Source organism: Neoarius graeffei, chromosome 26 (genome assembly GCF_027579695.1).
Source record: "Neoarius graeffei isolate fNeoGra1 chromosome 26, fNeoGra1.pri, whole genome shotgun sequence".
Lineage (NCBI taxonomy): Eukaryota > Metazoa > Chordata > Actinopteri > Siluriformes > Ariidae > Neoarius > Neoarius graeffei.
Genome location: NC_083594.1, coordinates 22,982,227 through 23,226,698, shown reverse-complemented (window position 1 = coordinate 23,226,698; position 244,472 = coordinate 22,982,227). Strand labels below are relative to the sequence as shown.

The following is a 244,472-nucleotide window of genomic DNA, read 5'->3' as shown; positions in this document are numbered from 1 at the left end:
GACGTCACCGGTTTAAGCTACAACTATGGGGAGGTCACTGCCCAAGCGATAATATGTCCCGTCACATTCCGTCTCGCGTTTTACCAACAACCCTCGGCTCACACTCCAGGAGAACGGATGCAAAGGAACTTACTTTCCTTTTAAAAAATAAATAAATAAATACTTTCCTTTTCTTGTAGTGTTATTTAATTATTGGTACTTCACCCTTTCTCAATACGGGTTTATAGCCAACGCTCCTCAACAGACCAGAGGTCTTGTACGAGTCCTCAGTAAAATGGGCAGAGCAGAGAAGAGACCACTTCGTAGGCTCCCAATGTGCCCGTGAACTTCTTGCAAAACGTGTCCAAATCTTTGCAGTTTGTACATGCTTGGGCCATGAATGCAACGTAAATCCACCTTCTGTCATGTGTTGCTGGCGGGTGCAGCAACATCTACGTGGCATGGCGATAAATTAGCTCAAAATGGAGGATCGGAGTTGCAGTTAGCGCTGTGTTTTAATATAGCGGAAATGGCGATGAGACCAATAGCCTTCCTGCTGTGACATCAAGGTCATTCACTCAGACCGCTACCTATATGAATCATTTTAATCGTAAAAATGACTATATTAGATTTAATTGTTAACGCTTAAAATCTATTCCTGTGCCATTCTTGAGGTCTCAAGGCATTTATAAACAAAAGTGAGGCCATGGTTCTGCATATCCCCTTTAAAATACCATTGTGATAAATTAAGTTACATTACATTTTAAAATATCACAGTTATTGCTGTATATTTTACAACAACACTTACAAACTGATCTTTATAAACTGAGTCTTTTAAATATTTTATGTTAAATTTGTCATCACCATTAAATCAACCACTAACTGATGGTTCCAGTTCATAAAGAAGGAACGTTTCCCATCATGTAACAGTAGCTGTGAAGGCTTTCTGAAGGAAGCGGGGTGACTAGTGTTGGGCCTTATTAGTAAAATAACACTTGAAATTAACAGTCATTTACATTTTTGATAAAGATTTTTGAAAAACCTACAGTTTTACGTGAAAAGAATAAATTTGAGACACTGTGGCTTGTTACAAGTTTGTTTGCCTGTAGTACCGGGATACGCAAATCAAGCAACCAAGTTAAAATATACTTTCTGATGTTGGCAAACCATCAGACATTATGAAATTTAATGGAGAACTGAAGGCAAATTTTTTTTATCATCAAAATTCTATTTCTCGTGTTATTAAATATAGGAATGCATTTTTGATAGCTATTTTGTCACTGCTATAGCAAGTTATGAGTGTTTGAAATATGCTCTGTAATATATCAGTCCATATGTCAAAGCAATGGCCGTAAATGAGATGCGTTGAGACCTGTGCGAGACATCGTAGGACAGAAGTAAAACGTACAGCGGAAATCAAAGCGACCAATATCTGCCAACATTGTCAAAAGATGATCTTTCGAATGCTGATGTAATCGAGCTGGAAGTTTTGTTTGTTTTGATAGAGATCAGGAAAGTTTGAAAAAAAAGTAGTCAGTAATCGTCATTTAAACTCGTTTTTGTGCGATATTTCGTTGGAAAACAGTTTTCAAAATGGCGGCACTGACACCTGGCTGACACTTCACGTTTCGAAGTCTCGCACAAGCCTCGTGAAGATCGCACGGATAAGCGACGCCTGCCGTGGACCAAACGAACTAAATTCAACATGGCTAAAAACCGAACAGGCTGATAAGTATAATATTTAATTGCAATTAGTTGCCAATACGAGTCACGATATAAGGTTACTAAAACCGAAACCGTAATTGAATAACACGTTAATTAAGAAATAAAGCAAGTTTAAAAATGACTTCAGTTCTCCTTTAAAAACAAACAAACAAAAAACCCTCAAGGAATCGCACATTTTCTGTGACACTATAGTACCGGTCAAAAGTTTGGACACCCCTACTCATTCATAGGATTTTCTGTATTTTGACTGTTTTCTAAATTGTAGGACAACACTGAAGACTTCAAAAGTTTCTGTTTAATTCATAGATCTACCCAGATTTGCTTTGAAAGCTATTCTACTGAATATTTTCTATATTGTAGAACAATACTGAAGACTTCAATACTATGAAATAACACATGGAACTATGTGGTTTAAAAAAAAAAATAATAATAATCATATTTTAGTCTTCAACAGTATCCAGCGTTTACCTTGATGCTTTGTACACTATTGGCATTATCGTAACCAGCTTCATGAGGTAGTCACCTGGAATGCTTTTCAATTAACCTTGTCAAAAGTTAATTAGTGCAATTTCTTGCCTTTTTAATGAGTTTAAGATCAAATAGTAAATAATAAAAATACAGTAAATAGCCCTATAACACGACTGTAGTAATCCATATTATGTCAAGAACCGTTCAGCTAAGTAAAGAGAAACGACATTAAGACATTAATAAAAGTAAAGAAAAACCACTGAATTATAAAGCGTGTCTAAACTTTTGACCGGTACGGTTCATCCATTCTACAATACCATTGTTTTACCTCACCTGATAGTGAACATATATAATGAAGAGGAGGCTATTTGGGATACGACCTCATTTAAAGATAAAGTACCAATGGCAATAAAAACAAAACAATGAGGGCAAATAAAAACAAATCTGGAACATTAAATGTCATTATCATGCACCGTCATATGGGCACTAAAAGGGGCAACTGGAAAGAAAATTAAACTTTGGCAAACAAACAGTCACTATGCTACAATTGACGACTGTTGTGCTGTTCTGCTCATTATTCTAGCTAGTGGTTTTTTCCCCCCCTTTCGAAATGAAGGTTGTCTGACGCAAGTGGTCTCTCATAAAAAGTCTGTGACGATGTCATCTGATGGTTTGCCCCACACAAATAGCAATGTCTGGTACATTTGGTACTCTGGTAACAAGGGTAATAAAATTCAGCAAGGGTGCCGAGTTACAGTACGGGTCAGCTGCCAATGGAAACACCAACAAAATGTTGGAACACATCAGTTTGGTCACCATACTGTACTGCAACGTCCAGTGGAAAGGCACTATTGTAGTCATGACAAATGAAGATTACTCTTTTAGCTCACCTGACTCCAGATTTGAACTCCTCAATGAGACGATTCTTTTCCTCCTGATCTTCTACCCAGTACATGCTGGGAATAACAAACTCAGACACAACCCGGCATTCTGGACAAGACCTGCGCATCACACAAAGCAGGAGCTTTACACTCAACAACAACAACATTCTTTTAATAGTTAAACACGATAATTTGCTTCTTTTTCATCATCAGCGTTAACAAGAAGAACAACAACTCAGGCTTTGAAGAACCAATTATTTATACAAATTATTATTTGGTGATATAAAACCTTAAAGGAGATACGCAAAACCTTTATTTTTAAATACATTTCTCAGTGGGTAGTATCTCCATCCTTGACTCTTGTATACTGCATAAATGGGAATTTAAAAAAAAAAAAAAAAATTATATATATATTTTTTTTCAGAGTTAAAATCGACCGCAAAGTTGGCATTCGAGCTGCCCCGCTGAGCCAGCCAGCCCTGAGTGCGTGACGTCACAGCAGGAACCGGTGCTATAGACCAAAGCCGGACTCGGCAGGCGAGAGTGGTTGCAATGGCCTCTTCGTTCGGATTTACTGGAGATTCTTCGGATTCCTCAGATAGCAATACACCCGACTGTGATAGTCCTGAAATTGGTGTGTGTGTGTGTACATGCTACTGCTATACATGTAGAACAGTATCAGTTCGAACCATCGGAAAGTGAGCCCGGTAGTAACACATCGGCCACGGAGGCCCCCCACCTTACGAAATAAAGCCTGAGAATAAAGCCGTCTGTCAGAGAACTGGATGGAATTGAACTGACAGTCTCATGTGACTCTCATTAAAACAGGATAGGTGTTCTAACTTATGCAGCATACATGTACATGCATGCATTTTCACTGATAAAACATAAAAGGCTAATTAAATAATCAGACAAACTGAGACAATCACATTCTGAAGCAAATTAAATAAATCATACTGGTAACTGAAACACACAATACAAGTTACATGTATTAATCTAAATGCAGGTAAACAACAAGTGTTGTTTTTGTTATGATGTAACCAAATGAGAGTTGCATCTTTCCCGTCTGTGTTCTCGCTTCTTGAAGGCCAAGTTTGTGGCCGATTGTTTTGAAACAATTTGACTTTCAGTTGTTCGTTCATTCGCTTATTCCACGCAAGGGCGAGATATTGCTGCTGAGGCAAGCATATCCAGCGGGGGAAAAGAAAGCATATCCAGTGGAGAATAGGGTTGGGCGGTATCCAAATTTTGATACCTTTAAACTGTCTGTGTTTTCCCGGGGTATACGGTATTACCGAGAAAAAAATATTTTTGTTTCGGCCTACTGTGTAACGTGCGCCTATACCGGCGGACCTTGTCCAGACCTGCGCCTATGCCTCAAATGTACTATTTAAAAGCAGCATAGCGAATTATGTGCATTGTGGTATGGATTAAGCAGCAAAGCGAATTTTGTGCATTGATGAATGGATTAAGAGATATTTCAAAGCATCACGCAACTCTTCCTTCATCTTGAAAATAGCATTCAACTGTCGTTTACACGTCTGCGTTGAAACGCCATTTGCAGCACTATTTCACCTACTCCATCAAAAAAAGTACACGATGAGCAGGATCATACCCTTTCAAGCATGGGAAATAAAAAAAGAAAAGAAAAAGAATCAACCAACACCCAAGTCCGTTTAGACTGCGCGATAAACCATATTCTTCAGCACAAATGAGGCGAACCTAATTCAAATGCGTGATAGCTGCACAAGGCAAAATCATATGGGCCCACGTCATGCCGTGGCGGGGAAATTAATAATCAAATGGCCTTACCTTGCTTAAAACGTTGTCTTGATCACATAACTCCTTACAATTATTCCACTTAAATCCATACGGTTTAACACACCCAACAAAGATAGCAAGCGCATTGCTAATTCCCACCAGAAACCTAACAGTTTACGCTACGATGTTTTCTTCCGTTTCTTCAGTAGATGACATTTCAAACGTTTATTACCCACATCCCAAATGTCATACGTTATATTATTTTACCTTGTTGTTACTCATGTAACCTACTCAAAACACAACTCATTGGAGAGATCTCGTGGAAGTGGAGTACCCCAGGCTATGGTGTGCCTTAGGGGACATATTAGATTTTTTTCGATTTTGCGCGGTCATTTACATTATTGCTGGCTCTTCCTTTTCGTTTGGTTTGAAACCAAAATACTGCCACACTGCCGATGTTGTATTTTTTTTTTTTGCCACTAACTCGTTATCTTGACTTGCCATCTTTCAACCGCGGTCTCAGTCTCTTGCGAAGCTTTCTGTCAGACTCCAAATGTCACGCAGGGTTGCCATGGTAACGACATAAACAACCCTGCACGCGATGAGAACTTCTTTAGGAAATTGATAGAATTAGTGAAAATACGATCACACAGTTATTCGGGATGATCTTCAATTTATTATTTTATATTATGACCTCATGTACTCCATATTTATTTAGATATTATATATTTTTTTAAAATGACGGTAATGAGACCGATACCGTTGGTACTTTTGGATACCTCGGGATACCTTCTTACCGTAATACCGCCCAACCCTAGTGGAGAAATCTGACAACTGGTTCACTCATTCTCCATACCAAGTACTCCGCCATTACTGCTCGGCTCACACTCCGGGAGAACTGGTGCAACTGAACTTACTTTCCTTGTAGTTTTCTTTTCCTTTAATTGTTGGTACTGCACCCTCTTTCAATACGGGCTTATAGCCAACACTCCTCGACAGATCAGAGATCTCGTACAAGTCCTCAGTAAAATGTGCAGAGCAGAGGAAAGACCACTTCGTAGGCGCCCAATCTGTGAATTTCTCACAAAACGCATCCAAATCTTTGCAGTTTGATCATTCTTGGGCCATGAATGCAACATAAATCCACCCTCTGTCATGTTGCTGCAATGGCCAGCAACACATCTACGTGGCATGGCGATAAATTAGCTCAAAATGGAGGATCGGAGTTGCAGTTAGCTCTGTGTTTTAATATAGCAGAAATGGCGATGAGACCGATAGACTTCCTGCTGTGACATCACAGATGTCAAGGTCATTCACTCAGACCACTACCTATATGAAATCACTTTAATCATAAAAATTAATATATTAGATTTGTTGTTAACGCTTAAAACTATTCCTGTGCCATTCTTGAGGTCTCAAGGCATTGTATAAACAAAGTGAGGCCATGGTTCTGTGTATATGCTTTAAGGTTTGCATTCAAACTAAATCCTACAAATACAACCCCGAAATGCAAGGTCTTCCCTGAAAGAGACGTCGTCTGGATGGGAGCATATGTTGCTCTAGAACCTGGATATACCTTTCAGCATTGATGGTGTCTTTCCAGATGTGTAAGCTGCCCATGCCACACGCACTAATGCAACCCCATACCATCAGAGATGCAGGCTTCTGAACTGAGCGCTGATAACAACTTGGGTCGTCCTTCTCCTCTTTAGTCCGAATGGCACGGCGTCCCTGATTTCCATAAAGAACTTCAAATTTTGATTCGTCTGATCACAGAACAGTTTTCCACTTTGCCACAGTCCATTTTAAATGAGCCTTGGCCCAGAGAAGACGTCTGCGCTTCTGGATCATGTTTAGATACGGCTTCTTCTTTGAACTATAGAGTTTTAGCATGAAATTTCAAAATGTCTCACTTTCAACATTTGATATGTTGTCCATGTTCTATTGTGAATACAATATCAGTTTTTGAGACTTGTAAATTATTGCATTCCGTTTTTATTTACAATTTGTACTTTGTCCCAACTTTTTTGGAATCGGGGTTGTAAATAAATGGAAATTATTGCAAAATATGAAATGGTAGGTAATTAGTGCTAACTAATGCCAAGTACGATTATTATTATTTTTATTATACCAGTTATATTATTTCCAACCTCAGTTTACTTAAAATAATTTTTCTGGTTTGTGGTAACTATTTGAATCTACTCAGTTGAATAATTGAAGTTCAGTTCAAGTTTAAGCACTTTGTCATTGTAAAACACGATATTACTTTTGGGACAACCCCCGAAGGTGCAGTTTAAGAAATGAAAGCAAAAGTGACAATTTAAAAGCAAAGTTCGAATAGTTAACTTTCAATAAATAGTACAAATAAGAGCTAAAAACAGAATAAATCATATAAAACATGTTTGAAATATTAGCAAAGATGCCATATACAGTGGTGCTTGAAAGTTTGTGAACCCTTGAGAATTTTCTATATTTCTGCATAAATATGACCCAAAACAAGATCGGATTTTCACACAAGTCCTAAAAGTAGATAAAGAGAACCCAGTTAAACAAATGAGACAAAAATATTATACTTGGTCATTTATTTATTGAGGAAAATGATCCAATATTACATATCTGTGAGTGACAAAAGTATGTGAACCTCTAGGATGAGCAGTTAATTTGAAGGTGAAATTCAAGTCAGGTGTTTTCAATCAATGGGATGACAATCAGGTGTGAGTGGGCACCCTGTTTTATTTAAATAACAGGGATCTATCAGTCAGATCTTCACAACACATGTTTGTGGAAGTGTATCATGGCACGAACAAAGGAGATTTCTGAGGACCTCAGAAAAAGCATTGTTGATGCTCATCAGGCTGGAAAAGGTTACAAAACCATCTCTAAAGAGTTTGGACTCCACCAATCCACAGTCAGACAGATTGTGTACAAATGGAGGAAATTCAAGACCATTGTTACCCTCCCCAGGAGTGGTCGACCAACAAAGATCACTCCAAGAGCAAGACGTGTAATAGTTGGCGAGGTCACAAAGGACCCCAGGGTAACTTCTAAGCAACTGAAGGCCTCTCTCACACTGGCTAATGTTAATGTTCATGAGTCCACCATCAGGAGAACACTGAACAACAATGGTGTGCATGGCAGGGTTGCAAGGAGAAAGCCACTGCTCTCCAAATAGAACACTGCTGCTCGTCTGCAGTTTGCTAAAGATCATGTGCACAAGCCAGAAGGATATTGGAAAAATGTTCTGTGGACGCATGAGACCAAAATAGAACTTTTTGGTTTAAATTATAAGAAGTGTTATGTTTGGAGAAAGGAAAACACTGCATTCCAGCATAAGAACCTTATCCCATCTGTGAAACATGGTGGTGGTAGTATCATGGTTTGGGCCCATTTTGCAGCATGTAGGCCAGGACGGCTTGCCATCATTGATGGAACAACGAATTCTGAATTATACCAGCGAATTCTAAAGGAAAATGTCAGGAATGAATCTCCATGAATGTCCATGAACTGAATCTCAAGAGAAGGTGGGTCATGCAGCAAGTCAATGACCCTAAGCACACAAGTCGTTCTACCAAAGAATGTTTAAAGAAGAATAAAGTTAATGTTTTGGAATGGCCACGTCAAAGTCCTGACCTTAATCCAATCGAAATGTTGTGGAAGGACCTGAAGCGAGCAGTTCATGTGAAGAAACCCACCAACATCCCAGAGTTGAAGCTGTTCTGTACGGAGGAATGGGCTAAAATTCCTCCAAGCCGGAGTGCAGGACTGATCAACAGTTAACAGAAACGTTTAGTTGCAGTTATTGCTGCACAAGGGGGTCACACCAGATACTGAAAGCAAAGGTTCACATACTGTACTTTTGCCACTCACAGATATGTAATATTGGATCATTTTCCTCAATAAATAAATGACCAAGTATAATATTTTTGTCTCATTTGTTGAACTGGGTTCTCTTTATCTACTTTTAGGACTTGTGTGAAAATCTGATGATGTTTTAGGTCATATTTATGCAGAAATATAGAAAATTCTAAAGGGTTCACAAACTTTCAAGCACCACTGTAGGTCAGTAAGCAGTGATGGCTGCCAAACGTGTTCTAATAGTTTTAGCCGCTGGAAATTAAGGGCGTTTATCAAGGGCCCAACAGTGGTAGCTTGGTAGTGCTGGGATTTGAACTCATCACCTTCTGATCACTGTGAATGCTCTCAGTCTTCCAGGTCATCGTAAACCATAGATGCTAAAGGCAGCAACTGGACTTGCTTGAAATTCTTGAAGACGTTTCACCTCTCATCCAAAAGGTGAAACTTCAGCCTTTCGGATGAGAGGTGAAACATCTTCAAGAATTTCAAGCAAGCCCAGTTGCCCTCTTTAGCACCTACGGTCCACCTTCTGATCAGAAGTCCAACATCTTATCCACTGAGCAACCACTGCCCCTCATTTTTAATGACCACATTTGCTGATATTACGGTCTATTAAATAGTAAATGTGACAAAACTGGTACTGGCCATGTGTCAACATGGGGGTAATTGCGTTCTAACAAACGGTCATAAATTCAATGCATTCCCAAATTTTACAATGATTTTTTAAGTCTTTTGAAGCATCTTTTTTTTTTACGCCGGTAACAACATGGATCATAAAACCACCACATGATGCTTTGTGTAGAAGCAACTGTTCTACAATATTATTCAATCATTCTGTATTATGTAGTTTACATAATTATTGACTCAGTTTACAGAAACTTTATCGGATCTCAAAATACCTTCATACTGATAAGCAGATCACCAGGTTTTTAAAAATCACCCTTTCATCTAATGACTCTCCTCAGATGAAGTTACTTACTTGATGATCTTGTTGTCAAACTGCTTGGCGCAGCGCCACTGGCGGATGCAGCTGAGGCAGTAGGTGTGGCAGCAGCTGGACAGGATGCCGAAGCGCCGCTCGGATGGGGACGCCTTCTCATACACCACCTCCATGCAGATACTGCACACTTTCTCCTGGCTCTGCTGCACCGCAAATGCCTGCTCCATGTCCTTCTCAAACGCCGTCATACACACCTGCAGAGGACGAGCACAAAATGAACTTCATGATAATTCTCCAACTACAGTTGAGGCAAAAGTTACAAAACACCTAGATATTCAGATAATCTTCCTCAACGTCAGGATTTCACGTTACCATACATTTGACAGGTTATTTACAGCATTTACTTTGTTCACGTCCAAAATCATTTGTAAAAAAAGATCAATTAGAGACAGATTTATTTTAGTATTAATTCACTATATCAAAATTCTCGTGGGTCAAACAAACCAAGTTGACTGCCTCTTTAAACAGTCTGGAAGATTCCAGAAATTGACAGAATGCCTTTTAGAAGCTTCTGACTGGTGACTGCACCTGTGGTTGTATTTAGGGGCCTAACTTTAGAGCCAGTCAGAGGTGGACAGTAACAAAGTACATTTACTTGAGTACTGTACTTAAGTACACTTTTTGAGTATCTGTACTTTACTTGAGTTTTTTTTTTTTTTTGGAAACTTATGACTTTAACTTCACTACATTTAAAAGGCAAATATCGTTCTTTTCACTCCACTACATTGCTATCAAGGTCCTCGTTACTTGTTACTATGAAGCGGCTTTAAACGTGGACTTTCTTTTCTTTTCTAAAACGTGATTGGGTTTTTTTCGCAGGTGACATTGAGACAGCCTATAAGTAATCACTAGGGTCACGTCCATAGACTGTATAAAATCAAGTTCAGTGAGTTCTCAGCAGCGTTATTTAAATATGATCAGTTGATGGCAGAATGGAAAGAGGTGGTTTTTCTGGGGAATAAACACACCCATGGCCCATGAATCCATGTTTCAGTTTTCTGAAAGGAATAAAGATTTGTTTTGTTTTAATTGTTTGCCTAAAATGAACCACATCACAGCCTACAAAAGCTCGCCATTCAACCTGCAGAAGCGTATTGAGGTATATAAATGTTTTATTCCAAGAGAAAGCTTGCAACGAACTTGTCTGTGCTTTTAGAGCTAGCGATAACATTGCAATAGCTATGCAGTCTGGTTAGTCAAATGACTTTCTATGGACTTGCCCACCAAGTTACCATCGCCTTGTCCACGGCTAACGATAACACATAGCTAGTTAACGTAGACACTGTTAATTAGCATGTAAAAACAGAGTTACGCTAACATGAATAGCGTTAACTTACCTGAAGTCCTTTCAGAAATATGTTTTAGTATAATCTTGCCAAATAAAATGTAGAAATCTTTCTTTTCTAGTAGCATTAGCTACCCAATATGATCAAGTTTGAAAAAAAGAGTTTGCTAGAAGTCAGGTGGAGTTTCACTGACTAGCTAGCTTAACGTTAAACCAACATGACGGCACAGCATGTGTTCATTTTGTGAATTCACATTTCTGTCTTTGGTAACAGCATTAGGTATTGTAAGCGCTGTGGCAATAATACAATGGTGCACTGACAGAAAATGTACTTTTAATACTTAAGTGTTTTTAAAAGCAAGTACTTCAGTAGGCGGCACGGTGGTTTAGTGGTTAGCGCTGTCGCCTCACAGCAAGAAGGTCCGGGTTCGAGCCCCGTGGCCGGCGAGGGCCTTTCTGTGCGGAGTTTGCATGTTCTCCCTGTGGGTTTCCTCCGGGTGCTCCGGTTTCCCCCACAGTCCAAAGACATGCAGGTTAGGTTAACTGGTGACTCTAAATTGACCGTAGGTGTGAATGTGAGTGTGAATGGTTGTCTGTGTCTATGTGTCAGCCCTGTGATGACCTGGCGACTTGTCCAGGGTGTACCCCGCCTTTCGCCCGTAGTCAGCTGGGATAGGCTCCAGCTTGCCTGCGACCCTGTAGAACTGGATAAAGCGGCTACAGATAATGAGATGAGATGAGTACTTCAGTACTTTAACTTAAGTAAAAAATTGACTGGACAACTTTCACTTGTATAGGAGTAACATTTGACCAGTGGGATCTGTACTTTGACTTAAGTAATGAAGTTGGGTACTTTGTCCACCTCTGGAGCCAGTGCCTTTTTCTGCACTTTAAATAAATAAATAAAAGGTTGAACTCCAGGAGTCTTGCGTGGCCTGAAATGTCGGCACATAAGTAAGAATCCCCTCATCCAAGAGCAGCATAAAAAAAAGGCCAGACTGAAGTTTTAAGCCTTTTAGAGAGAAGTTCTCTGGTCTGACGAGACAAAAAACAAAACAAAAAAACAATCCATACTGGCCATAATTGTCTGCGCTAACTATAGAGGAGAAAAGGCTGAAGCTTTAAATCTGAGGAACACCATCACAACTGTGAAGCATGGGGGTGGCGGCATCATGTTCTGGGGCGTTTTGCTGGAAAGTGACTGGGGGCCTTAGATAGCATCACAAGGAAGAGGATTCTCTAGAAATACTGAAGCATCATCAAGGCATCAGTTAGAAAGTTAAAACTTGATCAGAACTGGGTCTTCCATCAGGACAATGATCCTAAGCATACCTCCCATGTTTTAACAAAATGGCTTAAAGATGACTGGCCATCACAAAGCCCTGACCTGAACCTCATAGAAAATTTGTGGACTGAACTGAAAAAAAGCAAGTATAAACAAGGAGGCCCACAAACCTGACTGAGTTACATCAGTTCTGTCAGGAGGAATGGACAAGATTTCCAGCATAGTATTGTGAGAAACTTGCAGAAGGCCACCCCAAGTGTTTGATTCAAGTTCAAGCAATTAAAAGGCAATGCTACCAAGTACCAAAAAAAAAAGGGTACCCTATGGGTCCATGTGGCTACTGCTTATAAATAAAATTGTTTTCTGATCCCATGTCCATACAGTAAATATAGCATATATATTTACTCTATGAGGCAGTAGCCACAAAAATGAAGCATAATCCAAAAATGAACAATTAAAAAAAAAATTCACAGAAGTAAAATATACCGAGTGTCTGTACTTTACATTATTCTACTCTTACAGTTTTCAAAACTGAAACCTCCAAACCGAGGCGGACATACACACACTGTCGCCATGACCCAAACTCTTATTTCCCGGAAAAGGACTTGCGCTAGAGCTCAGTGGTCTCGATACTCTTTTCAACGACTTCCCGTAACAACTCGGAAGTGCGTTACATCTCCAACACACATGGGACCACTGGCCGAAAAAGGCGAAGAAAGGGGGACGACCTGGAGTATATTTTAAAATACGAACACACTTTCCCTCTGTAATAAGCATAAACATGTCTGAAAGTGATTTCTTTAGTCCATTTATTTCAAATGGTGAACTGAATTGTATACACTCACTGGCCATTTTAATTGGAACATGCGTATGCGCATGCACAGTGCGCGATTGTTACACTCTTACAGCACGATGACGTAGTGGCTACCTCCTCTATATGAGGCAGTAGCCACAAAAAGGCCCAATCCCAATTCTAATTTCTACCCCTACCCCTCCCCCTTGGCCCTTCCCCTTGAAACTGAGCTACAAGGGATAGGGCTTGAAATTCAACCCCTACGTATTGGGATAGCCCTTCAACGATCGCATACGTCATCGCGTACCTCCGTCAGCGTTTACGTTAGCAAAACGCGACCAAATGCGTCACTGGCTGCGACCAGCCGCTCCAGTCAGAGCCAGAGGCAGAACCAGAAATCTCTGCTGGCAGGGTGTGATTTGTTAACTAACACCACTGAATGGGATATCTTTGGCGCTTCGTGCACCACATCCGACAGAATGAGGTGTCAGAACACTCATGTAAACAATAAAAGCGAGAATAACAGAACAAAACGTACGCAGTCAAGCAACCGAAAACAATACTCACTCCCAAAGCTTTTTAGCAGCAGCTTGGATTTCAGAAATCGCTGCTCATTCTCATCTCGAAAGCGAATCAAGCGGCGTGTTTCCTCTGGATAACAACTTAAAACACGTAAATAATGGAGAAAATACATTTATGACAATCTTTCGCCGCGGGAACCGCCATCTTTCTGAAATCCGCATGAAATCTCGCTGAAATCCGCATGGCATTGTGGGAAATCACTCAAACCCCTTCGTTCGGAGTCAGCTCCAGGAAAATCTCCGTTTGGAGGGGTACAGAAGCCCTACCCCTTCCCCTACCCCTCCGCATTAACTGGGATTGGGATACCCCTACCCCTTCACGTGAACGCGCAAAATGGAGGGGAAGGGCCAAGGGGTATGTCCAAGGGGTGAAATGGGATTCGGCCAAAAGTGTACGTAAACCATCAACTCACTGAAAATCTGATACAGTCAATAAATTAATCTGATTATTAAAATACTATTTTAATACCTTCACTATTATTTTGAAATGATGTCTTACCCAGGAAATAAAATAAATACAGTAATTGACAACACAGGAAATGTATGGTAACATGAAATATGTGGCGTTGTCTTCAGCCTAGGTCTATACCGTACAACCTTATGTTAGGCACATGAGGTAAAAATTCTAATTCAATCCAAATTGCTTACAACTTCTCATTGAATTCAGAATTAAATGCAGAACATCATTTTTTTTTTGCTTTGTTTGCCAAAAACGAACCACATCACGGCCTACAAAAACTCGCCATCCAAGCTGCGGAAGCATATTGAGGTATGTAAACATTTTATTCCAAGCTTGCAATGAAGTTGTCTGTGCTTTTAGAGCTAGCGATAACATTGCAATAGCTATGCAGTCTGATTAGTTAAATGACTTTCCATGGATTTGCCTGCCAAGTTGTTACAGCCTTGTCCATGGCTAACGTTAGCACACAGCTAGTTAACTCGGACACTATTAGTTAGCATGTAAAAATGGAGTTACGCGAACATGAATAACGTTAACTTTAGCATAATCTTGCCAAATAAACAGAATGTAGAAATCTTTTTCTAGTAACATTAGCTACCCAATATGATTTCGAGTTTGAAAAGAGTTTGCTAGCATGTCAGGTGGAGCTTCAGCTCTACAGGTTCTACAAACTAGTCAGTAAATCCAGTCGGTTGCTTCAGAGGCATTAGGTTTTGTCAGCGTTGTGACAATAATACAACAATGCGTTGACAGAAAATGTACTTTTAATACTTAAGTATTTTTAAAAGCAAGTACTTCAGTACTTTAACTTAAGTAAAAAATTGACTGGACAACTTTCACTTGTATCAGAGTAACGTTTAACCAGTGGGATCTGTACTTTGACTTAAGTAATAAACTTGAGTACTTTGTCCACCTCTGTAATTTTCACAGCACGGCCAGCGAGTGTCTGATCCGCCTACTTATGGAATTAGCTGTATGGATTAAGTGGTTTATTTTAAATTTTAACTGAAAGTTCTGCAATATGATATTATTTCACAAAATGTTAATAAACTGGACAGTCATAGATTCTGGCTTTGGTAAAATTTTATTTTAGTGCCTGTAACATTCTCTGGCCCCAAATCGTATTTTTTCCATAAATCTAATTTACACTGATAAATTAGAGCATGATATATTTGGAATATTTAACTAACTTTTTTTTTAATCCACACACACACACACACACACACACACCTAATGTAATGTAGTGTAAAGGGCTTAGACAAAGACAAATTAAAAATATACACCATCCCTCACCTTCTCATGTGCTGCTCTCTGCACTGGGTCATGCGGGTGTAAAACTTGCAACCTGCAAATTTCACACATGTCACCATGGAGATACGGACATGTGTCGCCATAGTGACACTGGCCAGCAGCCGCGTAAGGGCAAAGCAGGGCCGGATGTGATATGTCAGGGTACAGGCTGGCTGTGGCTGAACTCTCCAGCCCGGTGCGGATTGCATCCAGGTAGCTATGGGGTTTGACCTGAGAGACGTCTCTGAAATCCCAGCAATCCAGAAGCTCAGCACTTTCTCCACTGTACAGCTGCCCTCGACTGTCACTGGTTAAAGCTATGAGAAGAGAAGGTAAGGATTTTAGGATTATTAAAGCTAGACGGCCTTTCGATTTCATAAAATTGGTGAAATTTAGTTCCCTCTGAAATTTGGTCATTGTAATACATGTTTATTTCTGTAATATCAAAAACAAACAAACAAAAAACAGGCCACTCTGTGGCTGGGAAGTTATTTAATTTGAGGGGATTCCCTAGCAAATAATGTGCATGAAATCAGACAGAGGAAGTCTGTGTGCGCATGCGCAGGTTTACCTGCTTCTTCTTTTGGGTTTTACAGCAGCTGGCATACAGTGCTGGATTACTGCCATCTACAGGTTTACCTTGACCGTGCACTGACAGTTCCATCATTCTGTTGCTAAACGAACAGCTGATCACACCGAGGTGCTCACTGACTGCCGATATTTATTAGTTTGGTCCTGCGTTTCCTTTCCTTCACAACATAACGTCTTTTCTTCTCGCTTTCTGTTACTGTAGTCGGTTTTTCACGTTTCATTTGCACGCTCATGTCCTCCATTTTTCTCTCCTGTTTCAAATTTGTATCCCACAATGCCTTATGCAAACAGGGAAAGCCCACCACGTATGATGTACAGTAGTATCTTGAATTGGGTCATGGTGAAGCAGGAAAAAAAATAGCAGAGAGTTTAGGGGCCATGTGGCCCTAAATCCATTAATTATTCTCATAGAAAAAAATGAATAAAATTTGAAGTCTGTGATTCGAATTCCGTAGCTTTCGGTCCACTAAACAAAAATAAATGGGTGTCAGGGAAAATTCTTTTTATGACCTAAACTTGAAAAATCTGAAATCCAGTCTACCTTTAAAAATAAAATAGTCCAAAAAAGGCGAAACATTTTAATGATGTAGAGCTATGGTTTAAAAAGTGAATGAGGCAAACCCTGAACAAAAATAAATAAATTTTATATATATATATATATATATATATATATATATATATATATATATATATATGAAGAAAATAACAGCACATTAATTTAAATAAGCAAGAGATTTTATCCAGGCTGTCTAACCCTCTGGTGAGTGGAGAGAGAGAGAGAGAGAAACCCATACCCTCATTATTCCTCAGTGTTACTGTGCGTCTCTGAAAGGAACCCATTCATTACATATACAGTATTTATGTATACTTAATCTAAGCAGTATTCCTTAGATATTAATCAGCATTACAATTTGATATTAACTGCTTCCTTTTGAGTAAATGCTTTAATAACTAGGTTAAGTTTAAAAAAAAGGCATCATCTCCCACATACACCAGTTCCTACACACACACACACACACACACACACAATTTATATAACTGTACAAAAGTCTTAGGCACATGACCAAAAATGGCTTAAAAATAATGAAATGAAATGTTTCGACATTAAAATAAAATACTCTAAACAGCAGTAAGCCATAATAAATGAAACAAAGTCAGTATTTGAGATGACCCTTTGCTTTAAAAAAAAATAGTAGTCTGAGGTCCAATGAGTGCAGTTTTATAAGGAAATGAGCTGTAGGTTTTACTGAGCATCTTACAGAACCAGCCACAGTTCTTCTGGACACTTTGACTATCACACTTCCTTCTTCATTTTGCACCAAAACCCAACAGCCTTCATTACGTTTTCTTTTTTCATCTGAAAAGTGCTCTCTTATGTAACATGCTGCTCAGATGCAAACTTTTTTTTTTCTGTAACATGTAATGTTGTGCTGGAAAACGAACGCTTGGACTCTAAAATGTTTTTGTACTGACTCGATAATGTAGAAGTCATAAAATAGAAATCTATAAATAAATAAAAGTTTGTATGGAGGAAAAAAAAAAGGTACCTAAGACTTTTGCACAGTACTGTATACATGTTCTCTCCAAATACAGATAAAAAAATATTTCCAATATAACACGAACAAATAAAAAGAGAAATTCAGAAACAAATTTCACAAGTTATTAGAGATAGCACAAAGATGAATGGTGAGGAAAAAACAAACCACCACCACCACACACACACACACCAAATAGAACGACTGTCTACCTCTGTCTCTCAGCACGATTGGCTTCTTCGTGATTCTTGTGGCGCTTGGTGGAGGTCCAGGTCCCGTGGAGGGCAGGACAGACGCGCCCGCACTACTGGCTCTGTTTGTGTGATCCATAGGAGGTCCGCTTCCACGGCCACCCGGCTTGATGTGGTCATATCTGAAACAAAAACAAGCCTTACACAAAGGAAATAATAATAAATCTGGCACACCTAAGTGTATTATATGAATTCTGACGCTACAGCAACTTCAAAATTGCCATTGTAACTTACCTGCACCGATCACCATAAGCACATACACCTTTCTGATAAAATTTACATATTGTTGAAGGTTTGCTGGTTGCCAGATCATGTGAAAACATGCACCTGTTCCCCTCTCGACAAACGCCATGTAGGAAATATCTGGAGAGAGAGAGAGAGAGAGAGAGAGAATGATGATCCACCTATAATGCAGATAAATACGTATCTACATCTGTGAAGCTTTCTGAAGTACTTAACCAGGTGTCATCATACAGTACAACTCATTAAATGGCTCCCTACTGGACACTACGAAGACTGTACTGTATAAGCCACGCTCTCGTACCCTACGTAGTGCACTCCTATAGGGAGGACGGAGCAATTTGACATTCAGACGAACAGCTATAACGAACCAATATCTCACAAGCATTGTCTAATTTATTCTTAATTCTGCTAAAGCGCCGCAAATGACAGATATTCAGCGTGCTCGTTGCTAACAAGTCAGAAAGCAAACAAAACCATAATCTGAGAAAACGTCGCTAATCAGCGAGCTAACACTGCACCATTTTTGTTTCACGTCAAAGTCAAACGTGGCACTATCCCCGTCGTGTAAGACTCGTATTTCATTCACGTTTTTGCGGTTAGAACTCTAGAGGGTTTTCACAGTTTTACCTGCAGGTGACTTGCTTTGTTGACATGTTTCATTTCATATATGCGCAGTTTATATTTTCCTTCCTGTTCTCATACGGCTATTTGCGCGACCTCTAATTACTGCCGACTACAACAGCGGAACTCACTATTGGTTCCGGACGGTTAAACGCATTACATAGTGCTTGTTGTTTCAAGGTAATTATGCAATTACAATGTATATCTATAGTTATCTATTCTTTTTCGATTTTAACAAAACAAAATGGATTGATTGACCTTTTCGAAACACTGATTAATCTCGCTACACGTACTGTCCCAAATTCACTCTTGAGACCCTTGTGCCCTCGAGTTCTCACGTACGATGACGTCATCAAAGTGCACACTTGGAGCAGGACAGCAGGGTTTGGGGCGCAATTTGAGACAGAGCCATACATACGAGCGCATGTGCTGTCTTGTCCTGAAGTTTTATAAAGACAGATATAATCTGTGTTCCAAATAATTCAAGACATATAGAAGCACCTGATGTGGAAAATACGCAAAAACAGGAAGTATGTACTGTATTTAAAAACAAATAAACTGGTATGGCTCGTCCATTCTATATAGTGCACCTGGCCAGTAGGGGGTCATTTGGGATGCAGCCATGTTTTGACGACCTGTGCGGTTTGAAATGGAGAAAACCGTGGTTAAGTTCAGACATTGCGGGAAAGATATTTATAGTTTTTCGAAACCAGATGTCACGGTAAATCCACAGGTTGCGTGTGAGAGAAGCGTGTGTCCTGTTTGTGGTGATCCTCTGCTTCTTGGACTTTTAGATGCCCCGGTAGCACTTCCTTCTCCTTTCACACACGGCCGTGAAACTCAGTGCTCGTTTCTTATCGGAGCAAACCAAGGACCATGGTGTTTAGGGTAATTTTAACGTATCACGTATACCTTAATTCAGTAAACGTGGGATAAATTGTACAATTTATTATTATTATTTTTAAATTAAATTTTTTTTTTTTTTTTTACATGCACTGTGTTTTTCTTCCGGTTAAGAGAATGGCACGAGACGGAGTTACATGTTGGACTCTCCGACTCCAGAGGTAGACAGCGCGCGCTTCTTCCCCCAGTGTTGCCAGCTGTTTTCAGGGGAAAGTAGTAAACACCTACTCAAAAACGCTCCCCAAGTCGCTGGATGATGTCATATATTAATTTGCATATGTGGGCGTTTCTTCAACCTGGAGCACTTTCGACATAATTTCCACCACACTCTTGTCTTTTCTTTGTATTTTCGTTGTTTTCAATACAATATCCTTGACTTGCAGCCACGTGATCAAAATGTGCCACGTCATGAGCGTCTGCCATGATGGTGGATATGGGTCTGTCTCAGAAACTGGGTACTGTGGGGGTATCCCAATTAGACCCCGAAGCCGCCACCAGGCGCCGCTAAAACCGCCATTTAGAATTTGAGCCGCCGCCAGCCAATAATTTTGTAAGCCAATTTGAGCCGCTATCTAATAAAATTTGGCTGAGCCACTAAGAATTGTGTACATCAAATAATGGGTTTATCCACATCATGAGCTACAAGAAAAGTGACACAAACATGATCAACTGTACACACTAGTAGTTGCACAATAGAGACGTATAGGCATACACTGTAGAGATTTAGAACTGATATCACAGCACAGAGAGCCACCACAAGCTTGCCGTTGTGACTACCTGTCTGGCTTCCCGCCCCTCACACCGTTACCACGATACACTGGGGAACCCGGGAACCCACCCAGAGCATCAATCGACTCCGATATCGACGAGATGGCTGCATTCTTTGCCGCTGCTGAGGGAAAGTGTAAAGGTATTTTTGTTTGTTTGTTTGTTTCACATACTTCGAGATTGATAAAAAAAAAAGTACTCCACCACTCTACTTTCATCATAGTAAGATAGCTGCCAGTCCTTCACTGGTCATTGCTAGTGAGAGTAGATAGCTAGATGCCTTCCTCGAACAATCCAGATTAGCTTATTATTAGCATTGAACTACAATCTTGCTAGATTTATATTTACAATGAAGTAAGAGACCAGGGGACCTGTGGTAATTTGCTATTTATTCCCCCCATTTGTTTGATCCGTTCGCCCGGATATATGCCACACAGTGACATCCAGTATCAGCCATTTGTAGCCATAAACATTTTGGTGGCTGCAGCAGCCATTAAGGTTTTGGCTGAGTCAGCTAGCCAGCCAATAATTTCATCAGCCAGCCATTATCCTGAAAACAAACGGCTTCGGGGTCTAATCCCAATAAATATACTCACAGTCAGTAAACTATACAGTTTTGAATGGTGATGGTTTTAATTTGAAATAAAATGATGATAGAAATAATACAGATAGGTGGCACGGTGGTGTAGTGGTTAACACTGTCGCCTCGCCTCACAGCAAGAAGGTCCGGGTTTGAGCCTTGTGGCCGGCGAGGGCCTTTCTGTGTGGAGTTTGCATGTTCTCCCCGTGTCCGCGTGGGTTTCCTCCGGGTGCTCCGGTTTCCCCCACAGTCCAAAGACATGCAGGTTAGGTTAACCGGTGACTCTAAATTGACCGTAGGTGTGAATGTGAGTGTGAATGGTTGTCTGTGTCTATGTGTCAGCCCTGTGATGACCTGGCGACTTGTCCAGGGTGTACCCCGCCTCTCGCCTGTAGTCAGCTGGGATAGGCTCCAGCTTGCCTGCGACCCTGTAGAACAGGATAAAGCGGCTAGAGATAATGAGATGAGATAATACAGATAAAACTAAATCTTTGATGTGAATATTCAGAATTTGGCAAAAATTCTGCAAATTTGTGGAAAAATGGCGGCTTGATCTGGGACATGATAAATGGTTGACTACGTCGCATTCCCTTAAAAAGGTTGTAGTCCACTGAAAAGTCTAGAACAGGGCTTTTCAAAGTGTGGGGCGCACCTCCCCTAGGGGGCGCCAGAGTTCTTCGGGGGGGGGGCGCAACATGAGGAAAAATAAACCAGAATAAATTACTATTGCGGACATTTAGTGAACTTCAGCTAGCCTTTGCCAGAGACAAAATGGATCGATTTTTAGTACCTAAAGCTACAGTGAGTGAGGAGACAGAGTCTGGGCCAAGCAAAAAAAGAAGGAAGTATGACCACGATTATTTAAAGTTTGGATTTTCATGGACTGGATCTGAAGATGCTCCACTGCCACAGTGTGCTGTCTGCCAAGAGGTGCTAGCTAACGATGCTATGAGATGTTTAAAATGTGTAAAACAAGATGTTTTTAAAAAAAGCACAGATGTTTAAAATGTGTAAAAAAAAAAAAAGGTTTTAAAAAAGCACAGATGTTTAACATGTGTAAAAAAAAAATGTTTTAAAAAGCACAGATGTTTAAAATGTGTAAAAGAAAAAAAATAATGTGTACAACAACCATTTTTTTAAATACGAATGGAACATTAAGTATAGCAACAACAAAAATTGTGGGGGGTGGCGCTGTTGTTTATTTGCTCTCTGGGGGGGGGGGCTGACTGTCCCACACTTTGAAAACCCCTGGTGTAGAAGAAGGAACCTTTATTTGTCACATGCACACTTCAATTCATCCTCTGCATTTAACCCATCTGAAGCAGTGAACACACTCGCACCCAGAGCAGTGGGCAGCCACACCAGAGCGCCCGGGGAGCAGTCAGGGGTTAGGTACCTTGCTCAAGGGCACCTCAGCCCAAGGCCGCCCCACGTCAACCTAACTGCATGTCTCTGGATTGTGGGGGAAACCGGAACACCTGAAGGAAACCCATGCAGACACGGGGAAAACATGCAAACTCCACACAGAAAGGCCCTCGCCGGCCGCTGGGTTCGAACCCGGAACCTTCTTGCTGTGAGGCGACCGTGCCAACCACTACACCACCGTGCCGCCGCTAATTGTATTTTAAGTTGTAACTTTATACACCTAAGGATTGGTGCACTCACAGAATAATCATAACCGTAATAAAACAACATGCAAAATATTTGATCACCGTTGTAACTCCATTTTCCGCAAACCCAAAACCAATACGATCGTGTGTTTTGATCTAAACGGAAAGCCTCAGGGTCAAGGTCACTAACTCACCAAAAGTAGTAACTTAAAATCACTACGCCATATAAAAATTTAGTTATAAATCTGCGATTTTGTTTTTTAAAATGAAAGCTGAAAGTTAGGGATAGAATATGTTTCTTACAGAATATGTTACGATGGTAGCTGGTCTTGTATGAATTTCTGAGCTATAAAATGAGTTGTGGTCTATTTTTTACCGTAGCGTGTTATTTGTGTGCGGGGAAGGACACACATTAACAATTTGCATGTGTAGAATGGAATTTTTCACTCCAACAGTTAGAAGTTGATCGTGCTTCCATTTGCGGTCTTTCTGTTACGCGGGTGATCTGTTCGGACGTCATCACTGAAAAGGTGAGTTTTGACAGTTTTATTTTGTTTTAGTCTTGCAGTATAAGGCAATAGAATGTTTCTTTTTCATCTTACTTTAATATTTCGTAGTGTTTGCGTATTTTTGGCCAATATTTTGCAACCATGGTCAATTTAGATTTGGACTTTTGATAAAATGTACGGCCAGTCATTTTGCCCCGCCCCTGCCTCGCGCTCCGTCCGGTGCGGTAGTGATGTCCCGTTGCTCACACGCCGCAGCAGAGACCCGCACGACCTTCAGCCGGTACAGTCGCTGTTCTTTTACCAGCGCTGTTATTCTCATCTTTCCTGTGTGTTCTTGATTTTTCCATTGTGTCCTATTGTCCTATTTCGCCATATCAAATGCCCAAAATGTATCATGTTATTCATATTTAAGTGAATAATCAATTCAGTCATCATAACTTGGCATTTTTAACCCAAGCAATCAAAAAGAGGAAATTTATTCAATATTTTCACTCATCTGTGAAGGAGGGGCTTTAATTCTTCATAATGTAGTTATTTTATATGCAAATAAATTTTGCAAAAGCATTTGAATTGTAATTAAAAAAAAAATTTCCAAAGTGGAGGCCAGATAAAGCAACATGCTATCTTTATTCTTATTAAACATGACAAAAGAAACATTGAGTGTTAGGTAAATGCAAAAAAAAAGTAAAATAAAGAAAATTTATTTTTTGACCATAATGTCCCAAATGAGAGACCAGTTTCTGAGACGGACCCATATACAAAGCAACTAGGATGGCAGCTGCTGAAAGCGTGTCTGTAAACAATGCTGAATTTTATCAGTATTACTAGGATTTGAATGCTCGAGCGAAGATTCGATACAAAGAGATGATGTGTGTGGTTTTGGCCCATATTTATTTTAAAAAGTCAGACTTTTCTGAAGATAAGACTCTTCTACTGACCATCGAGTCCGCAGATATTACATTCTATCTGGTTTGGCTGCTGAAGAATCAAGTGTGACCTTGGACGAAACATAGCCCATTTTCTGAGTAGGTGCCCAGTCTGGATTGTTTCTATCATATAATTTTCCTGGCGCTCCTAGAAGCAAAATGGTAATACACATGTTAAAATTATAACAACGACCGAGTGAACCATGATAAGAGAACGCTCATTTTATAGCAAAAATCTAGCAACACAAAATTAAAATTCTTCCATGATATTCTTGACAAAGCTTTTGAATCTCACCTGAGATAAAATTACTGCAAAGACGAGCTGTTTTGGTTTTAGCCTCTGTTAGATCAGCCCTGCCGATGTTGTTCAGCCGTGCTCGTCTCCTCTCCATACCAAGTCTCAGAGTTTCCTCGCCCTCCTTCCAAATCATGGACAGAATTCTAAAAAATTGGAACGTGCCACGGTCACGAGTACTGTTGTGACCGCAACCATATACAGCACAAAGATATGGCGCAGCTAAAAGAACGCTTAAAGCAGTGAAAAAAAAAGAACTTTGCACACGCGTGACTGTTTTGTATGGAATGTCACTTGACTCCGCATTTCTATATCCACCAACATGGCTGACATCCGGGTTTCTATTTTGCTTTGACATGACTTGCAAGTCAAGGATAATTTTTACACTGTGCTTTTTAAATTGATTATTGCTTCTGAGTGGACTCCAGGAAGATTAGTGACCACTCAGAAAGAATGAATGAATGAATAAATACATTTTCCACTACAGGGAAGTGTGGCATGGTGGTGTAGCGGTTAACACTGTTGCCTCACAGCAAGAAGGTTCTGGGTTCACACCTCCTGGCCGATGGCGGGGCCTTTCTCCGTGGAGTTTGTATGTTCTCCTTGTGTTTGCGTGGGTTTCTCTCACAGTCCAAAAACATGCAATTAGGGTAACTGGCTGCTCTAAATTGTCCAATTCTCCATCAAGCTTGGAGGGGGATGGGCTCCACCAAGTTTAAATGCCCTAGACACATCAATGGTGAACTGTTAAAATGCTGTCAGTCAGTACGTTTACATGCACATCCAAATCGAGCTGCTGTCGGTAATCGAGCAAAGGGTCCCAGCAGGGGTGCCAGAGAAATCCAATCCTACATGCACACAAGGAAATCGAGCTATTGTGTGAGGTACATTGTGCACCCGAGCCACAGGTGGCGCTACACGCCCCATCGTGTTGGTACACTTCTGGTTGTCGTCATGAAGAAGAGCTATTCAAGAGTGTAAACAAAGTTATCAGTTCCGTGTTCTCCATTGCGCGTTTTTCTCCCGTCCATGAATTTTAATATATTCAACTCCTTAAGCTGAATGAGCATGAACTCTGTCTCCTCATTGCTCCAGAAGTGCACGTTTCTGCTCGCCATTTTCTCTTCTTCGTTTGTTCCTCCTGACCTCTTCTGCTGCTCGCTACTACTGTTGTCATGCCGACCGAGGCTGTCGTGTTTCCCGCTTGTGGTCTCGTCACTCGTCACTTCCGGAAGGGGCAGTGCTGAAGTAAGTAGCTCGACTACGTAGCTCGATAGGGTATACATGCACTAAGTAGCTCGGCAAAAATCGCATAATCTAGGTCGTGTAGCTCGATTACGAGAAATCAAGTTCGGTTCAATTTCAGCCTAGCTAAGGTGTTTACATGCCATTTAGAACTTCGATTTCAGTCGAGCAACGGCAGAAATTCGATTTTCTCTATGTGCATGTAAACGCACTCAGTGGTGCCCCTATGGCCCTTGCCGGCTATGGGATAAAGAAGTGTGATGGAGATGACATTTTGACAGTATTTTGTAAAAAACTGCAAGGTAGCTTAACACATATGTATTTAACTATTCTCTTATAAACTTCCATGAAGGTTTGGAGATGACACGAAAAATATCTGTTCAAGCAATATTTACATTTATTTTTCTTCAATAGTTGGACATAAAAATGTACATCTCCAGCATACCCAGACGTGCTCTGTTGTCACCATCCATTTTCATAGCAGCCACCTAAACAATCTGCATCCAGAATTTTTAGCAGGGAATGACATTGCTGTGGTGGAAATGATTAGAATCGGCAAAACTTTATCGCCTATCATGACAGAAAATTATCTTAGGTGTGGCTCAACAACATGCAAAAACAACCAGACAATTGACATGCAAAGGATATTTTCCTAAAAACAGAATGAAAGTAGCTGGTACAATAAATAAGGGAAACAGGAGAATAAAATTATAATACTGATGGTACAATTTGTGTGCTGATTAGCCTCGTGGTTATTGTAGTGGTGGTGGCTATAGAATGGTATATGATGGTGATATTGTATGTGTAAAAGAATAATGTTGACAACTGGCTCATAAATAGTAAAATGTTGTTGTTGTTGTTGTTGTTGTTTTTTAAACCATTTGAGCGTATCCAATAAAAGTTTTTAGATAAAACATATTTTTAAGCTTTATTTTCATGGTTGAATTTTAGAAATCTGGTTGTGGGACAAGGGCAAAATGGTGACATTGAAGCTTATAAAGATGCTGAGAAGTAAGAAAAAAAATCTTTCTTCAGAACAGATGGTAAAAAGTTTCAAAAATTGTTTTATTGTTAATTTATCAGAGAGAGAGAGAGAATTGTGCAAAATTTTATGTATTTTCAAAAATATGACCAAAGGACATGAAAGTGCTTGTAGTTGAAGAACCTCCCATTTATTGCATCGTCACAATATTTTGCATAATGTTGCAAAATGTTACGAGTATGATGAATTGCAGATCTAAAGACACTTAAAGAGGTACTGCAGACTTAAATGTGTTTTTTGAGCTGTAAACTAAATGATATGACTGTAGTGAGGATGATGAAATGCATCAATGATCGTCTTAATCCTGACAAAATTACCATTTTTATTAAAATGGGTATCTTATGGGTTAAATAGCTCAAAACGCCATCAACTAGTTTAAATCATCCTGACCCTGGCAAGGCCGATATTTGTTGTTGGGAAGAATGGTGATCAGTGATTGGTTGATTAGGGAAACAATGGTGATCAGGGATTGGTTGCTCAGGGAAACAATGGTGATCAGGCATTGGTTGATTGGGGAAACGATAGTGATCAGCGATTGGTTGCTCAGGGAAACAATGGTGATCAGGCATTGGTTGATTGGGGAAATGATAGTAATCAGGGATTGGTTGCTCAGGGAAACAGTGGTGATCAGGCATTGGTTGACTGAGGAAAATATGGTGATCAGGCATTGGTTGATTGGGGAAACGATAGTGATCAGGGATTGGTTGCTCAGGGAAAAAATGGTGATCAGGCATTGGTTGAGCGGGGAAACAATAGTGATCAAGGATTGGTTGCTCAGGGGAACAATGGTGAGCAGGGATTGGTTGCTCAGGCATTGGTTGATTGGGGAAACAATAGTGATCAGGCATTGGTTGATTGGGGGAAATGATAGTGATCAGGGATTGGTTGCTCAGGAAAACAATGGTGATCAGGCATTGGTTGACCGGGGAAACAATAGTGATCAAGGATTGGTTGCTCAGGGAAACAGTGGTGAGCAGAGATTGGTTGCTCAGGCATTGGTTGATTGGGGGAAACGATAGTGATCAGGGATTGGTTGCTCAGGGAAACAATGGTGATCAGGCATTGGTTGACCGGGGAAACAATAGTGATCAGGCATTGGTTGATTGAGGGAAACGATAGTGATCAGGGATTGGTTGCTCAGGGAAACAATGGTGATCAGGCATTGGTTGACTGGGGAAACAGTAGTGATCAGGCATTGGTCGTTGGGGACATGGTGGGGGGAAGTTAAATGAGTTGTTAAAGGAGTCTAAAAAAAAGAGCTCAATCCAGCTACATCATCTCCAAGTTGGCAACACTGAATTTGATTCTTATATCTGTATATTGCACTTGTATAAATATCTCATAACCCATACAGGCTTTGACATTTAGGTTTGGTCTATAACTACACACTGTCTGGAGTCCAGAGGGATGAACAAGGATGGGAGCAGTGTGTGTCCATCCAGCTGGTTCCACCATACAGAGAAGACCTAATACAGCTATGGGATAAAGAACTGAACCTCTTTTCATCACTCCCAGCATGGACTCCAGAACGGTGGGTGAAGCCTTTATTCATCTTTCATCTCCTTAAAGCATACAGTGGGGCAAAAAAGTATTTAGTCAGTCACCAATTGTGCAAGTTCTCCCACTTAAAAAGATGAGAGAGGCCTGTAATTTTCATCATAGGTACACTTCAACTATGAGAGACAGAATGGGGGGAAAGAATCCAGGAAATCACATTGTAGGATTTTTAAAGAATTTATTTGCAAATTATGGTGGAAAATAAGTATTTGGTCAATAACAAAAGTTCATCTCAATACTTTGTTATATGGAGCACTTGCATGTGACGTCACAGCCGATCCAGATTGTGACAGACGCCATCTTGTCGGTCAAACGCCATATTTCCGCCTTCTACTTCTGCTTCTACTTCTACCTTTTCTTCTGGAAAACCCTACTATATACAATTCTACTACAACGGCTGCGGCTACAAGCTCTCCCTACCTGTGCACGTTTTTTATGTTTTTTGTGTGTATTTTTGCGTGTTGTTCGTCTGTACCGGACTTCAATATCCACTACAACCGTATGGACTTACTGGACATTGGTTTCCAGCAGAAAATGACGGTTTGTAGCGATTTCCATCGCATGCACAACATTACGCACTTCCTGTTTCCTGAGTTGTTCGCGCCGAGTCCTTTTTCCCGCGAGTGCCGGCGTTAATTACTAATCCTTTTTTAACTTTTTTTCTATAAATAAATTTCCAGTATCCTCTTCATTTTTATTATACTGTCGCTTTCATTTTTGTACTTTTCACTTTCGCTTTCCTTTTTCCGGTTTTTTCTCTTTCTTTTTTCGGAAGAACGCCGAGACCGGAAGCTTTCTTTTTCTCTCCTCCTGTGTAAAGTCCACAAGCGGAGGCCATCTGATCTGCTTTAATATCAACAGATCTTCATTTAAGGTATGTGAATCTTTTCATCATGGCACACCTTCAGCCTGTTCAGTGTGCTGAGTGCAGGATGTTTAGTCATTCTTCCTCCGTCACTAGCGATAGCTCTATTAGCTTTACTTGTGATAAGTGCAGATTAGTTAGCTCTCTGACGGAGAAGATTGCAGTGCTAGAAGCGCGTGTCCAGGCTTTAGAGCAGGTTAGTGAGCGTGAGAACAGTGTAGTTTCTGTTAGGGAAAGTCTGGACGCCCTAGGTGGAGTTAGCAATCCCCCAACTCCGGCATTAGAGCCCTTACAGCGGGGCGAATGGGTGACGGCTCGGCGGCATAAGCGTAGAGCCAAAGCTACCGCTGAGGCTCGCCCACGGGAGCACCACTCCTCTCCGCGTCACGTGTCGAACAGGTTTGCTCTCCTTAGTGATGCACCCACTGAGAAACCTGAAAGAGCTCTGGTTATAGGGGACTCTATCATACGGCACGTGAAATTAGCTCAGCCTTTAGGGGCACCAGCAGCTTTAGTCAGGTGTATACCGGGAGCCAGGGCGCCGGACATAGCAGGTAATCTTAGGGTCCTAGGCAAGCACAGGTTCTCAAAGATAGTTATCCATGCAGGAGCTAATGATATACGCCTTCGTCAGTCTGAGGTTACTAAGAGTAACTTTGTAGAGGTGTTTAAATTAGCGAAGGCGATGTCCGATGCTGTAGTATGCTCTGGCCCCATCCCAATGCGGCGTGGCGATGTAGCTTACAGCAGGTTATGGTCGCTGAACTGCTGGCTGTCCAGGTGGTGCTCTGAAAACAGTGTGGGCTTTATAGATAATTGGGCTAATTTTGAGGGCACTGCTGGCCTGTTAGGGCGGGACGGTATCCATCCCACTCGGGAAGGTGCTGCTCTCATTTCCTGCAGCATAGGTCATAGTCTCAGAACAGGCCTAGTTAATTTCTGACAATCCAGAGCCAAGGCCAGGGAGCAGACGAACAGGCTAAACCGACTGTCTGCTAGCTGCACAGAGTCGTCACTCAGGGCCCACTACATCGAGACTGTGTCTGTTCCCCGAGCTCCACAAAAAGGTAGAAATTTTCAGAGGGTTTGTTCCAGTAACCTAATCAATATAAAATTAGATCAGACTGACTGTACAGCTGCTGCCAGCACCTTTGATCTAAAGGTGGGGCTATTAAATATTAGATCTCTTGCATCTAAAGCGCTAATGGTTAATGAACTCATTACTGATCAGGAGTTTAATGTACTGTGTTTAACAGAAACATGGATTAAGCCAAATGAATATATAGCATTAAATGAAGCGAGTCCTCCTGGATACAGTTATATACACCAGCCTCGTCTAACTGGTAGAGGAGGAGGCGTCGCGGTTATTTATAACGATTATCTAGGTGTAACACACAAACCTGGTTATAAATTTAATACATTTGAAGTTCTTCATACTCATAATGTATGTAGCCTCGAAAAATAAGTCTACCCAGTTAATTCCATTGCTTATTATTTACAGGCCCCCGGGGCCATATTCTGAGTTTCTTTCTGAATTTGCAGATTTTATCTCAGATTTGGTTATTTCCTTAGACAAAGCTTTAGTTGTCGGAGATTTTAATATTCACTTCGATAACCCAGAAGACCCTTTAAAAACAGCGTTTGTGTCCATCTTGGATTCAGTCGGGATTAAGCAGAATGTCATAGGACCGACCCATAATGGTGGTCACACCCTTGATCTAATACTAACATTCAGATTAAACGTAGACAATATAGTCATACTTCCACAGTCTGAAGTTATTTCAGATCATTGTCTCATCTCATTCAAAATATGTCTGAGTAATAATATATGCACCTCACCACGCTACTGTATTAAACATACATTCACGTCAACTACTGCACAGAGCTTTATAAATGATCTTCCAGAGTTATCAACTTTGATTGGGTCACTGTCAGCCCCTGCAGAACTTGATCAGGCAACTGAATGCTTAGAGTCAACATTCCGCCATACTTTAGATAATGTAGCTCCTCTAAAAAGGAAAATGGTCAGAGACAAAAAAATTAGCACCCTGGATGACACTCGCACATTAAAACAGACCACTCGAAAATTGGAACGTAAATGGCGTCAAACAAAATTGGTAGTGTTCAAATTAGCTTGGAAGGAGAGCTTCCTGAAGTATAGAAAAGCTCTTAGTGCTGCGAGATCAACATATTTCTCCTCCCTAATAGAAGATAACAAAAATAATCCTAGATTCCTATTTAATACTGTAGCAAAATTAACCAGGAATAAGTCCACTATCAACACATGCACACCTGCAGTATGTAGTAGCAACGACTTCATGAATTTTTTTAATGACAAAATTGAGAATATCCGACAAAAAATTCAAACTACTAATTTAAGGTTAGACAATGAAAGTGACCTTGTAGTTAACAATATAACTGTATCAGATCATCAGTTAGAATGTTTTACTCCCCTAAAAGAAACTGAATTACTTTCATTAATCTCTACATCAAAAGCCTCAACTTGCGTACTAGATCCCTTACCGACACATCTATTCAAACAGATAATGCCTGGAGTAATTGAACCGCTTCTAAAAATAATAAATTCTTCTCTTATGATTGGCTATGTACCCAAATCCTTTAAACTAGCAGTTATCAAACCCCTGATTAAAAAACCTGACCTTGATCCCTGTCAGCTGTCCAATTATCGGCCAATATCAAACCTCCCCTTTATCTCCAAGATCCTTGAAAAAGCTGTGGCACAGCAGTTATGCTCATATTTACATAGGAATAACATCCATGAAATGTATCAGTCAGGATTTAGACCTCATCATAGCACAGAGACAGCACTGGTTAAAGTAGTAAACGACCTACTGTTGGCGTCTGATCAGGGCTGTGTCTCGCTACTTGTGTTGCTTGACCTTAGTGCAGCATTTGATACCATTGATCATTCCATTCTTCTGGATAGACTAGAAAATGTTGTGGGAGTTAAGGGAATGGCCCTCTCCTGGCTCAGGTCTTATCTAACTGATCGTTATCAGTATGTTGAGATAAATGGTGATATTTCTAGACGTACCGAGGTAAAGTTTGGTGTTCCACAAGGTTCTGTCTTGGGTCCACTGCTTTTTTCTCTATATATGTTACCTCTGGGCGATATTATTCGTAAACATTGTATTAGTTTCCACTGTTATGCTGATGACACACAGTTGTATGTCTCTGCAAAACCTGATGAGAGACACCAGCTTAATAAAATTGAGGAATGTGTTAAGGACATTAGACACTGGATGCTTATAAATTTCCTTCTGCTTAACTCTGACAAGACTGAAGTACTTGTGCTAGGACCACATACAGCTAGAAGTAAGTTTTCTGATTACACAGTAACTCTGGATGGCCTTTCTGTTTCTTCACGTGCAGCAGTAAAAGACCTCGGAGTGATTATTGACCCCAGTCTTTCATTCGAAACTCACATTGATAACATCACCCGGATAGCTTTCTTTCATCTCAGAAATATTGCAAAGATAAGAAATTTAATGTCATTGCATGATGCAGAAAAACTAGTCCATGCTTTCGTTACCTCCAGGTTGGATTATTGTAATGCCTTACTGTCTGGATGTTCCAATAAGTGCATAAACAAGCTCCAGTTAGTTCAAAATGCCGCAGCAAGAGTCCTTACTAGAACTAGAAAATATGACCACATCACGCCTGTCTTATCCACACTGCATTGGCTCCCAATCAAATTTCGTATTGATTATAAAATACTACTATTGACCTTTAAAGCACTAAATGGTCTCGCACCACAGTACCTGAGTGAACTTCTGCTCCTCTATGACCCGCCACGCCTACTTAGATCAAAAGGTGCAGGCTATCTGCTGGTACCTCGTATAGTGAAGGCTACATCAGGGGGCAGAGCCTTTTCTTACAAAGCCCCACTGTTATGGAACAGCCTTCCAAGTAATGTTCGGGAATCAGACACAGTCTCAGCATTTAAGTCTAGGCTGAAAACATATCTGTTTAGTCAAGCCTTTTGTTAATGGTGTTTATGAGGTAAAGGAGTAGATCTGGAGGGTCCTCAGACATAGAGTGTTTTGGTAAACTGGGATGTATGGATGCTGTCAGTCCCCACTCGCTTGCTCACTCGAGTTTGTTGACGGTGTAGTGGCTGGCTGCTTTATGTCCCGGGGCTCCCTCATGCCTGTGTTACCTTCTGGCTCTCTCCTTTTAGTTATGCTGTCATAGTTAGTTGCCGGAGTCCCTGCTTGTACTCGGTGCAATATGTATACTGTTCCTACTTATTCAGGTGACATTGGGCATACCTAACCACCTGTGTTTTCTTTCTCTCCCCCCCACCCCAAATCTGTCCCTCTGAGTTACATGGAGTCAACAGGAAATCTTTTGGTGGAGACGGTGGGGACCTCGACTGGCTATTGTAGCCTGCAGGGAATCGGCCGTCAGACATTCTGTCGCATGTCCCAGACCCGGTGAAATGTAACTGAATTGTCTTGGCCAGCCCTAAGGGTCCCATCTGCATCTCATCATTGCTGAGGAGTGTGCTCCCATCACCCAATCAAGCATCCAGTCAGAGCAGGTCATGATATATTTTTTACCATATTAACATGCCATTGTGTGTCATGCCTGATGTAAAGACTCTCGTCTCTGCGAGCCTACCACACAGATTTAATACTTGTCATTTTTAGGGCATACCTAACAACGTGTTCTCTTTCTCCCCCCCCCCCCCCCCCCCCCCCCAATCTGTCCCTCTGAGTTACATGTTGATCCTGGGATTGAGATGCTGGCCTCTTCTGCCCCTCGGACCTGCTTGATCCATCCTGGTGCCCTGTGTCTGGTCGGAGTTTTATCGCCCCACTCCTGTGAAGGACGGCCCCATGAGGACAGTTGATGGTTATACCTGTTAAAACTGTTAATATTATAGTCAGGCTGTCTGTTGTTGCCCAAATGAGGATGGGTTCCCTTTTGAGTCTGGTTCCTCTCGAGGTTTCTTCCTCATGTCGTCTGAGGGAGTTTTTCCTTGCCACCGTCGCCACAGGCTTGCTCAATGGGGATAGATTAGGGATAAAATTAGCTCATGTTTTAAGTCGTTCAAATTCTGTAAAGCTGCTTTGCGACAATATTTATTGTTAAAAGCGCTGTACAAATAAACTTGAAACTTGATTCCGGACGAGATAGCGAGACCAGTGGGGTGACCAGATAGCGAGACCACCAATCTCCGTGGATTGTTATCGGAAGCAAAGCGAAGGAGGCGGCGCCGGGAGCGGAAGCAAAAGCGAGGCTGCAGAGCCGGCCTGTTGACTAAGCTCAGAAAACAGCCACTCAAATATCCACTGCTAAGCCTCTACCTCTCCAATGCCAGATCCATGGTAAACAAGATGGACGATTTGGAATTACAGCTGGAATTACCTTATTCTATTCTATAATCGGCTGGTCAGTGCTATACTCAATACTTAAGTGACTTACCCATCCAGTGAGGATTATTTTCTTGTTTACAAGATGCCGCGGCTGACAAATCCTGAATTTCTGTAAAGATAACTGTCCAGAGATTTATAAGCAGGCAGTGCTTCACCACTGAACAGCGAGGGAAAGTTGATGAGGTAATTATACACGTCTGGGTATTCCGCTGGCAGTTCAAAATCCACTGACACGGTCGTGAAAACTCCGTCCGGTAAGCCATAAGGGTCACTAATCTGTAGATCGTTTATTTTAGACATATATCTAGTTATCTCTTCATTAGAAAAATGAGCCGTGTAGTCCGTCGGTTGAAATTGATCCATTCTGTACACGAGTGCAGTAGTATTCAGCTGTGTTTTTTACCGACAAGATGGCGGCTGTGTACTTTCCGGTCACATGACTGCAAGATCTCTATACCCTTTGTTGGCAATGACAGAGGTCAAACGTTTTCTGTAAGTCTTCACAAGGTTTTCACACACTGTTGCTGGTATTTTGGCCCATTCCTCCATCTCTAGAGCAGTGATGTTTTGGGGCTGTTGCTGGGCAACAGGGCCGCTGACAGCTTTGGCTGGGCCCGGGACAAAATGCTCTGAATGGGCCCCCCCCAGGCCAACCCCCACCCACCCACACACACACACACACACACACACACCTCTCTTATCCCAGTCTCTACTCACTCCAACCCTTAAATGACAGGTATTCAAAAACCATTCAACCGGTCAACAACCATTTCATTTTAGCATTTCAACATTTTTACAGTTTTAACATTTTAACATTTCCTTAGTCTGCAACTATTCAGGTGCGAAATGCAATGCACCGGACTTTTGTTGTGCGTGCGTGCGTACTGTCCAGTGTGAAAAGCAGAGAAGAACACACCGCTCGAGAAACGGCGGGATATGATTGCGGGCTAATGTGAATATTCTTAGCTTCAATCAGATATATGAAACAATGTTATTAAGCCGTTGTGGTTATGAAATGATTCAATGCCCTGTGCGTTTGATATGGTGTTCAGTGTGACTTGCTCTCCCCTCGTTTGTAACGTGAATTGCGTGCCGCGCGTGCCTTGGTTGGGGTTACTTTACGGGGCTGGAAAAAGTTGGCTGTGTCTTACCCAGTGATGGGAATAACAGCGTTAGAAATAAACGGCGTTACTTTTTTTAGTAACGAGTAATCTAACTAATTACTTTTTACATCGTTATAACGCCGTTCCCGTTACGTACAATAAAATACTATGCGTTACTTTATTAAAGCTGTTCTCATCTGGCACGCTGCTCGTTCAGCCTTTCTTTACTCTGCTTTCGTGTGGGGCGGGGAGACACGAGACAACGGCACAGTAAGCCAATCAGAGTAGATTTGGACAACATATGTAGATAGGCCACGCCTACTGCACTACTGCACGCTCTTTCAAACGGAAGACACAGCGATGGCGAGCGGTCAGCCCAGCACTGCGCTTTCACATTGGAAATACAGCCATTACTTTTCATTACTTGAAATAAAAGGCAAGAGTGTTTACGTGCAATGCACATTATGTCGAGGAACAAAGCGTTTGTCCTCGTCAGTGGCCAGAAATTAGTAACACAATTTTAATAACTACAAAAATATATTACATTTGATAGATGTCTTCTCACATTGTCCCACAAAAATATTAATATAGTGTAGATAACATTACTAATTGGTTCTGTTAAGTGTCCATTTCAGTCATTAAACACATTTAACATTCACTTTTATTATGATTACACTAATTGAATTTGATTTTTTTTGAGGGGGAACAAAATGTAATGGAATAATTACTTTCCCTGGTAAATTAGTTACTTTTATGACAAAGTAACTCCATTACTAACTCAGTTACTTTTTGGGAAAAGTAACTAGTAACTATAACTAATTACTTTTTGAAAGTAACGTGCCCAACACTGGTCTTACCTGGCTCAGCTGCCCCACTGCCTTTGCTAGTACCTGCTGCATCATCCGAATCTTTTTTAAAAATATTTATGCAGTGAGCCCCTGAGTCTCTTGGTTTCTTCCTCTCTTTTTCTCTTTTCTTTTCTTTTCTGTGCTCCTGACTTGTGCATGTTGGCAAATGGCACGCATGCTGATTGTTGAAGCGCTATGATCGAACGATGTCGTTTTTTTCCCCTTAATCAAAGAGTCAGACCAAACCGTTTTTGCATTAGGGGTGGTAGGGGGTTCTTGATGCCTTTTTCAAAGACAATAAAGGCAAAAGATCTAGAAATCATTTATTGAATGCAAATATAGCACATTTCTCCCCCAAATCAACACATTTTGAAATGAAATAAAATAATCGCAACTTCATGAGAGCCCAGTTCTGGGCCCCCCCCATTCCTGGGCCCGGGACAGCATACCTGTTTGTCCCCCTGTCGGCGGGCCTGCTGGGCAACACGGACTTTCAACTCCCTCCAAAGATTTTCTATGGGGTTGAGATCTGGAGACTGGCTAGGCCACTCCAGGACCTTAAAATGCTTCTTACAAAGCCACTCCTTCGTTGCCCGGGCGGTGTGTTTGGGATCATTGTCATGCTGAAAGACCCAGCCACGTTTCATCTTCAATGCCCTTGCTGATGGAAGGAGGTTTTCACTCAAAATCTCACGATACATGGCCCCATTCATTCTTTCCTTTACACGGATCAGTCGTCCTGGTCCCTTTGCAGAAAAACAGCCCCAAAGCATGATGTTTCCACCCCCATGCTTCACAGTAGGTATGGATGCAACTCAGCATTCTTTCTCCTCCAAACACGACAAGTTGAGTTTTTACTAAAAAGTTCTATTTTGGTTTCATCTGACCATATGACATTCTCCCAGTCCTCTTCTGGATCATCCAAATGCTCTCTAGCAAACTTCAGACGGGCCTTGACATGTACTGGCTTAAGCAGGGGGACATGTCTGGCACTGCAGGATTTGAGTCCCTGGCGGCGTAGTGTGTTACTGATGGTAGCCTTTGTTACTTTGGTCCCAGCTCTCTGCAGGTCATTCACTAGGTCCCCCCCATGTGGTTCTGGGATTTTTGCTCACCGTTCTTGTGATCATTTTGACCCCACGGGGTGAGATCTTGCGTGGAGCCCCAGATCGAGAGAGATTATCAGTGGTCTTGTATGTCTTCCATTTTCTAATAATTGCTCCCACAGTTGATTTCTTCACACTGCTTACCTATTGCAGATTCAGTCTTCCCAGCCTAGTGCAGGTCTACAATTTTGTTTCTGGTGTCCTTTGACAGCTCTTTGGTCTTGGCCATAGTGGAGTTTGGAGTGTGACTGTTTGAGGTTGTGGACAGGTGTCTTTTATACTGATAACGAGTTCAAACAGGTGCCATTAATACAGGTAACGAGTGGAGGACAGAGGAGCCTCTTAAAGAAGTTGTTACAGGTCTGTGAGGGCCAGAAATCTTGCTTGTTTGTAGGTGACCAAATACTTATTTTACCGAGGAATTTACCAATTAATTCATTAAAAATCCTACAATGTGATTTCCTGGATTCTTTCCCCCCATTCTGTCTCTCATAGTTGAAGTGTACCTATGATGAAAATTACAGGCCTCTCTCATCTTTTTAAGTGGGAGAACTTGCACAATTGGTGGCTGACTAAATACTTTTTTGCCCCACTGTATATGCAGAGCCATGGCCTCACTTTCGTTTATAAATGCCTTGAGACCTCAAAAATGGCACAAGAATAGTTTTAAGCGTTAACAATAAATCTAATATAGTAATTTTTATGATTAAAGTGATTTATATACGTAGCGGGCTGAGTGAATGCCCTTGACGTCCGTAACATCACAATAGGAAGTCTGTCGGTCTCATCGCCATTTCCGCAATACTAAAACACAGAGCTGACCGCAACTCCGATCCTCCATTTTGAGCTAATTTATCACCATGCCACGTAGATGTGTTTTTGGCCTGTGCAGCAACACGACAGAAGGTGGATTTACGTTGTATTCATGGCCCAAGAATGTTCAAACTGCAAAGATTTGGATGCGTTTTGCGAGAAGTTCACGGGCACATTGGGAGCCTACGAAGTGGTCTCTCCTCTGCTCTGCACATTTTACTGAAGACTCGTATGAGACCTCTGATCTGTTGAGGAGCATTGGCTCTAAGCCCGTATTGAAAGAGGGTACAGTACCAACAATTAAAGAAAAAGAAAACTACAAGAAAAGAAAGTATTATTATTATTTTTTTTTTTAAAAAGGAAAGTAAGTTCAGTTGCACCAGTCCTCCCGGAGTGAGCCGAGGGTTGTTGCTAAAACCCGGGACAGGACATACCGCTTGGGCAGTGACCTCCCCGTGGTTGTTGCTAAAACTGGTGACATCCCGTTCCGTCCCAGGTTTTAGTAATTGCCTGAGCCGAGCAGTAATGGCGGAATACACAGTATGGAGAAAAGTGAATGAGTGGAGCAGCCGTCTTATTTCTAAACTGGATATTGCTGCCATCTCGCCCTTACGTGGAAGAAGTGAATGAACAGAGAACTGAACGAACAACTGAAAGTAAGATTGTTTCAAAAACAATCGGCCTTCAAGAAGCCAGAACACAGATGGGTAAGCTTCGACTCTCATTTGGATACAAAACAACAAGAACATGTTTACCTGCATTTAGATGAATACGTGTAACTTGTATTGTGTGTGTTACCGGTATAAGATTATTTAATTTGCTTCAGAATGTGATCGTCTCAGTTCATCTGATTATTTAATTCGCCTTTTACGTTTTATCAGTGAAAATGCATGCATGTACATGTATGCTGCATAAGTTAGAACACCTATCCTGTTTTAATGAGAGTCAACCCACAATCAGTGAAGTCAAATCAGTCTTGGATGAGCAAGTCAGTAACGGTATTTCTTACTTTCACCCTAAATTTTTATTTATATGACTTTGGTCTATAGCTGTCAAAGGCCTCGGCCTTAAAACCGGTTACCGCTGTGACGTCACGCGCTCAGGGCTGGCTGGCTCAGCGGGGCAGCTCGAATGCCAACTTTGCGGTCGATTTTAACTCTCAAAAATATACATTTTTTAAATTCCCATTTATGCAGCATACAAGAGTCAAGGATGGAGATACTATCCACTCAGAAATGTATTTAAAAATAAAGGCTCTGCGTATCTCTTTTAACCTAATTATTTCTGTAATTTTAGATATTATTGTGTCATCCCATATTTTTAAAACTGTTTGCCAAATGTATATAGATATTTAATGTTTTCTATTGCTTCTGTGTCATGCAGATTTCCTAAGGGGAGTGATAGACTGATCAGTCAACCAAAAATAATTCAGGTTTTTTTGTATAGTGCTTTTAACAATAGATATTGTCACAAAGCAGTTTTACAGGAATCCAGATGTAGATTTAGATCCCTAATGAGTAAGCCAGAGGTGCGAGTAGCAAAGGAGAACTCCCTGAGATAACATGAAGAAGAACCCTTGAAAGGAACCAGACTTAAAAGGGAACCCATCCTCTTCTGGTTATATATACTGTAGTCATTAAAACACTGGGATTATAAACCATGATAACATACAGTCATAGAAAAGTAAAGGCAAACAGTAGTATGTGCATATTGTGAAATAGGAGTCCTGAAATGAACAACACACAAACTCTGCTCCTTTCATTATGTGCATATATATATATATATATATATATATATATATATATATATATATATATATATATATATATATATATATAAAATATTTAAGCTCCACCCTAATAAAATTTGTATCCCATCCATCATCTGTAGCTGCTTATCCTGTTCGACAGGGTCGTAGGCAAGCTGAAGCCTATCCCAGCTGACTATGGGTGAGAGGCAGGGTACACCCTAGACAAGTCATGTAATAAATTATATATATATATATATATATATATATATATATATATATATATATATATATATATATATATATATATATAATTTTTTATTTATTTATTTTTTTTTTTATTAGGGTGGAGCTTAAATGACAGAAAATTGTTTTTCATTCATTTTATTTGGCCTTACCCCCTGAACATGTTTGTACTAAATTTGTACTAAAAACCATATCAACAAAGTTTGTGCATTATATCTTAAATTTTAATGGTAGCTCAGTGAATTCGAAGATTACAAAAGTAATTTATTGATTTTCTTTTTACAGTTGTCCATTTTATGTGTATTCTAGTCAGTACTATATCATCAGCTGTTCATTCATTCATTTATTTATTTATTTAACATTTGTTGCTGTGTGTACAAATTGTAAACTATATTATTATATAGTTCGTATACAATTCTAGTCCTTTGCATTTCTGTGATAAAGCTCACTGTGATGGCTTCTTGTTTAATGTATGATTTTTATAATTTTATTTTTTGTGTACGTGTATAGTAAGTTTTAGACAAATTAGACACGTGTTCTTGGGCAGCTCTGTATTTATATATAGTATAGAACTACAGATTCAGAACATATTCAGATAATTGCACACAGACATGTATTCAAAAGAAGTACCCATTCTACAGGCTTTTTTAGCCTATTGGTACTTTCTTTTTAATATATTTTATTAATAAAGTAAATAAATATTCAACAAAGTAGTTTATTTATACATTGATAATTATAGCAATGTGGCATATTTACCATGCACTAGTTCTGTATTCAGACTTCAGAGGTACTCAAAAAAGTGTCTTCAATATGCATATAGGTAGACCTAGGGCCAGTCGAGGCTTTTTTCCGATGCATGTTTTCAGCTTATGTTGTCTGTGGAATGGGATCAGCTAGATCGGTTAGCTCCATAATGTTAGTGATCAGTTTTTAAAATGATTAACATTATAACAGTTGTGCAGTGTACATTTCACTGCATACTTTGCAATAAACCCGAAATAAACTGATAATATTTAATGCTGCCCCAATCCATTCCAGTGTAGTATAATTGTACAGTAGGCCCTATATGGAATAATGCCTCTAATGACAGCAGTACTTAATTGTGGCAAACTTTGTGGCTTGGCTGCCAAACTTCATGCTGATTGAGCTACCAGTTAGATTTCTTCAAGATGGTCATATTTAATAACTTTAAAAATTAGCTCCACCCTAATATATACATATATATCCTGGTGACTTGTCCAGGGTGTACCCGCCTTTCGCCCGTAGTCAGCTGGGATAGGCTCCAGCTTACCTGCGACCTGTAGAACAGGATAAACCGGCTAGAGATAATGAGATTTTATATATATATAAAATGTGCCCGGTTAAAATTATTTTTTTTGGTAGTACATCCTGTTTTGGGAGGTTTTTTTTGAAAGCTTCCAGTCATATAATCTTTCATGAAATAACTATGGAATAAAACATGTGTGTTATCATATGAAAATAATTAACGATGGGATGGCCTGACATGAAACTGATTTATTTACTAGTAAGAGTGTGTCTTGAAGTGGGTCCCCCCCCCCCCCCACCTTTTTACACCACAGCAATTTGCTGGCACTAATCATTTTTTATGACACATGGTATGTTTTACCATTCTTACAACCCCAATTCCAAAAAAGTTGGGATGCTGTGTAAAATATAAATTAATTTAAAAAAAAAATGACTGGGTATAAAAAGAGCATCCCAGAGAGGCTGAGTCTCTTAGAAGTAAAGATGGGGAGGGGTTCACCGCTATGTGAAAGATTGCCTGGGCAAATGATGCAAAAATTTAAGAATAACTTTCCTCAAGGGCGGCACGGTGGTGTAGTGGTTAGCGCTGTCGCCTCACAGCAAGAAGGTCCGGGTTCGAGCCCCGTGGCCGACGAGGGCCTTTCTGTGCGGAGTTTGCATGTTCTCCCCGTGTCCGCGTGGGTTTCCTCCGGGTGCTCCAGTTTCCCCCACAGTCCAAAAACATGCAGGTTAGATTAACTGGTGACTCTAAATTAACCGTAGGTGTGAATGTGAGTGTGAATGGTTGTCTGTGTCTATGTGTCAGCCCTGTGATGACCTGGCGACTTGTTCAGAGTGTACCCCGCCTCTCGCCCGTAGTTAGCTGGGATAGGCTCCAGCTTGCCTGCGACCCTGTAGAACAGGATAAAGCAGCTAGAGATAATGAGATGAGAACTTTCCTCAATGTAAAATTGCAAAGAATTTTGGGGATCACATCATACAGTCATCATCAGGTGACACTGCATTAAAAGCAGACGCGTGTCTGGAGTGGAAATCACTGTATGGGCTCAGGAACACTTCTGAAAACCATCGTCTGTGAAAACAGTTCATTGCTGCATCCACAAATGCAAGTTAAAACCATATATGAACAATATCCAGAAACACCGCCATCTTCTCTGGGCCCGAGCTCTTTTACAATGGACTGAGGCAAAGTGGAAAATTGTCCCGAGGTCTGACAAATCAAAGTTTGAAATTCCTTTTAGAAATCATGGACACCACCATCCTCCAGGCTGAAGAGGAGAGAGACCATCCGGCTTATCAGTGCACAGTTTAAAAGCCAGCATCTATGATGGTGTGAGGGTGCATTAGTGCACATGACATGGGTAGCTTGTACATCTGGGAAGGCTTCATTAATGCTGAATGATGTACACATTTCAGAGCAATATGCTGCCATCCAGACAAAATCTTTTTCATGGAAGGCCTTCCTTCTTTCAGCAAGACAGTGCCAAACCATTTTCTGCACATATTAAAAACTGCATGGCTCCATAGTAAAAGAGTCCAGGTGCTAAACTGGCCTGGCTGCACTCCAAACCTGTCTCCCATTGAAAACATTTGGTGCATTATGAAATGAAAACTACAACAAAGGAGACCTCAGTCTGCTGAGCAGCTGAAATTGTACATCAGGCAAGAATGGGACAACATTTCTCTTAAAACTACAGCAACTGGCCTCCTCTCTTCTAAACATTTACAGTGTGTTGTTAAAAGTAGAGGTGATGCAACACAGTGGTAAACATGCCCCTGTCCCAACTTTTTTGAAACATGATGCTGGCACTAAATTCAAAATGCGCAAATATTATTTTTAAAAAAATCTCAGCATTTGAAATTTTATCTTTGTACTATTTTCAATTGAATGTAGGGTTTCCATGATTTTCATATAGTCACATTATCTGTTTTTATTTCTGTTTTCCATGGCATCCCAATATTTTTGGAATTGGGGTTGTACATTTAATGTTACAGATCATCCATGAAACAAGTTAGCTCTGGTTTTCACTTTTATTATAACAGCCATAAATAGTCATTCACTCACCAAAGTCTCCTTTTTCCTCTCTTCCTTAAAATAAAAAAAATGTACAGGAAAATCTAAAGGAACAGCCTTAGAAAGTGATGACACTGGAGACTCCTTCCAAAAAAGCTAAATAAATGTGTATGCATGGAAAACGTCACCGTATCAACACTTACCTTTTTTATTTATTTATTTATTTTTTTAAAACCCAGTTATGTTAAGAATCCACCAGACAAGAGTTGGTTATTAAGTTGTTATATAAACGATAACATTAGAATGAAGTGCATTTAATATAAACCTGTGCTGCACTATTTTCAGAGCTGCTGTTTATAGAAAATTAAACAACAACTTCTGAGCAATCAGAATTGAGCACTCAGCACTGCTGTGATATAAACTGAATTAATATTCACATTTATTGATTTGAATTTCAGCAAGAATTAGGCTTGGGCACATAACACATGAAGATCAAACAGTAAATATTTGTGTCTGTCTGTATTTTTTGCTTTTCAAGATTCCATGAAGAGAGGGAGTTTGGCTCCTGTTGCTACGGTTTCGCCCTGACGTTCATAAACCACGTGAGATCGCTGGACAATAAAGCCCCTCTGAGCAGAAATGAGTTCACCGCTGCCCACGTTTTATCCCCAATGAAACGTGCCTCCATGTACATCAGGGTTTATGAAGAAATATCACAACATGGCTTTTACATTGTTGATAAATAAGGTCTTTATAGTTCAGTTAATTAGTGCTTTCATGTGAAAATAAACTTGGTTCAGTTTTAAAATGAACTCTTACCTTTACTGCCCTGCCAAAAAAGGTTACACGCTCTAATATTTGGTTGGACCGCCTTTAGCTTTGATTACAGCATGCATTCGCCATGGCATTGTTTTGATAAACATGTGCAACGTCATGTTATTTATTTCAGTCCAGAGTTGTATAAATTTTTCACCAAGATCTTGTGTTGAGGATGGGAACCACTGCGTAAAGTCTTCTCCAGCACATCCCAAAGATTCTCAATGGGGTTCAGGTCAGGACTCTGTTATGGCCAATTCATATGTGAAAATGATTCCTCATGCTTCCTGAACAACTCTTTCACAATCTGAGCTCTAATTTTATGCCCATGACATGAAGGAAGAAAGACAATTATTGATAACCTGGTCATTCAGTACATTCAGGTCATCAGCTGACTTCATTTTATTGCCCCATAACGTCACTGAGCCTCGACCTGACCAACTGAAGCAACCACAGATCATCACACTGCCTCCAGAGGCTTGTACAATGGCTGCTATGCATGATGGATGCATCGCTTTATGCTCTTCCCTTCTTACTATAACGCGCCGATCACTCAGGAATAGAGTAAATCTGGACTCCTCAGACCACATGACCTTTTTCCATTATTCCTGAGTCCAATCTTTTTGCTCCCTAGCACATTGAAGCCTTTTCTCTGATTAGTCTCACTAACAAATGGTTTTCTTATGGCTGCACAGCTGTTTAGTTCCAATCCTGTGAGTTCTCATCACATTGTGTCTGTGGAAATGCTCTTCATTTTTTTTTTTTTTTACTGGGGGGCTAAAGCGACACCCATCATCCTCAGGAATCTCCTTTGTTTGTGCAATGATACACTTCCATATACATGTGTTTGTGAAGGTCAGACTTTGATAGATCCCTGTTCTTTAAATAAAACAGGGCAAACACTCACACCTGATTGCCACACTGTTGATTGAAAATACCTGACTCTAATTTCACCATCAAATAAACTGCTAATCATGGAGGTGCACATACTTTTGCCACTCATTGATATGTGTGAAAATGTGATGTTTTAATCATGTTTTCTAGATTTTTGCATAAATTCAACAATTATTCCATCAAATCAAGTCGTACATGAGATGATACACATGTACAACGAGATTGAGTGGAATAATTGTTTTATTCTATCCACATTCACTGGATTTTGAGAAACGGAGCATTTTTATTTTTAGCAAATTCGATAAATAAAACCTTTATACAAACAGCCGACAAAATTATTTCTGCTTTGGTGGACTTCTTAAAAACCTGTCGATGGTTGCACGAATTGACTTTAGTGTTGTTTTTTTTTGTAGAAAGTGCTGTCTTGCTGTCATGCCGAGGTATAGAATAGCTTTAGACGTTTATTTAATTCTTCCTTGGACATTTCAGTTACGTAATTGTCAAATTTTGGAACCAGTCTAAAAAAATTCAACACATTTTAATGCTTAAAGGTGAAGAATGTAAACAAACCGGTGAAATGACCAGAGGTGGACAAAGTACCCAAGTTTATTACTTAAATCAAAGTACAGATCCCACTGGAATAAACGTTACTCCGATACAAGTGAAAGTTGTCCAGTCAAATTTTTACTTAAGTTAAAGTACTGAAGTACTTGCTTTTAAAAATACATTTTCTAATTACATTACATTTTACATTATTAAAAGTACATTTTCTGTCAACACATTTTTGTTGGGCGGCACGGTGGTGTAGTGGTTAGCGCTGTCGCCTCACAGCAAGAAGGTCCGGGTTCGAGCCCCGTGGCCGACGAGGGCCTTTCTGTGCAGAGTTTGCATGTTCTCCCCGCGTCCACATGGGTTTCGTCCGGGTGCTCTGGTTTCCCCCACAGTCCAAAGACATGCAGGTTAGGTTAACTGGTGACTCTAAATTAACCGTAGGTGTGAATGTGAGTGTGAATGGTTGTCTGTGTCTATGTGTCAGCCCTGTGATGACCTGGCGACTTGTCCAGGGTGTACTCCGCCTTTCGCCCGTAGTCAGCTGGGATAGGCTCCAGCTTGCCTGCAACCCTGTAGAACAGGATAAAGCGGCTAGAGATAATGAGATGAGATGAGACACGTTGTATTATTGCCACAACACTTACAAAACCTAATACCTCTGAAGCAACCGACTGGATTTACTGACTAGTTTGTAGAACCTGTAGAGCTGAAGCTCCACCTGACATGCTAGCAAACTCGAAATCATATTGGGTAGCTCATGTTACTAGAAAAGAAAGATTTCTACATTCTGTTTATTTGGCAAGATTATGCTAAAGTTAACGTTATTCATGTTAGCATAACTCCTGTCAATAGAAACGGTGCTGGGTGAACTAATATTTCATGTTAAATGTGGGGGGGTCTAAACGAAGAATTATGAAATGTGAAGGGGACACGCTCCCGCCACATTCAACGGTGGTGACGCCCATGATATATATATATATATATATATATATATATATAGGGCGGCACGGTGGTGTAGTGGTTAGCGCTGTCGCCTCACAGCAAGGTCCTGGGTTCGAGCCCCGTGGCCGGCGAGGGCCTTTCTGTGCGGAGTTTACATGTTCTCCCCGTGTCCGCGTGGGTTTCCTCTGGGTGCTCCGGTTTCCCCCACAGTCCAAAGACATGCAGGTTAGGTTAACTGGTGACTCTAAATTGACCGTAGGTGTGAATGTGAGTGTGAATGGTTGTCTGTGTCTATGTGTCAGCCCTGTGATGACCTGGCGACTTGTCCAGGGTGTACCCCGCCTTTCGCCCGTAGTCAGCTGGGATAGGCTCCAGCTTGCCTGCGACCCTGTAGAAGGATAAAGCGGCTAGAGATAATGAGATGATATATATAAAACACTGAAAATTATAGGGGGGCTTGGGAACATTTTAGGGGGGCTTAAGCCCCCCTAAAATGGACCTAACGACGTCTATGGCAATAGCTATGCAGTCTGGTTAGTCAAATGACTTTCTATAGATTTGCCTGCCAAGTTGTTACAGGCTTGTCCACAGCTAACGTTTACACATAGCTAGTTAACTTGGACACTGTTAATTAGCATGTAAAAACGGTGCTTCGTGAAAGAATCCATTCCACTTGATTGATAAGAGAATACACATACCACTGAAAATTCACTCTGGGTTTTCCGGGTGTTCCCTACAACAACTCACCGCGCGCGAGTGAATCTCAGCGCAAGCAGAGACATTTTGGTGCAGCTGCTCGAAAGTGGAGGTGGTGACGTCATCCCCATTGCCACCTCACAATGTCTAGCTTTTGCTAAAACCTTATTCTTTTGTTATATGCCCTCAAAATTAACCCTAGGCCACGTTAAATTAATGTTCAGCTAAACAATGAAATAAGCTTAGCCTAATGGGGTATTCTTGGTTGATGATGAATTGTTTGCAGTATTTGTTCCTCCCCAGACACAATGGACATAAGGACATTCTTTACAAAGAAGCGGAAAGTCAGTCAAAATTTCCCCACAGGACAGGGTTTTTTTGTCCCAATGGAAATGTTAGTGCAGTTAGCTGGCTAGTCAATGTTAGGAGCTGTATCGGCTAGCTTAACGTTAGCTATTATTTAATTCAAACCCAGTAGGCCGACCTTATTGTAATGCCAAGAATGAGGTCAAGTCTGCTCTGATGATATTTATTGATTCCTTGTTTTGTCTGGTCTTTGCCAGTTTTCTGGAAAGTAACATGGGAAATCAGTGTATGGGGAAGGAATAGTAGAAAGGAAAGCAATGGAGAGAGATGGATGTTATTCCAGGTGGATTGTGAAGGAAAGGGGGATAAAAGTTATGAAGTGGTAGAAATTGTGGTGGTACCAATGTAAGAAGGAGTTCTATCTATAAATCTATTTGTTATACTCTGGGTGCGATTTGCTGTAGGGGATCATCCCCCCCCTCTGGTTTTTATCTCTGCTGAAAAAAAATCCTCGGGGACAAAACCCCGTCAATAAAACAAACAAACCAAAAAAAAAGTTGACATGACAGGCATGTTGTGACACAGTTTTCTATGGTCTACATTGCACTCACTTTCAAAATGACCCGAAGTGGCAGCTTTGATGTTCACGAACGTCCCCAGCAAATAGATACATTGTAGATAATAACAATATCCAGAGTGTGAACGTGGATTTAGCGCCATGAATCACATCCTTACTGATGAGCGCAACAGAATGAATGTGTATCCGCACTGACAGCCTTCTTTTCCTCGCTGTCAATGGGTCAGACGTGCGTTCCTTCCCTGCTGAGAAATTCGCAGAAATGTGGATTAAAGAAGGGCGGCGGATAGCGCACCGACAGGAAAGCAGAAAAGGCCACGTGAACTGCGCCATCAGAGCAAACTGTTCATTTAGTATTCATGTATTTCAGTGATTTTCGAGTCCATTTAATCCGGAGGGAGAGAAATATCACAGCAACGCAACAAGCAATACGAACTTTGTTGTGTGTTAGTGTTCGTGTATTTAGTCAGAGAGATAGGAAGATGAATTTACTATCTCTGATTTAGTGTTCATTTTCATTTAGTGTTATTCATTTGATATCATCAGATGTTATTGAGCTGTTAGCCTACTGTTACCTTAATTTTGTGACGTTTCATGATTAAAAAAAAAAAATCCTCCCTTCTGGTTTTTTGACAAATCGCACCCTGGTTATACTAATCTGTAAATGTTACTGTAGTACCACCATTGCATGTAAGTTGACAAAACTGCAGTTGTTCATTGTGTGAAGTGATCTTTTCTGTGTCGTTGCTTGACACCGTGTGATTTTGTGTTATGAAGACTGCATGATGCCATGTCATTTTTGTTATGACTATCACTAAATCGGGGCGGCATGATGGTGTAGTGGTTAGCGCTGTCGCCTCACAGCAAGAAGGTCCAGGTTCGAGCCCTGTGGCCGACGAGGGCCTTTCTGTGTGGAGTTTGCATGTTCTCCCCGTGGCCGCGTGGGTTTCCTCCGGGTGCTCCGGTTTCCCCCACAGTCCAAAGACATGCAGGTTAGGTTAACTGGTGACTCTAAATTGACCGTAGGTGTGAATGTGAGTGTGAATGGTTGTCTGTGTCTGTGTGTCAGCCCTGTGATGACCTGGCGACTTGTCCAGGGTGTACCCCGCCTTTCGCCCGTAGTCAGCTGGGATAGGCTCCAGCTTGCCTGCGACCCTGTAGAACAGGATAAAGCGGCTAGAGATAATGAGATGAGATGAGCTATCACTAAATCGGAAAAAAAGTAAAATGCACCCACTAAAGTCACTGTTGGTGGTTAACAAAATTGCACCTGTTCATTGTGTGAAGTTATTTTTTATGTGTCAACGTTGCTTGACACAGTGTGATTTTGTGTTATGAACTTTGCATGATGCCATGTCATGCCTGTTCATTGTGTGAAATTATGAATATTCTTATTTTTAAACATACAGTTGAGTGTCACTATTGCTTGGCACAGTGGCATGTTGTGTTACATCTAAAACTAAATAAAAAAGGAAACACAAAATAAAAAGTAAAATGCACCCATAAAGTCATTGTTGGTGATAAATTGTGTCACATTCATCTCATTATCTTAGGCAGAGCAGTGGGTTTAAAAACAGGCTGATGAATATATGGACTAGTTGTTGAATGAGGACTTATTGTTGAGTCTCTAAAATAGTCATTGAATTAAGTGACTTTTGTAGGTAAAATTAGGTGTTTAACAACCTGTTAAAAATACAAAAGAATGCAAATGGCATCTAATTAATTAAAAATTTTCTGGGGGAGGATCCCCAGACCCCTCGCCAATGTGTCCCCCCCCCACATTAAACATGCTTCTGACACCCCTGGTCAGAAGTCACCATATCAGCACTGATGTGCAGGCTATCAAAAAAACACCGAATTAAAAAGAAAAAAAGACAACATGCACAGTAGGCTATCCACCTCCAGTTGAATGATCTCATCTCATTATCTCTAGCCGCTTTATCCTTCTACAGGGTCGCAGGCAAGCTGGAGCTTATCCCAGCTGACTATGGGCGAAAGGCGGGGTACACCCTGGACAAGTCGCCAGGTCATCACAGGGCTGACACATAGACACAGACAACCATTCACACTCACATTCACACCTACGCTCAATTTAGAGCCATCAGTTAACCTAACCTGCATGCCTTTGGACTGTGGGGGAAACCGGAGCACCCAGAGGAAACCCACGCGGACACGGGGAGAACATGCAAACTCCGCACAGAAAGGCCCTCGCCGGCCACGGGGCTCAAACCCAGATCTTCTTGCTGTGAGGCGACAGCGCTAACCGCTACACCACCGTGCCGCCCCAGTTGAATGATATAAGAGTGAAAATAAAGTAATCCCCATATTTATAAGCCTTAATCAAGCTTGGATAAAAGCAAATGGCAAGCAATGGCCCACTCAGCTGCTCCTGTCTGATCAACGCCTTTAGTGCACCTCTGTTTCTGTTGAATTAACCGTCTTGCATGGCATAAACTAGCCCCTTATTTCATATTCAGTTCTGGCCAACTTGACTTGTATTCCCTGTCTAGGCTTAGCCTATAATCTAAACTAGTCTGATTGGATGTTAAAGATAGGCCAGCTTACATACAGTAGATCTACACAACAAAATATTTAATGAATTGATGACTATTTTATAATAATTTAATTTAATGAGAACAGTCATAGGCTACTGTAGGCCTCCTGTACATTGCCATGTCAGATAATAGGCCAATGCATTTATTTTGGTGGTAGGCTAACCCCATTCCCAACGTCATCTAGCAATCTTGGAAGATATGATATTATGGGTTGTTTTACAATCAGGGTACAAAGTTTGTGTCACAGGGGTCCAAAATTCAAATTGATTCAAACTGGTTCTTGTACCAGTTTTTAAGTGAAGGACAAGTTAAAGAACAGATTTCAGGTAATTTTTTGATATGTGTGTATGGTAGTTTTGTGTAATCTGCTATAAGATGGGAGAAACAAATGAAGTGATTCTCGGAGAGGACGTTTTTTTGACAATTCAGAATCCACTACTTCCATAGTGCTTTTAAATACAAGGCTGTAAGCTTTGTGTTAGTTGTCTCTAATATTTATGTCCCAATATCTTGACCACATTTTAGGATGAAAATAATCATTTTAGATATGTTATTTTATACTGAAAAATTAGCTTTCTCGGAGAGGACATTTTTTTGACACAATTGCATACTAATTTGATCAAAATAGTCTGAAAACTTACTGGCATTCAACATTAAAACTTAACTATGTTTCCAATGATATGGAACCAAATATGTGTTTTATGGTATAAAGAATGATTTAAGTGCATCCCTTTTGGAGCTACCTGTGGTCAAAAAAAGCACTTTTTCTAAATGACATGAGTAATTTTGCTAAATATGAAATATATTGCCATACATTCACCAAAATTAACGTTATCACCAATTTTTTTTTTGCATGGTAAATAGAGCTATCACAGGGCTATAATAAACAACCAAGTTTATTTAGTCAAGCCTTTTGATATTGAAGATAATAAGTGTTAAATGTGATTTTTAGCTTGCGTACCCTGATTGTAAAACAACCCTTAATTTAACTTCAGGGTTTCAAGTCTCTGCAGCGCATCGTCAGAGCATCTGAGAAGATCATTGGTGTCTCTCTCCCTTCTCTTATGGATATTTATAACTCCCGTCTCACCCGCAAAGCCATCAGGATTGCAGGTGACCCCACCCACCCATCTCACAGCCTCTTCAGCCTGCTGCCGTCGGGGAGGAGACTGCGGAGTCTCCGGGCCAAAACCAGCAGGCTCAAGAACAGTTTCTTTCACCAGGCTGTCAGGAGGCTCAACTCCCTCCCTGTTCTGCCCCTCCTCCCCCCTCTGCCCCCTGCCACAGATTCTGCTCGCACACCCCCTTCAGCATCTGACATGTCATCCTCACAGTTCCCCCCCCCAACACACACACACACACACACATACATCTCATCGTTCATTAACACACTGAACTCAGGGACCGCACATCTCACTTTACCTCGCCCATTTGCACTATTCCGCACTACCTCATCTTAACAGCTGCTAGTTTGTTTATTCTGCTTATTTCATGTTTCATGTTTACCTGCTATACCTCAAGTGCCCTTGACTGTTTGGTTATTTGTACCAATTTATGTGTGTGTGTGTGTGTGTGTGTGTGTGTGTGTGTGTGTTTAGTCTAGTTAATATCTAGAGTGTTTATACTGTTTATATTGTCTGAGTGTTTAGTCTGTCTTTTTGTTATCTAGTGTTTATACTGTTTTTATACTGTTTATATTGTCTGAGTGTTTAGTCTGTCTTGTTCTTATCTAGTGTTTATATTGTTTATTTATTCTGTTTATATTGTTTGAGTGTTTAGTCTGTCTAGTTCCTATCTACAGTGTTTATACTGTTTATATTGTTTGTTTTTTCAATTATTCTATTTTTATTTATTGCATTGCCAGTTTGCACCGTGGGTCAGAGAGGACTGATATTTCATCTGTGCTGTATGTCGAGCATGTACAGCATATTTGACAATAAAGTTGACTTGACTTGATGTTAATTTTGTTTTTGAACTCCTTGAAGGGTGAGGCAGGAGAGGCTGAGGAGGAAAATGAGCAACAGGCAAGTTCAAGTCAGAGAGAGGAAGTGAATCCAGATTCAGAGGACGTCGAGCAAATAGATCTAGAGAGAGAAGAAACTGAAACAGAGACAGAAGGTGAGCAAGGAGGCCAAGAGGAAGAAAAGGATCAAGAAGCTGCAGCATCTTCTCTTCGTGATTTACAGTGGTGCTTGAAAGTTTGTGAACCCTTTAGAATTTTCTATATTTCTGCATAAATATGACCTAAAACATCATCAGATTTTCACACAAGTCCTAAAAGTAGATAAAGAGAACCCAGTTAAACAAATGAGACAAAATATTATACTTGGTGATTTATTTATTGAGGAAAATGATCCAATATTACATATCTGTGAATGGCAAAAGTATGTGAACCTTTGCATTCAGTATCTGGTGTGACCCCCTTGTGCAGCAGAAACTGCAACTAAACATTTCCGGTAACTGTTGATCAGTCCTGCACACCGGCTTGGAGGAATTTTAGCCCATTCCTCCATACAGAACAGCTTCAACTCTGGGATGTTGGTGGGTTTCCTCACATGAACAGCTTCCTTCAGGTCCTTCCACGACATTTCAATTGGAGTAAGGTCAGGACTTTGACTTGGCAATTCCATAACATTAACTTTATTCTTCTTTAACCATTCTTTGGTAGAACAACTTGTGTGCTTAGGGTCATTGTCTTGCTGCATGACCCATCTTCTCTTGAGATTCAGTTCATGGACAGATGTCCTGCCATTTTCGTTTAGAATTTGCTGGTATAATTCAGAATTCATTGTTCCATCAATGATGGCAAGCTATCCTGGCTCAGATGCAGCAAAATAGGCCCAAACCATGATACTACCACCACCATGTTTCACAGATGGGATAGGGTTCTTATGCTGGAATGCAGTGTTTTCCTTTCTTCAAACATAATGCTTCTCATTTAAACCAAAAAGTTCTATTTTTGTCTCATCCATCCACAAAACATTTTTTCCAATAGTCTTCTGGCTTGTCCACATGATCTTTAGCAAACTGCAGTTGAGCAGCAATGTTCTTTTTGGAGATCAGTGGCTTTCTCCTTGCAACCCTGCCATGCACACCATTGTTGTTCAGTGTTCTCCTGATGGTGGACTCATGAACATTAACATTAGCCAATGTGAGAGAGGCCTTCAGTTGCTTAGAAGTTACCCTGGGGTCCTTTGTGACCTCACATGCCTTGCTCTTGGAGTGATTTTTGTTGGTCAACCACTCCCGGGGAGGGTAACAATGGTCTTCAGTTTCCTCCATTTGAACACAATCTGTCTGACTGTGGATTGGTGCAGTCCAAACTCTTTAGAGATGGTTTTGTAACCTTTTCCAGCCTGATGAGCATCAACGATGCTTTTTCTGAGGTCCTCAGAAATCTCCTTTGTTCATGCCATGATACACTTCCACAAACGTGTTGTGACGATCATACTTTGATAGATCCCTGTTCTTTAAATAAATCAGAGTGCCCACTCACACCTGATTGTCATCCCATTGATTGAAAACACCTGACTCTAATTTCACCTTCAAATGAACTGCTAATCCTAGAGGTTCACATACTTTTGCCACTCACAGATATGTAATATTGGATAATTTTCCTCAATAAATAAATCATCAAGTATAATATTTTTGTCTCATTTGTTTAAGTGGGTTCTCTTTATCTACTTTTAGGACTTGTGTGAAAATGTGATGATGTTTTAGGTGATATTTATGCAGAAATATAGAAAATTCTCAAGGGTTCACAAACTTTCAAGCACCACTGTAGGTAATAAAGACACAGGGCCCAGACAGGTAAAGCTGAATAGCTATCCACAAGACATCTTTGGCACACAGAAGAGGGCATTTCACCACAGCTGGTTTGCTAAGTACACATGGTTAGAGTATTCAGTCAACCTGAATGCTGCTTTCTGCTTCCCATGCAGAGTGTTTGGCCAAAACATCAAGCATGATGCTTTGGTCAGTTGTGGTTGCAGAAATTGGAAAAAAGATTTGTCTGTCTTTAATAAGCATGACATGACACAGTCCCATAAGGACAGTGTTGTTGCATGGAAAGGATATCAGGCAACTAGCCAACAGGGAGATGTTGTACAGATGATGGTGTCTGCAAATGCGCATGAGACAGCAGAGAGAAGGGACTATCTGAAGCGAATTGTTGCAGTTACCTCAATGTTAGGGGCTCAGGGACTACTCTTCCAAGTAAGACCTTAGTTTTTTTCTTTGTGTTTTAGCCCATCTCGTAAAGTAGCTCTAGCTAGCACTTAAATAATGAAAGCAGTTTTTGAGATAGGACAGAAATGGTGAGCAAATTTTCTTTCTAAACTTCACTATCAGTTTAAGCTTATTTATTTGTTTGATATCTGCTCTGAAAACTAAGTGTCCCCCAAGGAGTTAAGGTATACTGTATTCTCATTTGGCGGAATAAATGTTTGAGAAACATTCATATTTGTCTGTATTGTCAGATTTCACTAGGATTTTGAACTAAGCTAGTTGCAACTAAACTAATTAAATAAAGCACCACACCATTATGTTGTCTCCTGTTCAGTGCATCAGACTGAAATAAATAGCTTTATTTGGAATATAACATAATTAATTTTTACCAAATGCATTGATGGAGATATTTGCAAACATCTTTCTTCATAAACATAGCCTCAGCCTCTAATGAACTGATTTAGACTTCATCTCATCTCATTATCTCTAGCCGCTTTATCCTGTTCTACAGGGTCGCAGGCAAGCTGGAGCCTATCCCAGCTGACTACGGGCGAAAGGCGGGGTACACCCTGGACAAGTCGCCAGGTCATCACAGGGCTGACACATAGACACAGAGAACCATTCACACTCATATTCACACCTACGGTCAATTTAGAGTCACCAGTTAACCTAACCTGCATGTCTTTGGACTGTGGGGGAAACCGGAGCACCCGGAGAAAACCCACGCAGACACGGGGAGAACATGCAAACTCCGCACAGAAAGGCCCTCGCCAGCCACGGGGCTCGAACCCGGACCTTCTTGCTGTGAGGCAACAGCGCTAACCACTACACCACCGTGCCGCCCTGATTTAGACTTATTTTGTTAATATAAAGAAGATATCCTGAAGACTTAGGAGAGAAATAGCAGGGTAGAAAAAGAAAGTGATCCAGATAACAGATTCTGATAAATGTTCTTCAAATAATGAATAATTGACGAAGCCTCTGTAGGAGCAATAAAAAAAATTTTGGCACGCACATTACTGAACACACTCCTGAGGCTAAACCCCCACATCTCTCAATCCTAGTGATGTCCATGTTTCCACAGGTTGGACGGCGAGTTTTTGAAAGCTGTGATGTGGTTTGTTTTTGGCAAACAAAACAAACATTTAAAATGAAACGAATCTTTAATCCTTTCAGAAAATTTAAACATGAGTTCTAGGTATGGCCATGGGTACGTTCATTCTCCAGAAAAACCTCCTCTTTCCATTCTGCCATCAACTAATCGTGTTAAATAATGCTGCTGAGAAATTGAACTTGATTTTACCCAGTCTATGGATGTGACATGACCCTAGTGATTACTGATCGGTTGTCTCAGTGTCACCTGCGAAAAAAACAATCACGTTTTAGAAAAGAAAACAAAAAACATCCACTTTCAAAGCCGCTTCGTAGTAATGAGTAACGAGGACCTTGATAGCAATGTAGTGGAGTGAAAAGTATGATATTTGTCTTTCAAATGTAGTGAAGTTAAAGTCACAAGTTTCCAAAAAAATATTCCTCAAGTAAAGTACAGATACTCAAAAAGTGTACTTAAGTACAGTACTCAAGTAAATGTACTTTGTTACTGTCCACCTCTGGAAATGACAGTAGCAATTTGTGAAAAATGCTATAATAATAATTGTTGAAAAATTAAAAAAAAAGATATGTTCTTGCCATCAAATACTTTCATTCCATATTTTGTTGCTTGTTTGTATTTTATGGGGTTTTGTTTTCAAGTAGAGTTTTTATTTTGTCCTTGGTTGGTTCAGCAAAATGCTCTGCCATTTTGTTTTTCTCTACTCACGGTATATGAGCTGATATCCTAGTTGTAGAGTAGCCAATCAGAGTGCGCGATTGCTCATATCCAGTGAATGTGGATATAATATAATGCATTTTAATATTCCTAGTATTATTATATGTGTAAAAAGAGCCAACAGTTATTAATAATAGCTAACTAATAACTAATTAACTTTAGTTAACTAATATGATATTACCATAATACCACTGGCGGTTCTAGACCAAAATTACTAGGGGGGCTGAGGTGGGGCCAGTGTTTTTTCACGGGGGCACATATGGACAAAACATGGCAATATTTAAGTGTTCAAAATGTTTTGTTTAGTTTATTTAAAACCAAAACAACATACATTGAGCATAAATACAATGAGATAAACATTCTGTCTCAATAGCCTAAACATAAAATAAATTGTGCTCAATAAATCTTAAAACCATGTTTCTCTTTTTTGTAAAATAAGATTTCTATTTTTGCATACAATGAACCTTTTCTTCAGATGTGGCTGCACTGGAGTGTCGTCCAAGCACTTGCTGATATCTGGAGAAAGATGAATACAGTAAATATGAGAGTGCGACTGAGAACAACATTTATTTATCATTATTCATTTATTTATCATTATTCATTTATTCATTTATTATTATATCTCATCTCATCTCATTATCTCTAGCCGCTTTATCCTTCTACAGGGTCGCAGGCAAGCTGGAGCCTATCCGAGCTGACTACGGGCGAGAGGCGGGGTACACCCTGGACAAGTCGCCAGGTCATCACAGGGCTGACACATAGACACAGACAACCACTCACACTCACATTCACACCTACGGTCAATTTAGAGTGACCAGTTAGCCTAACCTGCATGTCTTTGGACTGTGGGGGAAACCGGAGCACCCGGAGGAAACCCACGCGGACACGGGGAGAACATGCAAACTCCGCACAGAAAGGCCCTCGCCAGCCACGGGGCTCGAACCCAGACCTTCTTGCTGTGAGGCGACAGCGCTAACCACTACACCACTGTGCCGCCCTATTATTATATCTATTATTTTTATTTTATATTTATTAATTATTATTCAGACTTCACACTTTCAGGGTAGGCTATATGAATTGTATGCCGACACCGCTCACACACACACACACATTTGTTCAACATCACAAACCTGATGGTGCTGTACTTGATATGCATGGTGAATCTGGTTGTCCCAGTGACTCGTTGGGTTGTCCCTCATTCTGTCCCTCAATCTGATCCTGAATGTCTTCATCCTCACTCTCAGATTGCCTTTCAGATGCCTCACTTTCCACCTCTCCAACCACCACCTCTGGCTCTCTCTCCACCTCTGGCTCTCTCTCCTCTTTCATAATCTTCATCTTCCTTACTCTCTCTATGTTGCTTTTTGCCAACAGGGGCAAAAAAGGACATAATGTCCTTCTTGCTCCTTTTCATGATGATAGCCTACAGTAGGCCTATACTAAAAAGTAAACGGAGAGGAATGTAGCCTCTACATATCACAAGGCCATTCAAGTTTTAGAAGAAGGTTAAACACTGTCGGTTATTTTACCCATTTCCCAAAAATATTAAGTTAGGCTACTTATTGCTTTGCAACGCACTTTTAAGAAAGCGCAATAAAACGGATTTATTATTGTAGTGAACAACAACAGTAAAACACGGATATGTGCAAACACTGACGTTACAAAATTGAATAATTTTCCTTACCTTCGCCCCTTTGCAATAGCCTAGTTCTTGCAGGGCTGCAGCTGTTATCTCTCATGTCCAAAGTTTACAATTCGTGCTGCTGCTGGTCTTTCTGCTGCAGGTAATAGTGTGCGTGTAGCGCTTTAAGGAGTCCGTGTAGAACACTCCGTCATGTCAGTTCCGATCTTTGAGCCAGCGCACGTCGAAATTAATAAAGCTTATTATCTGTTCAGCACAGGGGCCACAACAGGGGCCAGGAGCAATTATACAGGGGCACTGGCCCCCCCTGGCCCCCGTTTAAAACCGCCTATGCGTAATACATTCCAAAGGGCATTATGGTCATGTGTTCATGGTTAATGAATAGATTCCTGGAAACACAGTGTGTATAAGGTATAAGACGTGTTTTGATATTGTGCAGACTTCTTTACAATATGACATGCGTACTGTGGATTAGGAAATGACTTCTATTGTATGTGCTTTGTAAGGTGAAACTGGATTGTAAAAGGATGCCAGCTCCTCCATGTTCACAACAATACTGACGAACAATTACAGTCAATGTAGAACAGTTAATATGACGGTGCTTCTCAGAATACACATGACGAATTTCGAACACTTGTAGGCCAAACCAGTTTAATATCATTATTACCTCCGCCAAGGAGGTTATGTTTTCGGTAGTGTTGGTTTGTTTGTTGGTTGGTTGGTTGGTTGGTTGGTTGGTTGGTTGGTTTGCCTGTTAGCAACATTACGGAAAAAGTAATAAACGGATTGCTCTGAAATTTTTTTCCAGAGATGTGACTGGGCACAAGTAACAATCCATTAAATTTTGGCCGTGATCCGGATCACCTTCTGGATCCCGGATTTTTTTAAAGGATTAATTTTTTCCCCATTGAAATGAATGGGCGCACAACACAAAAAACAGATTTTTCGTTCTGTAGGCCAAACCGTAAGGTGTAAAGTCATGAAACTTGGTACACTGATAGAGGAGTGGACCCTGATTGATTTCATCAAGTTTCATGTTGGCACGTCTCACGCTCTAGCGCCACCAACTGATCACAGTCTTACATGCGTTCATGCACGTAACTTTTGATCCGTATGTCCGATTTTCATAAGTCTGGTGCCGTTGGAATCCATGGAGCTAGATGATTCCAACGCACCCTATGACGTCATTCTCCGCCTCATTAGATTTTCCGCCATTTTGAATTTTGTCCAAAGTGAAGGTAGAGTGACCCTGGCCGCATGTTTTGTCCGATCATCACGAAACTTGGCACACATGATCTCCAGTCCATACCTAATGAATGATATTCGTTTCGCTCTCATACATCGAAGCGTTCGCCCATGGCAGCCAATCAAAATCAATGGTGAATCCACCAAACAAGAAGTGAGCTCATATCACGGAAATGCTTTGACGTATCAAGATATATTTAGTGGTATGACTTTGGACACCATCCAAACTACCCTCATCAAATATGGTGTCATTTGGCCACTAGAGGGCGTCACAATTAACAAAAACGTATTTTGGCTCATATCTCAGAAACGCTTTGACCTATCAAGACCATATTTGTTGAGATGACTTTCGGCACCAGTTCATGTAACCTCATCAAATTTGGTGTCATTTGGCCACTAGGGGGCGCCACAATGAGCCAAAACGTGTTTTGGGTCATATCTCTTTACGGATTTAGAATTACATCTACATTTTCATGTTAGTGATGCTCTGGGATGTCCCTGTAAAGAACCTTGCCAGCCTGTCATCTCTGTATGAGAATCCGCCTTGTGTCTTGGCCAAACTTTCGCGTGTTGACACAAAACTTGTCGTGTGGGCGTGCGGTCGCCTCTCTTGCCAGGTCGCCATGGCGGCGCACCTGAGTAAGCACACTTTCGTATTTTCTCCGGAAATGCATTCTAGTTATTATTATTACCTCCGCCAAGGAGGTTATGTTTTTGGTAGCGTTGGTTTGTTTGTTTGTCTGTTAGCAACATTACGGAAAAAGTAATGAACGGCTTGCTCTGAAAGTTTTTCCAGAGGTGTGACTGGGCACAAGTAACAATCCATTAAATTTTGGCGGTGATCCGGATCACCTTCTGGATCCTGGATTTTTTTAAAGGATTCTTGGCGGAGGTCTGCGCTCTCCGAGTGCTTTTCTAGTTACAAATGATACTCGTATAATACAACCTGCTTTTTGTGTTTTTCTTTTTTATTCAATGTAAACGATAGGGACAGTTTCTAAACACTGACTCTGAATCAGTGTCCCTTAATATTGAATACATTTTTAATTGGGTATTGAGAAATGGAACCTTCCAGAAGGTTTGACTTAGGCTGTGCCACAGATAGTTTCTTACTCCCTACATCTAGACTATATCTGTTTGTATTTTAGCTGTTGTATATTTAAAATATCTAGACTTTTTGTAAAAGGAACTTTGACAGGAAATGTTATCTTGTTCTATAGTATTAGTTTATAGACACAGATTGTTATAGAGATGTTACAGATGGTGTTTTGGAGTCTTTGAATCAGTGACCTTTTCAGCAGGTGGTAAGAGAGCTTCTTTTTGAAATCTGTTTTTAACACCTACACCTCAAACTCTGGCTGAATGATATAGACCATCAGCCCTGTGATGACCTGGCGACTTGTCCAGGGTGTACCCCGCCTTTCGCCCATAGTCAACTGGGATAGGCTCCAGCTTGCCTGCGACCCTGTAGAACAGGATAAAGTGGCGAGAGATAATGACATGAATGAGATATTGAAATTCTGTGAAGTGCATGGTTAGACATTTTTCATGTAAGATTTGACACACATGGTGGTGTAGTGATTAGCACTGTCGCCTCACAGCAAGAAGGTTCCGGGTTCGAACTTTGCGTCTGACGAGAGGCCTTTCAGTGTGGAGTTTGCATCTTCTCCTTGTGTCTGTGTGGGTTTCATCCGGGTGCTCCGGTTTCCCTCACAGTTCAATGATATGCAGTTAGGCTAATTGGCTACTCGAAATGATCCATGACCAAAAAGCAGTGCAGCAGATGTGTGGCTAGCCGGCTGTACAACCCCGATTCCAAAAAAGTTGGGACAAAGTACAAATTGTAAATAAAAACGGAATGCAATAATTTACAAATCTCAAAAACTGAGATTTTAGAACAATAGAACATAGACAACATATCAAATGTAGAAAGTGAGACATTTTGAAATTTCATGACAGCAACACATCTCAAAAAAGTTGGGACGGGGCAATAAGAGGCTGGAAAAGTTAAAGGTACAAAAAAGGAACAGCTGGAGGACCAAATTGCAACTCATTAGGTCAATTGGCAATAGGTCATTAACATGACTGGGTATAAAAAGAGCATCTTGGAGTGGCAGCGGCTCTCAGAAGTAAAGATGGGAAGAGGATCACCAATCCCCCTAATTCTGCACCGACAAATAGTGGAGCAATGTCAGAAAGGAGTTCGACAGTGTAAAATTGCAAAGAGTTTGAACATATCATCATCTGCAGTGCATAATATCATCAAAAGATTCAGAGAATCTGGAAGAATCTCTGTGCATAAGGGTCAAGGCCGGAAAACCATACTGGGTGCCCGTGATCTTCGGGCCCTTAGACGGCACTGCATCACATACGGTACAGGCATGCTTCTGTGTTGGAAATCACAAAATGGGCTCAGGAATATTTCCAGAGAACATTATCTGTGAACACAATTCACCGTGCCATCCGCCGTTGCCAGCTAAAACTCTGTAGTTCAAAGAAGAAGCTGTATCTAAACATGATCCAGAAGTGCAGACGTCTTCTCTGGGCCAAAGCTCATTTAAAATGGAGTGTGGCAAAGTGGAAAACTGTTCTGTGGTCAGACGAATCAAAATTTGAAGTTCTTTATGGAAATCAGGGACGCCGTGCCATTCGGACTAAAGAGGAGAAGGACGACCCAAGTTGTTATCAGCGCTCAGTTCAGAAGCCTGCATCTCTGATGGTATGGGGTTGCATTAGTGCGTGTGGCATGGGCAGCTTACACATCTGGAAAGACACCATCAATGCTGAAAGGTATATCCAGGTTCTAGAGTAGAGGTGGGCAAACTACGGCCCGCAGGCCACATCCAGCCCGTTGGCATTTTTAATCCGGCCCGCGGAAGACAATCATATAAACGCGATTGAGCAGATCTATATTTAATATATATAAGCTTCAGTGTTATCACATAGACAGGTGTTCTAGAGATCCGTCTTTCCAGTCGGTCGTATTCACGTGAGATTACATTTGCAGAGTGGTGCAGCGCGTGCCATGGAAGTCATTCTGGCGCCCGTGCCACTGATGATCTTGAGAACACAGGATAAAACTTTGCAATGAGTGGTCCTAAAAAAAGAAAAGTGGACAGTAAGTGCAGGGTGTTCAATAAAGAATGGACAACTAAATATTTTTTTGCTGAAGTCTGATCAAAGGCTGTATGCCTTATTTGCAAAGAAACCGTTGCAGTTTTGAAGGAATATAACATCAAACGGCACTTTTCCTCCAAGCATGCTAATTATGCTAACAACCAGTCAGTGCAAGAACGGACGAATACAGCTCAGCGGTTGCTAGCTGGTTTGCAGGCTCAGCAAAACATCTTCATCCGGCAAACTGCCATTCAAGAATCAAGCACAAAGGCAAGTTACAGTGGTGCTTGAAAGTTTGTGAACTCTTTAGAATTTTCTATATTTCTGGATAAATATGACCTAAAACATCATCAGATTTTCACACAAGTCCTAAAAGTAGATAAAGAGAACCCAGTTAAACAAATGAGACAAAAATATTATACATGGTCATTTATTTATCCAGGAAAATGATCCAATATTACATACTTGTGAGTGGCAAAAGTATGTGAACCTTTGCTTTCAGTATCTGGTGTGACCCCCTTGTGCAGCAATAACTGCAACTAAACGTTTGCGGTAACTGTTGATCAGTCCTGCACACCGGCTTGGAGGAATTTTAGCCCATTCCTCTGTACAGAACAGCTTCAACTCTGGGATATTGGTGGGTTTCCTCACATGAACTGCTCGCTTCAGGTCCTTCCACAACATTTCGATTGGATTAAAGTCAGGACTTTAACTTGGTCATTCCAAAACATGAACTTTATTCTTCTTTAACCATTCTTTGGTAGAACGACTTGTGTGCTTAGGGTCGTTGTCTTGCTGCATGACCCACCTTCTCTTGAAATTCAGTTCATGGACAGATGTCCTGACATTTTCCTTTAGAATTTGCTGGTAAAATTCAGAATTCATTGTTCCATCAATGATGGCAAACCGTCCTGGCCCAGATGCAGCAAAACAGGCCCAAACCATGATACTACCACCACCATGTTTCACAGATGAGATAAGGTTCTTATGCTGGAATGCAGTGTTTTCCTTTCTCCAAACATAACGCTTCTCATTTAAACCAAAAAATTCTATTTTGGTCTCATCTGTCCACAAAACATTTTTCCAATAGTCTTTCTGGCTTGTCGTGATCTTTAGCAAACTGCAGATGAGCACCAATGTTCTTTTTAGAGAGCAGTAGCTTTCTCCTTGCAACCCTGCCATGCACACCATTGTTGTTCAGTGTTCTCCTGATGGTGGACTCATGAACATTAACATTAGCCAATGTGAGAGAGGTCTTCATTTACTTAGAAGTTACCCTGGGGTCCTTTGTGACCTCGCTGACTATTACACGCCTTGCTCTTGGAGTGATCTTTGTTGGTCGACCACTCCTGGGGAGGGTAACAATGGTCTTGAATTTCCTCCATTTGTACACAATCTGTCTGACTGTGGATTGGTGGAGTCCAAACTTTTTAGAGATGGTTTTGTAACCTTTTCCAGCCTGATGAGCATCAACAATGCTTTTTCTGAGGTCCTCAGAAATCTCCTTTGTTTGTGCCATGATACACTTCCACAAACATGTGTTGTGAAGATCAGACTTTGATAGATCCCTGTTCTTTAAATAAAACAGGGTGCCCACTCACACCTTATTGTCATCCCATTGATTGAAAACACCTGACTCTAATTTCACCTTCAAACGAACTGCTAATCCTAGAGGTTCACATACTTTTGCCACTCACAGATATGTAATATTGGATCATTTTCCTCAATAAGTAAATGACCAAGTATAATATTTTTGTCTCATTTGTTTAACTGGGTTCTCTTTATCTACTTTTAGGACTTGTGTGAAAATCTGATGATGTTTTAGGTCATATTTATGCAGAAATATAGAAAATTCTAAAGGGTTCACAAACTTTCAAGCACCACTGTATTTACTCGCATTTAAATTGGCCAAATCCAGCAAGCCTTTCTCCGAAGGGGAGTTTATTAAAGAATGTATGATCGAGACAGCAGGCATCTTGCGTCCTGAGAGCAAGGACAAATTTGAAAAAATTAGTTTATCACGCAGGACAGTGACTCGCCGCATTGAACAGATTGACGATGACTTGGCTAGCATGCTGAATAAGAAAGCGGAGTCATTCACATTATATTCCCTGGCCTTAGACGAGAGCAATGATGTGAGAGACACCGCTCAGTTGTTAGTTTTCATCAGAGGGATTGACAACCAGTTTGAGATTCCAGAAGAGTTTTTGGCCATGGAATCGCTAAAAGGGACAATGCGAGGAGAGGACCTGTATAGCAGTGTGTCGGAGGTCATCGAAAGGCTCAAGCTACCGTGGAGTAAGCTCGCCAACGTTACCACAGACGGATCACCAAACCTAACGGGAAAAAACACAGGACTGCTAAAAAGAATTCAGGACAAAGTAAAAGCGGATAATCCTGAGCAAGAAGTTATTTTCCTTCATTGCATTATCCACCAGGAAGCATTGTGTAAATCTGTACTGCAGCTTGACCACATAGTGAAGCCAGTTGTCAAACTTGTCAACTTCATTCGAGCGAGGGGACTTCAGCATCGTCAGTTCATTGCGTTTCTGGAAGAAACTGACGCCAACCACCGGGATTTGCTGTACCACTCCAACGTCCGCTGGTTAAGTTTGGGGAAGGTATGCCAACGTGTATGGGAGCTCAAACAGGAGATCATCTCGTTTTTGGAGCTGCATGGGAATTCTGACAACTTTCCTGAGCTGAGTGACACAGCTTGGCTTTGTGATTTTGCTTTTGCTGTAGACATACTGACACATGAATGACCTGAACGTGAAGCTACAAGGGAAAGAGCAGTTTGTTCATGAAATGCACCAAAACGTCATAGCCTTCAAAACCAAGCTTGATTTATTCTCAAAGCAAATGTCAAAGAAGTCATTCACTCATTTCCCCACACTGGCTACGTTGACAGAGGCCCCTCGACGTGTGAAGAAATACACAGGATTACTGGACGACCTGCATAAAGAATTCTGTCATCGGTTCTCTGACTTCAACAAAATTGACAAGTCGCTTCAGATGGTGTCATGTCCTTTCACACAGAACCCCGAAACGGCATCACAGGAGTTACAGCTAGAACTCATTGATCTTCAGAGTGACCCCGTCTTGAAAGAAAAGTTCAACTCAGTTACACCGCGTGAGTTTTATGCTTCACTGAGTGCAGACACATTTCCAAACATCCTAAGGATGGCGCAGAGGATGCTGGTGTTGTTTGGCTCCACGTATGTGTGTGAGCAAACTTTCAGTGTGATGAACATAAACAAAGCACCCCACAGATCCCAGCTGAGTGATGAACACCTCAGATCTGTTCTGAGACTTGCCACAACAAAACTAACACCAGACTTTGATGCGCTGGCAAAGAAGGGCGATCAACAACACTGCTCCCACTAAAAGTGAATGTGAGTATTAATACTTTCTCTTTTTAAAACTATGTTGGAGCTGTAATAAGATGGTAGTCACATGTTTACAGACATAATAATATAAAAAGTATAGCTCTTAGTAATTTTGGTTGTCGTGGGTGGCTGCTGTAGCCTGGGAAATCCCATGCTGCTTTGCACAATCGTTCCGATCTGAAAAGACAGCATGGAAACTATGGTCTAAAGGCTCGCCTGAGTTAGGGAGCCAATCAGAGAGTGGAGAGGGGTGGAAAGACGGTGACGCGTACTACTCGACAAACGGAAGCTTATAGTTTATTTGGGACTGTTTACGGATCACATTTAACATGGCGGCGAGCGATACGAACCAAACTTTCGATCAAGCTTTAGACACTGTTCTGAGTAGTTTAGAGCGAAAGTTTGTTTTAAAAAAAGAACAGTTTTGTTTTGCCTTCTCTTTCTCTTTCCTTCTCTTCTTCGCCTCTTCGTCTTCTTCGTCGCTCTAACTACGTCACCGGGTACAACTGCCATGATTGGCCATGGGCTACGTATACACCAAATGATAGACATTCGCAACGTCCAATAAACGGCCATTGACAATCGTAAACCACACCTCCCCTACAAGAAATTCAATAGGCGGATTCCAGACCATATTTCACTTGTGATATGGTCTGGTGTTAACCAGACTATGGCTGCTGTAGTGCTGGTGTTTGTTTTTAAGTACCATGTGCTTTTGGGTGTCTGCTCCGGCCCTCATTTATGTCCCTGTCTGCTATTATAGGTGTATTATGAGCAGCTGACCTTGCTTCTGCTTATCTGTTCCTGGACTTTTGCCTGTGGAGGTTATTCTGATCTATGAGTGGCCTTTTGGAATATGAAAACCTGTTTGGAACCTGTGTTTTGATTTTTTTGAGGACTGGAAATATTTCAGTGAGTGACTTTGAACCTGAAAACCAGTTTGGAGTTTTTTGCTTTCTTGAGCTGTTTTGTTTGATTTTGTGGGCTGGATGGATCCAGTGCCAAACCATTGAACTGCAAACATGTTGGCATGGTGTGGTACCCAAACTGTTGAACTGCAAACATTTTGGAATGGTGTGGTACCTCTCCTACTAATGGTGGTTGGTTGTACTGGCAGGCTGGAAATGGATGGTTAAAAAAAACCACTCAGGTGTAAATCTACGAGTTCAGTGAAATGTACAAAAATGATATGTACTGATATCTAATTTAGTTCAATTTAATGATATGCAATTTAGTTGTATGTATAAAATGATACAAATTTACAAATACACTGGCATCCTACTCATCCTGGCAGCTCAAAGATGTAATTTAAGAATTAAGTGTGCTACTTTTCTTACTGTCACATGTGTGTGTGTGTGTGTGTGTGTGTGTGTGTATTACTTTTCTGGATGGATCCAGTGCCAATCTATTGAACTGCAAACATTTTTCTGCTCTGCCTTTGTTGACTGAGAACTAAAATAAATGTCAATCTGATCTGCATTTGGGTCTCTGTTAGTGAAGGCCTTACAATAACACTTTTCCGGTTTATGTTCGATATGTATGAATTTGGTGCAGGCCCGGCCCGCCTGGCAAATTTCAAAAGTCAATGTGGCCCCTGAGCCAAAAAGTTTGCCCACCCCTGTTCTAGAGCAACATATGCTCCCATCCAGACGACGTCTCTTTCAGGGAAGACCTTGCATTTTCCAACATCTCATCTCATCTCATTATCTCTAGCCGCTTTATCCTTCTACAGGGTCGCAGGCAAGCTGGAGCCTATCCCAGCTGACTATGGGCGAAAGGCGGGGTACACCCTGGACAAGTCGCCAGGTCATCACAGGGCTGACACATAGACACAGACAACCATTCACACTCACATTCACACCTACGGTCAATTTAGAGTCACCGGTTAACCTAACCTGCATGTCTTTGGACTGTGGGGGAAACCGGAGCACCCGGAGGAAACCCACGCGGACACGGGGAGAACATGCAAACTCCGCACAGAAAGGCCCTCGCCGGCCCCGGGGCTCGAACCCAGGACCTTCTTGCTGTGAGGCAACAGCGCTAACCACTACACCACCGTGCCGCCCATTTTCCAACATGACAATGCCAAACCATATACTGCATCAATTACAGCATCATGGCTGCGTAGAAGAAGGGTCCGGGTACTGAACTGGCCAGCCTGCAGTCCAGATCTTTCACCCATAGAAAACATTTGGCGCATCATAAAACGGAAGATACGACAAAAAAGACCTAAGACAGTTGAGCAACTAGAATCCTACATTAGACAAGAATGGGTTAACATTCCTATCCCTAAACTTGAGCAACTTGTCTCCTCAGTCCCCAGACGTTTACAGACTGTTGTAAAGAGAAAAGGGGATGTCTCACAGTGGTAAACATGGCCTTGTCCCAACTTTTTTGAGATGTGTTGTTGTCATGAAATTTAAAATCACCTAATTTTTCTCTTTAAATGATACATTTTCTCAGTTTAAACATTTGATATGTCATCTGTATTCTATTCTGAATAAAATATGGAATTTTGAAACTTCCACATCATTGCATTCCGTTTTTATTTACAATTTGTACTTTGTCCCAACTTTTTTGGAATCAGGGTTGTACTTACCTAGCCAAGAAATACGAGGAAAAGGGGACCCAACCCAGAACACAGTGGATGGGTGAAGAAGATTTTGACACATATTGATTGTATCAGTTATCCTTCCAAATGTGGAGTGCCTGAGATTTGTCTAGATGATTGTATCACATAATAAACCACTTAAGTTATTAAGAAATTGGTTAGGGTTTACGGTTTAATATGTACTGGTTTGGTTTTCTTTTTAACAGGGGAAGGTTAGGTATTATTATTATTATTATTATTATTATCCATCCATTATTTGTAGCCGCTTATCTTGTTCTACAGGATCGCAGGCAAGCTGGAGCCTATCCCAGCTGACTATGGGCGAGAGGCAGGGTACACCCTGGACAAGTTGCCAGGTTATCGTAGGGCTGACACACAGAGACCATTCACAACGATTCACACTCGCGGCCAATTCAGAGCTACCAATTAAGCTAACCTGCATGTCTTTGGACTGTGGGGTTAAACCGGAACACCCGGAGGAAACCCATGCAGACACAGGGAGAACATGCAAACTCCACACAGAAAGGCCCTCGCCGGCTGCTGGGCTTGAACCCAGGACCTTCTTGCTGTGAGGTGACAGTGCTAACCACTACACCACCATGCCACCCTATTATTGTTGTTATTATTATTATTATTATTTGCTAAAAGCGAAGTGAATATCAGTGTATAATAATTGAGATGAAGTGGAGATTATTATTCACCATTATTCACTGAGCCTGAGGCAGATAATTGTTTTAGCATAAATATACAGGTGATTATTTCACACTTCAAAAGCAGCATGTAAATGTAATAAAGGCACAGCACAGACTTGTGTGACTTATCTATGTCGACTCACATAAGATACTTTGTTTTGAAATCGATAAAATAAATCACAATTCCACCTTACCTTTGAATAGTTTTAGACCAAACTTCATAGCATTTTTAGTGCTTTTAGGAACAGCATTTTCTTTCATAATTTGTAATTCTTCCTCATTTACAGTGTCAAAGTGATTGGCCGCCATTCTGCCAAGTCGCATGAGGTGATTATCTAGAAATAGTCTGAATTTCTCGACCAGTCAGCACGTGTGATTTCCTATAATCACCTGTGTATTTATACTACTAATAATTAAATGCTTAAAATGATGTATATTACACTGATCAGCAATTATATTAAAACCACCGTAAGTCCCCCTTGTGCTACCAAAACAGCTCTGACCCTTTGAGGCATGGACTCCAAAACATCTCTGAAGTTGTGCTGTGGTATCTGGCACCAAGATGTTAACAGCAGATCCTTTAAGTCTTATAAGTTGTGAAGTGAGGCGTCCAAGGATTTGACTTGTTTGTCCAGCACATCCCACAGATGCTCGATTGAATTAAGATCTGGGGAGTTTGGAGGCCAAGTCAACACCCTGAACTCTGTTATATTCCTCAAACCATTCCTGAACATTTTTGCAGTGTAGCAGGGCGCATTATCCTGCTGAAAGAGGCCACTTCCATTAGGGAATGCCATTGCTATGAAGGGGTGAACTTGGTCTGCAACAATGTTTAGGTTGGTGGTACGTGTCAAAGTAACATACACATGAAAGCCAGGATGAAAAGTTTCCCAGCAGAACATTGTCCAAAGCATCACACTACCTCACCTTTTTCCCATAGTGCATCCTGGTGCCATCTCTTCCCCAGGTATGTGATGTACATTGGCCCGGCTGTCCACATGACATAAAAGGAAACACGATTCATCAGACCTTCTTCCATTGCTCCATGGTCCACTTCTGATGCTCACTTGCCCATTGTAGACACTATTGGCAGTGGAAAGGGGTCAGCATGGGCACTCTGACCGGTCTCAGGCTATGCAGCCTCATATGCAGGAAGCTTCAATGCACTGTGCGTTCTGACACCTTTCTATCATAGCTAGCATGAAAGCTGCTTTTTTTTTAAAAAGCAATTTGCTCTATAGTAGCTCTTCTGTGGGATCAGACCAGAAAGGCATCAGTGAGCCTTGGGTGCCCCTGACCCTGTCACCAGTTGTCCTTCCTTGCACCACTTTTGGTAGGTACTAACCACTGCATACCAGGAACACCCCACAAGATGCATCATTTTGGAGATGCTCAGACCCAGTCATCTAGCCATCACAATTTGGCCCTTGTCAAAGTCACTGAGATCCTTATGTTTGCCCATTTTTCCTGCTTCCAACACACCAATTTCAAGAACTGACTGTTTACTTGTTACCTAATATATCCCACCCCTTGACAGACACCATTGTAACAAGATAATCAGTGTTTTTCTTCACCTGCAGTGAATAATGTTATGGCCGATCGGTGTATATTAGGTTAGTAGCCTTCAGGAGAGAGACATCACTTTCATGGGAACTTCCATCCATCCATCCATTATCTGTAGCCGCTTATCCTCTTCTACAGGGTTGCAGGCAAGCTGGAGCCTATCCTAGCTGACTATGGGCAAGAGGCAGGATACACCCTGGACAAGTCGCCAGGTTATTGCAGGGCTGACACATAGAGACAAACAACCATTCACACCCACATTCACACCTACGGTCAATTTAGAGCCACCAATTAACCTAACCTGCATGTCTTTGGACTGTGGGGGAAACCGGCGCACCCAGAGGAAACCCATTCAGACATGGGGAGAACATGCAAACTCCACACAGAAAGGCCCTTGCCAGCCGCTGGGCTCGAACCCAGGACCTTCTTGCTGTGAGGCGACAGCGCTAACCACTACACCACCGTGTTCATGGGAACTCGATGAGAAAAATATTTTTGAAACGAAAAATGCAGTTTGCCCAGATATTTCAAAGAAATAAATGAACAGCAGCCACAAATAAACAAACAAAAACAAACAAATAAACAAACAACTCTGAAGAAACTTTAGCTTCCCCACTTTTACACAGTCATGTCATATATCCTTGAAACACTTGTTTCCTCCTATATGTGCCAAAATATTGACAAATTTATCTTGCATAACAATTTCCTTTATAAGTCAATATAAACCACACTCACTAGAGTAGAAACACATGATTCTGTGACATCAAAAAAAATCAGATCAGACCTTCATTCATGAAAATGGTCATGTTCAAAACCAGAATCTGTCCTGAACATCACTTCCCACAATGCATGGACACTGTGGACTACAACACCCACAACGCATGTTCATTGTCACGTTTGTAGTCACCCGATTACTGATTGCACACACCTGGACTCAATCATCTGCATAAACATATAACCAGTACCTTCACCTCATGAAGTATTCATTCAGCTCTGTGTTTTCACCTGATGTACCAAGCTTTTCATAATTATTCAGGTTTGTTGTTTCTGGTTTCTGGTGGCACAGTGGTGTAGTGGTTAGCACTGTCACTTCACAGTAAGAAGGCTCTGGGTTCAAGCCCAGCGGCTGATGGGGGCCTTTCTGTGTGGAGTTTGCATGTTCTTCCAGTGTCTGCGTGGGTTTCCTCTGGGTGCTCCGGTTTCTCCTATAGTCCAAAGACATGCAATTAGGTTAAATATCTAGCCACTGGCATTGCACAAGACAGTGCATACTTGGTGCCGGTCCCAAGCCCGGATAGACTGGGGAGGGTTGGATCAGGAAGGGCATCCAGTGTAAAACCTATAGGATCTATGTAGTCCATGTTCTCCCTGCGTCTGCGTGGGTTTCCTCTGGGTGCTCCAGTTTCCCCCACAGTCCAAAGATATGCAGGTTAGGCTAACTGGTTGCTCTAAATTGACCGTAGGTGTGAATGTGAATTGTTGTGAATTGTCTGTATGTGCCAGCCCTGCAATGATTTGGTGACTTGTCCAGGGTGTACCCTACTTCTCGCCCATAGTCAGCCGGGATAGGCTCCAGCTTGCCCATGACCCTGCACAGGATAAGCAGTTATGGACGTTTCTGATTTTAACCCTTGAGTGTTTGCTTGTTTCTGGATTTTTGCCTTGACCTTTGATACCCTGTTTGTACATTGCCTGACCCACTGCTTGGTCTCTGTTTGTGATCTTTGCCTAGTGATTTGGATTTGTTTGCTATTGCCAGTCATTGTTTTTAAAAGGTCTCTCTGTAATTGTCACCATTTCTGCCACCTGATAAAATGCACTGTAGCGGTTCGCTAAGCGTGGGTGGAGCACAGAGGACAGCAGGACAGAGATCAGGTTCGTATAGGGTTTTTTATTGTCAAACTTTTCAGTTCACATAATGTTAATTCGGAGGCTAGAGACACAGGCTAGCGTCTCGTCCGGCAAAGAGTCTCTCTGCTCTCCACTCTCCTTCCCTAAATAGGGCGCGGTCACTGGGAAGACACACACAAACACAGGTTAATTGCCATCAGGTGTAGTGATTCTGCCACTTACCTTCCCTGACTCCGCCCTCCTGTCACAGACCAGCGCTTGACCACGCCCCCGCTGCCACATACCCCCACCGCCCGACTCAGGCCAGGCGGCCGTCCGGCCTGCAGCCGACTCCCCCCCCCCCCCCTTGACGGGAGAGGAAGTCCGCCACGACCATCTGCGCCCGCGGCCTGTGGACCACCTTGAAATTGAAGGGTTGGAGTGCCAGATACCAACGGGTGATCCGCGCGTTGGCATCTTTCATGCAGTGGAGCCACTGGAGGGGCGCGTGATCCGAACAGAGGGTGAAAGGGTGCCCCAGCAGGTAGTAACGGAGGGCAAGGACCGCCCACTTGATCGCCAGACACTCTTTCTCGATCATGCTGTAGCGCCCCTCACGCACTGACAGCTTCCTGCGAATGTACAGGATGGGGTGGTCCTTCCCCTCCACCTCCTGGGACAAAACCGCCCCCAGCCCTCTGTCCGACGCATCGGTCTGCAACACAAAGGGGAGAGAAAAGTCAGGGGAGTGTAAAAGTGGCCCCCCACACAGTGCAGCCTTCACTTCAGAAAAAGCCCGCTGGCATTGCTCCGTCCACTGGACTGGATCTGGTGCCCCCTTTTTAGTGAGATCAGTCAGCGGGCTGGTGACATCCGAATAATTAGGTATAAACCTACGGTAATAGCTAGCCAGCCCCAGGAACTGTCTCACCCCCTTTTTGATCTTGGGCCTCGTGCAGGCCGCAGTCGCTGCCGTCTTATTAATTTGGGGACGCACCTGCCCGTTGCCCAAGTGGAAGCCCAGATACCGTACTTCCACCTGCCCAATCCCACAATTCTTTGGGTTGGCTGTGAGTCCCGCTCGTCTCAGCGACCTAAGGACAGCCCTCAGATGTTCGAGGTGCCTCTGCCAGTCATTACTATAGATGATGATATCATCCAGATAGGCGGCCGCATAAGTGGCGTGAGGGCGGAGGACTCTGTCCATCAGCCGCTGAAACGTAGCGGGCGCCCTAAACAGCCCAAACGGAAGGGTGACGAATTGGTGTAAACCAAACGGTGTGGAAAAGGCCATTTTTTCTCGGGATAGTGGAGTCAAGGGGATCTGCCAGTATCCCTTTGTCAAATCCAGCGTCGAATAAAAGCGAGCAGTGCCGAGTCGATCGAGCAACTCATCAATATGAGGCATCGGGTACGCATCGAATTTAGACACCGCGTTGACTTTTCTATAGTCCACACAGAACCGGACTGACCCGTTGGCTTTGGGTACCAAGACCACCGGGCTGCTCCAGTCACTGTGGGACTCCTCGACGATGCCCATTTCGAGCATGGTCTCAAGTTCTTCCCGAACCACCTTTTTTTGTGTTCGGGTAGCCTGTAAGGGCGGCTACGCACTACTACCCCCCGGGGGCATCTCTATGTGGTGCTCTATGAGGTTAGTGCGACCAGGCAGGGGCGAGAACACATCCGAAAACTCAGTCTGCAACTGGGCGACCTCCATGAGTTGGGTTGGGGAGAGGTGGTCTCCACAGGGGTGCGCGATGCCAATGCCCTCTTTTGAACCTTCGGTCCCAGCTCCGCCTTCTCCGGAACCACCAACGCCACGGGGACCTCCTCATTCCAGAGTTTAAGCAGGTTGAGGTGGTAAATTTGTAGTGCCCCACCCCTGTCCATTCGCCTCACCTCATAGTCGACGTCCCCGACTCGCCGTGTGACCTCAAAGGGCCCTTGCCACTTGGCGATCAATTTGGAGCTCGATGTGGGCAACAGTACGAGTACTTTATCTCCCGGTGTGAACTCCCTAAGGCGCGTACCCTTGTTGTACAGGCGGGCTTGCCGTTCTTGGGCCTGCCGCAAATTCTCCTGGGTTAGGTGGGTGAGCGTGTGGAGTTTTGCGCACAGGTCCATAACGTACTGAATTTCATTCTTACTTCGTGAAGGTCCCTCCTCCCAATTTTCCCGCAGCACATCCAGGATGCCGCGCGGCTTACGCCTATATAATAATTCGAACGGGGAGAACCCCGTGGAGGCTTGGGGGACCTCTCGCACTGAGAACAACAAGGGCTCGAGCCACTGATCCCAATTACATGCGTCCTCACTTACGAATTTTTTAATGATATTTTTGAGGGTGCGATTGAACCGTTCCACTAAACCGTCCATTTGTGGGTGATACACGCTGGTGCGGATCAGCTTAATCCCCAATAACCCATACAGTTCGCGCAGTGTCCATGACATAAATGTGGTGCCTTGATCAGTCAGAATCTCTTTCGGGATTCCAACTCGGGAGATAACGTGGAAGAGTGCCTCCGCAATACTGTGTGCTGAGATATTGCGCAGAGGCACTGCTTCCGGGTATCGCGTTGCATAGTCCACCAGAACTAATATAAAGCGGTACCCTCGTGCTGACCGATCTAATGGCCCGACGAGATCCATCCCAATTCTCTCAAATGGGGTCTCGATTAATGGGAGGGGGCGCAAAGGCGCTTTTGGAATGGCCACCGGATTTACTAACTGGCATTCGCGGCATGCCATACACCACCTACGAACATCGCCGCGAATCCCCGGCCAATCGAATCGGGCCATTATTCGGGCTAGTGTCTTATCCTACCCTAAGTGTCCAGCCATGGGATTAAAATGAGCCGCCTGGAATACCAATTCCTGGCGGCTCTTTGGAATTAAAAGTTGCGTGACTCGTTCTTTAGTCTGAGTGTCCTGCATCACTCGGTATAACCTATCCTTCATAATCACAAAGTAGGGGAAGGACGGGGTGGCGTTCGGCTGGAGCGTTTGACCATCGATTACTCTCATTTGGTCAAACGCATGTCGCAGAGTCTCGTCTCGCGACTGCTTCAATGGGAAATCGGCGAGGGATTCCCCAATAGAGAGAGGAGGGGCCGGCGGCTCCTCACTCTGACGTGGAGATGACGTAGACGGCTCTGTGACAGCTGCTCCCGCCAAAGCGACACCGGGACCTCCCCCCGTTAAATGGCAGGACCCACTCTTGACTAAGTGTGTCATCAAATCCCGAAATCCCGGCCAATCAGTCCCCAAAATTAAAGAGTGGGTGAGGCGAGGATTAACCGCTGCCTTCACTATAACTTTTTCCCCTCTGAAAAAAATGTGGACCGACACCAAAGGGTAGCGGTGAACATCCCCGTGCACACACAACACCTTCACCCCCTGTGCTCCCCCCAATGCCTCGTTTTACACCAGGCTTTGGTGAATTGAGGTCTGATTACAACCAGAATCCACCAACGCCTGATATGTAGCCCCTTGGATATTCACTGGTATGCGATACGCTCCGGCCCGATCGAGGGCGGCCTCTGGTGCATCAGGGATCCGAACCACCGCGCCCACTTCCATTGCCGTGCACTGTTGTTGAAGGTGGCCCGGCTCCCCGCAGCGCCAGCAAACCGTCCCGGGCTTTCCCTCTGCACCAGTGTTCTGGGGCTCACTCACCTGAGGGGGGGGAGAGACAGACACAGAAGGGAGAAACGGGAGGGCACCGCGGGTGCGGCGGGCTGGCTGGGGTGGTGCCGGCCCCCGCCTCCGCGATGGGGGAATGGGGCGAGGACGGGACACAGAAGGAGGGGGAGAGAGAGAGAGAAGAGGAGAGAAGAGTAGACGCCGTCTGCTGTCCTGCCGCTGGAACAGCCACCAAATGATCCTCCGCCAGCTCGACTGCCTGATCCAGCGACGCCAGGCGGTGGCACTGGACCCACTCCGCGGTTCCTGCTGGTAAGCGAGCGATGAATTGTTCCAGCACCACCTGGTCGATGATCCCCTCGGCATCGCAGTCGTCGGCCCTCAACCACCGCCAGCAGGCGTCTCGGAGCTGCTGGCCAAACGGGAACGGCCAGCCGACTTCCTCCAAGCCCGGAAGCGCTGGCGCTGTTGCTCTGGAGTGCGCCCCACGCGCTGGAGGACGGCACGGCGGAGGTCCGCGTAGGCCAGCCGGCGGTCGGCAGGGAGCTGTAGCACGGCCAGCTGTGCCTCTCCCATTAGGAGGGGGAGGAGGCGCGCCGCGCGCTGCTCCATCGGCCACCCCGAGGCTTCTGTGACCTGTTTGAATAGTGTGATGAACGCCTCAGGGTCGTCCTGCGGACCCATCTTGGTGACGGTGAGGGGAGACAGGCCCGCGGCCGGAGCGCTGGTGGACCCCGCCGACGCGAGGAGGTGTCGGAACGCCTCGTGGTCTTCCTGCTGGGCCAGCACCAGGGCTTCAAAGTGCCGCTCTTGTTCCTTCCGGAGGGTGACGAGCACCTGGTGCTGGCTTTGCTGGGCCGTGGCGAGGGCGTGGACCAGGTTGGCGAACGGGGAGGACTCCATGGGGCTGATCGGCTGGTGCTCCTCTTTGAATTCCCGGGTTTCTGCACCACTGTAGCAGTTCGCTAAGCGTGGGTGGAGCACAGAGGACGGCAGGACAGAGATCAGGTTCATATAGGGTTTTTTATTGTCAAACTTTTCAGTTCACACAACGTTAATTCGGAGGCTAGAGACACAGGCTAGCGTCTCGTCCGGCGAAGAGTCTCTCTGCTCTCCGCTCTCCTTCCATAAATAGGGCGCGGCCACTGGGAAGACACACACAAACACAGGTTAATTGCCGTCAGGTGTAGTGATTCTGCCACTTACCTTCCCTGACTCCGCCCTCCTGTCGCAGACCGGCGCTTGACCACGCCCCCGCTGCCACATGCACTATTACAGAGGAATTTCTGAAAAATGTTAATAATTGTTGTGGTCATGTTAGATTTTATAATGAAACTAACAATGATTTATTTTCTTGATTAAACTGGATTAGGGATCAAGAGTCTGTAATATGGCTCAGGGTCCTGCAGTGTCAGACACCTTCAGCTGCAGGATTAAGATTGTCCGTGCGTGGTGAAGAGCCACACCCTGCCCGAGGTGACCCTGCTACGCTGACTTAACTAAAACTGTCCTGTCAGTAACTAAACCCGGCGGATCCAGGAGAGCACACACCCCAGAAATAAAGCCAGGCTTGCCCATGATGGGGAAGGATTACTCCTGCTGACCACAATCACCTTCTCCTGCTGGGAAGGTTAGTGAGAGTGGTCCACTAACAAAGATGTCTATGGTGATCTTCCCAGAGCAACAGAAAAGATCAGACAACGGCATGAGACTGGCAGGATAAATAGCGCGGCACGAAGATCTAGCACACAAGCTAGTCCTTTGAGAAGCTCTCTATGGACACCACTCTAGAGGGGGTCCACACTTAACCTTTGTACATACACTCTGCAGGGACATTGGACTTGATGACAATGGCGAGAGAAGGGTGCTTATGGCTGATAGACTGCTGTGGCAGAACACCACCAACGGTCGGGCCTGGAAGCCGCCATAAATTAAAGTAAGTCAAGTTTCTTGATTTAAACAATGAATAAAATTATTCCTGGTGTAGTGGTTAGCACTGGCGCCTCACAGCAAGAAGGTCCTGGGTTCAAGCCCAGCGGCCGGCGAGGGTCTTTCTGTGTGGAGCTTGCATGTTCTCCCCGTGTCTGCGTGGGTTTCCTCCGGGTGCTCTGGTTTCCCCCACAGTTCAAAGACATGCAGGTTAGGCTAATTGTTTTTTTTTCCACAATATATGTTTGTCATTTTCTCTTATAACATCCCCTCAGGAACACATACAGAATAACACATACAGAAATACGTACATTATACAGACACATACACCCGCATACACAGACATTCAATTTACACCAGCATCTTATAAGGAAATGCTAAAAAAAGTGTGTGTGTGTGTGTGTGTGTATATATATATATATATATATATATATTTCTTTGTTATTAACTTTTTCAGGCAGAGCCTACAGTTCCGTTTTTTATGATATTCATATATGGTTCCCAGGGTTGAACAAAGTCTTTCTGCTTGCCCTTGGCAATGTAAGTTAGCCTTTCCAGTCCAATACAATCAGAAAGCTTTTTTATCCACATTCTCGATGATGGAGCGTCCATACTCTTCCAGCACAATGCAATAGTTCTCCTGGCTTGAAGGAGCCCAAAGTCCAGAAGTTTAGTCCGTTTCGAGGTTTGCACAAAGTCCTTCGGATGTATTCCAAGCACACAGAGTTTGAGATCTAAAGGGACTTTGGTATTAAATATCTCTGATAAGCATTTTACAACATCCTTCAAAAAGTTTTGGATCTTTGGACATTCCCAGAGACAGTGACGTAAAGTACCTTTCTCAGCCAAACATTTAGTACAGACATCCGGTATATTGTCAGACATATGATGAAGCTTGACAGGAGTTATGTACATTCTCATTAACCATTTACGGTATACTGAAGTAATTTAAACCTTGTATTTATTGTCCATTTTTGCGCTTTTAAACATGCATCATACCAATCCACCACGTCGATGTCTTCTTGTATATCCATTTTCCAAGCATTTAATTTATCTAATGTAGATTCTGTACTGTATGTAATCAATATGTTGTAATATTTAGATACATGTCCCTTCCCTTCTAAATTCAGAAGTGTTATTTCCTCAAGTTTGGATAAGGGTGGTATACCGTTAGGCTAATTGGTGGCTCTAAATTGACTGTAGGTGTGAATGTGAGTGTGAATGGTTGTTTGTCTCTGTGTGTCAGCCCTACGATAACCTGGCGACTTGTCCAGGGTGTACCCCGCCTCTCACCCATAGTCAGCTGGGATAGGCTCCAACTTGCCTGCGACCCTGTAGAACAGGATAAGCGGCTACAGATAATGGATGGGTGGATGAATATAATTATTCCAACAAACTGTTCTGTAAGTCTTTCCTTTGAAAATGGCTTTATGCTGAAATAGACATTTTAATTCTAATATCATCTAATGACTAGATTTTGGATTCTTTAAATGTGTAATTGTATGCATATTTCATTAGATGATTGTGATCTCTATAGAAACAACCTTTAGACACAAAATATTCAACACTTTCTTTTATTTCCTTTTCTTTCTATTTAAAATTTACTTGTTTATATATAGACATGGTTTCCCCTTCTAATTCACACATCATATTGTTTAGAGAGGGCAGAAAAGTATTGTGATAAAAACAATCGGTGCATGAAGTTCTGCTTGTGTTCACCTGCAGGAAATTGAGCATTAAATGCTCATTACAGGTTGCTGTGCAGACAGCACTGCTCCACAGGTGTAGGGTTGGGTGCAACTTGATAGGTGCATTACAAATGATCAGTCGACGTCAGACTGATGAAACACACCTGTTGGCCTCCATGTCTGCAGTGGTCCGGCTGCCAGAATGAAGCGAAAGGTGCGAGAGAACAGAGCGAGCAGTTAGAGGCTCCCAATGCGCATCTTCGATGGATAAGAGCGTGGTCAAATTCAGTCACTGTGACAAAGATATTTTTTGTTTCTTTGTGCCAGAGGAATGCCCCGAGTGTGGCACAAGCTTCAGTGGGAGAAGGCTGGAGGAGGCGCCCATCAGCATCCCTAACCCCTTCACCAACGGCCACAAAACACCATGTGCTTTCCTCATCGCTCCAGCAGAGGAAAACACGCTCAGGTATAGCACTGACCTTAATTTACAAAGTGTTTTTTTGCTCATTTATGGAAACTGTCTAATGTGAAATTGTTTTGCAGAGAATATAATGGTGGATCAGATCTGCATACTGGAATTACTGACACAAATGGTGAGTCATGATTTGCTATAACATCTAAACCAAACATGAACTACAGCTCTTTAATTAAAAAAAAAAGTTACTTTGCTAACTAAAAGTTTATAGAATTATAAGTACAAGATGAAAAACCTTTGATTATTCTGTGGCTCTTTGCATGTTACCCCAATCTGAAAGAAACGTTAAGGAAAAAGGGCACAAAACTGTATCTTTCCTTGTCGCTAGAGTGGTAGCCTCACCATTTGTGCTTTTAATGTCTAACATTCTTTCACCTGCAAATGTCAAGTCAAGTTTATTTATATAGCGCTTTTAACAATAAACATTGTCGCAAAGCAGCTTTACAGAATTTGAACGACTTAAAATATGAGCTAATTTTATCCCTAATCTATCCCCAATGAGCAAGCCTGTGGCGACGGTGGCAAGGAAAAACTCTCTCAGACGACATGAGGAAGAAACCTCGAGAGGAACCAGACTCAAAAGGGAACCCATCCTCATTTGGGCAACAACATGACTATAACATTAACAGTTTTAACATGAAGTCAGTTTCGTTGATGTTATAACTCTTCATTGATGGAAACTTGAGTGCAAAATTGTTCATGACAACTGCAGTCCTAAAGTTAGCAAGTCAACTGTAGTCCTCAGCCATAAAAGCAATACTGTAAGAGTCCAGAGCGTCTTCCAAGTGTGACTTTCAACTGTCCACATGGGGCCGTCCTCCACAGGAGCGACGCGGTGACTCCAACCAGACACAGGGCAGCAGGATGGATCAGGCAGGTCCGAGGAGCAGAAGAGGTCAGCATCTCGATCCCAGAACCGACATGTAACTTAGAGGGACAGAAAACACAGGTGGTTAGGTATGCCCAATGTCACCTGAATAAGTAGGAACAGTATACATATTGCACTGAGTACAAGCAGGGACTCCGGCAACTAACTATGACAGCATAACTAAAAGGGGAGAGCCAGAAGGTAACACAGGCATGAGGGAGCCCTGGGACATAAAGCAGCCAGCCACTACACCGTCAACAAACTCGAGTGAGCAAGCGAGTGGGGGACTGACAGCATCCATACATCCCAGTTTACCAAAACACTCCATGTCTGAGGACCCTCCAGATCTACACCTTTACCTCATAAACACCATTAACAAAAGGCTTGTCTAAACAGATATGTTTTCAGCCTAGACTTAAACACTGAGACCATGTCTGATTCCTGAACACTACTTGGAAGGCTGTTCCATAACTGTGGGGCTTTGTAAGAAAAGGCTCTGCCCCCTGATGTAGCCTTCACTATACGAGGTACCAGCAGATAGCATGCACCTTTTGATCTAAGTAGGCGTGGCGGGTCATAAAGGACCAGAAGTTCACTCAGGTACTGTGGTGCGAGACCATTCAGTGATTTAAAGGTCAATAGTAGTATTTTATAATCAGTACGAAATTTGATTGGGAGCCAATGCAGTGTGGATAAGACAGGGGTGATGTGGTCATATTTTCTAGTTCCAGTAAGGACTCTTGCTGCTGCATTTTGAACTAACTGGAGCTTGTTTATGCACTTATTGGAACATCCAGACAGTAAGGCATTACAATAATCCAACCTGGAGGTAACGAAAGCATGAACTAGTTTTTCCGTGTCATGTAGTGACATTAAATTTCTTATCTTAGCAATATTTCTAAGATGAAAGAAAGCTATCTGGGTAATGTTATCAATGTGAGTTTCGAATGAAAGACTGGGGTCAATAATCACCCCGAGGTCTTTCACTGCTGCACGTGAAGAAACAGAAAGGCCATCCAGAGTTACTGTGTAATCAGAAAACTTACTTCTAGCTGCATGTGGTCCTAGTACAAGTACTTCAGTCTTGTCAGAGTTAAGCAGAAGGAAGTTAATACACATCTAGTGTCTAATGTCCCTTACACATTCCTCAATTCTATTAAGCGGTGTCTCTCATCAGGTTTTGCAGAAACATACAACTGTGTGTCATCAGCATAACAGTGGAAACTAATACAATGTTTACAAATAATATCACCCAGAGGTAACATATATAAAGAAAAAAAGCAGCGGACTCAAGACAGAACCTTGTGGAACACCAAACTTTGCCTCAGTATGTCTCGAAAAATCACCATTTACATCAACATACTGATAGCGATCAGTTAAATAAGACCTGAGCCAGGAGAGGGCCGTTCCCTTAACTCCCACAACATTTTCTAGTCTATCCAGGAGAATGGAATGATCAGTGGTATCAAATGCTGCACTAAGGTCAAGCAACGAGACACAGCCCTGATCAGACGCCAACAGTAGGTCGTTTACTACTTTAAAGGGATAGTTCGGGATTTTTGACATGAATCTGTATGGCATCCCCATCAATAGTGTCATGCAAACACACTGGCTTACCCCTGACAGCATCCTGTGAGCCCAGTTCTTGTCCAGTTTTGGTCCAGACGAAAGTAGTCCGGCAAGTTTGTTGGGGTCACGAAAGTAAAACGTTTTTCGTCTCAAAACAGTATGTGTTCAAAAGAGTGATATATTTGCATCACAAAACCGTTGTCAAATAAAAAGTCAGACCTCGAAATCGCTTGGCACTATTTTCTCTCCCTTCTTATCACTGCGCGCTGCCGCCAGGTGACAGCGAAACGCAGACCCACTAAGCTGGTGGGAGACCAAGGCTGCACTCTATCCACGGCTTACACACGTGACGGCACGGAGGATGTGTATAGTGGCAGCATCTGTCCCTCCAGAGAGGATCTTTTCAAAAGCAGGACAGATTATAACTGAGAGGAGAAATAGAATCAGAATTAACTAGTTAATTGCAGCAATTAAAGGAATAGGTAGGAAAAGGAAGGCGCAAAGACACCGCGCAGCGCCTGAAAACGGGTTTTCAGGCGCTGCGCGGTGTCTTTGCGCCTGCAGCGGTGCTTTGCCTGTGCTATGGCTGAAAATAGTTCCAGATATAAATTGGTCTAGTAAATCCCTTCATGTTAATTTGCATTGATATGTGTACTCGATGTGAATGTACAAGTCATGAGAAATAATTATAAAAAATCTTCCGAAAGAGCCGGCTCCTTATAGTAAGAAGAGCCAAAAGAGCCGAAATTCCCATCACTAGTAAACAATGAATGAAACAGCCGTGGCTGTCACCTGGCGGCAGCGCGCAGTGATAAGAAGGGAGAGAAAATAGTGCCAAGCGATTTCGAGGTCTGACTTTTTATTTGACAACGGTTTTGTGATGCAAATATATCACTCTTTTGAACACATACTGTTTTGAGACGAAAAACGTTTTACTTTCGTGACCCCAACAAACTTGCCGGACTACTTTCGTCTGGACCAAAACTGGACAAGAACTGGACTCACAGGATGCTGTTGGGGGTAAGGTCAGTGTGTTTGCACGACACTATTGATGAGGATGCCATACAGATTCATGTCAAAAATCCCGAACTATCCCTTTAACCAAAGCTGTCTCTGTGCTGTGATGAGGTCTAAATCCTGAGTGATACATTTCATGGATGTTATTCCTATGTAAATATGAGCATAACTGCTGTGCCACAGCTTTTTCAAGGATCTCGGAGATAAAGGGGAGGTTTGATATTGGCCGATAATTGGACAGCTGACAGGGATCAAGGTCAGGTTTTTTTAATCAGGGGTTTGATAACTGCTAGTTTAAAGGATTTGGGTACATAGCCAGTCCTAAGAGAAGAATTTATTACTTTTAGAAGCGGTTCAATTACTTCATGTATTATCTGTTTGAATAGACGTGGAAATGTAGAAATTTTGTACTGTTAAAATGATTTGCAGTAAATAATTGCACTATAACATCCTTTTAAAGTAAAGCTTTAAAATGTATGCTGCACGCATATTTCTAGATAAAGGTACAACACTTGTATGCTTGAGGTTACCACCAAGAGGGTACGGTAGCTTCATGTAATATAGAACAGATTAAGAAAGTTGCTGCCTTGATATACGGTACAAGTAAGGATTTGTGTTTCTATAACTGATAGAATACTATTTATTTTATCTACGTTCACTGGATATGAGCAATCGCATGCTCTGATTGGCTACTCTACTACTAGGATATCAGCTCATATACCGTGAGTAGAGAAAAACAAAATGTGTTGCTGAACCAACCGAGGACAAAATAAAAACTCTACTTGAAAACAAAACCCCCCAAAATACAAAAAAAGCAACAAAATATAGAATAAAATATTTCATGGTAAGAACATACTTTTTTTTATTTTTCAAGAATTATTATTATTATTATTATTATTATTATAGCATTTTTCACAAATTGCTACTGTCATTTTGCCAATTTGTTTACATTCTATGCGGAAATGATTTTGTCAGACGTTTTGTGTAAAGTTTTTATTTATTGAATTTGCAAAAATAAAAATGCTCTGTTTCTGAAAATCCAGTGAATGTGGATAGAATAAAACAGTTATTCCACTCAATCATGTCGTACGTGGCTTATAGCCGACTCGGTGCTACGTGCCTCGTTGGCTATCAGCTCAGATACGACTCGATTTTGTGGAATAACTAAGTATTTCTAAGGAGAAGAAGCACAAAAACAAACAAACAAACAAACAAATAAATAAAACCAAATGTGCAAGTAGAGCTCAAAACTCTTTCTAGCTTTCCAACCTGTCCAGGAACCTTTCTGTTTCTGTTCCCTTAATGTATTTTAAATGTAAATTATGTTCACTTTTTCAGGAAACTAAAGGTTTACTTAGTGGAAAGTTTTTGATTCCCACTCCGATGAGTTTGCACCGTAAAAGGCACAGCTTAGGATCTTATTTAAGATTTTGTTCCTGGTTGTGTAATAAGCAGGACATTTTACAACATCTTAATATATGTATTCATTTATTATTAACCCTGATACAAACAAGATATGAGGAGGAAAAAACCTTTGAAGTAGGCAAGTCAATTCATATATTCATTAATTTACTGTTAATAAGTGATAATCTGGAGGCTGTACACTTCTATTTATCATCTTACAATCCACATGTCTCAGTTGTCACACACTCACCTACCATGGAGTCAAGTTTTAAACAGACTTGTTCACGTGTTTTCTGATGTATCTATAAAAATAGACAGTTGAACATTGCAGCTCAAAACACTTTTGAAGCCAGAATCACTTTCTTTCTCAGAAGAGTTTGGTGCCACTCTGCCCTGGTCCACGCTGTAAAGTGGAATTCTATAAGCCTACATGGTTTGTGTAACAAGTTTAGTTCTAATTTAATTTGTATCTAAGGAATAAAACACACTAGAGCATGCTGTTGCAGGAAAATAATCAATCCTCTAGTGTTGCAATGCAGCCTGTCATACAGTGGAGTTACTGTTACCACCCCAAGTTGATTACTCTTCAATAACAGCACATCCCAAAATGTTGTATTCCTATTACACCATAGCAATTTTTCGATTGCCATTTCTAATTTATTAATGATCCAGTTAGTTTCTGTTGTCATTTACATTATAGTAGCTATAACGTCTTTTTTCCTCTCTCACAGTTAAGACAAAAAAAATGTAAAGTCCTCTGTCCTAAAGACTAGGCATGTAATGATATATCATGTGACGATAAGCCACGATACAAATTTATGAGTCAAATCGATGAAATAAAAAATGAATAGTGATTATTATTATTAGACTGTGTAATCTCTTCGTTTTTCCTCGCTGTGATTGTGGTGTTTAGACAGCAGAGTGTCCAGTAACATACGATATCAGGAATGCACGTGACTTCACCCGAGGCTGAAGTAACAGAGCACTAATGCCATGAAAACACAAAAAACAAACAAACAACCCCCCCAACCAACATTTAAATTGGATAAAAGCTGTTGTGTGATTGACTGTACAAATAGATTCAACAAGAAATTGGAGTTATCTTTTTGCAGGCTGCCGTAAGCTAAAGGAAAGAGAAGAAAAGGAGGGTAGTTTTCTATTTAATCCTGACAAATGTTCTTAAAGTTTGTTACAAATGTTCATAAAGATTTTTTAAGAAAAAGCCTATTTTTTTCATTTTTAATAAAAGGAATAATTTAGTTAATAGGCTGCTATATTTTACTTCAACCTTTACAAATGTGGGTAAATGATTATTGTTGATTATTAAGAAACTAAAAAAAAAAACATTTTAACAAAAGGAATATTTAAAGCAAGACTGCCTTTCAGATTTTTCAAGTGAAGGTCATAAAAAGAATTTTCCCTGACACCCAATTATTTTTGTTTAGTGGACCGAAAGCTACTGAATTCGAATCACAGACTTCCAATTTTATTTATTTATTTTTAAAAATAGAACAATTAATGAATTTAGAGCCAAGTGGCCCTAAATTCTCTGCTATTTTTTCCTGCTTCACCATGACCCAATTCAAGATACTACGTCATGCATGACATGGTGGGCTTTCCCCGTTTGCGCAAGGCATTGTGGGATATAAATTTGAAATGAGAGAAAAATGGAGGACGTGAGTGTGCAAATGAAATGTGAAAGACCGACTACAGTAACGGAAAGTGAGAAGAAAAGATGTTATGTTGCGAAGGAAAGGAAACGCAGGACCAAACTAATAAATATCAGCGGTCAGTGAGCACCTCGGTGTGATCAACTGTTCGTTTAGCGACAGAATGATGGAACTGCCAGTGCACAGTCAAGGTAAACCTGTAGATGGCAGTAATGGCCTGATATTTTGTGAGATATTACAGAAATAAACATATACAAGTAGTCGTCGACTTACGACCTGTGTGACTTATGACCGATCGACTTTACGACCGTCTGGTTATAACTGGCAAGTGTTTCCCAGCTAAGCTAGCTGAGCGTACGTCAGTTTCTGCCCCAGCTCCCGGCAGCGCCTCTCGCCGCGTACAACAGTTTCCGCCCCAGCTCCAGGCACATGTGCAGTCTCTATCATGCTCCCTCGTGCACTCCGTCATACAGTTTCCGCCCCAGCTCCTGGTTTATGAAACGAGCAAATGCTCCCGCCAGCCCGAGCGCTGCAACAGCTGATGATGACGTAGACAACCCACAGCCAAGCACCAGTGATGCCAACGGTCACTAAATTTTGTATTTTGCTGTGTTTTACATTTGTATTTTGGTATGTTTCAAACTAAAATGTTTTCTATTTTACACACCTGTATTTCATATTTTTTGTTTTGCACATATTAAACGAATTGTACTGTACGCAGTGTAGTATGCAGTGTTTGACTTAAACTAAATAATGAGCCAAGGTAATGAAATAAGAAAATGTTGATAAAATAAGACTTTAAGATGATTACAATATCATTACACATCACAATATACTTATGTTCATTTAACATAGGCCGACTTACGACCAGATCGGTTTACGACCGGTCAGTTGTAACCAAACGCAGTCGTAAATCGACGACTACCTGTATCAGAATGACCAAATTTCAGAGGGAACTAAATTTCACTGATTTTATGAAATCGAAAGGCCATCTAGCTTTAAGTTGATAAAGAATAGGAAAATAAATGTTTTGGGGTTTTTTTGTAATAAAATTTTCATTTAACTTTTTTTTTTTAAATATTGTGGGAAAATCAAATCAGGAACCCAATATTGTGAATCGAATGTAATCATGAATCGAGTGAATTGTTACGTACCGACTAAAGACATTCCTGACTGTTACAGAAGGCTGACACTCGAGACTCCTTCTGTCACTATTCCACAAATGTCTCCTTACAGAAATATTCATCATATCAAATATTATAGATTCTCTGCTGAATAACAAGACACTTCCATTGATTGAGACTTGCATTGTCCGCTGTACAAGTGAGCTGTTACTGTAGAAATGATAACTATCAGAGCTGATTGCACATTGTACTGTTACAGAACATCATTCAACACTTTCAGACCAATCAGAATCAAGAATTCACCAGCGCTGTGGTATGAATTGTTTTAATACAGACTTATTTGGCCATTTCATGTTGTGTGAAGAGAATGTGTAATGATTTACCCTTGTAATTTGCTCAGAGTTAGTCTATATGCATTCTTACTTGCTAGCTACTTCATATCTGTAGTCCAAAACAAATGAAGCACCAAAAATGTTTTTATCCCCCGCCCAAACAAAGTTTGGCGGGGGATATAGAAACGGGTGGGTGGGTCGGTCCGCCCATCCGTGTGTCATCTTTAAAACTACTGAAGATATCTTCATGAAACTTTGTATACATATCAAGCAACATGTGAACTGATGCCTTTTGCTATTTTGGATTTTTGAAAAAAAAAAAGTATTTTTCAAATTTTTACATAAATAGATTTTGACTTACCTGTAGTTTCTAAGAGCAATGTTCGTTTCCAAAGCATATATCGAAAACTATTCATGATACGGATTTGAAACTTGGCATACATGTTAACAAGATGATGTAGATGTGCCTTTTCATACTAAGAAATTTGAGAAATTTAAATTTTTCATGTTTCCATGGAAACAATTTCAGACTTAGTCTCTCAGGTTAGTCTTCAGGGTAGGTTTTGTTTCCGGAGCAGAACTTGAAAACTATGAGTGGTATAGTCTTGAAAGTTGGTATATGTGTTGATTAAGTAATGTATATATGCTTTTTGATACAAAGAAAATGTGAGAGATTTTAATTTTTAGCTCACCTGGACCAAAGGTCTGGTGGGTTTATGCTATGGGCTGCTGAGGTTAGTGTAAAGAGGTAGGGTTGGTTTCCTGCAGCAGAACTTGAAAAATGTGACAATATCTTGAAACTTGGTATACACTGTAGGGCGGGGGATATAGATGACTGTCTTCTTGTTGGTTATTGATTACATTTTCAATTTTGCATGAACTGTTCCTTAAAGTGAGAAGAACTGATGTACTTCAGGAACACCAGAAATGAAATGGAAGTGTGTAACATTCTTTCTTCTCTTTGTTGTTGTGAAGGAGTTGTGTATAACTACACTAAATCCGGCGTGCGGAGAGACCATGAGGGCTGGGAACACTGCATCAGCATCATGCTAGTTCAGCCGGACATGTACAACCTCATCAGTCAGTGGGATCAGTACCTGGAGAAATTCTCCTCAGCCCAGATGTGGGATCCATTCTGGCAAAGGTAGGCATTTGATTTATTTGGATACATAAAGCTGATAGAACTGAGGAGGATTCTTACAGACTGAACTTCTTTTGCAAGTGTATCAATACTCATACTGGAGATATTTTTCTTACTTCTGTCTCTCTGCTCTGGTTTATTGAGGCTTTTTTTCCATTTCAGCTTTAATGAGGAGAACCACAATTGCTACAGCTACACGCTGATGTTTATAAACTGTGTGTTGGCCATGCAGTCCAAGCGAGCGCTCAGCAAAGAGGAGTTTACACAGACTTTCATTTTGCCGCGCATCAAAAGGGCATCCAAGTACACCATGCTGTGTCGGGAGATTTCCCAGAACCACTTCTATATCATGGACAGTCCAAAGAGAGACTCACAGGAAAAACAGAATGATGAAGCTGGGAAAAGCAAGTCTTAATTTGTATTTGTACATGTTGGATAAATTCTTCTGAAAAAAAAAAAATTATGCAGCTTGATAAGTTAAAACTATGACTCGGTGGCAGAATGATATTGGATCTGACTTTGGATACTAAGAATAAGTATGCTAAAAGATTCATGTCAGAAATCTACTCTTGGATCTTGCATTAAAATTGGGCTTTAATAAACAGTCTTGCCTCCCTATGTATTATTGTCTGAAACTAGTCATATTTGTGCAAGAACTTGTATTTTCTCTTCTTTTCTTGATTATTCAACACTGGCACTAGCCATACAATCAATCACACTAATGAGCAACAGAAACTGATACCGTTGGCGTTTATGGATGCATTCCGTCCACAAAAGAGACAATAAAAAGTCAACAGTATAAGTTAATATGAATATTAATATTGCAATAAAACAAGACAAAACCACAACTGGAAGACTTCTTGCATTTTTGTGATAAATACAAGAACTGAAGTTGTGAGAATCAGTCATCCCCAAGCAGTCGTTGGGATTCGTGGCTTTACTGCCACATGTTACATAAGACTGCTGCTGCTTTTGGAGTAATGGCTTCATATCATACACTTAAATGAAACTGAATGGTCAATTTTTGCATAGTGTGAACGCAGAGTTATGAGGTTATTAAAACACTTGTTCTTATATTAATAAAGTTCAACTTATATACCGCCTTTCTCACACCCAAGGTCGCTTTACAATTGCGCAAAAAAAAAAAAAAATCCACCAAAAGAGGGTCAGGATGTAATTTCAGTGGTATACCTGCCTACAGTCCCACCACAAGGCACATGAGCATACGTCCCAAACTGCCTGCATAGCCACCGCGACACCACCAGGCAACACTGTGCCATGGACACTGCTTGTGTCTGAAATGGCACACATTGCCTACTTTTATTGCAGATAGCGAAATTCTGAGATCTAGTGCACTGTTAATATCTAGATGATGTATTAAAACTAAGCATGAAACAATTCATCTGTAAAAAAAAAATTTGAGCGGGTGGGTGGAGCACAGAAGTATGGCAGGCCAGAATTGAGTTTTCAAAACTCAGTATTTTTACACTTTTCAGTGCTACTGCAATCTCCCAGCCACACAGACACACACACACACATCAGTCGTCTGGTTGGGGAGAGAGCTCCCTTCCTCTGCTCTCTCTCTCTCTCTCCTTATATAGGGCGTGGTCACTGGGGAAGACACACAAACACAGGTTAACTGACATCAGGTGCAGTGATTCTGCCACTTACCTTCCCTGACTCCGCCCTCCGGTCACAGACCGACGCTTGACCACACCCCCGCTGCCACATACCCCCACCGCCCAACTCAGGCCGGGCAGCTGTCCGGCCTGCAACCGACCCCCCGACGGGAGAGGAAGTCCGCCACGACCATCTGCGCCCCCGGCCTGTGGACCACCTTGAAGTTAAAGGGCTGGAGTGCCAGATACCAATGGGTGATCCATGCATTGGCATCCTTCATAAGGTGGAGCCACTGGAGGGGTGCGTGGTCCGAACAGAGGGTGAAAGGGCGTCCCAGCAGGTAGTAGCGGAGGGCGAGGACCGCCCACTTGATGGCTAGGCACTCCTTCTCTATCATGTTGTAGCGTCCCTCACACTGACAGCTTTCTGCTGATGTACAGCACTGGGCGATCCTCCCCCTCCACCTCCTGGGACAGAACGGCCCCCAGCCCTCTGTCCGACGCGTCCATCTACAACATAAAGGGGAGAGAAAAGTCAGGGGAGTGTAACAGTGGCCCCACACACAGTGCAGCCTTCACCTCCGAGAAAGCCCGCTGGCATTACACCGTCCACTGGACTGGATCTGGTGCCCCCTTTTTAGTGAGATCAGTCAGCGGGCTGGTGACCTCCGAATAATTAGGTATAAACCTATGATAGTAGCCAGCCAGCCCCAGGAACTGTCTCACCCCCTTTTTGGTCTTGGGCCTCGGGCAGGCCGCAATCGCTGCTGTCTTATTAATTTGGGGACACATCTGCCCATTGCCCAAGTGGAAGCCCAGATACCGTACTTCCACCCGCCCAATCGCACACTTCTTTGGGTTGGCTGTGAGACCCGCTTGCCTCAGTGACCAAAGGACGGCCCTCAGGTGTTGCAGATGCCGCGGCCAGTCATTACTATAGATTATAATGTCGTCTAAGTATGCGGCCGCATAGGTGGCATGGGGGCGGAGGACCCTGTCCATAAGCCGCTGGAACGTAGCGGGCACCCCAAACAGCCCAAAAGGAAGTGTGACAAATTGGTGTAAGCCAAACGGTGTGGAAAAGGCCATTTTTTTCTCGGGATAGTGGAGTCAAGGGGATCTGCCAATATCCCTTTGTCAAATCCAGTGTCGAATAAAAGCGAGCCGTGCCTAGTCGATCCAGCAAGTCGTCAATACGAGGCATTGGGTACGCATCAAATTTAGACATCGCGTTGACTTTTCTATAGTCCACACAGAACCGGACCGACCCGTCAGCCTTGGGAACCAAGACCACCGGGCTGCTCCAGTCACTGTGGGACTCCTCGACGATGCCCATGTCGAGCATGGCCTCGAGTTCTTTCCGAACCACCTTTTTTTTGTGTTTGGGCAGCCTGTAAGGGCGGCTGTGCACTACCACCCCCGGGGGCATCTCAATGTGGTGTTCTATGAGGCGGGTGCAGCCAGGCAGGGGCAAGAACACGTCCAAAAATTCAGTCTGCAACTGGGCAACCTCTGTTAGTTGGGTTGGGGAGAGGTGGTCTCCACAGGGGACCGGACAGGTAAGCGAAGTCAATGTTCCTTTTTGAACCTCCAGCCCCAGCTCCGCCTTCTCCGGAACCAACGACACCAACACCACGGGGACCTCCTCATTCCAAAGTTTGAGCAGATTGAGGTGGTAAGTCTGTAGTGCCCCACCCCTGTCCATTCGCCTCACCTCATAGTTGACGTCCCCGACTCGCCGTGTGACCTCAAAGGGTCCTTGCCACTTGGCGATCAATTTGGAGCTCGACATAGGCAACAGTACGAGTACTTTATCTCCCGGTGCGAACTCCCTACGGCACATACCCCTGTCGTACAGGCAGATTTGCCGTTCTTGGGCCTGACGCAAATTCTCCTGGGTTAGGTGTGTGTGTGTGTGTGTGTGTAGTTTTGCACGCAGGTCAGTAACGTATTGAATTTCATTTTTACTCGATGAAGGTCCCTCCTCCCAATTTTCCCACAGTACATCTAGAATGCCACACGGCTTATGCCCATATAATCATTCGAATGGGGAGAACCCCGTGGAGGCTTGTGGGACCTCTCGCACTGCAAATAACAGGGGTTCGAGCCATTTATCCCAATTGCGTGCATCCTCGCATACAAACTTTTTAATTATGTTTTTGAGGGTGTGATTGAACTGTTCAACTAAACTGTCCGTTTGTGGGTGATAAACGCTGGTGTGGATCGGCTTAATTCCCAGTAACCCATACAGTTCGCGTGGTGTGCGTGACATAAACAAAGTGCCTTGATCAGTCAGAATCTCTTTGGGGATTCCGACTTGGGAGATGACGTGGAAGAGTGCTTCCGCAATACTACGTGCTGAGATATTGCGAAGAGGCACTGCTTCCGGGTATTGCGTTGCATAGTCCACCAGAACTAAAATAAAGCGATACCCTCGTGTTGACCGATCAAATAGCCTGACGAGATCCATCCCAATTCTTTTGAACAGGGTCTCGATTAATGGCAGAGGGCGCAAAGGTGCTTTTGGAATGGCCGCTGGATTTACTAACTGGCATTCGCGGCACGCCGTACACCACCTACGGACATCACCGCGAATCCCTGGCCAATAGAACCGGGCCATTATTCGGGCTAGTGTCTTTTCCTGCCCTAAGTGTCCAGCCATGGGATTAAAGTGAGCTGCCTGGAATACCAATTCCCGGCGGCTCTTTGGGATCAAAAATGTGTGATCTGCTCTTTAGTCTGAGTCACTCGGTATAATCTATCCTTCATAATGGAGAAATAGGGGAAGGATGGGGTGGCGTTTGGCTGGAGCGTTTGACCATCGATTACTCTCACTTGGTCAAACGCATGCCGCAGAGTCTCATCTCGCGACTGCTTTAACGGGAAATCCGCGAGGGATTCCCTGAGAGAGGGAGGAGGAGCCTGCTGCTCCTCACTCTGACACGGTGATGACGTAGACGGCTCTGTGACAGCTGCTCCTGCCAATGCCACACCGGGACCTCCCCATGCTGAACTATGGCAGGACCCACTCTTCACTAAATGAGTCATTAATTCCGGAAATCCTGGCCAATCAGTCCCCAAAATTATCGAGTGGGTAAGGCGAGGATTAACCGCCGCCTTTACACTAAATTTCTCCCCTCGAAATAGAATGTGGACCAACACTAAAGGGTAGTTGTGAACATCCCCATGCACACACAACACATTCACCAATTGTGCTCTCCCCAATGCCTCGTCTTGCACCAGGCTTTGGTGGATTGAGGTCTGATTACAGCCGGAGTCCACCAAAGCCTGATGCATATCCCCTTGGATACTCACCAGTATGCGATACGCTCCGGCCCAATCAAGGGCGGTTCCTGGCACGTCGGGGATCCGGACCACCACACCCACCTCCATTGCCAAGCACTGATGCTGGAGGTACCCTCTGGGGCTCACTCACCTGAGGGGGGGGAGAGACAGACATGGAAGTGGGAAATGGGAGGACACCACGGGTGCGGCGGGCCGGCTGGGGTGGAGCCAGCCCCCACCTCCGCGGTGGGGGAACGGGGTGAGGACCAGAAGGGGAGAGGGGGAAAAAAGAGAGAGAGGAGAAAAGGAGATCCATTGTCCTGCCATCAGAACAGCTGCCAAATGGTCCTCTGCCAGCTCGATGGCCTGATCCAGCGACGCCGGGCGATGGCACTGGACCCACTCCGCGGTCCCTTCGGGGAGTCGGGTGATGAACTGCTCCAGTACCACCAGATCGACGATTCCCTCGGCGTCGCGGTTGTCAGCCCTCAGCCACCGCCAGCAGGCGTCCCGGAGTTGCTGGCCAACCGCGAACGGCTGGCCGACCTCCTCTAGGCGTAGAGCACGGAAGAGCTGGAGTTGTTGTTCAGGGGTACGCCCCACATGCTGGAAGACAGCCCGGCGCAGGTCTGTGTAGACCAGCCGGCTGTCAGCGGGGAGCTGTAGCGCGGCCAGCTGCAGTGCGGCCAGCTGCGCCTCACCCGTTAGCAGGGGGAGGAGGCGCGCCACGTGCTGTTCCACCGGCCAGCCCCAGGCCTCTACTGCTTGCTCGAAGAGCGCAAGGAAGGCCTCGGGGTCGTCGTGCGGGCCCATCTTCGTTAGGGTGAGGTGGGGAGGGCCCGCTGCGGTGGAGGTGGTGGACCCCGCCGACATGAGGAGGTGCCGGAACGCCTGACGATCTTCCTGTTGCGCCAGCACCAGGGCCTTGAACCTTTGCTCTTGCTCCTTTCGGAGGGCGACCAGCACCTGGTGCTGGCTCTGTTGGGCCGTGGCGAGTGTGTGGATCAGGTCCACGAAGGGGGAGGACTCCATGGGGCTGTTCTCCTCTGTGCTCCGGGTTCCGGGTTTCAGCACCACAGGGTGGGTGGAGCACAGAAGTACGGCAGGCCAGAACTGAGTTTTCAAAACTCAGTATTTTTACACTTTTCAGTGCTATTGCAATCTCCCAGCCACACAGACACGCACATCAGTCGTCTGGTTGGGGAGAGAGAGCCCCCTTCCTCTGCGCTCTCTCTCTCCTTATATAGGGCGCGGTCACTGGGGAAGAGACACAAACACAGGTTAACTGACATCAGGTGCAGTGATTCTGACACTTACCTTCCCTGACTCCGCCCTCTGTCACAGACTGACACTTGACCACGCCCCCGCTGCCACATAATCCAGTTCACAATTTGATTTTCCCCACTATATTCTTTTGGATAAAAATTTATTCCGAAAAAATGCAACATTCATTTCCCTATTTTTTTTAATCAACTTGAATATTCCTTTTGCTAAATAAAAAAAAGCTTGTTTCATTTTCTTAACCAACAATAAGTATTTTACCCACATTTATAAAGGTTGGAGTAAAATATAAAACACAGTCTATTAACTAAATTATTCCTTTCATTAAAAATAAAGTTAACTTTTTTGGACTACCTACATTTGCTTCTCTTTTCTTTAGCTTTCAGCAGTCTGTTAAAAAAAAAAACCTTCTTATTTCTTGTTAAATCCATTTGTACAGCCAATCACATAACAGCTCTTTCCTATTTTAGATCTGGGGGTTGTTGTTGGTTTGTTTTTTTCATGGCATTAGAGTTGTGCTACTTCTGCCTAGGGCAAAGTCATATACATCCCTGCTATTCTGTTATTTTATTATATGCTGTCTAAATAACACAATTACAGCCAAGAAAAACAAAGAGTTTATGCAGGCTGCGAAATCATTAGTAGAGCAGCGGCTACAATTGACACCTTTTCAGATTTAGCAATAGAAAACAATTTTACAAAAAGTGAGTTTCAGTTACAACAGTTATTATTGGTTAATCAATCAACCAGAAGACCCGCCTCACCCTTTGATCTTGTCGTCTGATGACAGCTCGTTACCCGAGATGGAGGGTTTTTTTTATCACGATCAGCAAGTTGAGGAAAACCCAGACGTCATCATCGCAGGTAAGCATGATGCAAAGATCATGGACATGTTTTTACTTCTCAAATTCACCGATGTTTCATGATCTCCTTGTCGAAACCTACTTTGTTTCTTACGCTTTCATTCGCCATTTTGTATGTAAACGCGCGTTTGAGAAGTCACGTGAGGTGTTGATAATAGCGATCACTTTCACTGATGTCCACCATTATCGACGCCCTATGGAATTAAGTGACATTTACAACTGTTATGGATCGATCTTTGTGTAACATTGTTGAAGTACCTTAAAAAAAATTAAATTGCTGTGATTTATAATTTTTTTTTCTGATTCATAACAGAATGGAATGCTTATAGAGGATTTGGAATCCTATTGCAATAAATAGAATTAGACTAGAATTAAATTCCTAGAATAGAAAAAAATTACATGCTTGAAATACAACCCCGATTCCAAAAAAGTTGGGACAAAGTACAAATTGTAAATAAAAACGGAATGCAATGATGTGGAAGTTTCAAAATTCCATATTTTATTCAGAATAGAATATAGATGACATATCAAATGTTTAAACTGAGAAAATGTATCATTTAAAGAGAAAAATTAGGTGATTTTAAATTTCATGACAACACATCTCAAAAAAGTTCAGACAAGGCCACATTTACCACTGTGAGACATCCCCTTTTCTCTTTACAACAGTCTGTAAACGTCTGGGGACTGAGGAGACAAGTTGCTCAAGTTTAGGGATAGGAATGTTAACCCATTCTTGTCTAATGTAGGATTCTAGTTGCTCAACTGTCTTAGGTCTTTTTTGTCGTATCTTCCGTTTTATGATGTGCCAAATGTTTTCTATGGGTGAAAGATCTGGCCACTTCAGTACCCGGACCCTTCTTCTACGCAGCCATGATGCTGTAATTGATGCAGTATGTGGTTTGGCATTGTCATGTTGGAAAATGCAAGGTCTTCCCTGAAAGAGACGTCGTCTGAATGGGAGCATATGTTGCTCTAGAACCTGGATATACCTTTCAACATTGATGGTGTCTTTCCAGATGTGTAAGCTGCCCATGCCACATGCACTAATGCAACCCCATACCATCAGAGATGCAGGCTTCTGAACTGAGCGCTGATAACAACTCGGGTCGTCCTTCTCCTCTTTAGTCCGAATGACACGGCAACAGTGGATGGCACGGTGAATTGTGTTCACAGATAATGTTCTCTGGAAATATTCCTGAGCCCATTTTGTGATTTCCAATACAGAAGCATGCCTGTATGTGATGCAGTGCCGTCTAAGGGCCCGAAGATCACGGGCACCCAGTATAGTTTTCCGGCCTTGACCCTTACGCACAGAAATTCTTCCAGATTCTCTGAATCTTTTGATGATATTATGCACTGTAGATGATGATATGTTCAAACTCTTTTCAATTTTACACTGTCGAACTCCTTTCTGATATTGCTCCACTATTTGTCGGCGCAGAATTAGGGGGATTGGTGATCCTCTTCCCATCTTTACTTCTGAGAGCGGCTGCCACTCCAAGATGCTCTTTTTATACCCAGTCATGTTAATGACCTATTGCTAATTGACCTAATGAGTTGCAATTTGGTCCTCCAGCTGTTCCTTTTTTGTACCTTTAACTTTTCCAGCCCCTTATTGCCCCTGTCCCAACTTCTTTGAGATTTGTTGCTGTCATGAAATTTCAAATGAGCCAATATTTGGCATGAAATTTTAAAATGTCTCACTTTCGACATTTGATATGTTGTCTATGTTCTATTGTGAATACAATATCAGTTTTTGAGATTTGTAAATTATTGCATTCTGTTTTTATTTACAATTTGTACTTTGTCCCAACTTTTTTGGAATTGGGGTTGTATTCAAATTTTTCTATTCCATTCAGAAAATATTTTTTGCAGTTTGTTGTAAATCTCTACCACATATTACAATATCAGTAGACATTTTATATTTTGGTTTGAGGAATGACATGCGACCTTTGACCTGGATTTATGCGGTTACAATGTCGATTGCCTGCTGATATTTATTGGTAAACTACAAAACTAGAAATTAATACAAAACAACGAATGATTAACAAAATGAGATCTATAAAAATACTTAGAAAAAAGTGGGTAGAAAGTGGAACAAAAAGATTTTCCAACAGGTTAAACATTATCAGTTCATTTGTTTACAAACATTAGAATTACTTCATTTACGTAAGCATCGACATTGATATTTATACAAAAGATATTTTGTACTAAATATAAAAGTCTATGTAAAACAAATTTTAAACAAAAACTGTTTTGTTAACTTAATACCACATACCGATTATTTTTTATAAATAATCATCTGGATGTGGTTAATTGTGGAACGGTGTCACGTGATCCGATACGCTAAGTCAGAGCTTTTCAAAGTGTGGGGCGCGCCTCCCCTAGGGGGCGCCAGAGTTCTTCGGGGGGGGGCGCAACATGAGGAAAAATAAACCAGAATAAGTTACTATTGCGGACATTTAGTGAACTTCAGCTAGCCTTTGCCAGAGACAAAATGGATCGAATTTTAGTACCTAAAGCTACAGTGAGTGAGGAGACAGAGTCTGGGCCAAGCAAAAAAAAGAAGGAAGTATGACCACGATTATTTAAAGTTTGGATTTTCATGGACTGGATCTGAAGATGCTCCACTGCCACAGTGTGTTGTCTGCCAAGAGGTGCTAGCTAACGATGCTATGAGATGTTTAAAATGTGTAAAACAAGTTGTTTTAAAAAAAGCACAGATATTTAAAATGTGTAAAAAAGAGGTTTTAAAAAAGCACAGATGTTTAAAGTGTAAAAAAAGATGTTTTAAAAAAGCAGATGTTTAAAATGTGTAAAACGATGTTTTAAAGCACAGATGTTTAAAATGTGTAAAAAAAGATGTTTTAAAAAAGCAGATGTTTAAAATGTGTAAAAAAGGTTTTAAAAAGCACAGATGTTTAAAATGTGTAAAAAAAGATGTTTTAATAAAGCTCATATGTTTTAAATGTGTAAAAAAAGATGTTTTCAAAAAGCACAGATGTTTAAAATGTGTAAAAGAAAAACATTAAAATGTGTACAACAACCATTTTTTTAAAAAATACGAATGGAACATTAAGTATAGCAACAACAAAAATGGTGGCGGTGGGGGGGGGCTGTTGTTTATTTGCTCTCTAAGGGGGGGGCTGACTCTCCCACACTTTGAAAACCCCTGCCCTAAGTAATCAGGAATCAACTCTATTTTTTTCCAGTGGAAGTTTGAGTAATTATTCATGCACAATTTACATATTGAAGTCTTTTCTACTTTTGTAATGGCTAAAAGATTGTTGAGGTGTCAATAATTGTAGCCGCTGCTCTATTAATTTTTTTTTTTAATTTCATTGATTCAAATCGTCAAATTTGTATCATGATTTGTCGTTGCATGATACATTATTACATGCCAACTAAAACTGACAAAAAATTAACTATGGAACCTTGGACATTTTTTGTAATCAATAGTCACAGCTTTATGCAGCGTAACGGCGAAGCCACCAGTGCTGCAGTTTATATTTTGAAGGGGGGGAACCTGTGCTCTAAAACATGGACCCAAATTAGGAGCAAAGTGAGAAGACCATTTTTCTTTCTATTGTCTGCATGGTAAGATGATTCCTGCCTGTTGCATTGTGCAAAGAAACACACAAAAAAAATCTGCATTTGAGAAAGTGCAAAGAACTTTTATTCAGATTTAATGGTATTCAAGAGCAGAATAATTTCTAGATTTCTTCCTGTTCTGTTCGTTCTTTGGATGATACCCATCTGCTCACAATAATTTCCTGAAAGAACAAGCCCACACACAGTTAAACATGGCTAAAATAATGTATTGGTAATTAAACCCAAATCTTGGCAAACGCCTCACCTGAACTTTGAGCCTTCTCAGGCACTCTGGTGAGGAAATGTCCTCCTCAGTCATATTCGACGGCACGACAACATAGGAAATCATCAGCTCCTGCACATGGAACATGAACATAGCCATGTGCAAACCTAACATACTACCAAATAACTGTTTAGAAACATGAGAAAGGTAAAGATAAGGGTTTACTTTCGAGACGTTAGCAGTGGTTCGGCTGAGAGCAGCTAAAGATCTCCAGGTAAATGGTCTCAGAGCAGCACCTTGCAATGACTCGTCTACTCTCTCCACCACCACGGAGTAGCTACACACCAAGAGCAGGAGTAAAATGTACAAGTAAATCCGCAAAGAACATTCAAATACAAACTTAAATACAGACAGAAAGAAACAGTGGAAAAATTAAAGAAAATTCCATCATAAAATGCGTTAAGGTGTTGGGCCACCAAGAGCTGCCAAAACAGCTTGACTGTGCCCCGGTGTAGATTCTACAATCGAGATAGAGACTCTTGAAAGGTTCTGGAGGGATGAACAGCATTCTTCCAAAAGGTGTGTGTGTGTACGGTCACCCTGCACAGGCTTATGCCTGATTGATTTCTGTTTTGTGCCAAAGTGGATTAGGAATTTGCCACAATACCAAACACTCAGTCTTCAGAGTTTTAGATGAAACTGGTTTTCATTGTAATGCTCTGGCATCGTTATGATGAGTACTGTGCAGGGAAATTAATTGCACTTCACCCCCACAGCATAATTTTAATATTCATAGATATAACAGAGGGGCTGGAGTTGGTTAAGGGGGAAAAGTAAGGCTTGTGGATGGTATTCTACTACTACAACTATTCTTAGGGGTCCAAGCACAAAGTGACCATGTTTGGCCTAAGATTAAAAAAATTAAAAAATAAACCACATATACAGTACCAACCTTGCATGATAAAATGGTGGTCCTTTCCGATACAGCACTGCGGAGAAAAAACAAAAAAAACGGTAAGGAAAATCTCAGTACTAGAGGAGCTGTAACTCTATACTGCTCCAAACATGAGACTCGTGTGTCAGAAACATAGCCGTTACGGTGCCATGATTTCAGTCTCGTGCTCCAAATTCAGTGCCAAGTGTCACTTTCCTGGCCTTGACATCAACACAGCGGACGAAAAGGTAAGGAGATCAAGGAAAGCAATGCTTAGTCCAGCTGAATAATTCACCCGTCAACTAGTTCCACTTACACCGGCTGGATATTCTTACTCTTTGTGAACAGATAAACTGGGACACATTGGAAATGAGGAATAGCTCTTCCCGTGATAAGACGAGTGTACGTTGAGCCGGGAATATGTTTATGTGAAGCTTCTGTATGTGGTGTGGTTGAGCTTCCTTACTTAAATCAGTGCCGTATTTAATGCCTGACTTGGGGACCCATCCTTTACTGCGGAAGTAGTGATAGGCTGCGTAAGTTATCTCGAAGTTGGGCTGCAACGAACGAAACAGTCTCCAAAGCTGAAGGATTGACAAGGCTTCCTGAAAAAGAAGCAAACAAACAAAACAAAAAAAACCAGCAAAAAACTAAAAAGATGTGTTTTGTGCCTTGTAGCCAACATGAGAGTTGACTAATACAGCAAAACATGTATTTTTGGCATTAAACATAATATGGTCAGTTCTTAGTTTCTTTCCGTAGGTAAAGATGTCTGGTACATTTCCTGTAGGTGTAGATGATAGATGTCTGGTACGTTAATGGAACAAAGTGATATTACTGATACATTACGGCTTTCAGTATCTGAATACTTTTCATCTTCAGTAACGGTATGCTTGGAGGTGGAATATTCTCTGAATGAGATGCCATTCCATCACAGCGCGCGCGCGCGCACACACCTGAACTCACGATTTTTTGGCCATGCGATTTTTGGCATTTCCCCAAATCGCTGCGGTTTTTTTTTGTTCGTGGAGAAAGACGCACGTTGGCCATAAGTTTGTCTTGCAACCTGAAAAAAACGTAAGTGCCCGTAGAGTTTGTTTGACATGACAAAGAACCTCTGCGGCCGGTCTGCGGCCAGTCTACGGCTCGAAAATCAGCACGTCACACGCACGCCCTCCGTGCGTTTCTTGCACGTAGACCGGCTGTAGGAGCACGTACGGCCGGTTGTGACCGAGGCTTATATTGTGAAATTTTACAGGCACTGAAGTATGTCCTCAAAGAGCACAAAGTCTCCAGTCTTTACAATTTCAAATTATACTTTAAAATCACAAATGTAAAAATGCTGCCAGTACACTTTAACTAGGAGTTAAGTTTAGCAGTATCAGTAGTCATTTCGTCCTTTTATTGATCCTTTGATCACCGTTCTTGATAATTGACAGCAGGGGGAAAAAAAAAAAACGCGTCTGGAAAAATCCCAAGGGAGTCTGGAGCCAGATTTGTGACGTTATCTGCGGAAGCGCCAGCAGGCTGCGCGAGCTTGCACAGTTTCAGTGCACAGCCTGTGTAGACCAAGCGCTCCCATTTCTCTCTCATTGTCCAGTCTTTTGGGAAATGAGGAGTACTAATCACATCAAGACTGGTGTTGCTACACCCTCCTACGATACATCTGTTAACCATTTTAATAAATTATGTGACAACGTTGAAGAAATTTGCAGAAAACCACCAGATCGTTTTCTCATAAACAAACCAGTGCTGACGTAGGATTCAGAGGGAGGCGTCCTGCACGCGACATCACGAAAATCAATGTTTCCCGGGAAATCCAAATGGCAAGTTTTTTCAGACGCGGACGAATTTGCCTCAAATGGCTTGATTTCAACTGAATTTTTCTGGTATTGCGCAAGGTAAAAAAAAATTGCACAAAATGCAAAAATGTGACAGATATTTGACCAAAGTTTAATATAAAATAGGAGAATTACATTGATCTTGCTCCTGAATTTACCCATGATATGCACTTTATGCTAATGAGAGGGAAAAAAAGGCGTAAATTGTGAACTTGCTATGTACTTGATTGCCTATTTGTTTGTCTCTGGTGGGAAAAGGAACGCACGGCTCAGTGTGTCATGTAAGCAGGTGAACGATGGATGCAACTGTAGAAAAAGTGTGTTTATTTACAAATGGGCAGACAAACAGTTCAAAATCATAAGACAAAGGCAGGGTCATGAAACGAGCAATGGTCAAGCGAGGAACAAACAGAATGGTGGAGGCAAAGACAAAAGGGCAGAGTTAAGACAAAACCAGAAAGACAATACACAGACACAAGGCTTGGTAACGTGAGACATTAGGTACAGCGCATATAGATGACTTGCAACCATGTGATCAAAATGTGCTAGGTCATGAGTGCCTGCATGATGATGGATACATAAAGCAACTAGGATGGCAGCTGCTGAAAGCGTGTCTGTAAACATTGCTGAATTCTCACAGTATTACCATGATTTGAATGGTGAAGCGAAGATCTGATACAAAGAGAAGATAGATGTGTGTGGTTTTGACCCATATTATTTTAAAAAGTGAGACTTTTCTGAAGATAAGACGGTTCTATCGACCATCGAGTACCCAGATATCACGTTCTATCCGTTTTGGCTGCCGAAAAATCAAGTCCGACAAAATGCAGCCCATGTTCTGAGTGGGTGCCCAGTCTGGATTGTTTCTATCGTTTTATTTTGCTGGCGCTCCTAGAAGCAAAACGGTAATACACGTGTTAAAATTTTAACAATGACCGAGTGAACCACGACAAGAGAACGCTCATTTTATAGCAAAATTCTAGCAACATGAAATACAATTCTATGATATTATTGAGACAGCTTTTGAATCTCACCTGAGATAAAATGATTACTGCAAAACACGAGCTGTTTTGGTTTTAGCCTCTGTTAGATCAGCCCTGCCGATGTTGTTCAGCCGTGCTCGTCTCCTCTCTGTACTGAGCCTCAGAGAGTTTCCTCGCCCTCTTTCCGAATTACGGACGGAATTCTAAAAAATCGGAACGTGCCACGGTCACGAGTACTGTTGTGACTGCAACCATTTCCAGCACAAAGATATGGCATAGCTAAAAGAACGCTTAAAGGAGAACTGAAGGCAAATTTATTCTCAAAATTCTATTTCTCTCATTTTATTAAATATAGGAATGCATTTTTGATCGCCATTTTTTCACTGCTATAGTAAGTTAGGAGTGTTTGAAACCTGCTATGTAATATATCAGTCCATATGTCAAAGCAATGGCCGTAAACAAGATTCGTTGAGACCTGTGCGAGACATTGTAGGACGGAAGTAAAACGTACAGCACAAATCAAAGTGACCAACATCTGCCAACTTTGTCAAAAGACACGCGCCCTCTTTCAAATGCTGATGTAATCAAACCGGAAGTTTGTTTGTTTTGATAGCAATCAGGAAAGTTTGAAAAAAAGTAGGCAGTAATTGTCATTTAAACTCGTTTTTGTGCAATATTTAATTTGGAAAAACAGTTTTCAAAACGGCGGCACTGACACGTCACGTTTTGAAGTCTCGCACAAGTCTCATGAAGATTGCGTGGATAAGCGACGCCTGCCATGGACCAAACTAACTAAATTCAACATGGCTAAAAACCAAATAGGCTGATAAGTATAATATTTAATTGCAATTAGTTGCCAATACGAGTCACGATATAAGGTTACTAAAACCAAAAACGTAATTGAATAACACATTAAGAAATAAAGCAAGTTGAAAAATGACTTCAGTTCTCCTTTAAAGCAGTGAAAAAACAGACTTGCGCACACGTGACTATGTTTTGTATGGAATGTCGCTTGACCGCACATTTGTATGTCCACCAACATGGCCGACATCTGGGTTTCTATTTCGCGCTGACGTGACTTGCAAGTCAAGGATACTACGCCAAGCCTGTGTGTTTAGAGAGTCCTTATAAACGCACGCTGTGATTGCGCTCTAATCTGGAACAGGAGCATAGTACTGCAATTAGTCCTAATGGTGCTGCGTTTGTTGTAATCTGCAGCATGCTCCAAGCGCCGTGGACCTGATTTTTTTTTTTTGAAGATCCTGACTCATCGTCACTAAAGGTGAGGGACACAAACTTTGTTTGTGATGTGAAAGTTCGTAGTAAAAACTAGTACTAATGCTAATGTTTTGGTCTGCAGCAATATGGAACTGGAGGCGGCTTACATTTTTAAAATTAATAGTTAAATATTAATACTGAATTAAAGGTGATTTGAATACAATCTTTACAGGCAATTGAACGCCCGTAGATATATTAGTTTTTCCAAGCAGAACTTAGGAGTGTAAGCTATATTTACGAGAGACTTACTGACTAGAAAATGATAAATTTTCTCATCCCAAGATAACTCGAGTTGTCTTAATGGTATTAGACAAAACTTGCACGTACTGTACCCTAGAATGAAGGAAAACTTACCCCATCACGGAAAACTGACAAGCATCCAAGGGCATAAACTAGGAAGAAAGCCTGCAATGCAAAGATATAGAACATAAGTGATGAATTAGTGAGGAGCAAAGCCAAAAAAACACTTAAAACTTTCGTTCTTTCAGCACTGGGATATGTGGGTGGAAATGGGTTCACCTTAAGATCATGCTGCCTTAAGTTTTACTTGATGGCCTTTGCTATCAATTAACAATGAAAGGTAAAAAAGCGCAGGGATTGTAAATAGCGACTCATAAAACTGCATATTCACCTCGACCCCCTCTGACTCTTTAACGATACTCTTGGGTAAACACGGCTTGATAGAACTGGGTTTATCCGTCTTCATCGGCTGAAATATTAACGCCGGCCATGTTTACTCTTCAGGGAGGCTTGTGTTAATATTAGCCTGCGAAGAGGACAGGCATGGAAGAGCTACATTCGAACACTTTCACAGCTTCTTTAACTGTTTCTACTGGCTCAGAGAGCTGAATTCCCTTGATCAAATCCAGCTGTGAAAATATGGCTTAACTGAAGTTTAAAACGTCTCCACCTTGATAAGAAAACAAATCCGTGTATTAATAGCAGAGTGCTGGAACAGCATGGCGCAGTTTGAAGTAATGAACTGCAGCTGTGAATAATTTGTAAAGCTAAAACCACAGCAAAATACAAATATTTTAGTTCTAATCAAAGAAATTCAGGACCTAAATAAATAAATAAATAAAATGTCAGTGCCATATAGAATTCCTTAATGAGAACTAGTGACATTTTTTGGAACTGTGTTTTTGCTGTCTCATGACTTCTTGGTCAAAGTTAAAAAAACAAACAACTATACATTACAACTGCATTATTCTATCCACATTCACTAGATTTGAGAAATCACGCACTCTGATTGGCAACTCTACTACTAGGATATCAGCTCATATACCGTGAGTAGAGAAAAACAAAATGGCAGAGTGTTTTGTCATCAAGTATTTAAAAGAAACAGAAATAGCTAAAAGAATATAGCCCCCCCCCCCAAATATCCCCTGTTCCACACTCCAGCCCAGTTGGTGGCAGTAATGCACCTTTAAATTGTATTGTAAACTGCCAAAAACCCCTAAAGAACAACAAAATGGCAGAGCGTGCTGCTGAACCAACCGAGGACGAAATAAAACAAAAAAACAAAAAAAAAAAACCCTATTCCAAAACAAACCCCCAAAAAGGCAACAAAATATGGAATGAAAGTATTTGATGGCAAGAACGCATCTTTTTTAAAAAAATATTTTATTTTAAAATAATTATTATAGCATTTTTCAAAAATTGCTATGGTCATTTCGCCGGTTAGTTTTCTAAGCAGAAAGGATTCTGGATGTTTTGTATAAACTTTTATTTATCGAATTTGCAAAAAATAAAAATGCACCGTTTCTCAAAATCTAGTGAATGTGGATATAACAAAACAGTTATTCCACTCAATCACGTCGTACATGGCTTATAGCCAACTCGGTGCTCCGCGCCTCATCGGCTATCAGCTCATGTACAACTCGATTTCATGGAAAACTTAAATACACCAATTTGTTCGTCTGTTACAACAGGCATGCTAGTTCAATATTTACGTGAAGCGTTGAAGACCATTAACATATTAATGAAAATCTTTTAGCTAGCAGAAATTAGCAGTTAAACCTTACTGCATAATACAGTGGTGCTTGAAAGTTTGTGAACTCTTACAATTTTTCCATATTTCTGCATAAATAAATATGACCTAAAACATCAGATTTTCACACAAGTCCTAAAAGTTGATAGAGAACTCAGTTAAACAAAGACAAAATTATTATACTTGGTCATTTACTTAAAGAAAATTATCCCCAACTGAGTGGCAAAAGTACGTGAAATTTTCCTTTCAGCATCTGGTGTGACCCTATTGTGCAGCAATAATTGCTACAGAACATTTCTGGGAACTGTTGATCAAATCCTGCACATCAGCTTGGAGAAATTTTTGCCCATTCCTCCATACAGAACACCTTCACTCTGGGATGTTGGGGAGTTTCCTCCCATTAACTGCTCACACAACATTTCTATTGGATTAAGGTCAGGACTTTGACTTGGCCATTCCAAAACATTAACTTTAATCTTCTTTAACCATTCTTTGGTAGAACAACTTGTGGGCTTAGGGTCATTGTCCTGCTTCATGACCCACCTTCTCTTGAGATTCAGTTCATGGACAGATGCCCTGACATTTTCCTTTAGAATTCGCTGGTATAATTCAGAATTCATTGTTCCATCAGGGACGACAAGCCATTCTTGCCCAGGTGCATCAAAACAGGCCCAAACCATGATACTACCACCACCATGTTTCATAGATGGGATAAGCTTCTTATGCTGGAATCCATTGTTTTCCTTTTTCCAAACATAACGCTTCTCATTTAAACCAAAAAGTTCTATTTTGGTTTCATTTGTCTCCTGGCTTGTCCAAGTGATCTTCAGCAAACTGTAGTTAGACAGCAGTGTTCTTTTTGGAGAACAGTAGTTTTTTCCCTTGCAACCCTGCCATACACACCATTGTTGTTCAGTTTTCTCCAGGATTGTAGACTCATGAACATCGGCTAATGTGAAAGAGGCCTTTAGTTGCTTAGACATTACCCTGGGTTCCTCTGTGACCTCGCAGACTTGCTCTTGGAGTGATCTTTGTTGGTTGACCGTTCATGGCGAGGGTAACCGTGATCTTGAATTTCCTCTATCTGTCTGAGGACTGGTGTCCATAGTCAATGACAAGCATCAACAACTCTTTTCTGAGGTTCTCAGGAATCTCCTTTGTTCATGTCATGATCCACTTCCACATACATGAGTTGTGAAGATCAGACTTTGATAGATCCCTGTTCTTTAAATAAAACAGGGTGCCCACTCACACCTGATTGTCATCCCGTTGATTGAAAACACCTGACTCTAATTTCACCTTCAAATTAACTGCTAATCCTAGAGGTTCACAAACTTTTGCCACTCACTGATCTGTAATGTTGGATCATTTTCTTCAATAGATAAATGTTTATTTTGGCTTTCTTTATCTACTTTTAGGACTTCTGTGAAAATCTGATGTTTTAGGTCATTAATGCAGAAATATGGAAAAATGTAAAAGGTTCACAAACTTTCAAGCACCACTGTATAATAAAGATGTACTTTTAGACACTTGTATATACGTTTCAGACCTGACAAAATGATTAATGGTTAAACGTGGGCAGCACCGTGGTGTAGTGGTTAGCACTGTTGCCTCACAGCAAGAAGGTCCTGGGTTCGAGCCCAATGGCCGATGAGGGCCTTTCGGCGTGGAGTTTGCATGTTCTCCCTGTGTCTGCATGGGTTTCCTCTGGGTGCTCCGGTTTCCCCACAGTCTAAAGACATGCAGGTTAGGTTAACTGGTGGCTCTAAATTGACTGTACATGTGAACGAGAGCGTGAATGGTTGGTTGTCTCTATGTGTCAACCCTGCAATGACCTGGTGACTTGTCCAGGGTGTACCCCGCCTCCCGCCCATAGTCAGCTGGGATAGGCTCCAGCTTGCCTGCAACCCTGTACAGGATAAGCAGCTACAGATAATGGATGGATTAAACAGGGTTTGTATGGTTTTTCTAACTTGAAATTCAAGCATTTGTCCAGTTCCAAAATTTTCGTGTAAACACTACAGTTTAAATAAATTGCAAGAGATACATAACGGTCCTGAACAAATTAAAAACAATGGTGGCTAGGGCAGCCCTTAGATGGCTAGGGCATGTCGAAAGAATGGAAGATGGAAGGATTCCAAAAATAGCATTTAAATACAAACCAAAGGGCAAGCGCCCTCTAGGCAGACCTAGGAAAAGGTGGAAGGACAACATACAAGAAATATTAAAGTACAGACTGGGCAGACTAGATAGACTTGAGGAGGAGGGGGTCTTCCAAGACAGAGAGGAATGGAGAAGGCGATGCTCTCAACTGACAGGCCCTAAGGCCTATCTGGGGAAGATGTAAGATGTAAGTAAGGTGGCTAGTTAATCAAGTTGCTGTGAGAGTTTGCAATTTACAGTATTTCCATCCATCCATTATCCATAACCGCTTATCCTGTACAGGGTCGCAGGCAAGCTGGAGCCTATCCCAGCTGACTATGGGTGAGAGGCGGGGTACACCTTGGACAAGTCACCAGGTCATCACAGGGCTGACACACAGAGACAAACAACCATTCACACTCACGGTCAATTTAGAGCCACCAATTTGCCTAACCTGTAGGTCTTTGGACTGTGGGGGAAACCGGAGCACCCGGAGGAAACCCATGCAGACACAGGGAGAACATGCAAACTCCACACATACCCCCTTTCCACCAAATCAGTTCCAGGGCTGGTTCGGGGCCAGTGCTGGTGCTGGTTCACAACTCGTTCAACTTGCGAGCCAGCTGAGAACCAGTTTGCTTTTCCATAGCTCGCGGTGCTAAGCGGAGCCACGTCATTACGTCGCTGTATACATCAGTTACGGCGCTACGTTTACATAAACCTTGGCGCGAATATCAAAGCAAAAACAACACGGAAGAAGCAGCAGCGGCAACAACAACAACAATAATGGATGACTTCGCGTTTGTACAGCTGCTGCTTCTCGTCGCTTAAAAATGGCGATCTTTCACGGTCTTGTTATTGTTGTTGGTCTTAACAACTCCGCCCCCCCGCTGACGTAAGCGGTTCTTTCCTCTGGCCCAGCAGAGAGTTGGTGCTAGCCTGGAACCGTTTTTTCTGGCCCCAGAGCCAGTTCTTTGTCAGTGGAAACAGAAAACCCGGTTCCAAACTAAGCACTGGCCCCGAACCAGCCCTGGAACTGCTTTGGTGGAAAAGGGGCAACAGAAAGGCCCCCCCGATTAGCCACAAACCCAATACCTTCTTGCTGTGAGCCAACAGTGCTAACCACTACACCACTGTGCTGCCCCAATTTACAATATTTCAAAGCTTAATTGTCTTTGCAGTATATTTGTGGGGAGGGGGGAAAAGAAAAAAAAGATATGGCTTTCCCTGTGTTTGGCCTGGCTAACGGTGTCGCTGAGCACACAATGTAATACTGGTGAGCAGGTGTTCACCACAGGTGTAATACTGATTTAAGACACCCGTCACCTGCCAATACGCTTTCGAAGATTAAGGAGTAGAACTGCTAAAGTACTACTAAGGAGGACAACCATGATGAACTCCACTGACAGAACTTATTTGGCAGTGCAGACTCCGTGAGCAGACATACAAAATATTATCCACACAGGGATATACCTAGCTGTGGAATTATGAATCTATGGCTTGAATTTGTTTCTACCAATTGTCAAGTATTAAAATTAGGACAGAAAAAAAAAAATCACCACAGACTCATAATTTACTTACAGTTAAGCACTTAGGAACAATTAATAAACAAAAAAAAAATTAAAACTGGGGAACCCATGGCCTAAAGGTTAGAGAAGCAGCTTTGGGACCCAAAGGTCACCAGTTTGATTCCCTGGACCAGCAGGAATGGCTGAAGTGCCCTTGAGCAAGGCACCTAACCTCCAACTGCTCTCCAGGCTGCCCATTGCTGTTGGTATGTCAGGGTCCTGCTGTACGTCTGGATAAGAGCATCTGCTAAATGCCTGTAATGTAACAAACGAAAACTCCTGCCTGAACAAGCATGGGATCTTCAATGGCATCCAAAATTAACTTGTAATGAAATTCTGAATTAACTTTAACAAGATGCTTAAATCTTCTACATGATAATCTTCGAGATGCTGGTCTATTTTCACTTTGACTTAGCCCTTGCTTGATGTGTCTTCCTGAACAGAGTGATGCAGCAGCGCTTTACTCCTTTGGTCTGTGCAGCTCTCTCACCTCTTCACCTGAACACTCCATATAAACAGATCAGCTTCCAAAGCTTCCACTTGCATGCCAATACCATCGTGCTCATCATATTGTAGATCGCTACCTAGCAGAGCCCCTGCCATAACTCAGCACAAGCGCGTCATTTAGCTGCATTGTGTTCTTGCTCCAATGCTTGCTGTCTTTATTACTACACTGGATTTCTCATTAAAAGTGACATATGAGGATGATCACTGGAAAATGATGAGTGAGAAAAGAACCTCTTGCTCTTTTGTTTTCAGAGCAAACAGTGAAGCCTGACTTATTCCTGATGGTTGAAGTTGTGTCCATGTTTTCTCCTATTAAACACCATTGTAACTGTGCTAGCAAAGCTTTCTGATAACATCAGCACAACAGACGACCGCTAACTTCTCATGAGAATAGCAAAAATACCACATGAGCCAACAAATTAGCATGAAAATTGCTAAAAACATCATAATATTTTCCAAGATAAACATTTAGGGTGGGGGCGTCCTCCTTTCCTTTTTAGCATCTGACCAGATTAAGCAGAACTTTTACATCCCCCCCAAAAAACAAACAATTTATTGTTCATAATAAAATGCATTCCTTGCTACATGCATTTGACATTGACTGGAGAGTTTACATCCATAAAATCTGTTCTTACACCTTCCACCTGTGAAATCTCAGACAAATCTTGGGCATCTCATGGCAGGGCTCTACACTAACTTTTTTTTTTCAGGAGTACACGTGCTCCCAAGTTAAAAATTTTAGGAGCACAGGGAAAAAATGGGGGCACAAGCACAAGTAGGTTTTCATTTTAAAGGTTTATTGCAGCGCAAACCTTAGACACACCAACACATAAAACGCAAAATTCAATTGAGAATGAATGAACGAATGAATGAACAAACAAATGAATAACGAACAACTGAATGAATGAACAAACAGTAGCTAAACAGAGAGCAGAGCTCAGCAGAGCTATCATCATCATCAAGGACAGCTCCCACCCTGGCTCTGAGTTCTTTGACTTGCTGCCCTCAGGCAGGCATTACAGGTGCATCAAAGCAAGGACCAACAGACTCAAAAACAGTTTTTTCCCCCACAGGCCATAACCACCTTGAACAATTAGCCTTTTTCACATTACGTCACTTGCAGGGGAACTCATCCGTTTTCAGCCTTTTGAATGGAAGAAGAGGTATACGGCGGCAACATATGTTAACAAAACTGTGTCATTCACAGATAAGATTGATAATATTGCGCATTGTTGTTTATCATTACGTATTGTTAGCGACCATTCCAGTCACCTATCTGCCTTGTTTTGGAAAGGAAGTTTACTGACTTTCTATGGTTGCTACTTGTTAGCCAGCAGATTAGCATGCCACCTCTTCTTCCATTCAAAAGGCTGAAAACAGATGTGAGGTTCTTCTGCAAGTGACGTAATGTGAAAAAGGCTAATTACATGCACTGACTGACGCCACTTCTGGCAGGTGCAACAATGCACCAACAAGGACCTAAAAGGACAATATTCTCACACTTGCCTGATACAGTGCAATACTTATTACAGTGCAACCTCACAGAGCAACTTTTTAGTTTTTATAGCTTTTGTATATTTTATATTTACATTTCTACACTTTTACATCCATACCCAATACAATGCAATACCAAATACAGTGCAATATCCTGAGTTTTGTAGCTGAACTGAGTTTCTATAACTAATGTGCAATTAACATCTGCAACTCAACACGCCCAGTTGTATATATATTCTTTGTTTTTCTGCTGTGTTGTGACATGCACCATTTGTATATACTGTATATAATTTGTTTTTCTGCTGTGTTGTATGTTCCCATCTAAATGTTTGCACTGGGGTATGTGTTTTCCATCTCATTATATAATTTTCCCGCACCTTCTCCCATCGTTCTAGCTTTCTTCACTACACTTTCTTCCTCGTCCGTTCTTTTATTCTTGTTTCCACCATCATTGCTTTTAAAAAACGCCGTTATTCTCTGCATAGCAAATATATCTCAGCTCGGTCCGAACCAGCTCTCAGTTATCTCTCAGTTGAATGATCTGATGAATCCCTAAAAAGCACTTTTCCCACCTAATGCCACACCCACAACATACAACCGTGGGAAAGAGGGGCAATCACAGAAAGATGAGTAGAAAACGGGAAATGTTACGGGGGATATTTATTGTGATAGTAGGCTATTGTAGCGTCAGCACAAAAGCACCAGACTCAACTTTAACTGAAAGTGTTATTCAGTAGCCTAAACTTATTCAAGCTACAGACCGAGAAGAATAAAAATGCTGAAATCTCATGTCCCGGTAAAACGCACTAGCATGGCAGAACGGCAAAAAAAATTTAACTTTTTCACTCCCCCCCCCCCCCGGCTACCGTGGGAAACACCGCAGTGCAAGACAGAGGCAATGCACACAACTACAGACAGGGAGCAAGGCGCAGGCAGAACACACACACACACATGCACGTACACAACACTGAACACACACACACACACACACACACACACACAACAATACAGGCCGTTACTCGTTACACTGCCATGAGGCTACAAGCCTGTGTCTCTCTGAGAGGGAGCAGCCCCTCCCTCCTGTGTATGTGTGTGAGAGTGAGCAGCCCCTCCCCCACCCGTGCGCTGAGCGCAGAGACACAGAATGTCGCACAGAAAGTGAAGGATTTTCTCAGAGTGCTCCCTCCAAACAACGGGGATTTACACTAAAATGGAAGGAGATATTCACAAAATTCTTTCACATTGAGCGTCACAAGGCTCTGATGAACACATTGATGTAATTTTCTTGTCTCTAGTGTAAAAAATATTAGGTAGGCTATCCAGCGCTGGATTTACATACATTGCAGTTTAACGTTTGATACATTTTAGAAATGTTAACATGTCTGTGAAGATTCTCAATCATCCAGGTCATAGTAAACTGTGGGTGGTAGAAATGGGCAACTGGACTTGCTTGAAGATTCTTGAAAACGTTTCACCTCTCGTCCAAAAGGCTTCCTCAGTTCTGTCTGACTAATAGGGAGTTATTAGTCAGACAGAACTGAGGAAGCAGAACTCCCTATTAGTCAGACAGAACTGAGGAAGCCTTTTGGACGAGAGGTGAAACGTTTTCAAGAATCTTCAAGCAAGTCCAGTTGCCCATTTCTACCACCCACAGTTTAGAATGTTAAACTCGTCGCGTCTGTGCTCAGTGCTTTCCTAAACTGTCAGCCGCAAGAAGCCCTCGCACGAATGTGCGTTTTTTTTTTTGTCGTTCGCAAGCCGAAAAATTAGCTCACAAATGCGAGTGAAATGTGCGCACTGTAGAGCCCTGTCTCATGGCAAGACCACATCCCAAATAAGACAGTTCTTGACCAGGCAGGCATCCCCAGTATGTTTGCCCTGTTACGGGTGCCTGGGTTGGCTTGGCCACATCACATCACATGTATCCTATGGACCTTCTGTATGGGGAACCTGCATTTGGCTCACGACCTGCCGGTAGGCCTGTTCTATGCTACAAAAATGTCTGCAAGCATGACAAGATGACTTGTGACATTGATCTTGCAAACTGGGAGTCTGCTGTGGTAGACCAAGGGAGCTGTAGATCCACTGTGAGGGCGGGTATCCTGAGAAGAGATCACAGCAGTAGGAAGCGAGAAGAGAGCGCAGACTGCAGGAGGTAGCCACAACCCCTGTAGATCCAGCTGCAGTTTTCACCTGAAGCAAGTGCAAGAGTCTGCCGATCCAGGATCGGATTGTATGGTCACAGCAGGAGCTGCACCTCATGAAGAGACTGAACCATAACACCACTTCCCATTGTCTCTCGAGACAGATGGGTGCCACCACCGCCACAATACATACCTTTTCCCTTTATCTCCATCAGTGGAGGACTTTCACATAATGTCATCACAACTGCAGATTTGTTTATCTGGCCAAGCTTTGTGTTTGACAACAACTGGCACAAGTGTACATGAGTGATTGTAAGCCTAATTCAGTACATCTACAGATAAACTTGTAGAATTTACATCTAAAAGAACAATGCCAGAGACCTGTAGTGCTTTTGGATGTAATAACAGATGTGGAGATAAGCCTGGTTTAACTTTTCATTGCTTCCCGGTGAAGCCAGAAAGATGAGAAAAATGGCGAGCTGCAGGTAAACGGGAAGACCGGATGCCAACAAAGTATTCCCTCATGTGTGAAGACCATTTTATAAATCAGGTTAGTGTGAAAGCTAAGTGCAACTTTAAAATGTATATCTGGATGTGGGCTTTGAATGTGATGCATTTTATTAGACCTAACTTGACTAGCAGCATGTTTGTTATGTACTGATAATGTAGATTTGGCTAAACACCATAAAACATGCTAGATCTAGGCCCTGGCTTATTTATTATAAGTCCATGACCTTACCTTTGTCATAATAAGTTATTTTTTCTTTATCAGAAAGTTCCCATAACATTCTGGCATGAAACCTGCCTCAAAATATCAGTAGGCATCTGTACTTTTGCAAGCCTTTAGCATCTCCAGTGTATTTAGAAGTCCCAAATACTAAATAGTTCAGGATGTTGTGTCCCAAATCAGGTAGCTGGTTTGGCAAACATTTTTCAAGTGGAGTAATTACATTTGCGGGCAAATTAACAAGCAGCCGCCTTTATTTTTGTCACACGTACACTCAAAACACAGTGAAATTCATCCACTTCATTTAATCCATCTGAAGCAGGAAACACATACACGCACAGATACACAGAGAGAGAGAGAGAGAGCACAGTGTGCAGAATAAATAAATAAAATTTGTGGGTAAATTATATGGATCTATGATGCCTGCATGTTTCAGCTTTTGGATGTAACGCGATCTGCTGTATAAAATTTTTAATTGTTTCAGAGAGAGATTGTACTGACTGCAGTCATCTCGATTTTCACTTAACTGTTGCAGCTGTTTCTCCATTTGCCTGGCAATATGGCGGATGCTGCGTGATAAACAAATATCTTTGATGTCAGATTGGAAACCAATAGCTTGTGCCTCACAGAATTCCCTTACCTCTTCATAACTGAGCTGTAGGTACTCCATCATGTTAAATGGATTGATTCTGCACACCAGCTTGCCTTTTCTACTCTGCAATGCAAAAAAAAAAAAAAAAAGGGTTACTCATCGACAATCATTGCATGCATTACAACAGTCATGTTGGCTACAGCAGAGGTTAACAGAGTTCATGAACTACAAATTGCACGCTCACTGATGAGCCACACCTCAATTTCTGTGCATTCAGGAAAAACAGGTCTTTGCTGTATAATAACGCATGAGATATTTTTATGGGGCGGCACGGTGGCGTAGTGGTTAGCGCTGTCACCTCACAGCAAGAAGGTCTGGGTTCGAGCCCCGTGGCCGGCGAGGGCCTTTCTGTGTGGAGTTTGCATGTTCTCCCCGTGTCCGCGTGGGTTTCCTCCGGGTGCTCCGGTTTCCCCCACAGTCCAAAGACATGCAGGTTAGGTTAACTGGTGACTCTAAATTGACCGTAGGTGTGAATGTGAGTGTGAATTGTTGTCTGTGTCTATGTGTCAGCCCTGTAATGACCTGGTGACTTGTCCAGGGTGTACCCCGCCTTTCGCCCGTAGTCAGCTGGAATAGGCTCCAGCTTGCCTACGACCCTGTAGAACAGGTGTAATTAGTAATATTTAAAAATATTGCTAGACCCGTAATATATGCAAAACCTGTTAATGAGCATGTACACTATCATACCTTGTAATTTATATCTTTACATAAGCCCCAGTAAATTATGATGTAACAAATACAATTATTTAACTTGTATGGGACACATACATGTAACCTGGGGGGGGAGGAGGACCTGATCTACTCGTTCTTGCTGTTTTTTTTAAGCTGCCCAATGTGAGATGAGACGTTATAGACACCACCCTAAGAAACCAGTATTCTATTACTCAGAACCTATTGATAAACCTGAACACTGAATGTCACAAGGTGTTGTGGCCTATGTTTCCAAGAACGCAACCAGACACACTTCCTTGCTTCCTCCAGTGCTCTCCTGAAGGCTGGTTTACACAGAGCACTGCAGAAATAAACACTCTTCTCTTTCAGCTGTTCCCGTTAGGGGTCACCACAGCAGATAATGTCCCTCCAGCTCCTCTTGTCCTCTGAATATTTTTCTGTCACACCAACCATCCTCATGTCCTCCTCCTTCTTCTTTACTGCCTATTATGCCTGCTGGCATGTAGGGCAGCGACAAAGGATGACCACTTCTGTCTGTCCTGGGCCAATTAAATTGGCTGTCTGGCAGCTCGCCACCTTGTCGTTGTTGGAGAGCTTGCATGCTTCTATGACCCCTAGGGCTATGCTGGCTGGAGCCTAGTCTCCTGGTAGGGTCACCCAAGCCAGACAGGTCAAAGGGTAGAGGCCAGACAAAGTGCAATCCACTGGTCCTCCAGGTTAGGGGGTTGGGCACAAGGCTAACAACCCTGTCTCATTAAAAATGGTGTTACAGAAAGCAACAAATGAAGAGACTACAAATGTGTGTGCCAGGCTCCCAGAGATATCGCAAGATGCTCATATGAATGTCCTTCTTCACCACATCCATAAAGCTCATCTTTGATCTTCGTTTTTTCCTTCTACCTGGCAACTCCATCTCCAGCATTCTTTCCCAATATACCCTGGAGCTCTCCTCTGTATGTGTCCAAACCATCTCAATCTCGCATCTCTCACTTTGTCTCCAAGCTGTCCTGCATGTGCTGTCCTACTAATATACTCATTTCTAATCCTGTCCAAGTTTGTCACTCCCAATGAAAATCTCAACACCTTCAACTCTGTTACCTGCAGTTCAGCCTCCTGTCTTTTTGTCATTTCCACTGTCTCCAAACCGTATAACATTGCTGCTCTTACTACTGTCATACACTTTCCCTTTCACTCTTGCTGGTACCTTTCTGTCGCAAGTCATTTCTGACACTCTCCTCCATCCATTCCAATCTGCTTGTGTTTTCTTCACTTCTCTTCCACACTCGCCATTACTTTGTACGGTTGACCCCAGATATTTAAACTCATCTGCTTTGATCGCCTCTATTCCTTGTAGCTGTACCATTCCACTGTCCTTCCCCTCATTCACACACATGTACTCCGTCTTGCTCCTACTGACTTTCATTCCCCTTCTCTCTAGTACATACCTCCATGTCTCCAAGTTTTCTTCCACTTGCTCCCTATTCTCACTGAAGATCACAATATCATCTGCAAACATCATTGTCCATGGGGCCTCTTGCCTGGTGTCGGTCAACCTGTCCATTACCACTGCAAGCAAGAAAGGGCTTACAAGCCTGGTACAAGCCAACTTCCACCTTAAATGCCTCCGTCATTCCCACTGCACATCTCACTGCTGTCACACGGTCCTCATACGTATCCTGCACAAATCTCACAAACTTCACCACTCCTGATTTCCTCATGCAGTACCACAACTCCTCTCTCTGCACCCTGTCATATGCCTTCTCTAAATCTGCAAACACACAATGCAGGTCATTCTGGCCTTCTCTCTACTTTTCCATCAACATTCTCAAAGCAAGTATTGCATTTGTAGTACTCTTTCCTGGCATGAAACCATACTGCTGCTCACATATCTCTACCTCTCCTCTTAGCCTAGCTTCCATGACTCTTTCCCACAACTTCATGCTGTGTCTGGTCAACTTTATGCCTCTATGGTTACTGCAGCACTGGACATCGTCCTTGCTCTTGAATATTGGTACCAGTATACTCATTCTAGGTGGCACGGTGGTGTAGTGGTTAGCACTGTTGCCTCACAGCAAAAAGGTTCTGGGTTCGAGCCCAATGGCCGACAGGGGTATTTCTGTGTGGAGTTTGCATGTTCTCCCTGTGCGGGTTTCCTTCAGGTGCTCTGGTTTCCCCCACTGTCGGTTAAGTTAACTGGCTACTCTAAATTGCCCATAGGTGTGAATGTGTGTGTGAGAATGGTTGAGAGGAGTAAACCTCTATAAATAATCCAGTAGAAGGCAACGGGAAACCACTACTGTAATTCTTCCCTAGAAACTTGGACATGCCATCAGGTAGAACACTTAAAAAACCAAAACAAAACCTACTTCTCCACTCCTCGGGCATCCTCTCACTTTCCAAGATTTTGTTAAAGAATCTAGTCAAAAAGTCAACTGCCATCTCTCCGAAGCATCTTCATGCCTCCACTGGTATATCACCTGGGCCAACTGCCTTACCACTTTTCATTCTCTTCATAGCTCTCTTTACTTCCTCCTTTCAGAAATAAACACTAAATTGCCAAATGTATGTGGACACCCAAGAATTTAACATCCTATTCCAATTCCATGGGCATCAACATCGAGTTGTTCTCCCTTTGCCCCATAACAGCCTCCACTCTTCTGGGAAGGATTTCCATTTGATTTTGAACCACTGCTATTCGGATTTGTGCTCATTCAGCCACAAGAGCACAATAGATTGGGCACTATTGTCTGGCAAGGAGGCCTGGCAAGAAGTTGGCATTCCAGTTCATCCCAAAGGTGTTCAGTGGGGTTGAGGTCAGTGCTCTGTGCAGGCCATCCAAGTACTTCAATACCAACCTTAGTAAACCACAGCTTCATGGTAAAACATGGCATTGTAATGCTCGAACATGTTTGGGTCCCTTAGTTCCAGGGAAAGCAAATCTTAAAATGCTACAGCATACAAATACATTCTAGATAACTGTGCATTTCTAGCTTTATGGTAACAGTTTGGGGAAGACCTACATATTGGTGTTATGGTCAGGTGTTCACATACTTTTGGCCATCGTGTACATCAGCCGATGGTGCCAACCGAACACTGATTGATTGATGCAGAGAGGTTTGAGTATCAGGAAACATTATGGCAAGACACTTGGGTGCTTCTCATTTCTTAAATTGCTCATCTATTCCTTTCTTTGCTTCTTAGCTTAGGATGCAAGAAAAGGAAACAAGGAGAGGAGGAATTGAGAACACTGAGAATTGAGAAACAATTGAGAAACATCCCTGCTCATTGAATCATCACTTCAAAGCAAAAAAAAAAAAAAAAAGAAATTTGAACCGTTGCTTGGGGGACAGTGCTATCTGCCCTTTTCCGAATACATGAGCTCAGAGATGCATACGATTGTCACTCTGACTGATGGCGGGGAGAGTATGCCATCCCATCCACAGGGATGAGAGTGGGTCCTGATGAAAAAAAGCAAAAAATCTGTAATAAAGGGGGGTCCGGGGGGGACATCCCCCGGAATTTTTCTTCAAAATGAGACCTTACACACCCTATTTCCTGCAATTTGAGCTGTAGTTAATTGAAACACCTGATTCCTATTTTAATACTTATTGAAATAAAAACACTATTATATAGAACAATACGTATCAAAATCCATGTGTATTGCATTAATTCAAAATAATATCTACATTTTAAGGGGACTGGTTATTACTCATTGTCAACATCACTTGTTTTTCTAAAAAAATGTCCATTAAAATTCATAGTTATTTACAGTTCCATTAACAATTCAAATTTTCATATATTCAATATATTGAATTAAATAAAAAAACATTCATCTCTTATGGAAACTGACCTTTTCCTAATGTCCACATTACTTGTATATGATTTCTTCACAATGTCTATTTAAACTTTATAGTTATATAGTTATCAAAACTGTCAGCTATAATTCAAATTATCATATCCAATGTATTGAATCAAACAAATGCATATTTTATGGGGACTGTCTTTATCTTATTGTCCACATCACTTGTAGGTTTTCTTCAAAAGGAAAATTTCTATTTACACTTTTTACAGTTAAAAGTTATTTACAGTTCCCAGTTATTTTTGAAACAAATTTTCATTTGATCATTTAGACTTCAGCTTCTTGGCCAAAGCCAAAAGCTTATCAGTCCTCTCTTTTTTCCTTTTTCTTTCATTAGCCAGCGCCTCCTGTGTTTTTACATGCTCTAACCTGGCTCTCTTCTGCTCTCTCTCACACTCCCCTCTTGCTTTCCTAAACTTGTTTTTTTATACCAGCATCAATTTCACGTACCTTCGCTTCGTCTCGCTTGTCAATGGTATTCGGCATCTTGAGAAAAACCGCCGATTAGAGGAGCGTATTTTTGATATGCAGCTCACGAACATGTGTAAGTTTTGATAAAAGAAAGCAGATGTGGGTATCTTTGTAAAAACTGTTTTGATTGGCTATTATGGTCTCGACATTGATGTTTTGACCAATAACAATGTAGATAACACGAATTTTATATCACATTCAACGAGATTAAACGAGACTAAAGAAGGCGACTTACAAATAACGTGTAAACATCGTTGGAGTTAATAAAGTTTGAACAGCATGAAGGAACATACCCCAACCCCCCGAAATTAATTAAAAAAAAAATTTCCCAACGGATTTGGCATAATATAAAAAGGTCGATTTTTACTCAAAACAAGTGGAAGTCCGCCGAAAAGCGGAAAACTCTCATCCCTGCATCCATACTGCCATACATGCCTCCGCCACAATCATCCATGGCCAGGGGAGTAAAATTGGCCATGCTCTCTGGATGAAAGTGTAGAAGAACTGGTACATCGTAAACCGTAGGTGCTAAAGAAGGCAACTGGACTTGCTTGAAATTCTTGAAGACCTTTCATCTCTCATCCGAAAGGCTTCTTCAGTTCTGTCTGACTAGTGGGGAGTTTCAGATATTTATCCTCGAGTGGACCAAAAGCAACCCTAAGGAGAGTTGTTGAGGTCACATGGGTCGTTGACCCCCTCAGTCATTCTGTAGGTGTCAGGGTCCCAGGAGGCCGGGTGTGAACAGTGTTAGCAGCCTAGAGAGTTGTTAGGGAGATCTGTGGGTCGTTGACTCTCTCCGCTGTCATGTGAGTCATTGAAGTCATCTGAGGCTACATCCACACGACAACGGCAACGAGATTTAAAAAAAAGAAATAAATATCGCGTCCACATGGGCAACGGATCAGTAAAATATCAGGTACATATGGCAACGCAACGCTTGCTGAAAACGATGCAATACACATGCCACACCTCTAGGTGCGCTGTAAGACGGTCCCATCAGAGACACCAGAATAATAGAAGTAGTAAGGACGCATGCGCATAAACTATTATGCGCGAGACTTCATATTAGCCACAAAGTCAGGAAAATCTGTTCGTAAAATTACGTTATAATGACCAAATACAATGAAAAGTATTTTTCCAGTCTCACCTGTGAAAGGTAATCCCATGTGATCTCGTTTGGACGGCAAACCTGTTGGTACAGTTAAACGCAGCACATGAATGAGGCATCTTTATTCTCCGCTTTGCCCCATCCAATATGGCGGTGAGGATGATGTATGATTCTATGCGGAAGGCGGCGTCTTTAATGGTCCGGAATAAATTGAATGCTACACGTTGATGGATTAATTTGTTGTTCTACTCCCTTTTTGAGGAATGTATTGTAGGACTTAAACCAACATCTGAAGAGGTGAGATCGCTCCTTTTTTTCCCTATTTTTGCTGGCGGGATTGACTCTGCCCTAAGGACTCTTTTCTCTCTCTCTCTCTCTCTTTGCACAATTACACAATAAATATTCACAGTGAAAATATTTTGTAAGCGCGTTTCATGAATCAAGTTATAGGATTTGTTGACAACTCGCATCGAGTTCGTTACACTTCTACCCGGTGTGAAGCACATGTGGTTGTGACGTCATCGTAAACAAATCCGTTCTACTCATCCAGACGACTTTGCAACGGCGCCGTTGCCAGATCTTTCCACTCTGGAACCCGTTCTCAAAAGATTTCGTTTTGGGGCACCCAAAACGCCAGTGCCGTGTGGACGCCAGGCCGAAACGATAAACAATTTTATCAGATTCACCTGAATCCGTTGCCGTGTGGACAGGGCCTGAGTCTTGGTGTGGATGTGTATTCAGTTTTCTGGGAAGTGTACCAAGGACTGCATTGCAGATGGCTGGTAAGTGGTGTCTCAGGTTACCTCCTCTGTTCAGCGATGGTCCTTTCCAGGTTGAGGAATATGGCTTCTTTTACTCCTCTTTCTAATCACCGGTCTTCTCTGGCTAAAATGCATACATTGCAGTCATGAAATGAGTGTCCTTTGTTGTTGAGATGAAGATAGACTGCAGAGTCCTGGCCTGATGAACAGGCTCTCCTGTGTTGAGCCATGCGCCTGTGAAGCAGTTGTTTCGTTTCCCCAATGTACAGGTCTGTGCATTCCTCACTGCACTGTGTGTTTCAATTCCTCATTGAACTGTGTACACTACATTGTCCTGTTTGTGTCTAGGTATTCTGTCTTTAGGATGGACCAATTTCTGCCTCAGAGTGTTACTGGGTCTGAAGTGTACAGGGATGTGTTTGTAGAAGATCCTCCCTGAGTATCTACCTGAGAAAGGCATATTCATCAACCTGGAATGACCATCGCTGAACAGAGAAGGTCGTCTGAAGCCCTGTCCACACCACTGAGACACCACTTACCAGCCACCTGCAATGCAATCCTTGGCACGCTTCCCAGAAAACGGAATACATCTCCACACCAAGACTCAGCTGACTTCAAGAACTCACATGATGGCAAAGAGAGCCAACGACCCACAGATCACCCTAATGACCCTCTAGGCTGCTAACACCATTTACACCTGGCCTCCAGTGACCTTAACACCTACAGGATGAATGAGAGGGTCAACGACCCACGTGACCTCAATAACTCTCCTTAGGGTTGCTTTTGGTCCACTCCAGGATAAATATCTGGAACTCCCCACTAGTCAGACAGAACTGAAGAAGCCTTTCAGATGAGTGGTGAAACATCTTCAAGGATTTCAAGCAAGTCCAGTTGCCTTCTTTAGCACCTACAGTTTACGATGACCTGGATGACTGAGAACCTTCACAAACATAACTGGTACATCGTTAAAGATGATAAAGGAGGTAGGATCACGTAATCTTATTCTTCATCTTCCAGCTGCTTCTGTTAGGGGTCACCACAGCAGATCTGTTCCACATATTTAAATTTGGCATAAGTTTTATACTGGATACCCTTTCTGACGCAACCCTCCTCAGGCTTGGGACCGGCACCAAGTATGCACCATCTTGTGCAATGCCAGTGGCTGGGTATTTAACCTAACTGCATGTCTTTGGGCTGTGGTGGAAACCAGAGCACCCGGAGGAAACCCTTGCAGACACGGGGAGAACATGCAAACTCCAAACAGAAAGGCCCCCGTCAGCTATGAAGTTCAAATCCGGAACCTTCTTGCTGTGAGGCGACAGTGCCTCACAGCAAGTAATCAAGAAGTAAATCAATTCAAATTTTGGGAAGCACCCATTGTGACTGTTTTTCAGGCTCTATCAAGGGATCAAAACAGTCTTCCATAGTCTGGGGAAACGATCTGGACCAACGATCTGGACCAGGCTTAACTGATATTAAAATGACTTTTTGAAAGCGTAGTGTGTTAACATAAGCATCAAAAAGCCACACAAAAGGTTGGTAGTTCTTCCAAAAGTTGTAGCAGTGTTCAGTGGCACGGTCATAGTGCTTTTAGCCAAGCAAACCAAGAAAGTGAACAGATATTTATTTACTCTTTTGCTGTCCTCATCTTCATCATCATCTTCAGACTCCTCCACCAAAACATAACCATGAGCTACAGACAGATCACAGCCCTGCATGTGTGACACTGATCCACCACTCATCATTTCACTCGCATCTATTCGACAGCCACAATGAACGATCCAGTCATCATGCCGTTTGCATTTGATCTTGGCGAGTACGTTTGGGTCGACTTGTTCAGGTTCTTCAGGATATAGTTCAGCTAGAGGATCATAGCAGGGGTCCCCTTGTCTACGAGGTCTGTTCACCTCGGAGGATCCCGAGCCCTCTCCCTCTTCACTTTTTGTAGCTGCTGCATCCTCCATCGACTGGTCCTGATCTGAAGATGGGGTCTGACACGGTCCAGCCTCCTGATGTTCCTGAAAGTCTTCACCATGTTCTTTTTCTAGATCCAGCTCAATAGGATGAGTCAGCTCCTTCAGCACCTGACTGACAGCTTCTTCATCCAATCCCTGAGCCAGGAGAGCAGAGCGGGCCCATCTCACATGCTGCTCGTATCTGAGGAGCAGGAAGAGAGGACATATTGAGTAGTTAAATGCTTAGAGTGATGACGCACTTCCAAAAACATCTTATTCCTAAGGCTATGTTTGTTTTACCAGGGTCAAGTTATACAAATAGGATTTTCTACTTTAATGTGACACAGATGTAATCCCCCCCCCAAGATTGTGTGAGAACATAAAAATCAGATCGCATAATCTTAACTGATTAAAATTCATGTTCCAACATGCATGTGTACATCACTGTTATCATCTAAAACAATGGAGGACAGCAACTGCGGTGACCATATCAGTAAAAGCATGTGGAAAGTAGTGATTTACTTGATACTTGGGAAGAAGATGCAAACAAAACCTGAATGAATCTCCCAAAATTAATTAGTGTAGTAAAACAAGTGGCCGAGAAATCACAGGAACAAGTACGCTCTCTTTAAAGACTAATATGGGTCACTTGCGGTTATAAGCGTAAGCCATCAGAACTAACAGATCTGGGGTAGGTTCCCGATAACGTTGCCCTTTAAGGCTAAAGAGCGAGTTGATAGATGCTCTGAAGCAATGAACATCGTCTCTGTACATAGTTTTCCCAAACTCACTCGTCAGAAGGAGCCTTTGCAACGCTCATCCTCAATTATTAGTAGAGCGGTGGCTACAATTGACACCTTTTCAGATTTACCGATAATTTTTTTTTTAAGAAAGGTGAGTTTCAGTTACAACAGTTATTATTGGTTAATTAATCAACCGGAAGACCCCCTCGCCCTTTGATCTTGTTGTCTGATAACACAGCTCGTTACCTGAGATGGAATTTTTTTTTTAGCACGATCAGCAATTTGAGGAAAACCCGGACATTATCGTCGCAAGCATGGTGGAAAGATCATGGACATGTTTTTACTTCTCAAATTCACCGATGTTTCATGATATCCTTGTCGAAACCTACTTTGTTTCTTACTCTTTCATTTGACAGTCGCCATTTTGTACCCAAAAGCACGTTTGAGAAGTCACGTGAGGTGTCGATAATAGTGATCAGTTTCACCAGTGTCCACCATTATCGACACCCTGTGGAATTAAGTGACATTTACAACTGTTATGGATCGATCTTTGTGTAACATTGTTGAAGTACTTTTCTTTTTTAATAAATAATTTTTAGAGGTGCTGAAATTTATATATTTTTTTCAGATTTCATACCAGAATGGAATGCTTAGAGTGTATTTGGAATCCTATTGCAATAAATAGAATTAGACCAGAATTAAACTCCTAGAATAGAAAAAAATTACATGCTTGAAATATTCAGATTTTTCCTATTCCATTCAGAAAATATATTTTTGCAGTTTGTTGTAAATATCTACCACATATTACAATATCAGTAGACATTTTATATTTTTAGATGTAAATTTAAAATCTCAATTTAAAAAACCCCCCAAACAAATAAATAAATAAATAAAATTGACCCTTGACCTGGATTTTCATGTGGTTATGGTCAATTGCCTGCTGACATTTATTGGTAAACTACAAAACTATAAATTAATACAAACAACAACAAATGATTAACAAAACGTGACCTATGAAAATACTTAGAAAGTGGAACAAAAAGATTTTCTGATGCAGGTTAAACATCATCAGTTCATTTATTTACAAACATTGCTCATTTACGTAAGCACCCACATCAATATATTTATATAAAATATATTTTGTACTAAATATAAAAGTCTATGTAACACAAATTTTAAATAAAAACCGTTTTGTTAACTTAATACCACATACCAATGATTGATTTTTTAAATAAATAATCATCTGGATGTCGATAATTGTGGAACGGTGTCGATAACTGTGGACAAAGGTGTCAATAATTGTTGCTCGGTGTCACGTGATCTGATACGCCAAGTAATTGGGAATCAACTCTCCCCCGGTGGAAGTTTGAGCAATTATTCATGCACAATTTACATATTGAAAGTATTTTCTACTTTTGCAATGGCCAAAAGATGGTTAAGGTGTCGATAATTGTAGCTGCTGCTCTATTTTACATTTTTGGGCATTTTTTTTTTTCCAAGCATGCTTTTTTTTTTTTAGTTAAAATGAATAAACGTTCACACGAAAGAATGCACAAATAATAAACTAAATAATTAAGTAAATGTGTTCCCTGTGCTCGCTCATTTCACTGTTACTCAAACATGCAGTCAGGATTATTTCAACTCTTATCTACAGTGCTAAGTTAGCAATGTTTTTCCTTATATTTGCGCGTGCACGAGAGAGGTCAATTCAACCTCCTCAGGTAGAGACAGATCAAAACCTCTCCCTCTCTCTCTCTCTCTCTCTCTCTCACACACACCTTTTATGACACTAAATTAGATAAATCTCTCGACTAATGAAGTTAAATTGGATTAAAATGTGGTGATAATGTGACATTACGATATCCATACGTGATTCCATAACATTGAAATATATTCATGATATTTTGCGTATATTTATTTAATAATTAACTTGACGTACTTGCAAATTACAAGAAAAATAATTGAACACAAGCAGCAGATTCAGCACCAGTTTCCCGTTGTCTGTGAGAGTCCCTCGGAGGCACATGCACGGTCTGTGTACTCGGCTGTGAGTGAGTCACTCTTTGTTTTGAAAGGGTGATCCGGGTCTCTCGTAAATTCAGAGCAAACTAAAGGACTACAATGTTGTTTGGGAAAACCACGTTAGCTTGATGATGGATCTTAGGAGGTCATTTAAAGACACTCTTGGCCTTAAGAGGTTTTCGGGAAACCTACCCCTGATCTGAGCAGGAGAAAAAAAAAAAACTGAATTGTGAAAAGTAGTAAATGTAGCTCAAGTCTCACTCTTGCTTCAGGGGGCAATGTTATATTCGATACTATAAAGGTTATAGCCAAGAAGTGCTGCTGTAATCCTATAGACTATAAAGCTCATATTGAAGATCCGTTCAACACATTTAATCCTGTCATCATATAAACAGATACTAATCCTTATTGTACTCTAATCTTTAAAACTTTACTCAAAAAAAAGGAAAAAAAATCTACAGCACATACACCGCAGATTTAAAAAAAATTTAAATATATATACACAGTATATATATTATATACACACACATACTCTTGATGTTACCACCTCAGCGACATAGAAAAGTAAAGAAGAATCTGGTCATTTTCTCTCTGAAAGTGAGCAACTTATCTTACATGGAGTAAGTCTATATGGTGCCAGACAAAAGTTTGGACACACCTTCTAATTCAATGTTTGTTTGTTTTTTTTAATTTTCATTAATATTTATTTTTAAAAAAAAGGCCCCTTCATGTCTTACAGTAATGATGGATGCCGTTTCTCTTTACTTAGTTGAGCGGTTCTTGACATACATGTAATATGGATTACTAGTTGTGGAATAGGGCTACTGTATTTTATTGTTTATTATTTAGTATCTGATCTCAAACTCATTAAGAGGGCAAGAAATTGCACTAATTAACTTTTGATGAGACACAACTGTTAATTGAAAAGCATTCCAGGTGACTCCGTCATGACACAGCCCTCTCAATATATTTCTGAGAAAGGGGCAAGTAAGAAAGAGTAGTAGGTTAAGCCAGGGATCCCAGCAGTAATTGAAAAAAATAGATGAATGTAAGAAACTATCAGCATGGGTCAAGGGGACTGCAAGCCCTTTGCAGGGTGCAGGGGCAGTGCCCCTGCTGGGGGTACAGGTGGCAAAGCCCCCTGAAGCTGTTGAGATTTTAACATTTAAAGATGGTATAGAACACATTTTTTACATAGATTTAACATAGAAAAGCAACAGAATTTAACAATAATGTGTATCTATTTGATGCCATATTTTGTAATCTATGACACACATGGCAAAAAAAAAAAAAATTTATAAAAATTAGACGAAAATGTAGCTTTGAAGAATATACTTACCTAAATATTCCACTGATTTTGTTATAACAATAGTATCCATAGTTCATCTCATTTGTTTATTTTTTTGTTTCGAGTTAATGTCAATACTAGTCTAATATAAGCCACATTCATTTTTCAAAAATCATGAATATGAGCAGAAATCAATGATTCAGTAATATTAGATATATACATATGTACAGCAAATATTGGAGATATTTGATTTAAACCTCTCTCTTTTCTGAGAGAGAAACATGCTCTTTTCTGGGGTGCATTCTGTGATCTTTCCTCCGGTTTTCTCTGCTTTTGCTTTTTCTGATGTTCCTGCAGTGCTCTTTTGGAGAGTTTCTTGGCTACTCTGTTCGCATGAGCTTTTGTTTCAAGTTCTGTATTCACCACATTCATTAATCTCTTCTTGGATTCAACTTCCTCCCTGGCTAAGCGCAACTACGCTTTCCACGACATATTGAATTAAGTTCAACGCATTAGAAATAAAAGCACGAACGGAGTTAAAACATGTTTTCTAGCAAATGGGCGCAGCCATATTGTTTTCTTGTTCTATCACGTACAGTCTCGCGGTATTTACATCAATTTAACTTCCGAGTGTTCCCGAATGTCAACGAGAACAAACGAAGCCGACGAAAACATCGCTAAACAAGCAAACCAAATCAGAACGTATTCTGCTGGTCATTTTACTTAAACATTTTTAACGGATATACAAGAGATTTAAAAAAAAAAAAAAACAATACTTTGGCAAGAAAAATAGCGGAATTCCGCTAAATAGCAGCCGTCTGGGATCCATGTTAAGCGTAAGCTGAGCGGAGGCTGCGTTAGCCGCCGCCACGATGTATAAAAAAAAAAAAAAGAGGGGGGTCCAGGTGTCCTCCCCCGGAAAATTTTTAAGATGTAGATGTTAAATGGTGAATTCTGAGTGATCCTGAATGCAAAATTTTATTTTTATGAAGTATAAATTATGAAGTAAAAACTTATGAATTTCAATTCTTTGAAAAACCACTGTGAGTAGCCGGCGACAGAGCGTTTGTAGGCGGCAAAATCGCCAGTTGCCGGCAGTTATTGAGAGGACTGATGAAGGTGGTCAAGATAATGCCAATAGTGTGTAAAGCATCATCAAAATAAATAATGGCTACTCTGAAGAATCTAAAATATGAAACTTTTGTTTAAAATCCAAATACTTCCATGTTATTTCATAGTTTTGATGTCTTCAGAATCATTCTACAACCCCGATTCCAAAAAAGTTGGGACAAAGTACAAATTGTAAATAAAAACGGAATGCAATGATGTGGACGTTTCAAAATCCCATATTTTATTCAGAATAGAACACAGATGACATATCAAATGTTTAAACTGAGAAAATGTATCATTTAAAGAGAAAAATTAGGTGATTTTAAATTTCATGACAACAACACATCTCAAAAAAGTTGGGACAAGGCCATGTTTACCACGGTGAGACATCCCCTTTTCTCTTTACAACAGTCTGTAAACGTCTGGGGACTGAGGAGACAAGTTGCTCAAGTTTAGGGATAGGAATGTTAACCCATTCTTGTCTAATGTAGGATTCTAGTTGCTCAACTGTCTTAGGTCTTTTTTGTCGTATCTTCCGTTTTATGATGCGCCAAATATTTTCTATGGGTGAAAGATCTGGACTGCAGGCTGGACAGTTCAGTACCCGGACCCTTCTTCTACGCAGCCATGATGCTGTAATTGATGCAGTATGTGGTTTGGCATTGTCATGATGGAAAATGCAAGGTCTTCCCTGAAAGAGACGTCGTCTGGATGGGAGCATATGTTGCTCTAGAACCTGGATATACCTTTCAGCATTGATGGTGTCTTTCCAGATGTGTAAGCTGCCCATGCCACATGCACTAATGCAACCCCATACCATCAGAGATGCAGGCTTCTGAACTGAGCACTGATAACAACTTGGGTCGTCCTTCTCCTCTTTAGTCTGAATGACACGGTGTCCCTGATTTGATTTCCATAAAGAACTTCAAATTTTGATTCGTCTGACCACAGAACAGTTTTCCACTTTGCCACAGTAGATTTTAAATGAGCCTTGGCCTAGAGAAGACGTCTGCGCTTCTGGATCATGTTTACATACGGCTTCTTCTTTGAACTATAGAGTTTTAGCTGGCAACGGCGGATGGCACGGTGAATTGTGTTCACAGATGATGTTCTCTGGAAATATTCCTGAGCCTATTTTGTGATTTCCAATACAGAAGCATGCCTGTATGTGATGCAGTGCCGTCTAAGGGCCCAAAGATCACGGGCACCCAGTATGGTTTTCCGGCCTTGACCCTTACGCACAGAGATTCTTCCAGATTCTCTGAATCTTTTGATGATATTATGCACTGTAGATGATGATGATGATCTCATCTCATTATCTCTAGCCGCTTTATCCTTCTACAGGGTCGCAGGCAAGCTGGAACCTATCCCAGCTGACTACGGGCGAAAGGCGGGGTACACCCTGGACAAGTCACCAGGTCATCACAGGGCTGACACATAGACACAGACAACCATTCACACTCACATTCACACCTACGGTCAATTTAGAGTCACCAGTTAACCTAACCTGCATGTCTTTGGACTGTGGGGGAAACCGGAGCACCCGGAGGAAACCCACGCGGACACGGGGAGAACATGCAAACTCCACACAGAAAGGCCCTTGCCGGCCCCGGGGCTCGAACCCAGGACCTTCTTGCTGTGAGGTGACAGCGCTAACCACTACACCACCGTGCCGCCGATGATGATGATATGTTCAAACTCTTTGCAATTTTACACTGTCGAACTCCTTTCTGATATTGCTCCATTATTTGTTGGCGCAGAATTAGGGGGATTGGTGATCCTCTTCCCATTTTTACTTCTGAGAGCCGCTGCCACTCCAAGATGCCCTTTTTATACCCAGTCATGTTAATGACCTATTGCCAATTGACCTAATGAGTTGCAATTTGGTCCTCCAGCTGTTCTTTTTTTGTACCTTTAACTTTTCCAGCCTCTTATTGTCCCAACTTTTTTGAGATGTGTTGCTGTCATGAAATTTCAAATGAGCCAATATTTGGCATGAAATTTCAAAATGTCTCACTTTCGACATTTGATATGTTGTCTATGTTCTATTGTGAATACAATATCAGTTTTTGAGATTTGTAAATTATTGCATTCCGTTTTTATTTACAATTTGTACTTTGTCCCAACTTTTTTGGAATCGGGGTTGTACAACGTAGAAAAGTGTCAAAATACAGAAACCCTATGAATGAGTAGGGGTGTCCAGGTGAGAATCACAGATTAATCAAAGAATTAGATGAATAAAACAAATACATTCATGCAATAACGTTTTAAATGACTTACTTTGCCAAGGGAATGACGGGTAAACATCGGTCACCTACATCTAGATAAAAGACAAAAAGGGGGGAAAAATCCCACATTTAAATCAGTTTATCCTTTATTCTATTGTATTTTTACATCTGAGATTTCAGTGGCTCTATGTGAAAAATAAGAAACATGCAAATTAATACCCACATTCCCACCGTTCAGAAATACTGTGCTGCGGTCTGCTTTTGGACAGAACTCCTTTACCAAAATAACCCTGAAAAGACACAAACATTCATGGTCTAAACTCACTGTGGCCAATTTATGGAGTTAAAATAGATTCAACAGAACGTCAATTATATGATGCTTATCAGAAAACATAGATTAATATGTTAATTTTCTTTATGGTATAAAATTCTAATTAAAAAAATAGTGATTGAAAATTCAGTATCTTATGTTCACAAAGCAGTGAGGAATCTAGGACATAAAGATCAAACGAGCCGCTAAATATCAGACGGTCCTACCGTGGGATTCTGCATGACTACTTCACTTTTACACACCCATTAATTTATGCTTCGTCATAAGGTACATTTTAATGATAGAGGCATTTTCTCATCAGCTCATAAGAAATAGACAAATTAGCACCAAATACAGTGTCTTGCAGAAGTATCCATCCCCCTTGGTGTTGGTCTGGTTTGGTCACATTACAAGCTTGAATTAAAATGGATTTTTGGAGGGTTAGCACCATGTGATTTACACAACATGCCGACCACTTTAAAGGTGAAGATTGTTGTTTTATTGTGACACAAACAATAATTAAGATGAAAAAAAGAGAAATCTGGAGTGTGGAGTGTATTCACCCCCCCCCCCAAAGTTAATACTTTGTAGAGCCACCTTTTACTGCAAGTCTCTTGGGGTATGTCTCTATTAGCTTAGCACATCTAACCACTGGAATTTTTGCCCATTCCTCAAGGCAAAACTGCTCCAACTACTTCAAGTTAGATGGGTTGCGTTGGTCTACAGCAATCTTCAAGTTATGCCACAGATACACAATTAGATTGAGTTCTGGGCTTTGGTCATTCCAAGATATTTAAATGCTTCCCTTTAAACCACTCCAGTGTCACTTTAACAGTATGTTTAGGGTCATTCTCTTGCTGGAACATGAACCTTCGTCCCAGTCTCAAACCACTGGCTGACAAACAGGTTTTCCTCCAGAATTGCCCTGTATTTAGTGCTATCCATCTTTCCTTCAGTCCTGAGTAGCTTTCCTGTCCCTGCAGATGAAAAATAGCCCCGCAGCATGATGCTGCCACCACCATGCTTCACTGTAGGAATGTGTTCTCAGGGTGTTTGGTTTGCGCCACACATGGCATTTCCCATGACGGCCAAAAAGATCAGTTTTAGTTTCATTTGCCCAGAGAATCTTCTTCCATGTATTTGGGGAGTCTCCTGCATGCTGTTGGGCAAACTCCAAACATGTTTTCTTAAGCAATTACTTTTTTTTTCTGGCCACTCTTCCATAAAGCCCCACTCTGTGGCGTGTACAGTTTAAACTGGTCCTATGGACAGATACTCCCATCTCCACTGTGGATCTTTGCCACTCCTTCAGTGTTATCTCTGGTGTCTTTGTTGCATCTCTGATTAATGCCCTCCTTGTGAGTTTTGGTGGGCGGCCTTCTCGTCAGATTTGTAGTGGTAACATTCTTTCCATTTTGCTACAACAGATTTAACGGTGTTCCATGGGATATTCTTTATAATCCAACCCCGATCTATATTTCTTCACAACACTGGCCTATTTGGAGTACTCCTTGGTTCTCATGCTGCTTGCTTAGTAGTGTTGCACAGTCAGGGTCCTTCCAGAACAGGTTGATTTATACAGGCACCATGTGACGGATCATGTGACACTTTGCACACAGGTAGATCTTAATCAACTAATTACGTGACATATGAAGTGAATTGGTTCGACCAGCTCTTATTTAGGGGTTTCATACGAAAGGGGGTGAATATTTATGCACACTCCAGATTTGTTTTTTCATCTTAATTGTTTGTGTCACAATAAAACAACAATTTGTACCTTTAACCTCCTAGGGCCTAGCGGTCACATACGTGGACAGCACTTTTTAGAAATTCAGAACAAGAATCCACATATGTGGACATACTTTTTCTCAAAAAGTACATCTTATCAAAGATGATGCTTAGTTTTTATTCTAATCAGGTTCTAATAAGCCCAAATAGCAAAAACAAATAAAAAATGCATGTAAAAAAAACAGCTTGGGTCTTAAGAGGTTAAAGTGGTCGGCGTGTTGTATAAATCAAATGGTGCTAACCCCCCAAAAATCCATCTTAATTCCAGCTTGTAATGCAACAAAACAGGACAAACACCAAGGGGGATGAATACTTTTGCAAGACACTGTACATGCTTTTGTTTTATAAACATAAGTGTGCTACAGGAGAAGGGCAATTCCAGCGTTATGGACGTGACACTTGAATTCAAAATGGCAACAAATGACCCAGTGCATGTTTTATTGTCTCCCAGTATTTAAACAGGTGTTGCATATTTTAAGGCTGTGCCATACTGGAGAAGTGATAGAACAAGAACAATTCCCATAGTACATCTAGGGCATGCCAGAAAATGCCAATAAAAGATGCGTTATGGATGTGACAAGAACAGCTTTTTTTTTTAATTATCTGAATACAAAGATCAACAAAACAAAGATATCATATACACAGACAACAATGTAAACAAATCAAAACCAGGAGGAAGCTACAAATACAGACGAACATGCTGGGGTGGGCAATATAACATCTCTCATACCACAATATTTCAAAATAATTTTACGATATAATGTGCATTCTGATATATACAGTAGGTTTCCTAATGAACTACCAGCAAAATAGTTTTAAACATTTTTAAATAAAGCTGAAATAAAATATTGTATTTCAACGTGTACAAATACATTAAAACTGAAGAATTTTTTAAAATCTGTATGAAAGAAAATCAATTTGTAAAACAATTCAAAACGTTAGAAACAGTATCAGCTGTGAGTTTGTAAATGTTTTTACAATTAAAAAAAAAAAAAAATATATATATATATATATATATATATATATATATATATATATATATATATATATATATATATATATACACTATATATCGCAATACGCACAATATCAGAAAAGCGTATCTTGACATGTCATGATAAATTTTATCATATTACCCATCCCTATAACACAAAAATAAAGAAATAAAATACACAAAAAAAGTTAATAAACACCCAAAGCACGTAGCATTATAAAAATGCATGATTTACACAGACTCCATATTTTTAACAGGTTTCTTTTCACATGAGGTGGTTAACGTTTGCACACGTCAATCCATCAGCAGGTTCCTATTGCAGAGTCCAAAAATCATTTTACTCGCTGGTGTGTCAGCTGGATCCCTGACACAGCATGATCAAGGAAAACACGCAAGCACATCCCTTATAAATCATCATAACACCAGGTGGGATGTGATCATCTATCCATTATCCATAACCACTTATCCTGTGCAGGGTCAGGCTCCTGTGTGGAGCCTATCCCAGCTGACCATGGGCGAGAGGCAGGGTACACCCTGTACACGTTGCCAGATCATCACAGGGCTGACACATAGACACAACCAACCAATTCACACCTAGTCAATTGAGAGCCACCAATTAGCCTAACCTGCATGTCTTTGGACTGTGGGGGAAACCCAAGCACCCCCACACAGACACGGGGAGAACATGCAAACTCCACACAGAAAGGCCCCTGTCAGCTACTGGACTTGAACCCAGAACCTTCTTGCGGAGAGGCGACAGTGCTAACCACTACACCACCTCACAGCAAGAAAAATCATTTGGGATTGAACGAATGTCTAAAAGTGATGAATTCTTCAAAGGTAAATAGATTTAATTCCTTATCAACTTTATTGGTCATGTTTTCACCTCCGTTTGTTTGCCTTTTCCCAATGTAACTCAAAAAGTAGTGAACGGATTTGGATGAAACTTGGAGGAAAGGTGGGCCATGGGCCAAGAAACAATTGATTAAATTTTTATGTGAATCCCTTTACCGGATCTCAAGGTAACTATGAGTACCTTTTTAGGGCCAAAAAGGTACTTACAGTGGGGCAAAAAAGTATTTAGTCAGTCACCAATTGTGCAAGTTCTCCCACTTAAAAAGATGAGAGGCCTGTAATTTTCATCATAGGTACACTTCAGCTATGAGAGACAGAATGGGGGGAAAGAATCCAGGAAATCACATTGTAGGATTTTTAAAAAATTTATTTGCAAATTATGGTGGAAAATAAGTATTTGGTCAATAACAAAAGTTCATCTCAATACTTTGTTATATACCCTTTGTTGGCAATGACAGAGGTCAAACGTTTTCTGTAAGTCTTCACAAGGTTTTCACACACTGTTGCTGGTATTTTGGCCCATTCCTCCGTGCAGATCTCTAGAGCAGTGATGTTTTGGGGCTGTCGCTGGGCAACACGGACTTTCAACTTCCTCCAAAGATTTTCTATGGGGTTGAGATCTGGAGACTGGCTAGGCCACTCCAGGACCTTGAAATGCTTCTTACGAAGCCACTCCTTCGTTGCCCGGGCGGTGTGTTTGGGATCATTGTCATGCTGAAAGACCCAGCCACGTTTCATCTTCAATGCCCTTGCTGATGGAAGGAGGTTTTCACTCAAAATCTCACGATACATGGCCCCATTCATTCTTTCCTTTACATGGATCAGTCGTCCTGGTCCCTTTGCAGAAAAATAGCCCCAAAGCATGATGTTTCCACCCCCATGCTTCACAGTAGGTATGGTGTTCTTTGGATGCAACTCAGCATTCTTTCTCCTCCAAACACAAGTTGAGTTTTTACCAAAAAGTTCTATTTTGGTTTCATCTGACCATATGACATTCTCCCAATCCTCTTCTGGATCATCCAAATGCTCTCTAGCAAACTTCAGATGGGCCTGGACATGTACTGGCTTAAGCAGGGGGACACGTCTGGCACTGCAGGATTTGAGTCCCTGGCGGCGTAGTGTGTTACTGATGGTAGCCTTTGTTACTTTGGTCCCAGCTCTCTGCAGGTCATTCACTAGGTCGCCCCGTGTGGTTCTGGGATTTTTGCTCACCGTTCCTGTGATCACTTTGACCCCACGGGGTGAGATCTTGCGTGGAGCCCCAGATCGAGGGAGATTATCAGTGGTCTTGTATGTCTTCCATTTTCTAATAATTGCTCCCACAGTTGAATAGGTAAGCAATCTGCTTACCTATTGCAGATTCAGTCTTCCCAGCCTGGTGCAGGTCTACAGTTTTGTTTCTGGTGTCCTTTGACAGTTCTTTGGTCTTGGCCATAGTGGAGTTTGGAGTGTGACTGTTTGAGGTTGTGGACAGGTGTCTTTTATACTGATAACGAGTTCAAACAGGTGCCATTAATACAGGTAACGAGTGGAGGACAGAGGAGCCTCTTAAAGAAGTTGTTACAGGTCTGTGAGAGCCAGAAATCTTGCTTGTTTGTAGGTGACCAAATACTTATTTTACCGAGGAATTTACCAATTAATTCATTAAAAATCCTACAGTGTGATTTCCTGGATTCTTTCCCCCCATTCTGTCTCTCATAGTTGAAGTGTACCTATGATGAAAATTACAGGCCTCTCTTATCTTTTTAAGTGGGAGAACTTGCACAATTGGTGGCTGACTAAATACTTTTTTGCCCCACTGTATATGCTCCCAAGCTGTATATAAAGGGTACAAATAAGTACCGAAGAGGGTACTGCCCCAGCGACAAGCCGTTGTACACTTAAGGGTACAATAAATGTACTTTATTTTCTGAGAGTACAGATATGTATGTGGAGCCAGGATTTTTGTCTGTTCCCAACGTAACTCAAAAAGTAGTGAACGGATTTTGATGAAATTTGGTATACACAGCTTTAGTATCTATTACCCTAGGTTCAAGTGATTTGAGGTTGATATGTGGCTTGGTGGAGGTATGAACTCTACAGAGTGCCCTTCTAGTAGAATAGTTGTTCAGGAAGTTTGATAAGGCAAAACACTGGGATCTAATCAACTCACTGACAGTCAATCAAAACACTGGTATCAAAGGTTAGGTCTTGATGGAGCTGAATTTTCGCTAAATATAAAAGTGCTGAATACAGATCAACCTCAAATAACTATTTCCCCCAGCTTCTGAAGGTCAGGTCCAGGTTTATATGGTGTATCTGTTTTTAACTCCTTAGCAACGCACATGGTCATCAGATATCTTTGATTAATTTATCTGATTGCACAAATCTTATGAACCAAAGCTTACCTTTCCATATAGAGCTTGAATATGCTCACTTGCTCTGACTATTACATGCTGATGTATGAGTTCAGCTTGATATATTTGTATCTGCTCTTCTGATGGACAAGCTTTGCTGAACTGAACCGGAAGTGGTGCTTCAAAAGCTTCATAAACCTTTGGCCTCCGTTTTGGAGCGTGAAATATCGCTTCCATTAATCAAGCTTTAAAAAAACAACAAATATATAAAATATATAACTGTTGTGACAGAAAAACTGAATCTACTGTCTTTTCCCACCCAAGTCGGCTTGTTTCCAATGGCTAGTTTTATTGTCCAATCAGCGAGCACCACGTGAGTAGAGTAGCCAATGAGGGTTTCGTCTCAGAGAAAGAAGGCGGTGCGTGCAAGAAATACGGCTTGAAAACACTTCCTAGCGACTATCATCAGGAATGCATTAGCAAAGTACATTTGATAGCGATAAAACGTTGAAAGTATTTAAAATCAAGCACACATTTTATATCGCAAGCGTCAATTCTATTACAGTTCTTCCTCATGAATTAGAAATAAACATTAGAAATCAGCACAGGTAGTTCTTCCGTCTTGTGTTGCAGTCAAAACAGTCCGATAGCGTTAACGTTTTTATGTATAGTTCCGGCCCTTTTAATTTAATTCCTAGCTAAAAGGATGAACAAAAAGCACCAGAGTATGAAAGTATCAGAATACACTTAATATATAGCAACAGAATACTGAATTGTTTACCTTTTAGCTAATTTTTAAAATCACACTGTAATTTGAGACGAGCTTATTGAAGTGTGAACATGTACTAGCTGTTTATCTGGATGAAGGATTTTAGTGTAAGGTGTTTTGTCCCCAAAATATAATGTAATAGAAATTGGAAGAAACATGTGTTTCATTCAAACTGTCATTGTTGGCATTCTGTGAAATTTTATGATGATCTGGATAATAGTGAGATTTGAAATATTCCTTGCAATGTTAGTGCATATAAATGGACTTTATATTCCTGTAATGTTTATACACAGTATATTGTATAAATACAGTGGATTTAACTAAAAGCTGTAAAAGTTTTCCATCAGCCAGTAGGGGGTATTCTATACCAATCTGTTGTTTTAAGGCATTTGTCAGGCACTTTGGGCATCAGGTTGAGCACTGGGCTGTTTAAGGAATGCACAAAATATATAAGGAAAGATTTATCTCATTCATCTCATTATCTCTAGCCGCTTTATCCTTCTACAGGGTCGCAGGCAAGCTGGAGCCTATCCCAGCTGACTACGGGCGAAAGGCGGGGTACACCCTGGACAAGTCGCCAGGTCATCACAGGGCTGACACATAGACACAGACAACCATTCACACTCACATTCACACCTACGGTCAATTTAGAGTCACCAGTTAACCTAACCTGCATGTCTTTGGACTGTGGGGGAAACCGGAGCACCCGGAGGAAACCCACGCGGACACGGGGAGAACATGCAAACTCCGCACAGAAAGGCCCTCGCCGGCCATGGGGCTCGAACCCAGGACCTTCTTGCTGTGAGGCGACAGCGCTAACCACTACACCACCGTGCCGCCCCAGGAAAGATTTAATGAAATATTAATCCATAATTACATTTAAAAATAGGAAAATATACTGTTTTTTATATGAAAGAGTAAAATAACACTCCTTAGGAATGTTAAGGTAATTAATGTGCTTCCACAATCTACAACAAAACCTTGACCATGCACATGGGTCAACTACAAAATCCATCAAATTCTGAGTGAGCGCTAAACCGTGACACTATTTGTATAATCACTGACCTGAGAGGATACACGGTTAAAGATAAAAAGGAAAATACTTTAGTGAGATGGTACATTTCTGAGAAATGTGAATAGGATACAGATTTAAATGAAGCAAGAATCCATCAAAGCTAGAAATAATTGAAAATCCACACAGAGACATATTCCATGTTGATTCTTTACAAAGTAATGATCATAAAGTGGTTCAGAAGAACTTATTTTCCATATGACTTTGACATGATCAGCATTTTTAATGCTGTGGTCATCTCATGGGTGTGTAGGAGGATCTTAGCAGGAGGAAACACAGGGATACCAGCACTGGACATTTCTTAAGCATTTCTGATGATTACGTCAAAGGACTGAGGAATCAACATTTGTTTAAACAGCATCTTTTTTTCCATTGTGGTTATCTTTAGAAACACAAGCCGTTTAGTGTGAAACCACCTTGTGGTTACATGCAATCAGTTGTGGAAAGAATAAGTGCAGAAGTAGATACTTCCAGATCCTAAATGATGTAGCGAGTTTGTGCTTTTGAGTTTTCTGAAGTGCATCTGAATTTCTGCTTAGACTTTTGGTAGGTTCACCTGTGCATATTTTTATTTGATGGATTGCCTTAATTTTTTTAAAAAATATTTTGTCTTTAAATATTTTTTTATTTTAAATTAATGATTAACAACCTTTTTGGTTGCTAATTAAAGAATAATAAACTACAAGAATTATATATATATATATATATATATATAAAATTACTTTAAGACATGAAGCATCTTTTAATAAAAATAAAGAAAAAAAACATTGAATTAGAAGCTGTGTCCAAACTTTTGACTGGCTTTATATATATATGATCTGTCTCTCTATATTTAATAATTATCATAATAGTTATAATATACCAAAATATTCTCAAGAAACAGTATGTTTCAGACAAAAGTCTATCATAAACTGTACAAACAAAATGCTTCTGAAGGTGTAAAGTTATGGAAAAAGGACATGTGAGTCACACAACCTGAGACAACCAGCACATCATTCTCACATGAGTGCCAAGAAAATGAAGACCATCGTTAATTTTGAAACTTTAATTAAAGTGTTGCTTGGTGTCAAAAATGGAAAGAAGTATCAATGGTGTGATCAATTAAAAAATAAAATACATAAAATGATATTGATTTATATATTAAATTAAAAAGATAAATTAGGATAGCTTGAATTTCAGCAACTACTTTATTCTATTAATAGTTTATGAATGATATTTTATTCATTTTCTATTTATTACTCAATTTACTGATTCATTTGAACTTTTATACATTTTATCCAAAAATAATTATGCTGTATGTGTAAATATATTTTACTGGATCATTGAAATTGCTTACAATTATAGCTTCACAACATGTTGCTTGTAATTATTGGATGTCTGTTGAGCATTTTTTTTAAACCTGTGCCTTCAGCTGACCTGCTTTGTTTTAACAGTAGATTATTACATGTGTGCTGTGTTGAATGTCACACACACACACACACACACACACACACACACACACACACACACACACACACACACACACATATTCATGTGTATTTAAACCTGGAGCTGCTGTTTTACAGAGATCATGAACAGCACAAGAGTATTGTTTCCTAAACTAAACTCTCTGTGTTCCTTTAAGGACCTTTAAAGCAGGGAAATGTATTTTTCGAAATGATTTGGCAGCATCTGTGAAGGATCTTGGCAGGAGCCGGTCATTGGAGACTCGGTAGTAACAAAGTAAGGATATGCTGACACAACACAAAAAAAAACACATTTAATCAACATCATCATCAAAACAGGCGGCAGGGCTCGATCCAGAATATTCTGTAGCCCCGTGTGTTTGCTGTGTGCTCCCACTCAGGCCTTTGGAGAATAGGTTGGACCCCTTCTCACTCAACAAGTTTATGAGTTTATGAAATAACCTCATTGTTATACAAGTTCTAATTTGTTACAGATATTTCTTATTTATTTTACAGTTCTATTGTTGCTTTTTGGATTTGATATTTGGCAGATGTTTTTATCGAAAGCGATACCAAGGAAGAATCCAATCCAAGAACATAGCTGAACTGACTTCCTCTAAGTCCTAACAGTGGCTCTTTGGCAATTCAAAGGTACTAGTGAACTTTTGATCACTAGTACTGCATTTGGAATAATGATAATAGAAACATCTTTCGACTTAAGTTTTTCTTTCATCATTCAAAGCATGAAAGGCTTCTCTAACTTGTTGAATCAAAGTGACAGAAACAAAATGGACTTTAACCTGTCTCAGGAATCAGGACTAGGTTTGGTGTTACGTCTTATATATACGGTATTATTATACATACAGGACACTTTTTTGATGGAATAAAAACGTTTTCTATTCCCTTCTATGAGGTTTCATTCATCTAGTTTGATAGCATGCAATATTGTTAGCCTATCACGTATCCTACGTGTATTACACCACTCTACCCAATGGAGAATGAGCGTTGAATACATTAAAAACCCACATATAAGAACCTGGATTTTAACCCTTTGATGCAAAACATGGGTCAAAAGTGACCCGGCTGAGTTTTTATCTTCTATATCTTTGCAATAAATTAATTCCATCATTCAGTATTCAAGGTATTCCTCCTCAATTAACTTGTTTTTGATCATCATACATCCTTATTTTATTTTTTCCTTTCTTACTTTTTGAATAAAAACCCTTTTTGTATCACTACCCTTCTAATGCACAACATGGGTCAAAAACGACCTGCATTCATTTTCCAGGTTATTTCATGTATGGCTGAGTGTTTCTATGATGTACTTTTGAAATAAATTCATTTTGTCATTTACTTTTCCAAATATGCAGTAAATATCTTGTTTTTGTTTAGCACAAATCATTTTATTTTTCCTTTCTTAAGTTATGAACAAGCACAGCTTTTGTAATTCTACACCAAGTTTACACACATGGGTCAGAAACGACCCGCATGCATTTACTCCAGCGTTTGGTGGGAACTGTGAATTGTGCTTGTGTCAGACATTTCACAGCTCAGCACAGCGCCCTTTGCCCATCTAATACATGTAAGTAATGTTTTTCAATTGTTCTAACATTACCTTAGAAAAAAATTGATTATGTTTAGGTTACCTTGAGAGTGAGTAGATTACTTGTCAGAAAGTTACAAGTAATTACTATTAGCTACCGAGCTGTTGACATATTCTACTTTAGTTAGCTAATTTTATTGTAGTTGGCTTAGCTAACTACATAGTTAATAAACAAATAACTGGCCCCATTCACTGCTAAAGTAATTACTTGAAACAAATTATTATTATAGTATTAAGACATTTAATTTTAAATCACACTTGGATGACCCATGTGTAGTAATATAAAAAGTATTTTTGTTCATAAAGTAGGATAGGAAAAAATTAAATTAATGATTTGTGGTAATTAAAAACAAGATATTTAAAGAATACCTGGAATATTCAATCATAAAATAAATTGATTTCAAAAGATAGAGCAAAGAAAAACTCAGTCAGCATGAAATAACCTGGAAAATGAATGCGGGTCATTTTTGACCCATGTTGTGCATTAGAAGGGGTGTGCATATGTTTTGCATCAAAGGGTTAAGAACCTGTTAGGCTAAGATTTTCCATTTAGACTCCCTTTACATAAGAACCCGTCCTGGGCTAAAATTTTAAAGCAGGTTCTTATTTTCAAATAGAGTCAAAACTAAAAAAAAATTAATTAAAGAAAATGGGTTCTACAGAGTGATGAAAATGACATAGAACCCTGGCAAAGTCATGAGACACAATGCATTCACATTGTCTACTACCATACCATACCATACCATACCATACCATACTACTGAGGAGCCTGAAAAGGGAATTTAGCTATACATTCTACAGCTGTATATGTTGTTTTGTTATCTTGATTTTACATCCAGTACATGCTTATCTGTATTATTTTATTTGTATTTCCTTACACTGCAGTCATTTGGAGAAAATTTATACATAATTTACATAAATGATTGCCCACACCTAGCAATGAGTAGCTCTTTTCTTAAGAAAATAAAAACCCATTTAAGAACCTAAATAGCTAAATTTCACAGTAAATCCCATTTATATAAGAACCTATTTAGGCTAACTTGGAAAAAAGGTTCTTATACATGGGCTTTTACTGCATGGTTTACGATATTGCATGGTTGTCAAGACAACATGACATCACACATTGGAGCTGATACGAATGTTCAGTGAGAAACTTTTCTGCTGCGCATGTGCACAAGCATTTCTTTGTAATAATAATAATAATAATAATAATAATAATAATATTGGCTGGCTTTTTTCATGGTATATCAGATATATTCCATTCAGCTAGCATGATATTGAACGAGTCTTTGACTCGTTCAATATCATGCTAGCTGAATGGAATATATCTGATATACCACTCAATGCCAGCCAATAGTATTTAAATATACAACTCAAACCATCATATTATTATATGCTGTGGCCTTCACAGTGTGTACAGGTTCACCGAAACTGGCCAGTTGAAGAATGGATAAAGACAAGGTGACGTATTTCCAGTCTCCAGCTGTCCAGTTTCTGTGAGCTTGTGCCCACTGTAGCCTGAGGTTCCTGTTCTTGGCTGACTGTAGTGGAATCCGATGTGGTCTTCTGCACTTGTAGCACATCTGCCTCAAGGTGATGTGTATTCTCTGATGCTTTTCTGCTCACCACGGTTGTAAAGAGTGGCTATTTTACTGGGTCAGCCTCGCTCGAACCAGTCTCACCATTTTCCATCAGGATGTTTTGGTTTTTCCCATATTCTGTGTAAACTCTAAAGACTGTTGTGTGTGAAAATCCCAGAAGATCAGCAGCTTCTGGAATACTTCATGTCACGGTCCAAGTTACTCAGATCACATTTCCCCATTTCTGATGTTTGACGTGGACATTAACTGAAGCTCTTGACCTGTATCTGAATGATTTAATGCATTGTCCTGCTTCCAAATGATTGTCTGATTGGCTAACTGCCTAAATGAGCAGGTGTACCAGTGTTCCTGTTAAAGTGGTCGCTGAGTGTATATTCTGCTTTATGAAACTTTCTAGTCTTACAGATCCGACAGTCTGAAAAAGAATGCAGTTGGCTTGACACTAAACATACAACCATTCCAGAGCCAAACTACAGACGTAAACAGCCTTTTCAAACATTTGTGAGCAATCCATTACTTTTTACAGTCCCTCTGTGTTACCCCAAAACATCGGTTGAGTATAGAAAACAAAAATGACATCAAGAAAATTTTGTCTTCTGCCTATCAGTTGTAGTTCTTTCTGAAGTGGCAGATGTGAAGCTGCTGTGGGGAGCAGCGGAGGTCAGATTTTGCAATCACTGCAGGGTGTGTTCAGAGAGACACACAATAAACGGCTGACGTAATGCCTAGGAAAGGGCTTTGCGTGTAACTCAGACTGCCAATCCAACGATCAGAAGGAAGGCATTTAAAAGAAATGCAAAATGAGAAGGTGGACTGAGAAAGACATGCTATATCTTGCGCAAGTGTTAATCAGGGTCAGAGCTGAGGCAGATGTTCTGCGAAAATATTTATTTACAATTTTTCAAGCATTTCATCAACCATTTTCAATGCGAAACAGCTATGACAAGGCCTGCACAGAGGCTGGCATTATAAATCTGTTTATTTTATTTACAAAAACATTAGAGGATCAAAAATTAAAGCTTTCACATGGATAATTCCCCAGTGAGAACAACGTACAAAACTGTCACAGATATTATTACTTTTAGCTGTTCACATCAGCAAAGAATTTAAAACTTTATATCATTTCGGTTTAATCTGGGTTTATGACATTTTTATTATTAACTCTTAAAACTCCAACTTTTTTGGCAAGCAAGATAAATGAACGTGCACTCTCTTGGGGGAAAAAAAAATTCCAATCCAGGTTTAAAGGCAGCTTTCTCCAAATACTTCTGTGCATTTTTTAACCAAATAAAATATAGAATATATTTGTCTTCCCATTATATCAGGACTTCACTCATTAAAGAAGTGACCTTCTCTGTCTAACAGGCTGATAGTGGTGAGTTTCCCAAAAGCACCGTGGCACAAAGATCATCGTTAAATGGTCAAGCAAGCAGCACAATAAACACTCTCTCTCTCTCTCTCTCTCCTAGTTGCTCTTAGCGTCAAGAGGCTTTTGGGAAACCCACCACAGATTACTCCATCTTCCTCTGTTTGTTCACAGATGGCAGGAAAAAAGACCCTTAGCAGGAAACCAAAGCATGATCACATCTAAATGTTCAGCTAACACAAGCCAATCCAGACCCTAGTACAGGTCCTTCATGATCTCCTGCAGCAGTGGATGTAAACACATTTGGATCTCGGACTCTTTGAGCAACTGCATCAAGCGAACGTGATCGGAAACAATCTGCCTCACGTCAGTCATCTTCTGCAGAACTTTGGCGAAAAGATGGACGGAATCCGGGTGGTTCATTTTAAGATGGAGCTCCAGTGAGTGGAGAACGTTCTCCTGTAGATCCTCAATGGGCTTCATATTCAGCAGGCCTGGACGATCTGTATGAGTCAACACAAAGTAGTCTGATTACATGCCTGTTAAATATTTTTACACGAATGTTAGAAAATCCGAGCCTTCCTACTTCACAGGAGTCATAGATTAATTAGTCAACGAGTTATTTTTTTGGTCTTGAGGTTAATTTTTCACACATGAAAATCCAGAAACTCAAAGGTCAAGGGTAAGATGTTATTAAATGGCCACAAAACGGTGACCAATAAATCTGTGAGATAACTCTATAAGGCATCTTGTTAACGCTGAGATGAAGCAACTATGATAAACAATATGCCGAATCAGCCAAATATAAATCTGTATGTTCTGGTTCAATACGAGGTCAGATAAAATGCTAATCCATGTGAACTTATACCACCTGGGCTTGGTATAAACTAAACATGTGATGAGTCATACATGTGTGGGAGTTAAACTGTTTGAGGTGAAATGCTGGTCATGTAATTTTTTTCTTTCCTCAATAATCCTCAAGGATTATGACTGCCTAGAAATGAGAGGAGAACAGGTTTCTGGGATATGTAGCTGTGTGTACTTGGTTTACCTCGGCAGTGTAGTGCTGATGTGTGGATATTCCTACAAGTTCTTTTGTAACTTGCTTAAAGTTGGTTTTGCTATCTGTTAGCTATTTTATGTTACATTCCCTGGTGAAAAATAAATGTACTTTACTGTATTTAAAGTATATTCATATTTTCAATAGTATATTGAAAATGTACTTACACAAATTGTCTCATCTCATTATCTCTAGCTGCTTTATCCTGTTCTACAGGGTCACAGGCAAGCTGGAGCCTATCCCAGCTGACTACGGGCGAAAGGCGGGGTACACCCTGGACAAGTCGCCAGGTCATCACAGGGCTGACACATAGACACAGACAACCATTCACACTCACATTCACACCTACGGTCAATTTAGAGTCACCAGTTAACCTAACCTGCATGTCTTTGGACTGTGGGGGAAACCGGAGCACCCGGAGGAAACCCACGCGGACACGGGGAGAACATGCAAACTCCACACAGAAAGGCCCTCGCCGGCCACGGGGCTCGAACCCGGACCTTCTTGCTGTGAGGCGACAGTGCTAACCACTACACCACCGTGCCGCCAACACACAAATTGTACTTTTTGTAAATATATAAAAAGTATACTAACTTCACGCTTTCACACTAACACTTTTAACACACTTTAAAATAATTATACTATATTACACTTTATAGAAATATATTATACTAAAATATAATTTAAGTGAAAGTTATGTGTAATTTAGCACATAAAAGTACACTAAATACACTTCAAGTTGCACTTTTCTACAATTTAATTACAATTAAAATATATTTAGTACAAAATTAGTTGTTCCAAAATAGCATGCCTCAAGTTAACTAATCATAAACACACCTGAAGTATATTGATGATTAGTGTGGCTTCAAGTACACAAAAGTATGCTAAATTTTAGTACACTTGGCACATTTATTTTTCACCAGGGTTAGCCCACCAACTTATGATAGTTTAGTTTAGTTTAATGGCTTCGTTACAGATTTACTATAAAATACTAAGATACCAAAAATAGTCGCATACATCTAACAAAGAAAAACTAAATAGAGAGGTGCGACAGGGGAAAGGAACAGAACTTTCGTCCCAATTGCGACCTAACTCCGATTTATTAAAGGGATATCATATATTATTCTATCCACATTCACTGGATATTAGCAATCGCATGCTCTGATTGGCTACTACTACTACTAGGATATCAGCTCATATACCGTGAGTAGAGAAAAACAAACTGGCGGAGCGTGTTGCTGAACCAACCGAGGACGAAATAAAAACTCTACTCGAAAACAAAACCTCAAAAAAAGCAACAAAATATGGAATGAAAGTATTTCATGGTAAGAGCATTTTTTTTCAAGAATTATTATTATAGCAGCATTTTTCACAAATTGCTACTGCCGCTTTGTTTACATTCTAAGCGGAAATGATTTTATCGGACGTTTTGTATAAAAAGTTTTTATTTACCGAATTTGCAAAAAACAAAAACAAAAATGTTCTCTTTCTCAAAATCCAGTGTATGCGGATAGAATAAAACAGTTATTCCATTCAATCTCATCATACATGGTTTAAAGCCGACTCGGCTATCAGCTCACGCACGACTCAATTTCGTGGAATAACTGTTAACTATCTAAAACGACATAAATACTATTAGGAGAGAGAAAACTTTAACGAGGCAGCACTTAATGATGGAGGCGAAAATGTAAGAAGGCACCAACGTGCAGTAGGTTACATGTTCTCAGTGTTGCACTTACAAAATAGAAAAATTAGCTACATGGTGGCGGCACGGTGGTGTAGTGGATAGCGCTGTCGCCTCACAGCAAGAAGGTCCGGGTTCGAGCCCCGTGGCCGGCGAGGGCCTTTCTGTGCGGAGTTTGCATGTTCTCCCCGTGTCCGCGTGGGTTTCCTCCGGGTGCTCCGGTTTCCCCCACAGTCCAAAGACATGCAGGTTAGGTTAACTGGTGACTCTAAATTGACCGTAGGTGTGAATGTGAGTGTGAATGGTTGTCTGTGTCTATGTGTCAGCCCTGTGATGACCTGGCGACTTGTCCAGGGTGTACCCCGCCTTTCACCCGTAGTCAGCTGGGATAGGCTCCAGCTTGCCTGCGACCCTGTAGAACAGGATAAAGCGGCTAGAGATAATGAGATGAGATGAGATGAGATGAGCTACATGGTATGTATATTCACTTAAGTAAATGATACAGTGGTATGCAAAAGTTTGGGCACCCCTGGTCAAAATTGCTGTTACTGTGAACAGTTAAGCAAGTTGAAGATGAAATGATCTCCAAAAGGCATAAAGTTAAAGATGACTCATTCCCTTTATATTTTAAGCAAAAAAAAAAATTTTATTTTCATCTTTTACATTTTCAAAATGACAAAAAAGGAAAAGGGCCCGAAGCAAAAGTTTGGGCACCCTGCATGGTTAGTACCTAGTAACACCCCCTTTGGCAAGTATCACAGCTTGTAAACACTTTGTAGCCAGCTAATAATCTTTCAGTTCTTACCTGGGGGATTTTCACACATTCATCCTTGCAAAAGGCTTCCAGTTCTACAAGTTTCTTGAGCTGGCTTGCATGCACCACTTCTGAGATCTATCCACAGATTTTCAATGATGTTTAGGTCAGGGGACTGTGAGGGTGAAACCTTCAGCTTGTGCCTCTTGAGGTATTCCATTGTAGATTTTGAGGTGTGTTTTGGATCATCGTCTTATTGTAGGACCCATCCTCTTTTTAACTTCAACTTTTTTACAGACGGTGTGATGTTTGCTTCCAGAATTTGCTGGTATTTATTCGAATCCATGCTTCCCTCGACCAATGAAATGTGCCCTGTGCCACTGGCTGCAACACAACCCCAAAGCATGATCGATCCACACCCATGCTTCAGAGTGGGAGAGGTGTTCTTTTCCTGGAATTTGGCACCCTTTTTTCTCCAAACATACCTTTGCACATTGTGACCAAAAAGTTCTATTTTGATTTCATCAGTCCACAGGACTTGTTTCCAAAATGCATCAGGCTTATTTAGATGTTCATTTGCAAACTTCAGACACTGAATTTTGTGGCGCGGACGCAGGAACGGTTTTCTTCTGATGACTCTCCCATGAAGGTCATATTTGTTCAGGTGTCGCTGCATAGTAGAACAGTGCACCACCACTCCAGGGTCTGCTACTGTAAATCTTTCTGAAGGTCTTTTGCAGTCAAACAGGGTTTTTTTTTTATTTGCCTTTCTAGCAATCCAACGAGCAGTTCTTTCAGAAAGTTTTCTTCATCTTCCAGACCTCACCTTGATCTCCACTGTTTCTGTTAACTGCCATTTCTTAATAACATTACAATCTGAGGAAACAGCTACCTGAAAACACTTTGCTACATTCTTGTAGCCTTCTCCTGCTTTGTGAGCATCAATTATTTTATTATTCAGAATGCTAGGGAGTTACTTAGAGGAGCCCATGGCTGTTGATTTTAGGGACAAGCTTGAGGAGTCAGAGAATTTATACAGCTTTGAAATCTGCATCATCTGACCTTTCCTAATGAAGAATTGGAACAACCACAGCTCAATAAGCTAATTAAGGTCTGGAACGTTGGTAAAAGTTACCTGAGAACTCAAATATATTTGGGTGCCCAAACTTTCGCATGGTGTTCCTTTTCTTTTTTCACTCTCCGATTGTACAAAACAAAAATAATACACAAATCTTGCAGAAAATGCTGAAAAGGAATGTGCCATCTTTACCTTTATGCCTTTTGGTGATTAGTTCATCTTCTGCTCACTTAACTATTCACAGTAACAGACATTTTCAGTAAGGGTGCCCAAACTTTTGCATGCCACTGTATGTCTGATTCATTTCTAGCCTGCGGGACTGGACGTGCCTTGCTTCGATAGATAAATATTAATTAGGGTAGTCTTGAACAAACTAAGTGCATTGTAAGTTGCAATGATTCAGTCAGCTTCCTGTAAGCATTTACTTAAAATGTACAGCATGTGTTTTACGGCAAGCAGCACGGTGGTGCAATGGTTAGCACTGCTATGTTCTCCCTGTGCCTGTGTGGGTTTTTTTTTTTCCTCCCACAGTCCAAAGACATGCAGATTAGGTCAGCTGGCTACTCTAAATTGCCCAATGGATGGCCACTGTTGCCATAACATCAGTGTCCCCTACGCGTAGGTGGCACTAGCATATTAAGGCCCAAATATGGCTCGTGACATGGATCATGGGTCCGGCTGAGGCCGACCTAGTAAGCCAGTTTACTGTTAGTGAGGAACTATTGAGGTCCTACTGAAGTTGGTGATCTGGACAGTTTTTGAACGCCTGTTAATTTTTTTTGTAACAATCACCTCAACTCAATTCTGTCATCCAATGTTACATGCATGGCTTCATCTGATTATGTCAGATGGGCTGTAGGGGTAAAACAAGCTCATTTAGATGTGAGAACTCATTTTACTAATCCAAATGCTGTTTAATCCCCAAGAGTTAATGTTACTGGAGTACACAGGCTCAAATCAGATGTACATAAAGAGAATGAAATGAAATGCACTGTCATAATTTGCTTGTCGTTCTTGTGATTTCAGGCTCGGTGCTGGTCACACGGCTAGCGTAATAACTAATCAGCTGTATGACACTGTTTGTTTACAACTCCAAGTGTCATACATCTTCACTTCTTGTTTCCGTATGATGTTGAGCAAGTACACGTATCAAGTAATGCTTCAAAATAGTCAGTGGTAGCTGAGATTTTACTTACTGTTTATTGAACGAGAGTGAAGAAAGTGAATGGCTTTATCACTTGTTGTTTTGCTGCAGAATCATTTGAGCTGTTCGAACTATTACATCAATGAACACCCAAAAGACGTCACTGAGATCTTTTCATTTACGCAAGGCAGCTCGGGTTAACGAGACGGTATACCTCCCTTTTGGATTTGAATATATTTGTTTCCTGTTTATGTGCCTTACCTCCACTGAGAATAATGACGGCCAAGAAGAGAGCCATGTCGCTGTCGTCGAGCTCCAGCGTGTTAAACTTGACAGAAAATTCAAACTTGGGCTCCATCATTTCACTGAAGGGCTTGCGCAGGCTCTTGAGGAACTCGCGTGTCATGAAGATCTGACCGTATGAGATAAGTGTGCCATCCTTGTTCATGAGAGGGGCCATCATGATGATGAGGACCTCAATGACTGCATACTTGAGCAGTGTAACCTGGTCGTTGAGGTCGAGGTTCAGGAAGCCCGGGATGGTCTTGGCAAACTCTGTGACCTCGCTGACTGCCTCGGCTGAGCGTGACTGGCAGCTGTAGAAGAATCGCAGCTCCACCTCACATTGCAGGTCTGACTGAACCGAGTTCACACTCAGATGCCTATGATGGTCCTGCCGTGGGATCTGACGACAGTTTATGAACTGTTCCCCTTCTAGCAGAGACTTCATATCATGGATAACGAACGGCTGCGGGGCAAAAGAATCAGCTTTAAGCTTATGAGCTTACAAGCATAAAATTTCACTTGTGAATGACACAAGAGCTGTGGGCTAAAAGAAACCAAGTTTCAGTATTTAACAGGTTTCAGAAATAATGCCAATATTAGTTTTAGGGATTATGTGGATAACACAGATAACACAAAACAGTATTAGTATCATCCATACCTCAAATCTTTAGTGACTTAGTGAAGTCAAACTGACAAATACTGAACGTCACAATTGTGTGAAACCGGTAATCGGTTCCACGAACAATGACAAAATTCTATGACACATTTTTAAAAAATATTTTAATATTTGTCATATATCTCACACTGAACTATATTCTGTCATATTCCTGATTACTTATCAAACAGAAATCACAAATAACTTTAAGATAAAATGTAGGAATACTTGGATAGTGGGGTAGATGAGGTAGAGCACAGAAAAAAATGAGCTCACATCAGGCTTATAGTACTTGAGTCCGGCTTGTGTCCTAATTTTAAGGACTCGTGACTTGACTCGGACTCGTGCATTAACTGCATTCGGACTCGTAAATTGGAGACAAGGACTCGGATTTTTCTTTATTTTTTTGGTAACATGCCATAATAATTTGGCATAAGATATTTATATCTATATTAATTTTTATACAAATTTTGTGCAAGAGAATGCACATTCACCTGTTCATACATCATGTTCAGGAACAAACTAACATTAACGGCACTAAAATGCGTGAAGAGAAGCCCCTAGGATTGTCCGTTTTGCTTATACAGGCTTCTCATGCAGTGGGGGAAAAAAATGCACTGCGATGTGTTCCATATGTAGAAGAACTATCGAGGAGACGACGGGGACAACCTCGAACTTCAATCGTCATTTGGTAAGACTCCACCCAGAGAAGGAAGTGACACGCTATGTTCATTGCCCTGTTGATAGCGGGGCTTGCTGACCGATGAACTAGCTAGTGTTAACCCTCTCTTGTGTTATTTGCCCTGTTGATAGTGGGCGGGGCTTGCTGAGCGATGAACTGCTTTTTATCTGTAGCTAAGGCCCTGTCCACACGGCAACAGATTCAGGTGACTCCGATACAATTGCTTATCGTTTAGGCCTGGCGTCCACACGGCACCGGCGTTTTGGGTGCCCAAAACGCAATCTTTTTGAGAACGGGTTCCAGAGTGGAAAGATCTGGCAACGTTGCCGTTGTGAAGTCGTCTGGATGAGTAGAACGGATTTGTTTACGATGACGTCACAACCACATGACTGTGAGTGCTTCACGCCGGGTAGAAGTGTAACGAATATCACCAGGATATCACCAGGAAAAAGCCTTACAGAGCACTAGTGAGAGTGAAACATGAGCTTGGATATTATTATTATTATTATTATGTTCAGTGTTAGTTCACAGTAGTAATGCAAGAAGCAGAATAGTGACAGTAATAGTGAAGCAAAAACATGCAATTGTACAAACACTGCAGCTCTACAGCAAAATATTCATTTATGAAATGGTCTGATTCTTAACACCAGTAGTGCCAATGATCTTCTCATTGCGATGCGAGTTGTCAACAAATCCTATAACTTGGTTCATGAAACGCGCTTACAAAATATTTTCACTGTGAATATTTATTGTGTAATGGTGTAATCCCGCCAGCAAAAATAGGGAAAAAAAGGAGCGATCTCACCTCTTCAGATGTTGATTTAAGTCCGACAATACATTCCTCAAAAAAGGCGTAGAGGAGCAAATTAATCCAATTTATTCCGGACCATTAAAGACACCGGCTTCCGCGTAGAATCATACGTCATCCTCGCCGCCATATTGGATAGGTCAAAGCGGAGAATAAAGATTCATGTGCTGCCTTTAACTGTACCAACAGGTTTACCGTCCAAACAAGATCACATGGGATTACCTTTCACAGGTGAGAAACAAATTAATCTATCAACGTGTAGCATTCAATTTATTCCGGACCATTAAAGACGCCGCCTTCCGCGTAGAATCATACGTCATCCTCGCCGCCATATTGGATAGGTCAAAGCGGAGAATAAAGATTAGCTGCGTTTAACTGTACCAACAGGTTTGCCGTCCAAACGAGATCACATGGGATTACCTTTCACAGGTGAGACTGGAAAAACACTTTTCATTGTATTTGGTCATTATAATGTAATTTTACAAACAGATTTTCCTGACTTTGTGGCTAATATGAAGTCTCGCGCATTATGCGCATGCATCCTTACTTCTTCTATTGTTCTGGTGTCTCCGAAGGGACCGTCTTACAGCGCCCCTAGAGGTGTGGCATGTGTATTGCATCGTTTTCAGCAAGCGTTGCGTTGCCAAATGGACCTGATATTTTACTGATTGTTGCCCATTTGGACGCGATATATTTTTAAATAACATCTCGTTGCCGTTGTCGTGTGGATGTAGCCTATAATGGGGTGGTCGAGCAGTAACGTTAGTCCAACACAATAGCAGAGACGCTTTTACATCAAGGCAACAACAGCCATCGTCAAATGGTGCGGTTGGAGTCTTGTTCTCGGACTCGACTCGGATCAATAGTGGACTTGACTGGGACTCGACTCAAAATTTTCTTTAATGACCTGGACTTGAACACTGTGGACTCGAGACTGGACTTGGACTCGAGGTTTAGCAACTCGACTACAACACTGGCTCATACAACACTATCACCTTGCAAGCACATGCATTTAATAACAGGAGAGGACAGAATTGTTTTAGGATTTTGTAGCGTACCCAGCTAATGGTAATTTTTCTTGCATAAAGGATTATATGAATAATTAGGGTATAAGAACATGCTTTAGATGATGGGTATTCAACAGCTTTTTGACAGACCAGACATGATTTTTTTTTTTTTTTGCTTATTGTGAAAAAAAAAACATCTTATCAAGTTAAAAAAAAATCCGGAATAGAGTTAAATTTGAACTGTTACCCTGTGGCAGGCGTTATAGGTCGGCCAAAGCACGCACCTCCAGATTCAGAGACAGCTTTTTTTTTTTCCAAAAGTGATTTGCACTTTAAATAATAACAAGCACAACTAATAATATAATTCATTCATGCTGCTATGCACCTGCACTTTAATTTTATAAAGATTGTTAAATTTATAGTATCACAGTTCTCGTTTTATGTCTTTTTTTGGCTTTAATGTCCTGTGTTTCTACGTTTGCACCATAGAGTGGCAATTTTAATTTTGTTCTATACATTTACAATAAAGGCAATTCAGTTCAAGTTTAACTAATATCTCTAATTGTGTGATTACGCTTAAAATTTTTCTTATTCTATTGGCAGATAATTTTCTTCATCACCATTATAAATAAATACTTGACACCAGCAAAATGATCTGCAATATCTAATACCTGTTAAGATATTTCTACTTGATAACATAATTCTAACATACAGTATCAGTTAAAAGTTTGTACACCCCTATTTATTTGTAGGTTTTTCTGTATTTTGTATTTTCTACATTGTAGAACGATACTGAAGACATCAAAACTATGAAATAATATATGGAACATGTATGGAATTATGTGGTCAACAAAAAAGGGTTAAAAAACCAACAACAACAAGATATACTTCATATTTTAGATTCTTCAAAGTAGCCAGTGTTTATCTTGATGACAGATTTACACACTACTGGCATTATCTTAACCAGCTTCATGAGGTAGTCACCTGCAATTAATAGGTGTGCCTCATCAAAAGTTAATTAGTGCAATTTCTTGCCTTCTTGTGTCCGAGACCAAAAAATAACCCTGTTCCACAACTGTAGTAATCCATATTATGTCAAGAACACCCTCAACTAAGTAAAGAGAAACGGCATCCATCATTACTTTTAATTAATAAAAATAAAGAAAAATCATTGAATTAGGAGGTGTGTCCAAACTTCTGCCTCATGCAGTGCTGAAGCAATGTTCTGTCGAAAGATAGAGATATTTTACTGGATATTCATCTCATCTCCTCTAGCCGCTTTATCCTGTTCTACAGGGTTGCAGGCAAGCTGGAGCCTATCCCAGCTGACTATGGGCGAAAGGCGGGGTACACCCTGGACAAGTCGCCAGGTCATCACAGGGCTGACACATAGACACAGACAACCATTCACACTCACATTCACACCTACGGTCAATTTAGAGTCACCAGTTAACCTAACCTGCATGTCTTTGGACTGTAGGGGAAACCGGAGCACCCGGAGGAAACCCACGCAGACACGGGGAGAACATGCAAACTCTGCACAGAAAGGCCCTCACCGGCCACGGGGCTCGAACCCGGACCTTCTTGCTGTGAGGCGACAGCGCTAACCACTACACCACCATGCCGCCCCTGGATATTCATTTTGTATTTTAAATGCAATGTTAATCTTTTTGTGATAATGAAATCAACCTGATTCATAGCCACTATTTACACCAACTAGTGAAATATAGGATTGTAGGGACAGCAAGGAAACATATACATGCTGGTAATATGTTTAAAATTAATCATTAATGAATGCAATTGAATTTGTCTCAATTTTTTTTTTTTTTGTTGTTGTTAATAAGTCATCTGAGGTAAGGGTACTGTTGATCTGTAGCATTTAATATTAAGGATTGACATCTGGTATTTATTTATTTATTTTTATTTTATTTTTTTGGCTAGGCAGCATGGTGGTGTAGTGGTTAGCGCTGTCGCCTCGCAGTAAGAAGGTTCTGGGTTCAAGGCTGATGGGGGACCTTTCTGTGTGGAGTTTGCATGTTCTTCCCATGTCCGTGTGGGTTTCCTCCGGGTGCTCCGGTTTCTCCTACAGTCCAAAAACATGCAGGTTAGGCTAATTGGTGGCTCTAAGTTGACCATAGGTGTGAATGGTTGTTTGTCTCTATGTGTCAGCCCTGTGATGATCTGGCGACTTGTCCAGGGTGTACCCTGCCTTTCGCTTGTAGTCAGCTGGGATAGGCTCCAGCTTGCCTGCGACCCTGCACAGGATAAGCGGTTATGGATGATGGATGGATCTTTTTTTTTTTTTTGATAAATCTGACTTTAAATAATGTTCCCCCACAACCAGTGTTTCCCTTTGGAGAGCCAGAACACTAGACTGACAATAAATCAGTATATATATATATATATATATATATATATATATATATATATATATATGAGAGAGAGATGACACTAAGCTGAATCTCCTGAAATATACACTGAGTGCAGAATTATTAGGCAAGTGAGTATTTTGACCACAACATCCTTTTAATGCATGCTGTCCCACTCCAAGCTGTTTAGGCTTGAAAGCCTACTACCAATTAAGTATATCAGGTGCTGTGCATCTGTGTAATGAGAGGGGGTGTGGTCTAATGACATCAACACCCTATATCAGGTGTGCATAATTATTAGGCAACCTCTTTTCCTCTGGCAAAATGGGTCAGAAGAGAGATCTGACAGACTTTGAAAAGTCTAAAATTGTGAGATGTCTTGCAGACGGATGCAGCACTCTTGAAATTGCGAAGATGTTGAAACGTGATCACCGAACAATCAAGCGTTTCATTGCAAATAGTCAACAGGGTCGAAAGAAGCGTGTGGGGAAAAAAAGGCGCAAAATAACTGCACATGATCTGTGGAAAATCAAGCGTGAAGCTAACAAGCAGCCATTAGCATCCAGTTCTGCCATATTCCAGAGTTGCAACATTCCTGGAGTGTCAAAGAGTACAAGGTGTGCAATACTGAGGGACATGGCCAAGGTAAGGAAGGCTGAAAAACAACCACCACTGAGTAAGGCACACAAGATAAAACGTCAAGACTGGGCCAAGAAATATCTTAAGACTGATTTTTCTAAGGTGCTGTGGTCTGATGAGATGAGAGTGACTCTTGATGGGCCTGTGGCTGGATCAGTAATGGGCACAGAGCTCCACTCCGACTCAGACGCCAGCAAGGTGGAGGTGGAGTACTGCTATGGGCTGGTATCATCAAAGACGAGCTTGTTGGACCTTTTCGAGTTGAGGATGGACTCAAACTCAACTCCCAGACCTACAGCAAGTTCCTGGAAGAAACCTTCTTCAAGCAGTGGTATAGGAAAAAGTCAGCATCTTTCAAGAAGAACATGATTTTCATGCAGGATAATGCTCCATCTCATGCGTCCAAATACTCCACTGCGTGGCTAGCCAGTAAAGGTCTGAAAGGTGAAAAAAATAATGACATGGCCCCCTTGTTCACCTGACCTAAACCCCATAGAGAACCTGTGGTCCATTATAAAACGTGAGGTCTACAAAGAGGGAAAACAGTACACCTCTCTGAACAGCGTCTGGGAGGCCGTGGTTGCTGCTGCACACAATGTTGGTCGTGAACAGATAAAGAAATTGACAGAATCTATGGATGGAAGGCTTTTGAGCGTCCTCATGAAGAAGGGTGGCTATATTGGTCACTGATTTGTTTTTGTTTTGTGTTTGAATGTCAGATATGTTTATTTGCAAATCTGGAGTTGTCATATCAGTGTACCTGGTGAAAATAAATAAGTGAAATGGCTACATATTTGGTTTTTATTAAGTTGCCTAATAATTCTGCACAGTGAAAGTTACCTGAACACATACATATTCTCCTAAAATGGCCAAAACTAAAAACACCCCACTCTAACTTCCATACATATTCAGCTTTGATATTTATGAGTCTTTTTGTTTGATTGAGAACATAGTTGTTGTTCAATAATAAAACTAATCCTCAAAAATACAACTTGCCTAATAATTCTGCACTCCGTGTATATAAAAGTGCAGCCACTGATCAATCTATAAAACTCTATCCAACTATCAGTCTCTCTAAAACAGATCTACAGTGACACATCTATAGTGATGACATTCACTTTATGTTGGACCTGAACTGAAATGAGAGAATTTTATCCATCAGTTATGTTGTTTTCACCCTTACTTGGTATACTTCACTTCAGGACAAATAACATTCTGCTGTCCTTTTGTCCTCCCTGTGCTGGTGCATACTAAATTAGGTGAGGTTTCAATCCTGAAGTCGAGCAGACATTCGCATTCAAGGTAGGGATTAGCTGTTAAAATGGTGTCTGGGATTCTAGACAAATCATCCCCGAGGTGTTTACTCTTGCGTTAGCAGTGAAAAAAATATTCTGATTGTGTGAAATGCCAAGGTGACATATTTCTCCTTAAGTTAATCACCTCTGGGTCGAGCGTGCTGTGTGAGCTCTTGCAGGAGTGGACATGTTTATATATTTTATATAACGTCAGTAAAAGTGAATTAGGGATTGTCCTAAAATGGTTTATGGGCTTATGCTAGAGCCTGCTAAAGTACAAGCAATTTTTTTTTTATTTGAGACAAAAAAAAAAAGAGTACGGTCAAGCCAAGTCTGGTGTTTGGAAATATATTGGTAAGAACATGTTTTCGTCTTACAACAAGAGCTGTACAGATTTACAGCTTAGCCATTCAGTGGCCTTCATAAATATTTCCGCATTCTCAACACAAGCACGTTTAGTATCATTCAGCTCATATCGTAGACCATGCCAGTCAAAACAAGTGTCCAACAGCCTTGCTGATATCTCCTGCCAGTGACACTTGCAGCAATAGTGTATTTTGTATTTGCACCATACGTTTAAATTAAGAATTTTAAAAAAATAAAATTAGATCGCAAAAAAAGATATTAAGTTAGAAATAAAACGCAAACTACAATACAATAACTGCAGTAAATATATATTTACTGACATTTTTACTCTTAACTCTACCTATCTTGATTTTAGAACATCACTCCCTGCCTTCTGTTGAAAGATTAATCTCTCCCTCTCTCTCTCTCTGACGCCCTGTAGGCCAATTAGCCTGTCGGTTGCCAGCCTCTTATGAGGATTGCTGCATCTATCGTAAGCATACTTCATCTACCACCAGCTTGCTAGACCTGTCGCAGCTTCCCCAGACAAACAACCATTCACACACACATTCACCTCTGGGCAATTCAGAGTAGCCAATTAGCCTAACTACATGTCTTTGGATGGTGGAGGAAACCAGAGCACCCGGAGGTAACACATGCAGACACAGGGAGAACATGCAAACTCCACGCAAAAAGGCCCCGTCAGCCATGAGATTTGAACCCAGAACCTTCTTGCTGTGAGGCGGCAGTGATCATATTACAGTGTTTCTCTTTCTTTAATAGATATGATCGGATTTGCTTTGAAAGCTATTCTGTTGAATATTTTCTACATTGTAGAACAATACTGAAGACTTTAAAAGTATGAAATAATATATGGAACATGTATGGAATTATGTGGTAAACAAAAAATGTTTAAAAATATGTTTCATATTTTTGATTCTTCAAAGTAGCCACTGCTTTTAGTATTGTTACTTGATAAAAAACAAAACACTGAATTAGAAGATGTGTCCAAACTCTCTCTCGCTCATATATATATAATATACATTCACTGGATATGAGCAATCGCGTGCTCTAATTGCCTACTCTACTACTAGGATATCACCTCATATACCCCATGAGTAGAGAAAAACAAAATGGAGGAGCGTGTTGCTGAACCAACCGAGGACAAAATAAAAACTCTACTCGAAAACAAAACCGCAAAAAATAGAAAAAAAAGCAACAAAATATGCAATGAAAGTATTTGATGGTCAGGACATATCTTTTTTAAAAATAATAATAATAATAATAATTATTATTATTATTATAGCATTTTTCACAAATTGCTACTGTCATTCGCCGGTTTGTTTACATTCTTCATCTTTTAAGCATTAAAATTTGTTGAATATTTTTTTAGACTGGTTCAAAGAAGTTTGAAAATTACAGAACTGAAATGTCCAAGGAAGAATTAAATAAATGTCTAAAGGTATTCTATACCAGAGCACGACAGCAAGACGGCACTTTCTACAAAAACAAACAAACAAACAAAAAAACAACAAAAAAAACCCCCACAACACGAAAGTCAATTCATACAGCCATCGATAGGCTTTTAAGAAGTCCGCCGAAGCGGAAATTATTTTATCAGACATTTTGTATAAAGTTTTTGCTTCTTGAATTTGCAAAAAATGAAAATACAAATGCTCTGTTTCTCAAAATCCAGTGAATGTGGATATAATAAAACAATTATTCCACTCAATCTCATCATACATAGGTTATAGCCAACTCGGTGCTATACTCGGTATCAGCTCATGTACGACTCGATTTCAGGGAATAATTGTTTTATATACAGTGGATATAAAAAGTGTACACACCTGGTTAAAATGACAGGTTTTTCTGATGTAAAAAAAATGAGAGCACGATAAATAATTTCAAAACTTTTCCCACCTTTAATGTGACCTATAGCCTGTACAATTCAATTGAAAAACAAACAAATCTATTAGGGGGTAAAACATAAAAAAAACCGTACAATAAGTTGGTTGCGTAAGTGTGCACACCCTTAAACTAATACTTTTTGTTGTAGCACCTTTTGATTTAATTACAGCATTCAGTCTTTTTGGGTTCACACCTGCCATCAATGAAAATGACTCTGATTAACCCCAAATAAAGTTCAGACATTTACTCAGTTGCCTCCTCCAGCAAAAGTCAGGGTTCACAGAGAGCTTACAGAGCATCAAAGGGATCTCATTGTTGAAAGGTATCAGTCAGGAGAAGGCTACAAAAACATTTCCACGGGATTAGATATACCATGGAGCACAGTGAAGACAGTCATCAAGAAGTGGAGAAAATATGGGACAACAGTGACATTACCGAGAACTGGACGTCCCTCCAAAATTGATGAAAAGACAAAATGAAAACTGGTCAGGGAGGCTGCCAAGAGGCCTACAGCAACACTGAAGGAGCTGCAGGGATTTCTGACAAGCACTGGTTGTGTACTACATGTGACAACAATCTCTCCATATGTCTGGACTATGAGGTAGGGTCAAAGAAAAACATCCAGGCCCGGCTAAATTTTACAAAAAAATACATCAACTCTCCCAAAAGCATGTGGGAAAATGTGTTACGGTCTGATGAAACCAAGATTGAACTTTTTGGCCACAATTCCAAAAGGCATGTTTGGCACAAAAACAACACTGCACATCACCAAAAGAACACCAAAACCCACGGTGAAGCATGGTGGTGGCAGCATCATGTTTTGGGGTTGTTTTTCTTCAGCTGGCTTTAGTCAAGGTGGAGGGAATTATGAACAGTTCTAAATGCCAGTCAATTTTGGCCCAAAACCTTCAGGTGTCTGCTAGAAAGCTGAAGAGGAATTTTATCTTTCAGCATGACAATGACCCCAAAAAAGTTTTGGAACGGCCCAGCCATAGCCCAGACCTAAATCCAATTGAAAATCTGTGGGGTGACCTGAAGAGGGCTGTGCACAAGAGATGCCCTCGCAATCTGACAGATTTAGAGCGCTTTTGCAAGGAAGAGTGGACAAATATTGCCAAGTCTAGATGTGGCAGGCTGATAGACTCCGACCCAAAAAAACTAAATGATGTGATTAAATCAAAAGGTACTTCAACAAAGTATAATTTAAGGGTGTGCACACTTATGCAATCAGCTTATTGTACATTTTTTATTTTTTATGTTTCCCCCCGGGTGGCATGGTGGTGTAGTGGTTAGCGCTGTCGCCTCACAGCAAGAAGGTCCTGGGTTCGAGCCCTGTGGCCAGCGAGGGCCTTTCTGTGTGGAGTTTGCATGTTCTCCCCGTGTCTGCATGGGTTTCCTCCGGGTGCTCCGGTTTCCCCCACAGTCCAAAGACATGCAGGTTAGGTTAACTGGTGACTCTAAATTGACCGTAGGTGTGAATGTGAGTGTGAATGGTTGTCTGTGTCTATGTGTCAGCCCTGTGATGACCTGGCGACTTGTCCAGGGTGTACCCCGCCTTTTGCCCGTAATCAGCTGGGATAGGCTCCAGCTTGCCTGCGACCCTGTAGAACAGGATAAAGCGGCTAGAGATAATGAGATGAGATGAGATGTTACACTAGCATGCACTTTCATATTATTACACTGTGCACTTTGAGTGACATGTTCAATCAGTGTATGCTGCTTCTTAATGAATGTAACGTCTGATTGCCGTCTACTGTGACGTGTCAACACGCCCTATTGCATTGTCTCTGTTTCCAGGTATTACTGTTGAATTTATTAAGTCTGTGGGAAACAGTCAGTACAGATCACAGTAAAGTACTTTGACTTCATTTTAATTGCATAGCCCGTAAACCTGATACAAAAAAACAGGCTTTTAAAATTACAGTGTGCTGCTGCCTTCTAAAATTATAAGGCATTGAACCAGCAAACTCAGGAAACCTTGTTATTTGGTTGCTAACAAACATGTTAACTCAGAAGTTCAATTTGTACTTCAGATTACAGATATACAGGTATGTTGTGATTGTTTGTTTTTACACTACTTATCTCAATATCTGTCTGGAACAGCACATCTTTTCAAAAGTTTCAAAAAAAAAAAAAAAAGGTGGTGATTGAGCCGGCATGTATTAACAACCTGAATTTCTTTCTTAAGCTGTCAAAAACATGTTCTTCTAGACTGGCTTCTTCTGTGATAAGTTCAGATAAGTAGTGTACAGAACCACTGACACACCTCTTGTCTCAAAGCTGAAGCTGGAGTTTCACTCATTATCACTTCTGTTGGTTTCTGAATTGGTTTGTAAGCAGATACCACAATGATAAAAATGCGTTGGCAGCTGCTCTGTCAGTCTGAATAGACATGACTGACTAATCACCCCTTTTTTTTTTCCCCTAGCTGATCTGCAATGCAAATTTTAATATACTGTATTAAAAAAAGCAAACTCACAGCATTGTCACTGGTTTTCCCTGAGAGGATGGCCCTGGCCTTGGCTTTGGTCAAAGGGAAGTTCTTCAGATAGCTCTCGTAAAGATGCTTGGCCAGGGCCCTTAAGTCAGCCGCCTCCGGGTGCATGTGCTCCAGATCGGAAGAAACCTCAGCCAAGAGCTTCTCCTTCTCTGCCTGGGGCATGCGGCCAAAGCGAATGGCTGGGAAAAAGACAAACAGGCCAAAAATGTTCAAATAAACTCCCCTGAAATCCCAAATCCAACATGGTCAACTTACGACATGGTCACTCCAGGGATCAGTGGGTGGGATGTATAAAAAGAAATAGGGAGTTTATTTTTTTAGTGCGTGGGCATGTTGAGGAATGTCAGAGTGATCTGTCAGAACACAGTATGTTTCCTGTATTCACAAAAAAAAAATCCTTTTGAAATTCCGTAAAGGTTTGGATCGAAACCATTATCAAGGATTTTATATAGAATCATATAAATAATCAGTGTTAGTTCTCTCGCTGGTTAAGCACAATAAATGATGCAATTATGACTCTCATTCATGATATCATGACATGGAACGCATGCAATGGCACACTATCACCTGGTGACTCAGTGTCAGGTGTCCTGACTTTGTACTGCCTCTAACTGAACGGTTGTGCTTACGCAATACTTAGTTAATGTGCACTTTATTATCTTGTGGTACCGAGATTTTTAAGATTGGGGTTGGTTCGTGGGCAAGAACCGAAAAAGACAGCCATGATTTCCTGTCACACTTCTATTCATGTGACACTGATGATGATGATGATGATGATATGATAATGTTGTGGTTTCTTTTCCAGCTGACAACTGAGTGAACTGATTTCCCTGATTTAGAGTGACATTTCCAAACATTTAACTGCTGCAGCAAAATTTTGAAACTATTAATTATAATTAATTTGCGCTTTCTACTTTCTTCTTCTTCTTATTATTCTCTTAACGTTTTTTAGGACGCTATTTCTAACTCAGTTTTCAACCAATCATCACCAAATTTCACATGAAGAATACCTCTGGGCTGAATTAAGTTGCTATGACTTTTGGTGCTGATCTGGATCACTGATCCAGAATGATCCATGAAAAATGGGATTTTTTCAATCACTTATAACTCTGTCGATTTTCAGGATTTTTTCAATCATTGAAAAAGATTATTCAGGGCGGCAGGGCGCAACTTTTCCTCACTAAGTGTCATTCTCTATCTTTTACCGTTCCGGATTGGTCAGTGTCAGTAGTGAGAACGACAACGTCGAGCAAACTACAAACATGGCCGCTCAAGACTACAACACCCATGAGCCACAGCGCCCCGTCACTGGAGTATTGAACACAGCTGAAGCTCATCGTTAATCAGTACCACGCTACTTAAACCCCTCTCACGCAAGCACTCACCGCGAAGTATTGTTCTGTGGTTTTCCAGTGCATACTGAGCCTTGTTTTCCTGACTGCCTACTGTTCTTCTGATTCTCGCTATCTTTCCTTGTTTATTCTTCCTGCCTTGCCTATGTTGTCCAGCTCACCGACTGACCGACCCTCACCTGTCCCCGACCATGATTCACGTCTCACGATTTGGCTTCGTTACTATTTGTTCCCTGCTCTCCTCTGCAATTACATCTGCAACGTGCCTGCAACGTGACAGGATCTATAGGGTACAGTGACCAGATGTCCCGGTTTGTAACAGCTAGCGCAAATGACTATCTAGTTAATAATTATTATTCCTACCAAATTTGAGTAATTTCCAATTTACCAATTTTGTTCTGTCAAAAAATAAAGACGAAAAATCTTCTTTTAAATGGCTGTTAGTCTTTGCATTAAAAGTTCATTACATGTACAAACACAGATGCTCCATGCAGCTCTTCCAAACCTGTAATTTCGGTCCTCTCCCACACAAGTATTTGTCTTGGGGGTAGAAAGTGGTTCAAAAGATGATGTGTGAAGCATCTAGCCCTCGATGCCTTTAAGCCAACAAACCAGTGGCTTACACTTATCTAACATTTTTAATGGTAGGAAGTTGATTTCGGCTTTTTTTTTCTCCATGTGCCCTGACTTGTTGCAAAACTCTTCTGATTAATATGGAGCCAACATAGTCATCACACCTTTAGTAAACGTGCACACACCTCCCTATATCACTCATATTCTACAACAGGGTGGCAGTGAGCCAGCAACAGTGACACGGTGTGTTTTCCGCTGTGCTTTCATCAATCATTGATAAAGAAAACGAAAAGTCTGATGAGATTTTACCCAACCAACATGAAACGCAGGACAGAGGGAGGGTCAGCATGCAGTGTGACCGGAGGGAAAACAAAGGCAGCCAACGAGAGGCAGCGGTGCTGATAAGGATAAACTCAGATAACCTCGCCGCTCTGTGAGCTACACCTGCTTTCTGCACTCTCATAAACACATCCGGTGCAGAGAAAGTAGAAATGCCTGACAGGTACAGCACCCTATATGGCCAAAAGTATATGGACATCTGACGTTCACACAATTATGTGAGTTTACCCCAAACTGTTGCCACAAATTTGAAAGCACACAATTGTAAAGGATGTCTCTGTATGCTTTAGAATTAAGATTATGCTTCACTTGAATGAAGGGGCCCAAACCCGTTTCATCATGACAATACCCCCGTGCACATGCGCTATTATAAATCTAATGGAAAGCCTTCCCAGAAAAATGGCGACTGCTATAATAGCAAAACGGGACCAACTCTGTGTTAAGGGGGTTTATGGTTATTTAGCACAAAAGCCTTTTAACACAAATCTAAAGTCTTTTAGCACAAGTTTAAAAGTCTTTTAGCACAACTCTAAGTTCTTTAGCACAAGATCCAAGAACATAACCTTTATTATGAATAGTTACTGATCATGTTTAAAGATGTCCGATGGATTTTTTATGAAAGTTGCCGAGATTCTGATCAAAAACGAACGACTGTATTTCTTGAAACCGCCATGTTTGACGTAGCCCGTATGTTAGTCACCAATCCTCCCTCCAAATTATTTAATACAGTACACCGCTACAGCCAACTTCCAGGTTTGTTTTGTCTTTATTAAAATGCTAAGCTTAAATTATATCACACTTATTATTTACAATTTGAATGTTTATTTTGCACTTTTATTTAATTGCCATTCGTTCTATGATACTTTAGTGGAAGTTTCTTTCGTTTCTTTACGTATTGCAACTGTTGGTTACTTCTTAGTCGGCAAAGCACATGATGTCTCCATCCAGCATCCAGTCACTAAAAGAGGTCATTGTTGAAGAATGGAAAAAGATTGATGTTGCAAAATATCACCAACTTGTTCATTCCATGCCTAGAAGACTTGGTGCTGTCATTAAAAATCATGGAGGCCATACAAAGTACTAGATGTAGTAGTTTTTGTTGTGGGGTGTACTCATTTTTGCACCACCCTAATTTGAGTAAAACTGAAAAATGTGTAGGGGAGAGCGGGGTAAGATGAGCCAGGGGGTAAGATGAGCCACCCCCTGTTTCTAAGAAACAGTAAACAAATGTGACCATGTGACCACATTCAAAGGGGGGCGGGACCATTTACTTACACTTGTGGAGAGGAGCACCACATGTCAAACTAGGTGAGGGAGATATTTATAAAAATGTGTTTTTGTGCTTTCTAAGTCAATTCCATGTTTGTCCACAGTGAAGATGATTTAGAGAAGACAAAAGTAGAATAATATTTAGACACATTAGGGTTAAGTTAGTGGCTTTCTAAGCTATGATATGAATGCTAATAAAAATAATTTTGATTAGCCTAATCCCCTTTATTAGCATTTTTCTACAAAATGGTGGCCACGGGGTAAGATGAGCCATTAGATATGGGGCAAGTTGAGCCACTGGCTCAACTTACCCCATTGGTGGCTGAGCTTACCCAATATGGATGACACTTAAGTTTTCACATTTACTGGTCATATATGACAACAACAACAAATAAACAAATAAATAACATGTTAATATAAATAATGTGTTTAAAAGGTTTTTAATAAATAAAATAATGCCCTCTGTTATTACAGGTGTGCATGATGCCACACTCATACAAAAGAAAAACAGACAGGGCCGCACAATCCCGTGCAGTTTTGGAGAGAGCCGCAGAGGAAGTCAGGAAAGGCAGGCCTATTCGGGCTGTGGCGAGGGATATGCATTTGGACAGGATGACTCTGACTAGGTTCATTGAAAAGATAAAGAATGGAGAGGTAGAGACCAAGTTGGTGAAAGTGCATTACTTCATTGGCCAGATAATCAAATTGGATGTCTTCGAAATAGAGGCAAGATTTCTCAAAAGAAGCCGGTCATGCCATGGCTCTGCAAGAAAGCCAACCTTTGTCTTCAAACAGAAAGATGAGGCTGTCCTGTCAAGACAGGATATTGTGAAAAAATTGCCCCGCCCCTTTACTGTTGGTGGGACAGCACGGAGGGAGAGGCAAATGGTGTTCCCTTGCAATTTGAATGCTTGGAACATTGAATAATGATGAAATGATTGAATGATTGATGGAATGATTGCTGCATGTTTTAGCAATGTTTTAACCTACTGAAAGAAATAAGATTTTTTGGCACTGCTCTACTGTTTTAGTAATTTCTATAATATAGTATATCTCTCATTCCCTCTCTAACCATCCCTCTTTCTATCTGTCTATGCATATCTCTCTCTCTGTCCATCTATCTATCCCTCCCTATCCCATCTCGTTCTATCACCTCTCTCTTCATCTCCCCTTCTCTATGCAACGGCCCTATCCCCCACTTGATTGACTTGACTTGATTCATTGATTGCACTTCTAATAATAAAAGTTGTTTACTTTGTTAACCTAACATGTTTTGTGTTGGCTCAATTTACCCCACACAGTGGCTCATCTTACCCCGTGCATGGGGTAAGTTGAGCCACTTGACATTTTTTTTTCAAGAGGTAATATCACTCTAACCATAAGAGCTTATCAATTATTTTTTGCTCAGATAGTAACAGTACACTTTGAAATTTGGTATGGTGTGTAGACTGGAAGCAAAAATGGCTTTAACATGTAGTTATGATGAAAAATGTAAAAAGTGGCTCATCTTACCCCGCTCTCCCCTAATCTAAGTTATATTATTAACCTTACTTTTTCCCGTTATAAGTTAAACAGATGTTATATTAAACTTTGTCTTGTCAACATTTTGGAACTTGTTTGTCTTCATTGAGATATTGTTTAAAATGTTACTTTTCAAAGGGGGTGTACTCATTTACGCTGAGCACTGTATATATATATATATATATATATATATATATATATATATATATATATGTGTGTGTGTGTGTGTGTGTCATAGATAATGTTTCTGAAGGGCGAATTCATGTACGTAAGAAATATGAAAATACAGACTGCATACAGAAGAGCTCAAAAGGCTGTTTGTGCTACCAAGAACGTTTTAAATTTTATCCATTATGTAAAACAGATTACATTTTACTTAGTTTATCTGGATTTCCACAGTCCAAAGCCATGCAGATTAGGTGAACTGGCTACTCTAAATTGCCCATAGGTGTGGATGTGAGTTTCTGCGTTAGCCCTGCCATAGATTGGTGACCTGCCCAGGGTGTACCCCACCTATCACCTAAAGTCAGCTGGGATTGGCTTCCCCCATTACCCCACGAGTCTAATGCATAAATAAGCAATACAGATAATGGTGATCGTTTCCCATTTGTGGGAAAAATGAAGCATGTTTCCCATTTTAAATTGTACATTTCTGAGTTGATTGGAATGTGTAGGAACTTTCAAGCTCTAATCCATGACTTCCTGTTTAACTGGGGGACAAATATGGGGTGACGCAGAGGCCAAATTCCCTTAGTCATCCATCAACATGGGAAAGATAAGAGAACACACAAACCAAATGAGGGAGAAGTGTGTTGATAAGTCAGGGAATGGTTATAAAAAAAAAAAATAGCTGCTCGCCTGAAAAATGCCCATTTCTACTGTTAGGGCAATAATAAAAAAAATGGATCTCAACTGGAACTGTTACAAACTTGGCTGGAAGAGGATCCAAATTTATTTTGTCCCCATGTACAGTGAGGAGGATGGTCAGAGAGGCAAAAAAAAAAAAAAAACATCCTCAAGGATCATTGTTGGTGAATTACAAGTATAAGTAAAATCTCAGGGTTTCCAAGTCTCCAAAACCACCATCAGATGCCACCTCCATGTCAAGAGATTATTTGAAAGGTCTGCTAGAAAAACATCTTTTCTGTCAGTTAACCACAAACGTAAAGCACCTGAGGTTCGCGAAACGCTACTACAACTTTGACTGGAACCATGTTCTATGGTCTGATGTAACAAAAATGAAGTTTGCTGCCAGTAAACACTCAAGGTGGGTTTGGTGTAAAAAGAAGGATGGCTATAATGAAAAGAACCCAATCCCAACTGTAAAATATGGTGGAAGTTCTGTCCAAAGATCCTGGAAACCTTGTTAGGGTACATGGCATCATGGACTCCAAGAAATACCAGGACATTTTAAATCAAAACCTGGCTGCCCTTATCAAGAAACTAAAACTGGGTCGTCACTGGATCTTCCAGCAGGACACTGATCTGAAGCATATGTTCAAATCAACATAAAAATGGTTCGCTGACCACTGAATTAAACTTCTGCCATGGCCATCTCAGTCCCCTGACCTGAACCCCATTTAAAACCTGTGGGGTGAGCTAAAGAGGAGCGTACACAAGAGAGGGCCGAGGACCCTGGATGACCTGGAGAGACTGTGTACAGAGGAATGGTCTCAGATGCCCTGCTCTGTATCTCCAACCTTCTAAATGTTATAGGAAGAGACTCAGTGCAGTTTTCCTGGCAAAGGGAGGTTGTACAAATAAAACCTGAATAGCTTTATTTCAAATAATGGTTGGATTTTTCTAATTTTGTCAGTGTGAGATGAAGTGACTTCACCAAAAGGTAAATGTTTTCTAACCCTTTTTACTAATCTTTACAAGGGCTGCCAATAATCCTGGAGGGCACTATACCTTAAATAAACCTATAATTACCTTAAGCCTATTGCACTTTTACTCAAAGTACATTTTAATTATGTTGATTGAACTGGAAATCCATTATCATATAGAAAGCAAAAATCATACAGGCAGACAGCAATATGTCTTTTGCTTTGTCCAGGCCAACATTTTGTCTCTACGGGTGACCATCTTGAACTGTGGTGCGGTGAAGGCCTGCATGTCGAGTTTGTTTTTCCGTGTTTATTACTCTTGTCCTCATGTTGCACATTTTAAAATCAATACTGTTGTAATACATTAACCCTTAACATTTAGTGTTAACATTACTTAGTTAACTTAATGCAACAGTGTATAATTAGCTAGCTCAGCTTGAGAGTACCTCAACCAGAAAGAATTTGTTTACGAAACAGCAGGTCCTTCCTGCAAAGAGACACATCATCCCCAAAATAGTAATGTTCCTCCAATTCAGCTGGAAAAAAAGATATATCTATAAAACAAAACACAGAAGCCATTGTTTAAGAGGGTAAAATATAGCAATAATGTTGTTTAAGGTTATGATAGAAGATACATCTTTGAAAGCAGTTGCAGGTATTAGAATTATACTGCTTTGTTCTGAGGTTGCAGGGGTGTGAATGAGGGTGCTATATGTCAAGGAAAGTCTGTTTGAGAGTCATGTGGTGACACACGTTCAGGCACACTGCACGCTCTGGCAATAAAGCCACAGTCGATGCAGCTGGTGACCACAAAGAGGAAGCGACAAAAGGAGCAGGCCAAAGTGCTGCTACTTCACTGCTACAGCAACATGCCTTGAATGTGTGCTTTGGCCGGAAATAGTTTTCTCTGAAACAGCAAGCCCTTCCAACAAAGGAATAACTCTGCTCCAAAACGGCAAGGCCACTCAAGTTGAAACTAAGCACGGTGACTCATTATTAGCAATATTAGCATTTTTGGCCAAAATATTCTACTGTGTTTTCATTTCTCTTGCCAAAAGTGGAACAATGCTATTTAATTGATTTGATACTGTTTATATTTTTATGGTAACCTTATGCTTATTTTTGTAGTTATATTTTTAATATTTTATTTTATGCTTGTGTATTCCACTACACTGCATTTTATTATTACATTATTACTAATTTAATAATCAAATTTTTATTTGAATGAACAACACTTTGATCTACCACATACAATGAAAATTGTTAATTATATATATATATATATATATATATATATATATATATATATATATATATATATATATATATATCAGCACGGAGGTTAGCAGTGTTGCTTCACAGCAAGAAGGTCTGGGTTCGAGCCCCATGGCCGGCAAGGGCCTTTCTGTGCGGAGTTTGCATGTTCTCCCCGTGTCCGCGTGGGTTTCCTCCGGGTGCTCCGGTTTCCCCCACAATCCAAAGACATGCAGGTTAGGTTAACTGGTGGCTCAAAATTGACCGTAGGTGTGAATGTGAACGGTTGTCTGTGTCTATGTGTCAGCCCTGTGATGACCTGGCGACTTGTCCAGGGTGTACCCCGCCTTTCGCCCGTAGTCAGCTGGGATAGGCTCCAGCTTGCCTGCGACCCTGTAGAACAGGATAAAGTGGCTAGAGATAATGGATGGATATATCTCATCTCATCTCATTATCTCTAGCTGCTTTATCCTGTCCTACAGGGTCGCAGGCAAGCTGGAGCCTATCCCAGCTGACTACGGGCGAAAGGCAGGGTACACCCTGGACAAGTCGCCAGGTCATCACAGGGCTGACACATAGACACAGACAACCATTCACACTTACGGTCAATTTAGAGTCACCAGTTAACCTAACCTGCATGTCTTTGGACTGTGGGGGAAACTGGAGCACCCGGAGGAAACCCACGCGGACACGGGGAGAACATGCAAACTCTGCACAGAAAGGCCCTTGCCGGCCACGGGGCTCGAACCCGGACCTTCTTGCTGTGAGGCGACAGCGCAAACCACTACACCACCGTGCCACCCTGGATGGATATATATATATATATATATATATATATATATATATATATATATATATATATATATATATATATATATATATATATATATATAAAACGTTTGTTTATTCAGGGCTCGAAATTCACGGTGGTCCGGTCGCCTGAGGCGACTTAATTTGTCATTTGGCGGGTAATTCCTGTCACTAGCCAGCCCGGCTGGCTAGTTGAAAATAAAAATATATATATGAAGCAAAGATTCAGACACACCGTCAACTAAAGCTGCCACATATTAAGCGTGTGCCGTGTCTGTGTTCATCGATGTGTTTATCGGCAGGACGGAAAATACCGAAGAATTCCAAATCATATCGTGTACGAGTCAGGCTGTCGGTTTTTTCACTACTGCGCATGCATATAACGCATCTCGTTGAATATCGCGGTAATCACGTTATCAAATTCAGTAGATGTGGCCACATTATCGCCCATTTAAACACGTGTTTTTGTTGTTGTTTACATCTACATCTGCCAAAGCTACGTTGCGATGTGGAATTTTCTGAAAGGTGTACAGAAACCGCCAGAGACGGGGACAAAGCGACCTCAGTCTGAAGAGGAGAAAAAGGCCGCTGATAAAGCGTACGAGAAGGAGAAACGACAAAGGACTTATAAGCAAACGTGGGAGCAGGGTAGGCCTTGGCTGCGATACGATTTTTATGGAATAATTAATTTTTTTCAAGTTGATTCCTAGTCAATATGAAGCTCCTAATGCTTTCTCTCTCATAAATGGTTAAATACAGAAAGCATGTTGGACATATTTTGGGTGCTATAGTCATGATAGTAAGTATATTTGTTTTCAATACTCATACACCAAGTTGCCAAGTTTTCCAATATATTATTATTTGTTGATATTATATTATGGTGCTCTGTGTTGTTCTCATTTATGTATTTAACAACAGTATCAAAATACTCGGGTCTTGAAATAAATGCACATTAGTCATGAACAATGGTAACTACTCTCTTGTGTTATTTTTGACAGAAGTAAAATTCATACATGAACAAATTTTGGCTAGTTGATTTTCTGTTTGGCGAGTTACTTTGAAAGGTAACTAGTCCGGCTGGCTGGTGAAATAAAAAAAGAATTTTGAGCCCTGTTATTTAAACACATCTTAAAATTCAAATTGCTATCAAATCAATAGAGATGGTTTCTGTAAAGCCAAATATGTCTGACAGGCTTCATCACTCAACATGACCAAAAACTGACTCTTTTCACAAGACAAGGTCACTTGATTGGCGTTGCAATCGACCAATCACGGAGTGTTAAAATGTGTAGAAAAATGCTACAACTCTTTCTGAAAACACGTGTCCATCATGTTTTCTCGCCACTAACTGCTTCAAACTAAATTCATTAGTTTAAGTAAAAATCAGAACTGTTTTAAAACCCAGTGACTGTCTTGCTCTGAAAATAAACGCAAGTTTGTTTATTCATTGAACTGGTAAAAACTTATGCATGGAAATGCAGCCACACCAAAATAGCTACTATGGCTAAGAGTTGCTCAGCAGGACATTCATTCATTGCAACAATAGAACATGAGGTAAAATCACATCTTACCATTATGCGACATTCCCACCATCAGGCACTTCTGGAAGCGACAGTACTGGCACTTGTTGCGACTTTTCTTGTGGATGCGGCAGTGCAGGGCACAATGATCGTAGACTAGCTTTAGGCGAATTGTACGGCGAAAGAACCCCTGAGAACACAAGTAACAGTTTGTTGAGCTCAATAAACTTGTAACCTGGAATGTGAACATGATATGTATGTATTGTTAGAGCCTCATTTTAATTGTCCTCAGCAGATGGACATTAAGAAAAAAATCTAGCTGTGTAAAATGTGCTCAAGATCTCGTCTGTTAGGAGGGTCTTTCTCTTTTTTTAAATTTTATTTCAGTAAGGAAACTTCTAAGTGGCTCCTGAATGGCAAACTGTAAATCATGATGGGGGTGTGCCCAAATCAAGGAAAAGTAAGTCAACTGGATGGCCAGCCAAATCCCTTTCTGCTAGCATTCCTGATTCTGTTTTTGGTCACATGCTTCAGGAAACAGGTGTCATCTTGAGATAAGGCAACATGGCTAATGAGATTGCCGTCGATCAAGTCATGTTTCAGGAGAGACTACAGCAGCATCTGAGAAAGAATCCCAGATATCCCAATATCATTCAGAAGCCTATATCTGACTTCGAGTCCCACATTGAGGACCCTGAGAGATTTAGAAATTGCCTGCTTCCGTGTGTGCCATGTTCTGCAGGCGAGGGAGACACCAGTTCAAGTTCGTTTCCAGTAACAAAGGGTGCATCCTTTTTTTATCCGCAAAAGGGTGGTGTGGCTGCCGGTTCTCCATCCAATGAAACAGGGGCTCAAAATTTAGATGTAGTGTGTATCAGGAGAAATACAGCCCCATAACCCCCCAAACTCTCCCATCCAAACTCCTATCAATCATGAAAAGCTTCTCATAAAACAGTTGTAATATACAGTATTTACTTAAACTTAATATTGTCCAATTACAACCCCGATTCCAAAAAAGTTGGGACAAAGTACAAATTGTAAATAAAAACGGAATGCAATAATTTACAAATCTCAAAAACTGATATTGCATTCACAATAGAACATAGACGACATATCAAATGTCGAAAGTGAGACATTTTGAAATTTCATGCCAAATATTGGCTCATTTGAAATTTCATGACAGCAACACATCTCAAAAAAGTTGGGACAGGGACAATAAGAGGCTGGAAAAGTTAAAGGTACAAAAAAGGAACAGCCGGAGGACCAAATTGCAACTCATTAGGTCAATTGGCAATAGGTCATTAACATGACTGGGTATAAAAAGAGCATCTTGGAGTGGCAGCGGCTCTCAGAAGTAAAGATGGGAAGAGGATCACCAATCTCCCTAATTCTGCGCCGACAAATAGTAGAGCAATATCAGAAAGGAGTTTGACAGTGTAAAATTGCAAAGAGTTTGAACATATCATCATCTACAGTGCATAATACCATCAAAAGATTCAGAGAATCTGGAAGAATCTCTGTGCATAAGGGTCAAGGCCGGAAAGCCATACTGGGTGCCCATGATCTTCGGGCCCTTAGACGGCACTGCATCACATACAGGCATGCTTCTGTATTGGAAATCACAAAATGGGCTCAGGAATATTTCCAGAGAACATTATCTGTGAACACAATTCACCATGCCATCCGCCGTTGCCAGCTAAAACTCTATAGTTCAAAGAAGAAGCCGTATCTAAACATGATCCAGAAGCGCAGACATCTTCTCTGGGCCAAGGCTCAGTTAAAATGGACTGTGGCAAAGTGGAAAACTGTTCTGTGGTCAGACGAATCAAAATTTGAAGTTCTTTATGGAAATCAGGGACGCCGTGTCATTCGGACTAAAGAGGATGACCCAAGTTGTTATCAGCGCTCAGTTCAGAAGCCTGCATCTCTGATGGTATGGGGTTGCATTAGTGCGTGTGGCATGGGCAGCTTACACATCTGGAAAGACACCATCAATGCTGAAAGATATATCCAGGTTCTAGAGCAACATATGCTCCCATCCAGACGATGTCTCTTTCAGGGAAGACCTTGCATTTTCCAACATGACAATGCTAAACCACATACTGCATCAATTACAGCATCATGGCTGCGTAGAAGAAGGGTCCGGGTACTGAACTGGCCAGCCTGCAGTCCAGATCTTTCACCCATAGAAAACATTTGGCGCATCATAAAACGGAAGATACGACAAAAAAGACCTAAGACAGTTGAGCAACTAGAATCCTACATTAGACAAGAATGGGTTAACATTCCTATCCCTAAACTTGAGCAGCTTGTCTCCTCAGTCCCCAGACGTTTACAGGCTGTTGTAAAGAGAAAAAGGGGATGTCTCACAGTGGTAAACATGGACTTGTCCCAACTTTTTTGAGATGTGTTGTTGCCATGAAATTTAAAATCACCTAATTTTTCTCTTTAAATGATACATTTTCTCAGTTTAAACATTTGATATGTCATCTATGTTCTATTCTGAATAAAATATGGAATTTTGAAACTTCCACATCATTGCATTCCGTTTTTATTTACAATTTGTACTTTGTCCCAACTTTTTTGGAATCGGGGTTGTACACAAATCACTGACCCTACTTTTTAACATTTCTCCCTGTGTAACATAATGTTGAACAAGTGTTGATCATTTATAAATGGCTCCTGAGTGACAAATTGGTAACACGTTAAGTACATGGTATGGCCAAGTAGTGTATATATCCCTACACTGGAACACTATAGCACTTAAGTAAAGATGAAAATTCATTTATGTTTTATACATTTTCTCTCTCCGATGAAAAAAAGCAAAACAAATATGAAAATTATATTCCTTATCCTATACAGAACCTAACATTATATTAAAACCCTTCCAGTTTTTCCACATACATGCTTTAACCCTTTGGTGACTGACCCCTTGAAAATGGTTCCTCCAGGAACGATGACGTTTCAGTTGTCAAGACAACGGAAAAACTAAAATACAAAAACAGAAAGATACGTCACAATGCTCTTGTGCACAAAACAAAATGCTCTTGTATTTGTATTTTAGTTTTTCCGTTGTCTTGACAACTGAAACGTCATGGTTCCTGGAGGAACCATTTTCAAGGGGTCAGTCACCAAAGGGTTAAACTGGGATTATTCAATCCTATCCGTAAAGTGCTGGTGTCTCTGCAGGTTTTCATTCTAACCAAACAGATGTCATGCCTGATTCCACCCATCAGCTGATTCTGCCTTTCATTCGATGATCAGGAGTGGCTCCTGCATGATTGGAGAGAAAACCTGCAGCCACACACCGCCCTTTAGTGGATATGATTGGACACCCGAGCTTCAATCCCACAATCAGAGAGCGAAGGCATTATTCACCCAGAGATAACAGGACTCATGATAGGCAATGTTTATCTATAGAGTCCATCATTAGGAGTCAGCAGAATCTCCTGGATTGGACTTTGGGCAGAATGCAATCTCATAGTCTCACTTACTTATGTATGCATAGATGTACAACCCCAATTCCAACAAATTTGAGACGCTGTGTAAAACATAAATAAACGCACAATGTGATGATTTGCAAATCATGGAAACCTTATATTTTGCTGGAAATAGTCTAAAGACAACATATTAAATATTGAAACTGAGAAATTTTATTGTTTTTTCGAAAAATATATGTGCTCATTTTGAATTTGATGCCAGTAACACGTTTCAAAAAGAGTTGGGAAAGGAGGAAAAAAAAGACTGCAAAAGTTGAGTAACATTTCCTGGCATCAAATTCAAAATGAGCAAATGTCTTTCAAGAAAACAATACGACTTTTCACTTTCAGCATTTTATATGTTGTCTTTGTACTATTTTCGATGAAATATAGGGTTTCCATGATTTGCAAATTATTGCATTCTGTTTTTATTTATGTTTCACACAGTGTCCCAACTTTTTTGGAAAATAAATAAATAAACACACACACACACACACACACACACACACACACACACACACACACACACACACACACATATACAGTGGTGCTTGAAAGTTTGTGAACCCTTTAGAATTTTCTATATTTCTGCATAAATATGACCTAAAACATCATCAGATTTTCACACAAGTCCTAAAAGTAGATAAAGAGAACCCAGTTAAACAAATGAGACAAAAATATTATACTTGGTCATTTACTTATTGAGGAAAATGATCCAATATTACATATCTGTGAGTGGCAAAAGTATGTGAACCCCTAGGATTAGCAGTTAATTTGAAGGTGAAATTAGAGTCAGGTGTTTTCAATCAATGGGATGACAATCAGGTGTGAGTGGGCACCCTGTTTTATTTAAAGAACAGGGATCTATCAAAGTCTGATCTTCACAACACATGTTTGTGGAAGTGTATCATGGCACGAACAAAGGAGATTTCTGAGGACCTCAGAAAAAGCATTGTTGATGCTCATCAGGCTGGAAAAGGTTACAAAACCATCTCTAAAGAGTTTGGACTCCACCAATCCACAGTCAGACAGATTGTGTACAAATGGAGGAAATTCAAGACCATTGTTACCCTCCCCAGGAGTGGTCGACCAACAAAGATCACTCCAAGAGCAAGGCGTGTAATAGTCAGTGAGGTCACAAATGACCCCAGGGTAACTTCTAAGTAACTGAAGACCTCTCTCACATTGGCTAATGTTAATGTTCATGAGTCCACCATCAGGAGAACACTGAACAACAATGGTGTGCATGGCAGGGTTGCAAGGAGAAAGCTACTGCTCTCTAAAAAGAACATTGGTGCTCATCTGCAGTTTGCTAAAGATCACGACAAGCCAGAAAGACTATTGGAAAAATGTTTTGTGGACAGATGAGACTAAAATAGAATTTTTTGGTTTAAATGAGAAGCGTTATGTTTGGAGAAAGGAAAACACTGCGTTCCAGCATAAGAACCTTATCTCATCTGTGAAACATGGTGGTGGTAGTATCATGGTTTGGGCCTGTTTTGCTGCATCTGGGCCAGGACGGTTTGCCATCATTGATGGAACAATGAATTCTGAATTTTACCAGCAAATTCTAAAAGAAAATGTCAGGACATCTGTCCATGAACTGAATTTCAAGAGAAGGTGGGTCATGCAGCAAGACAACGACCCTAAGCACACAAGTCGTTCTACCAAAGAATGGTTAAAGAAGAATAAAGTTCATGTTTTGGAATGACCAAGTTAAAGTCCTGACTTTAATCCAATCGAAATGTTGTGGAAGGACCTGAAGCGAGCAGTTCATGTGAGGAAACCCACCAACATCCCAGAGTTGAAGCTGTTCTGTACGGAGGAATGGGCTAAAATTCCTCCAAGCTGGTGTGCAGGACTGATCAACAGTTACCGGAAACATTTAGTTGCAGTTATTGCTGCACAAGGGGGTCACACCAGAAACTGAAAGCAAAGGTTCACATACTTTTGCCACTCACAAGTATGTAATATTGGATCATTTTCCTGGATAAATAAATGACCATGTATAATATTTTTGTCTCATTTGTTTAACTGGGTTGTCTTTATCTACTTTTAGGACTTGTGTGAAAATCTGATGATGTTTTAGGTCATATTTATGCAGAAATATAGAAAATTCTAAAGGGTTCACAAACTTTCAAGCACCACTGTATATGTGGGAGTGGGGATGTGGCCTAGCCAGTTTGTGAATGGAGGGCGGGGCCAGGGAAAGTGAGTGGCAAAGTCAATGCACCTGTTGTCGATTAGTGTGTGTGTGTGTGTGTGTTGCAGTGATGGTGGAGGATAGAAATGGAGGGAGACAGCAGAGAGAAGGGATCTCCCCAGACCAGAACACAACTGTGTGTGTGTGTGCACGCGCAGGTGTGTCTGTGTGTCTAAATGGACGTTAAAGCTGAAAAGCAACACGAAAATAAAAGTGTGTGTGAATGTCATTTCTCACCTGCCGTGCTTCTGTACTCCACCCAAATCAGGGACGTATTACTCTCTCTCTCTTTATATATATATATGTGTGTGTGTGTGTGTGTGTGTGTGTGTGTGTGTATGCATGTATGTGTGTATGTTTGCATGTATGTGCGTATCTGTGTGTGTGTGTGTGTGTGTGTGTGTGTGTGTGTGTGTATGTATGTATGTGTCTGTCTGTGTATCTAATCATTTAGTCCAGGAGTGTCAGACTCAACTTCTGCCTTGGCCACATCAGTATTTCTTTAGTCTCTCATCTCTCTTGTGTTTTGGGCTCCATCAGCTTTTCTTATTTCAGCATACAGTATTTGTAGGTCTCTACACTAAAACATTTTGGGATTTGGAGTCACTCACTGAATTACACCACCACCTGTAGTTGTACATGTTTCTGAATCATTTTCAGATGTAGCTATGACTTCAACCACAGCAGGTAGACTTAGAGTTTAACCAGTGTTTCCACCATTTGAGATGTGAGTCCACACACAGTCACTACACTACGGGTCTGCTGTGAAGTCCAGATAGTGTGAATATGTTGAACATATTCAGTTATGGGTTGCAATTTGGTCCTCCAGCTGTTCCTTTTTTGTACCTTTAACTTTTCCAGCCTCTTATTGCCCCTGTCCCAACTTTTTTGAGATGTGTTGCTGTCATGAAATTTCAAATGAGCCAATATTTGGCATGAAATTTCAAAATGTCTCACTTTCGACATTTGATATGTTGTCTATGTTCTACTGTGAATACAATATCAGTTTTTGAGATTTGTAAATTATTGCATTCCATTTTTATTTACAATTTGTACTTTGTCCCAACTTTTTTGGAATCGGGGTTGTAGACTTAGCAGGTAGACTTGGATACTTAGGCATACACTACTGTACTGGCTATTTTAAATATAATTCATTGTAACTTTGCACAGTCAGCCTCATTTGGGCGGCATGTTTGGGACACATATGTGATTTATTCATTACTAAGTACAAACTACTGGGCTCCATCCGTTATTCCTGCTACAAGGTCAAACAAATAAGCAAATAAATAATATATTACATTCTGGTAATTACTGCAAATGTAATGAAAACATAATTAAATGATGTTTAATTATACTGTCATTAATAACACCCCCCCACACACACACACACATTACACAGGAATACATTCCTATTTCCATTTCATTTAGTATTGTTCTGGTGAATTTCTATTCGAATTCCACTAAACAAACTACGGTACAGTATGTCTTAGCATCAAACCGTGCCCACAAGAAGCATAGGAAACATTATAAAAGTTAGAGGATGTTTTTCATGTACTTTCTGTCCCCCTCGATCACTTTATTAATATTTTTAGCAGCATTTTGGACTATAAATAGAAAGAGGAAGTCACGGTAATTAACACTCCACCCAAAATGGCTTTTGTATTTTAGAACAATTTGTGTATTAACCTTGTTGGCTGAACCTAACCTCAGGCATTGTTACTCTGAGAGACAAGGATAAAAATGATCTTTCTTTATTAATACACTTCAAATTTAGATGTAGTGTGTATCAGGAGAAATATATGCCCATAATGCCCACAGTTAAACACCCCTCCCATATCCCTTGCCCAAACCCATGTCAATCATAAAAAGTTTATTATTAAAAACATAAACAATGAACGCTTAGGTTACACAAATCATGGACCCTGCTTTTTAACAGTTCTTCCCCTCGAAAGTGAACACCATCATGTTGAACAAGTGTGGGTAATTCCACTTAGACTCATGTTGGTCTACAATTCAATTTTCTAAAGGTGTATCATCACACCCACGCACCTACCTGTCTGCCTACTTTAACAAGCCCCCATGTCTAGAGTGTGCGGAATGGAAATGTAAGTGAGAAGTCTGGTTCACCCACTCACATGATTATTCTTATTCAAACACATCTCTCTGCCCATATGCATTTCTCTGAATGGAAACTTGCAATGGGGCTTTTGTGGTTCAAGTGACAGACAGAGGAAAGCTATCCAGACACCTTTTGACCTTGTCTACATGCCTGGGTACGAAATGAAAAGTAATTTATCTGAATGATGAGAGGGAGATTTTTTTTGGTCTGGGCACTTGCTGCTCATAAGCGAGTCGATGATAGAGGCTCATCTGTAGTATGAAAAAATAGCTTGTATCCTGTTTGAACGTTTACCTGAACATATACTTCTTAGAAGAAGACAACACAAATGCTGAGAAATTCCACTATACGGTAGTTCTGTAACGCAACAAACAAAACTAAAGTGTCATCTAAATCACCTTTAATGACAATTAGTGAAACGGTACAATTCCACATTCAGATACTGAAATGAAAATCAACACTTCCTATTTGGGTTTGATGCTCGTATTGTTAGCTTTGATACCAAACTACAGCGGATATAAAAAGTGTACACACCCAGTTAAAATGATTGGTTTTTCTGATGTAAAAAAGAAAAAAAAAAAGAAACCACGATAAATAATTTCAAAACTTTTCCCACCTTTATAGCCTGTACAATTCAGTTGAAAAACAAACAAATCTGTTAGGGGGGAAAACATAAAAAATAAAAAAACGTACAATAAGCTGGTTGCATAAGTGTGCACATCCTTAAACTAATACTTTGTTGAAGCATCTTTTGATTTAATCACATCATTTAGTCTTTTTGGGTCGGAGTCTATCAGCCTGCCACATCTAGACTTGGCAGTATTTGCCCACTCTTCCTTGCAAAAGCGTTCCAAATCTGTCAGATTGCGAGGGCGTCTCTTGTGCACAGCCCTCTTTAGATCACCCCACAGATTTTCAATTGGATTTAGATCTGGGCTCTGGCTGGGCCGTTCCAAAACTTTTTTGGGGTCATTGTCGTGCTGAAAGATGAAATTCCTCTTCAGCTTTCTAGCAGACACCTGAAGGTTTTGGGCCAAAATTGACTGGCATTTAGAACTGTTCATAATTCCCTCCACCTTGACTAAAGCCCCTGTTCCAGCTGAAGAAAAACAACCCCAAAACATGATGTTGCCACCACCATGCTTCACCGTGGGTATGGTGTTCTTTTGGTGATGCACAGTGTTGTTTTTGTGCCAAACATACCTTTTGGAATTGTGGCCAAAAAGTTCAACCTTGGTTTCATCAGACCATAACACATTTTCCCACATGCTTTTAGGAGAGTTAATGTTTTTTTTCATCTCATTATCTCTAGCCGCTTTATCCTGTTCTACAGGGTCGCAGGCAAGCTGGAGCCTATCCCAGCTGACTACGGGCGAAAGGCGGGGTACACCCTGGACAAGTCGCCAGGTCATCACAGGGCTGACACATAGACACAGACAACCATTCACACTCACATTCACACCTACGGTCAATTTAGAGTCACCAGTTAACCTAACCTGCATGTCTTTGGACTGTGGGGGAAACCGGAGCACCCGGAGGAAACCCACGCGGACACGGGGAGAACATGCAAACTCCGCACAGAAAGGCCCTCGCTGGCCACGGGGCTCGAACCCAGGACCTTCTTGCTGTGAGGCGACAGCGCTAACCACTACACCACCGTGCCGCCCTGATGTTTTTTTTTTTGTAAAATTTAGCCGGGACTGGATGTTTTTCTTTGACCCTACCTCATAGTCCAGACATATGGAGAGATTGTTGTCACATGTAGTACACAACCAGTGCTTGTCAGAAATTCCTGCAGCTCCTTCAGTGTTGCTGTAGGCCTCTTGGCAGCCTCCCTGACCAGTTTTCATCTTGCCTTTGCATCAATTTTGGAGGGACGTCCAGTTCTCGGTAATGTTACTGCTGTCCCATATTTTCTCCACTTCTTGATGACTGTCTTCACTGTGCTCCATGGTATATCTAATGCTGTGGAAATGTTTTTGTAGCCTTCTCCTGACTGATACCTTTCAACAATGAGATCCCGTTGATGCTCTGTAAGCTCTCTGTGAACCCTGGCTTTTGCTGGAGGATGCAACTGAGTAAATGTCTGAACTTTATTTGGGGTTAATCAGAGCCATTTTAATTGATGGTAGGTGTGAACCCAAAAAGACTGAATACTGTAATTAAATAAAAAGGTGCTTCAACAAAGTATTAGTTTAAGGGTGTGCATACTTATGCAACCAGCTTATTGTACATTTTTAATTTTTTTAATGCTTTTCCCCCTAACAGATTTGTTTGTTTTTCAATTGAATTGTACAGGCTATAGGTCACATTAAAGGTGGGAAAAGTTTTGAAATTATTTATCGTGCTCTCATTTTTTTTTACATCAGAAAAACCTGTCATTTTAACCGGGTGTGTGCACTTTTTATATCCACTGTACTTGGTTAGGAAGAAAGTGATTCTTGCTTTAAGATCTGCTTTCAGCTCTGTAACACACAATCCTATGATATTTGCAGGAATTGATTCATTATCTGTTTTGAGTATTGATACTTCAACAGAATATTTCATGAAGTATTATATTCTGTTTAAGTATCAATACTTAAAAAAAAAAAAGAACAAATTCTTGCAAATTTTACATGAAGTATTTAGTCCTGGGTATGACTTTAAACTGCAACCGGTGGTGAGTCTCAGGTCCGGGAGGACTTGAGTATTGGGGAAAGTGGAGTTCCTCCTTAATCACCATTGCTCCCAGGTCCGCTCTGACCCGGAGTAGTAGCACCTGCCTGGGTTCCAGCTATGGGTTAAATAGTACATCATCAATAAGGCGCTGGCAGCAGGGCACTTTTTGGTGCAGTGTGGCAGATGAACCCAACAGGGTCAACGGCACACCACCTGATGGCATGTGGAAGAGCCACTCAAATGGCCAACAGATGGCATCACTCGGCAAGTCAGTTGTCACTGCGGGGCAACTTCCATACCCGTCAGGTCTGTGGCACTTTTGTGCACCATTTGGCATCAGGTCTGGAGGTCCAGAGAGACAACACGATGAGGGCACAACATTGTTCGCCTTACCTTACTGTGCAAGGTGCTTCATTAGGCCTTATGTCGCTCTGGTGCGGGTCTCGTGGTCCATCTGCATTTCTCTCATCTCATCTCATTATCTCTAGCCGCTTTATCCTTCTACAGGGTCGCAGGCAAGCTGGAGCCTATCCCAGCTGACTACGGGCGAAAGGCGGGGTACACCCTGGACAAGTCGCCAGGTCATCTGCATTTCTGTGCATCCTAATGAAGCAGTCATCATTGCTAGCAATGGACAGCCGATGACATGAAGTATTGCTTTCACTTGTTCAGTTGGCACTAGAACTTTCTTGTTTAGAACTTCAGCATTTCATGTACCTGACTTTTGCACTCGTTGTGCATTGCTCTGGATAAAACCGTCTGCTAAATGCCATGTAATGTGATGTAATGTAATTATCTGTACCTTGCATCCCTCACAGGCATGAACACCATAGTGGAATCCAGAAGCTTTGTCCCCACACACTCGACACTCAATGTTTAAAGCCGATGTGGAAGGATCTTCGTGTTGTTTTGTGAACGTCATGCTGCCTTCTGCATACTGTGGTGGAGACTCGGGCTCAAGTTTAATGGAACCTGATTGAAAAGACCACAAAATACTTTGTGACAAATAGATCAAACCTTGATCTTACAAACCTGGCACAAAATACACAAGCATGTAAAAAGCTACCAGCAGCCTGGTATTAATTTAAAAGCAAAACAAAAAAACATGGTTTACTTTCATGACATAATTGTTACCTCTGCCAACTTTTGTTGGAGGAGGTTATGTTCTCACATCTGTTTGTTTGTTTGTGCCCAACATAACTCAAAAAGTAGTGAGCAGATTTTGATGAAATGTTGAGGAAAGGTGGGCAGGAATAATTGCTTAGATTTTGAAGCAAACCTGAATATGTGGCTTGGCAGAGGTAGGCACTCGACCGAAAACCTTTCTAGTTTGTTATGAATCGTATATGAACAATGATGCAATTTGTTTCATCATCTATATTTCAGTGTTAGGATTAAATATAGATTCTACTACTGTTGTGCAGTAATTCATACACACTTTTATGTAGCTTTGTGTACGTCATTAAATGTAAATCAGCTGTGCTGTGAATGTGCTTGGTCATTTATGAGTATTTATGAGTAACTGGCACTTATCAGCATATTCACATGTGTACAAAGGAAATCAGTATTGGCAAAATTGGTGTTTTGTTTTTTTTTTAGTTCAGTTTGGCCTACAAAAGCATTTACATGCAATTTTACTAAAAGATGGATAAATAGGCCCATTGGTTGTACATACATCATATGTACATATGTATACACATCATACAACATATCTTATGTGCATATATAGAAAGAAATCCTCATTGAGGAAGTTTGTGGGACCAGAATTAAGAATTCTTTTCAGTGATAAACAAGAAATGGCTTAACCCATGACCAGAAGCAACTTTATAAGTGATAAAACAGACGTTGCTTTTGACCTGGAGAAAAAACAACAACTCGTGATTGTAACATTATTGAGAAAGATATAGTTCATACTTTGAGTTTCATGTACTTTGTAGTTGTCTTCCTGAGTTCTGTAGTTGCTCTCTTGTGGTCTATAGCCGATATCATGTGCCCTATAGCTGCTTTCTTGTGCCCTATAGCTGCTTTCTTGTGGTCTGTAGCAGCTCTCTTGTGCTCTGTAGCTGCTTTCTTGCGCTCTGTAGCTGCTCTCTTGTGCTCTGTAGCTGTTCTCCTGTGCTCTATAGCTGTTCTCTTGCAGTCTATAGCTGTTCTCATGAGCTCTGTAGTTGTTCTCTTGGGCTCTGTAGTTGTACATGTGTGTCAGATCCGTCATGTGCGTCGGCTCACTCTGGCCCGGGCTAGGTGCGTACTCAATGCCAGAGACGGGTGTATAGTCATTGATCATGGAGAAAGGCTTCATGTCCAGAGAGTGTGAGCTGTCATCAAGTCCCTCTAGGTCCAGAGCGCTTAGGCCAAATCCCATGGGCCAGGAAAACGTCTGTGTGTCCACCATTTCTACCCAAGAGACACATACACAGATTTAGAATGAGGCAAAAAGGCAATAAGGCAAAAGGCAAATCGCACCAACAGAATTGGACTAACTCATTATTCCCAGTCTCTGAACTCTTAGTCATCTCATGTTCTTTTTTTTTTTTTTTTTAGTATGGTCAGTTATGCTACAGTATACAGTAAGTAATAAGACATCAAGCTGTGTGAAGAGGATAATGTTTCCATCTCAGCCCAGCGAAGACATAACAGAATCAACAAAAGTATCTATTCTTTCACATATCCAAATTACTACATTGCTAATTTCAAATCAGTTCAGTATTTAACCCTAACTCTCCATGGAGACAAAGAAAGGCAAAGAAGAGCAATTGAGTTGAGTAAGATGATTGTTGCTCTCCCAAGTGGCCTCGCAGCTCATGAAAACAGCCCGAGGTCTGCCACTGACGCAAGTACCAAGGCCTTGGCCTAGCACTATGTGTCTGTGTGTGTGTGTGGAGTGGAGAGGGAGAGAGAGTTTCAGCCTGTGTTTATTCTGTGAAATGCTGACGGCGTATGTAATTGGGACAACACTTTGGCAATAGGACTAAAATCAGAAGAACACCTTCTAAAAACAACTGTAAGAAAGCAAAAGAACGTTTTATTGTAATGTTCCACTGAAGTACCACTGAATTTTAAAGATCTTCTTACGTCAAGTCTTCAAATTATGTTGATGTTTACGTCAATTTTTTTTTTTTACCAATTCATACTTTTCAATTTAAAACAGACTTTATTTTATATTTCCAGCATAAACTGATTCAATGAGTGTTATACACTACCGTTCAAAAGTTTGGGGTCACCCAGACAATTTTGTGTTTTCCATGAAAAGTCACACTTTTATTTACCACCATAAGTTGTAAAATGAATAGAAAATATAGTCAAGACATTTTCATCTCATCTCATTATCTCTAGCCGCTTTATCCTTCTACAGGGTCGCAGGCAAGCTGGAGCCTATCCCAGCTGACTACGGGCGAAAGGCAGGGTACACCCTGGACAAGTCGCCAGGTCATCACAGGGCTGACACATAGACACAGACAACCATTCACACCTACGGTCAATTTAGAGTCACCAGTTAACCTAACCTGCATGTCTTTGGACTGTGGGGGAAACCGGAGCACCCGGAGGAAACCCACGCGGACACGGGGAGAACATGCAAACTCCACACAGAAAGGCCCTCGCCGGCCCCGGGGCTCGAACCCAGGACCTTCTTGCTGTGAGGCGAAAACGCTAACCACTACACCACCGTGCCGCCCCTAGTCAAGACATTTTTCTGGCCATTTTGAGCATTTAATCGACCCCACAAATGTGATGCTCCAGAAACTCAATCTGCTCAAAGGAAGGTCAGTTTTATAGCTTCTCTAAAGAGCTCAACTGTTTTCAGCTGTGCTAACATGATTGTACAAGGGTTTTCTAATCATCCATTAGCCTTCTGAGGCAATGAGCAAACACATTGTACCATTAGAACACTGGAGTGAGAGTTGCTGGAAATGGGCCTCTATACACCTATGGAGATATTGCACCAAAAACCACACATTTGCAGCTAGAATAGTCATTTACCACATTAGCAATGTATAGAGTGTCTTTCTGATTAGTTTAAAGTGATCTTCATTGAAAAGAACAGTGCTTTTCTTTCAAAAATAAGGACATTTCAAAGTGACCCCAAACTTTTGAACGGTAGTGTATGTACGGTAAATTCAATTTGTGAGGAAGAACATTTATGGCTGTCCTGCTTTATTCTGACTATCATTCAGAATAAGATGAAGTAAACTGGTGGGTAGAGTAAGTGAGAATTGTACTCAAGTAAAAGTATTGTTACTCTATAACAATAATGACTCCAGTAGAAGTAAAAGTACTCATCAAAATAACAACTTGAGTACGAATTAAAAAAAAAAAATCTCATAAAATGAGGACTCAAGTCATTTTATTCAAAAGGAAAATTTAAAGTGCGTGTCTAATAAGCACAACATAAAATCTGTTCATTCAAGTCCAGAATCACATTCCTAATTTACAAAATTAAATAAATAACAATAAATTATATGTTTATCAAATAACAGAAGGCAATTTTGACATCGGTTTTATAAATCTTCCAAACTAGCTTAACATAATAACATCGTGTGGATAGAGGGCGAAGCTGGGAAAGGTCAGTGGTAAAGAACTTCACCTGTGAGGGATTTGTTTTCACTGAGCCACACACAGCCATGCGTGTGCATGCTCAATAAACTAAAATCGCTGAAAAGTCAAAGTGAACAGTTGTGTTGTCGTAAGCCTGCGTCCCGTCTTCTCATTTTCCCCTCGAACCCCTCAAGTGTCACACATCTCTTCCATTTTTTCTTAACACCAATCATTTGAAAACAATACCAAAGTCACAACACTGTTTAATCTCTTAAAACTTAACACAGTCCACCGTCTTTATTTGTATTTGTCCATTTGTGTGTTCAAACTCCTTGTGGATGTTGTCCTGGTGACACAGACATGAAGATATCTTGTGCATGCACACTAAAAATCGACGTCATAGACGCAGTGCACGTGTGAATAAAAATAATGTAATAAATTAAAGTAGCGAGAAGTGTATAGTCTAATGTAATGTAGTATAAATGCATTTTATAAACTTGTAAATGTACTCGAGCAAGAGTGAAAAGTATTATAAGTAAAATTTATTGGAAAAAATTACTTAAGTATATGTAATACAGGGTTCTCACCAGGATTTTTTTTTAGCGTAATGGGTTATGGCGAGGGAGCGTAGCGACCGAGCGGGGGGATGGTGCGGAGATTTTGAAAAATCATGCCCAAAATTGGCCATATTTGACGTTCCTGGAGGGGATAAATTGCATTTTTTATGTTGTATATCCTTGATGGAAAATTGTTACATCTTTGGATCTTGGCAATGTGTTACCTACTGTTGTATTTCACTGAACTACAAAGGGTGTTGTCAAAAGATATGTAAACTCAGACACAACCAAAGAGATAATGAATGTTTTATTGTATTAAGAAATTAAGAAATGCCTGAGCACATAAATGATTTAAAGCCACAAGGGCGATCACGTTTGGCACATTGGAGCTGAATCCCATGACTAAAATCATATCATTAACCTCATTCTCACCTGTGAATTTCCAGCCTCTGCTCGTCTTCCTCCATCTCCTCCTCTATCTCCAACAGCGGGCTCTCCCCCACTAGGCCTACCTCCATCCTCTGCCCGTTTATCTGCTACCTCCTTTCCTCTGCCTCCTATGTCCTTTCCTTCATCTCCTCCAACCTCTCTTGTGCCTGTCTCCTTATAGAAATATAACGATGGATGGCATGCAGGCAGATTACCAGTGTGTTAATGTTAGCCACAGTGGGATCCAGTAAATTAGCGCTAATCATCCGATACGTGCGCCCTGTCATATTGCTAAACCTGCTTACAAAGTAGACGTTTTCATTCATCAAAGGGCTTTGGGTTAAGTTTTCAAGCGTGATGGAAAACCTGTAGAAGTGGTGCACTTACATTTCTAACTGTGAAGAAAGAGCGAATGTCTCTTTTTTTGCGAGGGGGTCCGTCATCCATTGTCATTCACCGAAGTCCAGTTCAAGAGAAAGTTATCGCCAGGATCTCTCTCTCTCTCTCTCTCTCTCGGAACTGATTTCCAGGCATGGGTTTCCTAACAAACGTAGGCTGATTTTGACACCTTGAAAACTGCTCAAGTGCGCAGGAAAAAAAAAACTTTTGGCGATGGTGATGAACAACTGAAAACAACCGTTACGCTATATTAAAAATTTAGCGTAGCGGGGGGAAATTACCGTTGCGGTCTGAAATTTTAGCGTAGCGGGCCGCAACCATATAAAGCGCTGGCGAGAACCCTGTAATAGAGTAAACGTAACGCTTTATTACGCACCTCTGACTGAGACTCAGATAATGGACTCTCATCACGTCTGTCACAGATGTGAGCTAGTCACATGACTAAACAGATAGATAGTTCGAGGCTATGAAGGCACTGACCAATAAATCTTGATGTAGAAATGTTTCCCAAGCCATTTTAGTAGTTTCTTGGGCATTCTAGCCACATTCACTGGATATGAGCAATCCCACGCTCTGACTGGCTACTCTACTACTAGGCTATCAGCTCATATACCGTGAGTAGAGAAAAGCAAAACAGCGGAGCGTATTGCTGAACCAACCGTGGACGAAATAAAAACTCTACTCGAAAACAAAACTCCACAAAAATACAAAAAGAGGCAACAAAATATGGAATCAAAGTATTTGATGGCAAGAATGTATTTTTTTTCAAGAATTATTATTATCGCATTTTTCAAAAATTGCTAGTTATTTCGCCGGTTTGTTTACATTTTAAGCGGAAATGATTTTGTCGGACATTTTGAATGAAGTTTATATTTATTGAATTTGCAAAAAATAAAAATACTCCCTTTCTCAAAATCCAGTGAATGTGGATATAATAAAACAGTTATTCCACTCAATCTCGTTGTACATGGCTTATGACCAACTTGGTGCTACGTGCCTCGTCAGCTATCACACAATCAGCATGTTTGTTAAAAAAAAAAAAGCGCCGTGGTGGTGGTGGTGGGGGCAGGGGGATGCATAAAATGAAAAGCACCCAATACTCCACTTCAAAATAGATAAATTGGATCATTGATGCTTTGGGGTTGTTTTGTGGCTGGTGGCTCAAAATATCACTTATTTCACAGTCTTTTTATGTTTACCTTTGTTCATTTTAATGAAATCTCCCTGTAGCTGTGGAGGGCAAGGTATAAGGCTCTGGTTAACACCTTTATGCCACAATTTTTTTTCACTGTTATACAGAATTCTGAACATTAAAGACCTCCAGAGTACACTCACAATAAAGAGGAAATAGTTGAACTGAAGTCGAATTTCATTTGCATTTCCTTTTCAGTTAAAAAAAACAGTCCATTTATTGCTCTGAATCACTCCATATCGATCAGCAAGATTTTACACAATCAAAGCCATCTGTTGCGTAAAGACTGCTTTTATAACCAGATAGCTGGTGTCCCTTTAGGGATTTATAAAGTTTAGCAAAAATAAAAATAAAAATCTTCCTGCCTTTAATTTTATCTACATGGGAATTTTACCGAGCATCTACTCCAAGTGTGACAGTGTGTGAAGCTGGGGCAAAAAGAAAATAGTCCAGGTGTCAAACTGGACTCAAACAGTGCCCAAAATATTTCTTCAATATTCCAAAAATAGCTAAATTGTTGACCTGGTTCCCAGCAATGTTCCCAAAATATCCATATGCTGAAAACATGTTAAGAGACTTCTCCATTTAGAGTTTACTCCGAGTCGAACAGTGTATGAATCTGGAAGGAAAAGGCCAGGTGTCAAACTGGACTCAACGAGTGCTCACTGTATTTCTTCAATATTCCAGAAATAGCTAAATTGTTGATATGGTTCCCAGCGGTGTTCCCAAAATACATATATGCTGCAAACATCCTTTGTTCAACGACTTATTTTTTCCCTTCTCACCTTAATGGAATGCGAATGAATGAATGGAATCTCCACAAAATCACCTGGGCACACTTCTGCTGACCCTTTTTTGGGAAATGCTGGGCAATAAGAACAGGCTATTCTTAGCACTGCCATGACTTACTGCCCCTAACGTATAAACTCTGAAAAGTAGTAAACACGTTCCTCACAGGACTTTTGCTCCAGTTGGAAAAAACAGGGAAAATACATAGTCAGACATTTGGTTTGGTGAGACACAGCCTCCCTTTCCCTCAATCTGCTTTCTCAATGGAGATATTTCGAGTCAACACATTCTGGTGGAAACCACAGGCTTATCTTCATCTGATGAGCAAATTGAAAAACAGATAAAAGGAATGAAAACATTTAATTTGGTTCATGTGCTATGCTGAACTATTCTTTTCAGAAAGGTCATCGAAAGAAAAGGGTCTCGTGTTGGCTCATGTCTTACAGGACTTGACTGTGTAGGTGTTGAAGTGATGGTAAAGAAACGTGATGAACAAAGCAAGACAAAGTGAATGCAGTTTATTTGAACAACAGATAATAAATGCAATGGACATTCATTGTTCTGTCACGGTCAAGCCTGATCTTGCAATGTTCAGAAGACAGGTAGACAGTTCGACACAAGGCTTTGTGGTCAGCCACAGACTTAAAAAGTGAATTTAGCATATTTCATAGGCTTGTGGCACATTTAAGACAGGTTTATTATTATTGGCCAACTTGGTTGGCACTGATTATCATGTATCGCAATACGCACATAATAGTTAAATCAAAGTCACAAGAGAAACTTGAGTCCGTTTCTCCTGACAAATTAAATACAACCAAAGCACAAAAAGTTCTCCATATTGGTGCAGTAACTAATCTTGCCATGGCTTAGCATAGCTTAACTGCAGCTAGTAACCCTGTCATGAGAAACACTCATAAAAGCAGTTCAACACTCCTGAATTAATTTACAAGTATTAAATCAAACCATATTTCACTGGATATGACCAATCGCATGTTCTAATTGGCTACTCTACTACTAGGCTATCAGCTCATATACCGTGAGTAGAGAAAAACAAAATGGCGGATCGCATCAAATCAGATATATCACTTGATCAAGTATTTAAAAGAAACAGAAATAGCTAAAAGAATATAGTTCCCCCCCCCCAATATCTCCCGTTCCACACTCCAGCCCAGTCGGTGGCAGTAATGCACCTTTAAGTTGGTTTGCTAACCACCAAAAACCCCTAAAAAAGAAGAAGAACATGGCGGCGCGTGTTGCTGAACCAACTGAGGACGAAATAAAAAAACTCTACTAGAGAACAAAACCCCAAAAAATACAAAAAAGAAAGCAACAAAATATGGAATGAACATATTTGATGGTAAGAACGTATCTTTTTTTATTTTTCAAGAATTATTATTATCGCATTTTTCACAAATTGCTCCTGTCATTTCACCGGTTTGTTTACATCCTAAGGGGAAATGATTTTGTCGGACGTTTTGAATAAAGTTTTTATTTATCGAATTTGCAAAAAATGTAAATAAAAATGCTCTGTTTCTCAAAATCCAGTGAATGTGGATAAAATAAAACAATTATTCCACTCAGTCTCGTCGTATATGGCTTATAGCCAACTTAGCGCTACGCGCCTCGTCAGCTATCAGCTCTTATATGACTTGATTTCGTGGAATAACTGTTAAATACACAATAAGTTTTGTTTATCAGCTTCTTCTCTGCACCTATCTGAGCTGGCTATCTCAACAACTGTAAACTACAATAATAATAATAATAAAAAAACAGTAAAAGATTAAAAGTTTTGTACAATCTAATCTACTTCCCTGACTGTCTATGTACTATGCTCATTTTTATGGCATAATTTATTTCCAGGTCAGGAGATATTTCATGGCTGAACACTGCTAAAATTAGTGCTTCTGCTGTTGAAGCCGCAATACAAAGGGCGCTCTATAAAAATCAATGTCACTGTATGAGTAAAAGCTTCAAAACATCGTCTAATTATTTTCAGAAGGTAGCAAGAAGAGCGCACTTTCTAAAGTTCCTTATTTAAAAGCAGCTTTGCATTTGTCCTTCTTAGCTAAGGTAATGCACGACTCATGAAGTTTCATGAACGTTTGAACAGCTGTTAAATCTCTCAAACCGACTGAGGTATAACTAATGACAATAGTGTAAATTGTGTAAATTGAGGGATAGCCCGTAATTATTATAAAGGTGGTTCTAAGTCTCTAAGTAAACAAACATATACATATACAGCTTGCTTTAATGTCTTACACTGGAGTGTCCTTCAAAATAGGGTGTGAGGCTGGAGACGATTTTCTATCGAGAGCTCTGCTTCTGTTCATGCAAGAAAATGATGGAAGAGTTGCTCACAGAGTGAGATGTGAAATCCTTTCCACAGGGACAGTATTGCAACAGAAACTTAATGTTTTCCATTAATATTTCCTAAGAGCCATAATGGACAAGCCAAGATGAAGGAGTAACACAAAAAATGTTTTCATTTATTTTCAAAGTTGTTCATCTCCCACATCTATGTATATATAGTTATTAAAGTGCATTGTTAATGTTAATGTATCAGGATTGCATTACTTGTGATTACCTCCTGCCAGACAAGTTTCTTTAATAAATAAATAAATGTATCAAAATTAGATTTTTTTTTGCCAGCCACATCATCTTATTTGGTGTTAAGAAATGGTTAGACGTGGATTTTTTTTTAAGTTAATGGAACAAAAAAGCATCACCAACAGCGACGATGAGAAAAAACAAACAAACAAGATTGCTATGAGAGCACAATATCCCCCACTGGCAACTATGCCATAACTCTGGTAAAACGTGACTGAATTGAATGAGATTGCAATATACATACCGACATATAACAAAGAGTCCTGCCAAGTTTCATCAAAGTCCTCCAAAAATTGTGAGAGGGGTTGATTTCAGAAGGTGAGTACCCTTCCCAGGATGGACGGACAGATGGACATCACCAAGACATAATCCCCCTTCGGGCCTTTTGGCCAGCGGGGGATAAAAAATTTTGAGGAAATTTGATTTCAGAAAGTAAGCACACCTTGATGAAATTGCCAAAGTATGATTTTGTTAATAATCAAGGGCATAACTCTGGTAAAATTAAACGAAATTTCAATATGCGTGTAACTGTCATATAACAAAGCCTTCTGCCAAGTTTGGTGAAATTCCTCCAGAAATTGCGAGAGGAGTTGATTTCAGAAGAACGTACACGCATGAAATTGTCAAAGTACAAGTTATTTAATCAAGGGTCAAAACTCTGGTAAAATTTTCACAAACAAAGTTAAATCGCAATATGCGTATTACCATCATATAACAAGGCCTTTTGCCAAGCTTCGAGAAATTCGTCCAAAAATTGTGAGAGGAGTTGATGTCAGAAGGCAAGCACACCTTCATGAAATTGTGAAAGTACAAGTTTGTTAATCAAGGGCCACAACTCTGGTAAAGTACCACCAAATTGAACAAAATTACAATATGTGTACTACCGATATACAACAGTGCCTTTTGCCAAGTTTGGTGAAATTCCTCCAGAAATTGAGAGAGGAGTTGATTTCAGAAGGAAAACACACTCTCATGAAATTGTCAAAGTATAATTTTGTTAATCAAGGGTTGTAACTCTGGTAAAATGTGATCAAATTGAACGAAATTGCAATATACGTATTACCGACATATAACAAAGAATCCTGCCAAGTTTCGTGAAATTCCGCCAAAAATTGTGAGAGGAGTTGATTTCAGAAAGTGAGCACCCTTCCTGGGACGGACGGATGGACGAGCGTTGCCATGACATAATCCCCCTTCGGGCCTTTCAGCCAGCGGGGGGATAAAAAACACAAGTGTTAAGCAAAGCCTGGGGCTGATTTCTTTGGAACTGTGACAATATATTCACACACCCTATTACTGGTAAGCATATCAAGTAATTACACAAAGTGACACACCCTATAGATTTAGCATCTATTAGGGCTAATTTATTTCAAGCTGCTTTGCTGACATTTGCATAGTTTGTCATCAGCAGTGATTAAAGACTCACATGAAACACAATAGTGGGTGTAATAAACATGAACGAGATCGATCACTTGCTCGATCAAGAATTTTTCAATTGTTTGTTTTATAAAATGTCTTCGGAGCAAATAATAATATAAATGGATTGGCCCCTGTCAGCCCTACGATAACCTGGTGACTTGTCCAGGGTGTACCCCGCCTCTCGCCCATAGTCAGCTGGGATAGGCTCCAGCTTGCTTGCTACCCTGTAGAACAGGATAAGCGGCTACAGATAATTGTTAGGACTAGGACTATTTTGGCCTCTAGAGGCCGCTGTTATTTCCTTTTCATGTCGTGTTCATTTTGGCCTCTAGAGGCCGCCACTGTTCCTGTGTTTTGAGTTTGTGTTAATTGCCTAATTATCTTCACCTGTGTCCTTAATTAGTTTGTCTATTTATACCCCTGAGTTCAGTCCTCTTGTCACGGAGTCTTTGTGCTGTTATGTTTATCTCCAGTTTCCTTTGTACTGTGTTTTTTGATCTTCTTAGCTTTTGTATTTTTGCACTTTGCTTTTCTTTTGGATTATACTCTTTGGTTTTTTTTTTTGTCTTTTGTTTTGCCCTGTATATAGTGTATATAGTTTAAATAAACCTTTTGATTCTTTTTCTACTTCCGCCTCACGCCTCTGCATTTGAGTCATCCCCCTGGTGGCCTAGTGGGGGTTTGCTGGATTATCACACCAACGAACCAGGTTCGAATCCCAGCAAAACCCTAACAGAAAGACTCCGTCATGACCGACTCAGCAGAGGCTGCTTCAACTGTCTACCCGGCCAACCTTCAGGGAATTATGGCAGCTTTGACACGCTTCGGAGCGACCATGGACGCTCATGGACGTACGCTCACCAGCCAACGTGAGGCCCTCGCTCGCCACGAGGAACTGCTTCAGCAAATTGGGAAAACCCTGGCACAGCTGACATCTCTGCCTGCATCTCCTGCTCCTGATCCAGTTCCTGCTCCTGATCCAGCTCCCACTCCTGCTCCAGTGCCTCCTGCAATGCTGCCTTCTTCACCTCGCGAACCCAGCCTTCCTGCACCACAGAGGTATGACGGCAAGCACAGTGAGTGCCGAGAGTTCCTTACCCAGTGTCAACTCACCTTTGAGCTTCAGCCTACCACCTACACTACGGATCGCCGCAAGATTGCCTTTGTGATCACCTTATTAGCTGGTAAGGCGCGAGCCTGGGCTACTGCTATCTGGCAAAGACAGGGACCTGAGTGCTTTGATTTCCAGCTGTTTTCTGAAGAGATGCTTCGGGTCTTCGATCAGGCAGACATCAGTACCGACGCAGCCCGAAAGCTCATGTCCATCCGGCAAGGAGGAAGCGTCGCAGATTACGCCATCTCGTTCTGAACACTCGCAGCAGTAAGTGGATGGAACGAGACTGCCCTGGTGTCAGCCTTCCACCATGGTCTGTCTGACCCCATCAAGGACGGTCTGGCCTCTATTGGATGCCCAAGTGACCTCGAAACCCTCATCTCACATGCTATTCGTCTGGACAACAGGATGAGAGAACGCCACCAAGCCTTGAGCCCCCCCAGCCTCCCTACCTCTACCTGGAGACCGTCTACCTCCTTCAGTGACTGTCCAGAACCCATGCAAGTGGGTCGTACTCGCCTCTCCGCATCTGAGAGGGAGCGCAGAAGGAGGGACAAGTGCTGCATCTACTGTGGCAAGCCTGGTCACTTCCGAGCATCATGTCCCGAACTCTTGGGAAAAGGACCGCCCCGTCCAGCCGAGGGAGGGTTGTGACGGGGCCTACCCTCTCTCCCGGACTCCCTGGCCAAGGAATCTACATCCCGGTCTCCATCTCCTGGGGTGAGTCTGTCCACTCTTGTCAAGCTTTGATAGACTCAGGGGCGGCTGGGAACTTTATGGATATTCACTTCGCCCAAAGCATCAATATTCCGACTGCACCTCTTGAAGTCCCACTGTCTGTGTCTGCCCTCGATGGCCAAGCGTTAGGTGATGGAAGAGTCACCCAAGTTACTTCTCCAGTTTTCCTCCAGTCTCAAGGTCACAAGGAAGAAATATCCCTGCACCTGATTCCTTCACCTGAGTTCCCAGTTATTCTAGGCCTTCCTTGGCTTACTCGCCACAACCCTCGCATAGACTGGGTAACAAGCCAGGTTGTGGAATGGGGCCCTGCATGCCATGCCTCTTGTCTGCTCTCTAGCTCTCCTGTGTCTCCTGCCGAGCCCCCTGATCTCACCGAGTTATCTCAAGTTCCCACAGAGTACTGGGATCTCAAGGAGGTATTCAGCAAGAGCAGGGCCGCCGTTCTTCCTCCGCACCGGGCCTACGACTGTGCCATCGACTTGCTCCCTGGGACTACCCCTCCTCGTGGCAGACTGTTTTCACTCTCTCAGCCAGAACGCAAGGCCATGGAGGAATACCTCAAAGATGCCCTGGTCTCTGGGTTTATTCGACCCTCCACTTCACCTGCTGGAGCCGGCTTCTTCTTTGTCGGCAAGAAGGATGGGGGGCTCCGACCATGTATTGATTACAGGGGCCTGAATAAGATCACTGTGCGCAACCGATATCCCCTTCCGCTGATGTCCACAGCTTTCGACCTGCTCCAAGGCGCCACCGTCTTCACCAAGTTGGACCTACGGAACGCATACCACCTCATCCGTATCCGACAGGGAGACGAGTGGAAGACTGCCTTTAACACCCCGTCTGGGCACTACGAATACCAGGTGATGCCCTTCGGACTCACCAACGCACCAGCTGTTTTTCAGGCCCTAATCAACGACGTCTTAAGGGACATGATTAACCTATACGTTTTTGTCTACCTCGACGACATCCTTATCTTTTCCAAGACCGTGCAGGAGCACCGCCACCATGTCCGCCAGGTTCTCCAGAGGCTGCTACAGAACAATCTGTTCGCCAAGGCCCAGAAATGCGAATTTCATGTTCCCGAGGTCTCCTTTCTGGGATTTATTGTACGGACAGGCCAACTCCAAATGGACCCTGCCAAGACCCTGGCCGTCCGGGATTGGCCTACTCCCAAGTCCGTTAAGGAGGTTCAGCGGTTCTTAGGATTCGCTAACTTCTACCGCAAGTTCATCAGGAACTTCAGTTCTGTGGCAGCACCCATGTCAGACCTCACCAAAGGGACAGGTGGATCTTATGGCTGGTCTCCTCAGGCAGAAAAGGCGTTCAAAGACCTCAAGGACCGCTTCTGCACGGCACCCATTCTGGTTCTCCCGGACACCTCCCAACCATTCATCGTGGAGGTGGACGCCTCGGACAGTGGTGTCGGCGCGGTGCTCTCTCAACGTTCGGAAGGAAAGCTGCACCCCTGCGCTTACTTCTCCCACCGCCTGAGTCCTGCTGAGTCCCGGTACGATGTGGGGGATCGAGAACTGCTAGCGGTCAAACTGGCCCTTGAGGAGTGGAGGCACTGGCTGGAGGGAGCACAACATCCATTCCTGGTTTGGACTGACCACAAGAACCTGGAGTACCTCCAGCAAGCCAAGAGACTGAACCCTCGACAGGCTAGGTGGGCCCTGTTTTTCAGTCGGTTTGACTTCACCCTCTCATACCGCCCCGGCTCCAAGAACACCAAACCTGACGCACTGTCCAGACTGTTCTCTGCCACTAACAGGGAGAATGAAGTCGGGCCTATTATCCCTGTGTCCCGGATTGTGGCCCCTGTCCGCTGGGGTATTGAGGAGGCTGTCCGACGAGCCCAACGCCAGGACCCCGGTCCTGGGACGGGGCCACCAGGCCTCTTGTACGTCCCACATCAAGCCCGGGCCAAGGTTCTCCAGTGGGGTCACTCTTCCCCTCTCACCGCCCACCCGGGAGCTCGGAGGACCCTGGACTTCCTGAAAAGACGCTTCTGGTGGCCTAACATGGAGAAGGAAGTAAGGTCATTTGTCCTGTCCTGTGAGGTTTGCACCAGAACCAAGAACCCACGACAGCGTCCCCAGGGTCTCCTGCATCCTCTGACCATTCCCCGGCGTCCCTGGTCCCACGTGGCAGTCGACTTTATCACGGGTCTCCCTGAGTCACAAGGTAACACGGTCATTTTGGTCTTAGTTGACAGATTCTCCAAGGCCTGCCGCTTCATACCACTGTGCAAACTCCCCTCTGCTCTTGAAACTGCGAAACTTTTGTTTAATCATGTCTTCCGAGTCTTTGGTCTTCCACAGGACATCGTCTCAGACCGAGGGCCCCAGTTCTCCTCCCGAGTGTGGCACGGGTTCTGCAAGGTCATCGGAGCCACTGCCAGCCTCTCCTCTGGGTTTCACCCACAGTCCAATGGTCAGACGGAGAGGCTCAACCAGGACCTGGAAACCACCCTGCGAGGCCTGGCTATGGATAACCCGACATCGTGGAGCACCTGGCTGCCATGGGCGGAGTACGCCCACAACACCCTGCAGTCATCGGCCACCAAGCTGTCGCCATTCCAGTGCCAATTCGGGTTCCAGCCACCTCTGTTCCCGGACCAGGAGGAGGACGCGGGGGTGCCCTCGGTCAACCAATATGTGAGACGGTGTCGCAAGACCTGGAGCAAGGTCAGGAAGACCCTCATACAGACCTTCAGAACCAACCAGACTCAGGCCAACCGCCATAGAAGACCTGCACACGCTTTCCGCCCTGGGCAGCGTGTTTGGCTGTCCACTAAGGACCTTCCACTGCGGGTGGAGAACCGCAAGCTTGCTCCTCGCTACATTGGCCCCTTCAAGGTGGTGCGCAGGGTGAACCCTGTCTCCTACCGGCTCCAGTTGCCCCGGACTCTGAGGATCAACCCCACTTTCCATGTTTCCCTGTTACGGCCCGTACTGACGTCTACGTATGCCCCTGCCCCTAGGAACCCCCCACCCCCCCGCATCTTCCAGGGGCAGACTGTGTTCACTGTGAATCGCCTGCTTGACTCCCGCCGGGTCCGCGGCGGGTTGCAATATCTGGTGGACTGGGAGGGCTATGGTCCTGAGGAGCGCTGCTGGGTTCCTGCTCGGGATGTCCTTGATAAAGAACTATGTCGGGACTTCCATTCGGCCCATCCGGATCGCCCTGGGAACGTCAGGAGACGCTCCTAGAGGGGGGGGTCCTGTTAGGACTAGGACTATTTTGGCCTCTAGAGGCCGCTGTTATTTCCTTTTCATGTCGTGTTCATTTTGGCCTCTAGAGGCCGCCACTGTTCCTGTGTTTTGAGTTTGTGTTAATTGCCTAATTATCTTCACCTGTGTCCTTAATTAGTTTGTCTATTTATACCCCTGAGTTCAGTCCTCTTGTCACGGAGTCTTTGTGCTGTTATGTTTATCTCCAGTTTCCTTTGTACTGTGTTTTTTGATCTTCTTAGCTTTTGTATTTTTGCACTTTGCTTTTCTTTTGGATTATACTCTTTGGTTTTTTTTTTTGTCTTTTGTTTTGCCCTGTATATAGTGTATATAGTTTAAATAAACCTTTTGATTCTTTTTCTACTTCCGCCTCACGCCTCTGCATTTGAGTCATCCCCCTGGTGGCCTAGCGGGGGTTTGCTGGATTATCACACCAACGAACCAGGTTCGAATCCCAGCAAAACCCTAACAATAATGGATGGATGGATTGGCCTCCTAGTGGCAGAACAGAACAGTGTTGCCCTGTTGTCTAGAGAATGTGAGTTCAAATCCCAGTAATGCTACAGCCATACATATCTGGGAGCCAAGATGGCAAAATTGGCCGTACTTTCAGGGTGGGATTGATGGCATACTCTCTCTCCTGTCAATCACACATACATGAGTCAATTGTGATCATCTTTGAGCTCATGTATGTGGAAGAGGGTAGATTAGCATTTTCCCTGTGATGGAGCATGAGCAGCAGTTTAGTTGGTCAACTTTGCGGGTCCAGCCCCATCATTGGTAGCAGTCATATGACAGCGAGGAGCTAGCTGATGGCTGGGAATTGACAGTTGACCAAATTCTGGTGAAAAAATGATTACACTTATGTTGTACAAACCACTTAAAGGAGCAAAGAACAGTAAAGGAACAGTAACTTTTGTGTGGCTTGAACTAAAAAATTGGCTAAAGTCAGGCACAGCTTTTGTGTTTATGGGGCTTGCTATTTGGAAAAACAATACTGCCATGATTTTTTTACACACTTGAAACACAAAAAGTTTGGGAGCGCAAACGGCACTGTATATCACTCTTTCACTGAGTGACTGTGTTCCGGTTGTATGCATAATACGCCAGGCCAAAAAAACGTTGCACAAACTAATGTTTCATTGGACCACCTTTAGCTGTGATTACAGCATACATTCGCTGTGGCATTGTTTTGACAAAATTATGCAACCTCACAACAATTATTTCCATTCAGAGTTGCACTAATTTTTTGCAGAGAGCTTGTATTGATGACGGGGGAGTCGAACCACTCCATAAAGTCTTCTCCAGCACGTCCCAAAGACTTTCAGTGGGGTTAAGGTCAGAACTCTGTGGTGGCCAATTCATGTGTGAAAATGATTCCTCATGCTTCCTGAACCATTCTTGAGCCTAATGAATCCTGGCACTGTCATCCTGGAATATGCATGCGCCACCAGGGAAGAAAAAAATCCATTGATGATCCATTGACTTCATTTTATTGCCATGTAATGTTGCTGAGCCTCGATCTGACCAACTGAAGCAACCTCTGGATCAGAACAATGCCTCCAGAGGCTTGTACAGTGGCCACAATGCATGATGGGTGCATGCGCTTCTCTTCTTACTCTGATGTGCCCATCACTCAGGAATAGAGTAAATCTGGACTTATCAAACCACATGACCTTTTTCCATTGCTCCAGAGTCCAGTCTTTATGCTCCCTAGCAAATTGAAGCCTTTTCTCCTGATTAGTCTCACTAACAAGTGGTTTTCTTATGGCCACACAACTGTTTAGTCCCAATCCTGTGAGTTCTCATCACACTGTGTGTGATAATGCTCTTACTTTCACTATTAAACATAGCTGTGAGTTCTACTGTCGATTTTTTAATGATTTTTTAATGATTCAACTTCACCAAACGTTTAAGTGATCTCTGATCATGATCAGTCAAGATTTTTTTCTGACCACATTTCTTCCGCAAAGTTGATGGTTCGCTACTATCCTTCTAGGTTTTAATAACGCGTTGGACGATTTTTAACCCAATTCCAGTCATTTCAGCAATCTCCTTAGTTGTTTTCTTTGCTTGACGCAGGACAATAATTTGATCTCCTGAAACACAGTACCGCTTTCCATGACCATGGGATATGTTTTATGATGCAGTTGTTTAAGAAATGAGAAGCTGCATCAGTTAGGGTTAAAAGAATTGTTGCTAGCTGAAATATTTTAATCACTGTAGTAATTATCCAATCAAAGGCTCTTAAGTATTTGTTTATCTAAATCCAAATGGCGACTTTTTTTGGCTAGGCAGTGTCGATTTATGCCTATGTCTACATGATGAGAATCCATGCAATAATCCTAACAGTTTCTTAAAAGCAACGCTAAAATACTGATCTGTAGTTAAATGTGTTTTAACTACTCCAACCTCAACCAATTTTAACCAGCTATCACTGGTTCATCTGACAAAGGAAGCGAGGAATAATTTCCAGGAATTATTGTTAAAATATGCGAAAGGATTCTTTGTGGTGGGAAATAATTCTTTAGTTAATTTTGTAAGAACAAGAAATGGTTAACATACCACTGAAAGGTTGTTTAGGAAACTGCACACAGTTCTTCTTTGGCTCTGCTTCAAAAGAGTGTAATGTTTGGAGTGCTGTTGAGTCGTAGTAATTCAGCAGATCGTTCCTATGCCTTTGTGAGCGTGTGTTGATTTTGTGCATTTAATCATGCCTCGTTCTTTTCTTCCTGCAATTATATTACAGTTGTTTCTGTTCAAATGATGGAAACTCAGTCTTGTTTTTTCAGTCTTGGATCTTTATCAACGTTGGCTTCTTTAACAGCTTGGACACGCCTGGATTCAATTGCCTCACTTTTGTCGGTTAAGTGACCAAATATAAATGCAAATATGCATGGAGTTTAAAAATCATGTACTTGAATCCGTCAGCAATGTTACACATGCCAAACACTAACAAATCACTTTTTTTCAGATCGCCAATAACACAACTTATTTACCTTCACGCACTCGATACAGAGAAAACAAACACATTTTGACATGGTCTTAAAACTCAAAGAAATGTCCACGAATCAAAATCATTGAAAAAGTTCACTTATCAAACTGTCATAACTCAGCGTCTGTGTATGTGGCTGAGAATCGCACTACTTATCATGGATGTCTCTGTGTTTCATGGAAAAGAGTGCATAAGAAGATGAACCAGCCTGACAACATTCAGCAACATCAACACATTCATCAGTTAAATGATAAGCATACTGGTCTTTCCTGGTGGAATTTCTCAAAAGATATCACTGCAAAACATGCACAATATTCTCACGGAGAAATGTACTGTACGTCGCTAAAGAGCTTAAATTGCTATGCAATTCTGTCCTGCAGAAGCAGACTGGGCTGAGACTGACAGTATTCAGAAGACATACTGTGGATTATAGAGTAGCTATACACAACGTTATAGAGGGCTAGCTATACACAACGTGATACACCTGTAGTATGTTTGATGTTATCATACGATCTGACACAGAGAACATTACAAAGATTACTCCAAGAACATCTCCTTTCTAAACGGTATTTGTATTTGCCTACAGGTAACTATTACATGAATCAGTGTTATATGTCTGTGGTAATCCTTTCTGTCTGACTTCTTAAAATATATATCTACATACATGTATGCTCACATTGAGCTCATTGATGTCATTTAACCGTTTGCTTTTATTCGTAAAAGCTTTTGTTTGCATAAGTGTATGTCTGGGTTCTCTAGCAGACACTATTTTGTTTCCTTTTTTCATTTTACTAATTTATTCCTCCATTTTCTTTGTTTGCACACTGCATGCTGTTAGATGGTGGGTGGGACTGTGTAAGGTGGAGGTTCAAACCTTTGTAGCCACCTTTGTGTGCCCATATTGTGCGCATGCACATAAATACAAATCAAACTGTTCTTTTTTTTTTCCACACTGACTCTTATTGAACACACTCTGACCTTGGAAAAAAAACAGAAGGTTTCTCAGAAAAACACAGAACACGACTTACGATTATAGAGTACCGCTGTCGGTGCAACACTTTCATCAGAAAAGGCCATGACCTTGAGGCTTTGTCATAGCGAGCTGCAGAAAGAGAAATGTGACTTCCTGACATCACTGCCAGTGTGAGTGGCAGAAAACTCTTCCCCTGTGCTGTTGTCTCTGCCGTGCCCTCTCGCTTTGAGACTAAACCCAGACAATAAAGCTGTCACGCCACCCACACGGCTACTACTGAACTTACTACATGCACATTTCTAACTTTGATGCAGTAATTATAATACACAGACTTAAAACCACATTCTTTTTGGCATGGATTTGTCTAGCATGGCACACGTGAACTCTGATTTTTCTTTCGGTTGTATTTATTTATTTATTTATTATTTTTTTAAAATCCGACTTATTCAGAAAAGTCTCTCCTCGTTGGCAAACTCCTAAAGTAGATTTCTCATTTTTCTCCCTATTTTGCTTTGTGTTTCACTTTTACTCCCTGTTTTAAGTAAAAAGGATTAAAAGTTGTTTTTCTTTAAAGGATTATTATAATTTTGACACCCATATCTAAACCAAACTGAATTTTCATTTAAAAAATAAATAAATAAAATAAATCTACATTTTCAAATGTTGAACTGCTGACCTGCTGGATAGAAACATCTTACTTCCATGTTTTGGAATGAATCAGACAACAGGATGCATTTTTAGACTCTTAAATGCTGCTTTTTGATGAGTCCGACATCTAAAAATCAGGAAATAGTCACTCTCGATTTCTGTATGCTTTCTCTGAGCACATCACTTACAGATAAGTAAGAAAGTTAAATGCCTCTTGAGCACAAGAGAAAATCCCTGAGTAACTACTCGTAATAAGGGCTATGTAAGGTATGATGACATTTATGCATTTATGGGTTTATAGATACTGATAAATGAATTAGGCATGATTAAGCAAAACATTTAGTCATGGCCTCAGCTTCAGGGATCAAACACAGCTTTGATTTAGGGGGGAGAAGTGCATGGTGTTTATTTAATATGCAACGGTACAAATGATTTATTTTAGTAAAATGAAAACAAGGTCAAATGACATTTATTTTATTATTTAAAAATAGTACTGTTTTTAATCATATTTTACAGGTCAATATATTATTACTATTATTATTAGTAGTAGTAATAGTGGTGGTGGTGGTGGTAGTAGTAGTATTAATATAATTAATTAATTAGTTATTATTATTATTATTATTATTATTATTATTAGTAGTAGTAATAGTGGTGGTGGTAGTAGTAGTAGTATTAATATAATTAATTAATTAGTTATTATTATTATTATTATTAGTAGTAGTAGTAGTAGTAGTAGTGGTGGTGGTAGTAGTAGTAGTATTAATATAATTAATTAATTAGTTATTATTAGTAGTAGTAGTAGTGGTGGTGGTGGTGGTGGTAGTGGTAGTAGTATTAATATAATTAATTAATTAGTTGTTATTAGTATTATTATTATTATTAGTAGTAGTAGTGGTGGTGGTGGTGGTAGTAGTAGTATTAATATAATTAATTAATTAGTTATTATTATTATTATTAGTAGTACTTCCATTGGGGAAGCCATGGCCTAATGGTTAGAGAGGCAGCTTTGTGAACAAAAGGTCACTGGTTTGATTGGACCTGCAAGAATGGCTCAAGTGCCCTTGAGCAAGGCACCTCACGCCCAACTGCTCCCCAGGCTGCTCTGGGTATACTGTATGTCGCTCTGGATAAGAGCATCTGCTAAATGCCTGTAATATACTTATAATATAATTTATTATTATTATTATTAGTAGTAGTAGTGATAGAATTAATTAATCAATTTATTATTATTATTATTATTTATAAATTTAGAAATATTTATTTAATAATAATAAGTATTATTATAATATTATTTACGATTTACTGTTTTAGTCTCAAGTGCATTAAGAAGGCAAGAAATTGCACTAATTACCTTTTGACAAGGCACACCTATTAATTGAAAAGCATTCCAGGTAACTACCTCATGAAGCTGGTTAAGATAATGCCAATAGCAAAGCAAAGTGTCGTCAAGGTAAACGCTGGCTACTTTGACGAATCTAAAATATGAAAAATAGTTTGTCTTTTTAACATGTTTTTATCTCATCTCATTATCTGTAGCCGCTTTATCCTGTTCTACAGGGTCGCAGGCAAGCTGGAGCCTATCCCAGCTGACTACGGGCGAAAGGCGGGGTACACCCTGGAAAAGTCACCAGGTTATTACAGGGCTGACACATAGACACAGACAACCATTCACACTCACACCTACGGTCAATTTAGAGTCACCAGTTAACCTAACCTGCATGTCTTTGGACTGTGGGGGAAACCACAGTACCCGGAGGAAACCCACGCGGACACGGGGAGAACATGCAAACTCCACACAGAAAGGCCCTCGCCGGCCACGGGGCTCGAACCCAGACCTTCTTGCTGTGAGGCGACAGCGCTAACCACTACACCACCGTGCCGCCCACATGTTTTTATTTACCACATAATTCCATATATGTTCCATATGTTATTTCATAGTTTTGATGTCTTCAATATTGCTCTACAATGTAGAAACTAGTTAAAAATACAGAAAAACTGATGAATGAGTAGGGGTGTACAAACTTTTAACTGGTACTGTCTATAATAATAATAATAATAATAATAAAAACAACAACACCAAAATCAAATGGATCTGTTTAATCTGATGGATGTTTATACATAGTCTATTTTTATTGGAAAAAATAATCTAGCACTTACTGGAAAAGTAAGTGTCTCTCTCTCTCTGTAATTTCAACTCAAACATACAGCACACAACATGGATTTGTCTTAAAGTTGAGATTAACATTGTCTAATATCAGCTGTAAGATGAATCTTAGGCCATGTACACACGTAGCCGGGTATTTTTAAAACCGAACATTTTCCCCCCCTCCGTTTATAAAAATGTTTTATCCACACCACCTCGTCTTCGAAAAAAATCCCTTCCACACATAACCGAACATCTGCGTTTTCAATCACATTCATAAGCATTCCAAACCTGTAGATGGCATTATTTCCCCAAATCCTACCCCCTAATCACATCAGAATAGCCCTCTGTTGGCGTCACTTCCGCCTAAACATAAAACATCGAACAGCTGGCAGTGCGTCCCGGTCTGATCCAAAAGCGGTGTCGACGATTTCGGCGAGGAACATGCCTACGTGGAGTGGTTAAGATGGGGTAAATCACCAACCGCAATGTTGTCCATCACCTGTGCTCTTGGAGCAGTAGTTGGGCTTCTAAAATTAAACATGTAAATAGCACCTGCACAATAATTAACGCTTTCAAGGCACTACTCCGATCCATTACTCTTTGTCCATGCTTAATCTGGCTTCTGCAGTAAACAAAGGTCGCACGTTTGACGTCAGGGCAGATTTGTTGTCATTTTTTTGGCGCAGATTGTGACGTTCTAAAACACAAAACTCCGGTTATCTCTGTCTACACGAAAAGGCATACACGGAATTTTCAAAAATCTTCACTTTGCCCGGAGTTTTTTTAAATATTCGTTTTTGATGTGTTTTCATGTGGATGACAGGCCAAAACGTAGAAAAATATCTTCGATTTAGCAGATACCCGGCTACGTGTGGACAGGGTCTTAGATTACAGTATTTACAGTTTCACAGCAACTGCCTCAACATACAAGGGTATTTGCATCAGAATCTCCTTACAATCTAAGAGCTGACACAGGCCTCTAAATATAACGATGTAGGCACTTAATGGAACGTTTGATTAAATTTCCTTATTTTCCAATAGTGAGTTACTTGTAATACTATAATAATTAAAAAAAAAACCTTGGTTCATCTCAGGGATCATCAAAAGTCATCGAAATGATGATGGTGTTAATACACAACCATTCAGTACATGTTTCTTCACTATTTCATAGAAGTATTTGTGAAGAATATTCTTGAAGACAGAACAATTTCTGGGATAAAAATGATCTGGCATGCACCAAAGTGAACAAGAACAAACTCGAATGTGAAAATCTGTAAAAGCAATGAAGACAATGTCAAACTCATTCACCAAATTCACTGTTATATAAAATAAGTCCAAATTAAAGATACAGATATTTAATGATCTGCATCTAGAAGAGTTATCTCCAGTCGACAACAAAATGTTGATCTTTTATTTGACAATTTTTGTCATGCATTCAATTAAAAAGCCATGCAGGACTTCAGGATGATCAGTTTCATATCAGTCGTTGTGGCCAAAAACATGACTGTTTTGGCGTATCACATCGCTATCAGCTAATAAAGCCTGAAAATTAAATTATTTAATAATCTTCGTGTTATTTCCACTGATTCCTCAAATGAGACAGTGTGGTATGAGTTGAGTATCAGTTCACAGACCAGAGTAAGAATGAAAAACAGTACAAACCAAAACTAAAATCAAAAACCAATGATAATGATCTACAGTCAAAGGCTTACTCACCCTCAAACTCAGGCTCTGAGCCCCAAGCCACTTAAACGAATTTCTTGTTATCGCTGAGCTTCGTAATCAGCAAAGACAACTTTGGCAACTGGGCAAGTGAGTGTATATTTCTGTGGTTCTGCCAAATTGAACAGGAACTTGGTTTTTTTACACTCCATGGACTCAGCAAAAGTGCAGACAACTAACCATCATGTGGTTGTGCTGTGAGGTGTTCGGCTAGCCAGATGACTTCCTGTTGCTTCACCCACTGCTTTTCTGCTTTCCACTTCTCTTTACCGAAAGTTGGATGGATCACTTCTTCCTCTGGATAATTTTATATCGTGAAGCTGACGTAATAAATTGCTTTCTCTGCACTGTGACATTTTCAGTGTCGCTGCTGAGGTCTTGAACTCTTATCCTATGATCATGACAGTCATAATGACCGATAATAGCTTTATGAAATAGCCTGTCAGATTTTTTTTTAAATGCTTTGGTTCCGCATTTGTTATTACTAAACTCCTGTAATGAAATGGCTGCAGTAACCCCAAAGCACATGTGCCACAAGCCTACACAGATTTCTTTTCCTGATGCACAATGTAGATCTGATTAAGGCCTGGGTATTTAATGGTGGACTTTACAAACAGCACTTACCAAACAGACTTTAAAGACGCATTTCATTCCAATTGGAGTGAATATTCCATGTATCATTTATGCACATTAAGCATTTGCAAATAACAGCACATCATTATTTAACACACACATTAATAATGTAAATGTTAAGGACATACCAAAATACCAACAATACACCAAATTTCCATTCAAGAAGAGTTTTCTCAGGTAGGCTGCATTTTTTTTTTTCCAGCATCACTTTTTGGAAAATAGCATAAAGACGGTTATGTGCTAAAATAAGGTTTCATATTTTTGCCCAGTTTCAGGGAGCATGGCAGGACTCTTTCACAAAGACAGAACTCCCACAATGAAACCATCCGAAAAATGCGTTAGTCAGAAGTTCCACCTAGACTGAGAAACAAAAAAATAACAAGACTTATTTAATTGTATCCTACATCACCTTTAAAAAAACTACATTATTTGGATAGCATTGTGCACAATTATTTAAAGTGCTCTGTTTGGACACACCTTATTATGCAATGTTTTTCTTAATTTGTATTAATTAAAAGACATGGCATGTCTTAATGTTCAATGGATGTCGTTTCTCTTTACTTAGTTGAGTGATTCTTGATGTGATATGGATTACTACAGTTGTGGAATAGGGCTGTTTACTGTATTTTTACCGTTTTACTGCGAGTTGGCTTAGTGGTTAGCGTGTCCACCTCTCGATCGGGAGAGCGCAAGTTCCACTCGCGGTCGGGTCATACCAAAGACCATCATAAAAATGGTACCTACTGCCATCTGGCAAGGCATGCTGCAATACAGATGCGAGTAGGGAAGTCAAACGCTCACGGTTACCAGAGAACTAGCTCCCTACTGTAACCCTAGCTGTATAGGCAAGAGGCCGAGGGCTATAGAAACAGACATCAGTACCGCACCCATATGCCTCAAAGAGCTGGTTAGTACTGGGACAGGAGCCTGTCTGGGAAGACCAGATCCTGGTGTGGAAGGGACTTTGACTTTTTGATTTCCTGTTTTGGTCTGTTACACCTTTTCCACCAAATCAGTTCCAGGGCTGGTTCGGGGCCAGTGCTGGTGCTGGTTCACAACTCGTTCAACTTGCGAGCCAGCTGAGAACCAAGTGGGTATCATTTCCATAGCTCGGGGTGCTAAGGGGAGCCACGTCATTACGTCGCTGTATACGTCAGTTACGTCACTGCATTTGCATAAACCTTGGCGCGAACATCGAAGCAACAACAACATGAAGAAGAAGAAGCAGCAACAACAACAATAATAATAATAATGGATAACTTCACGTTTGTACAGCTGCTGCTTCTCGTCGCTTAAAAATGGCGACCTTTCGCGGTCTTGCTATTGTTGTTGGTCTTAACAACTCCGCCCCCCCGCTGACGTAAGCGGTTCTTTCCTCTGGCCCAGCAGAGAGTTGGTGCTACCCTGGAACTGGTTTTTCTGGCCCCAGAGCCAGTTCTTTGTCAGTGGAAACAGAAAACCCGGTTCTAAACTAAGCACTGGCCCCGAACCAGCCCTGAAACTGCTTTGGTGGAAAAGGGTCATCAGACACCTTAAGAAGGCAAGAAATTGCACTAATTAACTTTTGACGAGGCACACTTGTTAATTGAAAAGCATTCCAGGTGACTACCTCATGAAGCTGGTTAAGATAATGCCAATAGTGTGCAAAGCATCATCAATGTAAATGCTGGCTACTTTGAAGAATCTAAAATATGAAACCTATTTTTTTCCCCCACATTTTTTTGTTTACCACATAATTCTATATATGTTCCAAATAAGCAGGGATGTCCAAATTTTTTGACTGGTACTGTACATACAAGCTACAATTCCAGGAAAACTCAATCTGCCTTTAAGCTCTTGTACCAGATCATTCCACCACTGGGTAACATAGCATTATTTGTCCAAGTGGGTATCATATCTACAAATAACAGGGCTTGTTACTTGAAAATTTTGCTAAAATCCAGACTCGTTATTTGTAATTTTGTTAACTTTTTGTGAGGTAATTTTGTTAAGCACAAAATTAAAGCTAGATGGCCTTACGATTTCATAAAATCGGTGAAATTTAGTTCCCACTGAAATTTAGTCATTGTGATATATGTTTACTTCTGTAATATCTCACAAAATATCAGGCCATTCTGTGGCTGGGAAGTTATTTAATTTGAGGGGATTAAAGCAAATAATGTGCATGAAATCACTCGCTTCGCACAGTCAAGCAGACAGAGGAAGTCCGTGTATTAGTTCAGTCTTGCGTTTCCTTTCCTTTGCAACATAACGTCTTTTCTTCTCGCTTTCTGTTGCTGTAGTCGGTCTTTCACGATTCATTCGCACACTCACGTCCTCCATTGTTCTCTCCTGTTTCAAATTTTTATCCCACAATGCCTTGCACGAACAGGGAAAGCCCACCACGTGATGCATGATGTAGTATCTTGAATTGCGTCATGGTGAACCAGGAAAAAATAGTAGAGAATTTCGGGCCATGTGGCCTTAAATTCATGAATTGTTCTATTAAAAAAAACCTAATAAAATTGGAAGTGTGTGATTCGAATTCAGTAGCTTTCAGTCCACTAAACGGAAATAACTGGGTGTCAGGGAAAATTCTTTTTATGACCTAACTTGAAAAATCTGAAAGGTAGTCTACCTTTAAGTCCATACAATGCAGGTACCATGATTAAGACTCAAAAAATTGAATCTTAACACCACAAAAAACTGCAACTGACGTTTAAAAAAGGTCTTCAAAATGGAAAAATGACAGTGCACTGCTTAGCAGCTTGGCCTCCGCAACTGACGTTCATAAATTTTAGACAACGTCAGGCTGGACATTTGAAGACTTCAATTTAGACAAAAGATCCTGAGCTATTTCTTCACCAGCCTTTGACCATAAAGCATCTTCGCACACACCACTCACACATACGCACATAACTACGTAGCAACTCCTCCGTGTTTCCAGCACATGACTAATCATGATCTCATGCTCTTGAATCTAAAGCCCTGGAGAAAACATTAAAACACAACATACACACAAGTATATATGTGAGGACGGACGTCGAGCAATCAGTTACCTGAACATTCTCAACGGACCTTTATGACAAATTAGATCCGCCGCAAATAACATTTCTGGCAAGTGTGTCGGACATCGCGATCTATATTGTGTAGTTCCTTGGGAATTTGCTCTTGCACCATATCTGAGGACGTGAACTTTCCCCCAATTGTTTTTAATAGGCAAGAGTTAATGGTTGATGTCTCTCCTGAGGTTTCCCGCGCTTCCTCAGCTTCCTCAGCGGATGAGGAAGGGGCTTATCCGAGTCAGAGTGGCCTCAAACCTAGCGTACCATAGGAGAGCTCGTCCCTCATTCCTCGAGGTGGACAGGAAAAAGGAGGGACGCGCAGCAGGGGATTCACAGTGCTGACCAAAACCATGTGGCCATGCTGTTCCTGTCCAAACACTCTGAGAAAGGTCAGCTTGCTGCATGTTGTAGATGACATTCCCTAAGCACGGCAAATATGTTTACTATCATTTCCGACAATTCTGTACAAATGTCAGGCTGGTGAGAATGCATCATATGCACTTAGGAAACATCATGTACTATTTGGTAAGCAAACATGGCAAGCATTTTCCCAGTCCCATTGGGCTCACTGTCAAGATGAAGCACTTAAATAACCTCCAATCTAAATGCCATTTCATGTAACTATTATAACTGGCACTGATGCACGAGCCAATGTCAATTTGGTTTTTGGACCTCAAACATAGGCTCAATATCTAATCTAATCTAATCTAATCTAATCTAATCTAATCTAATCTAATCTAATCAGAATGGACATATTTTTCAAATTCAAGCCACTGATATATTTTTTACATTTTTGATTATCAAAATTCAATTTATCTCATTTTATTAAATATAGGAATGCATTTTTGATAGCTATTTTGTCACTGCTATAGCAAGTTATGAGTGTTTGAAATATGCTCTGTAATATATCAGTCCATATGTCAAAGCAATGGCCGTAAACGAGATTCGTTGAGACCTGTGCGAGACTTCGAAGGACAAAAGTAAAACGTACAGCGTAAATCAAAGTGACCAATATCTGCCAACATTGTCAAAAGACGCGCGCGCCCTCTTTCGAATGCTGATGTAATCGAGCTGGAAGTTTTGTTTGTTTTGATAGCAATCAGAAAAGTTTGAAAAAAGTAGGCAGTAATCGTCATTTAAACTCATTTTTGTGCAATATTTCATTTGGAAAACAGTTTTCAAAATGGCGGCACTGACACATGGCCGACACTTCACGTTTCGAAGTCTCGCACAAGTCTCGTGAAGATTGCGTGAATAAGCGATGCCTGCCGTGGACCAAATGAACTAAATTCAACATGGCTAAAAACCGAATAGGCCGAAAAGTATAATATTTAATTGCAATTAGTTGCCAATACGAGTCACAATATAAGGCTACTAAAACCGAAAATGTAATTGAATAACACGCTAATTAAGAAATAAAGCAAGTTTAAAAATGACTTCAGTTCCCCTTTAATACACACTGCCAGCACGTGTCACGTCCACCCACAGTCTTCTCTTTTTATGAAACACCAATTAGTTCATTATGATCATTACTTCCAATGAAAGACAGGAGAAACCAACAGGTCGTTTTCACAGCAACACCTTTTAAATAGTGCCTGAAATTATTAAAGCGATAAAAGTCAGGGATTAGTTTTATAAAACTGTGATGTCTTTGCTGTCTCTGAATGAGATGAGGAGCTTTAGAGTTCCTAAATCCTCCACATGTCTAAGACAAAATGAATTTCATTTAAGCTTTTAATTGGATTTGTTTTTTTGGAGGTTGGGGGGGGGGGGGGGGGGGGGGGGGATTTGACCACAAATGGTTCAAAGGGTAGAAAACGTTTTATATAATTATATTGTGAGCGACATTCCTACCAGTCAAGAGAACCATTCAAAGCAAAGCAGTGGTGAAAGATAAATTAGAAGACAGCGATATGGCCAAAAAACCCCAAACAAACCAGTCACAATACCTGCATGTTTGTATGCTCAATATTTTCAAAAAGGTGTTCTTTCACAAGGCGAAAGAAGATCAGATATATATATTGCAACCTGGGAAATACCAATCAGATACTGCGGCGGCTGAAAATGTAAATATATTTCCTAAGAATGATTCAGAAGTGTTTTATAAACATGATCTAAACTTGCCTAGGCTTTCTGCAACGATCGCATTAAAGTAGATGGCGAACCAGATGTACAAATACAGCTGCAAAATCGGCTGTAGGCTACAATTAAAGGCTGGTGTAAAGAGATAGACTTAGTTTTTGCTCTATTTTACGACCTCGCATTGGCCTTAAGGTCATAAAATTGACCAAGAGTGAGTTTTGTTGATGTATTGAAGAGCGACGCAGGAGCTGCGAACTCACAGGAACTGAAAAAGGATTGTTTAAGGGATTACAGAGACTGGATGAGCCGTATTGAAGCCCGGCTGAAGCTGGCATAGAAAGTAAGTATTAAGTAAGTACCTTACACTGGACTTATGCTATATGCTTGATTTATTACATGTTAAATGACATGGATGGATGGATGGATAGATAGATAGATAGATAGATAGATAGATAGATAGATAGATAGATAGATAGATAGATAGATAGATAGATAGATAGATAGATAAGTCAGTGCGCCAGTGGAATTGGCAAAAAATCTCGAAATGCAATTTTGTCTCTTTTCACTTCTGGATATAACTAGACTTACAGTACCAAAGTGTTATAACTGTGTTTCAAAGCTTTATATATTAGAAAAACAAACAAACCAAAAAAAACCCTGCAGCATTTGAAGAGTTTTCCCAGTCCGCCACACATCTCTATTATTTTTTTAAAAAAAAAGAAAGTTTTATATAGATTTTTTTTTTTCTAAGAGACTGGCATAAAGAGATACAAGCAAACCGCTGCATTAATTCAACATATTTAACATAGCAACACACTTGGATGCCAGGAGAAGTACTATACAGCCTAATTCATCTCAGTCTCCCACTCCAATCAGTGTTATAAAACATGACAAGACAAGGCTAGGTGTGTATGTTGTATTTCATATCAGTTCATTCATAGCAAATAAATGTGTAGCAACAGCAAGCACATTAAAAAGGCATGATGGTGTTGAAATCAAGCATTTAAACCGATACTCAGTGTGTCGGACACCGTGATGGTTTTGGGAAACTTATCTAAAAAAAAAAATCGTCAAAAAAGTCTATAAACTTTCACAGCGCTTCTCTCATCTCTGCTCATGAAATATTATTTATATATGCTTACTAATAACATAAACTATTGGGCTTAATACTTGTTTCTTAGTAAGCATTCAACCAAAATTGACTGAAGTGCTACAAATCTGATGTAGTCTGTAAATAAAGCCGTATGCATCATGCATCCACAATCCACTCACGAAAAACACTGAAAGGGGAATCAGGTAGATGAAATCTCATGTTTTAACTCACAGTTATGCACACCTACTCAACCCTTGCAGCAAACAGCCACACACACACACACACACACACACACACACACACGGCTGAGGATCTTTTAGTTATGTACATCTGATACATTACAATATGTCCAAATTGCATCATGGTGCCAAACCCAAAAAGGAAAAATTCAAACACTGAATGGAAACCACACACCACAGGTGCACGGCTACGCTTATCTGAGATCTTTTTTATGAGCAAGTTGCGACACCGTAGCCTCTCAGTGTATTTAATTAAGTGAGGGTGAAGAAGGATATTAATCAGTATAATTGCTTTGTTTTTTTATTCGCTACTTCAATGGATATTTTAAAAAATATATTCGTGGTTTATATGTACTTCTAGTATTTTATTATTATTATTATTAATCATAAATGTGGTTTGTTACAATAGAAAAAAATATACATATGAAATCATAAATAGGTTGATACTAAACACATAAGATAACAATTTATGCCACTATGTCATCTTATAACATAAAACACACTTTGGGTGGCTTGATGCTAGAAAAAAATCAATACCTGCCATTTCAGATAGCACTTGAGTCCTGGCATATAGCTGCAGTTGCTTGAGGTATTTGTTTTTTCACTACTATCTTTTTTTTGTTTTTGGCACTTTTAATTTGATTCTTTAAATAAAATCCCGCTACCGGAATTTACTAGCAAGCGAGCAAAAGTGTTGATTGTAGATTGAAGACTCATGTCTGAGTGTAACACTGCTGAGAGAAGCAAAACACACGGGAGGGATTCAAACTATAAAATATTCACCAACTGAGTCATTTTGTCTTTGAAGTCTTCACATTTTTGTTATAGTATGATACAGTACAGTGATGTAATGAACAGTACTGTTGGAAGCGTTTCTCGTTCCTGGTACAGCAAGGTTTTCGAAAAGTTCACAAACACGGGAATATGCCATATTCATTTACGAAGAAACCCTGATGACGTGGTTGGGGTGTAGTGACATTACATCCACATCATGATAAAACGATAACGACCTAAACCTTTATTATATGTCACAATATTATTAAAACATCATATTGAAAAACATTACACGCTTACCTGTCCATGTCCCTGTCCACACTGTGCAATGGTTCAGCTGAAAATTTGGCCTGAAAGCTCTGTTTGCCATTTTTGTTCAATGCAGAGAGAGGGGACTGTCCTCTCCATCGCCTTTGAATAGGACTGACTTTGTCTTTGTTAACAACAACGCACAAGTGCAAAACAGGTGCCTGCATAGGCAGCCTCCTCCCAAAGGGAACGTGACGGGATTGTGAAGAGTCATGATAATCATATAGCGCGAGCTAAATATCAAGGTATATCGCCAATTATCGGGGCATGCATAGCAGCAAAAGCATCAGCTCTGCCTCATCAGATGAACATGTTCAGGAAGGTGTGTTACCGGGCTCAAGAAACAGTACAGTACTATTTACAATTTTACACTACAGTAAAGACGTGACCCGATAGCTTTTCCGGCTTTTCTTTTTGCGATGTTTCGTCTTAAAGATTTGTCTTAAAAAAAGAAAAGCCTCTCTTGTTTAAAAGTGTGCACTATACTTCTGCCATGAAACTCTTATTCATGACAAAGGCTACACTTGACGAGTAATACGCACCCACATACTGCCATATAACCAGCGTGGATTGAAAAATTCAAAGAAATATCGCACGATCTGCTGACGCAATCAAAGCAAGCAACTTGAAATTTGTTTTTAGTGTGATTTTGTACTAGAATATGACCAAATGTAAACACTCCTTCACTAAGATTACTCCACGGCACATTTATAACAGCAGAGCAAAGTCCGTCACGTATTACATCTATTATATAACACGTCTGAGTCCAAACCATCTCATTCCACACGGCGTTACTTTCTTCACACGCAACACCCCCCCCCCACCCCCCCCACCCCCCACACACCCCCCCCCACACACACACACCCACACACACACACAGATCCTAACACTAGTTCTGTTGATTAACTCATTAAATCTACAAGCTAAAAAATAAACCCATAGAAAACACTCGTGCTTAAGTGGAGACAATTTGGCAAAAAGAGCTTTCAGCAATATTTTTCACTTGTACTGACTCATGAGACTCTCAGAAATACATTTACGGTATACGTTTATTACCAAATCAACAACATATCAGATCAGATCAGCTTACTATCTCTACTTAAGTTATGATAGCTTGGTAATGAGAGCTCCTATTTCCTGTATATAGCATCTTCCTGACAATTGAGAATGTTACACAAAAAGCAACACAAGCAGCGCAAAATCGGCCAAAAAGCTGAGAATGTTTTCACCCAGAATCCTCCCTACCCCGTCCCACCCACCCACCCACAGAATGCTGCAAATCAGGAACAAAGGCGATTATTTTAAATTTTAATCACGCTGATTATCTTAATGGCCTACTGAAGCCATACCATGTTTATTAAAACATCATCATCATATTATAGAAATGAAAAAAAAAGTTATTCAGGATCTGATTTATACAAGCACTTCTTATTAATCCAGGTAAAAGAAGGAAGACTTCCATATGAGTAATGATCTCTGATATATTAGCACCCTCTTATACCATGAACTCCTGCTTCATTAGCTGGTTGCACAATTCAACGTCATATTTTTTTTTCCTTTAAATAGTGCCATGGCTCCTGATTGTGAATGTCATAAGTGTGACTTTGATCCTACTTTGATTTGCAATGGGCATTGCCTTTTATTACAAGCATACCGAAAATCACGTCACTTTATGACAAATTGATCAGAGGAAATGTATGTATGCATGTGGGTGTATATGTGGGTAAGCTCACACATCTAACACACACACGCACAGACACACGGCCCACACAAAGCAGTACGCAAATTACTTGAATCGATTCAGTGCAATCTGTGTTAATTTTATTGTTAAAATTAGAACTTAATGTGTACGTGTAGCATTAACACAATACTGGAACGTCATGACGATAATATAAACATGAGCTTCAATGGCCTTTCCAAAACAAAAGAGTCATTTACGATGACGTTGAAGAAAAAATAAACCACCACAGTGTCGGGATCATCGAAACAACGTTCAAAGAAATTTTCGCTCCGTCTATCTGAAGGTATCGGTTGAGAATTCACTCTTGCCAGTAAACATGAATCATGAATATAGAACAAGAATGCAGTCTGGGGTTGTGTAAAAATATTCCTTTACCTACACGTCTACTTTTATCTGTAATGAATCGTGAATTCATTCAACAATGACGGTAACAACAACGACGACAACAACAACAACTGCAGATGATCTCTATTAATATATTCTATATCTGTTCATATTCATCTGCATTGACATACTATATTCATATAGAAACCAACCTGTATAATAATGATAATGCTTGTTAGTTAAATGATACTTGATGTTTTGATGTTTGAAGGTTTACCAAATAGTACTGGATTAAAACATCACTGAAACAATATTGTCCTCTTATTGAAAGAGCTTTATGAGCTGAATAAAAAGAAATCAACTTCACGTCGCGTCACTTCCTGTACCAGGAAAAAAAAGAAGAAGAACACGAGCAAAATCCTTTGTGAATAAATAAACAAAATGAAACGTTTAAATTATCAGTGTGATAAAGCTGACTGAATTTTAAACCACTATTTTAAATTCCTGAGAAATGTATGAAGTTATAGAGGGTGTTTTTGCTCTGCTTTAAAAAAAAAAGATGGCCTTTTGATAAATGTTTCTACTTTGAAACACACATACATACATATATATATATATATATATATATACACACACACACACACACACACACACACACACAGACTCTTTCTTCCTACGAACACCCCAAGAGTACAAGCAGATTGACAAAAGAAGAAGAAAGAAGATGGAAGACACACACACACATATATACATATATATTATATATATATGTGTGTGTGTGTATATATATATATATATATATATATATATATATATATATATATATATATATATATATATAAAGAGCAGTAAACAGGAAAAATGTAATAAAACAAAGTGAATATTTGGTGTGACAAGCTTCGTGTGCACTTTTATAAGGAAATGAGCTGGAAGTCTTTCTGAGCATCTTACAGAAGCAGACCCACGTCTTCTGGAGACGTTGACTGTCACATTTGCTTTGTATTTTTTGCCTGAAAAGTGTCTCTTATGTAATACGTTCCTTTCTTTACTGACATACAAACATGTTTCTGTAATATCTCATTTTGTCCTGGAAAACTAATGTTTGCAAATCAGAATGAATGCTTTTGTACTAACTCGATAATGTATTTATTAGTCATCAAATAAAAATCGATAACAAAGTTTGCACTAACCCCCGACTTTTGCACAACACTGTGTGTATATAACTATAATGTGAGCGCAATCAAGCTTTCTGCTTGCTCATTATCTCTATTTGTTTCCATTTTGGCATGCACTTTGATGCAATCAAAGGATTAAAGGTCTTGGCCAAAGGCCCAGCAGTGGCTTTCTGAGAGCTCTGGGATTTGAACTCACAACCTTCTGGTCACTCCAGAAGGTTAACCACAGAGACAAGACTCTGTCTCGCTTCATATCGAGAAGTCAGTCGGTGTGTCAATTATTTCCGAGACACACATTACTTCACAAGCTATCTTTAACTTTTCAAGGTCTGTGCAGCTCGATTGCATCCAGGCCAATATCCTGATGGTGTGGAGATAAAACCCTTACTGATTTACTTTAGGTTATAACCTCTGTGTGTGAATCTGTAAACTGCTGAGTCATGGGAGAAATGAAAAGCAAAGTTAAAGAATTCATTGTTGTTATTCATATTACCAAATATATATATATATATATATATATATATAGAGAGAGAGAGAGAGAGAGAGAGAGAGAGAGATACTGTATTCCTAAGGCAAATCTGCAATCATTCCTAAAACCAGCAACCTACACCTGAGCAGGTATTAATTCCACCCAGAGTGTATGAATGATTTATAAACATAAAACATGCACGTTATGTAGTATGTATGAAAATAAAAAAAATAGATTTTAATTTACAGAAGCTCTTATATGAATGCAGGCTCAAGTGCTGAAACTTTCTGAATTTAAGGAAGTTCTAACACACACGCACACACACACGCGCGTGCGCAGCAGGAGGAATGCTGAATTACCGAAGCGCGCGCTCACCTGCGTTTGCGCGTTTGCCGCTGTGTGTCCTGTCCCCTGTCTCCCCCTTGGTGCTGTGGGTCCAGCCCGGAGTTCCTCCGTTAACCGTGTAACAGTCCGTGTTGGCGGTTTAAAGCCTTCCTCGGGAACTTTTCCGAGCTCAAGTGCTGTGGTTTTATCGCCCGATGGCAGGTGCTGCCGCTGCGCTGATGCTGAGAGCAGAGCTTTCTGGCCGCGTTGCCAGATTGGGTCCAACTTTCAACCCCTACAGGGCGGTTCTTGGATTGTATTCATGGTGCAGGGCGGGGAAGGGGGGCATTTACTCATGGTGTCCCGGCTGAGCATACAGACTACACTTCAGAAAAACTAACCACATCATTAATAATCAATAAATATTAGCTACAAAGTACCCAACTTCAGTCAAAGTACAGACCCCACTGGTCAAATGTTACTCCAACACAAGTGAAAGTTGTCCAGTCTTTTTTTTTTTTTTACTTAAGTTAAAGTACTTGTGTTTAAAAACACTTAAGTATTAAAAGTACATTTTCTGTCAACGCATCGTTGTATTATTGCCATAACACTTACAAAACCTACTGTAATACCGTTACCAAAGGCAGAAATGTGAATTCACAAAATGAACGCATGCTGTGCCGTCATGGAGGCCAAGTGGTTAGAGCGCTTGACCACTAAGCGAACAGTCCCCGGTTCGAGCCTCGCCTCGGACGGTGATCTGGGGCTCGCCTCCTGTCCACCCAGCAGTGAATGGGGACCTGGTGGAAACACTGGGGAAGTTAAAGGTGGTGAGGAAAGGAACTGGCCACCCTATCTCACTATGCCGACGACCTAGACAGAGTGTGCTCTCTAACAGGCACTCCCCAACGTACATACGAAAACGTATATGGGACTCTTTGACTTGACTTGTGCCGTCATGGTGGTTTAACGTTAAGCTAGCTAGTCAGTGAAACTCCACCTGACATGCTAGCAAACTCTCTTCAAAATCATGTGGCATAGTGGTTAGCACTGTCGCCTCATAGCAAGAAGGTTCTGGGTTCAAGCCCAGCCTCCAGCAGGGCCTTTCTGTGTAGAGTTTGTGGGTTCTGTCTGGGGGAAGGGGGGCATTTACTCCACTTCAGAAAAAGTAACCACATCAGTGGTGGCTCCTGAATTTTTTTTCAGGGGGGGAAATTTTCCCCCGTTATGTCTACACGGACCATAAATGTCCACAGGACTGAAGTAAATTGACCTAGGTAGCAAGTCAATAGTCAACCAAACCCAGAAAAACACCACGGTGACTGGAGCCCTCAGTTTCGTCTTTGCCTCGTAGAGCTAACTCGAACACTCCACAAAATTTCACGCGTTGGATGAGCCGGTTTAATATGTGCCTATTCTTGCTCACCTCATCGTTGTGGCGGTGAACTGCTAGCCTGTAGCCCTCATCCGGTTGTGTAGCGATGTTCACTCTCCCAAAACCCGAAAATTTCAGGCAGCTGCCTATGTGAATCTTTGATGACTCATGTTTTTTTATTTTCTCCGACAAATGATGCATGTCCGAAACTCCAGTGACCGTCCAAGCAGTGTTGTCCATGGAGCCACCTCCAGTTTGGAAAAGTAAGCAGGGGGAGCAGAAAACCGCTGAGGCGTCCTTGCAGCCAGCTCGCCAGGATTTGAGCTGGGACCATGTTGAAGTAAAACCTCGAGTATATGATTCCCCCCATAGACATATAAACATAGACGCCGCATTGAGCTGGTGGCCCCGTTGCTGGGATACGTCAGAGTGTCCGCCATATTTGATGTGGCAAATCTTCCCCGTAAACCAATGCAAGTAAATGGACTGAACTTCATAAAGCCCCTTTTTACAATAATATTTAACTCGATGCCTTTTATTCACCCATTAAGACACACACGTATATATTTGGGAAACAAACAGGCATCAAAACAACACATATAACTTTTAATGTGATGGTTATAAATAGTGTGCGAAATACCCTGTACGCTGCAAACTAGCGACAGATACGCGATAGATAGCTCAGGTAAGCTAATCAGTCAGCATACCGTAGCAAGCTACCAAAACCTGAGGCCACAATAACCAACCTACAAGACTGAATATGATAAATGATGGAAATAGTGGAAAAACTGGAAATAGTGAATGAAAATAAAAATTTACTGTTTTATTTATTGAGTCACCACACAGACCTACTCTCGTTGAATAAAGTGAACTGAATGACCGCCAAACTGAGTTCGGCCAGGTTCTAACGTCATACCAAAACAAAATACATCACTGATTCCTTCACATTAAGACAGGTTAAAAACATTCATCATATGTTCAAAAACGTTCATCAGAGTGTGGCACTGTATTCTCTAATTCTCACTGCTTATAACTATACACCTACCCGGTAGAGATGAGCTGGGAAACTGAAGACTGAAGGAACGGCTCCCTCTCTGATCCTGACTGTCTGACCTGTTTTGTCAAAATCCTTCATATTAGCCACAAAGTCAGAAAAATCTGTTCGTAAAATTACGTTATAATGACCAAATACAATGAAAAGTATTTTTCCAGTCTCACCTGTGAAAGGTAATCCCATGTGATCGCGTTTGGACGGTAAACCTGCTGGTACAGTTAAACGCAGCACATGAATGAGGCATCTTTATTCTCGGCTACTGTCTAGACGCTATACCAGAGACGGTTGAAGAATCTCCACTTTGCCACATCCAATATGGCGGCGAGGATGACGTATGATTCTACGCAGAATGCGGCATCTATGTTTATATGTCTATGATTCCCCCCCCGTGGAAATTTGTTTTATGTTTATATTTGGTCGAGGGGGTCCAGCTTGTTTTGTTGCCAATTTAGCTCGATTTGATCGCTGACTAAATGGAACTTCTTTTAAGGACCGCACTGAATTGCTTTCCGCATCCATCTCACCTCAGAAACTGAGCGGATCGAACGCAACTTTGCCGCGCTTCGCAGTGATGTAAGCACGTTAGGGCAAGCCCCCCCGGAACCCATAGAGATTGCATTGAAGTGTCAGTCAGGAGAAAAAAAATATATTAACATGGGACTCTATCAGTGAACTCTTGGGCGATTTTCAGCGTGACTGAAATCGCCCCAAAAGGGGCGGTACTCTAGAAGCAAGACCACCCTGATTGGACAATGATACCCAGAGACAGATTAAAACGGCCTCAAGCAGCGCTGGTGAAAGTTTGTTTTTAAAAAAAAAACAACTTTTTTTTTTCATTTTGTCAGTGCGTCGCCCAATCGCCCTTATGCACCAGCCGCCCTTGAACCACATCATTAATAATCAATAAATATTAACCACAGTGTACCCAACTTCAGTCAAAGTACAGATCCCACTGGTCAAATGTTACTCCAACACAAGTGAAAGTTCATCTCTCATCTCATTATCTCTAGCCGCTTTATCCTTCTACAGGGTCGCAGGCAAGCTGGAGCCTATCCCAGCTGACTATGGGCGAAAGGCGGGGTACACCCTGGACAAGTCGCCAGGTCATCACAGGGCTGACACATAGACACAGACAACCATTCACACTCACATTCACACCTACGGTCAATTTAGAGTCACCAGTTAACCTAACCTGCATGTCTTTGGACTGTGGGGGAAACCGGAGCACCCGGAGGAAACCCACGCGGACACGGGGAGAACATGCAAACTCCACACAGAAAGGCCCTCGCCGGCCCCGGGGCTCGAACCCAGGACCTTCTTGCTGTGAGGCGACAGCGCTAACCACTACACCACCGTGCCGCCCCACAAGTGAAAGTTGTCCAGCCTTTTTTTTTTTTAATTTAAGTTAAAGTACTGGAGTACTTGTGTTTAAAAACACTTAAGTATTAAAAGTACATTTTCTGTCAACGCATCGTTGTATTATTGCCACAACACTTACAAAACCTAATGCTGTTACCAAAGACAGAAATGAGAATTCACAAAATGAACGCATGCTGTGCCATCATGGTGGTTTAACGTTAAGCTAGCTAGTCACTGAAACTCCACCTGACATGCTAGCAAACTCTTTTCAAACTTGAAATCATGTGGCGTAGTAGTTAGCACTATCACCTCATAGCAAGAAGGTTCTGGGTTCAAGCCCAGCTACCAGCAGGGCCTTTCTGTGTAGAGTTTGTGGGTTTCCTCTGGGGGAAGGGGGGCATTTACTCATGGTGTCCCGGCTGAGCATACAGACTACACTTCAGAAAAACTAACCACATCATTAATAATCAATAAATATTAGCCACAATGTACCCAACTTCAGTCAAAGTACAGACCCCACTGGTCAAATGCTACTCCAACACAAGTGAAAGTTGTCCAGTCTTTTCTTTTTTTTTACTTAAGTTAAAGTACTGGAGTACTTGTGTTTAAAAACACTTAAGTATTAAAAGTACATTTTCTGTCAACGCATCGTTGTATTATTGCCATAACACTTCTCATCTCATTATCTGTAGCCACTTTATCCTGTTCTACAGGGTTGCAGGCAAGCTGGAGCCTATCCCAGCTGACTACAGGTGAAAGGCGGGGTACACCCTGGACAAGTCGCCAGGTCATCACAGGGCTGACACATAGACACAGACAACCATTCACACCTACGGTCAATTTAGAGTCACCAGTTAACTTAACCTGCATGTCTTTGGACTGTGGGGGAAACCGGAGCACCCGGAGGAACCCCATGCAGACAACATGCAAACTCCGCACAGAGAGGCCCTCGCCGGCCACAGGGCTCGAACCCGGACCTTCTTGCTGTGAGGCGACAGCGCTAACCACTACACCACTGCGCCGCCCACCACAACACTTACAAAACCTAATACCGTTACGGGTTGTTTTACACTCAGGGTACGCAAACTAAAAATCACATTTAACACTTATTATCTTCAATATCAAAAGGCTTGACTAAATAAACTTGGTTGTTTATTGTAGCCCTGTGATAGCTCTATTTACCATGCAAAAAAAAAATTGGTGATAACATTATTTTTGGTGAATGTATGGCAATATATGTCATATTTAGCAAAATTATTCGTGTCATTTAGAAAAAGTGCTTTTTGACCACAGGTAGCTCCAAAAGGGATGCACTTAAATCATTCTTTATACCATAAAACACATATTTGGTTCCATATCATTGGAAACATAGTTAAGCTTTAATGTTGAATGCCAGTAAGTTTTTAGACTATTTTGATCAAATTAGTATGTACTTGTGTCAAAAAAATGTCCTCTCCGAGACAGCTAATTTTTCAATATAAAATAACATATCTAAAATGATTATTTTCATCCTAAAATGTGGTCAAGATATTGGGACATAAATATTAGAGACTACTAACACAAAGCTTACAGCCTTATATTTAAAAGCACTATGGAAGTAGTGGATTCTGAATTGTCAAAAAAAATGTCCTCTCCGAGAATCACTTCATTTGTTTCTCCCATCTTATAGCAGATTACACAAAACTACCATACACATATGTCAAAAAATTACCTGAAATCTGTTCTTTAACTTGTCCTTCACTTAAAAACTGGTACAAGAACCAGTTTGAATCAATTTGAATTTTGGACCCCTGTGACACAAACTTTGTACCCTGATTGTAAAACAACCCATACCAAAGGCAGAAATGCGAATTCACAAAATGAACGCATGCTGTGCCGTCATGGTGGTTTAACGTTAAGCTAGCTAGTCAGTGAAACTCCACCTGACATGCTAGCAAACTCTTTTCAAACTCGAAATCATGTGGCATAGTGGTCAGCACTGTCGCCTCATAGCAAGAAGGTTCTGGGTTCAAGCCCAGCTACCAGCAGGGCTTTTCTGTGTAGAGTTTGTGGGTTTCCTCTGGGGGAAGGGGGGCATTTACTCATGGTGGCCCAGCTGAGCATACAGACTACACTTCAGAAAAAGTAACCACATCAATAAATATTAGCCAGAGGTGGACAAAGTACCCAACTTCATTACTTAAGTCAAAGTACAGATCCCACTGGTCAAATGTTACTCCGATACAAATGAAAGTTGTACGGTCATTTTTTTAAGTTAAAGTACTGAAATACTTGCTTTTAAAAACACTTAAGTATTAAAAGTACATTTTCTGTCAACGCATCATTGTATTATTGCCACAACATTTACAAAACCTAATACCGTTACCAAAGGCAGAAATGCGAATTCACAAAATGAACACATACTGTGCCATCATGGTGGTTTAATGTTATGCTAGCTAGTCAGTGAAACTCCACCTGACATGCTAGCAAACTCTTTTCAAACTTGAAATCATATTGCGTAGCTGCTGTTACTAGAAAAGAAAGATTTCTACATTGTTTATTTGGCAAGATTATGCTAAAACATAAAAGGACTTCAGATAAGTTAATGTTATTCATGTTAGCGTAGCTCCATTTTTACATGCTAACTAAGAGTGTCCAAGTTAACTAGCTGTGTTAACGTTAGCCGTGGACAAGGCGATGGCAACTTGGTGGGCAAATCCATAGAGAGTCATTTGACTAACCAGACTGCACAGCTATTGCAATGTTATCACTAGCTCTAAAATCACAGACGACTTCATTGCAAGCTTTCTCTTGGAATAAGACTTTTATATACCTCAATATGCTTCCGAAACGAATCTTTAATCCTGTCAGAAAACTGAAACTTGGGTTCTAGGTAAAGCCATGGGTGCGTTCATTCCCCAGAAGAACTGCCTCCTTCCATTCTGCCATCCACTGATCATGTTAAATAATGCTGTTGAGAAATCATTGAACTTGATTTTAGACAGTCTATGGATGTGATGTGACCCTAGTGATTACTGATCGGCTGTTTCAGTGTCACCTGGGGAAAAAACCAATCATGTTTTAGAAAAAAAAAAAGAAAAAAACATCCAGTTTCAAAGCTGCTTCATAGTAAAGAGTAACGAGGACCTTGACAGCAATGTAGTGGAGTAAAAAGTATGATATTTGCCTTTCAAATGTAGTGAAGTTAAAGTCATAAGTTTCCAAAAATAAACAATAATACTCAAGTAAAGTACAGATACTCAAAAAGTGTACTTAAGTACAGTACTCAAGTAAATGTACTTCATTACTGTCCACCTCTGATATTAGCCCAGACTTAAAGTGTTGCTCAATTAAGTGAGTATTATTATGTCAAGAATAAACCATCTTGGCGGCACAGTGGTGTAGTGGTTAGCGCTGTTGCCTCACAGCAAGAAGGTCCGGGTTCGGGCCCCGTGGCCGGCGAGGGCCTTTCTGTGTGGAGTTTGCATGTTCTCCCCGTGTCCGCGTGGGTTTCCTCCGGGTGCTCCGGTTTCCCCCACAGTCCAAAGACATGCAGGTTAGGTTAACTGGTGACTCTAAATTGACCGTAGGTGTGAATGTGAGTGTGAATGGTCATCTGTGTCTATGTGTCAGCCCTGCGATGACCTGGCGACTTGTCCAGCGTGTACCTCGCCTTTCGCCCGTAGTCAGCTGGGATAGGCTCCAGCTTGCCTGCGACCCTGTAGAACAGGATAAGCGGCTACAGATAATGAGATGAGGTGAGATAAACCATCTTGAGTGTGTGTGTGTGTGTGTTGTTATAGAAAATTATTAGACATACAGGACACTTTTTCCATGGAATAAAAACACATGTTCTATTCCCTTCTAGCGGGTTTCATTCATTTTGTTTAATAGCATGCAATATTGTTAGCATATCGCTTATCCTACATGTATTGCGTCACTCTAGCCAAAGGAGAATGAGCGTTGACTATGGTTTACGATATTGCATGGTTGTCAAGACAACATGACATCAGACGTCAGGGTTGATGCGAATATTCAATGAGAAAGTTTTCTGCTGTGCATGTGCACAAGCATTTCTTTGTTTGCCAGGAAAGAGAAAGACACACTGAACACACGAAAGGCTACCAAAACTCCTTAGCTCTGTTGTGTGTAGTAGTTGATGTTGATTTTAAAAGTAGCTAAGTAAATTACATCGGGAAATGAATACTTAAGTCTGAGTGAAAAATACTGTGGAGATTGTGCGAGGAAGACAGAAATCTTAGTTTCTCGGTCATTAGCCTGTGCTACTTACTCTCGATAGTACTGGCTTGACTACTTTATTAGCGTTCGCTAATACTACTGATGAAAGCTACACCAGCTGGAAGGTGACTTCACTGCTGCATTGATGGCACTGACTCACAGTTAAGCTTGCGTTGGCCTTCGAGAACGCTGATATGCTGATATGAGGAGACTGTGTATAATAATAATAATAATAATAATAATAATAATAATAATAATAATAATATTGGCTGGCTTTTTTCATGGTATATCAGATATATTCCATTCAGCTAGCATGATATTGAACTCATCTTCGATTCGTTCAAGGTCATGCTAGCTGAATGGAATATATTTAATATATCACTCAATGCCAGCCAAAAATAATAAATGACAAAGTATTGTGATGTGGTTGCAATGCCAGTAAGACAAGTTACTTCCTGTTAAAGGGGATAGCTCAGCCTTCCCAGCAGCCTCTGCACTAAGTAGCGAATCGCCATTTTCGATGCCATCGATATTCCACAAACAATCCACAACAATGCAGCGACATCCTACGCTGTTACGACATCATAAATTGTAATGTGAAATTGAAGGGTTTTTTTTTGCCGAAGTACTGTAGATATACTTTCAATTCTTTCGACCAAGGGAAAGAAACTATGAGGCGTATTGTGTTCAAAACTTCCCTGTATGACATACCAATGAAGGAAAAGCTCAAGATGTGTTTGGAAGGGATACTGAACACTAACAGTGAATTTGCAGAAGTATTGCAGCAACATGCATGCAGTGGCTCGCATGTAAACAAAAACAACTCATTGTGTTCTGGGAAGTGTGAGCTGACTCATTTTATGCTTGTAACAGCTATAAATGATCAGATCTTCACCACTCAACACTTCAATCTCTCTCTCTCTCTCTCTCTCTGGTGAATTGATGCAAGAGTCTGGCAAAAACATCTCAGGTGTGGATTAAAATCTGACATAAACTTGTCAAACTATACCACAGCAATGTTTCATTTATTAATAAATGACACACAATGCTTTTCAACCATTTATAGTAACATTTAATCTTGTAAAATGTGCATTAGACAAGTTTATCACTTATGCTATAGCAACTAGAAAGAATCCTTCACCAGCCTCTTTTATTCTCGTTCTTGAAGTTAATAAGACAACAAAAAAGCAGCTTTTCATGCTGCAGAAAAACGAAGGAGCATAAAGTCCTCTCTCTCTCTCTCTCTCTCTCTCTCTCTCTCTCTCTCTCTCTCTCTCAGTATGATGTAAGTAATAGGTGTGGTGATGCGGGTTGTGGAACACCTGTGTTCAGTGTGTCTTTCTACGTAGGCTAAGGGTGTTTGGTGTACAACAGAGAATATTGTTACTTTTTTATCGTGCAGTTGTTGAGAGTGTACTACGCTATGGAATTACTGTTTGGTTTGGGAATTTAACTGTAAAACTAAAGTCCCAAATTAATAGACTGACTCGCTCAGCACTCAAGGTGGTGGGGGTGAGGGAGCACCCCACCACTCAAGAAATATATGAGGAGTCTGTACTCAAATTGGCAGGAAAAATAATTGAAGATCCCTCTCACGTATTACACTCAGAGTTTGAGCTGTTGCCCTCTGGCAGACGATACAGAGTCCCAGTTAAAAGTAGAAAAAGGTTTTTGAATAGGTACAAATTTTCTTTCATTCCAATATCGGTGAATCTTCTGAACTCAGGCCGTTAACTGGTGTTGCTGTCCTGTAATGGTGTGTGTGTGCATGTGTGTGTGCATGTGTATGCATGTGTGTGTGTGGGCATGTGTGTGTGTGTGCATGTGTGTATGTAAGTTTGGAGAGGCACGTTGGATGCACCTTGGGTTTGCACTTTAGGTAGTGTACTTTATGTATCTTTATGTGTATTGTCATCATTCGTATGAAATTGTCAATGTCGTGTTGGATGTTCTATGGCAGCTATGTGTTTGTCCAAGACAAATTTCCTCCGGGACAAATAAATATATCTTGATCTTGATCTTGATCTGTTAATGCTTATGCTATAACATCTATAAACAGTTGGTTCTTCACCAGTCTCTCATTCATTAATTCATTCTCTCTCTCTCTCTCTCTCTCTCTCTCTCTCTCTCTCTCTCTCTCTCAGTATTATGTAAGGAATAGGTGTTGTGATGCAGGTTGTGGAATGCCTGTGAGATAAGTTACTTCCTCTTAACGCTTACATTAGAACAGCTATAAACAGTCTGTCCTTCACCAGCCTCTCATTAATTGATTGATTGATTGATTGATTGATTGATTGATTGATTGATTGATTCTCTCTCTCTCTCTCTCTCTCTCTCAGTATGATGTAAGTAATAGGTGTGGTGATGCGGGTTGTTGAACACCTGTGAGACAAGTAACTTCCTGTTAATGCTTATGTTATGACAGCTGTAAACAGTCTGTCCTTCACCAGCCTCTCTCTCATTCATTCATTCATTCATTCATTCTCTCTCTCTCTCTCTCTCTCTCTCTCTCTCTCTCTCTCTCTCTCAGTATTACGTTAGGAATAGGTGGTGTGATGCAGGTTGTGCAATTCCTGTGAGATAAATTACTTCCTCTTAATGCTTACATTATAACAGCTGTAAACAGTCTGTCCTTCACCAGCCTCCCTCTCATTCATTCATTCATTCATTCATTCATTCTCTCTCTCTCTCTCTCTCTCTCTCTCTCTCTCTCTCTCTCTCTCTCTCTCAGTATTACGTTAAGAATAGGTGGTGTGATGCAGGTTGTGCAATTCCTGTGAGATAAATTACTTCCTCTTAATGCTTACATTATAACAGCTGTAAACAGTCTGTCCTTCACCAGCCTCCCTCTCATTCATTCATTCATTCATTCATTCATTCATTCATTCCCTCTCTCTCTCTCTCTCTGGTAACAAATGTAGCATTCAGTCTCCCGAGTGGCGCAACAGAAAAGTGTTCATGTTATCATTTGGAGATCATACGTTTGAATGCTGACTTGGTCATGCTGACATTAGCCAATTGTGGACTTCTGTGAGCTCATGTATGCGGAGGTGGGTGAATAGCACGTTTCCTTACGACAGAGCAGTTTGAAAAGATGCAGTTGGCTGACTTCAAGTGTCTCACGGGCAGCATGTGTTAGGCTTCACATTCCTGGGGAAAAAGTTGTGGCTGGTGGTTGGGAATTGGCGGGTGAATAAATTGTGGAGAGAAATAGGGGGAAAAAATGCATCTTGTCATGTTGCTGACATACCGTCATGCACAAAGTCCTTCCTTCTGAAGGCGTTCCTGTGCTAGAAAGCGTACTATCTGTTACTCTGAGACTACTTCCCTGTAAATGCTAAACAATGGTCTCCTTGTCTCGGTTTTATTATATCAATGATTACACATCTTTGTTAAAAAACAACACTTTAAAAAAATCTGTTTATTATTAGTCTTAAATTATGTGGCTATGCCACCATACAAGTCCCAGTGTATGAGTTTATACTGTAGAAATGATAATGTTCTAGAATGAGGGCATTAATATAAACCTATGTTTTGAATTACAGCCAGTTTGATCCTGAGCTCCTGTTACTGTCTGTGTGGAGGTTGACATGTCGGCGTGGCTTTCCTCAGGGTTCTCCAGTTATCTTCAACCTCTCAAAAACATGCTGCTCGGTGGATTGGCTATGCTAATTCGCCCCTCGGTATAAATTAGTGTGCAGTTGTATACATGCACATGTTGCCCTGTGAAGGACTGGTGTATTCCCACCTCACATCCAGTGGATAGACTCTGGATCCACGAAGACAACCCTGACCAGGATAAAGTAGCTCCTGAAGATTAGCGAATGAATTATTATTATTATTATTATTATTATTATTACAAATGTAAAAGCATTACTTGAGGAAACAAAACAAAACCCCAAAACAACCTAGGAACCTACCACTCATAAAAATGTAATCTGCATGAATGGTCAAAACCTTATTTATTCTGACTCACTCAAAATCTGTTACTCATTCACAATGACTTTAATCTTTTATTTCCTGTTACGCCTGCACTGGTGTAACTATTTATTGGCAGATTCAGCACAACTGAGGTTACCTGTGGTGTCTTTGAGACATAGGTAAGATATACAAATATGTTTATGTAACATATTGCAAATTATGAGCATAAATAAAATTATATATTAAATTATTAACTTATATTTTGATCAGACAAAAGTACACACACACACACACACACACACATATATATATATATATATATATATATATATATTCATAATTCAGAACCACTTATCCTGTGCAGGGTTGTAGTCAAGCTGGAGCCTATCCCAGCTGACTATGGGAGAGAGGCGGGGTACACCCTGGACAAGTCGCCAGGTTATCGCAGGGCTGACACAGAGAGACAAACAACAATTCACACTCACATTCACACCTACGGTCAATTTAGAGCCACCAATTAACCTAACCTGCATGTCTTTGGACTGTGGGGGAAACCGGAGCACCCGGAGGAAACCCACGCGGACACGGGGAGAACATGCAAACTCCACACAGAAAGGCCCTCATTGGCCACTGGGCTCAAACCCAGAACCTTCTTGCTGTGAGGCGACAGCGCTAACCACTACACCACCGTGCCTCCCCATATATATTTTATATATTACACATATATAAAATCTACTGTATCAGCTTCTGATTGCATGTGAGCCTCCTGAAAATGTCCTCAATTAATCAATGTGTGTTTTTTTTTCTTTCCAAACCTGACATGTAATCTCTTCCCATTTAATCGTTATTAAGGTGAATATGTGAGAAGGGTTTTTATTGGTACCTAGAATTAAGGGGAAACACTAGGTTGGCCAATCGCATCCCATCAAATCTTATAACCTTCCCTTAAATTCACTCTAATCAAGTCAGAATAAGAATTCAACCAAGGCTACTGGTTAGAGAAGAAAGCTTGTTCTATCTGGCAACCCTGACCTTTCTCCTCCCTACACATGAAGCAATGCTGTAGGGTCTGTGCCAGAATAGTTCAGTCAGACCAGTGTGACCAATTCTGGTACTTTCGTCCTCTTGTATTGCACATAATTTCAGTGTTTGTCCTGTTCTAAAATCTATTTCATTATTAGTGTATTTTACAGCATGAAAACACTAGTTTGTAGGTAAAGTTTGGAAGGTATGTCATTACTATGTACCACTAACTGACAATTACAAATAAATGCATGCAAGCATAATATATGATTTAATATGTATATCCAAAATATAAAGAGTTATGTTTTGCTGAAGAACTACTGTATTTCCTTTTTGTTAATTATACAAACACTACTACTGATATTATACACTTTCTGGTTGTATATTAATTATAAGTTATATTCATACCTTACATATATAACATATATAAGCTATGTACATATATAGCTATGGAAAAAATTAAGAGACTACTTTCTACTTTTCATGGTGACCACCATTAACTTCCTGAGGTGTTTGAAGTTACTTCTGCCTTTGTGATGCACAAAAAAAGTGCAGCTAGTAACTGAAAGTTCATAAATATTTGCATATTCAGTATATTTATACACAACCATGCATTATGCATTTAAGAAAATCAGTTGTAGTCTGCATGAAAGAAACTGTTCCTAAAGATAAATTATAATTATCACAATGCATATTTGCATATTTACAACATAAGAATGTGTACCCTGTAATGATCAGTACACACACTCTGTGCATGTGGTACAGTTCGTCAATTGCACTTTTTTTTTTTTACTTGCTCTTTCAGTATCAGACATTCCTGACTGGAAATGACTGATATCTCTGTTTTGCATTGTTTTCAACCCTAAAACAAAACATCTATCTCTAATTCATAAAACATTTCTATTCATATGTACCTATTAAAAACTGCAACTATTATACATTCATTAAAAAATACATAGGAAATGAAATAATAATTTTAGGAATAACTATAATAATTATAGTCTGCACATTTTTAATTATAGACAGAAATACATCTTTATTCCAGTGATGATCAAGATCAAGAATTCATCCATTGTAAAAAATCTGCCAATGTTTATGAATACAATGAAAAAAAAATTGTGATGGACGTATTCACAAAAGGTTATAGAACTCATCTTGTTATTTGCCATGTGTTGCTGTACAAATGCATGTGATAGCAGAATAAATCTCATATGGCTTTTTTTGGGTTAAAAAAAAGATAAAGAAACCCTCTGATGTCTCTCCTACCTAATGTCATTTTTAGTATTTAAATAATATTCACTCCTTGTGATTTCTGAGGTCTTTAGTTAAATCAACTAGCGCCACCTACTGGTAAATCACATTCATAAGATTTGTTTATTTACATACTTCACATCTGTCTTTATCTGAAGAAAGGGGTCTCTGTAAGTCTCTTTGCTCTTTAGCAAAATATAGAAAATGATAATAATTGCTGGGCGGCACAGTGGTGTAATGGTTAGCGCTGTTGCCTCACAGCAAGAAGATCCGGGTTCGAGCCCCGTGGCCGGCGAGGGCCTTTCTGTGCGGAGTTTGCATGTTGTCCGCGTGGGTTTCCTCCGGGTGCTCCGGTTTCCCCCACAGTCCAAAGACATGCAGGTTAGGTTAACTGGTGACTCTAAATTGACCGTAGGTGTGAATGGTTGTCTGTGTCTATGTGTCAGCCCTGTGGTGACCTGGAGACTTGTCCAGGGTGTACTCCGCCTTTTGCCCGTAGTCAGCTGGGATAGGCTCCAGCTTGCCTGCGACCCTGTAGAACAGGATAAAGCGGCTAGAGATAATGAGATGAGATAATAATTGCAAATCACCAGAGGGTATATGTGTTATGGTAGGAAGTCTGGACTTGTGTTTTAATCTTGAAGAAGTTTTACCATGCATCGAAGGTGCTTCACCAGTTCTGAATAGGGAGAAATACTTCAGCATTTAAACTCTGTGTATGATTCACATCTGTAATCAGGGTTGGGTAATTTTATTTATTTATTTATTTGGCAGAATATGAAATGCAGTGAGGGCGGCACGGTGGTGTAGTGGTTAGCACTGTCGCCTCACAGCAAGAAGGTTCTCGGTTCGAGCCAAGCGGCTGGTGAGGGCCTTTCTGTGTGGAGCTTGCATGTTCTCCCCGTGTCCGCATGGGTTTCTTCCGGGTGCTCCGGTTTTCCCCACAGTCCAAAGACATGCAGGTTAGGTTAACTGGTGACTCTAAATTGACCGTAGGTGTGAGTGTGAGTGTGAATGGTTGTCTGTGTCTATGTGTCAGCCCTGCGATGACCTGGCGACTTGTCCAGGGTGTACCCCGCCTCTCACCCATAGTCAACTGGGATAGACTCCAGCTTGCCTGCGACCCTGTAGAACAGGATAAGCAGCTACAGATAATGGATGGATGGATGAAATACGGTGTACATATTCAGTAAAATAGTCCGTTAAAGTACATTGAACAGTTATTCCACAAAATCGAGCTGTACATAAGCTGATAGCTGATGAGACACGTAATGAGCCATGTATGACAAGATTGAGTAGATATTTTATTCTATCCACATTCACTAGATTTTGAGAAACAGAGCATTTTTATTTGCATTTTTTGTAAATTCTATAAATAAAAACTTTATACAAGCTGTCCAACAAAATAATTTCTGCTTGGGCGGACTTCTTAAAAACCTACCAGTGGCTGCACGAATTGACTTTCATGTTGTTTTTTTGTAGAAAGTGCCGTCTTGCTGTCATGCCGAGATATAGAACAGCTTTAGACATTTGTTTAATTCTTCCTTGGACATTTCAGTTCAAACTTCTTTGAGCTTTTGAACCAGTCTCAAAAAAATGTCAACAAATTTCAAGAATGAAAAAGAATGTAAACAAACTGGTGAAATGACAGTAGCAATTTGTGGAAAATGTTACAATAATAATGCTTGAAAAATAAAAAATATATAGTGAAGTCAAGTTTATTTGTATAGCGCTTTTCATTGTCACAAAGCAGCTTTATAGAATTTAAATGACTTTAAACATGAGCTAATTTTATCCCTAATCTATCCCCAGTGAGCAAGCCTGTGGCAATGGTGGCAAGGAAAAACTCCCTCAGACGACATGAGGAAGAAACCTCGAGAGGAACCAGACTCAAAAGGGAACCCATCCTCATTTGGGCAACAACAGACAACATGACTATAACATTAACAATTTTAACATGAAGTCAGTTTCATTGATGTTATAAACTCTTCAACTAATGGAAACTTGAATGCAAAACTGTTCATGACAACTGCAGTCCTAAAGTTAGCAAGTCAACTGTAGTCCTCAGCCATAAAAGCATTACTGTAAGTGTCCAGAACATCTTCCAAGTGTGACTTTCAACTGTCCATATGGGGCCGTCCTCCACAGGAGCGATGTGATGAGACTCTGACCAGACACAGGGCACCAGGATGGATCAGGCAGGTCCGAGAAGCAGAAGATATCAACATTTCAATCTCAGGATTGACATGTAACTCAGAGGGACAGATGGGGGGGACGACATATATTAAAAAAAGTATGTTCTTACCATCAAATACTTTTATTCCACATTTTGTTGCTTTTTTGGATTTTTGGAGGTTTTGTTTTCAAGTAGAGTTTTTATTTCATCCTCGGTTGGTTCAGCAACACGCTCCGCCATTTTGTTTTTCTCTACTCACAGTATATGAGCTCATATCCTAGTAGTAGAGTAGCCAATCAGAGTGTGTGATTGCTCATATACAGTGAATGTGGATATAATAAGATTTATACATTGAGGAAACATTTTAATACATTTTTAAATGACACATATGGAACATTCAGTGTCATTGGCAAGGGTTGTTCTAGTAGGGGTCCAAGGTGGACTGTGCCAATGTGAAAACAATGTTAAATCCCCCAAAGCAGGGATTCATGGATGGGAAACATGTACATTGTTGGGCATATTTCACACACACACACACACACACACACACACACACACACACACACACACACACTTGTGCTTCAATCTTTGTGGGGACACTCATTGATTATAATGCATTCTGTAGCCCCTTACCCTAACCTTAACCATCACAACTAAATCCCTAACCCCACCCCTTACCCCAACCCTAATCTAAACCTAATTCTAACCTGATCCCTAAAACTAAGTCTTCACCCTCAAACAGCCCTTTGAAGAAGTGAGGACCAGCCAAAATTTCCTCATTTCCCTAAAATGCCCTAACACTGTTGATAAAAAACCTATTCTGGTCCTCAATATGTAGCAAGTACACACACACCGATCCAATTCACTTACCAACATGCTTTTTGGGAGTAGTGGGATGAAAACAGAATATATCCACATGGAGAACATACAAACAGTAACCTGAATTTAGGATTGAACCTGGGACCATAGAACTCCATGCGCTTACAGACACTCTAACACAATCTGCCATGCTTCTGTGCTTGTGCTTTGTCTTACAATTCATTTTAATGAGTTAAGCAGGCTGGGATAAGCTTTAACATGAGAGAGAGAGCAAGAGAGAGAGAGAGACAGACAGACTGACTGACTGACTTTAGTCTCCTGCTAAACAAGCCCTAATCCAGGGCTGCCAACTTTTCGAAATTCCTTGGAGTGAGATTTTTTTTGGGGGGGGGTTGATGGCAAAATTTTTCCGCACACCATGCAGTAAGTGGGAATTTTGTATTCAGTTTGATATTCACTTGTCCCCCTGCATTCTGGTGTTTTGTTTGTGGGTCGTCCAGCTGGAGATGGACAATGAAGGGGGGGGGTTTGAGATTTTGGATTTAGTAGATGTTCCTGCATTCTGGTGGATTTTTGGAGTGGCCTGCTGTGCCATACCTACATTCTTACACACCCTGACTTGCCAGGCCTTCAGCTTGTGGCCAACAAAAGCACCAAGTTTTGGCTTAAAAGCCCCCACACTAGAAAACTACAGATGACTGCCAATGTTCCTGTAGCCCTATAGACCTGTGTTTCAGATTTAATGGCAAGTTCATGTTTGAAAATATTTCATCAGCTAAGCCTAAACACCTTCTGAATTGAAACTAAATGTTAAGTTTTTAATAACTGTTGCAAAAAATAAGATTGTCCCTCACTGACTATTCATTATGCATTTAAGGGCTTTCCCCACCACTGGGTTCAGCAGAAGATTGGCATGGGGAAAATATCAACAGCAAAAGAACAAATAAAATGCTTAAACAGTAAGCAAAATGTGCATGTGCTACAAGAAACATTAAAATGATTAAGTTTGAACAGGATTGAAACACAAAAAGCTGAACCTTGGCCATAGGTGGGAATGTGCACACAAAGTTGGGCTTAAAAATTTTGGTCATACTTAAATAAGCTATATTAATATATTTCTTATTAATTTATTTCTTATCTATGTTTCTTATTAGTAATAGAGCATTCGTCAGGGCCTGTTATCTGACAAATATTCTCTACCTGTCTTGCCCTCTTTGAAACCCTGTCTCCTCAGTATATTGTTCTCTGTTTTTTTTTTAATTATTCACAAGTTCAAGTTCTTTGATATTACAGGTGACCATGCTTTATTTACTTTAACTGAGCAATTACATACATCATAAATAATTAAAAATAAATACCCTGTAAATAAACAATAGGTATGGTGGCTAATGGCTCTTCTTGCATTTGTAATATTATCTCTTACTTGCTTTATTTTACAACATTTCTAGTATGGTTTCAAATAAAGTCATAAAGTATGATAACATACAGTAAACAAACTAAAAATGTGCTTTAATAAACGTGTGCTAAGGAGGTGCTCTCCCGTGCTGCTTGTTGGGGAAGATAGAGGCTGTGGCACGGCAGTAGGCCTATAATGATTTAGCATGCCTAGTACACAGCTCTTGATATGGCATTAAATATTCTCACAACAGTTATAGGCTAAAATGATTAAGAAACTTTATATAAGTTCATAATTACGCCAGTAACACTACACATTGGCGTGCATATGTACAAACCTGTCTGAGACACCTGTCTTCAACTCGGATACCTTATTCTCTCTCCTCTTCCTCTAAATTGACGGTAGGCAATTATCCAACTTCCGGTGAGTGCAGCATCATTAGATGCACCACCTACCATAGGAGAGTGTGTACAGAAGGGAACACCTCTCTGCCTGTTTAGCCGTGCGTAAGGCATAATTGATCAATCACAAGTGGTTGGCGCGACGCAATGGGTAGCCTAGATTAGATAGATAAACTAGATTTTTTTCTAGCGTGAGAAATTAGAGGTATGGCGTGTGAGCGTGTGAAGACAATCAAATGCGTGTGTCTCACGCTCATTGCGTGAGAGTTGGCAGCCCAGCCTAATCATAAAGTTTAATGAATAAAGCATGTCCCAGTAGCCCAGGCCATGTACGCACATTTTTATATCAATACAATATGAAATTGATATAATCCAGGTATTGTTGCTGCCTCATAGCTCCAGGGTCCATAATTTAATTGAAAAAGTCAAATCAAAATCCTAACAAAGTTTTGGTACAGTATGTGCCTCAGGTTCTGACTTGTACTATGTTCGCAGTGGAAGTGATACTGTACAAAAATGATTACATTTCAAAAGCATGCATCATTTCCAATTTGTTACCTAATGAGTCCTGACACTGTGATATCTTTATAGTGGCAGTGTTACTGTGCAAAGTCAGTCAAATATTTCAGCCAGATCATTGTTTTGGCTACGACTATTAACAAGCTGAACCTTTAAAGCCTCAAAGTGGGCACTTCTGCAGGAAGCTTGTTTTTACTAAAACGATGGAGTGATTTAAATCAAAATGATTTAACAGGAAGTATCAAATAATAGGACAATTTTCTCACCAATAAGGAGGTGATGCTGGGCAAAATAATTTTACATGGTGAAACATTGAGGAAACACCAGTAATAATAGTTAAACAAAACTTTATTAATATAATTATTTTGGCGGTACGGTGGTTAGCACTGTCACCTCACAGCAAGAAGGTCCTGGGTTCGAGCCCGGCAGCCGACGAGGGCCTTTCTGTGTGGAGTTTACATGTTCTCCCCATGTTTGCATGGGTTTCATCTGGGTGCTCCAGTTTTCCCCCACAGTCCAAAGACACACAGGTTAGGTTAACTGGTGGCTCTAAATTGACCGTAGGTATAAATGTGAGTGTGAATGATTGTTTGTGTCTATGTGTTGGCACTGCGATGACCTGGTGACTTGTCCAGAGTGTACCCCGCCTCTCACCCATAGTCAGCTAGGATAGACTCCAGCTTGCCCGTGACCCTGCACAGGATAAGCAGCTACAGATAATGGATGGCTGGATGGATTATTTTATCTACTCTAACAGTGAAAGTCATCAAAATATTCCCTGATTGCATTCAGGATTAGGAGAAATTTGCATGATCACATTGCGAGTGATCAGACAAACAAAAAAGC

General features: G+C 41.0%; 5 protein-coding genes across 7 annotated transcripts in view; 2 read left to right on the top strand and 3 right to left on the bottom strand.

Annotated features, from left to right (window-relative positions):
* mkrn2 (makorin, ring finger protein, 2) overlaps positions 1-18,942 on the bottom strand; it is a 28,003-nt gene extending 9,061 nt beyond the window's left edge. The window contains exons 1-6 of the mRNA XM_060910270.1: positions 18,611-18,942; positions 17,975-18,103; positions 17,702-17,862; positions 15,367-15,680; positions 9,649-9,863; positions 3,063-3,173 (exon numbers count right to left, since the gene is read on the bottom strand). Of these exons, the coding sequence (XP_060766253.1) occupies positions 3,063-3,173; positions 9,649-9,863; positions 15,367-15,680; positions 17,702-17,862; positions 17,975-18,103; positions 18,611-18,636 (956 nt within the window). The 5' untranslated portion in view covers positions 18,637-18,942. The remainder of the gene's footprint in view (positions 1-3,062; positions 3,174-9,648; positions 9,864-15,366; positions 15,681-17,701; positions 17,863-17,974; positions 18,104-18,610) is intronic.
* mkrn2os.1 (MKRN2 opposite strand, tandem duplicate 1) lies at positions 18,827-45,242 on the top strand. The gene is made up of 4 exons (XM_060910271.1): positions 18,827-19,492; positions 19,622-19,668; positions 27,851-28,013; positions 43,988-45,242. The coding sequence occupies exons 1-4, from the start codon at positions 19,254-19,256 to the stop codon at positions 44,193-44,195; spliced, it is 657 nt and encodes a 218-aa protein (XP_060766254.1). The 5' UTR covers positions 18,827-19,253; the 3' UTR covers positions 44,196-45,242.
* Positions 45,243-80,317: 35,075 nt separating this feature from the next.
* On the top strand, positions 80,318-90,208 carry mkrn2os.2 (MKRN2 opposite strand, tandem duplicate 2). Its single transcript, XM_060910183.1, has 5 exons — positions 80,318-80,407; positions 80,521-80,659; positions 80,737-80,786; positions 89,628-89,790; positions 89,956-90,208. Exons 1-5 carry the CDS (start codon positions 80,347-80,349, stop codon positions 90,206-90,208), a joined length of 666 nt encoding a protein of 221 aa, XP_060766166.1. The 5' UTR covers positions 80,318-80,346.
* Positions 90,209-100,494: 10,286 nt separating this feature from the next.
* Positions 100,495-139,774, bottom strand: tsen2 (TSEN2 tRNA splicing endonuclease subunit). The gene is made up of 11 exons (XM_060910792.1): positions 139,467-139,774; positions 133,356-133,422; positions 133,185-133,224; positions 125,418-125,943; positions 116,904-116,978; positions 106,046-106,096; positions 102,056-102,194; positions 101,608-101,644; positions 100,881-100,992; positions 100,698-100,787; positions 100,495-100,614 (listed from the first exon to the last, which is right to left on the bottom strand). Exons 1-11 carry the CDS (start codon positions 139,650-139,652, stop codon positions 100,555-100,557), a joined length of 1,383 nt encoding a protein of 460 aa, XP_060766775.1. The 5' UTR covers positions 139,653-139,774; the 3' UTR covers positions 100,495-100,554.
* Positions 139,775-146,778: 7,004 nt separating this feature from the next.
* pparg (peroxisome proliferator-activated receptor gamma) lies at positions 146,779-224,376 on the bottom strand. Of its 3 annotated transcripts, none has more exons than XM_060910260.1 (7): positions 224,166-224,376; positions 188,322-188,804; positions 187,210-187,379; positions 176,000-176,138; positions 165,464-165,663; positions 153,253-153,739; positions 146,779-147,774 (listed from the first exon to the last, which is right to left on the bottom strand). In XM_060910260.1, exons 2-7 carry the CDS (start codon positions 188,800-188,802, stop codon positions 147,527-147,529), a joined length of 1,725 nt encoding a protein of 574 aa, XP_060766243.1. In that variant the 5' UTR covers positions 188,803-188,804; positions 224,166-224,376; the 3' UTR covers positions 146,779-147,526. The 3 variants fall into 3 exon arrangements, with proteins under 3 accessions (XP_060766243.1, XP_060766242.1, XP_060766241.1); XM_060910259.1 differs by lacking the exon at positions 224,166-224,376 and adding an exon at positions 207,447-207,532; XM_060910258.1 differs by lacking the exon at positions 224,166-224,376 and adding an exon at positions 205,989-206,442.
* Between the last annotated feature and the right edge of the window lie 20,096 nt (positions 224,377-244,472).

Coding starts and splice junctions, on each gene's coding strand:
- mkrn2os.1 (XM_060910271.1), top strand. CDS start 19,254: ATGGAGAAAACCGTGGTTAAGTTCAGACATTGCGGGAAAGATATTTAT. Junction 19,493..19,621: donor CAAGGACCATGGTGTTTAGG/GTAATTTTAACG, acceptor CTTCCGGTTAAG/AGAATGGCACGAGACGGAGT. Junction 19,669..27,850: donor TGGACTCTCCGACTCCAGAG/GTAGACAGCGCG, acceptor TTTGACATTTAG/GTTTGGTCTATAACTACACA.
- mkrn2os.2 (XM_060910183.1), top strand. CDS start 80,347: ATGAAACACACCTGTTGGCCTCCATGTCTGCAGTGGTCCGGCTGCCAG. Junction 80,408..80,520: donor CTGCCAGAATGAAGCGAAAG/GTGCGAGAGAAC, acceptor TCTTTGTGCCAG/AGGAATGCCCCGAGTGTGGC. Junction 89,791..89,955: donor CAGATGTGGGATCCATTCTG/GCAAAGGTAGGC, acceptor TTTCCATTTCAG/CTTTAATGAGGAGAACCACA.
- tsen2 (XM_060910792.1), bottom strand. CDS start 139,652: ATGGAAGCGATATTTCACGCTCCAAAACGGAGGCCAAAGGTTTATGAA. Junction 116,979..125,417: donor AAGATGAGGACAGCAAAAGA/GTAAATAAATAT, acceptor TTTGCATTGCAG/AGTAGAAAAGGCAAGCTGGT. Junction 102,195..106,045: donor TGTCAGTTTTCCGTGATGGG/GTAAGTTTTCCT, acceptor CTTCTTTTTCAG/GAAGCCTTGTCAATCCTTCA.
- pparg (XM_060910258.1), bottom strand. CDS start 206,130: ATGCACAAAATCAACACACGCTCACAAAGGCATAGGAACGATCTGCTG. Junction 176,139..187,209: donor ATGCCTGTGAGGGATGCAAG/GTACAGATAATT, acceptor TTGTGTTCTCAG/GGGTTCTTTCGCCGTACAAT. Junction 165,664..175,999: donor GGTGGGAATGTCGCATAATG/GTAAGATGTGAT, acceptor TCTTTTTCCCAG/CCATTCGCTTTGGCCGCATG.